General features: G+C 42.3%; 2 protein-coding genes across 8 annotated transcripts; one reads left to right on the forward strand and one right to left on the reverse strand.

Moving 5' to 3' along the window:
- Nucleotides 1–27,772: 27,772 nt before the first annotated feature.
- DNM2 (dynamin 2) lies at nucleotides 27,773–214,521 on the reverse strand. 6 transcript variants are annotated; one of them, XM_083355830.1, is made up of 21 exons: nucleotides 214,260–214,521; nucleotides 180,831–180,904; nucleotides 180,426–180,575; nucleotides 147,650–147,853; nucleotides 139,890–139,988; nucleotides 138,251–138,411; nucleotides 137,417–137,559; nucleotides 127,901–128,036; nucleotides 99,560–99,627; nucleotides 95,087–95,225; nucleotides 94,248–94,334; nucleotides 93,329–93,399; nucleotides 83,432–83,483; nucleotides 82,701–82,712; nucleotides 60,432–60,545; nucleotides 44,521–44,630; nucleotides 37,157–37,268; nucleotides 35,570–35,734; nucleotides 34,075–34,310; nucleotides 33,419–33,673; nucleotides 27,773–32,926 (listed from the first exon to the last, which is right to left on the reverse strand). In XM_083355830.1, the coding sequence occupies exons 1-21, from the start codon at nucleotides 214,418–214,420 to the stop codon at nucleotides 32,857–32,859; spliced, it is 2,619 nt and encodes an 872-aa protein (XP_083211956.1). In that variant the 5' UTR covers nucleotides 214,421–214,521; the 3' UTR covers nucleotides 27,773–32,856. The 6 variants fall into 6 exon arrangements, with proteins under 6 accessions (XP_083211956.1, XP_083211957.1, XP_083211959.1 ...); XM_083355831.1 differs by lacking the exon at nucleotides 95,087–95,225 and adding an exon at nucleotides 98,208–98,346 and having other exon boundaries at nucleotides 27,773–32,923; XM_083355829.1 differs by lacking the exon at nucleotides 95,087–95,225 and adding an exon at nucleotides 98,208–98,346 and having other exon boundaries at nucleotides 28,146–32,926.
- Nucleotides 214,522–228,028: 13,507 nt separating this feature from the next.
- Nucleotides 228,029–268,324, forward strand: QTRT1 (queuine tRNA-ribosyltransferase catalytic subunit 1). 2 transcript variants are annotated; one of them, XM_083355061.1, is made up of 10 exons: nucleotides 228,035–228,281; nucleotides 230,099–230,167; nucleotides 243,439–243,577; nucleotides 252,454–252,532; nucleotides 263,948–264,063; nucleotides 264,282–264,420; nucleotides 264,518–264,593; nucleotides 264,796–264,905; nucleotides 265,465–265,549; nucleotides 267,887–268,324. In XM_083355061.1, the coding sequence occupies exons 1-10, from the start codon at nucleotides 228,060–228,062 to the stop codon at nucleotides 268,037–268,039; spliced, it is 1,188 nt and encodes a 395-aa protein (XP_083211187.1). In that variant the 5' UTR covers nucleotides 228,035–228,059; the 3' UTR covers nucleotides 268,040–268,324. The 2 variants fall into 2 exon arrangements, with proteins under 2 accessions (XP_083211188.1, XP_083211187.1); XM_083355062.1 differs by lacking the exon at nucleotides 265,465–265,549 and having other exon boundaries at nucleotides 228,029–228,281.
- The last annotated feature ends 20,034 nt before the right edge of the window (nucleotides 268,325–288,358 follow it).

Raw genomic sequence — 288,358 nt, forward strand, 5'->3', positions numbered from 1 at the left:
AAAACCCTTGGTTTTTGCTGTTTTCTGAGCTGGGGGAACATGAATATGTGTTTGTTTTTCAAATTTGAGCTCTATCTGCAATGGGCACTTTTCATGCTATAAGCGATTTTTCCTAACAAATGCAACATATAACCTGGGCTATCTCCGCAAGGAGACATCAGATCTGCAAAACCCATGGTTCTTTGGTGTTTTCTGAGCCGGGGGAACATGAATATGTGTTTGTTTTTCGAATTTGAGCTCTATCTGCAATGGGCACTTTTCATGCTATATGCGATTTTTCCTAACAAATGCAACATATAACCTGATCTGGAGACATCAGATCTGCAAAACTCATCATTTTTTGCTGTTTGCAGAGCCGCGGGAACATGAATATGTGTTTGTTTTTCGAATTTGAGCTCTATCTGCAATGGGCACTTTTCAGGCTATAAGCGATTTTTTCTAACAAATGCAACATATAACCTGGGCTATCTGCGCAAGGAGACATCAGATCTGCAAAACTCATCATTTTTTGCTGTTTGCAGAGCCGGGGGAACATGAATATGTGTTTGTTTTTCGAATTTGAGCTCTATCTGCAATGGGCACTTTTCATGTTATAAGCGATTTTTTCTAACAAATGCAACATATAACCTGGGCTATCTGCGCAAGGAGACATCAGATCTGCAAAACTCATCATTTTTTGCTGTTTGCAGAGCCGGGGGAACATGAATATGTGTTTGTTTTTTGAATTTGAGCTCTATCTGCAATGGGCATTTTTCATGCTATAAGCAATTTTTCCTAACAAATGCAACATATAACCTGGGCTATCTCCGCAAGGAGACATCAGATCAGTAAAACCCTTGGTTTTTGCTGTTTTCTGAGCTGGGGGAACATGAATATGTGTTTGTTTTTCGAATTTGAGCTCTATCTGCAATGGGCACTTTTCATGCTATAAGCGATTTTTTCTAACAAATGCAACATATAACCTGGGCTATCTGCGCAAGGAGACATCAGATCTGCAAAACTCATCATTTTTTGCTGTTTGCAGAGCCGGGGGAACATGAATATGTGTTTGTTTTTCGAATTTGAGCTCTATCTGCAATGGGCACTTTTCATGCGATTTTTCCTAACAAATGCAACATATAACCTGGGCTATCTCCGCAAGGAGACATCAGATCTGCAAAACCCATGGTTTTTTGGTGTTTTCTGAGCCGGGGGAACATGAATATGTGTTTGTTTTTCGAATTTGAGCTCTATCTGCAATGGGCTCTTTACATGCTATAAGCGATTTTTCCTAACAAATGCAACATATAACCTGGGCTATCTACGCAAGGAGACATCAGATCTGCAAAACCCATGGTTTTTTGGTGTTTGCAGAGCCGGGGGAACATGAATATGTGTTTGTTTTTTGAATTTGAGCTCAATCTGCAATGGGCACTTTTCATGCTATAAGCGATTTTTCCTAACAAATGCAACATATAACCTGATCTGGAGACATCAGATCTGCAAAACCCATGGTTTTTTGGTGATTTCTGAGCCGGGGGAACATGAATATGTGTTTGTTTTTTGAATTTGAGCTCTATCTGCAATGGGCATTTTTCATGCTATAAACAATTTTTCCTAACAAATGCAACATATAACCTTGGCTATTGAGACATCAGATCAGCATTGAGACATCAGATCTGCAATACTCATGGTTTTTTGGTGTTTGCTGAGCTGGGGGAACATGAATATGTGTTTGTTTTTCGAATTTGAGCTCTATCTGCAATGGGCACTTTTCATGCTCTAAGCGAATTTTCCTAGCAAATGTAACATATAACCTGGGCTATCTCCGCAAGGAGACATCAGATCTGCAAAACCCATGGTTTTTGCTGTTTTCTGAGCCGGGGGAACATGAATATGTGTTTGTTTTTCAAATTTGAGCTCTATCTGCAATAGACACTTTTCATGCTATAAGCGATTTTTCCTAACAAATGCAAATTGTAACCTGGGCTATCTCCGTAAGTAGACATCAGATCTGCAATACTCATGGTTTTTTGTTGTTTGCTGAGCCGGGGGAACATGAATATGTGTTTTTTTTCGAATTTGAGCTCTATCTGCAATGGGCACTTTTCATGCTATAAGCGATTTTTCCTATCAAATGCAACATATAAACTGGGCTATCTCCGCAAGGAGACATCAGATCTGCAAAACCCATGGTTTTTGCTGTTTTCTGAGCTGGGGGAACATGAATATGTGTTTTTTTTTCCGAATTTGAGCTCTATCTGCAATGGGCACTTTTCATGCTATAAGCGATTTTTCCTAACAAATGCAACATATAACCTGGGCTATCTCCGCAAGGAGCCATCAGATCTGCAATACTCATGGTTTTTTGGTGTTTGCTGAGCTGGGGGAAAATGAATATGTGTTTGTTTTTCGAATTTGAGCTCTATCTGCAATGGGCACTTTTCATGCTATAAGCGATTTTTCCTAACAAATGCAAGATATAACCTTGGCTATCTGCGCAAGGAGACATCAGATCTGCAATACTCATGGTTTTTTGGTGTTTGCTGAGCTGGGGGAACATGAATATGTGTTTGTTTTTCAAATTTGAGCTCTATCTGCAATGGGCACTTTTCATGCTATAAGCGATTTTTCCTAACAAATGCAACATATAACCTGGGCTATCTCCGCAAGGAGACATCAGATCTGCAAAACCCATGGTTTTTGCTGTTTTCTGAGCTGGGGGAACATGAATATGTGTTTGTTTTTCAAATTTGAGCTCTATCTGCAATAGGCACTTTTCATGCTATAAGCGATTTTTCCTAACAAATGCAAATTATAACCTGGGCTATCTCCGTAAGTAGACATCAGATCTGCAATACTCATGGTTTTTTGTTGTTTGCTGAGCCGGGGGAACATGAATATGTGGTTGTTTTTCGAATTTGAGCTCTATCTGCAATGGGCACTTTTCATGCTATAAGCGATTTTTCCTAACAAATGCAACATATAACCTGATCTGGAGACATCAGATCTGCAAAACCCATGGTTTTTTGGTGATTTCTGAGCCGGGGGAACATGAATATGTGTTTGTTTTTTGAATTTGTGCTCTATCTGCAATGGGCACTTTTCATGCTATAAGCGATTTTTCCTAACAAATGCAACATATAACCTGGGCTATCTCCGCAAGGAGACATCAGATCTGCAAAACCCATGGTTTTTGCTGTTTTCTGAGCCGGGGGAACATGAATATGTGTTTGTTTTTCGAATTTGAGCTCTATCTGCAATGGGCACTTTTCATGCTATAAGCGATATTTCCTAACAAATGCAACATATTACCTGGGCTATCTCCGCAAGGAGACATCAGATCTGCAAAACCCATGGTTTTTGCTGTTTTCTGAGCTGGGGGAACATGAATATGTGTTTGTTTTTCAAATTTGAGCTCTATCTGCAATAGGCACTTTTCATGCTATAAGCGATTTTTCCTAACAAATGCAAATTATAACCTGGGCTATCTCCGTAAGTAGACATCAGATCTGCAATACTCATGGTTTTTTGTTGTTTGCTGAGCCGGGGGAACATGAATATGTGGTTGTTTTTCGAATTTGAGCTCTATCTGCAATGGGCACTTTTCATGCTATAAGCGATTTTTCCTAACAAATGCAACATATAACCTGATCTGGAGACATCAGATCTGCAAAACCCATGGTTTTTTGGTGTTTTCTGAGCCGGGGGAACATGAATATGTGTTTGTTTTTTGAATTTGAGCTCTATCTGCAATGGGCACTTTTCATGCTATAAGCGATTTTTCCTAACAAATGCAACATATAACCTTGGCTATCTGCGCAAGGAGACATCAGATCTGCAATACTCATGGTTTTTTGGTGTTTGCTGAGCCGGGGGAACATGAATATGTGTTTGTTTTTCGAATTTGAGCTCTATCTGCAATGGGCACTTTTCACGCTATAAGCGAATTTTCCTAACAAATGTAACATATAACCTGGGCTATCTCCGCAAGGAGCCATCAGATCTGCAATACTCATGGTTTTTTGGTGTTTGCTGAGCCGGGGGAACATGAATATGTGTTTGTTTTTCAAATTTGAGCTCTATCTGCAATGGGCACTTTTCATGCTATAAGCGATTTTTCCTAACAAATGCAACATATAACCTGGGCTATCTCCGCAAGGAGACATCAGATCTGCAAAACCCATGGTTTTTGCTGTTTTCTGAGCTGGGGGAACATGAATATGTGTTTGTTTTTCAAATTTGAGCTCTATCTGCAATAGGCACTTTTCATGCTATAAGCGATTTTTCCTAACAAATGCAAATTATAACCTGGGCTATCTCCGTAAGTAGACATCAGATCTGCAATACTCATGGTTTTTTGTTGTTTGCTGAGCCGGGGGAACATGAATATGTGGTTGTTTTTCGAATTTGAGCTCTATCTGCAATGGGCACTTTTCATGCTATAAGCGATTTTTCCTAACAAATGCAACATATAACCTGATCTGGAGACATCAGATCTGCAAAACCCATGGTTTTTTGGTGATTTCTGAGCCGGGGGAACATGAATATGTGTTTGTTTTTTGAATTTGTGCTCTATCTGCAATGGGCACTTTTCATGCTATAAGCGATTTTTCCTAACAAATGCAACATATAACCTGGGCTATCTCCGCAAGGAGACATCAGATCTGCAAAACCCATGGTTTTTGCTGTTTTCTGAGCCGGGGGAACATGAATATGTGTTTGTTTTTCGAATTTGAGCTCTATCTGCAATGGGCACTTTTCATGCTATAAGCGATATTTCCTAACAAATGCAACATATTACCTGGGCTATCTCCGCAAGGAGACATCAGATCTGCAAAACCCATGGTTTTTGCTGTTTTCTGAGCTGGGGGAACATGAATATGTGTTTGTTTTTCAAATTTGAGCTCTATCTGCAATAGGCACTTTTCATGCTATAAGCGATTTTTCCTAACAAATGCAAATTATAACCTGGGCTATCTCCGTAAGTAGACATCAGATCTGCAATACTCATGGTTTTTTGTTGTTTGCTGAGCCGGGGGAACATGAATATGTGGTTGTTTTTCGAATTTGAGCTCTATCTGCAATGGGCACTTTTCATGCTATAAGCGATTTTTCCTAACAAATGCAACATATAACCTGATCTGGAGACATCAGATCTGCAAAACCCATGGTTTTTTGGTGTTTTCTGAGCCGGGGGAACATGAATATGTGTTTGTTTTTTGAATTTGAGCTCTATCTGCAATGGGCACTTTTCATGCTATAAGCGATTTTTCCTAACAAATGCAACATATAACCTTGGCTATCTGCGCAAGGAGACATCAGATCTGCAATACTCATGGTTTTTTGGTGTTTGCTGAGCCGGGGGAACATGAATATGTGTTTGTTTTTCGAATTTGAGCTCTATCTGCAATGGGCACTTTTCACGCTATAAGCGAATTTTCCTAACAAATGTAACATATAACCTGGGCTATCTCCGCAAGGAGCCATCAGATCTGCAATACTCATGGTTTTTTGGTGTTTGCTGAGCCGGGGGAACATGAATATGTGTTTGTTTTTCAAATTTGAGCTCTATCTGCAATGGGCACTTTTCATGCTATAAGCGATTTTTCCTAACAAATGCAACATATAACCTGGGCTATCTCCGCAAGGAGACATCAGATCTGCAAAACCCATGGTTTTTGCTGTTTTCTGAGCCGGGGGAACATGAATATGTGTTTGTTTTTCAAATTTGAGCTCTATCTGCAATAGGCACTTTTCATGCTATAAGCGATTTTTCCTAACAAATGCAAATTATAACCTGGGCTATCTCCGTAAGTAGACATCAGATCTGCAATACTCATGGTTTTTTGTTGTTTGCTGAGCCGGGGGAACATGAATATGTGTTTGTTTTTCAAATTTGAGCTCTATCTGCAATAGGCAATTTTCATGCTATAAGCGATTTTTCCTAACAAATGCAAATTGTAACCTGGGCTATCTCCGTAAGTAGACATCAGATCTGCAATACTCATGTTTTTTTGTTGTTTGCTGAGCCGGGGGAACATGAATATGTGTTTTTTTTTCGAATTTGAGCTCTATCTGCAATGGGCACTTTTCATGCTATAAGCGATTTTTCCTAACAAATGCAAGATATAACCTTGGCTATCTGCGCAAGGAGACATCAGATCTGCAATACTCATGGTTTTTTGGTGTTTGCTGAGCCGGGGGAACATGAATATGTGTTTGTTTTTCGAATTTGAGCTCTATCTGCAATGGGCACTTTTCATGCTATAAGCGAATTTTCCTAACAAATGTAACATATAACGTGGGCTATCTCCGCAAGGAGCCATCAGATCTGCAATACTCATGGTTTTTTGGTGTTTGCTGAGCCGGGGGAACATGAATATGTGTTTGTTTTTCAAATTTGAGCTCTATCTTCAATGGGCACTTTTCATGCTATAAGCGATTTTTCCTAACAAATGCAACATATAACCTGATCTGGAGACATCAGATCTGCAAAACCCATGGTTTTTTGGTGATTTCTGAGCCGGGGGAACATGAATATGTGTTTGTTTTTTGAATTTGTGCTCTATCTGCAATGGGCACTTTTCATGCTATAAGCGATTTTTCCTAACAAATGCAACATATAACCTGGGCTATCTCCGCAAGGAGACATCAGATCTGCAAAACCCATGGTTTTTGCTGTTTTCTGAGCCGGGGGAACATGAATATGTGTTTGTTTTTCGAATTTGAGCTCTATCTGCAATGGGCACTTTTCATGCTATAAGCGATATTTCCTAACAAATGCAACATATTACCTGGGCTATCTCCGCAAGGAGACATCAGATCTGCAAAACCCATGGTTTTTGCTGTTTTCTGAGCTGGGGGAACATGAATATGTGTTTGTTTTTCAAATTTGAGCTCTATCTGCAATAGGCACTTTTCATGCTATAAGCGATTTTTCCTAACAAATGCAAATTATAACCTGGGCTATCTCCGTAAGTAGACATCAGATCTGCAATACTCATGGTTTTTTGTTGTTTGCTGAGCCGGGGGAACATGAATATGTGGTTGTTTTTCGAATTTGAGCTCTATCTGCAATGGGCACTTTTCATGCTATAAGCGATTTTTCCTAACAAATGCAACATATAACCTGATCTGGAGACATCAGATCTGCAAAACCCATGGTTTTTTGGTGTTTTCTGAGCCGGGGGAACATGAATATGTGTTTGTTTTTTGAATTTGAGCTCTATCTGCAATGGGCACTTTTCATGCTATAAGCGATTTTTCCTAACAAATGCAACATATAACCTTGGCTATCTGCGCAAGGAGACATCAGATCTGCAATACTCATGGTTTTTTGGTGTTTGCTGAGCCGGGGGAACATGAATATGTGTTTGTTTTTCGAATTTGAGCTCTATCTGCAATGGGCACTTTTCACGCTATAAGCGAATTTTCCTAACAAATGTAACATATAACCTGGGCTATCTCCGCAAGGAGCCATCAGATCTGCAATACTCATGGTTTTTTGGTGTTTGCTGAGCCGGGGGAACATGAATATGTGTTTGTTTTTCAAATTTGAGCTCTATCTGCAATGGGCACTTTTCATGCTATAAGCGATTTTTCCTAACAAATGCAACATATAACCTGGGCTATCTCCGCAAGGAGACATCAGATCTGCAAAACCCATGGTTTTTGCTGTTTTCTGAGCTGGGGGAACATGAATATGTGTTTGTTTTTCAAATTTGAGCTCTATCTGCAATAGGCACTTTTCATGCTATAAGCGATTTTTCCTAACAAATGCAAATTATAACCTGGGCTATCTCCGTAAGTAGACATCAGATCTGCAATACTCATGGTTTTTTGTTGTTTGCTGAGCCGGGGGAACATGAATATGTGGTTGTTTTTCGAATTTGAGCTCTATCTGCAATGGGCACTTTTCATGCTATAAGCGATTTTTCCTAACAAATGCAACATATAACCTGATCTGGAGACATCAGATCTGCAAAACCCATGGTTTTTTGGTGATTTCTGAGCCGGGGGAACATGAATATGTGTTTGTTTTTTGAATTTGTGCTCTATCTGCAATGGGCACTTTTCATGCTATAAGCGATTTTTCCTAACAAATGCAACATATAACCTGGGCTATCTCCGCAAGGAGACATCAGATCTGCAAAACCCATGGTTTTTGCTGTTTTCTGAGCCGGGGGAACATGAATATGTGTTTGTTTTTCGAATTTGAGCTCTATCTGCAATGGGCACTTTTCATGCTATAAGCGATATTTCCTAACAAATGCAACATATTACCTGGGCTATCTCCGCAAGGAGACATCAGATCTGCAAAACCCATGGTTTTTGCTGTTTTCTGAGCTGGGGGAACATGAATATGTGTTTGTTTTTCAAATTTGAGCTCTATCTGCAATAGGCACTTTTCATGCTATAAGCGATTTTTCCTAACAAATGCAAATTATAACCTGGGCTATCTCCGTAAGTAGACATCAGATCTGCAATACTCATGGTTTTTTGTTGTTTGCTGAGCCGGGGGAACATGAATATGTGGTTGTTTTTCGAATTTGAGCTCTATCTGCAATGGGCACTTTTCATGCTATAAGCGATTTTTCCTAACAAATGCAACATATAACCTGATCTGGAGACATCAGATCTGCAAAACCCATGGTTTTTTGGTGTTTTCTGAGCCGGGGGAACATGAATATGTGTTTGTTTTTTGAATTTGAGCTCTATCTGCAATGGGCACTTTTCATGCTATAAGCGATTTTTCCTAACAAATGCAACATATAACCTTGGCTATCTGCGCAAGGAGACATCAGATCTGCAATACTCATGGTTTTTTGGTGTTTGCTGAGCCGGGGGAACATGAATATGTGTTTGTTTTTCGAATTTGAGCTCTATCTGCAATGGGCACTTTTCACGCTATAAGCGAATTTTCCTAACAAATGTAACATATAACCTGGGCTATCTCCGCAAGGAGCCATCAGATCTGCAATACTCATGGTTTTTTGGTGTTTGCTGAGCCGGGGGAACATGAATATGTGTTTGTTTTTCAAATTTGAGCTCTATCTGCAATGGGCACTTTTCATGCTATAAGCGATTTTTCCTAACAAATGCAACATATAACCTGGGCTATCTCCGCAAGGAGACATCAGATCTGCAAAACCCATGGTTTTTGCTGTTTTCTGAGCCGGGGGAACATGAATATGTGTTTGTTTTTCAAATTTGAGCTCTATCTGCAATAGGCACTTTTCATGCTATAAGCGATTTTTCCTAACAAATGCAAATTATAACCTGGGCTATCTCCGTAAGTAGACATCAGATCTGCAATACTCATGGTTTTTTGTTGTTTGCTGAGCCGGGGGAACATGAATATGTGTTTGTTTTTCAAATTTGAGCTCTATCTGCAATAGGCAATTTTCATGCTATAAGCGATTTTTCCTAACAAATGCAAATTGTAACCTGGGCTATCTCCGTAAGTAGACATCAGATCTGCAATACTCATGTTTTTTTGTTGTTTGCTGAGCCGGGGGAACATGAATATGTGTTTTTTTTTCGAATTTGAGCTCTATCTGCAATGGGCACTTTTCATGCTATAAGCGATTTTTCCTAACAAATGCAAGATATAACCTTGGCTATCTGCGCAAGGAGACATCAGATCTGCAATACTCATGGTTTTTTGGTGTTTGCTGAGCCGGGGGAACATGAATATGTGTTTGTTTTTCGAATTTGAGCTCTATCTGCAATGGGCACTTTTCATGCTATAAGCGAATTTTCCTAACAAATGTAACATATAACGTGGGCTATCTCCGCAAGGAGCCATCAGATCTGCAATACTCATGGTTTTTTGGTGTTTGCTGAGCCGGGGGAACATGAATATGTGTTTGTTTTTCAAATTTGAGCTCTATCTTCAATGGGCACTTTTCATGCTATAAGCGATTTTTCCTAACAAATGCAACATATAACCTGGGCTATCTCCGCAAGGAGATATCAGATCTGCAAAACCCATGGTTTTTGCTGTTTTCTGAGCCGGGGGAACATGAATATGTGTTTGTTTTTCAAATTTGAGCTCTATCTGCAATAGGCACTTTTCATGCTATAAGCGATTTTTCCTAACAAATGCAACATATAACCTTGGCTATCTGCGCAAGGAGACATCAGATCTGCAATACTCATGGTTTTTTGGTGTTTTCTGAGCCGGGGGAACATGAATATGTGTTTGTTTTTTGAATTTGAGCTCTATCTGCAATGGGCACTTTTCATGCTATAAGCGATTTTTCCTAACAAATGCAACATATAACCTTGGCTATCTGCGCAAGGAGACATCAGATCTGCAATACTCATGGTTTTTTGGTGTTTGCTGAGCCGGGGGAACATGAATATGTGTTTGTTTTTCGAATTTGAGCTCTATCTGCAATGGGCACTTTTCACGCTATAAGCGAATTTTCCTAACAAATGTAACATATAACCTGGGCTATCTCCGCAACGAGCCATCAGATCTGCAATACTCATGGTTTTTTGGTGTTTGCTGAGCCGGGGGAACATGAATATGTGTTTGTTTTTCAAATTTGAGCTCTATCTGCAATGGGCACTTTTCATGCTATAAGCGATTTTTCCTAACAAATGCAACATATAACCTGGGCTATCTCCGCAAGGAGACATCAGATCTGCAAAACCCATGGTTTTTGCTGTTTTCTGAGCCGGGGGAACATGAATATGTGTTTGTTTTTCAAATTTGAGCTCTATCTGCAATAGGCACTTTTCATGCTATAAGCGATTTTTCCTAACAAATGCAAATTATAACCTGGGCTATCTCCGTAAGTAGACATCAGATCTGCAATACTCATGGTTTTTTGTTGTTTGCTGAGCCGGGGGAACATGAATATGTGTTTGTTTTTCAAATTTGAGCTCTATCTGCAATAGGCAATTTTCATGCTATAAGCGATTTTTCCTAACAAATGCAAATTGTAACCTGGGCTATCTCCGTAAGTAGACATCAGATCTGCAATACTCATGTTTTTTTGTTGTTTGCTGAGCCGGGGGAACATGAATATGTGTTTTTTTTTCGAATTTGAGCTCTATCTGCAATGGGCACTTTTCATGCTATAAGCGATTTTTCCTAACAAATGCAAGATATAACCTTGGCTATCTGCGCAAGGAGACATCAGATCTGCAATACTCATGGTTTTTTGGTGTTTGCTGAGCCGGGGGAACATGAATATGTGTTTGTTTTTCGAATTTGAGCTCTATCTGCAATGGGCACTTTTCATGCTATAAGCGAATTTTCCTAACAAATGTAACATATAACGTGGGCTATCTCCGCAAGGAGCCATCAGATCTGCAATACTCATGGTTTTTTGGTGTTTGCTGAGCCGGGGGAACATGAATATGTGTTTGTTTTTCAAATTTGAGCTCTATCTTCAATGGGCACTTTTCATGCTATAAGCGATTTTTCCTAACAAATGCAACATATAACCTGGGCTATCTCCGCAAGGAGACATCAGATCTGCAAAACCCATGGTTTTTGCTGTTTTCTGAGCCGGGGGAACATGAATATGTGTTTGTTTTTCAAATTTGAGCTCTATCTGCAATAGGCACTTTTCATGCTATAAGCGATTTTTCCTAACAAATGCAAATTATAACCTGGGCTATCTCCGTAAGTAGACATCAGATCTGCAATACTCATGGTTTTTTGTTGTTTGCTGAGCCGGGGGAACATGAATATGTGTTTGTTTTTCGAATTTGAGCTCTATCTGCAATGGGCACTTTTCATGCTATAAGCGATTTTTCCTATCAAATGCAACATATAAACTGGGCTATCTCCGCAAGGAGACATCAGATCTGCAAAACCCATGGTTTTTGCTGTTTTCTGAGCTGGGGGAACATGAATATGTGTTTTTTTTTTCGAATTTGAGCTCTATCTGCAATGGGCACTTTTCATGCTATAAGCGATTTTTCCTAACAAATGCAACATATAACCTGGGCTATCTCCGCAAGGAGCCATCAGATCTGCAATACTCATGGTTTTTTGGTGTTTGCTGAGCTGGGGGAAAATGAATATGTGTTTGTTTTTCGAATTTGAGCTCTATCTGCATTGGGCACTTTTCATGCTATAAGCGATTTTTCCTAACAAATGCAAGATATAACCTTGGCTATCTGCGCAAGGAGACATCAGATCTGCAATACTCATGGTTTTTTGGTGTTTGCTGAGCCGGGGGAACATGAATATGTGTTTGTTTTTCGAATTTGAGCTCTATCTGCAATGGGCACTTTTCATGCTATAAGCGAATTTTCCTAACAAATGTAACATATAACGTGGGCTATCTCCGCATGGAGCCATCAGATCTGCAATACTCATGGTTTTTTGGTGTTTGCTGAGCCGGGGAACATGAATATGTGTTTGTTTTTCAAATTTGAGCTCTATCTGCAATGGGCACTTTTCATGCTATAAGCGATTTTTCCTAACAAATGCAACATATAACCTGGGCTATCTCCGCAAGGAGACATCAGATCTGCAAAACCCATGGTTTTTGCTGTTTTCTGAGCTGGGGGAACATGAATATGTGTTTGTTTTTCAAATTTGAGCTCTATCTGCAATAGGCACTTTTCATGCTATAAGCGATTTTTCCTAACAAATGCAAATTATAACCTGGGCTATCTCCGTAAGTAGACATCAGATCTGCAATACTCATGGTTTTTTGTTGTTTGCTGAGCCGGGGGAACATGAATATGTGGTTGTTTTTCGAATTTGAGCTCTATCTGCAATGGGCACTTTTCATGCTATAAGCGATTTTTCCTAACAAATGCAACATATAACCTGATCTGGAGACATCAGATCTGCAAAACCCATGGTTTTTTGGTGATTTCTGAGCCGGGGGAACATGAATATGTGTTTGTTTTTTGAATTTGTGCTCTATCTGCAATGGGCACTTTTCATGCTATAAGCGATTTTTCCTAACAAATGCAACATATAACCTGGGCTATCTCCGCAAGGAGACATCAGATCTGCAAAACCCATGGTTTTTGCTGTTTTCTGAGACGGGGGAACATGAATATGTGTTTGTTTTTTGAATTTGAGCTCTATCTGCAATGGGCACTTTTCATGCTATAAGCGATATTTCCTAACAAATGCAACATATTACCTGGGCTATCTCCGCAAGGAGACATCAGATCTGCAAAACCCATGGTTTTTTGGTGTTTTCTGAGCCGGGGGAACATGAATATGTGTTTGTTTTTTGAATTTGAGCTCTATCTGCAATGGGCACTTTTCATGCTATAAGCGATTTTTCCTAACAAATGCAAGATATAACCTTGGCTATCTGCGCAAGGAGACATCAGATCTGCAATACTCATGGTTTTTTGGTGTTTGCTGAGCCGGGGGAACATGAATATGTGTTTGTTTTTCGAATTTGAGCTCTATCTGCAATGGGCACTTTTCATGCTATAAGCGAATTTTCCTAACAAATGTAACATATAACGTGGGCTATCTCCGCAAGGAGCCATCAGATCTGCAATACTCATGGTTTTTTGGTGTTTGCTGAGCCGGGGGAACATGAATATGTGTTTGTTTTTCAAATTTGAGCTCTATCTTCAATGGGCACTTTTCATGCTATAAGCGATTTTTCCTAACAAATGCAACATATAACCTGGGCTATCTCCGCAAGGAGACATCAGATCTGCAAAACCCATGGTTTTTGCTGTTTTCTGAGCCGGGGGAACATGAATATGTGTTTGTTTTTCAAATTTGAGCTCTATCTGCAATAGGCACTTTTCATGCTATAAGCGATTTTTCCTAACAAATGCAAATTATAACCTGGGCTATCTCCGTAAGTAGACATCAGATCTGCAATACTCATGGTTTTTTGTTGTTTGCTGAGCCGGGGGAACATGAATATGTGTTTGTTTTTCGAATTTGAGCTCTATCTGCAATGGGCACTTTTCATGCTATAAGCGATTTTTCCTATCAAATGCAACATATAAACTGGGCTATCTCCGCAAGGAGACATCAGATCTGCAAAACCCATGGTTTTTGCTGTTTTCTGAGCTGGGGGAACATGAATATGTGTTTTTTTTTTCGAATTTGAGCTCTATCTGCAATGGGCACTTTTCATGCTATAAGCGATTTTTCCTAACAAATGCAACATATAACCTGGGCTATCTCCGCAAGGAGCCATCAGATCTGCAATACTCATGGTTTTTTGGTGTTTGCTGAGCTGGGGGAAAATGAATATGTGTTTGTTTTTCGAATTTGAGCTCTATCTGCATTGGGCACTTTTCATGCTATAAGCGATTTTTCCTAACAAATGCAAGATATAACCTTGGCTATCTGCGCAAGGAGACATCAGATCTGCAATACTCATGGTTTTTTGGTGTTTGCTGAGCCGGGGGAACATGAATATGTGTTTGTTTTTCGAATTTGAGCTCTATCTGCAATGGGCACTTTTCATGCTATAAGCGAATTTTCCTAACAAATGTAACATATAACGTGGGCTATCTCCGCATGGAGCCATCAGATCTGCAATACTCATGGTTTTTTGGTGTTTGCTGAGCCGGGGAACATGAATATGTGTTTGTTTTTCAAATTTGAGCTCTATCTGCAATGGGCACTTTTCATGCTATAAGCGATTTTTCCTAACAAATGCAACATATAACCTGGGCTATCTCCGCAAGGAGACATCAGATCTGCAAAACCCATGGTTTTTGCTGTTTTCTGAGCTGGGGGAACATGAATATGTGTTTGTTTTTCAAATTTGAGCTCTATCTGCAATAGGCACTTTTCATGCTATAAGCGATTTTTCCTAACAAATGCAAATTATAACCTGGGCTATCTCCGTAAGTAGACATCAGATCTGCAATACTCATGGTTTTTTGTTGTTTGCTGAGCCGGGGGAACATGAATATGTGGTTGTTTTTCGAATTTGAGCTCTATCTGCAATGGGCACTTTTCATGCTATAAGCGATTTTTCCTAACAAATGCAACATATAACCTGATCTGGAGACATCAGATCTGCAAAACCCATGGTTTTTTGGTGATTTCTGAGCCGGGGGAACATGAATATGTGTTTGTTTTTTGAATTTGTGCTCTATCTGCAATGGGCACTTTTCATGCTATAAGCGATTTTTCCTAACAAATGCAACATATAACCTGGGCTATCTCCGCAAGGAGACATCAGATCTGCAAAACCCATGGTTTTTGCTGTTTTCTGAGCCGGGGGAACATGAATATGTGTTTGTTTTTTGAATTTGAGCTCTATCTGCAATGGGCACTTTTCATGCTATAAGCGATATTTCCTAACAAATGCAACATATTACCTGGGCTATCTCCGCAAGGAGACATCAGATCTGCAAAACCCATGGTTTTTTGGTGTTTTCTGAGCCGGGGGAACATGAATATGTGTTTGTTTTTTGAATTTGAGCTCTATCTGCAATGGGCACTTTTCATGCTATAAGCGATTTTTCCTAACAAATGCAACATATAACCTTGGCTATCTGCGCAAGGAGACATCAGATCTGCAATACTCATGGTTTTTTGGTGTTTGCTGAGCCGGGGGAACATGAATATGTGTTTGTTTTTCAAATTTGAGCTCTATCTGCAATGGGCACTTTTCATGCTATAAGCGATTTTTCCTAACAAATGCAAATTATAACCTGGGCTATCTCCGTAAGTAGACATCAGATCTGCAATACTCATGGTTTTTTGTTGTTTGCTGAGCCGGGGGAACATGAATATGTGTTTGTTTTTCAAATTTGAGCTCTATCTGCAATAGGCAATTTTCATGCTATAAGCGATTTTTCCTAACAAATGAAAATTGTAACCTGGGCTATCTCCGTAAGTAGACATCAGATCTGCAATACTCATGGTTTTTTGTTGTTTGCTGAGCCGGGGGAACATGAATATGTGGTTTTTTTTCGAATTTGAGCTCTATCTGCAATGGGCACTTTTCATGCTATAAGCGATTTTTCCTAACAAATGCAACATATAAACTGGGCTATCTCCGCAAGGAGACATCAGATCTGCAAAACCCATGGTTTTTGCTGTTTTCTGAGCTGGGGGAACATGAATATGTGTTTTTTTTTCGAATTTGAGCTCTATCTGCAATGGGCACTTTTCATGCTATAAGCGATTTTTCCTAACAAATGCAAGATATAACCTTGGCTATCTGCGCAAGGAGACATCAGATCTGCAATACTCATGGTTTTTTGGTGTTTGCTGAGCCGGGGGAACATGAATATGTGTTTGTTTTTCGAATTTGAGCTCTATCTGCAATGGGCACTTTTCATGCTATAAGCGAATTTTCCTAACAAATGTAACATATAACGTGAGCTATCTCCGCAAGGAGCCATCAGATCTGCAATACTCATGGTTTTTTGGTGTTTGCTGAGCCGGGGGAACATGAATATGTGTTTGTTTTTCAAATTTGAGCTCTATCTGCAATGGGCACTTTTCATGCTATAAGCGATTTTTCCTAACAAATGCAACATATAACCTGGGCTATCTCCGCAAGGAGACATCAGATCTGCAAAACCCATGGTTTTTGCTGTTTTCTGAGCCGGGGGAACATGAATATGTGTTTGTTTTTCAAATTTGAGCTCTATCTGCAATAGGCACTTTTCATGCTATAAGCGATTTTTCCTAACAAATGCAAATTATAACCTGGGCTATCTCCGTAAGTAGACATCAGATCTGCAATACTCATGGTTTTTTGTTGTTTGCTGAGCCGGGGGAACATGAATATGTGTTTGTTTTTCGAATTTGAGCTCTATCTGCAATGGGCACTTTTCATGCTATAAGCGATTTTTCCTAACAAATGCAACATATAACCTGATCTGGAGACATCAGATCTGCAAAACCCATGGTTTTTTGGTGATTTCTGAGACGGGGGAACATGAATATGTGTTTGTTTTTTGAATTTGTGCTCTATCTGCAATGGGCACTTTTCATGCTATAAGCGATTTTTCCTAACAAATGCAACATATAACCTGGGCTATCTCCGCAAGGAGACATCAGATCTGCAAAACCCATGGTTTTTGCTGTTTTCTGAGCCGGGGGAACATGAATATGTGTTTGTTTTTCGAATTTGAGCTCTATCTGCAATGGGCACTTTTCATGCTATAAGCGATATTTCCTAACAAATGCAACATATTACCTGGGCTATCTCCGCAAGGAGACATCAGATCTGCAAAACCCATGGTTTTTTGGTGTTTTCTGAGCCGGGGGAACATGAATATGTGTTTGTTTTTTGAATTTGAGCTCTATCTGCAATGGGCACTTTTCATGCTATAAGCGATTTTTCCTAACAAATGCAACATATAACCTTGGCTATCTGCGCAAGGAGACATCAGATCTTCAATACTCATGGTTTTTTGGTGTTTGCTGAGCCGGGGGAACATGAATATGTGTTTGTTTTTCGAATTTGAGCTCTATCTGCAATGGGCACTTTTCACGCTATAAGCGAATTTTCCTAACAAATGTAACATATAACCTGGGCTATCTCCGCAAGGAGCCATCAGATCTGCAATACTCATGGTTTTTTGGTGTTTGCTGAGCCGGGGGAACATGAATATGTGTTTGTTTTTCAAATTTGAGCTCTATCTGCAATGGGCACTTTTCATTCTCTAAGCGAATTTTCCTAACAAATGCAACATATAACCTGGGCTATCTCCGCAAGGAGACATCAGATCTGCAAAACCCATGGTTTTTGCTGTTTTCTGAGCCGGGGGAACATGAATATGTGTTTGTTTTTCAAATTTGAGCTCTATCTGCAATAGGCACTTTTCATGCTATAAGCGATTTTTCCTAACAAATGCAAATTGTAACCTGGGCTATCTCCGTAAGTAGACATCAGATCTGCAATACTCATGGTTTTTTGTTGTTTGCTGAGCCGGGGGAACATGAATATGTGTTTTTTTTCGAATTTGAGCTCTATCTGCAATGGGCACTTTTCATGCTATAAGCGATTTTTCCTAACAAATGCAACATATAAACTGGGCTATCTCCGCAAGGAGACATCAGATCTGCAAAACCCATGGTTTTTGCTGTTTTCTGAGCTGGGGGAACATGAATATGTGTTTTTTTTTCGAATTTGAGCTCTATCTGCAATGGGCACTTTTCATGCTATAAGCGATTTTTCCTAACAAATGCAACATATAACCTGGGCTATCTCCGCAAGGAGCCATCAGATCTGCAATACTCATGGTTTTTTGGTGTTTGCTGAGCTGGGGGAAAATGAATATGTGTTTGTTTTTCGAATTTGAGCTCTATCTGCAATGGGCACTTTTCATGCTATAAGCGATTTTTCCTAACAAATGCAAGATATAACCTTGGCTATCTGCGCAAGGAGACATCAGATCTGCAATACTCATGGTTTTTTGGTGTTTGCTGAGCCGGGGGAACATGAATATGTGTTTGTTTTTCAAATTTGAGCTCTATCTGCAATGGGCACTTTTCATGCTATAAGCGATTTTTCCTAACAAATGCAACATATAACCTGGGCTATCTCCGCAAGGAGACATCAGATCTGCAAAACCCATGGTTTTTGCTGTTTTCTGAGCCGGGGGAACATGAATATGTGTTTGTTTTTCAAATTTGAGCTCTATCTGCAATAGGCACTTTTCATGCTATAAGCGATTTTTCCTAACAAATGCAAATTATAACCTGGGCTATCTCCGTAAGTAGACATCAGATCTGCAATACTCATGGTTTTTTGTTGTTTGCTGAGCCGGGGGAACATGAATATGTGTTTGTTTTTCGAATTTGAGCTCTATCTGCAATGGGCACTTTTCATGCTATAAGCGATTTTTCCTAACAAATGCAACATATAACCTGATCTGGAGACATCAGATCTGCAAAACCCATGGTTTTTTGGTGATTTCTGAGACGGGGGAACATGAATATGTGTTTGTTTTTTGAATTTGTGCTCTATCTGCAATGGGCACTTTTCATGCTATAAGCGATTTTTCCTAACAAATGCAACATATAACCTGGGCTATCTCCGCAAGGAGACATCAGATCTGCAAAACCCATGGTTTTTGCTGTTTTCTGAGCCGGGGGAACATGAATATGTGTTTGTTTTTCGAATTTGAGCTCTATCTGCAATGGGCACTTTTCATGCTATAAGCGATATTTCCTAACAAATGCAACATATTACCTGGGCTATCTGCGCAAGGAGACATCAGATCTTCAATACTCATGGTTTTTTGGTGTTTGCTGAGCCGGGGGAACATGAATATGTGTTTGTTTTTCGAATTTGAGCTCTATCTGCAATGGGCACTTTTCACGCTATAAGCGAATTTTCCTAACAAATGTAACATATAACCTGGGCTATCTCCGCAAGGAGCCATCAGATCTGCAATACTCATGGTTTTTTGGTGTTTGCTGAGCCGGGGGAACATGAATATGTGTTTGTTTTTCAAATTTGAGCTCTATCTGCAATGGGCACTTTTCATGCTCTAAGCGAATTTTCCTAACAAATGCAACATATAACCTGGGCTATCTCCGCAAGGAGACATCAGATCTGCAAAACCCATGGTTTTTGCTGTTTTCTGAGCCGGGGGAACATGAATATGTGTTTGTTTTTCAAATTTGAGCTCTATCTGCAATAGGCACTTTTCATGCTATAAGCGATTTTTCCTAACAAATGCAAATTGTAACCTGGGCTATCTCCGTAAGTAGACATCAGATCTGCAATACTCATGGTTTTTTGTTGTTTGCTGAGCCGGGGGAACATGAATATGTGTTTTTTTTCGAATTTGAGCTCTATCTGCAATGGGCACTTTTCATGCTATAAGCGATTTTTCCTAACAAATGCAACATATAAACTGGGCTATCTCCGCAAGGAGACATCAGATCTGCAAAACCCATGGTTTTTGCTGTTTTCTGAGCTGGGGGAACATGAATATGTGTTTTTTTTTCGAATTTGAGCTCTATCTGCAATGGGCACTTTTCATGCTATAAGCGATTTTTCCTAACAAATGCAACATATAACCTGGGCTATCTCCGCAAGGAGCCATCAGATCTGCAATACTCATGGTTTTTTGGTGTTTGCTGAGCTGGGGGAAAATGAATATGTGTTTGTTTTTCGAATTTGAGCTCTATCTGCAATGGGCACTTTTCATGCTATAAGCGATTTTTCCTAACAAATGCAAGATATAACCTTGGCTATCTGCGCAAGGAGACATCAGATCTGCAATACTCATGGTTTTTTGGTGTTTGCTGAGCCGGGGGAAAATGAATATGTGTTTGTTTTTCGAATTTGAGCTCTATCTGCAATGGGCACTTTTCATGCTATAAGCGATTTTTCCTAACAAATGCAAGATATAACCTTGGCTATCTCCGCAAGGAGACATCAGATCTGCAAAACCCATGGTTTTTGCTGTTTTCTGAGCCGGGGGAACATGAATATGTGTTTGTTTTTCAAATTTGAGCTCTATCTGCAATAGGCACTTTTCATGCTATAAGCGATTTTTCCTAACAAATGCAAATTATAACCTGGGCTATCTCCGTAAGTAGACATCAGATCTGCAATACTCATGGTTTTTTGTTGTTTGCTGAGCCGGGGGAACATGAATATGTGTTTGTTTTTCGAATTTGAGCTCTATCTGCAATGGGCACTTTTCATGCTATAAGCGATTTTTCCTAACAAATGCAACATATAACCTGATCTGGAGACATCAGATCTGCAAAACCCATGGTTTTTTGGTGATTTCTGAGCCGGGGGAACATGAATATGTGTTTGTTTTTTGAATTTGTGCTCTATCTGCAATGGGTACTTTTCATGCTATAAGCGATTTTTCCTAACAAATGCAACATATAACCTGGGCTATCTCCGCAAGGAGACATCAGATCTGCAAAACCCATGGTTTTTGCTGTTTTCTGAGCCGGGGGAACATGAATATGTGTTTGTTTTTCGAATTTGAGCTCTATCTGCAATGGGCACTTTTCATGCTATAAGCGATATTTCCTAACAAATGCAACATATTACCTGGGCTATCTCCGCAAGGAGACATCAGATCTGCAAAACCCATGGTTTTTTGGTGTTTTCTGAGCCGGGGGAACATGAATATGTGTTTGTTTTTTGAATTTGAGCTCTATCTGCAATGGGCACTTTTCATGCTATAAGCGATTTTTCCTAACAAATGCAACATATAACCTTGGCTATCTGCGCAAGGAGACATCAGATCTGCAATACTCATGGTTTTTTGGTGTTTGCTGAGCCGGGGGAACATGAATATGTGTTTGTTTTTCGAATTTGAGCTCTATCTGCAATGGGCACTTTTCACGCTGTAAGCGAATTTTCCTAACAAATGTAACATATAACCTGGGCTATCTCCGCAAGGAGCCATCAGATCTGCAATACTCATGGTTTTTTGGTGTTTGCTGAGCCGGGGGAACATGAATATGTGTTTGTTTTTCAAATTTGAGCTCTATCTGCAATGGGCACTTTTCATGCTATAAGCGATTTTTCCTAACAAATGCAACATATAACCTGGGCTATCTCCGCAAGGAGACATCAGATCTGCAAAACCCATGGTTTTTGCTGTTTTCTGAGCCGGGGGAACATGAATATGTGTTTGTTTTTCAAATTTGAGCTCTATCTGCAATAGGCACTTTTCATGCTATAAGCGATTTTTCCTAACAAATGCAAATTATAACCTGGGCTATCTCCGTAAGTAGACATCAGATCTGCAATACTCATGGTTTTTTGTTGTTTGCTGAGCCGGGGGAACATGAATATGTGTTTGTTTTTCAAATTTGAGCTCTATCTGCAATAGGCACTTTTCATGCTATAAGCGATTTTTCCTAACAAATGCATATTGTAACCTGGGCTATCTCCGTAAGTAGACATCAGATCTGCAATACTCATGGTTTTTTGTTGTTTGCTGAGCCGGGGGAACATGAATATGTGTTTTTTTTCGAATTTGAGCTCTATCTGCAATGGGCACTTTTCATGCTATAAGCGATTTTTCCTAACAAATGCAACATATAAACTGGGCTATCTCCGCAAGGAGACATCAGATCTGCAAAACCCATGGTTTTTGCTGTTTTCTGAGCTGGGGGAACATGAATATGTGTTTTTTTTCGAATTTGAGCTCTATCTGCAATGGGCACTTTTCATGCTATAAGCGATTTTTCCTAACAAATGCAACATATAACCTGGGCTATCTCCGCAAGGAGCCATCAGATCTGCAATACTCATGGTTTTTTGGTGTTTGCTGAGCTGGGGGAAAATGAATATGTGTTTGTTTTTCGAATTTGAGCTCTATCTGCAATGGGCACTTTTCATGCTATAAGCGATTTTTCCTAACAAATGCAAGATATAACCTTGGCTATCTGCGCAAGGAGACATCAGATCTGCAATACTCATGGTTTTTTGGTGTTTGCTGAGCCGGGGGAACATGAATATGTGTTTGTTTTTCGAATTTGAGCTCTATCTGCAATGGGCACTTTTCATGCTATAAGCGAATTTTCCTAACAAATGTAACATATAACGTGGGCTATCTCCGCAAGGAGCCATCAGATCTGCAATACTCATGGTTTTTGCTGTTTTCTGAGCCGGGGGAACATGAATATGTGTTTGTTTTTCAAATTTGAGCTCTATCTGCAATAGGCACTTTTCATGCTATAAGCGATTTTTCCTAACAAATGCAAATTATAACCTGGGCTATCTCCGTAAGTAGACATCAGATCTGCAATACTCATGGTTTTTTGTTGTTTGCTGAGCCGGGGGAACATGAATATGTGTTTGTTTTTCAAATTTGAGCTCTATCTGCAATAGGCACTTTTCATGCTATAAGCGATTTTTCCTAACAAATGCATATTGTAACCTGGGCTATCTCCGTAAGTAGACATCAGATCTGCAATACTCATGGTTTTTTGTTGTTTGCTGAGCCGGGGGAACATGAATATGTGTTTTTTTTCGAATTTGAGCTCTATCTGCAATGGGCACTTTTCATGCTATAAGCGATTTTTCCTAACAAATGCAACATATAAACTGGGCTATCTCCGCAAGGAGACATCAGATCTGCAAAACCCATGGTTTTTGCTGTTTTCTGAGCTGGGGGAACATGAATATGTGTTTTTTTTCGAATTTGAGCTCTATCTGCAATGGGCACTTTTCATGCTATAAGCGATTTTTCCTAACAAATGCAACATATAACCTGGGCTATCTCCGCAAGGAGCCATCAGATCTGCAATACTCATGGTTTTTTGGTGTTTGCTGAGCTGGGGGAAAATGAATATGTGTTTGTTTTTCGAATTTGAGCTCTATCTGCAATGGGCACTTTTCATGCTATAAGCGATTTTTCCTAACAAATGCAAGATATAACCTTGGCTATCTGCGCAAGGAGACATCAGATCTGCAATACTCATGGTTTTTTGGTGTTTGCTGAGCCGGGGGAACATGAATATGTGTTTGTTTTTCGAATTTGAGCTCTATCTGCAATGGGCACTTTTCATGCTATAAGCGAATTTTCCTAACAAATGTAACATATAACGTGGGCTATCTCCGCAAGGAGCCATCAGATCTGCAATACTCATGGTTTTTTGGTGTTTGCTGAGCCGGGGGAACATGAATATGTGTTTGTTTTTCAAATTTGAGCTCTATCTGCAATGGGCACTTTTCATGCTATAAGCGATTTTTCCTAACAAATGCAACATATAACCTGGGCTATCTCCGCAAGGAGACATCAGATCTGCAAAACCCATGGTTTTTTGGTGTTTTCTGAGCCGGGGGAACATGAATATGTGTTTGTTTTTTGAATTTGAGCTCTATCTGCAATGGGCACTTTTCATGCTATAAGCGATTTTTCCTAACAAATGCAACATATAACCTGATGTGGAGACATCAGATCTGCAAAACCCATGGTTTTTTGGTGATTTCTGAGCCGGGGGAACATGAATATGTGTTTGTTTTTTGAATTTGAGCTCTATCTGCATATGGGCACTTTTAATGCTATAAGCGATTTTTTCTAACAAATGCAACATATAACCTGGGCTATCTCCGCAAGGAGACATCAGATCTGCAAAACCCATGGTTTTTGCTGTTTTCTGAGCCGGGGGAACATGAATATGTGTTTGTTTTTCGAATTTGAGCTCTATCTGCAATAGGCACTTCTCATGATATAAGCGAATTTTCCTAACAAATGCAACATATAACCTGGGCTATCTCCGCAAGGAGCCATTAGATCTGCAATAAGCATGTTTTGTTGTTGTTTGCTGAGCCGGGGGAAAATGAATATGTGTTTGTTTTTCGAATTTGAGCTCTATCTGCAATGGGCACTTTTCATGCTATAAGCGATTTTTTCTAACAAATGCAACATATAACCTGGGCTATCTCCGCAAGGAGCCATCAGATCTGCAATACTCATGGTTTTTTGGTGTTTGCTGAGCCGGGGGAACATGAATATGTATTTGTCTATCAAATTTGAGCTTTATCTGCAATGGGCACTTTTCATGCTATAAGCGATTTTTCCTAACAAATGCAACATATAACCTGATCTGGAGACATCAGATCTTTAAAACTCATCGTTTTTTGGTGTTTGCAGAGCCGGTGGAACATGAATATGTGTTTGTTTTTCGAATTTGAGCTCTATCTGCAATGGGCACTTTTCATGCTATAAGCGATTTTTTCTAACAAATGCAACATATAACCTGGGCTATCTCCGCAAGGAGCCATCAGATCTGCAATACTCATGGTTTTTTGGTGTTTGCTGAGCCGGGGGAACATGAATATGTATTTGTCTTTCAAATTTGAGCTTTATCTGCAATGCGCACTTTTCATGCTATAAGCGATTTTTCCTAACAAATGCAACATATAACCTGATCTGGAGACATCAGATCTGCAAAACTCATCGTTTTTTGGTGTTTGCAGAGCCGGGGGAACATGAATATGTGTTTGTTTTTCGTATTTGAGCTCTATCTGCAATGGGCACTTTTCATGCTATAAGCAATTTTTCCTAACAAATGCAACATATAACCTTGGCTATCTCCGCAAGGAGCCATCAGATCTGCAATAAGTTTTGTTGTTGTTTGCTGAGCCGGGGGAAAATGAATATGTGTTTGTTTTTCCAATTTGAGCTCTATCTGCAATGGGCACTTTTCATGCTATAAGCGATTTTTTCTAACAAATGCAACATATAACCTGGGCTATCTCCGCAAGGAGACATCAGATCTTCAAAACCCATGTTTTTTTGGTGTTTTCTCAGCCGGGGGAACATGAATATGTGTTTGTTTTTCGAATTTGAGCTCTATCTGCAATGGGCACTTTTCATGCTATAAGCGATTTTTCCTAACAAATGCAACATATAACCTGGGCTATCTCCGCAAGGAGACATCAGATCTGCAAAACTCATGGTTTTTTGGTGGTTACTGAGCCGGGGGAACATGAATATGTGTTTGTTTTTCAAATTTGAGCTCTATCTGCAATTGGCACTTTTCATGCTATAAGCAATTTTTCCTAACAAATGCAACATATAACCTGGGCTATCTCCGCAATGAGACATCAGATCTGCAAAAGTCATGGTTTTTTGTTGTTTGCTGAGCGGCGGGAACATGAATACCAACGAACAAGACAAGTGGTTTGATCTCTTCCCATTCACAGAAGTTGCATTCAACAATGCAGTTCACAGCAGTACTGGACTCAGGCCATTCCAAGTGGTAACCAGCCATGACTTTGTGGCTATACTGGAACTGTCTCAGCTGATCCTCCATACCTCCTCACTGACAGAATGGATTAAATCCCTTCAAACCTTGGCTCATTGTGCGCAAAGTGCTACAAGATTCATGAGAAATCCACAAAAAATATGCAGATAAAAAACACTCAGCAAAAAGACTTTCAAGTAGGAGAAAGTCTACCTTTCCATCAAATTTTTGCAATTCAGACGCAGTCCAAAAATTGGGCCCAAAGTACATTCCCCATTGTCTGAGTTATTAATCCAAATACAGTTCAATTAAAACTGCCAAAAAATCTCAGGCACATCCATCCAATTTTCCACTGCAGCCTGTTAAAGTCAGCAGCCACATCCTTTGCATCCTGCAATGAACCCACCTCCAACACCAACACTCATTGAAGGCGAACACTTTGAGATCAAAGACATTCTTGATTCCCGCTTTTTAAGACAAACTCCAATACTTAATCCTATGGAAGGACTTTCCTCCCTCTAAAACTGAGTGGGTTGATATGCAACATATGCAAGCCCCACATCTCCTTCGAAAATTCCATGGCAAATATCCCAATAAACCCCATTGAAATAGCCCATTAACCGCTTAATTTGTCCCTTTCTCTCTCTCCTCTAGGATTAATCTTTTGCACCATTGCTACTTTGCTGATGCCAGACTGCCATGAACCCTGAGGGAAGGGAGGGAGCCAACAGGTGGGAGAAGACCAGAAACTGAAACTACTCCGAGTGCCTGTCAGAGACAGCAGCTGGCCAACCCCAGGCAACAAGCATGGGAATGGAATGTGATCCATCACCAAGCCCGCCAAATAGCAGAACTGTTACCAGAACAATTTATTTAAATCTTATTGGATACCAGGGAGATAATGGGTGGGGTGAAGGCCTGGGAAAGAGAAATTAAGTACCGTATATACTTGAGTATAAGCCGACTCGAGTATAAGCCGAGACCCCCAATTTCACCCCCAAAAACTGGAAAAAGTAGTTGACTCGAGTATAAGCCGATCCGCCATTCTGCAAGCCTCTGCCGCTAGCAGAGGCTCGATCCGCCATTTTGCAAACCTGAATACACAGGAATACCCTGTGTGGCCGCGGCTCTCGGGGAAGCCCTGGCTGTCCGCTTCCTCGCTCCACGCTGCCATTAGGGGCCCGCGCGTTCCCCGGGCAAATCGCGGCGCCCAGCAGGCGGGGAAACACGCCCGCTCCATTCGCCCCCCCTTCCCTCAGGAGACGCGAAGCAAGTGACCGCCCGGAGCTTACCGAGGACTTGCTTCGGTGCTTCCAGGATCGCGTGCACCTCTCCCAAGCCGCCGCCGTCCGGAGACCTGCCGACGTTTGGGGAGGTTTGGGGAGGTGCGCGCGCACCTCCCCAAACCTCCCCAAACGTCGGCAGGACTCTGGACCTCCGTGCCCTGCTTGCCTGCTTCTTTTCGCTGCGGAAAGAAGCAGACCTCCGGAAAGAAGCAGACCTCCGCGCCCTGCTTGCCTGCTTCTTTTCGCTGCGGAAAGAAGCAGACCTCCGCGCCCTGCTTGCCTGCTTCTTTTCGCTGTGGAAAGAAGCAGGCAAGCAGGGCGCGGAGGTCTGCTTCTTTCCGGAGGTCTGCTTCTTTCCGCAGCGAAAAGAAGCAGGCAAGCAGGGCGCGGAGGTCTGCTTCTTTCCGCTGCGGAAAGAAGCAGGCAAGCAGGGCACGGAGGTCCGGAGTCCTGCCGACGTTTGGGGAGGTGCGCGCGCACCTCCCCAAACCTCCCCAAAGTTCGGCAGGTCTCCGGACGGCGGTGGCTTGGGAGAGGTGCGCGCGATCCCAGAAGCACCAAAGCCTCGGCCGCGCACAACTCGGTAAGTTTTTTTTGTTGACTGGAGTATAAGCCGAAGTGGAATTTTTCAGCCCAAAAAGTGGGCTGAAAAATTCGGCTTATACTCAAGTATATACGGTAGGCAGTTTTCACATGCAAACTTCAGATCTGACTTTTTCCTATCTTGTAACCACTGGGCTTTCACTTACAAATGCAGTCGAAAGGCTCTTTCTTTCTAAATGACCAAGCTGGGACAAGTCCAACAGATACTTTTTAAAAAGTTTAAACTGCATTTCAGTCTATACATTTTAAAGAAAAGTACTGCAAAATATTGTATTACTGGATTTAATTTTTTTAAATAATGCAACTTCATTTTAGAATGCTTCCTTTTAACTCTCAAATAAAGAGTAAAACATACAAAGTAGCCTTTTTTTAGAAGTATTCAAAATAAACACCTTAAAATCTCTTGTCCAAGTAACTGGAACAACCATTTAAATTTTTTTAACATCAGTTTAAATAATCAAGTAAACATTCCAATTATAACACAAAAGAGATGTAATTGCAGGTCCAATTTTATGTATATTTTGGAAAGATTTGCAACAACATTAGAAGTATTTGGGGAAGGAGAAATTATTAATCATAACTAATTTACGGATTAACCAAGGTTACCCTTAAGGAGACCTATTATCTATTAAACTAATTAGTCATGGGTGGAAGTCAGTGTTTTATTCCAGGATTTGTATGTATTACATATTTTAGACATTAGAAAAAACCTACATTTTAAAAAGCAAAGGTATAAATTGCCATCAAAATGAAATCTAAAACATTCATAATAACATGTCATTGGATGTGACATTTAATAGGTTGGGACAATAATATACACAGACATAATACAATGAAAAGTGTGTAAGGGCTGAAATACTTTAGTAAAAATGTATGAAGAAATAACAATGACACCACTGGGCAAAATGTATTAATTTGGGATATAAGATTGGATTGGAAAACCTTTCTTTCCCTGTTACTCTGTTCACTTTATGTATTTGTAAAAGATAAATTTAACATCATAATTTGAATGTTATAAAAATATTAGGAAATATGTGTCTGAAATCTGCTATTTTTCATGATTATTATAGGCATAAAAGGTAAAGGTAAAGGTTCCCCCGCACATGCGTGCTAGTCGTTTCCGACTCTAGGGGCCGGTGCACATCTCCGCTTCAAAGCCGAAGAGCCAGCGCTTGTCCGAGGACGTCTCCGTGGTCATGTGGATGGCATGATTAGACACCAAAGGCGCACGGAACACTGTTACCTTCCCACCGTAGTGGTCCCTATTTTTCTACTTGCATTTTTACGTGCTTTTGAACTGCTAGGTTGGCAGAAGCTGGAACGAGTAACAGGCGCTCACTCTGTTACGCGGCACTTGGGATTTGACCCGCCAAACTGCCGACCTTCTGATCGACAAGCTCAGCGTCCTAACCCACTGAGCCACCGCGTCCCTGTTATAGCCATAAAATGTATGAAACTATAACCATATAGCTAGGTAACCTAAAAATATTATATGTATCCTTCTGTATGAGCAATTGAATTAATTTATTGCTACATGTTGAAAGGTTTCCTATGTCTGCAAAACTAAATGGCAATCTCCTTTGAGATAGGCAACTAATGCCTCTCAATATTAAAATGGTCTTCCTGCTACAGAGGCAGGTCAAGTTCTGCAATGCAAGATGGACCAGTTCCATTTGTCCCACTTGATCCTACAAAAATCACTTTTAAAATACACTTTTAATTGTGAGATGATGAATACTTGTAAACATCCATTAAAAAAGGTAGGATAAAGATGTTAGCTGCATTATTAGTAGGAATAAGTGATTGGATTAATTTGATACAAGAGAGATTATTAAATCTTGAGGGCCATGACTTGTTGTTTGGCTGGCATGCATATTTGTTGTATGATAAGAAGGTAGACAATGTGTTTAGAGTGCATATTTTAAGACAGGCATTGTTGAGAGTTTGGAAGAAGTATAGACATAAGTTAGATTGCAAGATACCATTGTGGGCAATTCCTAAACACGCAATAGAAAATATACATGCTGGCTTCAAATATGATGTGACTACGTACAAGGAGATCCTAAGCTTGGAAAGAAATGTTTGGTGTTTGAAATCATATAGCCTCTTGCGAGAAGAGAAGGTTGTTCAAAATTGGTTTCAATATACTAAGTTACGGGCCAGGTGGAAAGAAGACCAGAAAAATGGTTTTACAATGACTGATGAAAATTTGATAAAGCAAATCAGAAATCAGGGACCAGCACATATTAAACGGATATATCTTGCGTTGATAGAGATTGATTCAGAAACAGAACTTGTCAAGGATTGTATGATAAAATGGGCCCAAAACATTCAGGAAGTTATTCCAATGGACACGTGGGAAAAGATTTGGGTGAGGAATGTAAAATTTACACAAGCTCAAAATCTAAGAGAGAATTTTTACAAAATGTTCTATAGATGGCATTTAGATCCTAAAAAGCTTGCAAGTATGTATCCGAATTATCAGCCTAAATGTTGGAGGTGCGGTGATGAAGACGCAACATATTTTCACATATGGTGGACTTGTAAAAAGGTTAAGGTCTTTTGGATAAAAGTCTGGTGGAATATGCAGAAGATTTTTAAACAGAGGATAAAGTTTTGTCCGCAACTTTTTTTGTTGGGAATAATTACAGATGCTACAGTTGTGGACACTAAGTTGATGCTGAATTTAATTACGGCAGCGAGACTTTTGATAGGCCAGTATTGGAAGAAAGAGGAACTGCCGACCATAGAAGAATGGACTTTAAAGGTTTCCGACCTGGCTGAGATGGCGAAGATTTCGGCTTATTTGAAAGACCACTCGCAAGAACGCTATATTATGGAATGGAGAAAATGGATTGAGTTTATCCAGAACAAGTATAGGGTTAAGAAGTTTCATGTAGCATTTGAATAAGTCTTCTTTCTTTTCTTTTTTTTCTATTTTTGTTTTTCTATATATATTTAATATATATATATATTTATCCTATATAAGCTAGAGAGTGATGGATTTTAGAGTTTATGGTTGTTAGTATATGGTTGTTTATGATTGTTTTTTTTTATATATACCTTGTATTTAGCTCTGGGAAGTCAGGGGGGAGGGGGGGAGGGGGGAGAGGTAGGGGGGGAGGGAGAAGGGAGGGGGAGGGGGGATTTTTAAAGAAAAAATTGTATGTTAAAACTTTTTAATAAAAAAAAAAGATGTTAGCTGCATTAGTGCCATTAATTTTGAAATTTGTAAATTCACTTGCTTTTACTAGATTGAATACTACTAACCTCCAAGTCAGAAATAATATCAAGTGGCTCAAGAAATCAGTTGTTACTTAGACTATTGCTATTTGGACATGTTAGTTAACGGAAACATGAACTTACATTTTTCTACTCATTTGAAGCCCAATAGTTCAGAACTAATAGAATAAATAAACTAATAGAATGCATAAAAAGTCAACACCACAAATTGGTAGAGACCTTCCACCAGCAGAATTTCCCTTTATTTTAGTTTATTAATTGGATACATAATGGAGGCACTTATCTCAAACTGCTGGGAGCTTTTTTCTTTTAAAGATGGAGAGAAGATATAATAACCCCTTCACACATAGTAACAAAGAATCAAGAGACAACAAATCAGAGAAATTCGTGCTACATGGCAAAACACTTGTTTTTGGAGAAATATATTGCAAAAGAGGTTCAAAGCCCTTGGTAATGACTTTGGCAATAGAGGGACATTTACAGGAAGGCAGTGCTGGTTATTCGAGCAAATGACAGAATTTAAGCAATAATAAAGGCACAAAGTTAGCACTCTGGAATTAAGACATGAGGCAAGCAATTTCTGTTTCAGGTCACATAAAAAGAGAGAGGTCACTGTAAGGAAGCATTAAGGCAGTTGGTATCTGTTCCATACATCTTGCCTTAGGAAGGGCAAAGGCATCCCTGATACATTTATGTTAGTGAGAGCAGGCTGGGGGCAACTTGGGTCTTCTTTTTAAAAAATACTAGAATAAAAGAAGTACCAATGCAGTCTGATTTATAAAGAAGTATATACAACCACAGCCCAGAGAGGGCAGGTTACTTTACAAGTCTCCAGTCTTGTTCCACAAACTCTTGGAATAATAATGGTTCTAAAGATGGAGTAGCCAACATAAAAAAAAGCATTTCAGAGAACATAGACTCCTATATGAGTTCCTGTGGGGCAGAGAGAACTTTAATCTATCTTGGAACAGTGTTTGCCATAAAGAATTTGCGTCAATCTAGAAGCAAATATAGTTCAGTTGAACTGAAGGACAAAGAAATCTGCATAAGGAAATAAGAAAGTCTCTATAGTCTGCAAAAGATCACAGTGTTTTTAAGTACTACCACTTGTCTATTGGAGGTTAAGTAATTTATCCTGGCCAATTTTATATTAAAATGATTAAATCATCCCCTGCAATTGGCCACTGGTCTTTTCTAGTATTACATCAAGTTCATCCCAGGTGTACCTGGCAACCTAAGTTTGCCACTTCCATTGAAGTATAATCACCGGTTGTGCAAAAGATAGCATGGCATAAAAATCAGCACTATACCTGAGACTCAAAAACAACTTGGTGCATTCCACTTTTCAATTATTCTGTTTGATAAAATCTTGCTCCAGTTTCATAAATTGGATTTATTAGCCATTTTTATTTGTAGTTACATTATTTTTCAAAGCTATATAGAAATAAATTGATCAATGTTGTACTAAAAGACAAGAAGGTAAAAGTCTAAGAGGAAGATATATATATATATATATATATATATATATATATATATATATATATATATATATATATATATATATGGAAAATAGATCCAATCAACATTAATAGCAGGAGATTCTAACAAGTGTTAGTGGAAATACAATCTCTCTGGTTTTACACATTTGTAGGCACTCTCATCACAATCACTCAATTAGGGGGTTGTTTCTCTATTTCCAACAAAGTGCAAAACAATTCCACAAAACATAATCCTCCATGTTCTCATGTGGAATAGGCCTGGTATGGCCACCATGAAAAACCAGGAAGAAATCAATCCCCCTCTTCCCAGAATGGAAGACCCTGGTCATCAAATCCTTTCCTAGCCAAGACCCAAGGACAGAGAGAAAAATAGAAGAGGAATGCTTGGCTTCTCAGAGCTATTTATAGGTAACCAACCGACAGCATCTATTCCTTGATGTCTGTGGCTATGGTTGTGTTACTGTGGGAAGGAAAAGGGAGGAGGAGAAATAGGGAAAATGGGCCTTGGTTATAACTGACCAGTTACAAAGAGCTTCTTTACACTAAAGATTAAGCATGAGTTCTTTCCATAACACAGTTAACAAGCAATATTGCCTTTCCCTCTGGATAGTGATCATGGTTAATCTAACAAGGAGGGCTCAGTTGGTCTGATAATGGTGGGCCGGTTCGGTGCTGCAGGGGGTCTTCTGCTGCAGAGAAAATGAATAGAGAAATAGAAGGTGGAAATTAGACATTGCCAGGATATAAGTGCCTTAACCTTCCTGCCCATTTTCCTGCTTCTTTTGAATGCCTATGTTATGTGCAAAATGTTATAGAACTATTGCTTATCGTCAGGACAGCCTAAGATCATTTCCTCCCTTCCCCTTCATTTCAATTTTTGGGAAAAAAGTTTGACAAAAATTACCTCCTTAGATGTGAAAGGAGGCTCTTAAAGTTTACACCTAATTTTTCCCACAGATCTTTCAACCACTAAAAAAGCTGCACCATGCCAAGATTCTGCATAAGCTACAGTATTTTCTAATTTTTTAGAGAATATCTAAATACAGTATCTTCTATATCTATTCAAAATTAGTAAGTTTATACAGGGACAAAAACTGTGATTATTTCATAAGCCACAGGATTATGCCATAGTCCAGGTCAAATTTAAAAAATAGCTGAGGGATATCTGAATTGGCCTTTACCTGGGTACACCTGGAGGTATACCAGGTGGAATACGTGCCGGCCGTGAAGGAATTTGAGGCGGTGCTGAGAAAGGGTCATTATTAGTAATAAATGCACTTTGTGGTACAGGGCGTGAAGGAATGGGTGGTGCCACAAAAGAGGATGAGCCTGCTGCTGGCACTGGAATCAAGGGAGGGCCAGGCATGGGCCCCCTCACAGCTGGAGGTCTTCCTGGGGGTAACACAGTAGAAGGAGGCCTGCGCTGAGATGTTGGGCTGTAAAGAAAAGAAAAATGACCCATTAAAATAGAACAAGTTATATAATTTAAGATTCAGACAAACCAGTCAGCAACAATATGTAAAGAATTTATTTCAAAAGCAATACAAGAATATTCTTTTAGGTAAAAAATATCCACTATACAAAAAAAATCTGATTTGAAAATTTTGATGAACAAAATTATGACAGAATTAGAAGCTGACTAACAAACACACATGGAAGAATGTGTATTTAGTTCAGTGTTGTCATTCTAGAAGGAATGAATCAACTGGTCCAGTCAAGAATCTGGACCAATCCAGTGACAGTCATTTGTGGTTTTTGGCTTTGTGACATCCCATATTTTCATCCTTCCTCTTAACAAATAGCATAATAGAACCAATTAACTACTATATCAACTCACCTATGCCCACCACTTCCTGCCTGCAGCCATGTATCATCCACAGGAGGAGGAACTGGGGTGGAAACTGTACTGGTAGTGATGTCTCCAATTATATTCAAAGCTTCCTTCAGAGCATGATACATTCGCAACATGTCATCCCTGCGCTGTGCCTGGTCTGCTGACTCCTCCATCAAGCTGTTTTGGTCTGCAGAGGAGTATAAGTAGGCCAGCAGTTCCGAGTGGATGAAATCCTTGGTCTGTGAGGGATAGGTAATATTGGGTGCACAGAAAATGTAATGCTTTCCAATAGGCTGTGTTGGATAGATCAAGAGTGGAGTAACTTCAAGAGGCTGGTTTAGATCACAACCCTAGCTATCTATTCATTGGAAATAGTGAAAGGAAAGGGCACTTCCCCCAGATGGGATGCTGCACTCAGTGAAGACTGCTCTGGCCTCAACTATCTACTGCATTATGGAAAGATTCCCATAGATCATATAGTTGTTTGAGTCCATATAACAATGTTTAAAAAACAATGTTTAAAAAACACAAAGACCATAATGGGTGAATTCACACAATAAATTAAATAAAAAACCCAAATTAAAACTTAAAACAGGAACAGACAACCTTTTGATGGCAAAGGGTTGCATTAAAAAACCCCCTATATTTTTGGTCTCTTAGCAGGGTGCCTGACAATGTAGAACAATTTTTGTTGGAAAATCAAGTTAAGTATAGCTGCCAAGATTTTTTTATAAAATGGGAGATAATTATAAACATGGTGGACTGAAGTATTTGAGGACAAAGAAGTATCACAGCTGTCCTAAGTTTCAGTATGTGCATATGTAAGAATCTAGACCCATTATACGTTGTATAATCAAACTTTATAAGGAATCTTTTTCTGATTCCTCACTGTGTTCCTCTGAGTGAAGCTAGAATAGTTCTAATTAAAACTTTGCCCAAACAGCAGAAGATAGTTACTGGCTCAAATTAATTTTCAACCCAGGTTGTCTGTTTGTTTCAAGATAAATTCCAGGTTCCTGCAAAAAATTATTTGGTACCAACCTAAGTCAATGTAGATTCTCTTTTGATTCTCTTTTCCAATTGGATTTGGTCAAGCCAAAGCATCTTTCAGGCAATGTGCCAGAGATATGGCCCCGTAAAATGATCTTAGCCAAGTGCCATAGAAAATCAATAAAAAATGTTGCTCCTGCACATTATTTCTACAATACTGTCTCCGTAAATACCAGAAGTTATTATTTAATGCAAAGCATTTCACCAATTTATACACTTCAAGTATAAATTCTAAGGCAAATCATTACAATATCTTTTCCTCTTAAATCTCTTGCCAGAATATCAGGATTGCAGAAGAGAACAAAATTTTTTATTATTTAAAAAGTAATGATTTATGGGGTTTACAATTGCCATTTTGAGAGTGAGGGATGATCTCTTTGGCCTCAGAATAACATCTAGTTTCATCCCTCTGCCACCCTGGCAAAATAAATTATCAATCCATACTTACATTATTTATCATTAGGTGCATTATTGTCTTTGGCATAAGATCTCGGATAGATTTGTTGATGATTCCAACATATGAATCAACAAGATTGCGGATAGTTTCTACTTGGCGTTCCAGTTGAGGATCCATGGAAAAGGTATTTTCCTGAGCTCCATCTTCATTTTCTACCTGTGTATAGGAAAAATGGACACTGTTACAATATAAAATATCTAACAGCAGAATCAGAATTACAGTTCTTTCATAAGAGCTTAGGTCTGCTGCAAAACTTACAGAAAGGCTAATTAAGATGGCAGAGTACAATGTTAATGCACAAAACTAATAATGTGTAAATATTATTCTTTATCTTCTTGTTGCATTTAAGATCATAGTCAACTTCTTTTGCATCTTATTACTCCTCTTAAAATGTATTCTTTTATTGTAAATTCATTTTCTACAAGATAACCCTTTCTTGCAAAAGCTATATCTTGTCTACTCATTCACCTTCACCTAGATAAGTAGAATATTTAATAAAATGAAAAAAATGTCTATAAATTATTAGAAGGCAGCAGTGGACTATATAGGTTTAGAAAAACTACACAATTCTTATACATGCAAATGTTGTTGAATACATCAAACCCAAGCTGATTATCTCCTTGATTCCTGTACTATGAAAGAATATGAAAAATAAAAGTTAACTAAGTATGCTTCACATTTCATTTATTTTTTCTGACAATAAAGACTGGGTATCTGGAGTGTCTTAAAAGAATATTGGTTTGTCATTATTTTTGACTCTTGAATACTTCTTCAGTCATATCAAGACTACAAATCATCCTTGTTTAGCAACTGCAAAATGCAAAAAGCAACCTGGTTGGCTCTTCATGAGGCCACATGAAGAGCCAGTAGTTGCCTCAGCCCAGCATGCCTAGTTAGCAGCTGGAGGAAGAAGATGGCAAAGGTCAGCTAAGAGGGTGGCCAAATGGACAAAATGGGGTTCGAGATAAGCATGCGGGGGGGCAGGGGGGGCTGAAGCATAAGCAAGTATGGCAGGGCAGAGAAGATGAAGTCCTCGCTTAACAATGATGCGGTCCTCATTTAACATTAAAAACCAAGACTACAGGAACTGCCATCACTAAGTGGTGCAGTGACGTGATATTTTGCCTAACAACTGCTTTGCTTAGAGATGCAAATTCTGATCCCTACTAGGGTAGTTAATCAAGGACCGCCTTTATCTGACTCCTCCTGAGAGCACTTAAATCACTTAAGATATTGTTGCTGTTGTTGTTTCAGATTTTCAAAATTGCATAACTTGGCATGAAAATGACAGAAGACAGGAAAAATGGGCCTCTGTGAAGAAAAATGTGTCTGACCCTTATCTTAAAACATCTTCATAATATTCAAGTTGGTTGAAAATGGCCAACCTCTCAACATCTTTAGTGATAGCACCGCACCCTCTCTGTAAGCTTGTTGTATTGTGTCCCTCAGCATGAAAAAGGTTGCCTACTCTTGATTTTAGGTATAAGGCACTTCCAGACAACGGCAACAACTGACAGGAAATTCTTTAGCAATTCCCTCCCTCCCTCCCTTTCAACTGAATTTCTGAGCAATATTTACTTGGTCTTTCTCAGGATAAACACCAGCACGAAGGAAGGAGGCCTTCCAGCTATCCACATCTTCCTGAGAATCGCAGGCAAGTTCAATCTGACGCAGATCTTTGTATACATTTCTAAAGTAGAAATGCACGACAACAAAACAATTACCCATCTAATTAAATGAGAGAAAATATCAACATAATGATATAAGAGTAAGAGAAATATTCTACAGTATTTACTAAATATAGATAATTTTGGATTTGCCTGTAGTGACGTTAGCTGCATATTGATATTGGAATGATATTGTTTGTGCATTCTTCTATGCAGATGACCTCTGTGATTGGTTCAGAACCTAAATGTTTGAGTGAATATTTTACAGTATATACCATGAAGAATAAGGATCTGAAAATTTAAGGGAAAATGGAAAAATATACAGAGAAGTTTTAAAATATGCTAATACCAATAGAAAGATATCTATTTGTTGTTGCTGGGAGAAGCAAAAATAGCTAAGTACAAAGTGTGCACTTCACCCACTTTGTAAAGTAGAAATGAGAACAGCACTTGGAACTGGAATTTCCATTGCTAAGCAATGTGTTGTAAACCATATCACAAGACTGCGGCAATTTTTCTGGCAGTCCCAGATATCACTGTTAAGTGAGGACACACAAGTTAATAAGCAATAATGGATTCCTGCCAGTGGAATCCTGCATGATGGATTACTTGTGGGAAACCTGCAGGGAACATTGGAAATCATGATCGCATGATCATGGCTGATTATGATGTTGTAATTGTTAGCTGGGCATCAAGTACCAGATCACAATCATTTACTTGACTGTGGGGATGCTGTGAGGGTTAGAAATCCAAGGACTGTTTCTAAGTGCCATTCATTCAACATTACTGTAACTTTGAATGGTGGCTGAATAAACAGTTGTAACCTAGGGGCTATTTGTATATCAAGAGAAACACAAAACTCAGCTGAATGCAGGATGTGTGTGGAAAAAAAAAGAAAAAAAAGAATCAATGAATGAATGATAACAGAATGACAGTTAGAAGGGATCTGCAAGCTGTTCCATTGGTTGATTGTTCTCACCATCAGAAAATTTCTCCTTATTTCTAGGTTAAATTCCTCCTTGATCAGTTTCCATCCATTGTTCCTTGTCTGGCCTTTGTGTGCTTTGGAAAATAAGTTGTGCCCCTCCTCTCTGTAACAACCCTTCAAATATTGGAAGGCTGCTATCATGTCTCCCTTGGTCCTTCAGTTCACTAGGCTAGCCATGCCCAGTTCTTGCAACCGTTATTCATATGTTTTAGCCTACAGGCCCCTAATCACCTTTGTTACTCTTCTCTGCACTTTCTAGAGTCTCAACATCTTTTTTATAGTATGGTAACCAAAACTGGATGCAGTATTCTAGGTGTGGCCTTACTAAGGTTTTATAGAGCAGTACTAGCAGTACTTGATTCAATCCCTCAGTTAATGCAATTTAGGATTGCATTGGCTTTTATGGCTGCTGCTGCACACTACTGGTTCATATTTAATTGATTGTCCACTAGGACTCCAAGATCCCTCTCAGTTACTGCTTAAGCCAGGTTTCACCTAATCTGTATGTGTACTTTTGGTTTTTCTTGTTGAATTTCATTTTGTTAGATAGTCAGGTCTGTCGAGATCCATCTGGATCTTGAGCTTATCATCTAGGGGGGTGGCTATTCCTGCCAACTTAGTAACATCTGCAAATTTGATGACTTCCCCTTCTATTCCCTCATCTAAGTCATTTATGAAGATATTGAAGAGTACTGGGCAGAATCTTGTGGTACCCAACAGCTTACTTCCCTCCATGTAGATGTAGTATCATTTAGGACTACTTGTTGAGTATGGTTTATTAACCAGTTACAAATCCATCTGGCAGTGATGGCATCTATCTCACACTTTTCTAGCTTACCAAGAAGTAAGCTGTGGTCTACTTTGTCAAATGCCTTGCTGAAGTCTAAGTATACTATCTCCAGAGCATTTCACTGGTCTACTAATTTAGTCACTTTGTCAAAGAATGAAATTGGTTTGGCATGACCTGTTTTTAACAAACCCATGCTGGCTTCTAGTTATAACTTTATTGGTTTTTAGATGCTTGCAGATCTGTTTCTGGATTATCTTTTCCAGTGTCTTCCCAGGTACTGATGTTAGGCTGATTGGTCTGTAGTTTCCTGGGTCTGTTTTGTTTTCCTTTTTTGAAGATGGGAACCACATCAACTCTTTTCCAATCCTCAGGTAGTTCCCCAGTGCTGCAGGATTTTTGAAAAATATGGTACAATGGTTCTGAGATGGTATCTGCCAGTTCCTTCAGAATTCTGGGATGTAATCTGTCAGGTTCCAGTGATTTATATTCATCAGGATGTTCTCTTACCATTTCTTTTCTTATTTTAATTTTTATTTTTAATCTGTCTTTTAGAGTTTTGTTTTTGGTAGGTTGGGCTAGTTTGTTTTTGTGTGACGATTGATGCAAAGAAAGAGTTAAGCAGCTCTGCTTTCTATTCACTCTTTAGTAGACCAACTGTTTCCTTGACTTTTCTCTTGTTATTTATATGTTGAAAGAAACTTTTTAAATTATCTTTGACTTTTGTTGCAAGTCTTTCTTCATTCTGAGCCTTTGCTTTCCTGACTTCATCTTTGATATATGTACGTGTGTGGTGTGTGTGTATATTCAGTTTATATATATGTATGTGTGTGTATATATTCAGTTTATAAAGTATATGACTAAAGTAAATGACTAATACAAAGAAAGTATGTTGAAGTGATTTGATTATATAGAGAGAATGAGTGATATCTGAATCACAAAACATGTGACAGAAGAGAACATGGATTGAAAAACCAAGAAAATCATGGTTGGATGGAGTAGATAAGAGAAAGAACAAAAAATAAATAAATTGGTGTATGAATATATGGGAAGCAAGATTGGCTGCCAAACAGAATGAGGTATAGTGAATGGTATTAGTGTAAACTAAAGTTAGAGAAATTTCTCTGTTTGTATTTGTCTCCAATTTCTTTTGCTTACTATTTCTTGCTTGTTTCATTTTGTATAGCATTATTTACCCAATGAAATGATGAAAGATTCTTCAAATATCAGAGAGCATGGACCCTAACTAACCATTATATGATCAGAATGGTTTGTGTCATTATCAACAACCTTTTGTTTCCTTGAATTTCACATTTCTCTATTTCAAATACAATTCTTATCACTTGTGGACCATTTAGGGCTGATTCAAATTGTCCAGAAAACAACAGCTTAGAAAAAAGCTCTAACTATACCACCTCTGCTCACCCATGATCAAATTTTCCATCTTCATCTAACCACTTTAAAAAGTGGCTTTTACTTTTTAAAGGAGATTTTATTAAAGTTATTGTACAAACCAAGAGAAATGGACTTTGTTAATTTCTTTTCAAAAGTCACATCCCTGCACCATAGCTCCAACTTCCATCATAATATGTAACAAAAGGCAAAGTTAAATTTGGTTTAACTATCAAGATATAAGCATATCTATGAAAGGCAAGAGAAAAAAAGCACAATTTCATTTTTATCACTAATCTTCAAGACCAGTGTTTTTATGCAAATGCTGTTACTCTGCTGAAACACAATGCTATTTTTACAAGACAGAAAAATACTTGCAATTTTCTTCTATTACATATAAAACAACACAATATAACACACACACATTTTATACATACAGAGAAAAAGAGAGGGGGGTGGAGATTCAGGCAGATACAAACACCAGTCAGAATAGAATAGAGCTAGAAGGAACCTTGGAGGTCTTAAAAATCTCCAGTGATAGAGCGCCCACGAGTTCTGGAGGCAAGCTGTTACACTGTTCACTGTCAGGAAGTTTCTCCTTAATTCCAGAGTGCTTCTCTCTTTGATTAGTTTCCAACCATTGTTTCTTGTCCTGCCCTCTGGATCGTTGGTGAATAACATGACCCCCTCTTCTTGGTGGCAGCCCCTCAAATACTGGAATACTGCTATCATGTCCCCCCTATTTCTTCTTTTCTTTAGACTAGCCAAACCCATGTCCTGCAGCCTTTCTTCGTATGTTTTAGTCTCCGGGCCTTTAATCATCAATTGCTCTTTGAATTTTTCCCCACTCAACATCTTTTTTGTGATATGGTGACCAAAATTGGCTGCAGTATTCCAGGTGTGGTCTTACTAGGGTTTTATAAAGCGGTACTAATACTTTGAGTGATCTTGATTCTATGCCTCTGTTTATATAACCCAGGATTGTATTAGCTTTTTTGACTGCTGCTGCACACTGCTGGCTCATAGTCAAGTGATCGTCCACTAGGACTCCAAGGTCCCTCTCACAGTTACTGTTTTTAAGCCAGGTCTCACCAATCTGTACTTATACCTGTGATTTTTCCTGCCTAAATGTAAAACTTTTCTCCACATTGAAACTCATTTTGTTGGATAGGGCCCATTGTTCAAGTTTGTCAAAATCTTTTTGGATCATGAGTTTGTTTTCTGGGGTGTTGGCTACTCCTGCCAGTTTGGTGTCATCTGCAAATTTAATGAGTTCCCCTTCAATTCCCTCATCTAAGTCATTGATGAAGATGTTGAAGTATACTGGGCCTAAGATGGAACCTTTTGGTGCCCCACTGCTTACTTCTCTCCATGTGGATGTAGCGCCATTGAGGACTAATCGTTGAGTACGGTTTGCCAGCCAGATACAGATCCATCTGGTGGGGATGTTGTGTATTCCATCTTTTTCTAACTTACCAACGAGTAGGTTGTGGTCTACTTTATCAAATGCCTTACTGAAATCTAAGTATACTATGTCCACAGTATTTCACTGGCCTACTAGTTTAGTCACTTTATCAAAGAATGAGAGAAGATTGATCTGGCATGATCTGTTTTTAACAAACCTGTGCTGGCTGCTAGTTATAACTTTGTTTGCTTCTAGTTGTTTGCAGACCTGATTTTTGATTATTTTTTCTAGGATCTTCCCAAGTATTGATGTTAAACTGATTCTAGTTCGCCCTGTTTGTTCTCCAAGCTTTGAGCATTTGTATATAAGCATTTAAGACTTCTATGCCTGTTCGTGGGTATGTTTCCTGCATCTCCTTTTTTCATACTTTTATTGAATATACAGTTAAAAGAAAAAGAAAAACAACACATGATACAAGTTCTCTGGTTTAAACAATACTATTAGTATTACCTTGCAAATAGAAACAAAAAGTTTCTTTACATTATAACAAAATAGACATATAGAATCTGTGAACTCTCTAGTAAGCGTTCTTTCAATCATATACATTGTGGTTAAATAACTTTCAATTCTATCTTATAGAGAATACTGGTATAAAGATTTCTAAACTGTCAACTTAACAATCAACATTTGTCCCAGTAATCCCCCTTGACTCTAGCCATTTATACACTTCATTCCAAATTTTGTAATAGTCTGTTTCAGTTTTATTTTTAAGCTCTAATGTTAACCTATCCATTTCAGCACAGGATAGGATTTTATTTATTACTTCTTCTTCGATAGGGGTTTCTTTTCTCTTCCATGTCTGAGCATAGGCCAGTCTTGCTGCAGTTAGAATGTGCAGTACTAAATATAAAGATCCTTTACTGAATTTATCCTTGAAAATCCCTAATAAAAAAGTTCTGGTTTTAAGTTGATTTTTTGTGGTAATATCTCTTCCAGCCGATTTTTTATCAGATGCCAAAATTCTTGAGCTTTTGGGTTTCCTATATCTCCTGATTGTTGTTTGAGTTTTTCTTTTTTCTCATCACTGCCTACCTCATTGTTTGATTTGTTTTCATGGGATTTATGATTGGTTTTGGATTCTTAATTTTGGTCACCCTTCCCCCTCAATTTTAGATTAAAGCCCTCCTGATGAGTTGGGCCGGTCTTTTTCTGAGTACCGTATTTTCCAGCGTATAAGACGACTTTTTAACCCATGAAAATCTTCTCAAAAGTTGGGGGGTCGTCTTATATGCCCAGTCGTCTTATACACCGGAAAATAGTACATAAATCAATTGAGCGCCCCCGTTCTTGCAAAGCAACTTCAAGCCTCCTTAGTCCAGTCCCCCCTCCAACGTGACTCACCCTTCCCACCCCCAAGAGCCTCTAAGCCCCTTCCCCTCCCCCTTGCAAACGCCAGACCCCGGGAGCAGCAGGAAGCCCCTCCCCCTCGCCCAAGCAGCATCTGAGCATAAGCAGATTGCGCTCGGCCGTGCAGGCTGCCGAAAGGTGGGGACTCGGAGTTCCCGCAGTGGTTGCGGCTTCTGGCGTGCCATTTGCAGAGTCTGGCCTGGAAGAGCGTGTCGTGTAAACGCAGCTCTTGCGTTTATTCCAAAGGGTGGGTGGAAGGAAAAGCCCCTTTCGGCTCCGGCGTGGCTGCAAGTCGGCGAGCCCAGGAAGGCACGCCCTCCCCTCTCACTGTGGAGGAAGCAAGGCAGACTGGCATCGGGTGGGAGCCGGCAGGGCAGTCCTGTGCACATGCCCGCTCCCCGGCTGCTAAGGAGTTCTTGGGGAGCCGTGGCAGGCGCCTCATGCCCTTCCCTCTCGAGGCGGCACCGGCGAAGCCGTCAGGCATCGGGCGGGAACCGGCAGGGCTTTGCACCATCTGCATCAGACGGGTCTGAATCGGGCTTGTGTCGGACACTTGGCAACTGGCATGTAAGTATCTTCCGGCATATAAGACAAAAAATCTTGAAAATCTTCTCAAAAGTCAGGGGTCGTCTTATACGCCCAGTCGTCTTATACGCCGGAAAATATGGTACATTTTCCCCTGTTTTCGTGAGGTGCAGACCATCCCTTGCCAAGAGTCCTTCACTTAAGAAATGCAGTCCATGATCCAAGAAACCAAAGTTTTTTTGGCGACACAAACCCTTTAGCCAATGGTTTATTTCTAAAATTCTTTTCCCCCTCAATGGGTGATGGCCTTTTCTTCCCTCTATTTTTTAAAAAGTTTTTGAACTCCAATTCCTTTTTATTCTTTACTGGGGGTCTTCCATCCCTTACTATTGGGACCTCAAACTTAATTGTTGCTTTCACTTCTGTTGCTTGCTGCTCTGGCCTCTGCTGGCTCTCTTCTGTCCTTCAGTGCTTGCCTTCCGTTCAGCTTTCTGTTCAGCTCAGCTGCTCTGTCTAGTCTGCTCCTCTCAGCCGGCCTCTCAGCTTCAGAGATCGGAGAGCTCTCTAGCTCGAAGCCTCTCTGTTGCTGCTGTTGCCTTCCTCCCCCCGCTCCCCAGTTTTGCCACCTGCAATTCCTACTTAGTTTGATTATTTCTCTCCCTGTGATCCGATACTGCTTCCTACACTGCCGCCATCTTGGAGCCAAATATGTGAACTGAGTCAAGGAATTTAAATTATAAAGAGATAAAATGAAGGAGACATTATTCTTACCTTTGTTCTGTGTTAAAAATGGCAAAGACATGCTTATTGGACATGAAGCCCTTCTCCACATCTCTTATTTTTAGGTTGTCTAGAGGCAACATATATTTCTTCTCTTTCTCCTGTAAGAGATAAAAAAGTTACATGTAATTTTTCTTTGTTTCTTAAAATGTGAACTCAATACTCTAATAAAAAAGGACCTGTGTTAAAATGAAGAAAATGAAAAGAAACCAGTTGATTAATGATAAACTACTGATATTCGCAGTTCTACACTGGGAAAACCAGCATTCTAGCCATGCCTACACCATCTCTTAGACTGAGACCAAAAGACTTGCATTTACAGTTTACCCAGAGATATATGATATGACATGACATGACATTCCTCTTAAGGCTATCATATAAATACTACCATTTTTCCAATGGCTGAGCATTTTTAATTTCCTCATTTAGTTTTTCCTCCTATAATATCTGGTGAAAGTCATTCAGATTTTGTTTAATAAGTTTATGATGTTTTTGAAATCAACATCCTCAGATTTTTAGTGGCACTTAGGTACTGTGATAATGAAATAGATCCTTGATGTCCTTTACAGCAGGGGTCCCCAACCCCCAGTCTGTGGACCAGCATCGGTCCACAGCAAGCCAGAAACCAGGCTGCGCAAACAATGCCCCATCCGTGGGATGCAGGCAGTACTTTAAACCATACCCCATTCGGTCCGCAAAATACCCTCTCTCTGTGGAACCGAGCACTCCCTAGTGCTCAAAAGGCTGAGGACTTCTGCTTTACAGGTCCCATTGCAAGGCAAATTCCACTCCCCCAACACAAAAAAATAATAGTAATTTTTTGGATAGACTTGGCAACTTTGGAGGAATTCTATGGATTCTAAAAGAACTGTTAAACTTTTTATATACCTGACTTGGAAACTGAGAAGAAAAGGGCAAAGTTTTTGTAGTGGAAATCTGCAACATCTTAAAAATTGGTGGGAAGAATGTAGAAACAAACAATGGACTTGGGAATGAAACAGCAGGTTTCTAAAACAGTTTTCTTTAATAAGAGGCAGTGTGAGTTCCCATCATCCTATGATTCACAAAGAACAGCCCCTGCAAAAACTCCCCAACTGGAAGTGTTTATAACTCTAAATGCTGTGTCCCTCCTTCCACACTGCATGCACTCAGAGTCCCAAAAGTGATGTGTTTTTTTGTATGAAAGCCACAAACTGTGCATTCCCCACTTTGATTTTCTGAAAGGGCCCAACTACTTTCTAAGCTGGATTCAGCTGCAGACTTTTCCATACCAAAGGGGAAAAAATGATTTTTTCCCCATAGAACTCCTCTACTTACAATCCTAAGAATAGAGAACTAAATAGAAAGTAAACATTAATATTCTTGCCCCACTTGCCTAGTGTTCAGACTACCTATTCAGGAAACTACAAAGATGTACAGTAGTCTGCCCATTGGTTAGATTGGGTTGGATAAGAATAATTTCAGAGGTGCTGGCTACTCAGGTAAGATTCTACCTCTTTCTTGGGGGAAAATTATTTAATTATTTAATAAAAAGACAGGTAATTATTTGAGCTCTTCATTTACTAAGAGGTGAGTTCAGAGCAAAATCTCGTATTAAATATTTAATTTGATGTTCAAAAGAACCATTTTTCTTAATGCTGTGTACAATATAAATGTGTATCATGTACTGATGCAGTTCTGAGAAAGTGAACAATTGCAAATTCAACGAAGGAAGTAATTCATTTTTATCTAGGCTCTGTTGTTTCTCAAAAGAATGTGTTATTATCTTACTGACAAGCACAGCCCCCCCTCCCCACCAGAAAAAGGTTCCTCACTCTGAGGAAGAGGGTTGCCTATGAGATGAGATTAAGAAAAACATTTGTACTACCTTAGTAAGTTCTGTTTCCTTTAATATGAACTCCTTAGCTATTGAATGGAAGGGGAAAAAAGCTATGCAGCTTACTTGCTAAGTGTGATGTCTGTACAGTCTTAACAAGAAGACAAATGATACTGCATCTGGGTCTAGCTAATTTGGAAGGCATCTTCCAGGCAGAACAAGTCAAGAAATGTAAGCACTTAGGAAATGTATCAGAGAAGAATATATTCTATTGTGACTTGTTTCTGGAAATTAAACATCACAGACTGTACTATACAGTAAAGAAAGCTGGCTACGTCAAAGAGGATGATGACCTTATAAAAAAGCTACATGCTTTTTGTAAGATGTGCATAATATAAATGGGAAAATTATACAGAACTTGGTAAGGTTTCTGGGAAAAAAGCATTTTAATAAGCAAATCCTGTCAATAAAACATAAAGAGCCTATTTTAATTTGCTTTTATGTACTTTGCCACTTTTCACTATATACTACAGAGTGCTGGTCAAGTATCAACATCCGATTGCTTCAAGACTTTCAGAATTCAATTTTATTCATATGTGCAGGAAGAGGTCATTATAACAAGCCACTTGAATATTTGCAATTACTTGTTTCCCTGTCTTAAGGTAAGAAGTAACAATTGTTCTACTTCTATTCTTACATTTATTATGTCATAGAATATAACCTAATGATATACCAATATCACTTCTTCCAAGTATTCCATTATTGATTTTTCCAATTTTTTAAAAAACTTCAGACATTTATTTTTTATAAACATTTTCTTCCATATTACTTTGCTTTTCTAAGACAGTGATGGCAAATCATTTGGGCTTGGTATATTAAAAATTCAGAAAATACCTATCTTGACTCTGCTGGCATGTCATCCCTCTGTTTCCCCCCCCCCCAACAAAGGACGCCTCTCCAGACTTCCTGTCCAGACTCTCCTCTCCTCTCTGGACCCTCTGGAAATTGTGGAGGCTTTTGGAATATCCTAAAATCAGAAGAGAACTCTTTGCATGATTTCCAGAGATTTCAGAGGCCGTGCAATAGCAGGGCCCACACTTTTCAGAGGGCCAGAGGATTGGTGTGTCACCAAAAATGGCATAGTATAAATATATAGTCTAATATATGGCAGGAAGGCATGAAAAAGAATATATTCTATAATATGGCTTTCAGACTAGAAGGTGGCAACCTGCAATCTCCCAATTTCCTTTTGTTGTAACCTCTGAGGCTTCAGCTGTTGTGTCATTGACTTGGAACATCATGACTGTCTAACATCAACTGTCCAGCTTCTTGATATTTTAATACATTCAAGCCTCCAAATACCAGCTCTATGTAAAGAGCTAAACTACCACTATGTATTGTAAGTTGTAAGAGCCTTGGTGGAGCAGTGGGCTAATACCAGCTGCCTGCAATTAGTGCAGGTTCGCATCCCACCAGGCTCAAGGTTGATTCAGCCTTCCATCCTTCCGAGGTAGGTAAAATGAGGACCCAGATTGTTGGGGGCAATAAGCTGACTTTGTAATAATGCCGCTGGGGGCCCCCCGAAAGCCCTAATAAGCAGGCATATACATAGAATGAAGGCTATTGCTTTGATTTGTGCTTTAAATTGTAAGCCGCCCTGAGTCTTTGGAGAAGGGCGGGATATAAATGGGATTTAAAAAAAAGTGTATTGTTCCACTCCCCCACCCACCCAAGCATCAGAAAGTTTTTCAGAAAGCCCACTCCAGGTTCCCTAGAAAGATTAATTTGATTCTGCAATATTTCTATTTAGATAGTGTAACTGTAATTCATTTGACAACCATATTTATTTTAGTAATTTCTCCTTATTTTACTCTGCTCTACTATTGCTGACTAAGTATATTGGTGAACTACCTTAATTGGGTTTGTTCCAGAGAGGACGCCAAATGTTTCCCAATTAATTAAATGAAACAGATTCCTGCAAATTCCAATTCTCCCTTTCCAAAATTACTTATGTTTTCTTCTATCATTCCTTAAAACTGCTGCCGGATGCTTTCTTAGACCACAGAGATGTAATCAGCAGACGGGCACCATTTTTAACAGCTTAGAGGCTGCCTTTTCCTTCCGGAAGGCCTGCCGGCCCGAAGATCATTGGAGGCGTGGCCTTGCTGTTTGAATTGCTGCTGGGCACTTTTCTGCACTGCGGAGATATGAAAAGCGGGTGGGTGCCATTTTCAACGGCGCGGAGATTCCCTTCTCGATGGCTTGTGAACTCTCCGTGGCATGGCCTTCGTACTTTGCTTGGTTGGGAGGGGCCTGGTTATGCAAGACTGTCTCCTTAACACCCGGTTGGTTGGAGAAGGGCAGAATACGAACATTTGTCCCTGCCCCTATGGCTTCCCATTGCCAGTCCAGCATGGTCCCGGGATCAGTCCGCGGTGAGAGGGCGGTCTGGATTGGTCATCAACCACCCACTGATGTGAGAGATCAGTGGGATAGGTTTTTCCCGGTACTTTGGGCTCAGTCCACCATAGGTGGGTTCCCTCAGTGGCGGTGAGAGAGCCGCTGCGGTTGCTCTGCCTGGCTGACTCGGGTGAGAGCCGAGTTGAACTGAATTGGTGGACTGAGATATATTCTGGCCTTAATTTAACATCATTATTGTCATCTAACTATCCATTTGGTTATATTGCCCTATGCGGTTTTTTTATTATACTATGGCCCGTATTCAGTACTCTAGCACGGACTTATTTGCTCTCAGGGGGGCTCCTCCCTCCTGGATACGACCTGTTGCCATGTCCCTTTCTTCCCTTAAGGACGGGCCCAATTGTTGGGACCCCGAGAGGTGGTTGGGCTTAGGTAGGGGCCTCTGGTGTAAATTTATTAAGAGGCCCCTGGAATGTTTTTTAGCCAATTATTTTAAAAGGTTAGGGAGGGGGGAGAATGGTAGGGAGGGAAGGGAATCGGGCTGTGTTTCTCCAGCTGGCTGTTAGTCTGGGCCTAGAACGGTTCCCGGTGAGATGAGGTTGGGGGCACGGACTTTTGGTTCTGTTAGTACTGGGGTGGGGTTGCAAATCCCCATGACGATGGGGAATGGCAGCAGGTGGTTACACAGAGGGTCGTATCAACATCTGGGATCACGCCCCCGCTGTCTTCGAGCAGTGGCGTGCTCCGACCCTACGGTTGGCCCCCTTTTATCCGGGATTGATGGGGATCAGGACCCTGGGCTCAGGCTTGTGTATTTTAATGCCAGATCCGTTGCGAACAAGGCTCCCCTCGTCCGTGATCTGATCGAGGAGGAACACGTGGATCTGGCATGCATTACAGAGACCTGGTTGGGCCCAGAGGGCGGTGTCCCTCTGATTGAGTTGTGCCCTCCGGGTTTCTGTGTACTACACCGGCTGCGGGCTCAGGGCAGGGGCGGTGGGGTGGCGGTGGTTATTTGGGAAAACTTATGTCCGAGGGAGACCACCGTTGTACAGATAGGCGGGAGTGAGTCCCTCCTCTTGAAATGTGGCCCTTGGGCTCAGTTGGGCCTGTTGCTAACATACCTGGCACCCAGCTGTGTGGCAACAGCCCTGCCCGAGCTGCTCGACACCCTCTCAGGGTTGACGGTGGAGTTCCTCAGACTCATTGTTCTGGGTGACTTCAACCTGCCTTCTCTGGGAGTATCATCAGAGTTAGCTTGGGAGTTCATGGCCTCCATGACGGCCATGGACCTGACTCAAGTAATTCAGGGTCCGACTCACGGGGGGGTCACACTCTTGACCTGGTTTTCTTATCTAGACAATGGTTGGATGATCTGGGAGGGGGCTTACCAACTATTGTCCCCCTGTCATGGTCCGATCATTATCTCCTATGGCTGGTCTTCCGCTATGTCACCCCCCGCTGCTGGGCTGCGGAACCGACCAGGTGGTTCTGCCCCAGGCGCCTAATGGACCCTGATCGGTTCCAGATGGCGCTTGGGTCTGTTCCTATCTCCCTCACTCACAGCTCGGCCGACGCCTTAGTGGATGCCAGGGAAAGGGCTGCCACTGAGGCGCTCGACCGTGTTGTCCCCTTGCGACCCCTAACCCGACGCAGATCCCGGTGGGCTCCATGGTTTTCTTAGAAGCTCCGGGAGATGAAATGTCGGAGATGGGGTCTAGAGTGCTGTTGGAGATCCAGCCGATCTGAACCTGACCGATTGCGGCTAAGAGCCTTTACAAGGTCTTATCTCGCTGCAATGAGGACTGCCCTCATCGCGTCTGCAGATAATCGCCCAGCCACCCTGTTTCGGGTTACTCGCTCCCTCCTTCATCAGGACGAGAGGGAGGATCCCTTGCAGGGGTAGGCCAAGGAGTTCAGTCGTCATCTTGCGGATAAAATTGCTCAGATTCGGGCCGGCTTGGACTTTGACTGGACAGTCTGACAGGGAGGAATCGAGCGGTCTTGAGAGTGTTATCTGGACTGAGTTCGATCCTATGACCCCCGATGAGGTGGACAGGATCATGAGGAGGCTGAGCTCTACCACCTGTTTATTGGACCCGTGCCCCTCCTGGCTGGTTTATGCAGCCCGGGAGAAGACACGAGGCTGGTTCCAGGCAGTAATAACTGCTTCTTTGAGCAAGGGTGTTTTTCCTGCTGCCTTGAAAGGCAGTGGTGAGGCCCTTCCTCAAGAAGCCCCACCCTGGACTCGGCAATTTTGAATAACTATCGTCCTGTCTCCAACCTTCGCTTTTTGGCGAAGGTTGTTGAGAGTGTGGTAGCGCATCAGCTCCCTCTGTTCCTGGAAGAAACTGATTATCTCGACCCGTACCAATCAGGTTTCAGACCCGGGCATAGCACAGAGACGGCACTGGTCGCACTGGTGAATGATCTCTGGCGGGCTCGGGACAGGGGTTGTTCCTCTGTCCTAGTCCTATTAGTCCTATTAGACCTCTCAGCGGCTTTTGCTACCATTGACCATGGTATCCTACTGCAGCGTCTCAGGGGGCTGGGAGTGGGGGGCACTGTTTTACAGTGGTTCTCCTCCTACCTCCTGGGCCGCTCGCAGTCGATGTTGACGGGAGGGCAGAGGTCCGCCCCAAGGCCTCTCGTTTGTGGAGTTCCTCAGGGGTCAGTCCTCTTTCCCCTCCTGTTCAACATCTACATGAAGCCGCTGGGTGAGCTCATTCGTGGTTTCGGGGTGGGGTATCACCAGTACGCTGATGATACCCAACTTTTTCTTTCCACCCCGAATCAACCCAGTGATGCCCTCGCCGTGATATCCCGTTGCCTGGAGGCAGTCCGGGTTTGGATGGGGAGAAACAGGCTTCGTCTCAATCCTGACAAGACTGAGTGGCTGTTCATACCGGCATCTCGGACTGACCAGCCTTCTCCATCATTAACAATAGGGGGTGAGGTATTACCCCCCATTGATAGGGCTCGCAACTTGGGCGTCCTCCTGGATTCACAGCTCAGTTTTAAAGATCATATAGGAGCCGTGACCAGGGGGGCTTTTGCCCAGATTTGCCTGGTGCACCAGTTGCGTCCATATCTGGACTGAGATGCTCTACGTACAGTCACTCATGCGCTCGTGACCTCCCGGTTAGACTACTGCAATGCCCTCTACATGGGGCTGCCCTTGAGGACCACCCGAAGGCTTCAACTGGTGCAGAATTCAGCCACGCGAGTTTTGATGGGAGCTTCCCGATACTCCCGTGTAACACCTCTTCTCTGTGAGCTACATTGGCTTCCGGTTGTCTCCGGGTGAGATTCAAGGTGCTGGTAATGACCTATAAAGCCCTAAATGGCTTGGGTCCGGACTATCTAAGGGAACACCTGCTGCCGGCATCATCTTCCCATCGTCCTGTGCGCCCCCACAGGGAGGGCCTTCTCAGGGTACCGCCGGTTAATGAATGCCGGTGGGTTATTCCCAGGGGAAGGGCGTTCTCTGTGGGTGCGCCTGCCCTATGGAACCAACTACCCACAGAACTTAGGACTGCCCCCGACCTTCGCTCATTTCGCCGGGACCTGAAAACTTGGCTCTTTGATCTGTTTGGTCCAGACTGTGGGGTTGTTAATTTAACTGGGTTTTAGATTTTCTCTTGGGGCTTGAATTTAATTTAATTGTTTTAATTTTTTTTTAATTTTTTGTATTTCATGGTTTTAACTGCCCTGTAAACCGCCCTGAGTCCTACGGGAATAGGGCGGTATACAAATTCAATAAAATAAATAAAATAAAATAAATAAATAAAAAGCCACGAGTTAAACTTAAGATTATGCAGGATACTCGTGAGAGAGGTGGCCTTAAATTACCTAATTTTAAATTATATTATGAAGCTGCTGCATTAGTAGGAATAAGTGATTGGATTAACTTGACGCAATTGAGGTTATTAAATCTTGAGGGCCACGATTTGTTGTTTGGCTGGCATGCATATTTGTTGTATGATAAGAAGGTAGACAACGTGTTTAGGGTGCATATTTTAAGACAGGCATTGCTGAGAGTTTGGAAGAAGTATAGACATAAGTTAAGCAGCAAGATACCATTGTGGGCAATTCCAAAACACGCAATAGAAAATATACATGCTGGCTTCAAATATGATGTGACTACCTACAAGGAGATTCTTAGTTTGGAAAGAAATGCTTGGTGTTTGAAATCATATAGCCTCTTGCGAGAAGAGAAGGTTGTTCAAAACTGGTTTCAATATACTCAGTTACGGGCCAGGTGGAAAGAAGACCAGAAAAATGGATTTGCAATGACGGATGAAAATTTGATAAAGCAAATTAGAAATCAGGGACCAGCACATATTAAACGGATATATCTTGCATTGATAGAGATTGATTCAGAAACAGAGCTTGTTAAGGATTGTATGATAAAATGGGCCCAAAACATCCAGGAAGTTATTACAATGGATACTTGGGAAAAGATTTGGGTCAGGAACGTAAAATTTACTCAAGCTCAAAATTTAAGAGAGAATTTTTACAAAATGTTTTATAGATGGCATTTAGATCCTAAAAAGCTTGCAAGTATGTATCCGAAGTATCAGCCTAAATGTTGGAGGTGTGGTGATGAAGATGCAACTTATTTTCACATATGGTGGACATGTAAGAAGGTTAAAGCCTTTTGGATAAAAGTTTGGTGGAATATGCAGAAGATTTTTAAACAGAGGATAAAGTTTTGTCCGCAACTTTTTTTGTTGGGAATAATTGTAGACGCTACAGTTGTGGACACTAAGTTGATGTTGAATTTAATTACGGCAGCGAGACTTTTGATAGGCCAGTATTGGAAGAAAGAGGAACTGCCGACCATAGAAGAATGGACTTTAAAGGTTTCCGACCTGGCTGAGATGGCGAAGATTTCGGCTTATTTGAAAGATCATTCGCAAGAACGCTATATTACGGAATGGAGAAAATGGATTGAGTTTATCCAGAACAAGTATAGGGTTAAGAAGTTTTATGTAGCATTCGAATAAGTCTTCTTTCGTTTTCTTTTTTTTCCCCTTTTTTTAAATTTTAGTTTTTTATATATATTTAATATTGCTAAGGTTTGTTTTATCCTATATAAGTTAGAGAGTGATGGATTTTAGAATTTATAGTTGTTAGTATATGATTGTTTATGATTGCTTTTTATATATACCTTGTATTTAGCTCTGGGAAGTCGGGGGGGAGGGGGGAGGGGGGGAGGTAGGGGGGGAGCAGGGAGGGGGGGAGGAGGGGAGGTAGGGGGGGAGGGGGGAGGGGGAAGGGGGGTTTTTTAAAGGGAAAATGTATTTTAAAACTTTTCAATAAAAATAAATAAATAAATAAAACCAATCTTGATGCATGGCTGAAGTTAGTAATATTTATTGTGTACTATAAAAGAAACTTGTTTAATTGGAAGAGGCAGGACACAAATTTTAAGCAATGCTTTTTCTAGAACACTTATTTTTTATAATATGTAAATGAAACTTTCAGATTTTCAGTGGCAATTTCAAAAAGGCAAAAATCATATATTCTATATGATCTCTGCAGGAACAGAAATGATATAGCAACATTTGAGCAGCCTAAACAGTCAAACTACATCTTTTTAATGTTCTAGAATATTTAAAAAAATCAGTTTGAGAGAAAAAATGCATATAAAATAAACCACGCAACAAAACCCAGATAAATGGTAAGTTAAGGTACTCTACATTGTCAATAAAAGTTGAACATATCTTCCACAGTCATAATTAGAATATGCTGCCATGCATCCAACTTTCTCTTTTCAGCTCTATCTCTTCCTCTGCAGGTTGAAGGAACACTGAAGCTCAGGACACCACCACTGATTGTACTGTCCTTGAGTTACAACCACTGTTGGACCAAAATTTTCATTGCTAAACTAGATGGTTGTTAAGTGAGTTATGTCCAATTTTACAAACTTTTTGCCATAGTTGTTAAGCAAATTACTACAGTTGCTAAGTGAATCAAATAAGCAAATTGGCTTCCCCTTGTTGGAAGGTGGTTGGGAAGATTGTAACTGTGATCACATGACCCAGGTTGTTGCAACTATTGTATCTATATGCTGATTGCCAAGGGTCTGAACTTTGATCATTTCACTGTGGGGATATGGCAATTCATAAGTGCAAGGATTGGTTGTAAATCACTTTTTTCAGTGCCATTGTATCTTGAAATAATTGCTAAACAAATGGTTTCAGTTCATAGTCCTTGCAATTTTTCTTTGCCATAATATGAAGCAATCCTATCTTCTACTATGTTTTCAATTTCTAAATCCAGCCTGTGGCTCAGAGAGTTCTTGTCAATCTCATAACTACCTATGTCCAATCATACTCAGCTTTTCTGACATCAGCCAAGGTCAGCAAGGTGCTAGTTGGTATTATAAATTGGTTTCAGATATTTGAAAACAAAAAAGGGATGGAGGCTGCTGTAGGCACCTGAGTTCCACAACAGCTACAACAGAGGAGCAGGTTGAGGAAAACAAGAATAGATTAGCAACATAAGCAGATTTTGAGAAGATCCAATTTGAGCACATGCCTGCTTCCAAAAGGGCATGCCATCATCAAAAGCAGGCAATCTATACTCAAAAGAGCGATCCCAATACAAAACAATTACGCTCAAGCAAGGTTGGCAATATATAGAGAACAAACACCATTCGCTATGGGCTGCTGAAGAAGGGGAAAGGATACAAGGAAGATATAGATATAAAATAGTCACCTATATGGGACAAATATTTTTATACTGGGGAACACAATTCAGCAAGCAAAAGGACAAAGTTAAGGCCCATTTTGCTGGTTATATGTTTGGTTAAACATGCATTAAATTTGCCAAATATACCTTAAGTTTCAGAGGATGGAGGCTGGCAATTGAAATTAAAAATTTAGAATTTTCAAGCATGTGATTGACATACCACTGAGCCCATCTCCAATGTTCCCTCAACCTGCAGAGGAAGAAGAAGAGGGAGTGGGACTAAAACAACAAAAATAAGTGTAGGTGCAAACCCAATAGTACAGCATTAATATTGGTCCTTTTTATCCATTTTTGTGTTAATTTTTAATGTTCTAATTTTAATCTTAATGTTTTGATGTTTTCATTGTTTCATATTTTTTATGATATTATAAGCCACCAGAATTGCTTGAGATGTGTAGCATATACATTTACTACATAAAGAGAGAAAGAAAGAAAGAAAGAAAGAAAGAAAGAAAGAAAGAAAGAAAGAAAGAAAGAAAGAAGAAAAAAGAATTATTTGCAAGCAGAGGAGTGATCTACTCACTGTACAGATTAATATGACTAACCCTTATAATCATAATTTAAATAATGACTGTTAATTGGAGCAACTTTCTTGTTCATTCATATTTGTGCTCCTTCTGTCCATAGACTCACTTTAGTTAAGGTCAGCTCTTAATGGCAAAATGATCATGGCCATGTACTTCATTGGCAACAATATGGACATAATTTGCCCTTATTTTTCCCCCAAGTCCCCAATCTAGTTTACAGTCTTCCTGGCCACTACAGTAGCTCAGCCATAAAATATTCATTCCTTTATTAAACCACACCGCACACAGCACACTGACTTTTCCACCGATATTATTTATTACCTGAATCAGGCTCCAAATGTAACTGGGAGCACTTGACAAAAAAAACAAACAAACCACAAAGCAATAGCAACCATTAATCTGTGTGTGTGTGTGTGTGTGTGTGTGTGTGTGTGTGTGTGTGTGTGAGAGAGAGAGAGAGAGAGAGAGAGAGAGAGAGAGAGAGAGAGAGAGAGAGAGAGAGAGAGAGAGAGAGAGACAGAGAGAGCACCCATCTGACAAATATGCTGCATTCTTTTCCACTTCCATGTTTTTAATCACGAAACAGCCACTAGGCAAAGAGCAAGATAATGTTATGCATGGCATACACACATGCAAGGAATGTCATTACTGTATGCTTCTTTCCTTCACTCTACAATTTTCAAATAAGAGAACATAATATACGATTATGTGAAGAAGAAAGTAGACCCTCTTTGAATTCTATGGTTTTACATATCAGGATAGGAGACAGTAAAAATCATCTGGTCCTTAGCACTTCTTAAAAGTAGGCAAATACAACCTGAGATGAAAAACAACACACAACATATTACACCATGTCATTATTTTACAAAAAGAAAGCCAAAATAGAGAAGCCATGTGTGAAAAACTAAGTACACCTTTACTGCTTCCATAGGTATGAAGAGGCTAAGTAGAAACCAGGTGCTACTAATGAAGTGCCCTCGATCAATTGATCATCAACAAGTGTGACTACCTCTATAAAAGTCAAAGTTTTAGATCTCTCTTGGTTTCCAGCAATGCCAAACAGTAAAGACATCAGCAATGATCTTAGAGAACATGGCAATACACTTAAATTTGCAAAGTTGCATCTGAAAAAAAATCACTTGACTTTTGGAACAATGTTCTTTGGACAGACAAGACCAAATTGTATATGTTTGGCCCTAATGCACAGTGCCACATTTGGTGAAAACCAAACACAGCATATCAGCGTAAACATCCCATTCCAACTGTCAAGCAGCGTGGTGGAGGGGTGATGATTTGGGTTTGTTTTGCAGTCACAGGACCTCAGCACATTGCAGGCATTAAGTCGACTATGAACTCCTCTGTATATCAAAGTGTTCTAGAGTCAAATGTGAGGCCATTTGACAGTTAACGTTTGGCTGACATTGGGTCATGCAACAGGGAAATGATCCCAAGCACACCAGCAAACCTACAACAGAATGCCTGAAAAAGAAAAGAATCAGGGTATTGCAATGGCCCAGTCAAAATCCAGATCTCAACCCAATTGAAATGCTGTAGCAGAACTTCAGGAGAGTTGTGCATAAGCAAATGCCCACAAACCTCAATGTACTGAAGCAATGTTGTAAAGAATAGTGGGCCAAAATTCCTCCACAATGATATGAGAGACTGATAAAGTCATACCGAAAACAATTACTTCAAGTTATTGCTGCTAAAAGTGGTTTTACAAGCTACTGAATGATAACATGCACTTAGTTTTTCACACATGGCTTTTCCATTTTGGCTTTCTTTTTGTAAAATAAATGATGACATGGTGTAATATTTACCTACTTTTAAGAATTGCTAAGGACCACATGACTTTTACTATGTCCTGATAGGTAAAACATAGAACTCAAAGAAGGTTTACTCTCTTTTTCACATGACTGTAAATCTCAGAAATGAATTAGACATGTATTTCTGATTCAGTTCTGACTTGCTAAACCATTCATAATTAAAGTTGTCATAATTTTGTTCTCTTTTAGGGGAAATATTCTGACTTACATCCGTCCTTGTCTGTGATGAAATTATTGCAACTTAACCAGAATGACTCAGTAGCAGCTCAACTATCAGGGGAGATAAATATTTCAATTTTTCTACATTTTTAATGCAATAATGTATAAAAGTTAAGCATTAAGCAAAACTCTTCAAACTTCCAATTTAGAGCTTTAAGACACTGTAAACTCCAGCTAATACTTTCTCAGTGGAAAACCTTAATAATATACAATCTGAAAATTGGGAATTCTTAAATAAAATGTTCTCTAAAATGAGATCTAGAGACACTGGTAATTGTATGATAGCCTATTGGTGTGTGTGTGTGTGTGTGTGTGTGTGTGTGTGTGTGTGTGTGTGTGTAAAGCAAGAGGGTTACAGGAAAACAAGAAAAAAACTAGTTATTTCAGCAATTTCATTCAGCATTTCAATAGCCACATTTCAAAACTTTGCTTTTTTTAGCATTTATGTAATTGTTACTTTAACAAAGCAAATACTTTTGCTTTTACACATGTTTTCAGATTAATTTTATTTCTAAGCATTATGATATGTTTAAGATCTTTTATGATCTGCCTCTTTTATTCACTGTACTATTTTACCCTTTTTGTTTTCTAACTTACCACTGTAAATTAGAAAAACAAAACAAAATAAAAATAGTTGAAGCTATTAGCAGCAGTCCCCCTGCAAAAAAAAAACAAAAACAGCCAGGATTTTGATGGCACACATAATATTTAAAATAAGCTTTAAAATTTGTTAACCCATTTCCAGGTCATTTTAGAGGGCAAAAACCTTCAAAGGAGCTTACAAAATAAAATCACAACTCAAAGGAATCTGAGAGGCATTTACTGCAGAATGAACTTGAGCAAACAGTATCACTTTTATAAGAAACTGTCTTCCAAATATGCTCCTCCCATCTTTTCTAAAGTTATGGATGACAAATCCACTAAGGTTTTAAGATTCAGTGAACACTTAGTCTTGAAGATTACAGATTGGAGTTAGAGTGCTCCCACATACTATTTGCAATGGAATAACAGGGTAGGGCAGTGTCCACTTCCTGCTCAAAAATACTTCAGGGGCTCCTGGCTGATCACTGTGAGAAATGGAGCTCTGAACTAAAATGGGCTCAAGTAATATCTTGATTGGTAAAAGTTTACTAAGAGAGGCTCAGTTATTGTTAAATTATATGTATTATATGTATTCTATCATCATGCTAAGGCTTGGAATATTGGAAAAAATCAGATATACAGATAGTCCTCAACTTACGATCACAATTGAGCCCAAAATTTAAGTTGCTAAGTGAGAAATTTTGCCCCATTTTATGACTTTTTCCACCACTGCAGTTCTTAAATAAGTAACAGGGCTATTAAGTGAATCTGGTTTCTCCATTCACTTTGCTTGTCAAAGGTCGCAAAAAGGGATCATATGACTCCAGGACACTGTAACTGTAATAAATGTACCAAGCATCTGAATGTAAATCACGTGATCACAGGGATGCTGCAATGGTTATAAGTGTGAAAATTGGTCATAAGTCACTTTTTTCAGTGCTGTTGTAACTTTGAACGGTTACTTAATGAACCATTGTAAGTCAAGGACTACCTGTAGTTACTTTTAAAGTGAGATCTTCCAAAACTGAATTCATAATGGCACAAAACATCTTCACCAGTGCCAAACCAGAATAAGCCAAGCTGCCAAGGACACCTGGCCTGGGAGAAGAATGCGAAATGGCAATGCGAGGCACCAAGCATCAAAGCAGTTCCCAAAGCATCAAAATGGCATGCTATTGGACACAGATGAACTGGTCAAGTGGGGAGGGCCACTGAATGGGAAAGAAGTGTAACCTTTGCACAGGAATACTAAGTTCAAGCTTTCACTGCAATTACTTAACCTATCACTTCAACCAAATGGAGTTGAAGGTCTTTCTTTCCTAGAGACCTAAATTGGGGCAGGTGTGACACAAACAGACATAATTCACAGAGTGTGCTACTTCTATTAATATTAACTAGATATAAACATACCTTCCCTTTGCTATACAAGTTTAATATATTATCACCTCTTCCAAAGGTATTTTCAAAGTAGCCATATGAGTTGACTGAGATTATGGCCCAGACATCTAGTGAACTTATAGTCTAACTATCTAATTCCTGTATCACACTAGCATCCATTCCAAAATGTTTATCAGCTGAAAATTTGAACACATACTATATAACTGTGCAATACAAAATGCATAAATTCAGCTAAGTTTTATATAAAATCAAATTGGCTTTCTTTTAATTGAAGAATAGAACAGAACACTGCTGGAATAGGATAACAATTGAAAAAAAAAATCCCATGACATGAGGTAGATATATATTACATACCTCTTCGTCCTTGTACCAAGACAAACTCTCTGCTGTTAAGATGAACCAATATTCCTTGGAGCCCCCTTTCATGATGCTAATATTGTTGATGGTCAGCCAGCCTCGCCGGATGACCTGGAGGAAATCAAGAAGTGGGAGTTGAGAAGGGAGGAAAAGAACAGATTACAGGCCAACTTCAAGAACAAAAGAAGAAGGGAGTTGCTTGGAAAGATTTGATACAATGTTTTAAAATTCTAGCCTAGTGCAGCAGGACACAAACAGAAAAGACTAAAGCACCTCAGCTTACAGCACCATGGCCTTGGCAAATAATGGAAGTCCACTGATGATACCAGTCTTTAATCTTTCTTTGAACTGTTAGTCCACAGCAGCTTGATTTGTTTCAGTAAAACTTAAAGCCAATTTTTAATGAGAAAGTAAAATAATCCTGTAAGACTAAATTGGAAGCAAACATTTGAATTTACGAAAAACTGAATCTAGAGAAATTTTAATACTGCCAATACTGCTGTCAACTACAGGAAATGCTAGGTCTGTGAAGTAGACTTTGATATATGACATGACCATAGCTCTGCAATAGGCAATCCAAAAAGATCAGCTCATGTACAAGATACAGAATAACCTAGTTGGAGTATGTATGTATCCAGTTTGCAGCCTAAAAATCACTAATGAGTATGTATTTTGCAATGAATAAACAGTGAGCAGGAGCTGGTTTCCTCTTACAATCCATGATTCCAAAACTTCGGGAAACTTTCTTCAAAGTCTTCTAATAAATATTCAGTATGTGACTTGGACTGTTTTGGTACTAGTAACTGGCAAGACAGTTTTGACTTGGATAAGGAAACAATTCTGTCTAATCTTATAGACAATTCTCTCAAGAACAACAAATAAGCAGTAGACAAAACATCGGCAGTGGAACTTCACAGCATGAAACAGAGGCAAGAGAATGTAAGATTATAGCTGAGATCAGCTATCACATAGCTTTATACAAAATCTCTGAAAAAATGAAACAGTAGCCAGAATATATTGGCAACAATGCTTTATCTTGAAATTGCCTCTTCAAAAAAAGATATTCATAATATACAAAGTAGCCATAGTCAGCAGCCACAACTCAGAACACAGAATATGCATTGATCATTCCTGTTTATAGTCCACTGATTCCAGAATTTCAATACATTCTTCCCATCAAGGATTTCCAATAAATATTTACCATGTACGTATGCTAATTTGGCACTAGTAACTAGTAAGGTAAATTTATCTTAGCTAAGGAAGCAACTCTCTTGCTACACCAATTATACAGACGGGTCTCTCAAGAACAAGTTACAACTCTGAAGGATAGATAATCTTCTGTTTCAGAAACCAACCAGACATTGTATTCTGAGTTCTTGCTTTTTAAATCAGGCAGGAAATCACTCTTCATATTAATTGTATTTTTATTTATCTGTACTTTTACTCAAGATGAAATTATTTTAATTTAATTATGTTTGGAGGTGCCTCAGAAGCTTATCTTTAAAGAAAAAGTGAACACTAGTAGGACAGTTACCTACCAGTCTTCCCTATAATACATAACAGCAATTTACCAACTACATAGACAAACATGTTCTAGGGATAATACTGTATGTCTTTAACTGTTGTTAAACTGTTGTTAAACTGTTTAATTGTTGTTCCTTAATTAAGATGCTATGAAAAGCAACACAAAAATCCATTATTCCACAGTGCAAGAACAGCAACTATCCTATAGTATTGTTTTAGGCCAGAATTTGATTCCTGAACACCACATTTAAACAGGAATTTGAACATAAAATTTCAAAATCTAGATACAATGCATAAACTGAAAGTAATATTCAAGTTTCCACCCTATAATCTGCTTAGAAAATCTCCTATTTCAGAAGGATTTTATATCCATTACAATGACAGGGCAGTAGAAGACTAGGAAAATCACTCAAGTTTGAGAAACTCTGAAAAATGAGATTATAAAAGCTCAGTCTAGCACATTACCACTAAAAAAGAAAAAAAGAGATCTCAGGAGAAATCAGCATGGTTGTGCAAAGAATTCTGATAAACTGAAAAACAAAAGGACAAATATAAAAAAGGGAAAGAAGGACACTGTCAGGACCCACCTCAATCCACATCTTAGGAAATAAGAACTCTTGGATGCAAGTTTAGTCCAAAAGGAAAATGTTTACTAGGATGGAATCGATTGTGGGAATACAAGACGGAATCTGAGAAAAGTTACATTTCAATCCTATATAAACCATTCCCATTTCAGCCCCTCCCCTCATCCATTTGGTCAGGCTGTCGTCAGTTGCTAGGTGTTAGGGCCTTCCATGGGAAAGGGAACTCTCCTTGGTTTTATGGTTATTGCTTTCCTTTTCAGTTGTAAATGAAGATACAATCCAGACCTGTCTGTCCCCCTCCCTTCCCCAGTTAAGACATCCCCTGTTGTTTGAAAATCGCTTTAGTAACCATCCTCTCCCCCCCCCCCCTCGGAGAGATGGCAGAATCCTCAGAAATAGCACGTTGTTCTACCTATACAATTATGAAATGTGATATAAATGGATTCTGACATTTGGCTCTCCTTTCAGAAAAAAGATGAGTCCATCTGTGGGGAAAGAAAACATATAAATGTTAGCCTGGTTTGTTTGGATATTCTGTATGAAACCTCTTAAGCAACTTAGGTGCTTTAACATGGAGTTTGTTAACCCACTCATTTTCTGAGGAGGGGAGGTGTTTCCATGCCACTAAATATTGTATCGTTCCATGGTGTTTTCTGGAGTCTAAGATTTCTTTCACTTCAAAATGTTGTTCTCCTTCCACCATGATGGGTGGTGGTGGTGGTGGGATTTTTTCTTGTAGTGGTGATTGTTGTTCTCTCTTTAATAGACTGCAGTGGAAGGTTGGGTGTATTCGTCTAAGATTTTTGGGTAGTTCTAATTCAACTGTTACTGGGTTTATGATTCTTTTAATTGGAAAGGGTCCAATATATTTTGGTCCTAGTTTTTTACAGGGTTGGAGTGATTTCAGGTATTTTGTGGATAAATATACCATCTCTCCTACCCTAAATGGTGTGGGATCGGTTCTTTTTTTGTCTGCCTGTGTCTTGTATGCTTTTCTGGCATCTTCCAACGCTTTCCTAACGATTGGCCATGTATTTTGTAATTGAGCAATCCATTCCTTCAGATCAGGGATAACCGGTTCTTTTGGGGTTAGTTCTGGTATTGGGTTGAAACTCTGGCCTGTAGCTACTTGAAAAGGAGTGTAACCTGTGCTTGAGTGGACTGCATTATTATATGCTACTTCTGCAAAAGGCAGTAGGTCCGTCCAGTTGGACTGCTGAAAATTAATATAGCATCTCAGATATTGTTCAAGTATATCATTAAGTCTTTCAGAAGCTCCGTCTGTCTGAGGATGGTGACTAGATGACAGTCCTTGGGTGGTTCCTAAGAGGGATAAAAATTCTTTCCAAAATGCCGACGTAAATTGCACCCCTCTGTCAGATATGATGCGTTGTGGTACCCCGTGCAATCTGTAAATATGCTGTACAAAAAGTTTTGCTAATGCTTTTGCAGTCGGGATTTTTTGGCAAGGTATGAAATGTACTTGCTTAGAGAACAGATCTGTGACAGTCCAGACTACGGTGTTTCCATTACTTTCTGGCAGTTCTACGATAAAATCCATGGCTATTTCTTTACATGGGGCTGAGGGGTTTGCCACCGGTTGTAACAGACCTGGCGGTTTCCCTTGCAGTCATTTGGCCATCGCGCAAATTTGACAGCTACCCACATAGCTTTCTATGTCCTTTTTCATAGATGGCCACCAAAATTGCCTTTTAGTTAAGTGTAAGTTTTTTACAAAGCCAAAGTGTCCTGCTGATTTTGTATCATGGCACAGTTGCATGAAATTGATTCTCTGTGTGGCAGGTATATATAGCTTCTCCCCCACCCACGGCAGTCCATCTTTAATTGTGCACACATGTTTATTTTTCTGGAACCATTCATCACTTTCCAAAGATTTCCTGAATTCTATTCCAGTTTGGCTATCTACCTTCGGCTTCATTTTTTCTTGTGCCCTGGTGGTGACTGGTGCTGCCAGTTGTTGTTCTGGTACAAGTGGTTTAAAGTCAGTAACTCTTGTGCTGTTATATTGGGGCATGCGGGATAATGCATCTGCCAGGAAGTTCTTTCCCCCCGGTAAGTGTTTGAGAGTGAAATTGAATTGGTGAAAATGTTGGGACCAGCGGGCTTGCTTAGGAGTGAGCTTCCTGGGCATTTTTAGTGCTTCCAAATTTTTGTGGTCTGTCCAGACCTGGAAAGGTATTTTATTTCCTTCTAAAAATTGGCGCCATGTTAGTAATGCCCACCTCAACGAGAATGCCTCTTTTTCCCATATTGGCCAGCGTTGTTCTGTTTCTGTGAGTTTTCTGGATGTGTATGTGCATGGTTGCAATGTCCCCCCATCATTTTCTTGTAATAGTACGGCTCCTACTGCTACATCACTCGCATCTGCCTGTATTACAAAAGGTTTGTCGGGATCTGGGTGTTTTAGGACAGGTTCAGCAGAAAAAAGTCTCTTTAGCCTCTCAAATGCTGCTTGACATTCCATTGACCATTTCAGAGGCTGGCTGGGTTTCACGGGTGACCCCCCCTTCGTTTTCAACAAATTTGTGAGGGGCATGGCTATTTGGCCAAATGCGGGGATGAATTGGCGGTAGAAGTTTGCAAACCCCAGGAAACTTTGCAATTGCTTCCGTGTGCGGGGGGTGCCCACTCTAGTACTGCCCTGACCTTCTCAGGGTCCATTTCGATGCCCTCTGGAGATATGCGATATCCCAGGTAGTCGATGTTTTCCTGATGGAATTCACACTTCGATAATTTAGCATATAAGTGGGCAGCTCGCAACTTCTTCAGGACTGCTCTGACTAGTTTGATATGTTCCTCTTTGGTTTCTGTGAAGATAAGGATGTCATCGAGGTAAACCAGGACCCCCTTATATAGGTGCTCTCTCAGCACGTCATTAATTAATTGCATAAAGACTGCGGGGGCCCCTTGCAGTCCGAATGGCAATACTTTGAATTGATAGCACCCCATTGGGCAGTTGAATGCAGTCTTCCATTCGTCTCCTTCCTTAATCCTAATACGGTAGTATGCTTCCCTCAGGTCTAGTTTGGTAAAAATCTTTCCTTTCAATAGGTGGGATAACATATCCTTCATTAGGGGAAGGGGGTACAGATTACATTCACTAATTGTGTTCAAATTTCTATAGTCCACAACCAAACGAAAGGACCCATCCTTCTTCTCCCTGAACAGAACCGGGGCGGCAACTTTGGGTTTGGCAGGCTCAATAAATCCTCTTTCTAAGTTTTTCTTTATGAATCTCTCCATTTCTGCCATTTCCCTTGGGCTCATGGCATACATCCTGGGTTTGGGGAGTTTTGCCCCAGGTTTGAATTCTATGGTGCAGTCTGTGGGGCGGTGGGGGGGAAGCTCATCTGCTCTTTCCTCACTGAAAACCTCAGCCAGGTCCCTGTATTCCTCCGGTATCTCTGGTAATCCCTTCTCTTTCCCCACTGCTGCTGTCTCCTCCCTCTGGGTTGGGGGGGTGCTTTTGGAGTCTAAGTTCTTCTGCCCCCCCTTTGGGAAATTGAGTTCTGCTGTCCTCCAGTTTATCCCGGGGTTCCATTTCTTCAGCCATTCCAGTCCTAGGATCATTGGGCATTCCATGCCTGGGGCCACTATAAACGTTATGTCCTCCTCATGGGGCCCCAGTGATAGGTGGATTGGTAAAGTGGCTAGGGTGGCTGGTCCTCCCCCTGCTATTGTCCCATCTAATTGACTAAAAGAGATTGGTTGTTTTAGCCTCCTCACTGGGATGCTCAATCTCTCCACCAGCGTTGGGCTGATAAGGCAGCGGATGCACCCAGAGTCTATCAGAGCTTTTATTTTGGCTGCTTCAGGCATAGGGGAAGCTAATATAGTCACTGTCTTAAGTATGGGTGGAAGGGGTCCACTTACCAATGGTTCTCCCTCTGAGCTGTCTTCCGAGTTGTCCACCGTCCCTGCGGTGCAGGCCGGAGTCCAGTCCCAGTTCCTGGCAGGAATTGTGGACTCTACAGCCTCTGTCCCCTTCATGGAAGATTCTTTTGTGTTGCCTTGGGGCTTCCCCGGCTTCTTGGAGGATGATGCCTCTGGTTTTCGTGGGGGGGCTTTTGAACGACATTCTGCAGCACGGTGGCCCTCTCTCCCGCAGTTGAAGCAACTTGTTGATTTTTTGGCTGTGGCTGGTGGTTTTTCCCCCTCGCGTGTTTGCTCGGGTGGCAGGCGGCCCATGGTTTTCCTCTGCGGTGTCTCTTCAGTAGGTCTATTTCCACTTCCTCCGCCAGGATGTACCAGTCATCGAGGTGGGGTGGGTCTCCTCGAGGCAGGCAAGCATCATACAGGTCGTAGTTCAGACCGTCTTTGAAGTGGCTAAGGAGGATGTCTTCTGGCCAGTTCAGCTTGCTGGCAATGGCTCGGAATTCTTGGGTATAATCAGCCACTGCTCGCCTGCCCTGCCTCACCGTTTTGATTCTCTCCCAGGCCTTACGGTCAGCCAAAGGATCCTCAAACCGTCGCCTCAAAGATGACATGAATCGGTTGAAGTCGTTGAGTTCTGGGGCGTTGGAGTCATGCAAGTTCACCACCCAGTCTGCAGCCGTCCTGTCCAGGGCAGATTGCACAATTCGGATGCGTGTTTTGTCACTGGGGATGTCCCGTCCGTACTCTTCCATGTAGCTGAGGACTTGGGTTAGGAAAAATCCCAGTCGTGATGGCTCCCCCTTGAATTTGACTTCCAGGGGCGGGAGTCTTTGGCTGGAGCGTTGCCTGCGCCGTGGCCGGTATCGCTCCTCATCCTGGTCCCCATCTGTGGTTCTGGGGGGGGGGGGTGGGTACTGCTGAGGCAGCAATTCCTGTTCCATTGGATGGCCCCGGGGTTTCAGGTGTTGGATCCCCTCCGTTACCTTTCCAGTTGCGTCCCCAGGCGCTGCCTCGGTTGCGATTTTCAGCTCTCTCCTCCCTCAGTGAACTCAGGGTTGCTTTCATCAGATCAATGGCCTTTTCCAGGATCCGCTCCTCCTCGCTGGCGTGCAGGGAACTCTCCATCTCTTGCCTCCATTCCGGTTGGTGGTTACTACGCCTCAGGGTCGTTTCTCCCGAAGCCTTTTCCCACTCACTTTTCCTTCCAACGCCCATCGACCACCGGGGTTTTCGGTCGTACTGCTCCACCGCTTCTTTCCCGGGGGAATATGCTGCTTCAGCTTCCCATTGTCTCTGGGATTCCATTTGGGGGGAAGACTCCCCCTCCATGGGGCTTCCCTCCTCTCTTGCTTCGTCGCCAGACATTTTATTTGTTGCAAAGTCTCCCGGTAAGGTTTTCCCTTCCAGGTTGACTCTTAAAGGAGATTCCGTCTACTGTCAGGACCCACCTCAATCCACATCTTAGGAAATAAGAACTCTTGGATGCAGGTTTAGTCCAAAAGGAAAATGTTTACTAGGATGGAATTGATTGTGGGAATACAAGACGGAATCTGAGAAAAGTTACATTTCAATCCTATATAAACCATTCCCATTTCAGCCCCTCCCCTCATCCATTCGGTCAGGCTGTCGTCAGTTGCTAGGTGTTAGGGCCTTCCATGGGAAAGGGAACTCTCCTTGGTTTTATGGTTATTGCTTTCCTTTTCAGTTGTAAATGAAGATACAATCCAGACCTGTCTGTCCCCCTCCCTTCCCCAGTTAAGACATCCCCTGTTGTTTGAAAATCGCTTTAGTAACCATCCTCAGAAATAGCACGTTGTTCTACCTATACAATTATGAAATGTGATATAAATGGATTCTGACAGACACATAACTAAGGCAGAATTCCAGCATATTTGAACTGCAAAGAAGTCGGGAAACTTAAGGCTCAGAATGAATTAAGAGTTATGATAAATGTCAAAAATAATTTTTAAGTTTCAAAATGTGAAAAAAACAATAAAAAATCACTAATGGGAAAAGATGTCAAGGATGGCAGCAAGGAGAAAGCAGAACTGCTTAATTCATTCTTTGCATCTGTCTCTCACAAAAGCAAAAAAAAATCTAGCCTATCAAAAGTGGTATCATAAAAGACAAATTAGGAATATGTCAAAATAGGCAAGAAAATGGTAAGACACCTATCCATTCTAAATGAATTCAAATGAGCAGGATCAGATGGATTACATCCCAGAGTTCTGAATGAGCTAGCAGACATGATCTCAGAATCACTGCAAGATATCATTCAAAGATCTTGCAGGACCAGGGAACTACCAGAGGACTAGAAAAGGGCTGATGTGGTTCCCATCTTCAAAAAAGGGGGAAAAATTAATCCAGAAAACTCCATTCCAATCAGCCTGACATCAATACCTGGGAAGATCCTGGAAAAGATGATAAAGCAACAGATCTGCAAATACCAAAAGCAGGCAAAGCTATTACTGGTAGCCAATATGGGTTTGTCAAAAATAGATCATGCCAGACAAACATATTGACTAAATTAGTGGACCAGTGAAATGCTGTGGACATAGTATACGTGGACTTCAGTAAGGCATTTGATAAAGTAGATCACAGTCTACTTCTTGATAAGATAGAAAAATATGGAACAGAGAGCATCATCTCCACTAGATGGATTCATAGATGGCTGACCAAATGCCCTCAGTGGGTAGTCCTCACTGAAACTACATCCAGATGGATGGAGGGAAGCAAGCAGACCTCAATGTCTGGTTTTGGGCCCAGTTCTCTTCAACATCTTCATAAATGATCTAGAGTTCTAGGCTAATGGATAGAAGGGCACTAACCAAAACTGCAGATGATACAAGCTGGGGGGGAATACCCAACACTAAGATTCAGAAAGATCTTGACAGACTTGAACTCTGGGCCCTATCCAACAAAATGCAGTTCAGTGGTAGAAAAGCAAGATTTTACATTTAGGCAAGAAAAAACAAATGCATGGGTATAAAATAGATGTCTCCGTAGCAACAACTATGAGAGGGATCTAAATATGAATACTACTTAAATATGAGCCAACAGTATACTGCAGCTGTCAAAAAAGCCAATGCAGTGCTAGGCTGCATCACCAGAGGAACAGTATCATGGTCACAAGAAGTGTCAGTACCACTTTATCTTGCCTTGGTAAGACCACACTATGAATACTATGTCCATGTTTTGGTCACTATGATACAAAAAGATGTTGAGATTCTAGAAAGAGTGCAGAGAAGAATGACAAATATGATTAGGGAACAGAGGCTAAACATTGCAGGAACTGCATATGTTTAGTCTAACGAGGCAAAAGACTAGGGGCAACATGATAGCAGTCTTCCAATATTTGAGGGGCTGTCACATATAAGGAAGGGACACGGTGGCTCAGTGGGTTAGGACGCTGAGCTTGTCGATCAGAAGATTGGCAGTTTGGCAGGTCGAATCCCGAGTGCTGCGTAACAGAGTGAGCGCCTGTTACTCGTCGCAGCTTCTGCCAACCTAGCAGTTCGAAAGCACGTAAAAATGCAAGTAAAAAAATAGGGAGCACTAGGGTGGGAAGGTAACAGCATTCTGTGCACCTTTGGCGTCTAGTCATGCCGGCCACATGACCATGGAGATGTCCTTGGACAAGCGCTGGCTCTTCGGCTTTGAAACGGAGATGAGCACTGGCCCCTAGAGTTGGAAACGACTAGCATGCATGTGCAGGGGAACCTTTACCTTTACCTTACACAGATAAGGGGAGGCCAGCCTATCCTCCAAAGCACCTGAGGACAAGACAAGAAGTGAATGGAAACTTAAGGAGATCTCCAACTGTATTATTCTGTATGCTGTAAGAATATAATATCCTCTTTTGAAGTTAACCATTATGTTTCTTTTTTAAAAAAATGCTGCTAAGCAGTTCTAACGAACGAGCCAATCAACGTACAATAATGCTTATTCCAGGGTTTTTTAAAAATAAAGCTCCTAATAAATAATAAGAATTACCGTATTTTCCGGCGTATAAGACGACTGGGTGTATAAGACGACCCCCTACATTTCCTGTTAAATTATAGGGTTTGGGCTATACTTGCCGTATAAGGCTACCCCTCTTCCAACGCACACCAAATAAAAATTAAAAAACATCAGATATGATTTTAATATGGTAATTTTAATTCAAATGCTTATGACATGCAGGTACTTAGTAGGAAAACTGTCACTTATAAACGTAAGGCTGTTTGTCATCAAACATGTAAACATAAAACAGTGCAAGTGGATTAAACTTTTCCTAATTCACTTTAAAGCTTTCCCTGCGCAGACCAAATGGGAGATCCGCTCCAGCTTTTCCAGCCAGCCCACCCAGTTCCTGAGTCAAATGTATCCTTAGAGCTAAGCAGCTGCTCTGGCTGCTGCATTCCCCACCTACCTTTCAAGTTGGGATAGACTGCAGCTGCTCTTCAGCTTTAGAAGGAAAGACGCCCAGACCCCAGCCTACAAAAAATCACAGACTGTAGCTTCTTCTTCAATTGGTCCCGCTTTCCCTGCACAGACCTAATGGGAGATCCGCTCCAGGTTTTCCAGCCAGCCCTGTCCCTAAAATTTCAGCACCTGGCATATAAGACGACCCCTGACTTTTGAGAAGATTTTCATGGGTTAAAAAGTCGTCTTATACGCCAGAAGATATGGTACCCACTCCCCACCCGAGCTTATGAATAATTAAACAGAATACAGTTTCTTACAACCAACTAGGCAAGAGAATCTAACTGAACTGCAAAATGGTCAAAAGCTAACTTTTTGCAGTGGCTAGCAGGCAGCTATAACAGCCAATAATCTTGAAAACATGCAATTTTAGTCAGCTTCATTAAAGTCTACAACTTCTCAAAACCCTCAAAAGCTTAGTTTTCATGCCTTCCTATAAAAAAACCCCTCTCATCGTTCTACCTTCTGATTACTGTTAAGAAAATGAGTCCTAATCAACTCTCCCTCTACCCAAACAAACAAAATCACAATAGCCTTTTGACTAAATTATGTAAGACAAAGCTGGGCCCAACTTCAGATATCCAAATTTATGCTGACCATTCTTATTGTTGCCAGTAATTTTAGAATAGAAAAAGAAAAAAGAAAGACAAAGTTTAATACAACTTAGCTTAAATGCAGATATTTCTTCTACCAAATTAGCACAACCACACAGATTAGTAATGAGTTGGAAAGGAGCAATCTGTACTGAGGAATTTGTTCACATGTTTAAGTACAATCATGCCAAACCTAATGGCTATAGAGTATAGATGAATGTGTTAGGTTACAACAATTACAAATGTTATAGGCAAGAATTCTGAGTAACCATGGAAAGGGATCAAGAGTTAGGCCCGGACTGTATTGAATCTTCATCTTCCCAGAGCTGCTCAGATTACTGCCAACATAAACTTCCAAGTAATTTACACAACTGTACAAATGCTCATATGCAAGGATGGTGCACTGGAGGGCATGGGCTGTTGCAAACTCAGCTTTAATTCAATTTGCTCAACAAAGCAATGAAAAAGTGCTGGGAATTCAAGACACTGAACAGAAAGCATTGTTGCTTTTTAAATTTAAAAGAGAATCGGAAACAGGAATCATTTATATTTCAAAATCTAATTGCAGTTTAAAAGAATGTAGCCAGAAAAACAGACTGAAGATAATGAAGGAGAGAAATGCTTGTGTGGAAGAAGAAACAGATGCAGATCTTTGGGCAGCAAATTAGTGAGAACAGCCCAAGATGACAAATTTCAAGAAAACTATTTCTGCTGTCAGTCTGGGGGAGGAAAAAGGGACATTTCTCTTAATCACAAAATTTGCCTTTATTTATTAAGCACAAAAGCTACCATATTTACAGATCCAGAAAACAGAAGGGGTACAAATATCCAAAAAAATGGGTAGAAAGGTCAAGAAAAGCCTCCTGACCCTTTCTCACCATCAATACTACAACCAGACTTGAAAGAAGCTAGAGAAAGAGATATAGAAGGATTTTTCATAGGTTCATACTTCTTCTGATATTCAAGAAGCCAGCCCATTATGTAATATAAAACAGCCCATCCAGTCAGATTTCCACCTTCCTCTTACTGCAGCATAATCCACATTCTCACATCCAGCAAGAGTAGGAATTGCATTGGAATTGGAGTTGTTTTCCAAAGTTCTGATAAACTTTTTTGAAAAATTAAAATTGGACATATGTTTAAATGAAAAGAGAAATGCGCATACAAGAGTAGAAATTATTCATCCTCAGAAAAAACCTACTTTCAGGTATGAGTAATTTTGACTGGACTTCCTGCTTAATTGGCAGCCCAAAACAATTTCATACACATTCAATAGGCAATCCTCTATTGATGTGGATTCAGACACACCTCCAATTTCTTGCAGCACACTCCTAAGACTTCATACTGTATTTAAAAATTACTGTTCTATGATTTGCACAATTACCTGTAGAATATCAGGAAAATGGAAGTGTCAGAACTCTCAGTTTCTTCAAGTATAATACAATGATTAGACTACCTGACAGCCTGCCTAAACCTCCAGAGAAAACTGGCCAAAGGCAAACTTCTTATATACTTTATACTAGATTAGATTCTTTTCCACCAAATCTAATTGTAAAACTGGGAAAAGGGGAGTAAAATAGCACTTTGAAGAACAGATCTCCCATACCATAAATCTGAGCCGAATGAATGCATAAGCATTCAAAATGCATTAATTAACCATATGTATACTCCAAGATTGTGTTACCTCATGAAGTATCAATTATCTCTGCAAGAGCAACTATTACAAAACAAAACTAGATAGGTGAAGTGCTCTGTCCCTAGTATTAAAAGGATATTCCCTCAAAGTTTCTGGCATTTCCATTTTCTTATGAAGCCACCAAATAAACCCACTTGATTTTTAGCTCTGAATCCAGCATCTATAGTTTCTTCAGTGTCTTTTAATTGAAAGCACAATAACAGATTGCCTAATCAAAGCCAAGTCCACTCAGCCAAATTTCTTTGAAGTAGTGCACTTAAAGAAAAAGCACAGAGAAACATTGGTCTCACCAGACAAGGGAAAAGAATATAATAGTGCGTACATACCTTTCTCTCAGAGATGAGAGGAAACAATACCACCCAAAATGTTATGCAGAAAATGTTACACATCAGAATTGAAGCATTTAGGTAAAAAATTAGCTACCGTGCCAAATACAGTGATGCTTTAAAGTCTGTGAATCATTTTGAATTGTCAATATTTTTGCATAAATATGATCTAAAATGCATTATTTGCACCAGTCCAAAAACTAATTAAAGTGGACCCAATTAAACAAGTGAATCAAAACAGTATGCTTGTTAATTTATTTGTTGAGGAAAATGATCCAAGTGGCTCAGTGGGTTAGGACGCTGAGCTTGTCGATCAGAAGGTCGGCAGTTTGGCGGGTCGAATCCCGAGTGCCTGTTACTCGTCCCAGCTTCTGCCAACCTAGCAGTTTGAAAGCATGTAAAAATGCAAGTAGAAAAATAGGAACCATAGCAAATAAATGTATGTGACCCTTTAGGATTAACAGAATAACAGAGTTGGAAGGGATATTGGAGGTCTATCAGTCCAACCCTCTACTCGAGCAGGAAACCCTATACCATTTCAGACAAATGGTTGTCCAATCTTTTCTTAAAAACCTTCAGTGTTGGAGCACCCATAACTTCTGGAAGCAAATCTTCCCATTGATTAATTATTCTGTCAGGAAATTTCTCCTTAGTTCTAAATTGGTTCTCTCCTTAGTTTCCCTCCATTGCTTCTTATCCTTTCTTCAGGTGCTCTGGACAATAAGTTGACTCCTTGTTCTTTGTGGCAGCCCCTTAGATATTAGAACACTGCTATCATGTCGCTGGAGACATAGCTAATTCCTGCAACCGTTCATTCTATTCCTCTATTAATGCAGCCTAGGACTGCATTGGTTTTTTTGGCAGCTGCTGGCTCATATTCAAGTGATCGTTCACTAGGATTCCAAGTTCCCTCTCACAGTTGAGCCTGTTACCACCTACTCTATACTTGGGTATTTGGTTTTTCTAGCCTAATGTAAAATCTTACTTTTCTCTACATCGAATTTCATTTGTTAGGTAGGGCCCAATGTTCAAGTCTGTCAAGATCCTTCTGTATCTTGAGCGTATCTTCTGGAGTATTGGCTATTCCTGCCAGTTTGGTGTTGTCTGCAAATTTGATTAGTTCCCCTCATCTAAGTTATTGATGAAGATATTGAAGAGTACTAGTCTTAAGACAGAGCCTTGGGGTACTTTACTGCATACTTCCCTCCATGTAGATGCAGTTCCACTAAGAACCATATGTTGGGTGCGGTTAGTCAGCCAGTTTGTCAGGATCCCTCAAATAGATTTGCCTACTGTCTATTGCTATGCCTATGTATTCATTTTCAGGGTCTGTTGGGAGGGGGGCTTGTTGGTTGGGGGATGTATTTTCTTTGCTCTGCTTTCTTCTCCCTGTGTGTGAAAGGAATGTGGCATGAAAACATCTATCTTATCTCCAGATGATGGAGCCTGAGACTGGAACCTGGAACTGTTTGGAAATGAAACCAAGAGAGACCTTGAGACCGACACTAAATCACTAGGTTCTCAAAACAACCTAGTACCTATGGATTGACTGAATTTCAAACGGAGGGTTGGACACTGGGGGGAGGAGACCTGAATAGGCTTTTTGATGTAAAGTTTCACGTGCTAATCCTTCAGACCTTGCTTTGTCTTCCTGCTATCACTAGCTCTCAATAAAACTTCCTTTTAAAACAATGTATATTTCAGGAGTTCTGCTTTCTTAGGAGATCTAGTTGAGGCAGGTCCTTACATAAAGCAAGGTCTGCAAGTAGTACCCAACCCGGAGAGACATCTGCCCTACCATGGGGGGCCGCGCACAATATGTCTTCGCATGGCAGCAAAATGGGAGAAGCTGGAACTGAGGATTGGAGTGAGTCAGCTGCCCAGACCTGCCCCGAGGAAGGCACCTCTGGGTGATTGGAAGAAGTGGCTGCCCTGGAAGATTCCACGAAGCCGAGATGGTTGTTCAGTGTTGGAAAGAAAGACTGTGAAGGAAAAACCCAAAGGGTAACTTTCACCCGGGGAGGCAGAAAGAAGGCTCGGAAGAAAAAGATGGAGCTGCTTTCTGATGACGAAGAAATGGACAAACAGTCATACCCAACGGAGGGAATCCTAAAGAAACCATGCAATACATGGTGGAAGCTTTCGAGGACCTAAAGGCTAAATCCCTGGGGTGCCCAGAAAAAGAGGAAAAACTGACTGAGGAAGTCAACAGTAGAGGAGGAGAAACTGTGACTACCAAGACAGTGTGTGTGGGGGAATGGGCTCAACGGAGATGGTGTCTGATACTCCAGCAGCGCAGCGGCGAGCAGTTCCATGGAGAGCCAGGACCCCCACAAGCACCCAGAGAAAGAACTTCCTCAGAAGAGCCAAAACTGATTCTTCTGGGGATGAAGTTTGACGGAGATCCCAACAGCTGGGTTCTTCCTGGCTCACATTCTCACAAACATGCAAGTGTATGGGACAACCCTGCCTAATGGCGTTGCAAAAATCAGAGTCATCACCCTAACCTTACACAACTGCGATGCCCCCGAGCTCTGAAATTTTAACTGGTTCATGACAGCATTGAGGCACTGGTTTGAAGACCACCTAGCAGACTGGAAAGCTTGGGATCAGATAAAAATGGTGGCTGAATACACAGAGGAATTCTGCAACTTAGCCTGCTGCCTCAACTAGCCTGAAGACATCCTGGTAAGCTCTTTCCAGGATGGGCTAAATGACTACCTGTGCAATACCTGCATAGCCCGCATACCATCTGCACACTTATATGACTGGTGCATCTTAGCCAAAGAAGTGGAGATCAACCAGACCTGGAACCAGTACCGTTCCAGGAAACCCGGGAAGCAAATCCAATCCATGAAAAGGGGAGAAGCAGGTAAACCTTCTATGAGCCAGCCACAGTCAATCACTTGCTTCAGGTATGTCAAGGAAGGCCATCGTGCTGCAGAATGCCGCAGCAAAGCTCCAGCCAAGAAGCCAGACTGCTACTCTGGTTGAGATCTAGTTGAGGCAGGTCCTTACAAATCCATCTGGTCGTAATGCTGTCTAACTCTCATTTTTCTATCTTATCAAGTAGTAGGTTGTGGTCAACTTTATCAAATGCTTTACTAATGTCCAAGTAAATTATATCCACAGCATTTCGCTGGTCCACTAATTTTGTCTCTTTATCAAGGAATGAAATAAGATTTATCTGGCATGATCTGTTTTTGACAAATCTAAGTTGGCTTCTGCTTATGACTTTGCCTCTAGGTGTTTGCAGATTTATTGCTTATCTTTTCCAGAATCTTTCCAGGTATTGATGTTAGGCTGATAGATCTGTAGTTTCCTGGATCCACTTTTTTCCTTTTTTGTAGATGGGAACTACAACAGCCCTTTTCCAGTCCTCTGGTAGTTCGCCGACGCTCCAGGAGTTTTGAAAAGTATGGTTCAGTGGTTCTGACAGCTCATCTGTCAATCCCTTCAGAACTTTGGGATATAATTCATCTGATCATAGTGATTTGAACTCATCTAGATTGGATAGATGTTCTCTTACCATTTCTTTTTTGGCTTATTTTGACTTGAATTCCTAATTTGTATGATATAGCATTTTTGATAGGTTGGTCTGTTTTTTCCTTTTGTGTAAAGACAGATGCAAAAAAATGAGTTAAGTAGTTCTGCTTTCAACCTGCTGCTTCTCACCTTCTTGCCTTTTTCTCCTGTTAATGGACCAATCACTTCCCTGACTTTTCTCGTTTTTTACATGTTGAAAGAAGCTTTTGTTATTTTTTTACTTTTGTAGCAAGCCTCAGTTCATTTTGGGACTTAGCTTTCATGACTTCATCTTTGCAGATTCAAGCTATTTGCTGATATTCTGCCTTAGTTATGTGCCCTCTTTCCACTTTTTATATTTGTCCTTTCTGTCTTTCAATTTATCAAGAGTTATTTGTGCAGCCATGCTTGTTTCTTTTGACATCTCTTATTTTTCTTCCTCATTGGAATTGTGCTAGACCGGGCTTTTATAATTGCACTTTTCAAAGTTTCCCAAGCTTCTTGGGGTTGTTTTCCCCTTGAGAATTCTCATCCATGGAATACTTCTCAAGTTCTAAGTTTATTGAAATCTGGTCAACATTTCATCTCTGCTAGTGAGAATTAAGTCCAGTATGGCTGACCCTCTGGTTCCCCTCTCTACCTTTTGGGAGACAAGGTTCATCTATTTCTTCTGTTTGGTTGGTTGGTCTGTAGTATACCGTATAACAATGTCATTCTCCCCCCCCCCTTTTATATGCATTCAAGATGATTTATCAGGTCACGGGAAGGGGAAATTAGAGTCAGATGTTTCAATCAATGGAATAATAATCAGGTGTGAGTGTGGGAAATCCTGCCTTATTTAAAGAACAGAATTCTGGATATTATCTGATTTTCACCATATACTGTAGGTATGTGAGAATATATCATGTAACAGAAAAGATTTCAGTGGATCTCTATAAAAGTTGTTTCCAGCTCACCAGGCTGGAAAATGTTCTAAAACTATTGCCAAAGAGTTTTGACTCCACCAGTCTACTGTCAGGCACATTGTATGCAATTTAACATCCATTGTTACCCTCCCCGGGAGTGACTGACCAATGAAGATCACAAGAGCAAAGCATTTATACTTTTGAAGGCCTTAAAGAAGCCCAGGTTACTTTTAAGTAACTAAAGGACTCTTTTGTATCAGAGAATGCCAGTGTTCAAGAGACCTCTGTTGGGAGAACACTGAACAACCATACTGTCAAGCTCCAAAGCCTGCTGTCTTTAGGACCATTGCATGTTCTTAGCTTGCCAACAGTGCAGGAAGAAGGGGAAAGTTTGAATCCACAGGTGCTCCTTACCAATGTGAGAGCTGGAGAGTTGTTTGGCAAACTAAAGTTTCTTCTCATAACAATTGCCAGAAGATATATTGGACAATGTGACCTGAACTGTCAGAGAGGGGAGGGGGAGTTTTATTCTTTTAAATCTGTTTCCCGCCATAGCTTTAGCTTTACTTCAAACTTGCCAGATTGTTTTTTGCCTAATAAAGTTAACATTGGAGTTCATCATGCTTGCTTGGGCTTATTCAGCTGGAATATGACACATGGTGTATATGGCAGGGTTGCAAGGAAAAAACCACTACTCTCAGAAAGAATGCTCCCTACCTATAGTTTGCAAAAGACTACATGGATAAACCAGGTTATTGGAAGAATGTTCTGTGACTAAATGAAACCAATAGATAACTTTTGGGCTTGAATGAAAAGTATTGTTTGTCAAAATGTTCCAAAATAAGAACCTTATCCCATTTGTGAAACATGGTGGTTTCAGTATCATGGTTTGGGCCTCTGGTCTGCTTTTGTGCTGCTTCAGCATTGGTGGAACTACACATTGTGAATTTTACCTGCAAATTCTGCAAGTAAATGTCAGGGTAACTGTGAATTGAACCTTGAAGTAGATCATGCAGCATAGCCCAAATGCATACAAGTTCTATGACTAAAGCAGAAAAAAGCTAATGTTTTGGAATGGCCAAGTCAAAGTCCTGACCTATTTCCTATAGAAATTTTGTGGAAGGATCTGAAGTGGGCAGTTCATGCAAGGAAGCCTACCAATATCTTTGAATTGAAGCTTTCTTGTAAGGAGGAATGGGCTAAAATTGCTCTGAGCTAACATGTGGGACTGATTAACAATTACTGGAAATTTTTAGTTGCACATTGTTGCCCAAGAGACGCACAAGAGTTATTGAAGACAAAGATTTACATACATTTGCTGCATGTAAATATATAGAATCCTAGAATTGCATATTTTTTTTGGAATGCTAACAAAGAATTAAAGGGAGACTGATATAGCCATTTCAAACTTATTTGTTCTTATCAGTCAGCCACACCCTTTCTGAGATTGGAACCTGGGCTGATTGCACATCAGGCAGTTGTTTTAACCTCTAGGCCACAGGCTCTTTCTCACTTTGTCAGCTGCATCGGGGAGGGAAGAGGCAGGGGAGATATGTCTTGAGTATTTTTGAACTCCTTGCCAGCCCAAATACAGGCCAAATCTTTGCTTGCCTGTATCAGCCCAAACTCAGGCCGTCCACAGGCAGTAGTCGCAACTGCGACAATCATTATTTGCGTAAATAATAAATCCTAGAATTATAGAATCATGGGGCTGGAAGAGACCTCAGTCTTTTAGTCCAATCCCCTACTCAAGGCAAGAGTCTTATACCATCCCAGTGAAATGGGGGTACAGTCTATTTTTGGAAACCTCCACTGATGGAGCACCCACAGCTTCAGGAGGCAAGCTATTCTATGGATTGATCACTCTCATTGTCAGAAAAAAATTATTTCTAGGTTGTATCTCTTGGACAAGTTTTCACACATTACTTCTTGTCCTGCACTCCGTGCTCCCTATAGAATAAGACAACCCCTTCTTCTTTGTGACAGCCCATCAAGTATTGGAAGACAGTTATCATGTTCCCTCTAATCCAGACTTGTCAAACTTGCAACGTAACATGATGTCGCGTGACGTATCTGAACTTTTTTCCCAATGCCGGCAATGGGGTGGGCACGGTTTCCTTGTGACGTGTCCAGCCTGTGGGCCAGCAGTTTGACACCCCTGCTCTAATCCTTCTCTTTGAAAGGCTAGACATATGTAGCTCTCTCGACCACTTGTTATATTATTTAGCCTTCTTTATCATCTTTGCTGCTCTTCTCTGTACACTTTCCAGGGTTTCAATATATTTTTTGTATTGAAGTGATCAAAATTGGACACAGTATTTAAAGTGTAATTTTACCAAAAGTGGTACTAACAATTCACGTCACCATGATAATATCCCCGTTCACACACCCTAGGACTGCACTGGCTTTTTTTTGCAGGTGCAGCACACTGCTGGCTCATATTTAAGTGGTTGTCCCTCTCACAGGTACCTTTGTTGAGCCACCTGTGCATTTGCTTTTTCTTGCCTAAATGTAAAACCTTAGTTTTCTCACCATTGAATTGCATTTTGTTGGTTAGGGCTCAGTATTCAAGCCTGTCAAGATCCTTCAGGATCTTGAGCCTATCTTCTAAAGTGTTGGTTGTTCACCCAGCTTGGTGTCATCTGTAAATTTGATGAGTTACCATTCTATCCACTCATCTAGTTCATTTATGAAGAGTAGTGGGCCTAAGACAATGTGGGATAGACAGTACTACCACTAGATGGATTCACAGTTTGCTGACCAACTGCACTCAGTGGATAGTCCTCAATGGAACAACATTTACATGGAAGGAAGCATGCACTGGGGTACCTCAAGGTCCAGTTTTGCTAAATTTATTTGCCACCTATCTCACCATGAGGCTACCTACGTACTGTAGCTTACAACAATAAAAAGAAATGAAAAAATGTAAACAAAACAGAAATAAAATAATAAAACAATAAAATAAACAATGAAAAAGAACACCATGTGACTACATCAATATGATAACCAAAAAGATGGATGAGTGGAGGCTAGAGAGCAAGTTGGGGGGAGCTAGAGTCTCCCATTAATCCAGTAGCCACTTCCAGTGTGGAATTCCCTCATGCTTGTTGTCAAATGTTGTCTAGTTTGTCTACTGAAATCCAAGTAGACAGTATTTCCTGACAGTGAGAATACTAAGCCAGTGGAATGGCTTGCCTTCAGAAGTTGCAGGTACTCCATCACTGGAGGCTTTTAAAGAGACTGGATAGCCATTTATCTGAAATGATATAAGGTTTCCTGCTTGAACAGTGAGTTGGACTAGAAGACCTCCAAGGTCTCTTCCATCTCTGTTATTCTATTCTCTTACTGTTTTTGACTCATTTATTTAATAAGGTTCTCTTTATTTAGTTTTAGAACCTGTTGAAGAACAGATCATATTTTAGGTCATATTTATACAGAAATATTGACAATTCAAAAGAGTTCAAAAACTTCATCATATCTCATGAAATATCTAAGCTAACCAATTAAATTTTCACAGCTAAATTTACATCTAAAGGGGGACTCCATTTCTGGACAGCATTTGCCACATGCTTGTGAGCCCATCATCATTGTAAGAAAACCATATACATTCATTAAATATGAAATGACATTATTCCAGAAGCAGGGGAGATATAGAAACAATATGTCTGATCAGGACACCCACCTAGACTATTTGAACCTGTTTCTTCAGATGGTAAGTGAGCAGAGGATGATAGGCAAACATGTGTAGAGAATGTTCAAGTGCCTTGTGACTAGAAGATTGAGGGAATCAGATCTCCTTTTACAAAAAGGCCTTATGCAAAGCATTTCCCAAAGATCAGCTAAATGATCCTATCAACTGAGTTCATCAGTTTAAGCCTTAGAATGCAATAGCACTCAGTTACTGTACTTGTTATTTTCTTCATCCATTTGCACTGTTCCTTAAGCAATTCCCTGTGTTTGCCTGAAGTTAAGACTTCAAACAACAACTTAATAATGTATTATATTCTAATTACAACAAAGATTCTGAGATATTTTCAAAAAGGTAAATTTAAGCTGCAACTAGGAATGTCATAAGAGAAATTCCATCTAACATAATTAGTAACATTGCAAGTACCAATCAAGATTTATCAGCACACTTAGCTTCCACCCTAAACTACTTTTTCTTGTTCCCATCTTAAATTAAAAATTAGGGACACTTAGGAACTGAGACTTGAAGCCTTATTTGGTAAAGCATTGGTGAGGTGGACAGCATATGTGTTGACATTCCATCATACCGACAGCACTCACCAGAAGAAGATAAAGATCAAAAACATGCAGAAAGAAGGATTTTCTCATAAGCACACTTTTCTACAGGGTAGGGTAGGGTAGGGTAGGGTAGGGTAGGGGAGAGGAGAGGAGAGGAGAGGAGAGGAGAGGAGAGGAGAGGAGAGGAGAGGAGAGGAGAGGAGAGGAGAACAGTTGGAAGGGACTTATACAATTTCAGAGAAAACTAGTATACCCTATGAAGAGCAACATTCATTGCCAAATTGATAACAACACAAATTTAGTACTAGGAGCTAGGCTTAAAGATATACTGTAGTTCCCATGTCTGGATCTCCTGGAACACTTTTTGGAGAGACTTGCTTTTCTGTACAATTAAGTGCACAATGTTTGTGGCAGCAAGATGGCCTATTTTGGGATTTTTGTTATGAAAGAAAATCTCCATCACCAAGTTTTAAGTATCAGTCGCTAGCATATTATACAGGTACTTACCAGTATCTCACCCTTTAGAGGTTGGCAAAATTAGTTGTGCAGTCAAAATAAGGAAAAGCAGAATGAGGGTACAAAACAGTGAAAAAAATCAAATAAATTGAGTAGGAGGGGAAAGGGGAAGCAGAAGCATAAAAATGGTAGGAAAATAAAGGAAAAGTAGAAAAAAAGTAAAAGAAAAAAGTTACATGCTATTAATTATAATTGTACAGTGTTAATGTTTCATTACACTCTTTCCAAACAAGAATCAATACATATTGGTCCTCTATATTGTATATCAACTAACCATCATGCAAGAAGTTAAATTGCTAATTTTGTGCCTAATTCCTGGCTATCAAAAATGCAAGTATCTCAAGACTGACAAATTCTCAAAGGAATATTATGGTCGTATTATTTATTTTCTCTATTTTTTTCTTTATACCTAGCACTGTTTCCTGATGGTTTTCTCAAAGAAACTGGAAATGCACTTTGCAGAAACAGCTTCAGTTTAAATCAACACATATAGCAAAAAAAAACCTTGCTGGAGATACTGTACATTTTGTAATTGGAACTGCTTCCATGTCATTTTCAGATGATATAAGGAAAGAGTATTATCTCTTACATTATGCAGCACTATGCTCACAAGCCTATTCAATTTTCTACAACTACATATATTAATGTGCTCAACAGCCTGCACTGTGTAGTTACAATCTGCTGAAAGGAGACATGAGTCAGTACCTAACATGAATCAGTACCTGGTTTGGGATTGCTCTTTTCTTATTTGCTTGGGTGCTCCTTTGTTGTGCACTGAAAGGAACAAAGAGAAAGAAATGTTTTTTTTTACTAAACATGTATATTGCATGTCATTCCCCACCTGCCAAAGATAGCTTATATGTTAGCAATGCTCTAAACCAACAAGACAGTTATTCCTGTTCAAGTCAAGGGAAGATAACAAACATGCAAGAAAGAAAGTGCCAGTACTTGAAGGTCACCAATAATAAGTCATACCACAGTCTGTCAGTACTAGAATACTATTAAGTCAGAGAAGCTGTGAAACATTCCATCTCAAATCTAAATTAGGGAAAGGGAAAAGGGGGAAAAATAAGTTGAAGCCTGTAACTCCTTGCTTGCTGCAGAAGCAGGTAAAAATGGCTTTAGGAAAGAAGAGATGCTTAGTCTAGTTCCAAGCTGAATCATATTGGATCCCTTACTTTGCAGTGGATAAACATAAAATCCATGTCTGGATGACAAAGAGGTAAGTACAGCAAGCCTAGTACACTGGATGGTGATTTTAGGTTTCTTTAAACTTGTTTATTTTGGTTTTACATTATTTTGTACTATTGTATTCTGTATTACAAAAGTATTGCCTTAAGCATACCAATGTGAAAAAGCAAAGTAGAGGCATATTTTAAAATGTTTTTAGTTGGTAATCCAGCTGTTTCTTTAAGTATAATCTCAATCTTAATTCCAATATTTGTCAACAATAACATTATTAAATTAGCTGTTTTGCAAAAGTCTAGCTCTGATCACAAGAAAGAAGATAATGCTACTTCACACTGTAGTCACCTCCTAAATGGACTACTGTAATGTGCTCTACATCGAGCTGATCTTGAAGAGTATACAGAAGCTTCAGTTGGTGCAAGATGCAGCAGCAAAAGGCAGTTATGTGTGCTCCAAATTGCACACATTATACCTCTGCTGTGCAAGTTGCATTAGTTTCCAGTTTGCTTCCAGGTCCAAATCAAATATTGGTTATAATCTTTAAAACCCTATATGACATGGGACTGGGATATTTGAGGTCTGCCAGGCAAGGCACGTTGTAGGCTCTGGCAGATAGGCAGTGTTGTTCAGCAGGACCTAGGAAGAAAGCCTTTTCTGCAGTCAGCACCACTCTGTGGAACATCACTCATCTTGAAGTGAGGTTGGCACCAGCTCTATTGGTTTTCTGGAAGGCCTTTAAAACAAGACTTTGTCAATTAGCTTGGGGATCCCATGGTAAAGTGCAACCTGTTAATGGCATATGAGTTAATGGATTCATTCTCTATATGCTTTACTGCCATTTTTATTAGTTTTTATTTTAAACGGATTGTTTTAATGGTTTTTACTTGATTACTATGTACACTGCCCAAAGTCACTATGTGGTAAGTTATACAAATTTGAGGGATGGCTGGACAAACAGACAATGTGAACCTCTTTCACAATGGTGGAGCTACTATGGAAAAGGTGCACCAGCTTGATCTCACCAGATGATATGGTGATGCAGTGGTTAGAATGCAGTATTGCAGGCTAATCTACATTCCCACTACCAGGCGTATGGGAAGTTGGGAAAATGTGGAGGGAGGGGCAGCTGACTGGTAACAGAGCATGGTGTGTTCTCAGCAGGTGAGAAGTGAAGGCTGTCTCCTATGGCTGTTCTCCAAAGAATGGCCAAGATTTCTGTCAGAGCAGGGCAATGACTTCAAGGTCAGTGGAAGTGGTGTGTTGGTGATGCTGCCTGTTGATGTTGCTTGCTCTGGCTAACCCCAGGTGCAAGGGAGCAGGACAGGTAAGGGGCATGCACAAAGGCTGAATATTCAGGCAAGGCAAGAGGAATAGGGAGGTGCAGCTGCAGAAAGTAGTGTTATGTGCTTGGGGAACAGCAAGGTGTATGTTGTGAGGGGCATGGTGGGTAGAGCATTTTGTGAGGGAGATTGGGTGTGGGTGGGAAGTTGGTTATGAAGTGTTGTTTTTGCAAGTGTGTGTTGTATCTGGATGACGGAGAGCGGTCTGAGTGCCAGTGTGGTCAGCAGCAGCGGCAGCCACCCTGTCTTGTAGCCACCAGCTCAGCAGCATCCCACTCACCCAAACCTGGCAGTGGAGTGGTGGACGAGAAGTGGGCCTGGTGAGGTGGGGTGGAGCCCAGTGCTCTCCCTTCTGAGGGTGGCAGGGAGCTGTGACACCCCTGGTAAGGTGTGCCAGGCAGGGAGGAGCGGCCCAGTTCTCCCAGCAGTGGGCATGGTCAGATGGGGTGGAGCCCAGCACCCTCCTTCGGGGTGTGTGTGGCAGGGCACACACCTCCGGGAAGGCATGCCAAGGCATGTCCACCGCCTCCCAGCATACAGCCTTTAAAAAAACAGCACCTGGTGCCTTCCCTGTGCGTCATGTCCAATGGGAAGGCAGAGGTCCACCCCTCAGCATGTGGATTGGCTGCCAGGATGTGCGGCTAATTGTCCCACATGGCAAATTGGCAGGGACAAATTGTCCCACAGGGTGAGGCAGTGGGGAAAGAGTGAAGGGGGAAGAATTGGTGGGGAAGGGATGACCCCATTGGGTCAGCTGTCATGTGGAGGCTGGGGTGAAGTGGGAGGGGCCAGGCAGCTGTGGCCAATTGTCCCATTCTGACTTTAATCTGTTTATATCTGCAGAAGTTTTCAAACTCTGAGATACCACAAAATTGACTAGTTGCACCGATAGAACTGGGAACCAAGCCCAGAACCAGTTTTGGCACTGCTCTCACTTAGTCTGCATGTCTTATCTGACTTTTAAAAACAAACTGTGATCACTCTCATCCTTTTTGTGGGAGTCCTGACTCATAGTGTGAGAATCCCTGCTCTAACTTAAACTCTCCAAAAGAACATCATATGTTAAAGTTTCAAATACCAAATAAATTAATAAAAGAAGTTTTCAAATAACATGCTGAATTATTTTGTCCACATAGTTGCAGATAAATTCAAGGCCCATGCATTCATAACTGGCTGCTCTGAAATAAATGGAGATCTTCAATTCTCAGCCTATTGAAGTGGTTGTAAATGAATGCATAATTTCCAGAGAAGACGAACTGTCATAAATAATTGTGTTCCATTTAATAAAACATGCCTAAAAAAACCACAGATCAGTGTGATATACAACCAAAGCCACTAACTTTTGATATTCCACAGAACTTTAAATTAAGAAAACAATTTACAATACTAATTCTAAATAGTGATCTCCAACTTTCAGAGGTAGAAACACCATTTTCTTGGGTGGATGTCATTTCAAATTACTAAGTGCCCTATTAAGAAGTAGTATAATACAGGTAGTCCTCGACTTACAATCCCAATTGAGCCAAAAATTTATGTTAAGTGAGACACCTGTTAAGTGAGTTTTGCACCATTTTATTACCTTTCTTGCGACAATTGTTCAGTGAATCACTGCAATTGTATAGTTAGTAACACGGTTGTTAAGTGAATCTGACTTTGTTGGTCAGAAGATTGCAAAAGGTAATCCCATGACCTGGGGCACTGAAATTGTCATGAGTCAGTTGTCAAGCTACTGAATTTTGATCATGTGAATATGGGGATACTGCAATCGTCATAAGTGTGAAAAATGGTCAGAAGTCACTTTTTTCAGTGCTGTTGTAACTTCAAACTGTCTCTAAATGAACTGTTTTAAGTTGAGGACCACATGTATGTCAAACAGTAGAAGCATTTCCTTCTTTTATGCTGCACAGAGTTTTAACCCTAGCCTTCAACTAGTGATCATGGATGTGTGTCACACAATTGCCTTGTATAAGCAAGCTCAATTTGCATTTAAATTTAAACATGATTTTTTGTTCATAATACCAGAAGTCTCAGTAAATGAGAGATAAATGGTAAATAAAATATTAAGAGAGTGACATAGTCAAGCAGCCATTAAGAAACAAAATTCGCGAAATGAAAGCTAGTTTTGTGTCACTCTCAGCTTTGGCAGAAGAAACGTTCTCTCATCTGCACTGAAACATAAAAATGCAAGCAACAGAAAGAATTGCTCCAACTCATCAGAAGAAATCCTTGATTATTTTTATCTTTTCTAATCTGCAGCACAAACAAGTCCTTCAAGGAAATGATCTTTGTATTGTTAGACATGATGTGTAGTATTTGCTTTTGGAGTGAAGATTTATAAGAAATAATTTCTACTGTTCAATTCCAATCTTCATTCCAGTGCAAGTCTAAATGCAAGATACTTTCAACAAGTGTTCCAAAGGATTAGACAACTTGGATTCTTGCTACAATAGAGAAAAACTCTCACAGGCAGATACGCACCCAGCCATCATGTGCTGTTCAGTGTAACAGCTGGGGAATTTTGGACAGTTTCAAAGGAATCCAGAAGCAAAAGTGAGACAATTCAAAAAAACAAAACAAAACAAAATCCAAGACAGATTAAAGAAAAGAAAGAACTCTGTATTAAATGGGAAAGAAGAGACATATGAATGCACGCATGCTGTAAAGCAGGGGTTCCCAACCGGGGGTGTGAGACAATATTCCAGGGGGTACAAAAACTTGGGTTTTCAAAATTATAGTGTATATGCATAATTTGTTGCCGTTATTTCGAACTTTTGTAAGGGGTGCGAGAATATATCAGAAGTGTTCTAGGGGTATGGGATATAGAAAAGGTTGGGAGCCACTGATGTAAATAAACTCACTCTCAGGTCATTTGATACATTGATGAGAAATATTTTTTTTGCCGTATGCGTAAGCCATATTATAAAGGTCATATCACGGTATAAAAAAACAAATCAAAAGGATTCAGGTATTTATTTTATAGTAAACATTGATTTAAAAAGTAGCAAGCTTTTCCTTTTATTAAAAAACTTTCAGACTCCTGTGCCAAAAGATTGCTTGGTATTTTAATACAGAGGAAAAAAAATATTACATTAACATATTTTACAAGTTTGCAAAGAAGTGAAAGTAGATTTTGTTAAAGAACCAAAACTTGCTATAGATACATTAATGAGGCATTTGACACAGTAAACCACAGCTTCTTGTTAAGAGAGAAAAATGTGGGACAGGCAGCATCACCTCTAGATGGATTCGTAAATGGCTGATAAATTGTACTCAATGTATAGTCCTCAATGGAACTACATCTACATGGAGGGAAGCATGCAAAGAGTTATGTCTTAGGCCCAGGACTCTCCAACTTCTAAAATTATAATTCTAAAATTATTTGGATGAGGAGATAGAAAGGGAATTTATTAAAATTTGTAGACAACACCAAGCTGACTGGGCTAGCTAATACTTTAAAAGACAGGTACAGAAGGATGTTGACAGACTTGAACACTGGACCTATCCAACAAAATGCAATTCAATGGTAAGAAATGTACACTTAGGCAAGAAAAAAGCAATTGCACAGGTATAAAATAAATGGCTCAACAACAGTAACTGTGAGAGGGATCTAGAAGTCCTCATGGACAATCACTTAAATATGAATCAGCAGTGTGTTGCATATGTCAAAAAAGCCAATGTAGTCCTAGGCTGCATCAACAGGGGGATAGTATCACGGTCACAACAACAACAGTTTATACTGCCTTAGTAAGATCACACTTGGAATACTGTGTCCAGTATTCCAGTATTGGTCACCATGATACAAAAAATATGCCGAGACTCTAGAAAGAGTGCAGAGCAACAAAGATTATTAGGGAACTGGAGGCTAAAACATATGAAGAATGGTTGTAGGAATTGGGTATATCTACCCTAATGAAAAGAAGGACCAGGATAACACGATAGCAATCAGGTACTTTGGAGAATAGGTCTACCCCCTCTTTTCTGTGACAACCCTTCAAATATTGGAAGGCTGCTATCTTGTCACTCGTAGTCCTTCACTTCATTGCAGTAGACATACCCTGTTCCTGCAATCGCTCATTGTATGCTTTAGCTTCCAGATCCCTAATCATCTTTGTTGGTCTTCCCGGTACTCTTTCTAAAGTCTCAACATCTTTTTTGTATCACGGTGTCTAGACATGGACTCAGTATTCCAAGTCCACCAGTGCAGTATAAAGAGGTACACTCACTTTATTCCCATTTAATCTTTTTGAACAAATTACAGGTAGTCTTCAATGTACAAACACAATAGAGTCCAATATTTCTGTTGCTCAGTGAGACAGTTCTTGTGAGTTTTGCCACATTTTACTACATTTCTTATCACAGTTGTTAAGTGAATCATTGCAGTTGTTAAGTTAGTAACATGGTTATTAAGTGCATCTAGCTTCTCCACTGACTTTGCTTGTCTGAAGGTTGCACAAGGTAATCATGTGACTCTGGGACATTACAATTGACATAAATATAAAGCAATTGCTACGCATCTGAATTTTGATCATGTGAGTATGGGGATGCTGCAATGGTTGTAAGTGTGAGAAATGGTTATAAATCACTTTTTCAATGTAACTTCAAAGGATTACTAAATGAATGGTTGTAAGTCAGAGACTACCTGTAATATCAGTGATTCCCCCCTGCATAATTTTTCTAAAAACCTGACCATCAGAAATGATAAGTCATTTTTTAAAAAGCTACAAGTTTTAATCAGAACCAGAGTAATAGAATTAGAATCTTTTTCAAATTATAAGGTACAGTTAGTTCTCATTTAGTGACTGATTCATAAAGCAACTATTTGTAGCTAGGACAGTTATGAAATACTAACTTTGCAAACAAATCTCGCATTTACAACCTTCAGAGGTCTGTAAAACAAAAGTAAAGTAAGACCATAAACACAGTCACAGTTTCAGTTAGCGACCACTTAGCTTAGCAACCACTTAGCTTAAGAATCAAATTGTTAGTCTCAATTGTAAGGACTAGCTATATTATTAGATTGTAATCTACCTTGCACTTTCAAGCCAGCAATACTTTTAACCATAGAGAGGAAGATGCTTCCCTTTCACATACACTCACAGTGAACCTTGGAATTATAAATTCAAGAGTAATAGTTACTTCTTTATTTTATTTATTCATTTATTAAATTTATATGCTGCCTATCTCACTATTCAAAGCAAATAACATTACACTGTCACTTAATTCAAAGAAGAGAAGCAGTAGCAGCAAACAGCATGATAACACTGTTCTATTCCCTAGCACCTTACTTTAATATCCATTTCACTGTGATCACCCCTCTGAAGTTGTGGTTTGCTTTGTTTTGCTTCTTGAGGATAGCATGGTGATTACATACATGTAAACAATTCTTTTTCTCCCATCTCAACATTACTCAAGTGCTTAATTAAGGATGTTCTTAATGCTGTTCATGCACATCCTCACAATCTATTCATTCAAAGTATAGATACACATTCTAAATTATTACATGTCTACATTGCTAATGTTTTTAAAGTTGTATTAAACTTGTATTTTGGCTACTTTTGATAATAGGACACATATTTTTTGAAATGTTTGGAAATTGGGGAATGGGGCTGTTCTAGATAGTAGAAGCAGGGAAGAGACTGAGTCCTATGGCCCTTTCCTCTGGGGTTCTTGTGGACACTTTCTCCACATGTATTTAATATCTACATGAAGCCAATGTGGGAAGTCAATTATAGATACAGCATCAGCATGTTCTTGAGGCTCTAATTATGGTGTCTGGATACTATTATTAGAATCTGGATAGAAAAGAATAGGTTCAGGTTCAGGTCTCCCAATTCCAAACATATTCCATCTCTGGTTCTGGTTGAGACCCTGTTCTCTCACAGTGTTAGTCACACTGAAGTGGATCATAACTTGAAGAGGAAACAGCACATATGGGCAGGAAGGCTTCTTGTATTCCTTGGTCACTTCTCACTTAGCTACTGCAATGCACTTTACATGGAACTGCCTTTGAAGACCACTTGAAAGCTGGTCCCAAGTTCAGCATCTTACGTAATTATGGGCATTCCTTGATTCATCCATGTAAAAGTGGGTGAGAGCTGTATTGGTTACTGGTGAGATGCAGTGTAAGATGCTGGTTGTCACCTTTCATGTCCTTAATGGTTGATGGTCTAAGTATGTTTGTGAATAACTGTTCCCAAAGGTATCTGCCTGCTCAATAAGACAAAGGAAAATAGAATAGCCCCTTGGATAATTTCTCACAAGGAAATTTATCAATAAGGACCATGGAAGTCAGTCTTTTCAGTTGCTGCTATCTTGGTTATATTTATTGCTTTAAGCATGTTTACAAATGATAGGCATTTTAAGCCAATCAGAGTCAGCAATGATTGGCTTAGCTTGTAAGTCTAGTTAAATAATAAATAAATAAGGTTAAGATCTGAATAAATTCCTTAAAAATAAAGAACTGTAATACTTTTACTCCTATTTTTATTGGATTTCTTTTTCAAAAGAGTGTATTGCTCTGAAATTTCTGAAGAGAATAGAATCCAAACCAAAGTGTAATAAAACTATTTTATCAATTTTACTTGAACTAAGTTTTTATATCAAAGCTTCTTTACAACATAAAATCAAGCATTCTTAGTTTCTACTTGATCTAGCTGAAAAACAGATATTTAGGTAGATGATGTCTGTGATCTTTAGTGAAGAACAGAGACACTATGTAGCATACATACTTTTCTAGATCTTTATTATTTATTTTTATTTATTTTATTTTATTTTATTTTATTTTATTGAATTTATATACCGCCCTTTCCCGAAGGACTCAGGGCGGTTTACAGGGTATAATTTTAAAAACATTAATACAAAAATTAAGACCAATTTAAAAAAGATTAAACTAAGTCCCTGCAAAACCCCAGTTAAAACCCCAATTAAAACTCAGCCTGAGCCGGAAAGCTCAAAGAGCCAGGTCTTCAGGTCTCGGCGGAATGATCGAAGGTCGGGGGCGGTCCTAAGCTCCGCAGGCAGCTGGTTCCAGAGGGCAGGCGCCCCCACAGAGAAGGCCCTCCCCCTGGGTGTCATCCGCCGGCATTCTTTGACCGGCGGCACTCTGAGAAGACCCTCCCTGTGGGAGCGCACAGGACGAAGGGAGCTTGATGCCGGCAGCAGGTGTTCCCTCAAATATCCTGGACCCAAGCCATATAGGGCTTTATAGGTCATCACCAGCACCTTGAATCTCACCCGGAGGGCAACTGGAAGCCAATGCAGCTCGCGGAGCAGAGGTGTTACATGGGAGTAACGGGAAACTCCCATCACAACTCGCGCTGCTGCATTTTGCACCAGTTGAAGCCTCTGAGTGGTCCTCAAGGGCAGCCCCATGTAGAGAGCGTTGCAGTAGTCTAAACGGGAGGTCACGAGCGCATGAGTGACTGTGCGTAGGGCATCTCGGTCCAGATAGGGTCGCAACTGGCGCACCAGGCGAACCTGGGCAAAAGCCCCCCTGGTCACAGCTCCTATATGATCATCAAAACTGAGCCGTGAATCCAGGAGGACACCCAAGTTGCGAGCCCTATCAACGGGGGGGTAACACCTCACCCCCCATTGTTAACGATGGAATAACTTGGTCAACCCGAGATGCCGGTATGCACAGCCACTCAGTCTTGGCAGGATTGAGACGAAGCCTGTTTCTCCCCATCCAAACCCGGACCGCCTCCAGGCAATGGGACATCACGGTGAGGGCATCACTGGGTTGGTTCGGGGTGGAGAAAAAAAGTTGGGTATCATCAGCGTACTGATGATACCCCACCCCAAAACCACAAATGATCTCGCCCAGCGGCTTCATATAGATGTTGAACAGGAAGGGCGAGAGAACCGACCCCTGAGGAACTCCACAAACGAGAGGCCTCGGGGTAAATCTCTGCCCTCCTGTCAACACCGACTGCGAGCGGCCCAGGAGATAGGAGGAGAACCACCGTAAAACGGTGCCTCCCACTCCCAACCCCCTGAGACGCCGCAGTAGGATACCATGGTCGATGGTATCAAAAGTCTCCCGAATCACCACCGCCACCCCACCGCCCCTATTAGATAGCAAACACTCACTTGGCAAATCCAATGAAGTCTTCATGGTTTGTGTTGATATAGGACAGCTCTATGTCAATCAACAGGAGAATCTGAAAAAAGAATGACAAGAGTTTCTCAGTTGTACAGCAACCTAATTTAAAAACTAACCCATCTAGTCTTTCATTCTGCATTTGTTACCTTCTGGGAGGAGGCTTCGTGGTATCCATAGCAGAACATCCAGATTCAACCATAGTTTCATTCCATACAACCTTGTGAACTCTTAGGTTTCCTCCTTCCGTTATATATTCAAGTTATATAATATTTAATATTTTATTGTTATGTATATGTAGGGGTGTGGGTCTATACATATGTTGTATGTAGTATGTTTTAGGTGTGTCATGTATGTGTCTCACTTTGAGAGTAGGCAACTAAATTTCATTTTTGATGTGCACCATTGTGCCCACAGTAAAAAAAATGACAATAAAGATTATCTTATCTTTTGATAAAGCACCTTTGGAGTACCCTACTAACCTTATACTAGTTTCCTAAAAATTGCTTTATTTTAAAAAGACCCTAATCCAAGTTTGCATTTTTCTCGACTACTGCAGCTCCTCAAAAGGATTACAGGGAAAAATGCAGAGAGCTGGTCTAGTCCAGCTAATTGTTTTTAAGTTATGGCTTCAAAACATATCTGCACTGCCCTCAAATAAAAGTACTATAAATCCTATGCTGTAATCCTAGTTCAGTATTTCACAATTGTTCAGCATGCTGAGGAGTTGGTCCACACATTAAAGTTGCTGAGACGAAATTACTAACCTAAAAGTAATTTTAGCTCACTACAAATATTAAAAAAGCAAGGAAGGGCTCATTTTTTAAGAACTATTTTTTTCAATTCTGATCCTTCTATTCTTGGCCAGTTCAAAAAGTTATCTAGAAGACAAGGAAGCAGATTGTTTACCTGGTCTTTAGTTTTTCCTTCACGTTCTCTGATGTATGTAGTAACAATTCTCTCTGTCTCTTCTCGCAGCCTGGGATAGGAACCAAGCTAAGGACAATAGGATAAGACATCACATCTCTGCAGCTTTAAGCACTATTTACACAGAAATGCAAGGAAAAAGGAAGGTCTGGGTTGGGCTGCTTCCCTTCTTTCATCACTGGGGAAGGATTGATTTACCAAGTAAGGGATATTTATTTTTACCAATTTAGAACAGATCCATTTTAATTTATTAATAATACTTCTCTAATACTCCTCCAATGATCTTCTGGGAAATAGCCCACGATCCTTCTGGGATTTAGTAGAAGAAAGGAGCACACAGAAGACTGGCTTCTTAATATCACAGGGAAAATAAGAGTTGATTGTTCTTTTTTTTTCCTTAGAGAGAATTGTTCATTAAATATTGTATACATTCCAAAGCATCTTTCATGACATACATGTTTAATATAGAGAAAATACTTCACAGGAAGTCATGTAAAGTGTTCCTTTAGTTCCATTTCAAATCAAATACAACTATAGTTGCTATGATCCAAGACACAGCATTACTATAGTGCTCAACTGTATAGCTGATCCATGTGTAAGAAACCACAGGAAAGGAATGAGTAACTGACCCAAATGATTCAAGAGAACTAAGCCAATAATTAACTAGAAGAATGGAACTTTGCGTAGTGTCCATTGCTTCTTATTTGAATGCATTAAGGTTTTCACTTAGATAGTAACCATATGAAGCCATACTCCTGAAGCATTATCAAGAGTTAGGGAGATAGCAGAAAAGTGGGGAAAAAAGAGTATAGACCCATTACCTTCTCTGAACACTTTTTAATGACCATGGCCAGCTCTGAGACCACCAGATCAACACACTTCAAACTGGGCTCTTTGAGCTTTATAATCTGTTTTTTCACTATTGTTTCAAAAGCCATATCAGGTGTGAAGAGCCCCGTCCTGCACCATGCAGAAAGCATGAACACAAAGGAGAGATTCCGAAGAATAGAGGAAAAATGACAGAGAGGGAAAAAGAGATTGAAAAGGTTAGTAGTGTGCAAAATGAAAAAGCAGCAGCACTTCCTTAAGAAGATCCTTCTTGAATTGTCAAAATGAGCAATTCCCTTCCAAGATCATTCAAGAATTATGCTCCTCAGGAGCCTCAGACAGGATTCAAATCCTGCAGCAAATGGACTGTAATCCAACTGGCTCATCCTTGTAAAGTATTCCATGTCACAGTAGGTCTTCAGTAAAAGCATGGAAGTCCATCTCTTACTTGCTATTCTCAAAACTCATGAAAACTGTTTTAGTATAGTGACAGGGAAAGTTATGGCTGTGCCTACAGCTAGCCTGTTGGTCTAGAGCATAATTGGCCAACTTATGGCACATGGGTTACAAGCACAAATATAAACATAGAAAAGAGCAGAAAAGCTTCATAGTTTCTGATTATGTCAGAAGCATACTTTTAAGTGTTGCTTTGTTGAAGAGCTGTGCTAGTACCAGCTTTTTGTCTCAAAAAACTAGACTTAAACTTCCTTCAAGCACTGTGCTTTGCACAGAGTAATAGCACCTCATACTTAAGGTTTGACTTTGGTTGGCTGCCACTGTCTGAAAGCCTTTTTACTTAGCAGGCAACTAGGGCACAGTGTGGGGAAAAAAGGACATTGGTGATGATTGACACTTTTAATAAATAGAATTATTGACTTTCTACTTCTAGAATAGACAATTAGCGCCATCACTGGAGCATGAAACTGAATTAGTTGGTCTGATTAAATCAGAAGACACAAGACTCATGTAACTTACTGCTTTTCCATGTATTCTCCAGCCATGTCAATGAAAATATTTCTGTGTAACATGTAAGTTTTCTATGTGCAGAGCAAATAGTTTGAACTAAGAAAAATTCCAGGACAGTATATAGGCCCTTACATACATGATGGCTGTATAAGTAAAGAAAAGACCTCTTCAGAAATCAGCACTTCAACTGCATTTCAACGCCCACAGTTTGCCCAGAAAAAGTCAAACAATGCTTTCTTGACCATTTAGCTGGAAAGAAATGCCACTACCAAAAAATAGAACTAGTAACCAATCCCTCTTTGCAGTAACAATTACATGTAGTCCTATTTTAGCATTCTTATAATCTCTTTCTCTGTCATCTTGAGTAGATTGAATAGAATAGAGCTGGAAGGGACCCTGGAGGTCTTCTAGTCCAGCCCTCTGCTCAAGCAGGAGAACCTACACCATCTCAGGCAGGTGATTGTCTAGTCTCTTCTTAAAAGTCTCCAGCGATGGAGCACTCACGATTTCTGGGGATAAGCTGTTCCACTGGTTGATTGTACCTGTTTTCAGATTAATAATCAGTTATTTCCATACTCACATTAAAATGTCCTATACCAGGGGTAGGCAACCTTGGCTCTTTTATGACTCGTGGACTTCAACTCCCAGAATTCCTGAACCAGCCATGCTGGGAGGAAGGGAGAGGATTCCAAGCAGAGCCATGCTGGCTCCCCTGTCCTATACAATACTTTTGGGGAAAGACTTCTGTAATGAATTCTATGGTAGAAACCAGCTGGACAACTACTATTATAAAAGTCTTGCATGGCATAGGTCCAGCTTACTTGAGGAACCATCTCACTCCCTGGAACTGGCCTGCCCCACCTGGACTGGCAGAGGAGGCATGCTGCAGGTCCCATTAGTCTAGGAATTCCAGCTAGTGGGATCCAGGAAAAGGACCTTCTCTGCCATGGTTCCTGCCCTTTGGAACATCTTATCCCCCGAGATGAGATAGGCTCCCACCCTTTCGACCTTCCACAAGAGCTTGAAAACCTGACTCTGCCAGATGTCTTGGGGTGCTGATGGAGGAACATTACTCTGGAGGTGGTTAATGAATTAAGAGGCAATCCCACCTCCATGCATTCTACTCCTTCCTTCCCCATCTTTTAACTATAATTTTAATTTTATTGTAATTTTCAAGTTTTTGTTTTAGAAATATTTATGTTAGGATTTTAATGTTTTAATGCTGTAAGCTGCCCATAGGTGTTTCGATACCAGATGGGCATCAAATAAATTTGATGGACAGATGGATGGGCAGACAGACCAACAGGAGATTCTGTTGCATTTGAATAAGTGGGACTTGAAGGACCTTGGACAGCAAGTGTTGGCTTCTTCACAGTGTATCAACAGAAGCTCAATCCTTAGTCAGAAACAGATTTAATCTATCACATATAGCACTGCAAAAGCCAAGCAATGTAAACTGCTCTTCATAGAGTGTTCTTCAGTACTTTGCTAATTATAAAAATATCAAGAAGATATAAAGACAATGAGATCCTTAAATCTTGGTTTGGACAGCCTACTTTTAAGTCCAAAAATATAATCAGAGAGAAGTCAGTTTCCTGAGAAATCAGGTTTTAAATACATGGCCAAGCCAATTATACTGAAATGATGGAATTCCTATTTGAGAGAGACTTTTAGAATACAGAGAGCATTACTTCAAACAATGTGGTTAAGATTAAATTGCTAAAATAACTTTAGCTTTACTGGCTCTGTTGCTATGAAAAAAATTCAAAGAGTGGTTGAAATGGCAGATCAAGAAGCCATGCACTTAATAGAAAGCCAGGATCCAAGAACAAATCTGCTCGCTAGTTTGAACAACCTCCAGACAGCCCACAAATGCTTCTGTTCGATATGAAAGGATGAAAATAGGAGAGATCTAGGGCTAACTGAAATGTGATACCAAGATTGTTGTCTGGACCACATAATGCTGTATTTAAGCATTTTATAAAAATACAGGAAACAGGACAATCTCAACTTTAGCCAATCAAGATTTTAGAAGAAGTTTGCAGCAATTCTTGGAGGTTGTATTTGGCAAGTTGGGAAAAATAGAATAGTACAGTTTTAGGTTTTTCCCAACCCAGTCAAGTAAGAGCTCAATAGCTAGTTCAATACCTTACTGGTACACTGCCTAACTGTATTGATTAATTCCTGAATAACCAAGTCGACACACTTCAAACAAGGCTCTTTCAGCTTCACCACCTGCTTTTTCACAATGGCTTCAAATGCCAAATCTGGTGTGAACAGTCCCGTCCTATATCAGCACAGGGAGGACAAAAGAGCATAAACACAGCAGAGAAAAAAAAGGGGGGAGGAGGGGAAAAAGATATTTAAATATGGGCAACATTCCAGAACACAATTCCCTCCCATAACAGACAGTTTTTCTGTTGCAACAAGCCCTTCCTTCTGCTAGTAATGTTAGTTAAATAATATAGGGATGGAACAAGGACTTCAGAAAATGAAGATTATAGAAAGAGATATGAACACTCATATTTGTTATTGAAAGATATTTTGCAAACTGAATTTGTAATATGCTTCTTTATAATACTTTTATAATATCTTTGAATATAAAAAGGAAATGCCTTTTTATAAAAATTCCCTGTACTAACTAGTTATTAGAGAATTAGAATGTGGAAGTGTGAAAAACAGTTAACTACAAAATAGATCACAATGGGTATTTTTGCTGGGTCAGAAAAAATAACTGTTCTGGAAGCAATGGATTTTGCTTGCTGCTCCCCACCAAAGCAGCTAGGAATAATAGGAAATAGTAACTTACCTTTCTTGTATAAAAGCAAGAGTCACCTAACCTATAGTTTAGCAATCTATAAATACAAACCAATATAATCTCAAATTCAACATATATTTCTGTCAACTACATCTTCATTTGCAGTATAAACAAAATAAAGAATTGCTAGATGGGAGGGAATCATCATATAAGTGCTGTGCCATTCCCCTTACCCTCCTGTTATAGCAGAAATCCAAAAACTTCTCAGTAGATTTACAATCTGATTTTCTAAGAGCTTTTTTCATCCTCCCCTCTAGCTGAAATTCTTTCAGTAACAGGAAGTTGTTGTAGTTTAGATGTGTGAATCTCCAGTCATGCCAATATGATAATCATAATAATCAGTTTGCTCTAGTGATTTAAGGCACCAGGCCAGTGGCCAAGCAGAAGGGAAAAAAGGTCCCCTTTCTTAGGCAGGGGGATAACTTTGGGCCAGTCACTCTCTTTCAACCTAACAATGTTGTTCACTGCTTTGAAATATTTATAAAAATAATAAAAGTGGGATAAAAATAAATAATGTTTCAGTGCAACATTCTCATCAACATTTTTCTTTTTGATTTCAAGATAATAGGAAACATTTTCAGTACCAAGGGCTTCCCAAACTATCAGCTGCTTTGGATGCCCCAGATAAGTATCATTATATACATTTTATGCCATGTACATTCAGTCCAGTCTGAATACTTGCCTTATACCATGGATATTTTTGATTGCATAGCTGATTTCACGTCGCAAATCTTTCTCATCAAATTCCATCTAAAAGAAAAATGGTGATATATAAAATACTTCTCTTTTTCTTCCATTTGCAGACTTTTTCCAAAAAGTCTGCATTTATGTGAAGTCATGATTGACAATCATTTTATAGTGTAAACCTATGTCAAGATACAACATCTGAGGACATAATAGCAAGAGCAAGGTATTCACCTTAATACATCATCACCAGTGGAAAGAGAGCATACAGAAACAGGGACCTCCTCTCATCCAATCGCAGGGATAAATTCTGTTTTCATCTAGTGGGAGGAGGGCCACTAAATTTCACAGTACAAATGAAGGGCATCTATATGCCCTACTCTTTGGTCAACGTTCAAGTCATAGCAACAATGATGCTGCCTATTAATAATTAGCCTCCAGATTTGAAACTTGGACAGCCCAAATGTTAGGAAGCCCAAATATTAGGAAGCATATTATGCATCTGTTCTTCAAAACCAAACTTGGGAATTTATCTGGATCCATAGATAAAATCTTCAGCATACAGTTGAAAGCTTTAATTAATATTAATAATTAACTCCAATAAATTAATTCAATCCAACTTGTTCTCAGTTCAGCAACTTCTCTGTTTTCTCCCTTTCTGCTCTAGTTCTAAAAAAAAATAATACAAATTTTCCTTTCTGAGCAGGTTAGTGGAATTTCTTAGTGCCAAAATACAGATAGTGTGCCCCTGCACACAGAGGCTAGCGCGTGCATGGGGACCGACAGTGTCCGTCAGCAGCCACAGCATGCTGCCTGTCCTGCATAAGGGCGAACTGGCTACAGAGCCCTATCGGCATGGGCGGTTCTAGGATGCTATTTATACATTCACAACCTCCATTTGTCTGGGGATGATGCAAGGTGCTGAGCCCTCAGGTGGTGTCTAATATTTTCAAGAACTTCTGCCGGAATTGAGACGTGAATTGGACTAAGAAGATCCATTCAAGGATGCCATGGAGTCTAAAGATGTGTTGCACGAAGAGTTTGACTACTGCCCATGCCAATGAGATTTTGGGGCATGTTACAAAGTGCACTTGTTTAGAGAAGAGGTCAGTGACAACCCAAATGACTGTGTTTCCTGTATTCTCCGGTAGTTCAACTGTAAAGTCAATGGAGATTTCCTTCCAAGGTGCTGTAAGATTGGCCACTGGTTGCAGGAGGCCAGGGGTTTTCTTTAGTCAGCCTTTCCCTGATAAGCAAATGGGGCAGCTGATGACATAGTGTTCAATGTCTTTCTTTAAGGAGGGCCACCAGAATTTCACTAAGTGCAGGGTTTTCACAAATTCAAAATGTCCTGCAGTTTTTCAGGGCATGCTAACTCTCAGGCACATAAAACTTGGCCCCGATAGTGCAGTCCATTTGGTGGGTTTTAAACCACTTATTTTTGATTAAGGACTCTTTTAATTCTACTAGTAGGTTGTCAGCTCTCTGTGGTGTGGTTTTTTCCGAGTTCTGGTGATTGCAGGGGTGGCCAGCTGATTGGAAGGGAAAACCCAGCTTATGATTTCCTTATTTGAGCTACAGGTGAAACTTGAAAAATTAGAATATCGTGCAAAAGTTCATTTATTTCAGTAATGCAACTTAAAAGGGGAAACTAATATATGAGATAGACTCATTACATGCAAAGCAAGATAGTTCAAGCCGTGACTTGTCATAATTGTGATGATTATGGCGTACAGCTCATGAAAACCCCAAATCCACAATCTCAGAAAATTAGAATATTACATGCAATCAATAAAACAAGGAGTGTACATAGAACAATATCGGACCTCTGAAAAGTATAAGCATGCATATGTACTCAGTACTTGGTTTGGGCCCCTTTTGCAGCAATTACTGCCTCAATGCGGCGTGGCATGGAAGCTATCAGCCTGTGGCACTGCTGAGATGTTATGGAAGACCAGGATGCTTCAATAGTGGCCTTCAGCTCTTCTGCATTGTTCGGTCTCATGTCTCTCATCTTTCTCTTGGCAATGCCCCATAGATTCTCTATGGGGTTCAGGTCAGGCGAGTTTGCTGGCCACTCAAGCACAGTAATCCCACGGTCATTGAACCAGGTTTTGGTGCTTTTAGCAGTGTGGGCAGGTGCCACATCCTGCTGGAAAATGAAGTCAGCATCCCCATAAAGCTCATCTGCGGAAGGAAGCATGAAGGGCTCCAAAATCTCCTGGTAGATGGCTGCGTTGACCCTGGACTTAATGAAGCACAGTGGACCAACACCAGCAGATGACATGGCTCCCCAAATCAACACAGACTGTGGAAACTTCACACTGGACTTCAAGCATCTTGCAGTGTGTGCCTCTCCATTCTTCCTCCAGACTCTGGGTCCTTGGTTTCCAAATGAGATGCAAAAGTTGCTCTCATCAGAAAAGAGGACTTTGGACCACTGAGCAACAGACCAGGTCTGTTTTCCTTTAGCCCAGGTAAGATGCTTCTGACATTATTTGTTGTTCAGGAGCGGCTTGACAAGAGGAATACGACATTTGAAGCCCATGTCCAGGATCCGTCTGTGTGTGGTGGCTCTTGATGCACTGACTCCAGCCTCAGTCCACTCCTTGTGAAAGTCCCCAACACTTTTGAATGGCCTTTTCCTGACAATCCTCTCCAGGCTGCAGTCATCCCTGCTGCTTGTGCACCGTTTTCTTCCACACTTTTCCCTTCCACATAACTTTCTATTAATGTGCTTTGATACAGCACTTTGGGAACATCCAACTTCTTTTGCAATTACCTTTTGAGGCTTTCCCTCCTTATGGAGGGTGTCAATGATGGTTTTCTGCACAACTGTCAGGTCAGCAGTCTTCCCCATGATTGTGATTCCTACTGAACCAGACTGAGAGACCATTTAAAGGCTCAGGAACCCTTTGCAGGTGTTATGGCTTAATTAGCTGATTAGAGTGGGCCCCTTTGAGCCTAGATTTTTCCACCTTTTCACAATATTCTAATTTTCTGAGATTGTGGATTTGGGGTTTTCATGAGCTGTACGCCATAATCATGACAATTATGACAAATCACGGCTTGAACTACCTTGCTTTGCATGTAATGAGTCTATCTCATATATTAGTTTCCCCTTTTAAGTTGCATTACTGAAATAAATGAACTTTTGCACGATATTCTAATTTTTCGAGTTTCATCTATATTATATTGAGGCAGTCGGGAGAGGGTATCAGTCAAAAAAACCCTTTCCCTCAGGAAGGTAGTGCAGCATGAAACTGAATTGGCTGAAGTATTGAGCCCACTGCATTTGCCTTGGGAATCATTTCCTGAGTGTCTTTAAAGGTTTTAAATTCTTATGGTTTGTCCACACTTCAATTAAGTGGCTTTACTGCCCTCCAGGAAGTGTCTCCACATGAGAAGTTCCCACACTGCATGGCATAAACCTCTTTTTCCCAGACCGTCCATCTGTGCTCAGCCTCAGCTAGTTTTTTTTAGATGTGTAGGCATAAGGCTGTAAAATCCCTTGGTTTTTTTTGAAGGAGGGCCAGCCTAGATCGCCGTATCACTAGCATCAGCTTGGATGATAAACAGGGCATTCAGGTCCTGGGTGTTTGAGCAAAGGCTTAGCTGCAAATAAGCACTTAAATCTCTTAAAAGCTGCCTAGCATTCCATTGTCCATTTGAGGGCTTGGCTTAGTCTTTCCCTCTCCTTTGGTCTTTAGGATGTTAGTGACAAGAAGCACTATTTGGGCAAAGGATAGGATGAATTTCCAGTAGAAATTGGTAAACCCAAAGAAGCTTTGAAGCTGTTTTTGGGTGCCCAGGGTCCCCCATTTGAGTACTCGTAGATTTTCAGGATATCCATTTCCACCCCCTTGTGTGAAATGTGGTACCCCAAATAGTCAATCTTGTCTTTGTGGAATTCACACTTTGAGAGTTGGCATTGCAGAGCTTCTTCAGCACTGCTCTGACCAACTTCACATGTTCATTCATAGTTTCAGTGTAAATCAAGTAAACTAAGACCCCTTTACATAAATGATCATGCAGGACTTTATTAATTGATTGCATGAAGACTGCAGGTGCCTCCTGTAGCCCAAAGGGCAGCAATCAAAACTGAAAGCACCCCAAAGGGCAATTAAAGGTACTTCCCACTCATCTCCCTCTTTAATATGCACTTGGTAATAGGCTTCCCTCAGGTCTAATTTGGTGAAAATCTTCCTTCCAGGTAGGCTATCATGTCTATCAGTGGCAAAGGGTAGACATTCTCAATGAAAATTGCATTTGGCCTGTGGTAATCTACGCATAGATGGAGGGACTCATCCTTTTTCTTTTAAAACAGTATAGGTGCGGCCATACGTGACTTTGCTTATTGAAGGAAACCCCAGGCTAGATTTTTATCTATGAATGACCAGAGTTCATCCAGTTCCCTTGGGATCATAGAATATAGCAATATTTTTCTTTTTCTTTTTTTTGAATTTTTTTATTAGTTTTATAGGGTTAAAAAGGAAGGTAGGGAAATGGGGATTTGGAAAAGGGTAGAGGAAAGGTTAAGTGTAGGGGTATATACATGTATTTCTGAAGCAATATGGTGGTTGGGTAGTCAAAAGTAACAAATAACAAGTTGTTTGTAGATAGTTCAGATTACAATAAAAATTCCCTCTCTGATTCCCTTAATTTTCACACAAAGTAATCAAGTTAATACATTTCTAGTTATGACCTAGTCAATTAACAAAGTTTTCAATATAGTTAGACTAATACATATCAAAATCCTGTTTTTAAGTTTTACCTAATTGCAATAAATGAGCCTTGGTGGAGCAGTGGGCTAATGCCTCCTTAAGTAACACCAGCTGCCTGCAATTAGTGCAGGTTCGCATCCCACCAGGCTCAAGGTTGACTCAGCCTTCCATCCTTCCGAGGTAGGTAAAATGAGGACCCAGATTGTTGGGGGCAATTAAGCTGACTTTGTAATAATGCCGCTTGGGGGGTGTATGAAAGCCCTAATAAGCAGGCATATACATAGAATGAAGGCTACTGTTAAGCTTGTAAGCCACCCTGAGTCTTCGGAGAAGGGCGGGATATAAATGGAATTAAAATAAAAAAAAATACTCTAAGGTAGCCTATAATATGCAGAAAAGAGCTTAAAATTCCCTATTTCAGTAAAGAATAATTCTCTTGTCTACAAAACTTACATTGTTCATTACAAATCATTCTTGTGATTTAGCAGTAAAATCTAGTTTTCATCTTAACAAATCACCAATTATTAGAAAACATTTTTTGTCTTAACCATTCAACAATTAATAAAATATTATCTTATATTAAGGTAAAGGTAAAGGTTCCCCCGCACATGCGTGCTAGTCGTTTCCAACTCTAGGGGCCGGTGCTCATCTCCGTTTCAAAGCTGAAGAGCCAGCGCTTGTCCAAGGACGTCTCTGTGGTCATGTGGCCGGCATGACTAGACACCAAAGGTGCACGGAATGCTGTTACCTTCCCACTGTAGTGGTCCCTACTTTTCTACTTGCATTTTTACGTGCTTTCGAACTGCTAGGTTGGCAGAAGCTGCGACGAGTAACAGGTGCTCACTCTGTTATGCGGCACTCGGGATTCGACCTGCCAAACTGCCTATCTTCTGATCGACAAGCTCAGTGTCCTAGCCCACTGAGCTACCGCGTCCCTTTTTATCTTATAGTATAAGATTCTAAATTCTATAGTATAATTCAAAGTTTTATTCTAAAAGCTTAATTTTGTTTTCTTTTTAAAATCTAAAACCTAAATATGAAATCAGTTTATTTTTTTTAAGATTCCCCTTAGTCCATCAAAAGAAATTTTTTAAGTTCTGTCTTTACAAATCCCAAAAAAGAGACAAGTCTAAATCTTTAAATCTAACTCTCGCCTTCTTTTTGTGACAATCAGGCTTCCATCTTAATGCCTTTAAGTTCTCCAATGTGTCTCCCTTTCTTCCTCCACCTCTTATTTGAATCCACGGAGACCATTCAAATGACAGTTTTGCCAAGCTAGTGTCCCCTTTATAATCATTGAGGTATTGCTTTAATAGCTCAGTTTTTATGTTTGATGTGATATGATTGTCATTAATTCAGTCTGATCTTTTTCTTGTTCCATTTCCATCTGGGTTAGGTAGTAAGTAGTAGCTAATGTTATCATTTGATTAGCTGAATCCTCAACATACTGTATTTGGAGGCCTTTGATATCTTCGCTCTTAATGTTGCTTTCTTTGGGTATTGTTGTTTTTTGAATTGTAAGTTTTGTAGTTAAAGTCGGAGTTTGGACTTTAAGGTTTAAGGTTTAAGGTTTATTCAATTTCTATACCGCCCTTCTCCCGAAGGACTCAGGGTGGTTAACAGGGCATATATAAATAAATAACAGTACAAAAATTAAAAAGAAATTAAACCAATGCCCAATTAAAATACAATGACAATAAAATAATAAAAAACCCGTTAAAAAAGAACCCTCCCCATCAGGCCAGACCAGCTAGTTCAAAGAAGTGGGTCTTCAGCCCGTGGCGGAAGGAGCGGAGGTCCGATGCCGTCTGGAGCTCAACCGGCAGTTGGTTCCATAGTGCCGGAGCACCCACAGAGAAGGCCCTCCCCCTGGGGGCCACTAGTCGACATTCCCTGACCGGAGGCACCCTGAAGAGACCCTCTCTGTGGGCACGCACAGAGCGGAGGGGAGTTGACGCCGGCAGCAGGTGGTCCTCGAGGTATCCCGGACCCATGCCATGTAAGGACTTGAAGATCATAACCAAAACCTTGAACCTCACCCGGAAGACAACTGGTAACCAATGCAGCTCGCGGAGCAAAGGTGTAACATGGGAGTACCGGGAAACTCCAAGACAACTCTCGCGGCTGCATTCTGTACCAGTTGGAGCCTCCGAGTGGTCTTCAAGGGAAGCCCCATGTAGAGAGCATTGCAGTAGTCCAGGCGAGAGGTCACGAGCGCATGAGTGACCGTACACAGGGCATCCCGGTCCAGATAGGGCTGCAACTGGTGCACCAGGCGAACCTGGGCGAAAGCCCCCCTAGTCATGGCCACTATATGATCTTCCAAAGTGAGCCGTGAATCCAGGAGGACACCCAAGTTGCGAGCCCTATCAACGGGGGGTAAAGACTCACCCCCCATAAGAAGAGATGGAATATTTTGAATGTCCCGGGATGCCGGAATGCACAGCCACTCAGTCTTGTTGGGGTTGAGTTGAAGTCTGTTCCTCCCCATCCAGGCCCGCACCGCCTCCAGGCAACGGGACATCACATCGAGGGCATCACTGGGGTGGTTTGGGGTTGAAATAAAAAGTTGGGTATCATCGGCATATTGATGATACCCAACTTCAAAACCATGAATGATCTCACCCAGCGGTTTCATATAGATATTGAACAGGAGAGGCGAGAGGACCGACCCCTGAGGAACTCCACAAGCGAGGGTCCTAGGGGTCGACCTCTGCCCTCCTGCCAACACCGACTGCGAGCATCCCAGGAGATAGGAGGAGAACCACTGAAGAACTGTGCCTCCCACTCCCAATCCCCTGAGACGCCGCAGCAGGATACCATGGTCAATGGTATCGAAAGCCGCCGAGAGGTCTAATAGGACAAGGACAGAGGAATATCCTCTGTCCCGAGCCCTCCAGAGATCATTCACCAGAGCGACAAATGCCGTCTCCGTGCTGTACCCGGGTCTAGATAATCCACTTCATCCAGGACCAGGGGAAGCTGATGCGCCACCACACTCTCAACAACCTTCGCAAGAAAGCGAAGGTTGGAGACCGGACGAAAGTTGTTCAAAACAGCTGGGTCCAGAGCAGGCTTCTTGAGGAGAGGTCTCACCACCGCCTCCTTCAAGACGGCAGGGAAATTACCCTCACTCAAGGAAGCAGATATAACTGCCTGGAACCAGCCTCGTGTCCTCTCCTGGGCTGCATAAACCAGCCAAGAAGGGCACGGGTCCAATAAACATGTGGTGGAACTCAGCCTTCCCATAATCCTGTCCACTTCCTCAGGGGTTACAGAATCAAACTCCTCCCAAATAACATCGACAAGACCACCCGTGTCCTGCTCGTCAGACTCTGCCCAGTTGGAGTCCAGACCGGTCCGAATCCGAGCGATTTTATCCAGCAGATGTTGTCCAAACTCCTCGGCACGACCCTGCAAGGGAAACTCCCTCACCTCCTGATTAAGGAGGGAGTGGGTCACCCTGAACAGGGCGGCCAGGCGATTTTCTACGGACGCGATGAGGGCAGAGAAGTAATTACACCTCGCCGTCCTCATCGCTGCGAGATAAGACCTAATAAAGGTTCTTAGTCGTAACCGGTCGGATTTGGATCGGCTGGACCTCCAACAGCTCTCTAGGCCCCGTTTCCGACGCTTCATCTCCCGGAGCTCCGAGGAGAACCATGGAGCTCGTTGGGATCTGCACCGGGTCAGGGGCCACAAGGGTATTTATTTATTTATTTATTTATTAGTTACATTTATATACTGCCCTATTCCCTGAGGACTCAGGGCGGTTTACAGGGAGTTAAAAATCCACCATATAAAAGTTAAAAAACCAAATTAAAAAAATATTAAATTAACCCTGTATACTTAAAACCCCAATTAAAAATTTCTCCTCAGCCTGGGCCTGAGAGCTCAAAGAGCCAGGTCTTCAGGCCCCGGCGGAATGATCGGAGGTCGGGGGCAGTCCTCAGCTCCACCGGCAGCTGGTTCCAGAGGGCAGGCGCTCCCACAGAGAAGGCCCTATCCCTGGGTGTCACCCGCCGGCAATCTCTCACCGGCGGCACCCTGAGCAGACCCTCCCTGTGGGAGCGCACTGGGCGAAGGGCGTTTGATGCCGGCAGCAGGTGTTCCCTCAACTCGGTCGAGTGCCTCAGTGGCCGTCCTTTCCCAGGCTTCCACTAGGGCATCTGCCGAGTTGTGAGCAACGGAGGCAGGTGGGGACCCCAGCGCCGCCTGGAATCTATCAGGATCCATTAAGTGTCTGGGGCGGTACCATCTAATTGGCTCCGTACCCCCACGGCGGGGGGTGGCAAAATGGAAGACCAGCCACAGGAGGTGATGATCGGTCCATGACAGGGGCATAATAAATGGAGAGCCCCCACCAAGATCATCAAACCACCGTCCAGATAAAAAACCAGGTCAAGGGTGTGGCCTCCCTCATGAGTTGGTTCAGAAATTACTTGCATCAGGTCCATGGCCATCATGGAAGCCATGAACTCCCAAGCTAGCTCAGATGAACCTCCCAGGAATGGTAGATTGAAGTCACCCAAAACTATAAGTTTGGGGAACTCAATCACCAACCCCGAGAGGATATCGAGCAGTTCGGGCAGGGCTGCCGCTGCGCGACTAGGCAAAAAGTACACCAGCAGCAAGCCCAACTGCGCCCCCGGACCAAATCTCAAGAAGAGAGACTCACACCCGACTATCTGAGGAACGGTGGTCTCCCGCGGACATAAGGTCTCCCTGATAGCTACCGCCACACCCCCACCCCTACCTTGAGTTCGTGGTCAGTGTAGCACCCAGAAACCTGGTGGGCAGAGGTCAACCAAAGGGACCCCACCCTCCGGGCCCAACCAAGTCTCCGTGATGCTAGCCAGGTCCGCATGCTCACCCTCAACTAAATCCCTAACAAGGGGAGCTTTGTTAACCACGGACCTGGCATTTGAAGTTCTCTGTAGGCTGTGATTGTTGTTCTTTGAAGTCTCCTATTTTAGTATTAATTTCCACTTCTATTTGTTTTTGGGTTGTCAGTTCATCATTTAAGGTCAAAGTTTGGTTTGGTGGCTTTGAGTTGTCATGTATTAATTTGTTCAGTTATAGCCAAGATTGTGTCCAATATCAATTTGTAGTTAAGTGGTGGGATATAGTCATCCATTTCGTTAGTGTTTACAGCTAAGTCTTCCATGGAGGCTATTTTAATAAGAGTCAGTAATCTTCCACCTCCAATGTTTCTAAAAGTTGTTTTCAGTACCAGGTGTTCCCACACTTGTCTTTAAAGATAATATCAAGGACAGCTCTCAGCTCTCAAAATAAGCAAAAGGATTACTTAGAATTCCAAGTTTAGCCACAGAATGTCATCAGTAGCATATAGAATAAGTTGTAAAGTTCTTTTTTTCCCTCCAAAGTAATATAAAGCTTTTGTATAATTAGTCCATTCTTTTTTCCTTAGTTCACATCTTAAGCAGAAAATAGGGTAGTAGATCCCCACAAAAATAGCTTTTTAATAAGTAGGAATGAGATTATTTAGTTTCTTTGTTTAATCATCTGGGTTTTTTTTTCCCTTCAATGCTTTAAGGCTTAAAATGTTGATCCCCCAAGTATACAGAAGCCGTTTTCTCAAAAAAAGTGGGGAAAATTTTTTCAGAAACGTTCCACAGGCAGGCAGTTAGGGGGATAAGAAAGAAAAGGTCTTACCCAGGTCCTCCAGATTGCTTTGTTGTGCTAGATGGTGCTTTTGGCTTTCGGCAGGGAGCGGCTTAATGTTCGGCCATGTTGATGGCCGGTCTCTTCTTCTTCAGGCCAAAAGGATCTGCTCCGGATTCAAGTGGAAGGCTGCCGCACTTCCACGATCACAGGAGGGTGTCCTTGAGGTGGTCACCCCTCCAGGGCGACTTTCAACCCTTTTCAGGGTCCTCCAATGAAGAAGGATCAGATGGCAGTGAGGGAGCTCTCTATGCACGTCCGAAAGCGTCACGCGTGCAAACCAGAAGCCCCCAGCAATTATTTTTCTTGAACAGTTCATGAAGTGACGGGTAGGGAAGCATGTTTGAATCTCACTTGCTGAAAACTTCCTGCAAATCCCGATATTTCTTGGGGATCAGAGAGATCGCCTTTTCTATTGTCAGAACCCACTTCAATCTACATCTTAAGAAAGGACTCTTGAAGACAAGATTGTCCAAGAAGGAACTTTTACTAAGAAATAGAAGATACTGGGTATAATAGACAGGATCTAAGAAATGACTTCACAGATCGGTATTTTTAAATGTTCCCAAGCAAGCCCCACCCCACAGTTCATTTTGTCAGTTCCGGATCAGCCAAGTTCCAGGTGGTAAGCCCCTCGTGGGAAGAGGAGAAACATCAGTCCATTGGTAGCAGAATCATTTCCACCCCCTCACATTCCATCCGGAGAAACAAACCAGATTTCAGTGGGTTTCATTCCATGCCCTTTCTTAGTTGCCCATGAGAGGGAAAATGCCTAGTGAGAAAGTAATTGATCTTATTGTGATGAATAGCAGGCAGGCGGAATAAACAAAAGGTTACATTTGAGGAAGGAAGTGAAAGCAATAAAAACCCATGCTTGTTCCCTCTCCTCCTTGGGAATGGCAGAATCCAAGGGGGTGAGATTCTGGTTTGCACAGAAAAGATAGTTAAAAATGAAATATAAATGTATTCTTACAGTGCGGCCATACGTGACTTTGCTGATCGAAGGAAACCCCAGGCTAGATTTTTATCTATGAATGACCAGAGTTCGTCCAGTTCCGTTGGGATCATAAAATATAGTTTCAGCTTGGGTAATTTAGCTCCCCGCAATATTTTTCTTGAACAGTTCATGAAGTGATGGGTAGGGAAGCATGTTTGAATCTCGCTTGCTGAAAATGTTCTGCAAATCCTGATACTTCTTGGGGATCAGAGAGACCACCTTTTCTTGCTTGCATACTGCCGCAGCATTTTCTCCTTTCACTTTCTTAATGGGCAGTGCATGGGGGTGAGATGGCAATTTCTCTGTTAGCCCTCCCTTGACCTGCTTTCACTGGATCTTAAATATACACTTCCTCTAGTTTACAGAGGGATTCCATTTTAGTAGCCATACTAAACCTAGTACCATGGATGTATCCATGCCTGGCATTACAATGAAACTGAGAGTCTCTTCATGGGGCCCTTTTTTCATTTCCACTGGTTCTGTGAGAAAGGTTGTGTCCTCCCGCCACTGAGCCATCCAACTGGTAGAATGCTATGGTAAGAAGTCGGCAGCTTAATGGCCTTCCTTGCCGCATCAAAAGCACTTCTGGGAGTGGCAATGTGGGCTATGGTCTTGCTTCCCTGGCCTCAGGGCTTCCTTCTTTTCCATGATGAAGAATCATTGCTGTTCTTGGCTGGTGTGCCTATGGTATTTGGCCAGGTCTCCACTTCATCAACCAGAACATACCACCCTTGAAGGGTTTGTGGTATGCCTCGGAATAGGCAGGTACAGAAGACTTTGTTCAGGCCGTCTTGGAAACTCTTGATCAGCATGTCCAGGGGCCAGTCTGTTAACCTATAGGCCAGGGTCTGGAATTCTTGGATAAAGGGAGCAACGGATCGCCTCACCTGTTTGATAGTTTTGATTTTTGTTCTGGCCTTTCAATCAGCGAGAGGGTCTTCAAACCACTTCCTCAGAGCAGCCATGAATCAGCCAAAGTTGCATAGCTCCACTGCATCATGATCATGGAGGGCTACCATTCATTCAGCAACCTCTCCCTCTAGGGCTATGGTAACACATCATACCCTGGCTGGGTCATTCAGCATGTTAGCCCCATACTTTTGCATGTAGTTGCACACTTGGGCGAGGAAGAATGCCAGTTGTTTTGGGTTGATGTTGAATTTCACTCTCAGTGCCGGTGGTCAGAGGTCTCTTCTTCATGGAGAGAAGGAGGTGTTGGCCAGGCCAGCTGGGCTAATCCTGACAGTTGTGCCAGGGCTAGCAGGGCAAGGGCTGGTGACGGGGCTGGTTACATTGTTTCATTAGTGGGTTGGGCTGGCGGTGGTGCTTGCCACTCTTGGCACTTCTTAGGAAGTCAATTGCCTGCTTGTAGGTCTGGCTCACTTCCCATTGCCATGCACTCTTTGTGGCAGCTTCAACTTCCCTGGGCAAAGGTTACCCCAGAGGGCTTCTCTTCCCACTCTTCCATCTTTCCAATCCCTATGGACCACCAGGGCTTTGGTCAAATCTCCAGGTTCTATGCTTCTCTCCCCAGTTCGGGGTAACCTCCACTGCTCCTGGGCTTCAAAGTAGCTTCCTTCCAGGTCTCCATCTCCTCTTACTCACTCTCATGGAGAGACATTCCATACATGGTAGATGCAAGTCTCTGGGTGGATTGTTTTTGCAGATTTGGCTTAATGTCAGGTCTGTCCCAGCTGGGTGTTTAGGAAAGAAAAACCTTCAACTCCATTTTTCAGTGAAGATATACTTTTACTAAAGCCACTTGGTTACAACATAAGCAAAGCCAGATCTGAAGAGTCCCACATAAAGCCAATACTCTTCCCTTCTCCCAGGCCCTCTCCTTGGTCATCTTGTCCAATAAAGTTCAAATTAGTTGTTTTGGTAACAGTTCTAATGTTTGGTGCCTCTTCGATGGATGTTTGCATTCCATTCCGAAGCCTGTGTCCTTGGATTGTTCAACCATTGTCTCTGGTTGGCACTTCTGGTTCCTGTCATCCCCTCCCTGTATCCCTCTATTCTACCCCCCAATACATTATGGCAGGTTGCTATCAAAGCGAAGCAGGGCTAAACCAGTGTGATGGCAGATCTGACATAAAGTATTTTTTCACACTATGTTTCTGTATTTCCTCACTTTGATCTTAAAAAATAAATGCATGCCTTACTTGGAAACAAGAAATGTTTATACTTACCTCTAAAGCACTAAGTGGTTAACTAACAAACCCCCTAAGGAAGCAGCTCTCCATATCAATTTGCCTGTGTGTCAAACATGGAAAAATCAGGAAGTCCAGGCAGTTCAAATGAATATAAAGATTTATTGCATGCTTATGCTTTCTAAAGAATCTGAACTAGCAATTGTCAAAGCAAATAGGCGGTAGATAAAAGTCAATGAAATTCAATGTGAGCTGGACTTAGATCTCTTGTGGATGTGAAGGGACTTTAGGCTGATGACACGTTTGACCTCTTTCTCAGGCTCAGCCTGGTCATTTCCTACATTGTGTCTTCTGCCAAAGATTAACCATAGTTACTTATGCCATCTTGTGAAAAAATTTTAATTTAATCTACAGAATTTCCAAATGGTTTCTCCTCTACATACTCAGTCCAATCTTGATTACATTTGCCAAGGTCAACTAGGAACATGTAACCCAAAGATCTTACCAGAAATGGAATATGTAATAGCAGAGAAAGCAGTTTTTTTAACATGCAAGCTGTTATTTTCTCTATCATTTACTCTATGCTAAGTTTATACTACAGCACACTCAAGTATTACGACTTTGTTTTTTTAAAAAAAGTGTTCTAGTTCAACACATTAGACTTTAAATATATTATAATTCCAAGTGACTATACCTCTTCATGGATCACTGCTTTGTCATGGCAAAGGGGCTTAATTATCTCAATGAAGCTAGCAGTTATGTTGAGCAGGGCCACCCAACAGGGACAGGTGATAGTGGAGAGTTCAGGCAAAAAGTGGCTCAAGGGAAAAGGAAATAGTAACCCACTCCAGTATTTTTGCCAAAAAATTCTTGCCATGGACAGTATCAAAATTCTAAAAGATACTACAATGGAAGACGAGCCTGTCAGGTCTAAAGGTATCCCATATGCTACTAGCAAAGAATGGAGGACAATTATACTGTAAGTAGGTCCAGAAAGGATGAAGGCTAGTCCAAAGCTGAAAGGACACTTAGCTGTGGATATATCTGGTGGTGAAAGGAAAGTCTGATGCTGAAGAACAATACTGCATAGGAACCTCAAATGTAAGATTTATGAATCAAGGTAAGATGGATTTGGCCAAACATGAAATGGCAAGGTTGAACAGCAACACTATGGGAATCAGTGAACTAAAGTGGATGGGAATGAATGAATTTAATTCAGATGACCATTATATCTACTACTGTGGGAAGAATATCTTAGAAGAAATGCAGTAGCCCTCATAGTCAATAAAGAGTAGAAAAAGCAGTACTGGGGTACAATCTCAAAAAACAACAGAATGATCTTGGTTTGAATCCAAGGCAAACCATTTGACTTCACTTTAATCCAAGTCTATGTCCAACAACTGATCCTGAAAGGGCTGAAGTTGACGAGTTCTATGAAGACCCATAACACTTTTGAGAATTAACATAAAAAAATGTCTATTTCATCATAGGAGAAATGGAACACTAAGGTAGGAAGTCAAAAAGTGACAGAAATAACAGACAAATTTGACCTTGGAGTACAAAATGAAGCAGGGCAAAGGCTAACAGAATTTTGTCAAAAGAACACTCTATTAATACCAATAAAGGACAAAAAGGTAGGGACCTACCAAAAGAAGAAGAGATTAAGAAGAGATGGCAAGAATACACAGAAAAACTATACAAGAAAAATCTTAACATCCCTGATAACCACAATGATGTGATCCCTGACCTCAAGTCAGATTGTCATGTTCTGGCTGAGAAACCCAATGAAGCAAAACACCAGAGACATTGCGATCTCTAATGTAAACTTTATTAGACATTAGCAAACTGGTACAATAGAAGGAAAGCTAGCTCTGAGAATATGGTGGGAAACAGATAATTAAAAGATTAAAACTTTCTCTCCCTTCCCTGACAGTTCAACATGATGTAATGCAACAGCTGCGCAATCTGTTGGCCAGGCAGCAACAGGTGAGAGCGTCACAGCCGTTGGGGCCGCTGCAACACTTGGAAATGTTTCCAAAGTTTCGAATCTTGCAGAAATGTCTAAGATTTCTGCTTATTTGAAAGATCATTCACAGGAAAGATATATTTCAGTTTGGAGGAGATGGATAAATTATATTCAGAACAAATATGGGACTAAAAAGTTCCATTTAGCTTATGAGTAGATTTTAGTGGGATATTGTTATTGGTACGTTGTTTGTAGTTATGTTAAAGGGGAGTTAAAGCACATTATGAATTTGGTTAATTGTATATTATGCATAAATTTTTATTTAGAATATGATTATTGTAACTATAATCCTGTATTTAGCTCTGGGAATTGGGGGGGGGGAAGTGGGTGGGTTTGGGGTGGGAGGGATTTGGGGATATATTGTAAATTTTTTTTGTAAAACTCTTTAATAAAAAAAAAAGAAATGCCGCAGCCACCGCTGATTGGAACCACAGGGTCAGAGTAAAGAGAAAATCCAAGGTAGCGGCGACTGTCACCAATCGGATTGGAAGGTGTGCCCAGGGAATACCAGCACCTAGCTGAAGGGTTCAGCAAAGAACAGTCAGACAAGTTGCCACCTCACTGTCCCACAGACTGTGCCATTGAGATTATTCCAGGGGCTAAACTGCCAAAACCCAAACTCTACTCGATGACCCCTCAGGAGTTAGAGGAGCTGCAGAAATTTATAGAGAAAAATTTGGCGCAGGGTTTCATTCAGCCAGCGAGGCCAAGAATAGCTACCTTGGTGCTGTTCTGCGAAAAGAAAGATTGGTCTCTGCGCCTCTGCATAGATTATAGATCTCTGAACGCAGTGTGCGTAAACAATATCTACCCCTTGCCATTCATGAAAGACATGGTAGCTCACCTCTTGAAGAGGAAGATTTTCTCTAAACTGGACTTGCGGGAGGCATAATACCAAGTTAGAATAAAGGAGGGGGATGAATGGAAGACTGCATTTAACTGCCCTCTAGGATGCTTCCAGTTTAAAGTGCTTCCATTTGGGCTGCAAGGGGTGCCCACCATTTTCATGCAGCTGATAAATAAGGTTCTCCAGGAGCACTTGTACAAGAGGGCTTTGGTGTATTTGGATGACATCCTAATTTATACTGAAACGAAAGAGGAGCATGTCAAATTAGTCAGGGTGATACTGACTAAGCTCCAAGCAGCCCGACTCTATGCCAAATTTTCAAAATGTGAATTCCATAAAGAAAAGATTGACTACCTAGGCCAGGGCTTTTCAACCTTTTCACAGATTGTACCATTTTTAGGACATGACAATATTTGAGTACCACCAGTGTTTAGCAAGGTTTCAAAAACTTGATGACTGAAAAAAGGGGGTAGGATTTTGGGTTTTATGATTAAATTCAACTGATGTTATAGAAATGGCTAGTTTATAATATTATGGAAAAGTAAAAAGTTGAGGTTCAACAGAGGAACTCTGTTTTTTTCCCCTTCTCCCCCTCACTTCTCCCCCTTTTTCCTCCCCACAGTGTCCTCCTACTTGCTTTTGTATTTTTGTATTTTATTGTATAATCTAATAAAATATTACAAACTGTAGAAAAAAGTAAAGAAATTGTACCAGTTTTAATTTCTTTGGTGGCTGTTCCTTTGCTGAATCACTTTCCCTTTGCACTGACAAATGTATGATGAATTTATCCATGTTTGTTAATATGCACCACTACCAGCTAGCTCAGGGGTCTTCAAACTTGGCACTTTTAAGACTTGTGGACTTCAACTGCCAGAACTCCTCAGCCATCATGGTCCACAGGTCTTAAAGTTGTTAAGTTTGTAGACCCCTGAGCTAGCTGGACAGCCCTTCTTAGCTCTCCTTCCACAGTGTAGTAAGAATGCACCCCCCCATCCCTTCCTTGTACGCAAAGCAAGAAAGACTCACAAAATAAAGAACACATAAACTCCGTGTTTTTGTTTTTTTCTTTAAGCTGCCTCAGGCATGTCACTTGTCACAATGTTGCAACCTAGCCTGAAAGGCTGGCAATTGCTAAAAGTTTTCACTTTAAATTAAGCTTGTTTACCTTCAAAGAAAACTTTCTAAAAGCCATTGACAGGCTCAAGATAAGGGGGTAAAACTAATTACAGCTCAAATACTTTAGCCACCTAATTAGAAGAGAGGACTCACTGGAAAAGACTTTGATGTTGGGAAAGATTGAAGGCAACAGGAAAAGGGGAGAGCAGAGAATGAGATGTTTAAATAGTTTTCATTGAAACATAGGTTTAGGCAGACTCCAGGAGACAATGGAGGATTTTATTTATTTATTTATTTTATTTTTGGGACTTATATGCCGCCCTATCTCCCAAAGGACTCAGGGCGGCTTACAACAATAAAAAACAACAATACAAAAATTAAAAAACGAATTAAATAACAGCCCCAAAATAAATTAACTACAGTTAAAAATTAAAACATATTTAAAAACCCATCATCAATCCAGGTCAGCCTGATGGAAAAGTTTTGAGGTCGCGGCGAAAGGACCGGAGGTCTGGGGCCATCCGAAGCTCAAGGGGAAGCTGGTTCCAAAGGGCTGGTGCTCCCACAGAGAAGGCCCTCCCCCTGGGGGTCACCAGCCGACATTCTCTGGCCGACGGCACCCTGAGGAGGCCCTCTCTGTGTGAGCGCACTGGGCGATGGGAAGTCGTCCCCGGTAGCAGACGGTCCTGCAAGTATCCCGGGCCTAAGCCATGTAGGGCTTTAAAGGTAAGTACCAGCACCTTAAATCTCGCCCGGAAGAGAACTAGTAGCCAATGCAGCTCACGCAGGAGGGGTGTAATATGGGAGTATCGGGATGCTCCCATCACTACCCGCGCGGCTGCATTCTGCACCAGCTGAAGCCTCCGGGTGGTCTTCAAGGGCAGCCCCATGTAGAGAGCATTGCAGTAATCTATCTGAGAGGTAACGAGTGCATGAGTGACCGACCGTATGTAGGGCATCTCGGTCCAGATAGGGGCACAACTGGCGCACCAGGCGAACCTGGGCAAATGCCCCCCTGGCCACGACTCCAATATGATCTTCAAAACTGAGTCGTGAGTCCAAGAGGACGCCTAAATTGCGCGCCCTATCAACGGGAGGCAACACCTCTCCTCCCATAACCAAAGATGGAACCTCTTGGACGAGTCGAGATGCCGGTACATAAAGCCACTCAGTCTTGGCCGGGTTGAGCTGGAGCCTGTTCTTCCCCATCCAAATCCGTACCACTTCCAGGCAACGGGACATCACGTCGAGGGCATCACTGGCTTGGTTCGGGGTGGAGATAAAGAGCTGGGTATCATCGGCATATTGATGATACCTCACCCCAAAACCACGGATGATCTCACCCAGCGGCTTCATATAGATGTTGAACAGGAGGGGCGAGAGCACCGACCCCTGAGGCACCCCACAATTAAGGGGCCTAGGGGTTGACCTCTGCCCTCCTGTCAACACCGTCTGCGAGCGGCCCGAGAGGTAGGAGGAGAACCACCGTAAAATGGTGCCTCCCACTCCCAACCCCGCAAGACGTCGCAGCAAGATACCATGGTCGATGGTATCAAAAGCCGCTGAGAGATCTAAAAGGACCAGGACAGAGGAATAACCCCTGTCTCCTCCTCCTCCCAGATATTATCGGCCAAACCCATCGTTTCCCCCTCGTCAGATACTGCCCAGTCGGAGTCCAAGCCAGCCCGAATCTGATGGGAGGGAGGGGCTGTCATCCATGGTTTTGTGAAGAGTCAGACATGAGTTACCAACTGAACAACAATAGCAAGTGATGACCATGCATTTCATTTAATAAAAGATGATACAGGAAGATTCTTAATAATATATTTTTAAATTTTAAATTACACTTGAAATAAATATATATAGAAAACTCTCTACTATAAAAAGGTATCTTCCACATATTTACTCTTTCCTCCCAGATAATTTCAACATGTTCAATATCCTATTGCTAGATATTGCAAGACTACCTTTTAGGATCACTAAGACAGTTTGTTTTCTAAATTCAGATATAGAAAATGTTAGAGATATAAATATGGTTTCCCATGCCGGAGACGGCATTGGTCGCTCTGGTGAATGATCTCTGGAGGGCTCGGGATAGGGGATATTCCTCTGTCCTAGTCCTATTAGACCTCTCGGCGGCTTTCGATACCATCGACCATGGTATCCTGCTGCAGCGTCTCAGGGGATTGGGAGTGGGAGGCACGGTTTTTCAGTGGTTCTCCTCCTATCTCCTGGGACGCTCGCAGTCGGTGTTGGCAGGGGGGCAGAGGTCGACCCCTAGGACTCTCGCTTGTGGAGTTCCTCAGGGGTCGGTCCTCTCGCCTCTCCTGTTCAACATCTATATGAAACCGCTGGGTGAGATCATTCGTGGTTTTGGAGTTGGGTATCATCAATATGCTGATGATACCCAACTTTTTATTTCGACCCCAAACCACCCCAGTGATGCCCTCGCTGTGATGTCCCGTTGCCTGGAGGCGGTTCGGGTCTGGATGGGGAGGAACAGACTTCAACTCAACCCTGACAAGACTGAGTGGCTGTACATTCCATCTTCCCGGGACACCTGGGATGTTCCATCTCTTTCTATGGGGGGTGAGCTTTTACCCCCTGTGGATAGGGCTCGCAACTTGGGAGTCCTCCTAGATTCACGACTCACTTTGGAGGATCACATAGTGGCCATGACTAGGGGAGCTTTTGCCCAGGTTCACCTGGTGCGCCAGTTGCGGCCCTATCTGGACCGGGAGGCCTTATGTACGGTCACTCATGCGCTCGTGACCTCTCGCCTAGACTACTGTAATGCTCTCTACATGGGACTTCCCTTGAAGACTACTCGGAGGCTCCAACTGGTACAGAATGCGGCCGCGAGAGTTGTCTTGGGAGTTTCCCGGTACTCCCATGTTACACCTTTGCTCCGTGAGCTGCATTGGTTACCAGTTGTCTTCCGGGTAAGGTTCAAGGTTTTGGTTATGATCTTTAAGTCCCTACATGGCATGGGTCCGCGATACCTCGAGGACCACCTGCTGCCGGCGTCGACTCCCCTCCGCCCTGTGCGCGCCCACAGAGAGGGCCTCCTCAGGGTGCCTCCTGTCAAGGAATGTCGACTGGTGGCCCCCAGGGGGAGGGCCTTCTCTGTGGGTGCCCCGGCTTTGTGGAACCAACTGCCGGTGGAGCTCCGGATGACATCAGACCTCCGATCCTTCCGTCGCGGGTTGAAGACCCATTTATTTGAACTAGCGGGTCTGACCTGATGGGGGTACATGGGTTTTTTATTGGCTTGTTTTATTCTTGTTTTAACTTGGGCACTGATTTAATTGTCTTTTAATGTTTGTATTGTTATTTATATTTATGCCCTGTGAACCGCCCTGAGTCCCTTTGGGAGAAGGGCGGTATAAAAATCTCAATAAATTAAATTAAATTAAATTAAATTAATCTAAACACTTTTTTCCTAAGATGGATAGATCTCAGGCTTTTCAATAATTGAGAAAGTAAGTTTTGCCTTAGAAAATATAATTTTATACAAAAGTCTACAATATTTTTCTCAACTTCCTTGAGTTACTACAGTGAATATACATCAGGCATATGTTTATACAAACATTTATATAACATTTCTTACTGCAGGATCCAATCTGGGTTGGTCACCAGGACCAGAGGTTTTGTTTTCTAAGTTTTCAAACTCATGTTGGAGTCCATCCTCAGGGAACTTCTCTGTATGCTTTGAACTGTTCTCTGTGTGGTGTTTTATGTGGTGGCCATTGCGTGGCCATAGAACAGCCCAGAGCACACAGAGAAGTTCCCTGAGTATGGACTCAGCATCAGTCCAAAAACTCGGAAGACAAAAACTTTAGTTACGGTGGATTCTGCAACATTATCCTGGGACACATATATTTGCCTTAATTCATAACATTTCCTATGTCCTTAATATTTCCAAGGAGTGTGATGAAAAATGTTCAGCAAACTCTCACTTTTCCATAGTGAGAGGGTTAAATAAAGGGTAAACAGTGAAATTATAAACTGAGTGAGACAGTCTAAAAAACTACTTTAATCCATATGTTATCCAGGGGAATATTATCCTGGCCTATTCAGCGCTTCATAGTATCACTCTCAGCTATATAGTTATTAACTATAACTAGCTAATAGGGTGCCTTGCACTTTGGAATCACCTAACTCCATGATGGCGAACCTATAGCACATGTGCCACAGGTGGCACACAGAGCCCTCTCTGTGGGCACGTGCGCCATCACCCCAGCCCTATAAAACCTTTTCACTTTAGGCCTTCGTCACCATGTGCAAAAAAAAGAAAAGGTTTAATCAATCAATTTCAACTACTCGCAGGAAAAAAAAGATTCGCAAAGTTGGAATTGATTGATTGAACTTTTTAGTCCCACCCACTCTGCCATTACCACCGCAGCCACACCCATCCAATGGGCCATGCCCACCTGGCACCCAACGATACATAAGTGGGTTTTGGGTTGCAGTTTGGGCACTTGGTTTCTAAAAGGTTTGCCATCACTGACCTAACTAGCATAAATGAGCCTTTGCGTATGAAAGTCTGGAAACATCGGACAAGCCTTAAGATACTGGATTTACCATTTACCAAGGTTCCTTTTCAACAGTGGATATAGGGCATCCTGAAATTAGATTGCTGTCAGAATACATTTATATCCCATTCATAAAACTCTATCTGTATGTTTTTAAAATCTTATCCCTCCCCCTGGATTCTGCCATTTCTTCAAGGAGGAGAAGAGAGGATGTGTATTCAGCCTGCCGGGAAGCTGTCTTCAAAGACCAGGGGAAGAACCTTTGAACTGAGAACAACAAAGGAAGGGGGGGGAAGAGATCTGGTTTGTATCTCCAATTAGAATCTCTAAAGGAAGGGAGCAATTTGTCGTGAAGAAATGAGAGTTCCCTCTTTCCCATGGAAGGATTTGACACCTGAATTTAAATTGACCCAGGACAAACCAGATGGCTTGGAGGGAGGGGGTTCGACCCGGGGACTCTTTAAAAAAGCACCAAACTGTAACACAGTTCAGATCCTGTCTAGTATTCCCATTACCAATCATGTTTCAGTAAAAGCTCCTTTAGGACAATTTCTGTTTCAAGAGTTCGTTCTTTCCTGGGATGTGGATTGGGGTGGGTCCTGACATTAGACAGGATCTGCAGTAAGAGTCAACCTGGCAGGAAAACCCTTACCAGGGGACTAACGACAATGTCTAACGACGAAGCAAGGGAGGAGGAAAGCCCCATGGAAAGGGAGTTTTCCCCTCAACCAAAACCCCACCAACGGGGGGAAGCCGAAGCATCAGATTCCTCCGGGGAAGAGGCGGCGGAGACGCACGACCGCAAACCGCGGTGGTCGATGGGCATTGGAAGGAAAAGTGAGTGGGAAAAGGCATTGAGAAAAGTGACTCTGAGGCGGGGCGGCCACCAACCGGGATGGAAGCAAGAGATGGAGAGCTCGCTGCACGTCACTGAAGAAGTGCGGGTGCTAGAAAAAGCTATTGACCTGATGAAGACAACGCTTAGCTCACTAAGAGAGGAGAAAGCTGAGTACTGCAGCCGCAGCAGCACCTGGGGCTGCAACTGGAGAGACAACGGAGGGGATCCTGTACCTGCAACACCGGGGCTGTCCGCTGGAACAGGGTTTGCTGCCTCAGTAGTACCCCCCCAGAACCACAGACGGGGTCCAGGATGAGGGGCAATACTGCCCACGATGCAGACAACGGTCCAGTCAAAGACTTCCACCTCTGGAAACAAAATTCAAGGGGAAGCCACCACGCTTGGGGGTTTTCCTAACCCAAGTCCTCAGCTATATGGAAGAGTACGGATGGGACATCCCCAGTGACAAAGCCCGCATCCGTATTGTGCAATCCGCCCTGGACAGACCGGCTGCAGACTGGGTGGTGAAATGTGACTCCAAAGCCCCAGAACTCAACAATTTCAACCGATTCATGTCATCCTTGAGGCAGCGGTTCGAGGATCCTTTGGCTGATCGTAAGGCCCGGGACAGAATCAAAACGGTGAGGCAGGGCAGATGGGCGGTGGCTGAATATACCCAAGAATTCCAAGCCAGCAAGCTGAACTGGCCAGAAGATATCCTCCTTAGCCATTTCAAAGACGGGCTAAACTACGACCTGTATGATGCTTGCCTGCCTCGAGGAGACCCACACCATCTCGATGACTGGTATGTCCTGGCAGAGGAAGTAGAAATAGACCTACTGAAGAGGCACCATCGGGGGAAACCATGGGGCCGGCCGCCAACCAAACAAATACGTAAGAAGGAAAACCCACCGTCCACAGCTAAAAAATCAACCCCCCCAGCATAAATCAGAGGCATCACCCCCCAAGAAACTAGGGAAGCCCCAAGGCATCCCAAAAGAATCTTACATGAAGGGGACAGAGGCTGTAGAGTCCACAACCCCTGCAAAGAACTGGGATTGGATTCCGGCCTACACCGCAGGGGCGGTGGATACCTCAGAAGACAGCTCAGAGGGAGAACCATTGGTAAGTGGATCCATTCCACCCATTCTTAAGACAGTGACTATATTAGCTTCCTCTATGCCCGAAGCCATCAAAATAAAAGGCCTAATAAACTCTGGTTGCACCTGCTGCCTTGTCAGCCCAACGGTGGTGGGGAGACTCAGCATCCCAGTGAGGAGACTAAAACAACCAATCTCTTTTAGCCAATTAGATGGGTCAATAGCAGGAGGGGGGACCAGCTACCCTAGCCACTTTACCAATTCACCTATCCCTGGGGTCTCATGAGGAAGACATAACGTTTGTAGTGACCCCAGGCATGGAATGCCCAATGATTTTAGGACTGGAATGGCTGAAGAAATGGAACCCCGGGATAAATTGGAGGACAGCAGAACTCAACTTCCCAGAGGGGGAACTTAGAAATTGAAAACCCAAAAGCACCCCCTCAACCCAAAGAGAGGAGTCAGCATTGGTGGGGGAAGAGAAGGGGTTACCAGAGATACCGGAGGAATACAGGGACCTTGCTGAAGTTTTCAGTGAGGAACGGGCAAATGAGCTTTCCCCCCACCGCCCCACAGACTGTGCTATAGAATTCAAACCTGGAGCAAAACTCCCAAAGCCCAGGATGTATGCCATGAGCCCAAAGAAAATGGCAGAGATGGAAAGATTCATAAAGAAAAACTTAGAAAGAGGATTTATTGAGCCTACCAAACCCAAAGTGGCCACCGCGGTCCTGCTCAGGGAGAAGAAGGACGGCTCTTTCCGCTGTTGTATAGATTACAGAAATTTGAACACAATTAGTGAATGTAATCTGTACCCACTACCCCTAATGAAGGATATGCTATCCCACCTATCGAAAGGAAGGATTTTTACTAAACTAGACCTGAGGGAAGCATATTACCGCATTAGGATTAAGGAAGGAGATGAATGGAAGACTGCATTCAACTGCCTATTGGGTTGCTACCAGTTCAAAGTACTGCCATTTGGACTGCAAGGCCCCCCCGCAGTCTTTATGCAATTAATGACGTGCTAAGAGAGCACCTATATAAGGGGGTCCTGGTTTACCTAGATGATATACTGATATTCACTGAGACCAAAAAGGAACATATCAACCTAGTCAGAGCAGTCCTGAAAAAGTTGCAGGCTGCCCACCTATACGCTAAATTATCAAAGTGTGAGTTTCACCAGGAAAGAATAGATTATCTGGGATATTGCATATCCCGAGGGCATCGAAATGGACCCTGAAAAAGTCAGGGCAGTATTAGAATGGGCACACACACCCCCGCACACGGAAGCAATTTTCAAAGCTTCCTGGGATCTGCAAATTTCTACTGCCAATTCATCCCTTCATTTGGCCAAATAGCCATGCCCCTCACAAACTTATTGAAAACAAAGTGGGGGTCCCCCGTGAAACCCAGCCACCCTCTGAAGTGGACCATGGAATGTCAAGCAGCATTTGAAAGGCTAAAGAGACTTTTTTCTGCTGAACCTTTCCTGAGACATCCAGATCCCAATAAACCTTTTCTAATACAGGCAGATGCTAGCGATGTAGTGGTGGGAGCCATATTATTACAGGAAAATGATGAGGCGGCGTTGCAACCATGTGCACATACATCCAGAAAACTCACAGAAACAGAACAGCGTTGGCCCATATGGGAAAAGGAGGCTTATTCTATAAGATGGGCATTAATTACATGGCGCCAGTTCCTAGAAGGAAATAAAATCCCCTTCCAGGTCTGAAGAGACGACAAAAACTTGGAAGCATTAAAAACACCCAGGAAACTCACTCCTAAACAAGCCCACTGGTCCCAACATTTTCACCGATTCAATTTCACTCTCAAACACTTACTGGGGGGGGGGGGAATAATTTCCTGGCAGATGCATTATCTCGCATGCCCCAATATAACAGCACACGGACCACTGACTCTAAACCACTTGTGCCTGAACAACTGGCAGCACCAGTCACCCCCAGGGCTCAAATAAAAATGAAGCCGAAGGTGGATAGCCAAACTGGAATAGAATTCCGGAAGTCTTTGGAAAGTGATGAATGGTTCCAGAAAAATAGACATGTGGGTGAGAAGTTATACATACCTGCCAACCAAAGGATCAATTTCATGCAACTGTGCCATGATACAAAATCAGCAGGGCATTTTGGGTTTGTAAAAACCTTACACTTAAAAGGCAATTTTGGTGCCCATCTATGAAAAAGGACATAGAAAGCTATGTGGGCAGCTGTCAGATTTGTGCGATGGGCAAGAGGCTGCAAGGGAAATCGCCAGGACTGTTACAAACGGTGGCGAATCCCTCAGCCCCATGGAAAGTAATAGCCATGGATTTTATCGTGGAACTACCAGAAAGCAACGGAAACACCGTAGTCTGGACTGTCACAGATCTGTTCTCTAAGCAAGTACATTTCATACCTTGCCAAAAAATCCCAACTGCAAAAGCATTAGCAAAACTTTTCGTACAGCATATTTACAGATTGCACGGGGCACCACAACATATCATATCTGATAGAGGGGTGCAATTTACGTCGGCATTTTGGAAAGAATTTTTATCCCTTTTAGGAACCACCCAAGTACTGACATCTAGTCATCACCCTTAGTCGAACGGTCAATGTGAAAAGGCTAACTCAGTGCTTGAGCAATATTTAAGATGCTTTATTAATTTCCAGCAAACAAACTGGACGGACCTACTACCTTTTGCAGAAGTGGCATATAATAATGCAGTCCACTCCAGCACAGGGTACACTCCTTTTCAAATAGCTACCGGTCAAAGTTTCAACCCATGCCAGAACTAACTCCAACCAAGCCAGTAATTCCCGAAATGAAGGAGTGGATTGCTCAATTGCAAAACATCTGGCCAATCGTTAGGAAAGCTTTAGATGAAGCTAGACAGGCATACAAGACACAGGCTGACAAAAAAAGAGTAGATCCCATACCATTCAGGGTGGGAGAGATGGTATATTTATCCACAAAATACCTTAATTCACTACAACCCTGTAAAAAACTCAGACCAAAATATATTGGTCCTTTTCCAATTAAAAGAATCATAAACCCAGTAACAGTTGAATTAGGACTACCCCAAAATCTTAGACAAATACACCCAGTTTTTCACTGCAGTCTACTAAAGAGAGAACAGTCACCCCTGTGAACAAAACCCCCACCACCACCACCTCCCATCATGGTGGAAGGAGAACAACATTTTGAGGTGAAGGAAATCCTAGATTCCAGGAAACACCATGGAACAATTCAGTATCTAGTGGCTTGGAAACACCTCCCCTCTTCAGAAAATGAGTGGGTCAATAAGCACCACATTAAAGCACCAAGGTTGCTTAAGAGTTTTCATACAGAATATCCGAACAAACCAAGCTAACATTTATATTTTATTTGCTCTACAGATGGACCTATCTTTTTTCTAAGGGGAGCATGACAATCCCTATAGTCGTTTTTTACACCTAAGTTCCCTTGGAGATGCATATAGTAAAGTTATGTGGATCCCCAGAGGAATTTAGGTGTAAAAAATCTTGATTATGTAGCAGAGAAAGCATTATGTTTAAAGGTAGCCTACTGGAAGGATATTCAGATAAACAGAAAGTCCGAATCCTAGTTAGATATATTTCTCTGAACATATCTAACCTATGCCAAACCTTATTCAGAGAGGTCTAGGCTTAGGACAAAACAACAGCTGAAGCAACATTATTCCAAAGGACCTTTGAAAGCCAAACAGTCTGATGGCTCAAAGGATGGCTTTTTTTATTTTAATCTTCTGTACTGTTTTTAAATGTATTTCTATATTTTTATTGCTTTAAATTGTTGTAAACTAGACTTCAAATTCTAGTAATATAGACATGTGAAAACTGAAAATTCTTAATTAATCAGCCAAAATTAGACATATCTAAGAATTCCCCTTTATACTACCACTTAAAAACATTATAAAAAGAACTCTCTGTAAGTATTAGATATACAGTATAACAGATTGGCTAAATGGATCTGAATTTCCTAACACATAAGGTATTTCTATGAATATATACTTTCCACTCATGTACTTAATATAGACAAATGCCTCTGCATCATATTCAGACTTTAACAGAAAGACAAATGTACATATTTTGTTTACATTTTTACTGCCAGGATGTTTCCAAAATATTTCCAAGAAAAATAAAAATTTATTCTTTCTATGCACAGAAAAACATTGAAATGGAGTTGTTATCAAGTTTTCTGAAACCATACAGCATGAAATCCATAGATTCAATATTGGTGAAAAACATATTTGAAAATCAGATATATATTTTTCTAAGGAGAAAAGTTTTTAGCACTTTACCTTAACTAATTCAAAGGGGAATCTCTCATGAAAAATGCGATTTATTCGGGCTCCACCTGAGAGTTCTAGTGTATCCACTTGGTCTCCTGACCCCTCAATTCTCTTCTCAAAATCAACTGCAAACTGTTGGACCATTCTGCAGAAAGATAAATGAGGTAATGACCATTTTTTAAAGATGTGGTAAATCATGGAATTCTCACCAAGGAATTAAAAATGTTCAGAGATGCTTTTAGGTATTGAATCAACTTCTGTTGGCACCTTTCTATAAAAACGTAAGTTATTGTCAGAAAGATTTTTTTAAAAGTATCTCCAGTTATTGGCAAATTTATCTTAATTTTAACATGAAAGTCTAATTTTTTAAGTCACTATCAACCTTCTATGATACTGAAAACTAATAGAACTTTATTTTGGTTGCTGACCAATAAAAATACAATCACACACAAACATACCATTTTTTGTAATGAAAGGACATAGTTTAACCCGAGAGAGTTCAGATATCATGCAGCAAGAGAGTTCAGATATCATGCAGAAGAGTGCAGGCGGGGCAGCGGAAGGCACGAGGAGCCCTGATCCCAACACAGCCCCTCCCCCACTCTCCATCTCTCTCCCTCGGGAAGAGCTGCAGGGCTCAGGAGTCTCCCCCCCACACACACACTTGTCCCTAGGGCATTTCTCCCCAAAGGAAGGAGATGGAGCCACCTTGGCAGCCGCTGCTGGGCACTGGATGGGCATTTTGCTAGTTCAGCTCCCAAACACACACATACCACTCAAGCACCATTGCCTTGTTTTCCTTTTTTAAAGAGAATACGCCTCCAACGCCCTCCTGCATAGCCAGAGGTCTTGCACGATTGCCGTTTGCCTGCTGCGCTCCCCAAGCCCCTCTCATTCCCTTCCTTTGAAACAAACAACCTCCCTCAAGCCTCCCATTCCTGTCTTCTGAATTAAAATGAGGGAAGGCCAAGTTTTTTCTTTTGTGGTCTTTACATATTTAAACTGCAGCTAGAAGGAAGTGGGGAAGAAAACCATCGTGAGACACTCTTCTGTTTTAACTTTTTTTCCTTGTCATTTTTGGAGTCTTCAAAGGAGGGGATGAGTGGAAAACGGCCTTCAACTGCCCCTTGGGAAGCTACCAATTCAAAGTCATGCCATTTGGACTGCAGGGGACCCCAGCCGTATTTATGCAGTTGATTAATGAGGTCCTACATGATCATTTGTACAAAGGGGTTCTACTGTAGTGATGACATTCTGATAGACAATATGAATATGACTGACCACATAAGACTGGTCAGAGAAGTGTTAAAGAAACTACTGAATGCCAAACTTTATGTCAAATTGTCGAAATGTGAATTTCACCAAACCCGATTAGATTATCTTGGCTAATATTTCCGATGAGGGCATCGAAATACACCCAGCCAAACTGAAAACTATAATTGAATGGCAGCCCCCAAAGACTCACAAACAGCTCCAGAGATTCCTAGGGTTTGCCAACTTCTACCGTCAATTCATTCCCTCTTTTGCTGAGATTGCTTTACCCCTTACAGAACTACTCAAAACAGGCAAGGGAGGGGGAACACCACAGCCTGGACAACCACTAGCATGGACTATGAGTTGTCAGAAAGCTTTTGAGAATTTAAAAAGACTATTTGCGGCTGAACCGGTTCTAAAGCACCCCTGCCCAGGGGAGTCCTTTGTAATTCAAGCAGATGCCAGCAACGTGGCAGTCGGATCTGTGTTACTGCAAAAGAATAAAAGTGGGGTCCTGCAACGTTGTGCCTACACCTCTAAGAAATTCACTGAAAGCGAGAGGAGATGGACAGTCTGGGAGAAGGAGGCCTTCGCAATTAAACTGGCGACTCTAATTAGAAGGGAGCAAGGTGCCTTTTGAAGTATGGACAGATCACAAAACTTTAGAGCCAATGAAAACTCCCCGCAAATTGTCCCCAAGCAAGTGCGATGGGCACAGTATTTTAACTGTTTTAATTTTACTCTAAAGTATATACTAAGAAGAAAAAACTTCCTAGCTGATGCATTATCCCGATTGCCACAGTACAAAGCAAACGCAAAGAGGTCTACGAGGCAATTATCCCCAGTTCACAACCTGCGGCACAACTCGAGGCAATTATCCCCAGTTCACAACCTGCGGCACAACTCACACCTCGCAGAACCCCAAATCCTGATGACCCAGGTGTGAAGAAGATAAAACGAGAGCTCCTTACCGATCAATGGTTCAAAGATAATCAAACCTCCCTAACATGCAGGGATGGTTTGGCATACAAGGGGGGAAAATTGTATCTACCTGAAGCCCTCCGTGTCAATGCTCTCAAACACAGCCATGATGCAAAACAGGCTGGACACTTTGAATATTTAAATACACCTCATCTGCCGGCAATTTTGGTGGCCAGGGCTAAAACGAGATGTAGAAAACTATGTCAGGAGTTGTACCGTATGTGCCACCATGAAAAGAATTCCAGGGAAAACCCCTGGGTTAAGGCCGTCAGTGGAAGGCCCTTCTCAACCATGGGAAGAAATAGCTATGATTATTATACACCTACCCAAAAGTAGAGGAAATACTGTCATCTGGACTGTGGTAGATCTGTTTTTGAAGCAGGCTCATTTTATCGCCTGCAAAGGACTCCCATCTGAACAATGACTGACTAAATTGTTCCTGAAACATATCTACCGACTGCATTGAGCCCCTAAGCGAATAATTTTAGATAGAGGATTGCAGTTCACAGTGAAATTTTGGAGGAATTTCCTTAAATTAATTGGATCATCTCAAGGCTTTTCATCCAGCTACCAATGGGGCTGCAGAATCCGCTAACAAAATGGTGGAGCAATACCTCAGACGCTATGTTTCCTACCAACAGACAAACAGGACTGACCTCCTCCCTTTCGCCGAGGTGGCCTACAATAATTCTGTTCACAGCAGCACTGGCTACACGCCTTTCAGAGTAGCCACAGGAAAAGAGCTCAGCCCGATGCCTGACTACCCTCAGGTGCCCTCCACTTCCCAGACACTTGATCAATGGGTGAGGGGGTGGGAAGAGGTTTGGAGAAACATGAAAACGGCATTAAAAAATACTTCTTATCAAAAAACAGGCTGATAAAAAGAGGGCTCCCCAAAGAACATTCCAAGTTGGGAAAAAGGTTTATCTGTAAATTAAATATTTACACCTCAAATTACCCAGCAAGAAATTAGGACCGAAATTCTTGGGGCCTTTCCCCATTGTGAGAATCATCACAGTAGAATTGAAGCTCCCCAGACCTTTGGGGAAAATTCACCCGATTTTCTACTGTAGCTTACTGAAACCTTTTCGGGCCTCCACTTTAAGACCTCCCCCTAAGAAAGCACCTGGACCCCTCGTAGTAGCGGGTCAGACCCATTATGAAGTGAAACGTATTCTTGACTCTAGAATCTTTAAGAGAAAATTGCAGTACCTAGTACAATGGAAGGGATACCCACTGTCTGAAGCCATTTGGGTGAAATCGAGCGATGTGCAAGCTAACAGACTTATCAAAAAGTTTTATGAGAAACACCCCAACAAATCAAAAGCCAGCTCCTAATTTGTGTTCTGCTTACATTACAGGATCTGTCCTTTTTGTAAGGGGGGGCCAAATGTCAAAGCTGCAAACATTGACATGTTTTTCCACTGACAATATAAGAGTCAGCCTTTTGCTTTAACTGTTAGGCTTTGAATCACTAAAGCGCGGGAGGGATTCAACCCGGATGTTTTAAGAAGATAAGAAATAGCGTGTTTCAAGGGAAGTGAAACTTCGTGTGTTAAACTAATTGGTGAATGTGATTCATGACGTATAATTAAGGGAGGGTGATTCTGTAGGATATGATGTGTTAAGTGGAGGTGAATTCAGATTCTGGCATCCATCCATGAGTGCCAATGCTCCATTCTGCTTATTATAGACTTTTTTAGAATAAATAATCATGCAGTGCTCTTTGATGTATCTCTTTAATCGGAACCATGACAGCAGTATTTAGTGCAATGGAAGGGATATCCATTGTTTGAGGCCACCTGGGTAAAATCTGGTGATGTAAAAGCTGACAGACTCATTAATAGATACTATAAGAAACACCCTAACAAACCAAGAGGCAACCCCTAACCTGTGCTTTTGTTTTCATTACAGGATTTGTCCTTGTAAGGGAGCCAAGACTTCAATGCTGCTAACATTGGATGTTATTGCTTTGACAACAGATGGAAATGCAGTCATTTTTCTCTTTCGCTTTTAGAGAAAGAGGGGGGATGTGGATGAGAGTCCAGTTAGTCATAACAACAATAACTCAGCCATGGGAATCCAAGGTTACTGAGCCCAGAGTTGATAACAATTTGGCAGGCTGGAGAGCTGTGGAGAAAGCCTGCGTTTCAAGCTAATTGGGGAATGTGATTTATGACTGTTTATTGGAGGAGGGAATTGTGTTTTGCTACTTTGTGCCCAGAGGAGGAGGGGAATTCAATTTTTGGCTTTAACTATGTGGTGCTGATACATCCCCCCTCCCAGCATCAACTAGCTCTAAAAGCAAAAGAGAAAATGACTGCATTTCCATCTGTTGTCAAAGCAATAACATCCAATGTTAGCAGCACTGACATCATGGTCCTAAGTGGAACTAAATCTACATAGAGGGAAGTATGCAGTGGAGTGCTTCACAGTCCTATTGCTCCTTTTTTGTCATTTTATTTTTTCTTAAAAAAAAGGTTAAAATACAAAACTCCAAAAAAAATCAACAGAAACAATTCAAAATGAAAGAGAATGAACAAGGTACATTAAAAAACCGAAATACATATTTACATATTATCATCCTGTTGAATACTTATAAATATATTATATTATTAGTTTCCCACTCCTTGCAAAACAGAACCAAAGAGATTTTATTCTAATCCTGTTTGCAAATTATTAACCTGTCATCTATCCACTATATTACCATACTTTCCGGCGTATAAGACGACTTTTTAACCCACGAAAATCTTCTCAAAAGTCAGGGGTCGTCTTATACGTCGGGTGCTGAAACTTTAGGGACAGGGCTGGCTGGAAAACCTGGAGCAGATCTCCCATTAGGTCTGCGCAGGGAAAGCGGGACCAATTGGAGAAGAAGCTGCAGTCTGTGATTTTTTACAGGCTGGGGTCTGGGCGTCTTTCCTTCTAAAGTTGAAGAGCAGCTGTAGTCTATCCCAACTTGAAACGCAGGTGGGGAATGCAGCAGCCAGAGCAGCTGCTTAGCTCTAAGGACACATTTGACTCAGGAACTGGGCAGGCTGGCTGGAAAACCTGGAGCAGATCTCCCATTTGGTCTTTTTTTTAAATCCCATTTATATCCCGCCCTTCTCCAAAGACTCAGGGCGGCTTACAATTTAAAGCACAAATCAATGTGCTTAGCAATAGCCTTCATTCTATGTATATGCCTGCTTATTAGGGCTTTCGCCCCCCCCCCCCCAAGCAGCATTATTACAAAGTCAGGTTATTGCCCCCAACAATCTGGGTCCTCATTTTACCTACCTCGGAAGGATGGAAGGCTGAGTCAACCTTGAGCCTGGTGGGATGAGAACCTGCACTAATTGCAGGCAGCTAGTGTTACTTAAGGCTCTGCGCAGGGAAAGCTTTAGAGTGAATTAGGAAAAGTTTAATCCACTTGCACTGTTTTATGTTTACATGTTTGATGACAAACAGCCTTATGTTTATAAGTGACAGTTTTCCTACTAAGTACCTGCATGTCATAAGCATTTGAATTAAAATTACCATATTAAAATCATATCTGATGTTTTTTAATTTTTATTTGGTGTGCGTTGGAAGAGGGGTAGTCTTATACGGCAAGTATATCCCAAACCCTATAATTTAACAGGAAATGTAGGGGGTCATCTTATACGCCCAGTCGTCTTATACACCGGAAAATACGGTACTGAAAAAAATAGTAGGTAGAACAAAAAAAAAGAATCTAGTTCAGCAGGAGAACCTATACCATCTCAGACAGGGGATTGTCTAGTTTCCTCTTAAAAATCTCCATTGATGGAGTGCTCACTATTTCTGGAGGCAAGCTGTTCCACTGGTTGATTTGTCCTCACTGTCAGGAAGTTTCTCCTTAATTCCAGGTTGCTTCTTTCTTTGATCAGTTTCCAACCATTGTTTCTTTTTTTTTTAAATCCCATTTATATCCCGCCCTTCTCCGAAGACTCAGGGCGGCTTACAATCTAAGCACAAATCAATGTGCTTAGCAATAGCCTTCATTCTATGTATATGCCTGCTTATTAGGGCTTTCCCCCCCCCAAGCAGCATTATTACAAATCAGCTTGTCCTTCCTCTGGTGCTAAGGTGAACAACATGACCCCCTCTTCCTTGTGGCAGCCACTCAGATATTGGAATACTGCTATCATGTCTCCCCTTCTTTGTATGTTTTAGTCTCCAGGCCTTTGATCATCTTAGTTGTACTATGATTTCTTATCCCTCCCAAATCTTCCCAACTCTTAAAACTCATTCTTCCTTGATCAAATATCCATGTTTGTTTCTTAATACCATCTTGGAGCAATGATGGTACAATGGCTAGAATCCAGTAAAAAAGATAAAGGTAAAGGTTCCCCTGCACATGCGTGCTAGTCATTTCCAACTCTAGGGGTCGGTGCTCATCTCCGTTTCAAAGCCGAAGAGCCAGTGCTTTTCCGAGGATGTCTCTGTGATCATGTGGCCGGCATGACTAGACGCCAGAGGCGCATGGAACACTGTTACCTTCCCACCATAGTGGTCCCTATTTTTTTACTTGCATTTTTACGTGCTTTCAATCTGCTAGGTTGGCAGAAGCTGGGACGAGTAACAGGCGCTCACTCTGTTACGTGGCACTCGGGATTCGACCCACCAAACTGCCGACCTTCTGATCAACCTCAGCATCCTAACCCACTGAGCCACCGTGTCCCTAGGTTAGAATCCAGTATTGCATGCTAATTTGGCCATCTGCCAGCAGTTTGATTCTCACCAGCTCAAGGTTGACTCAGCCTTCCATCCTTACAAGGTCAGTAAAATGAGGACCCAGATTATTGGGGGCAATATGCTGACTCTGTAAACAACTTAGAGGGGGCAGTGAAGTACTATGAAGTGGTATATAAGTCTAAGTGGTATTATTATTGCTATTGAGGGCTCCAACCCCAAGATCCATGCTGAGCGGAAGATTTTTTTCTGCCAAAGCTAGTTCTTTGGCAGCACTGCTCCCTGGATCAGAATGAAAACCACTTAGGAATGATCCAAGCTGACGTTTGGACAACTGTGGACCCATACAGGAAGAGAAACTTAAAGACTGCACTCCCCCATGGGAGCAGCCAGAAAGTCACCAATCATCTATCCATCTTATAGTGAAAATCCAAGCTTGCTTACAAGAACAATCTGCCTACTCTAAGCAGACTCTAGGCAGATTGTTCTTGTAAGCAAGCTTGGATTTTCACTATACTTTTTGAAGGTTATGTTTTATTTTGCTTTTTATCTCTAAAAGTTGACTGGCTGGTTGAATGCCAGTTTATTTTAATCCCTTGCTGGATTTTATCTGGATTTTTTTTTGTCTTTTTCCTTTGATCCATTTGGCTGATTTGAATAATTCTTGCTTCTCCATAAGGAAGTCACAGCGTAGCGAAATTCCTGACACTTGATTTACATTTATATTGGACTTTACTACGGGGATTTTGCATTTTATTAACTTGCAAAAACTTTGGAGATTAGTTTTTTTTATTTTTTTAAATCTTGGATTGAAATATTCAAAAATAGCCTCTCAGTTTCTGTTTTCTCACTCTGAGGAATATTACTTTAATGTTTTTTATTCCCTGTCTCTGAAGAGGTCCCTTATCTTTCATTGCTAAGTTGGGGGTAAAGTAGTTTTACAACAGCAGAAAACTGACTGAGTGGATAAGTGATAAATTGGTTTCCCCTAAGAAGGTTAAAGGTTAAAGGAGATTGGAGCATTGAATTATTATATTTAACTGGAAAACAATTTCATCTGGACTCTTTTGGGAAGATAGATCAACTTTGGAGAATGGATTTATTATATTTAACCAGACAACAATTGATAAGAGAAGGCTCAGTACTCTTCAATGTCTAATTCATAAATGATTTAGATGAGAAGATAGAAGAGGAATAAAACCCTAGTAAGACCACACCTGGAATACTACAGCCAATTTTGATCACAATATCACAAAAAAGATGTTGAGAGTTTGGAAAAAATTCAGAGAAGAGCAACTAAGATGGATCAAAGGCCTGGAGACTAAAACATACAAAGAACGGCTAAGGGACTTGGGTTTGGCTAGTCTAAAGAAAAGAAGAAATAGGGGAGAAATGATAGTGCTGTTTCAGTATCTCAGGGGCTGCCACAAGGCAGAGAGGGCCAGGTTGTTCACCAAAGCACCAGATGGAAGGACGAGAAACAATGGTGGGAAACTGATCACTGAAAGAAGCAATCTGGAATTAAGGAGAAATTTCCTGACAGTGAGGACAATCAACCAATGAAACAGCTTACCCCCAGAAATCATGGGCACTCCATCACTGGAGATTTTTAAGAAGAGACTAGACATTCACTTGTCTGAGACAGTATAGGTTCTCCTGCTTGAGCAGGGGGCTGGACTAGAAGACCTTCAAGTTCCCTTCCAGCTCTATTCTATTCTATTCATCAAATTTGGGGATGACACTGCAGAAGATAGCTCAAGATGCAGAAGGATCTTGAACAATGGGCCCTATCCAAGAAAATGAATTTGAATGGTGGGAAAAGTAAGATTGTACACCTAGACAAAACAAAAACAAATGCACAGGTATAGACCAGGTGATTCCTGGTTCAATAGCAATAACTGTGAAAGGGGATCTAAGAGCCCTAGTGGACAACTATGTAAACATGAGCCAGCATGTGCTGCAACCACCAAAAAGCCAACACAGTCCTAGACTGTATTAACAGAGGAAGAGAATTATGTGAAGTGTTATACCACTTTATAATGCCTTGGCAAGTCCACACTTGGAATATTGCATCCAGTTTGGTTGCCATGATATAAAAATGATGTTGAGACTCTAGAAAGAGTTCAGAGAAGAACAACAAAGATGATTAGGAGACTGGAGGCTAAAACATGAAGAACAATTGCAGGAATTGGGTATATCTAGTCTCAGAAAAAAGGATTATGGGTCACATGTTAATAGTTTTCCAATATCTAAGGGGCTGCCACAAAGAAGACGGGATCAACCTATTTTCCAGAGCACCTGAGGACAGGACAAAAAGCAACAGATTGAAACTAATCAAGGAGAATCCAACCTAGAAATAAGGAGAAATTTCCTGACAGCTAGAACAGTCAATCAGTGGAATGGCTTGCCTTCAGAAGTTGTGGATGCTCCATCACTGGAGGTTTTTAAGAAGAGATTGAACAGCCAATTGTCTGAAATGGTATAGATTCTCCTGCTTGAGCAGGGGTTGGACTAGAAGACCTCCAAGGTCACTTCCAACTCTGTTATTCTGTTTTCTGTAAATGAGAACCAGTGTTTAGTATAGAGTTGACCTACTGTAGTAAGGCTTTGGTTTTCCTTGTAGGATCATCAGGACGAAAATTCTTATATTCCTCCACCTCCTTTTCAAGTGACAGCAGCTGACTCTGCAGTTTGCTACGCAGGGATGGTAGGGTATCCCGGATATGATTTGTCAATTGCTGAAGAGAAGATATGAAGTACCAATAAGTTTATATTAATATTATTACATAATGTTTCTTACTACTAAAATAAGCCATCCTCCCTTTGAAGCCAGTGAAGCTGAATCATGCACTATTTCCTTTAAGTACTTGCCAGTCTATTTTGCTCTCAAGGAAGAGTACTTATCTGATAAGACAACCTGCTCTAAAAGTTGGAAAATGATAATAATTAGAAGGTACTTATAGTACTCAAGACTCTTTACACTCCATTCTCTCCCCAACATACTTTGTTCTCATTATTGTAATTTAAAAAAGAGCAGAATCCTTCTATCTTATGTAATGTCACCTATAGAACATCTAAGGCTTCAACAAGGTTTGCTCACATTCAATAGAAATGTATTCATATTCATCCAGTATTAATAGTCCTGCAGGTTTGTTTATGCCTGCTATAGAGATCTAAATTAACTATAAACCAAGATATCCTTGTTTCTTTGCAATATCTAAATTAGCTCTAAACTGAAGCATACCTGATTGAATTATGGATGTTAAGACAGAGAGAAAAACTCACATGTAGGTTTAAATGAGAGAGACACCTTCTCCAATAATACACACCATTAGAAAGCATAAAAGAAACTCACAGTGATGTTCAGCTGAAGGTAAAAAATAAGAATGAGCCAAGAAAAATGAATAAACTGCTGTAGGAACAGCTTACCTGGTTCAAGACCTTCTGCAAATGGGGAGTTCCCATGCGATCAGCCATGTGTCTGTAAGCAGGATGGGAAAGGAAGAACTTGCGCTCAGCTGCCAATGCTGCTCTGATATCCTTTTTTCCATCAATATCCTTCTGGCTCCGGTTCACAACTCCAATGTAGCCTATAAAGGGACAACTCCATATCTTAAGTTCTGTCTTAATTTGTGCAGGGCCAAGAAGAAATTTTGAGAAAGGTAGAATGAGACAGTGCAGCAACTTCACAAAGTCAGGTAAATATATGTTTATACTGGTAACAGAGGGAATATACTTCTATCACTGAAGTCTAGAAATTCATTTTTAACATAGGAAAAAGGAATCCAGAATTATACAGAAAACTAGAATGGAGTACCTGAATATAAGACCACAAGAATGTGCTTATTTTGCATTTTATTCTAGATGCAGAACAATGATTCTCAATTGGATTAAATGGATAATCATAATCTTAGTTTGTGAAATAAGTAATCACCTAGTCCTGTACTAATTATCTATTACCAGATAAAGCCTGTCAGGTTAATGGCTATCCAAGGGATTAATATGAAATCATAATCTTGATGTCCAATCCTATTTAGCAATTTTTGCTGAAATGCCCAAGAGTAATCTGACATGCATTTCTTTTACATGTCAAGTATTCATATGACCTATATTAAAGCACTTTCTGCTGAACTATTTCTAAGCTTCTAAATAACTATTCTAAACAAGTATACATGGCTCCAGCTTTAAATGCTTATTTCCAGAGGAAAAAAGATAATTGCAAGTAACCTATGGTATCAGATGCTTCCTAAGGCCAAAATGTGTCCAGTATAAAAAGATGCTGCTGCCTGTAATAGCTTTTCAAATTTCAGTGGGTTAGGAATTACAGATGATAAAGAGGTAGAATGACAATTTCAAGACAAATGATGCTCCAAAGAACAGCTACAACTGTACCACCAAAGACTTAAAAGCATCTCAGAAGGAAGCTCAAGTCTTATCTCTCCTTTTATTCCATGAAAGAGGGTCAGAAAGGGAAAAAAGCAATACTGTAAATTAGTGAGTGTCTGATATATTAATGGTGTGTGAAATTACGGTTTAAATTACTTAAGATGGTGGATAGCATTTATCTCAGAATAACTAGTAAAATGTATCTAATCAAGCACGGTGGGCTTGATTAAAATTGGATTGAGGGGTGGGGCAGTTGGAAATGAAAATCCCTGAGGAATTCCACCGAGAAGGGATTGAGCTAGGTTCTTCCCATCCCAAATCAACACTGACTGGAACTAGCCCTAGAGGAAAGAGAATCAATGCAGAACTATGCCTTCCACTCCTATTCCCCAGTCCAGAAATACTGTATGTCTTGATCAACAATATTGAAAGATGCCAAGAGATCAAGAAGAGCATGGATGAATGCACCATCCCCATCCCACTCCCACCTGAGCTTATCCACAAATGCAATCAATACTGTTTCAGTCCCATAATTCAGGCCTGCAAACTAACTGAAAGTAGTCAAGCTATTCCACTTTTTTCAGTATTCCTTCCTTGTTTTGCCTATGAATTTAACTAACAACCCAAGGCAGGATTCACTGAAAGAAATATCCATCAGCTATAATTCTGAATGGCTTGCTACCTCTCCGCAGAGGCAATAATTTATTCTCCAAGATATCTCTGGCATCAGTGCCTTCATCCATCAGGTCTAGCTTGGTTATTACTCCAATTGTTCTTAGGCCTGGGAAAGAAAAAAGAATTGTAATCAAATTGTAACCAATTTAGCAACTTCTAAAATAATTTTCTCAAGATAATTTTTCTTTGCAAAATAATAATAGCAATAGCAGTTAGACATATACCGCTTCATAGTGCTTTACAGCCCTCTCTAAGTGGTTTATAGAGTCAGCATATTGCCCCCCCCCAAACAATCTGGATCCTCATTTTACCCACCTCGGAAGGATGGAAGACTGAGTCAACCTTGAGCCAGTCAGAATTGAACTCTTGGAGTGCGCAGAGTCAGCCTCCAATACTTCATTCTAACCACTGTACCATCTTGGCTCTTACAATAATCTTTATATAATATAGTATGTATGACAAATTTACCATCAGTCAATTGCAAAAGGCAGCTGTATTCAGAACAGCTTACATCCTGTGATGATGCCTCTAATACCATCAAACATCAACATCTGCCTATCTCAAGTCCTATGCCAAATCCAATATAAATATCTGGCTGACTTCCGGTGGCGGTGCGGCGCCGAAGACAGCTGCTTTCGGGCTGTCCGCTTCGCAGCTGTGTTTATCCACCGAAAACAGCGCCGATCAGCTGTTTAGGTGGATTTGAAGCCCCCTCCTCGGGAGAAGAGGAGGGGGTGAGGCCCCAGGTAGGGGTTGAGCTCTCCGGGGCCGCCTGAGCTGAGAGTTCAGGCGGCTGAAGGATTGAGCCCCCCCGAAGCCTGGGTTGCTCCGAGCTGCTCAGCGTCTCTGCTCCGGGATTTTTGGAGCAGAGCCAGGCGTTAGCGACCACCCCTGCCAGAAGGAAAGACTTTTGAGTAATAAGGAGCAGGCAGAGCGGTACAGGAGGTCAAGGTGAAGTGGATTTTTATTTTTACTCCCTAGCTCAATGGACTTTATAGCTTTAAAGTGAAAGTACGCAATAAGTGAAAGTGGGGAAAGATGGCGGCTAAATCTTCCTTTAAAGTTCTTCGGAGTGCGGGAACTTCCCCGGTGCAACAGACATCGTTGCAAGCTTTGCTTCCTCCTGCACCTCCTGTGGCATTGATGCTTAAGGATTTACAAGATGCCTTTGCAAAGCAATCCCAGGTAATGTCAGAAATGATGGATGATAAGATGGCAAAGCTGGAGGAGAAACTGGAGAAATTGGAGGAGAGGATGGAAGAGAAGTTTAGTGTAATGGAGGAGAAGATGGAAGAGAAGTTTAGTGCAATGAGGGTAGACATTTTGTCTACAATTGAAAGCGTGGCTGAATGTGTGCAACATTTGGATGAAAAAGTGGAGGATCTTAGTCAAAAGAACTCTATATTAGAAGTAAAGGTACTGGAGAATGAAAATTTAAGGGACAAAATGGACGGAGAATTGAGCCTTGTCCAGTATCATCAGATGCAGTATGCTATTAGAATCAGGGGCTTAAAAGAGAATCCTAAAGAAGACTTAAAGCAGCTGATTTCTGAGGCTTTGGAAGCACTATTGGGCCAGCCAGCATCTGAAATAGAGGGAAGTATGGATAAAATCTTTCGTGTAAATTCATGGATTGCAAGGCAGAGGAAGCTACCTAGAGATGTGGTGGTCTATTTTACAAAGAGAGCTACTAGAGATGAAGTTATTCAAGCTGCTTATGATACTAAAGTTGTGGTTGCTGAGCAAGAAGTCCTGGTTCTAAAAGAGATTCCTCCAAAGATTTTAAGGAGAAGGAAAGATTTTGCATTTCTTGCACAGGAACTTAAGCAACGTGATATCAAGTTTAGATGGGAGATTCCAGTCGGATTGGTGGTGATACACGAAGGTAAAAGATATTGTCTGGTTACCGTGACTCAGGCGCGTGATTTCTACAGCAATGTTTTAAAAGCAACCCCTCTATCACTCCTGGAAGCTGCAAAGGGATCTGGAGAGGGAAAATTTCACGATGCTGAAGGGGGACAGACAGAGGAGGACGGTGCTGGAGGGGATCAAACTACAGCTTCATCGGCTGCTGCTGGAGAGCAGAGGTTGACGCGTGCCGCTTTAAGATGAGCAAGACAAGTACAAGAGCAAGACCAGCAGAAGTTTATGGAACTTTCAAAGCGTACTTACAGTGAAGCTGTGGGAGGAGCGCGGCCCAAGGAAGTTGCAGGGGCCATTGAAGATGTGCTCCAAAAGCTTCGGGGCGCCAAGCATGGCGACTAAATTTCTAACCTGGAATGTCAATGGATTAAACTCACCACAGAAGAGAAAGAAAGTTTTTCAATATTTAAAACAATTTAAGATTGATGTTATATGTTTGCAAGAAACGCATATTAGGGTTATGGACCAAAAGTATTTATCGAACTCAAGGTTGGGCACGCAATTTGTTGCTTCCGCGTTGAACAAGAAAAATGGAGTGGTTGTCTACGTTAAAAGTACCCTAACAGCGGAACTAATTGAAGCAGATAAGCAAGGAAGATATGTTATGATAGATTTGCTGTTAGAAGGTAAAAAAACGCTTCTAGTTGGATTGTATGCTCCTAATCAACAACAAGCTGATTTTTTTAGTTTACTTCACACAAAGGTTACACAATTGGATTATAAATCGTTTATTTTTATGGGGGACTGGAATGGTGTTTTAGACGTACAGATGGACAAGGCTGGTTCTTTTAAGCGTGTTTCGAGTCATGCTAGATTGCCTAAAGGACGATTTGGAACTGCGAGATATCTGGCGTGACACACATCCACACGAAAAGGATTATACTTTTTTTTCTGACAGACATCAATCTTTTTCCAGGATTGATTTTATTTTGCTGACTAATGACTTTTTTCTAGGATTAAGAAGGTAAAGATCTGTGCAAGAACTATTTCTGACCATAGCCCAGTTTGGTTAGAGATCAATAAGGACAATAGGGATAGGCGCTCGTGGCGCGTAAATGAGAATTTGTTTAGAAATCAGAAAAATGTGGAAGAATGTAAACAGCAGATGAAGGATTTCTTTGAAATTAATATGAATAAGGATACTTCTATGGACATGGTTTGGGATGCTAGCAAGGCCTACATGAGAGGGGTGTTGATATATATGAATAATAAATGCAGACGTACTTTGGAAGTCAGAAGGAAAGAACTGGAGAATGAAATTAGGGAAAAAGAAAAGGCCCTAATCTTGAACCCATTGGATGTGAAGACTAAGGAGGTTATTAAGCTATTAAGAGGACAATTTGATAAATTGATGGCTGATCAAGTGGCAACCAATTTACGGTTTGCTAGGCATAATACTTTTTGCAATGCTAACAAGCCAGGTAGATGGCTAGCTTACAGACTAAAGAAAAAGCAAAGGGCTTCTAATATAGATAAAATTGAACATAAGGGAAAGGTTGTGTTTCAACAGGATCTTATTAAGGAAGCTTTTGTGGATTTTTATTCTAAATTATATGCTAAGGAGAAGATTAATGAAAAAGACATTGATGTATATTTGGAGAATGCTAGCATCCCGGTTCTTACGCAAGCACAAAGGGAGGAGATTAATCAATTGATAACAGAAGAAGAAATTCTTATAGCAATTAAGGAATTGAAGGTGGACAAAGCACCAGGCACGGATGGTTTGACTGCGGCTTACTACAAAAATCTACAACTGGAGTTGATAAAGTCGTTAAAGGAACTGTTCCAGACAATCCAGAGAGGGGGAAAGGTGCCTCCGTCTTGGAGAACTGCTTTTATTTCTTTGATTTCGAAGGAAGATCAAGATGCTACTCAAGTAAAAAACTATAGACCGATATCACTTTTAAATACAGATTATAAGATATTTGCCAAGGTGTTAGCTAACAGATTGATGAGGGTTCTGCAACAGGTGATTCATGGGGATCAAACTGGGTTTATTAGTGGCAGGCAAATGAAAAATAATGTGAGGCATATAGTTGATGTGATGGAGTTTTTGGAAAGGAACAACCAGATCCCTGCGGCGCTAATTTTTCTAGATGCTGAAAAAGCTTTTGATCAATTGAATTGGCAATTTTTGATGAAAGTTTTAGATAAAATGAATTTTGGGGATAAATTTTTGCAACCAATTAGGGCATTATATCAAAAACAAACTGCCCGAATAATAGTTAACAATAGTTTGACTGAAGTATGTAATATTGAGAAGGGCACAAAACAAGGGTGTCCGTTATCACCTTTATTATTTGTTTTAACATTGGAGATATTATTGGTAAAAATACGGAATTCGGAAAGAATTAAGGGTATACACATTAGAGATCAGGATTATAGACTGAGAGCGTTCGCAGATGATCTGGTTGTTATGGTGACCCAGCCAGAAAACTCTGTTGTGGACCTGATGGAGATAATAATGCAATATGGGAAGGTTTCTGGATTTAAAGTTAATGCACAAAAAACTAAAATTCTGGCCAAAAATATGACAGTATCGCAAAAGGCCCTTTTAGAAGGATTAACTGGATTTGAGATTGTTAAAAGGGTCAAATATTTGGGGGTGTTTTTGTCACCCTCTAATACAAAGTTATATAAAAATAATTATGAAAAGTTATGGGGAAAAATTCAAAAAGAAATGGAGAGTTGGGAAAAATTGCAATTGTCTTTGCTGGGAAGAATTGCAGCAGTGAAAATGAATGTCCTGCCTAAATTTCTATTTTTATTTCAAATGATACCGGTTCTTAAAAAAGATTCTAATTTGGAAGAATGGCAACGGGGTATCAATAAATTTGTCTGGGCAGGGAAAAGGCCACGAGTTAAACTTAAGATTATGCAGGATACTCGTAAAAGAGGTGGTCTTAAAATGCCTAATCTTAAACTATATTATGAAGCTGCTGCGTTATCAGGAATAAGTGATTGGATTAATTTGACACAAGAGAGATTATTAAATCTTGAGGGCCATGACTTGTTATTTGGCTGGCATGCATATTTGTTGTATGATAAGAAGGTAGATAATGTGTTTAAAGTGCATATTTTAAGACAGGCATTGTTGAGAGTTTGGAAGAAGTACAGACATAAGCTAGATTTCAAGATGCCGTTGTGGGCAATTCCAAAACACGCAATAGAAAACATAAATGTTGGCTATAAACATGATGTGACTACGTATAAGGAGATTTTAAGCTTGGAAGGAAACGTCTGGTGTTTAAAGCCGTATAACCTCTTGCGAGATGAGAAGATTGTTCAAACTTGGTTTCAATATACTCAATTACGGGCCAGGTGGAAAGAAGATCAGAAAATTGGCTTTTCAATGACCGATGAAAATTTGATAAAGCAAATTAGAAACCAGGGTGCAGCACATATCAAACGGATATATCTTGCATTGATAGAAATTGACTCAGAAACAGAACTTGTTAAAGATTGTATGATAAAATGGGCCCAGAATATCCAAGAAGTTATTACAATGGACACGTGGGAAAAGATCTGGGTGAGGAACGTAAAATTTACACAAGCTCAAAACCTAAGGGAGAACTTTTATAAAATGTTTTATAGATGGCATTTAGATCCTAAAAAGCTTGCAAGTATGTATCCGAACTATCAGCCAAAATGTTGGAGGTGTGGTGGCGAAGATGCAACATATTTTCATATATGGTGGACCTGCAAAAAGGTTAAGGCTTTTTGGATAAAAATTTGGTGGAATATGCAGAAGATCTTCAAGCAAAGGATAAAGTTTTGTCCACAATTGTTTTTGTTGGGCATAATTACAGATGCAACTGTTGTGGACACTAAGTTGATGTTGAACTTAATTACAGCAGCAAGACTCTTAATAGGCCAATATTGGAAAAAGGAGGAACTGCCGACTATAGAGGAATGGACCTTAAAGGTTTCTGACCTGGCAGAAATGGCAAAGATCTCGGCTTATTTGAAAGATTATTCGCAAGAACGTTATATTATGGAGTGGAAAAAATGGATTGATTATATCCAGAACAAATACGGGACTAAAAAGTTTCATTTAGCATTTGAATAAGTCTTCCTTTCTTTTTTCTTTTTTCTTTCTTTTTATATGTAATATTAATATTGCTTGTAGTTATCTTATATGAGCTAGAGAGCGATAGATTTAAGAGTTTATTGTTGTTAGCATATGGATGTTTATGATTGTCCTTTGTTTTTATACCTTGTACTTAGCTCTGGGAAGTCGGGGGGGGGGAGGGGGAATGGGGGGGAGGGGTAGGGAGGGATAGGTAGGGGTGGGGGGAGGGGGGGATTGTTAAAGATAAAATGTACTTTAAAACTTTTCAATAAAAAAAATATCTGGCTAACTGCAATGAACCATAAGCAAGTAATAAAAAATTAGCTGAAATATATTACAACAACATACTTAGTTGAGCTGGCTTGTTTAGATTTTGCATTTCTGTCTCATGTTCCATTTTTTAAACAGAGCTTCTGGAATGTATTAATAGCTTGGCCAGCAGCATAGAATTAAAAAGTTACTACTCTAAACAATAGAAATTTACTCAAGTTTGTTCTTATTTGCATTTTGAGGTAAAGCAGCGGTTCCCAACCTTTTCTATACCCCACACTCCTAGAACGCTTCTGAAATATTCTTGCACCCTTTACAAAAATAATGGCAATAAATAAATTAGGAGCCTTGGTGGAGCAGTGGGCTAATGCCTCCTTAAGTAACACCAGCTGCCTGCAATTATTGCAGGTTCGCATCCCACCAGGCTCAAGGTTGACTCAGCCTTCCATCCTTCCGAGGTAGGTAAAATGAGGACCCAGATTGTTGGGGGCAATAAGCTGACTTTGTAATAATGCCGCTTGGGGGGGGCAAAGCCCTAATAAGCAGGCATATACATAGAATGAAGGCTATTGCTAAGCACATTGGTTTGTGCTTAAATTGTAAGCCGCCCTGAGTCTTTGGAGAAGAGCGGGATATAAATGGGATTAAAATAAATAAAAAATAAAATAAATTATGCATATACTATAATTTTGAAGACCCAAGTTTTCGCACCCCCTGGAATATCATCTCGCACCCCTGTTTGGGAACCCCTGAGGTAAAGGATGCTTTAATTTTATTATTTCTTCCACTTCTTCTCTGCTCCCCTTCCTATCAGTAAAGGGCACCTCTTGGCATACTCCTGTGTCCCCACTCCTATGCAAGCTGCATTAGCTGCCAATTAGCTTCAAGTGCAACTCAAGGTGGTGGATATTACCTATAAAGCCCTATATGGCATAGGCCCTATGTATCTGAAATAGTCTCCAACTGTATCTGCCGGCCTGTACGTTCCAGCAGATTGCATATGTTCCAGGTCCCCTCAATTAAACATTGCTATATTGTTGGGCCTAGGAAGTGTGCATTCTATGTTGTGGCCCTCACCCTCTGAAACAGCATTTCCCCCAAAGATGGCATCCCCTCTCCTAAAGTTTGAAAAACTGGCTTTGACCCAGATCTGGGATTAATGCTTACTATTTGTTCAGTGGCTATTATTTTGTTTTGTTGATTTTGTTGAGCTCTGTGTTTAATTTAATATTTGTCCCTGTTTTTATATTTTCTCTAGTTTTGTTCGCTGCCCAGAGTCTCCTGGGGTTGGCCAGCCAATAAATTTAAATAAATAATAATACCAGAAGATTTCTTTTAAGTCACTGAGGTCTTATCAATAGCTATTGCAACTATAAAACAGCATTTTGGTACATTCTACCTGGAAAAATCATCATAATTTGCTATTTTGGAATCTCACATTAGTCTGTGATGAAGAACGTATATATGCACTACATCCAAGTAAATACAAAAACATAATTTACCTTGTGGGTCAACTTCTTTAGCCAGTTTGAGCGCATCAGAGTTGGCCAAATCCATATTGGCTGGAGTCACAGCAAGAATCAAGCTGCTCTCTCTGCTAATGAACTGCAAAATCATATCTTTGATCTGGTATTCTATGTCCTGGGGCTGGTCACCCACTGGCACTTTAGTGATACCCGGAAGATCAATCAGAGTCAGATTCAGCACTGAAAAGGAAATCAGCAAAGACTAAGACCCCCTGAGAAATGCTGTTTTGTCTTAAAATAGAGTTTGAAATTTAAGAGATTTTTCCAAAACCTTTCCACATTTGGGGGAGGGAGGACTATTAATGCCAAGAGCAAGCTTATTTAAATGAAAGAGAGAAGGAAATTAAAAAATAAAAAATAAAGTTAGCTGTCAGGACCCACTTCAACCCACATCTTAAGAAAGCAGAACTCTTAGAAACAATTTCTTCCAAGCAGGAACTTTTATTAAGACTAGGTCACAGGTTGGCAACCCGTGGCTGCGGAGCCGCATACAGCTCTTTCAGCTGTCTCCTGCGGCTCCCAGTCCTCCGCCGCCGCCATGTGCAGTCCAGAAAAAAAAAGTGGGACTAAAAGAGTTCAACCAATCAATTCAAACTTCTCACAGAAAAAAATGTGAAGTTTGAATTGATTGAAGTTCTTTGGTTTGTGGGACTGCCCACAAACCTCCTTTCTTCTTCAGACTGCAAGTGGGGGCAGCGAAGGAAGAGATGGGAGGACTGCTGGAATGGTGAGTGGGTCGGTCAGATGGGGCATGGGTGGTGGTGGTGTTTCTGAGCAGCATATGGAGTCTCGGGCACTGCCAGACCCCCCTCCTCTTTTCCCCCTTCTCTCTCTTTCTCTGTTTGTGTTTGTGTGTGTGTGTGTGTGAGAGAGAGAGAGAGAGTGACCAAGTCTGTTGATTTACCAGCGAGTCACCGCCACCTCCTCCTCATCTCCTGCCCTTGCTGCCTATCCTGTGGAGATGCGTTTGCGTCTATCTGTGTCTCTCTCTGCCACTCAAAGCCATCCTGCAGCGGTTTCAATCGGCCACAATCAGCCCCTTCATTGCCAAGCATCTCCATGGAAGTCAATGGAGGTCCGTGGCGCCTTGAAAGGCCAGCCATGGCGCCTCCAAGTCTGTTGGTTTTACCAGAGAGCCACCGCCTCCTGCAGCTCCGCACCTTCTTCCACTCTGAAGCGTGGCCCGCGATGATTCTCTCCCCACAGCTGCCACACCGGTTCATCCCTTGCTCTGTTGGTGCCGCGAGCTGTGATCCGCAAGGATGCCTCACCCCTGGCTCACCTCCGCTGGCTCCTCTGTGCTCCAGTCAGAACTGTGCCGAGCCGCTCGTTGACTCTGGCTGCATCCCCGAGCTGGCCCGGCCTCGGCCGATGGGCTGCGGTCCGCACGGTCTGCTCATCAGGCCGCCTGGCTTCCTGGCAGCACATCCCACAGGGGAGGTCTGCTAGAGAGGCCACGGTCTGGCGTTGTTTCCCCCCCTTGTGCGTGTGTGTCAGACCCGTGGGGAATGGCTGGTAGAGGTGGCGGCAGTCCGGTGTTGTTTCCCCTGCTCGTGCGTGTGTCAGACCCACGGGGAACAGTTGGTAGAGGCAGTGGCAGTCCAGCATTGTTTCCCCTCCTCATGCGTGTGTGTGTGTGTCAGACCTGTGGGGAGCATCTGGTAGAGGCAGCAACAGTCCGGAGTTGTTTCTCCCCTTCGTGTGTGTCAGACCCATGGGAATGGCTGGTAGAGGCGGTGGCAGTCTGGCATTGTTTCCCCCCCTCCTGTGTGTGTGTGTGTGTGTGTGTGTGTGTGTGTGTCAGACCCACGGGAACGGCTGGTACAAGCGGCGGCACTCTGACATTGTTTCTCCCCTCCTGTGTGTGTGCGTGTGTCGGACCCGCGGGAAATGGCTGGTAGAGGCAGTGGCAGTCTGGCGTTGTTTCCCCACCTCGTGCGTATGTGTGTTTGTGTTGGACCCATGGGGAACGGCAGATAAGAGGCAGTGGCAGTCTGGCGTTGTTTCCACCCACCTCCTGTGTGTGTGGGGGGGACCCACGGGGAACGGCTGGTAGAGGCAGCGGCAGTCCGGCATTGTTTCCCCCCCTCCTGTGTATGTGTGTGTGTGTGTGTAAACCCATGGGGAACAGTTGCTAGGGAGGCAGCGGTCCAGCGGTCTCCCCCCTCCTGTGTGTCGGGTTGACGGGGCTCAACACACAAACACCGGACTGCCGCTGCCTCTACCAGCCACTCCCCGCGCGACACACACACACATGGGGGGGAACAACGCCGGACCACTGCCTCCCTAGCAGACCTCCCCTGCGGGATGTGTTGCCAGGAAGCCGGGAGGCCCAATGAGTGGACCGTGAGGACCGCGACCAATCAGCCGATGCCAGGGCAGCTACGGGATGCTGCCAGAGTCAACGAGCGGCTCAGCGCGGTTCTAACATCAGCAGCACAGCCAAAGCACAGAGGAGCCAGCGGAAGCGGGCCAGCGACGCTGCCATGGCGAGGTATCCCCGCGGCTCACAGCTCATGGCACCAACGGGCAAGGGATGAACTGGCATGGCAGCTGTGGGGAGAGGAATCCTCATGGGTCGCGGTTCAGAGTGAAAGAAGGCGGTGAGGAGCTGCAGGAGGCAGTGGCTCGCCGGTAAAACCAGCAGACTTGGAGGTGCTGCGCCTGGCCTTTCGAGGCGCTGTGGACCTCCATTGACTTCTATAGGGATGCTTGGCAATGAAGGGGCCGATTGTGGCCAATTGAAACCATTGCAGGATGGCTTTGAGTGGCAGAGATGGACACAGATAGACGCAAACGCGTCTCCACAGGAGAGGCAGGAAGGGCAGGAGACAAGGAGGAGGCGGCAGTGGTTCGCTGGTAAACCAATGGATTTGGTGTCTCTTTCTCTCAAACACACAAACACAAGAGAGGCAGCAAAGGCAGGAAATGAGAAGGAGTCAGCCTATGTCTATGCACACGAACAGACTTAAACGGAGGCTTCCAAACCTGACAAGCATACACATGTGGATATCTGCAACCGGTCATTGCAAAAAATAGGATAAAAGGGGGGAAAAGTGGGTGTGGCTATTTAAAGACCCCCACTTTTCCTTTCCTTCCTCCTCTTTGGCAGTGTTGACTTCTGTACCTCCAATCATGGCTGCTCCTCGCAGTCCCTGCCTGCCAGCCACTGCATTCAACTTTTTTTTTTTATTGAAAAAGTTTTAACATACAATTTTCCTTTAAAAACCCCCTCCCCCTCCCTTCACCCCCCCCCTACCTCTCCCCCCTCCCCCCTCCCCCTCCCTTCACCCCCCCAACCTCTCCCCCCTCCCCCCTCCCCCCCCGACTTCCCAGAGCTAAATACAAGGTATATATATAAAAAGCAATCATAAACAATCATATACTAACAACTATAAACTATAAAATCCATCTCTCTTTAGCTTATATAGGATAAAACAAACCTTAACAATATTAAATATATATAGAAAAACTAAAATAAGAAAAGAAAAAAAGAAAGAAGACTTATTCAAATGCTACATGAAACTTCTTAACCCTATACTTATTCTGGATAAACTCAATCCATATTCTCCATTCCATAATATAGCGATCTTGCGAGTGATCTTTCAAATAGGCCGAAATCTTCGCCATCTCTGCCAGGTCAGAAACCTTTAAAGTCCACTCTTCTATGGTCGGCAGTTCCTCTTTCTTCCAATACTGACCTATCAAAAGTCACTGCATTCAACTTTTATTTGCTTGGTAGACTGGGCAGAGGCATTCTCCAGCTTCTTTTCACTCCTGCCATGGCGATTTCTGAGAGCGGAGAGCAGCTGCCTGCTGGGCAAGCCCTGAAAGCTTTCTTCCTCTCCCCGATCTTGCCTTTCTTGCTCGCCCTCTGTTGTAGGCTTCTGCTGGGTTTCCTCAACCTCCCCCCGCCCATTTTATTTTAATCCCACCACCGCCTCCCTCTTTCACAAAGCCTTGGAAGATTTGCCGCAGCAGCTCCTTCTCCCCATCGGCTTCCTCCTCCACTCCCTTGGAACCTTCATGCCAAAAGGTGGAAAGAAGAAATTCCCAGACAGGGAGAGCACAGGGTGGGGGGAGAGCAGTCTTTTCTGAGGGGAGGAAAAGCCAGGACGGCAGAGCCGTCCATACCAGAGGTGGACGGGGGCAAGGCTGGTGCATATCTTGCCTTAGGCTCCACTCTTCAATCAAGCCTGTTCTGCACATGCGGGCGCACATTTTGCGGCTCCCAGGGTTGGTTTTTGTTTTGAGATGGAACCGGTTCCGAGTGGCTGTTTCGCTGTTTCAGGTTGTGATGTGGCCCCGACCCCTGAGCCTGTCCTACCCGAGGAAGAGGACTCTGAGGATGATGTGGAGGAACTGGCAGGGCCTCCTGTTCTGATCCAGCCTGCTACCGGCCTTGCAATAAGGCAAACCCCTGTTCAAACAGTAGAGACTGGAGAGCGTCTGAGGCTGAAAAGCGTCTGCCAAGATTTATTACTCAAACAACAAGACAAGAAACAAAACACTGGAACTTGAATCCTCAAACGGAAGGGTTGCTTTCAGCAACCAGCCCTTCCCCAAACACTCCTTTTATTTAGAGATCAGGGCGTGGCCTCCCTGTGCCTCCTCCCGAGGAGTCCCACAGCCTTTCTCTGTTTGGTCCTGCTCGACTGCCTCCTGCGTCGGGCGTCCTTGAACAGGGCCAGCTGTGGGTCATCATCCTCCGCACTATCGGGCTCACGCAGCTGAGAAGAGGGCCCCGGCTGGGGGCTCTGCAAAGCCTCCAAGCCATCATCAGCCAGTTCGTCTTCCACACGGTCCTCCTCCCCCTCATCTGAGTCATCCAAGGCATCTGAGCCGGCTGCCGGACCCACAGGCTGGCCCTGAGTCACAACACTATCCCGCACCGCAGGGCCCTTCCCCCGGGTCTGCCGATCCGGATGCGGTCGGGATGGGAATTGTTCGTGAAAAGCAGTCACCAACGCAGGGGCATGAACGGCGGTCGCGTCTTCCCATGTGAAGTCCTCCGGCCCGTACCCTTTCCACTCGATCAGGTACTGAAAGCGACCTTTCAGCCAACGGGAATCCCTGATGCTGGCGACCTCGTACTCGGGGGTGCTGCCTCCATCATGAGGTCCTGATGGGGGAGGTTCCGCTTGGCGAAGTGGACAAGCCGGTTGTTCGGGGACCAACAAGGACCGATGGAAGACGGGGTGCACGCGCAGGGAACGTGGCAGAGTTAAACGATAGGCGACCGGATTGATGACGGCCTCGACTGGGAACGGTCCAAGGTAACGGTGGTCCAGCTTCCTCGCCGGCCGTGTGGATGGTAGGTTCCTGGTGGACAGCCAGACCCGATCCCCCACCGATAGTGGAGGCGTATCCCTTCTTGACCGATCGGCGAACCTCTTGTAGTCGGCCTTGGCCTTCTCCAGCTGCCGTCGCACCAACCGATGGATCGCCTGTAACTCCGCCATGAAGTCGTTCGCTGCCGGCTCCGGAGAGTCCATGGGAGAAAGGGGGAAAAACCGGGGGTGATAACCCACATTGGCCAAGAACGGTGTCATCTGCGTGGAGGTGTGCTGCGAGTTGTTAAAGGCAAACTCGGCTATGGCCAAATAGTCCACCCAATTGTCCTGCTGCAGGTTAACGTAGCAGCGCAGATACTGCTCTAAGATACCGATGACCTTCTCGGTACCCCCGTCAGTTTGAGGATGATGCGCGGACGAGAGGCAAACCTTAATGTCCAACGCACGCATCAACTCCTGCCAGAAACGGGCTGTAAACTGGGCCCCCCTATCGGAGACGACTCTATCGGGGAGGCCGTGCAGCCGGAACACCTGTTGGATGAACTTGCGACTAGTGGCGCGAGCTGACGGTAAGCCGCGACAGGGGATGAAGTGCGCCATCTTGGTCAGCATGTCCACCACGACAAACACTGTCGTGAAGCCGGAGGATGGGGGTAGGTCCGTCAGAAAGTCCATGGACACAGCCCCCCAGGGTCTCTTGGGTGTTGGCAAAGGCTGCAGTAAACCAGGCGGGCCCCTGTCGCTGACTTGGCCTGTCTGCATGGGATGCAGGAGGTGACATAAGACTGGACGTCGTGTCGGACTCGGGGCCACCAGAAGGTACGGGAGACCAGGTTCAGAGTCTTGAACAGGCCAAAATGCCCCGCAGCCGGGTTATCATGACACTGGCTGAGGACGAGTCCCCTGAGTGGCCCTCCCGGAACATAGAGCCGGTCATGAAAATACAAAAGTCCATCCGTGACCGACCAAGGCGAATCTGGCCCCACCTCTTCCTTCCGCTGAGCCACCCACGCCTCCTGCTGCTGCGCCTCCCGGATCCGAGCCCGTATATCCACCGGCTCCTGCACCGCAGCAAAAGACTCGACGGGGATCACTGTCCTGGGCAGAAGCTTGTCTTCCACTCGGGTGTATTCGGGCTTCCTGGACAAAGCATCCGCTCTCTGATTGTGCCCGCTTGGTATGTACCGCACCCGGAAGTCAAACCTCGCAAAGAAAAGGGACCACCGGATCTGGCGTTGGTTCAAATTCCGAGCGGTCTGCAGGCTTTCCAGATTCTTGTGGTCCGTCCGGACCTCGATTTGATGTTGCGCCCCCTCCAGATGATGCCTCCAAGCCTCGAACGCCGCCTTAATGGCCAGCAGCTCCTTCTCCCAGATGGTATAGTTGCGCTCCGAGGGGTTCAATTTCCGAGAGTGATACGCGCAAGGGAAAAGGGTACCGCTGGGCGTCGCTGCCTGGAGTAACACAGCCCCAATGGCAATGTCGGAGGCGTCCGCCTCCACGACAAACGGCCGTTGCGGGTCAGGATGCTTCAAGATGGGCTCCTTCATGAAGGCGTCCTTCAAAGCCTGGAACGCCTGTTGTTCGGGGGCGTTCCACTGGAAGCGAGTCTTCTTCTGCAGGAGCCGGGTGAGGGGGGCTGTTAAGGCAGCAAATCCAGGGATGAATGTTCGATAGTAGTTGGCAAATCCAAGAAGTCGCTGAACATCCTTCACGCGACGCGGAGGTTGCCAACTCTGCAACGACTCAACTTTACTCGGCTCCATGGCGATGCCCTCAGGAGAAATGCGGTGACCCAGGAAATCGATGGTCACCTGGTAGAACTGGCACTTCTCCAACTTGGCAAACAGCCGATGTTTCCGGAGGCGCTGCAGGACCTGACGGAGATGCTGATGATGCGCTTCACGCGACGGGGAGTAAATCAGGATGTCGTCCAGATAGATCACGACAAACTGGTCCAACAGATCCCGAAAGATGTCGTTCATAAAATGCTGAAACACAGCGGGGGCGTTGGTCAGGCCAAACGGCATCACCGTGTACTCGAAATGTCCATAGCGAGTACCAAACGCCGTCTTCCACTCATCACCCGGCCGAACCCTGACGAGGTTGTAAGCTCCACGCAGGTCCAGTTTCGTGAAGATCTTAGCCTCCCGGAGTCGGTCCAAGAGCTCGGGGAAGAGGGGCAGCGGGTAACGGTTACGCACCATGATGGCGTTGAGTTTCCGGTAGTCACAGCAAAGCCGTAACTCGCCCGACTTCTTTTTGACGAAGAGCACGGGCGCAGACACTGGCGAGGACGAGGGCCGGATGAAACCACGAGCGCAGCCTCATTCCAGGCGGAATCCTGGCTAAGCAGCCGGAAATCGCTGATATAGGCCTGTAGGGGGCGCTGACCCTGCCTCAGAGCTTTCAGGCGTCGGGTAGCAGTCTGCGCCTTAATTGGGTCCTCGTACATTAAGCGCATATGGTCACAAAACCCCCCGAAGTTATCCAACAAAGGGCTAGGTTGTGCCAGCAGAGGCGTGCCCCAACGAGCTGCATCCCCCGACAGAAGGCTTAACACGAATCCCACCTTATCCCGGTCAGTGGGGAAATCAGCTGCTCTCACGCTGATAAAAAGCTGGCATTGTCCCAGGAAGGCAGGAAACAGTTCTGGATTGCCAGCAAATTTATCCGGCATTGCTATCTGACATTTCCTCCTGGGTGGGGGTGCAGCATGTACCTGAGCTTGCAGTTGAGCCACCTGAGCTGCCAGCAAAGTGAGTTGCTGGGTGAGCTGAGCATTCTCGGCACGAAGCTGCTCCATCGTAGTAGTAAGGGGTGGGAGGCTGAAAGCAAACTGTTCTGATCCAGCCTGCTACCGGCCTTGCAATAAGGCAAACCCCTGTTCAAACAGTAGAGACTGGAGAGCGTCTGAGGCTGAAAAGCGTCTGCCAAGATTTATTACTCAAACAACAAGACAAGAAACAAAACACTGGAACTTGAATCCTCAAACGGAAGGGTTGCTTTCAGCAACCAGCCCTTCCCCAAACACTCCTTTTATTTAGAGATCAGGGCGTGGCCTCCCTGTGCCTCCTCCCGAGGAGTCCCACAGCCTTTCTCTGTTTGGTCCTGCTCGACTGCCTCCTGCGTCGGGCGTCCTTGAACAGGGCCAGCTGTGGGTCATCATCCTCCGCACTATCGGGCTCACGCAGCTGAGAAGAGGGCCCCGGCTGGGGGCTCTGCAAAGCCTCCAAGCCATCATCAGCCAGTTCGTCTTCCACACGGTCCTCCTCCCCCTCATCTGAGTCATCCGAGGCATCTGAGCCGGCTGCCGGACCCACAGGCTGGCCCTGAGTCACAACACCTCCCTCTCTGGGGCCCTCCCTTCTGGCAAGGGCTCCCTCTCCAGGGCCCTCCTCTTTGGCAAGGTCTCAGTCTCCATCTGAAGGCCGACAGGAGCAGCCTGTAATTAGCCAGGCTGGGACGGAGCCCGAGCAGATACAGGCTAGCGAAGATGAATCATGGCTAGACCCCCGAGAAAGACGCAGGGCCAAGCGTTTACAGCAGCGTAGGAAGAGTAGGAGGGCCAGGGATTAGCTGAGTCACTGAGCCACACCCCACAAGGTATAAAAGGGGGTGTGGCTGCTCTCAGAACTTTGTGACGAACAATAATTCTAACAACTTCTGGTCACGTCTTTGAAACTCTGGTCTGGATTCTTGAGAACGCTTATTCACTGTTTTTGGATTGTTACTTGGATTAATTGTTTGGCAGTTATCTCATTTCAGCAGACACTTGAGGCAACGAGCTTATTTTTGGCTGACTGTGGGTATCTTGCTGCCAAGGCTTTATCAGAAAGCAATTACTACAGCATAAAGACTTAACCCTTGTGAATCGTGCCTGCTTGTCTGTCTGTTTGTACCTTGGGAGGGGGGAACAGAACAACTTGTTCATCACCCCACACAACAAACAGACCGTCTTTTAATCAAGAAGGACCAACAACAGCAGCAGCAGCAGCTGTAGCAGCAGCTGCAGGATGACAACCAACTCCTGCAACAGCAAGTGGTACAATTGACTGCACAACTCGCCTTGCTGAATGCTCCTGCAGCTCCCCCTCCCCGTCGAAAATGCCCGGTAACGGTGCTGGATACGTTTTCTGAACAGCCTGAGATGTTCCTGACCTTCATGGGACAGTGTCAATTGTTTATGGCCATAAGGCCGGAGGATTTCTCTGATAACCAGGCTAGGGTGGGGTTTGTGATTAGCCTTCTTTCTGGCTCTGCCGCTCGATGGGCCACAGCGTTGTTAACCCAGAACGGCCCCTTGTTAACCGATTACCAGGGCTTCTGGCAACACATGAGGCTCATGTATGAGGACCCCATCCGCACCTAGACTGCAGCCAGATGTATCAAAGACGTCCGGCAAGGAAGACGCCCCCTGCAGGACTATATCGCCAACTTCCGGCTGTTGTCCCAAGACTCAGCTTGGAATGACGCGGCGTTACTGGATGCCTTCCAAGATGGGCTTTCAGATGAGCTTCAGGACGAACTGGTCTGTGTAGAGGCTTCCCTGACCCTCGACGCCCTGGTGGTCCAATGCCTTCGCACTGATGCTCGCCTCCAACATTGAAAGACCCATCGGACCGTCCAGGAGCTGCCCATGCCGCCGTCTGCACCTGTACATCCGCATCCTGCACCAACAGCGTCCCGGGTCACCCCACGTTTCGTGGCAATTGCAGAGGAGCCAATGGAGCTGGGAGCAGCCAGACCTCACCTGACAGTCCAGGAAAGGACTTGGAGACATCAAGGGGGGTTGTGTTTATATTGTGGAGCCTGGATATTTCGCCGCCTCCTGTCCTAGGAAGCGGGGTGGGGTGCCAAAATCTGGCCCTGGGTCTCGGGCTCGGACTGACCAGTTGGGAAACGAGACAGGCCCAGTATAGGGGAAACCCTAGACAAGGCACGTATCACACCCCTGCCAGGAACAGCAGACGTGGACTCTGGACCCCCTCAACATCTGATTTTGGACACTCGGGTCTTTTTGTCTGACCGACCGGGGGGGATCCAGGTGCATGTGCTGGTGAATTCGGGGGCCACGACCAATTTTATGGACCAGGCCTTTGCAGCCCATTTTGGTGTTCCCTTGATTCCAGTGGACCCTCCGTTGAGGGTAGAGACCATTGATGGGCGGGAGCTTGTATCGGGCCCCATTAAATCTGCCACCCAGCCTTTGTGCCTAGCCATTGGGGCACATGAGGAGGCGATTCAGTTTTATATCACAGCGGACCTCCATTTCCCTTTGGTCCTGGGTATGGCTTGGCTTCGAACCCATGATCCTCAGGCAGTGTGGTCGTGGAACGCCATCTCTTTTCCGAGCCTGCAGTGCGTAGACCATGTCTGCCACACCTGTGCCAGCCAGAAAGTCTCCGCCCCTGCCATCTCCTTGCCTCCTGACCTGGTGGACTTCGCGGATGTGTTCAGCGAGGAGGCGGACCGTTTGCCCCCACACCAGCCCTACGATTGCCCCGTGGACCTTCTGCCCAACGCGCCACTGCCAGTGGGATGTCTGTACCGCATGTCAGAGCCTGAGTTGGCTGTTTTGCGGGACTTTTTGGACAAGAACCTGGCCAGGGGGTTCATTCGGCCTTCGTGGTCCCCTCTCTCGGCCCCAGTCTTCTTCGTCAAGAAGACAGGGGATCTATGCTTGTGCTGTGACTATCGCCGACTGAACGCCATCGCGGTAAGGAATCAGTACCTCCTGCCGCTCATCCCGGAGCTGATGGAGAGGCTGCGTGAGGCAACCATCTTCACCAAGCTCGATCTCTGAGTGGCCTACAATCTAGTACGGATGCATAAGGGGGATGAATGGAAGACGGCGTTTGGCACCTGATACGGTCATTTCGAATACACTGTTATGCCATTCGGGCTGACCAATGCCCCCGCAGTCTTCCAACACCTGATGAACGATGTTTTTTGGGACATGTTGGACAGGTTCGTGGTGGTCTACCTGGACGACATTCTGATATACTCCCGGTCCAGGGAAAACCATCTGCAGCACGTCCGCCTCGTCTTTCAGTGCCTTCAGGAGCATCACCTCTATACGAAGCTGGAGAAATGCCTCTTCTTCCAGACTTCCATAGAGTTCCTAGGCCACATCATATCTCCCGAAGGCATCGCCATGGATCCATGCAAGGTAGAGGCCTTGTGTAGTTGGGAACACCCTCATTGGGTGAAGGATATCCAGCATCTTCTGGGGTTCGCCAACTATTACCGGACCTTCATCCCGGGTTTCGCTACACTGACAGTTCCGTTAACCCAGCTCCTTAAGAAGCAGGTCCCGTTCCGGTGGGGTCCCCCGCAGCAACAGGCGTTCGAGGCCCTCAAGAAGGCATTCATCATGGAACCCATCCTGAGGCACCCCGATCCGGACCATCCTTTTGTCATGGAGATGAACGCGTCCAACATGGCTCTTGGGGTGGTGTTATTGCAGGCCCCGGTGGATGGCGGCACTCTTTTTCCCTGCACTTACTATTCGCGGAAACTCAATCCTTCTGAGCGCAACTATACCATTTGGGAAAAAGAGTTGCTGGCTATCAAGGCTATTGAGGCTTGGCGGCATCATCTTGAGGGGGCCCGACACCAGGTGGAGGTCCGGACAGACCATCGGAACCTAGAACACCTGAAGGCGGACAGGAAGTTGAACCAGCGGCAGATCCGATGGTCTTTGTTTTTCACCCGGTTCAACTTTTGTGTGACCTACATCTCCAGCGGTAACAACCAGAAGGCAGATGCCCTGTCCTGCAAGCCAGAGTACCTCCGCACCAAGGACCCACTGCCCCTGGGGACAGTGCTGCCCATGGAATCCTTGGCCACAGTCCATGAGCCGGTGGACTTGCGGGCTCAGGTACGTGAGGCACAGCGCCTGGACGACTGGCCGCAACAGAGGAAGGCCGAGGTTGGTTCCGCGTCCTCATGGACTTTGGAGGAGGGTTTGCTGAAATATCAGGGGCGACTATATGTACCCACGGGGCCGCTCCGAACCTTCGTGATGACACAGTGTCATGATAACCCTGCGGCGGGGCACTTTGGGTTTTTCAAGACCCTCAATTTAGTGATGCAGACCTTTTGGTGGCCTCGGGTACAGCACGAAATACATGCGTATGTGATGTCCTGTGTGCCGTGCCAACAAAGGCCGCCATGGGCACACCTCCCGGCCTCCTCCAACCCCTACCGACACGAGAGAGACCATGGGGAGCAATCTCCATGGACTTCTTAACAGACCTCAGGGTTTACCACCGTCCTAGTGGTAGCTGATATGTTAACCAAAATGGTGCACTTTATTCCATGCCGGGGGCTGCCAACGGCCCGTACGACTGCCCGGTTGTTCCTACAGCATGTCTTCCGTCTCCACGAATTGCCCGAATTGCACGAATTGGGTAGTGTCAGATCGCGGCATGCAATTTACGGCACAATTTTGGAAAAGCCTGATGGCCGCGTTGGAGGTGCAGGTGTGTTTGTCGTCGGCACACCATACAGAGACCGATGGGGGTACAGAGAAGGTAATCAGCATCCTGGAGCAGTACCTGCGCTGTTTCATGAACCAGCAGCAGGATAACTGGGCCAATTACCTCTCCCTAGCGGAGTTTGCCTTCAATAACTTCCAACACACCTCCCAACACACCCAGACAACCCCGTTCTATGCCAATGTGGGGTACCATCCGTGGCTCTTCCCTCTGGCTCCCTCAGATTCTCCGGTTCCCGAGACCCAGGACTTCCTTTCGGAGTTGCAGGCAGTCCAACAATTGGTACGGCGACAATTGATTGGTACGGCGACAAGGAGGACTATAAACGGTTTGCTGACTGCTCCCGACGGGCAACGCCACCGCTGGCGGTCAGAGATCAAGTGTGGTTATCCACGAAGCATCTCCCCACCGACCGACTGGTAAAGAAACTGAACCATCAATACATCGGCCTGTTCCCGATTGAAGCGGTCATCAACCCTGTGGCCTACTGGTTGACTCTGCCACGCTCCATGAGGATCTTTCACCGATCCCGGATGGTCCCCGAAGCCCCCTCGTGTTCCCTTTGACGCCCGACGGCTCCTGCCCCACCGACTACACTTGACAAGGACGGCTCAGCAGAATACGAGGTGGCCAGTATCCGGGACTCCCGCTGGCTAAAGGGGCGCTTCCAATATCTGGTTGAGTGGAAGGGGTACGGACCTGAGGACTTCTCCTGGATAGACGCTTCCGCAGTCCATGCTCCTGACCTCGTGCGGGTTTTCCACGAACAATGCCCATCTCGACCGCATCCTGACCGTCAGACACGGGGGAAGGGCCCTGTGGTGGGGGATAGTGTTGTGGCCCCGACCCACGAGCCCGTCCAACTCAAGGAAGAGGACTCTGACAATGATGGGGAGGAACTGGCAGGGCTTCCTTCTTTGGGGGTGTGGCTGCTCTCAGAACTTTGTGACGAACAATAATTCTAACAACTTCTGGTCACGTCTTTGAAACTCTGGTCTGGATTCTTGACAACACTTATTCACCTCTGTTTTTGGATTGTTACTTGGATTAATTGTTTGGCAGTTATCTCATTTCAGCGGACGCTTGAGGTAACGAGCTTATTTTTGGCTGACTGTGAGTATCTTGCTGCCAAGGCTTTATCGGAAAGCAATTACTACAGCATAAAGACCTAACCCTTGTGAATCGTGCCTGCTTATCTGTCTGTTTGTACCTTGGGAGGGGGGAACTGAACAGGTTGCCAACTCCTGCTTTAGCCTCTCAAATGCCGCCTTGACATTCCATTGTCCACTTCAGGGACTGGCTGGGTTTCACTGCCCACCTCCCTCGTTTTCAACAAGTTTGTGAGGGGCAGGGCTATTTGGGCAAACAAAGGGATGAATTGGCGGTAGAAGTTTGTAAATCCCAGGAAACTTTGCAATTGCTTCCTTGTACGGGGTGGTGCCCATTCTAATACTGCCCTGACTTTCTTGGGGTCCGTTTTGATGCCCTGTGGGAATATGCGATACCCCAGGTAATCTATTCCAGGGCTTTTCAACCTTTTCACTGATTGTACCACTTTTAGGATATGGCAACATCTGATTACCACCAGTAGCCCAGCAAGGTGTCAAAAACCTGACACACACACAAAAAAGAAAAAATGATAAAGTGCAGGTAGTCCTCGACTTACAACAATTCACTTAGTGACTGTTTGAAGTTACAATGGCATTGAAAAAAGTGCCCCCCAAGGCACAGCTGAGCAAGACACCTGCCTGCCCACCTGGCGGCGCTCTTCCTTCTGTCTGAGGTTTTCATTGTTGTGAGCCTTTCTCTTGAAGATTGAAAGTGGGGGTGGGTGTTTGGTTTTTATTTCCCCCATCTGCTGGGTGGTTGCAGCAGGTTTTGGTCACTTCACATGACCCTGGGACATTGTGACCGTCATAAATATGAATCAGTTGCCAAGCATCTGAATGTAAATCACAAGACCCTGGAGATGCTGCAACATTCCAGCTGATCGGTGCTCCTTCTGGTCTCAGCAGAAATGCCAGGATCAGTGCTGAGCTCCAGCTGGAGCCTGGTGCTGATCGTGGTGCTTCCGCAGCTCCATCTGTCTCTCACTCAGGCTTGTGCGGTGCTGCCACCGGTTCAGCTCACTCCCCTCCCCCACTACCACTTTTCTAGGATGGTCGTGTACCACCTGCTAGGTGCCAATGTACCACAGGTGGTACCCGTACCACTGGTTGAAAAGCCCTGGTCTATTCTTTCCTGGTGGAATTCACATTTCAATAATTTTGCATATAGGTGGGTGGCCCACAGTTTTTTCAGAACTGCTCTGACTAAATTAATATGCTCCTCTTTGGTCTCAGTGAAGATAAGGATGTCATCTAGGTAAATCAGGATGCCCTTATATAGGTGCTCTCTTAGCACTTCATTAATTAATTGCATAAAAACTGTGGGGGGGCCTTACAATCCGAAAGGCAGAACTCTGAACTGGTAGCAACCCATTGGACAATTGAATGCGGTCTTCCATTCTTCCCCTTCCTTCATCCTAATGCGGTAGTATACTTCTCTTAGGTCTAGTTTGGTAAAAAAAAACCTTCCTTTCGATAGGTGGGATAGCATATCTTTCATTAGGGTTAGGGGATAGAGATTACTTTCACTAATTGTGTTTAGGGCCCAGTAACCTACGCATAAGTGCATCATGTCATCCTTCTTCTCCCTGAACAGGACCGGAGCTTTGGGTTTGTCAGGCTCAATAAATCCCCTTTTTAGGTTTTTATTTATGAATCTTTCCATCTCCGCCATCTCTTTAGGGCTCATGGATAACAGCTTAGGCTTTGGGAGTTTTGCCCCGGGTTTGAATTCTATAGCACAGTCTGTGGGTCAGTGAGGGGGGAGCTCATCCGCCTGTCCCTCACTGAAAACTTCAGCAAGGTCCTGGTATTCTTCTGGTATTTGTGGTAACCCCTTGTCTTCCCCCACTGATGCTGTCTCCTCTCCTCGGGTCGGGTGGTCCTTTAGGGTTTTAAGTTCATATTCTCCCCCTCCAGGAAGTTGACTTCTCCAATTTACCCAGGGGTTCCATTTCTTTAACCATTCCAGCCCTAAAATCATTGGGGTCACTACAAATGTTATGTTTGCCTCATGGGTCCCCAGAGACAGGTGAACTGGTAAGGTGGCTAGAGTAGCAGGCACCCCCATCTAACTGTCCAAAGGAGATTGGTTGCTTTAGTCTCCTCACTGGAATGCCCAAATTCCCCACCAGCGTCGGGCTAATGAGGTAGCGGGTGCAGCCAGAGTCTATTAGGGCTTTTACTTTGACAGCTTCGGCCATGGAGGAAGCTAATATAGTCACTGTCTTAAGGATGGGTGGAATGGATCCACTTACCAGGGTTTTGCCCTCCAAGCTGTCCTCCGAGGTGTAGGCCGGAGTCACCTCCCAGTCCTTGGCAGGGGTTGGGGATTCTACAGTCTCTATCCCCCTTATGGCAGGTTCTTTTAGTTTGGCTGGGGACTTCCCTGATCTCCTGGCCGGTGATGGGTCTAATTTGCGCTGAGGGGCTTTTGAGCAGCATTCTGCAGTGTATGTGTTTGTGTGTGGCCCTCTCTCCCGCATTTGAAACAGCCTGATGATTTCTTAGTCATAGCCGGTGGTTTCACTGGCTCGCGTGTTTGCTCAGGTGGCAGGCGGGCCCATGATTTCCCTCGGCGGTGCCTCTTCAGTAGGTCTATCTCCACCTCCTCTGCCAGGACATACCAGTCATCGAGGTGGTGTGGGTCTCCTCGAGGCAGGCAAGCATCATACAAGTCATAGTTTAGTCCATCTTTGAAATGGCTAAGGAGGATATCTTCCGGCCAGTTCAGCTTATTGGCAATGGCCCAGCCGACTGCCCTGCCTCACCGTTTTGATTCTCTCCCGGTCCTTATGATCAGCCAAAGGGTCCACAAATCACCTCCTCAAGGATGACATGAAGCAGTTGAAGTCATTGAGTTCTGGGGAGTTGTAGTAATGCAGGTTCACCACCCAGTCTGCAGCCAGTCCGTCCAGGGCAGATTGCACAGTGTGGATGCGGGCTTTGTCACTGGGGATGTCCCGTCCATATTCCATATAACTGAGGACTTGAGTTAGGAAAAACCCCAAGCATGGCAGCTCCCCCTTGAGTTTTGCTTCCAGAGGTGGGAGTCTTTGAATGGATTGGCGCCTACGCCACTGGCGGTATTGCCCCCCCATGCTGATCCCCCTCTGCAGTTCAGTGAGGGGTGGGTGCTGCTGAGGTGCTAGCTCAGGTTCACCAGACGCCCCTGGTGCTACAGGTTCCAGATCCCCCCCACTGTCTCTCCAGCTGCAGCTCCAGGCGCTGGTGCGGCTGCAGGACTCAGGTTTCTCCTTCCTTAGTGAGCCAAGTTTTTTTTTTTATCAGGTCAATAGCTTGTGCATAACTCTGCATGTGGTGCATAATTCCCGTCCTCTTCGCTGACGTGCAAGGAGCTCTCCATCTCTTGCTTCCATTCAGGTTGGGGGCTGCCCCGCCTCAGGCTCACTTTCCTGGATGCCTTTTTCCACTCGCTTTTCCTTCCAATGCCCATCGACCACCGCAGTTTGAGGTCGCACATCTCCACCACCTCTTCCCCAGAGGAATATGATGCTTCAGCTTCCGATAGTTGGTGGGATTTCGGTCGGGGGGGAAAGTTCCCTTTCCATAGGGCTTCCCTCCTTGTTGTTAGACATTGTATTTTTTGCAAAGTCCCCCAGTAAGTTTCTTCCTTCCAGACTGACTCTTAATGCAGATCCTGTCTAATGTCAGAACCCACTCCAATCCACATCTTAAGAAAGATTCTTAAGGAGAAGGAAAGATTTTGCTTTTCTGGCACAGGAACTTAAGAAATGCGACATCAAGTTTAGATGGGAGATACCAGTGGGCATGGTGGTGATGCATGAAGGCATAAGACACGGTTTGGTCACTGTGATCCAGGCACGTGATTTTTATAACAATGTTTTAAAAGCAACACCTCTTTACCACCTTTGGAATCTGCAAAGAAAAATGGCGAGGGAAAGCCTCAAGATGCTGAAGGAACACAGACAGATGAGAAAGCTACTGGAGGGGATCAAATTACAGCTTCATCGGAAGATGCCAGAGAGCACAGGATGACGCGTGCTGCTTTGAGACGAGCGAGACAAGAGCAAGAGCAAGACCAGCAGAAAGTTATGGAACCTCCAAAGCGTACCTATAGTGAAGCTGTGGGAGGGGCGCGGCCTAAGGAAGTTAAGGGACTCCTGACAGACGTGTTCCAGAAGCTTCAGGCTGCTAAGGATGGCGACTAAGTTTCTAACTTGGAATGTCAATGGCTTAAACTCACCACAGAAGAGAAAGAAAGTTTTTCAATACTTAAAACAATTTAAGACTGATGTTATTTGCTTGCAAGAAACACATATTAGGGTTATGGACCAAAAGTACCTATGGAACTCTAGATTGGGTACACAATTTAGTGCTTCAGCAATGAATAAGAAAAATGGAGTGGTTATTTATGTCAAGAATACTGTGACAGCGGAGCTAATAGAAGCAGATAAACAAGGAAGATTTGTTATAATAGATTTGCTGTTAGAAGGCAAAAAAAACGCTTTTGGTTGGACTGTACGCTCCTAATCAACAACAAGCTGACTTTTATAGTTTATTACACAGTAAGATTACTCAGTTGGATTATAAATCTTTTATTTTTATGGGAGATTGTAACAGAGTCTTAGACGTACAATTGGACAAGGGTGGCTCTTTTAGGCATATCCCGAGCCACGCTAGATTGCCTAAATCTTTTTTTGAAATGAAGGATGATTTGGAGTTGCGAGACATTTGGAGAGAAATACATCTACAAGAAAAGGATTATACTTTTTTTTTCTGATAGACATCAATCTTTTCCCAGGATTGATTTTATATTATTGACTAATGATTTTTTTTCCAAGATTAAAAAGATAAAGATTTGTCCAAGAACTATGTCTGACCATAGTCCAGTTTGGTTAGAGATTGACAAGAATAATAGAGATAGGCGCTCTTGGCGCTTAAATGAGAACTTGTTTAGAAATCAGAGAAATGTGGAAGAATGTAAAAAACAGATGGACTTTTTTGAAATTAACATGAATAAGGGCACTTCTATGGATATGGTCTGGGATGCTAGTAAAGCTTATATGAGAGGGGTGTTAATATATATGAATAACAAATACAGACGTAACTTGGAATTTAGGAGGAAGGAATTGGAGAATGAAATTAGAGAAAAAGAAAAGGCCCTAATTCGGAATCCGTCGGATGTGAAGATCAAAGAGGTTATTAATCTGTTAAGAGGACAATTTGATAAGTTGATGGCTGATCAGGTGGCAACTAATTTACGGTTTGCTAGGCACAATACTTTTTGCAATGCCAATAAACCAGGCAGATGGTTAGCTTACAGGTTAAGGAAGAAGCAAAGGGCTTCTAACATAGATAAAATAGAACATAAGGGTAAGGTTGTGTATCAACAGGATCTTATCAAGGAAGCCTTTTTGGACTTTTACTCTAAATTATATGCTAAAGATAAGATTAATGAAGCAGATATTGATGTATATTTGAGGGATGCTAACATCCCAGTTCTTACACAAGAACAAAATGAAGAGATTAATCAACTGATAACAGAAGAAGAAATCCTTTTAGCAATTAAACAATTGAAGATGGATAAAGCGCCAGGTACGGATGGACTGACTGCGGTGTACTACAAAAACTTACAATTGGAGATGATAAAGCCACTAAGGGAATTGTTTCAGACAATTCAATGGGGAGGAAGGGTGCCTCCGTCTTGGAGAACTGCCTTTATTTCTTTGATTCCGAAGGAAGATCAGGACGTCACTCAAGTAAGAAATTATAGACCAATATCACTTTTGAATACGGACTACAAGATATTTGCTAAGGTTTTAGCTAACAGATTGATGAGGGTTCTGTAACAGATAATTCATGGGGACCAAACTGGGTTTATCAGTGGTAGACAAATGAAAAATAATGTGAGGCATATAGTAGACTTGTTGGAATTTTTGGAAAGGAACAACCAGATCCCTGCGGCGCTGATCTTTTTAGACGCCGAAAAAGCCTTTGATCAATTGGATTGGCAATTTTTGATGAAAGTTTTAGATAAAATGAATTTTGGGGATAAATTCTTACAACCAATTAGGGCATTATATCAAAAACAAACAGCCCAAATAATAGTAAATAATAGTTTGACTGAAGTATGTAATATTGAAAAGGGCACAAGACAAGGGTGTCCGTTGTCACCTTTATTATTTATCTTAACATTGGAGATATTATTGATTAAAATACGAAATTCGGAAAAAATTAAGGGAATTCAAATTAGAGATCAGGGTTATAGACTGAGGGCGTTTGCAGACGATCTGGTTGTTACGGTGACCCAGCCAAAAAATTCTGTTGTGGACCTGATGGAGATAATAATGCAATATGGGAAGGTTTCTGGATTTAAGGTCAATATACAGAAAACTAAAATATTAGCCAAAAATATGACAGTATCGCAAAAAGCCCTTCTAGAAGGGTTAACTGGATTTGAGATTGTTAAAAGGGTTAAATATTTGGGGGTGTATTTGTCACCCTCAAATGCAAAGTTATATAAAAATAATTATGAAAAGTTATGGGGAAAAATTCAAAAAGAATTGGGGAGCTGGGAAAAATTGCAGTTGTCTCTATTGGGAAAAATTGCAGCAGTGAAAATGAATGTTTTACCTAAATTTCTATTTTTATTTCAAATGATACCTATTCTTAAAAAAGACTCAAATTTGGAGGAATAGCAAAAGGGTATCAATAAATTTGTATGGGCAGGGAAAAGGCCACCAGTTAAATTTAAGATCATGCAGGATACGCGTGAGAGAGGTGGTCTTAAAATGCCCAACTTTAAATTATATTATGAAGCTGCTGCGTTGTCAGCGATAAGTGATTGGATTAATCTAACACAAGGGAGATTATTAAATCTTGAGGGCCACGACTTGTTATTTGGCTGGCATGCATATTTATTGTATGATAAGAAGGTAGATAATGTGTTTAAAGTGCATATTTTAAGACAGGCATTGCTGAGAGTTTGGAAAAAGTATAGACATAAGCTAAACTACAAGATACCTTTATGGGCAATTCCGAAACATGCAATCAAAAACATAAATGTTGGCTTCAAACATGATGTGACTACATACAAGGAGATCTTAAGTTTGGAGAGGAACGTATGGTGTTTGAAGCTGTATAATTTTTTACGAGATGAGAAGATTGTTCAAACTTGGTTTCAATATGTTCAATTACAGGCCAGGTGGAAAGAAGACCAGAAAATCGGTTTCTCAATGACTGATGAAAATTTGGTAAAGCAAATTAGAAATCAGGGTCCAGCACATATCAAACGGATATATCTTGCATTGATAGAAATTGACTCAGAAACAGAACTTGTTAAAGATTGTATGATAAAGTGGGCTCAGAATATTCAAGAAGTTATCATAATGGACACTTGGGAAAAGATTTGGGTGAGGAATGTAAAATTTACACAAGCTCAAAATTTAAGAGAGAACTTTTACAAAATGTTTTATAGGTGGCATTTAGATCCTAAAAAGCTTGCAAGTATGTATCCGAACTATCAACCTAAATGTTGGAGATGTGGTAGCGAAGATGCAACGTATTTTCATATATGGTGGACCTGTAAAAAGGTTAAAGCTTTTTGGATTAAAATCTGGTGGAATATGCAGAAGATTTTTAAGCAAAGGATAAAGTTTTGTCCGCAATTGTTCTTACTGGGCATAATTACAGATACTACTGTTGTGGACACCAAGTTGATTTTGAACCTAATTACGGCAGCAAGACTTTTAGTAGGTCAATATTGGAAGAAGGAGGAACTGCCGACTATAGAAGAATGGACTCTAGAAGTTTCTGACCTGGCGGAAATGGCAAAGATTTCGGCTTATTTGAAAGACCATTTGCAACAACGTTATATTATGGAGTGGAAAAAGTGGATTGATTATATCCAGAACAAATATGGGACCAAAAAGTTTCATTTAGCATTTGTATAAGTTTTTTTTTATGTGATATTAGTATTGCTTGTAGTCATTTCATATGAGCTAGAGTGCAATAGACTTAATAGTTTATTGTTGTTAACATATTTAATTTAATTTAATTTATTAATATTTCTATACCGCCCTTCTCCCTGAGGACTCAGGGCGGTGTACAGGGCAAGAATAAAACACAGAAATGTACAAAAATTAAAAGATAATTAAATACATGCCCGATTAAAATACAATTAATACATAGTAAAAACCCCAATAAAAATGATAAAAATGATAAATGATATGGTTGTTTATGATTGTTTCTACTTTTATACCTTGTATTTAGCTCTGGGAAGTCGGGGAGGGGGGAGGGGGGAAGGGGGGAGGGTTAGGGAGGGTTAGGAAGGGTTGGGTGGAGGGAGGGGGGGAGGGATTGTTAAAGATAAAATGAATTGTAAAACTTTTCAATAAAAAGAAAGATTCTTGGAGACAAGATTATCCAAGCAGGAACTTTTACTAAGACATAGATGATAGAGGGTATAATAGACAGGACCTGAAGAATCCCTTCACAGATTGATATTTTTAAAGTGTCCCCAACAAACTCAAGGTTGACTCAGCCTTCGATCCTTCCGAGGTAGGTAAAATGAGGACCCAGATTGTTGGGGGCAATTAAGGTGACTTTGTAATAATGCCGCTTGGGGTGTGTGTGAAAGCCCTAATAAGCAGGCATATACATAGAATGAAGGCTACTGCTAAGTTTGTAAGCCGCCCTGAGTCTTCGGAGAAGGGCGGGATATAAATGGAATTAAAAAAAAACCTCCACCCCTCAGTTCATTTAGTCAGTTCTGGATCAGCCAAGCTCGAGGTAGCAAGCCCCTTGTGGGAAAGGGAGAAACATCAGTCCATTCGTAGTGCAATCAATCCCTCTCCTTCACATTCCATCCAGAGAAAAAAAACAGAATCCCCCCCTTCCTTAGTTGCTCGTAAGATGAGAGGGAGTATGCCTCTCATCGATCTTATTGTGATGGGTAACAGGCAGGCTAGATAAACAAAAAGTTACTTCTAAGGGAAGGAAATGGATGCAATAAACTCCCATGTTTATTCCATTTCCTCCTTGGGAATGGCAGAATCCAAGGGGGGGGTGAGATTTGGGTTTGCACAGAAAGAAGTTAGAAATGAAATATAAATAGATTCTGACATATTATTCCTTTCAGTATTTTCTGAAGGTAACTATATAGACTGTTCTGTTCCAGCCTACGACTGGCCCTGTTTGTGTGTCAGGGACAATTCCCTTTTCCTTTTTACAGTCAATAGGGTGGAAAAACCCAACCCAAATTTATTTACAGTTCAAACAAAAAAGCAACAGAATATTTCCTTCAATAAATGAATCAAAATATCAAACAAGTCAACAAACAAGGGTTAAACAGAAGTATGGACAGTACCAAAAGGCAAAACAATATGACGCTGGAAGATGAGCCCCTCAGGTCGGAAGGCGTCCAATATGCTACTGGGGAAGAGCAGAGGGCTAGTACTAGTAGCGCCAGAAAGAATGAAGCGACTGGGCCAAAGCCGAAAGGACGCTCAGCTGTGGATATGTCTGGTGGTGAAAGGAAAGTCCGATGCTGTAAAGATTTTTTCTCCATAGGAACCTGGAATGTAAGATCCATGAATCAAGGAAAGCTGGACGTGGTCAAACAAGAGATGACAAGACTGAACATCGACATCTTAGGTATCAGCGAACTAAAATGGACAGGAATGGGTGAATTTATTCAGATGACCATCAGGTATACTACTGCGGGCAAGAATCCCTCAGAAGAAATGGAGTAGCCTTCATAGTCAATAAAAGAGTAGGAAAATCAATACTGGGATACAATCCTCAAAATGACAGAATGATCTCAGTTCGGATCCAAGGCAAACCATTCAATATCACAGTAGTCCAAGTCTATGCCCCAACCACCAGTGCTGAAGAGGATGAAATTGACCGGTTCTATGAAGCCCTACAGCACCTTATAGAAGTAACACCAAAAAATGATGTCCTTATCATCATGGGGGATTGGAATGCTAAAGTAGGAAGCCAAAAGATTACTGGAATAACAGGCAAGTTTGGCCTTGGAGTACAAAATGAAGCAGGGCACAGGCTGATAGAATTTTGTCAAGAGAATACGATGGTCATAGCAAACACTCTTTTCCAACAACCCAAGAGACGGCTCTACACATGGACATCACCAGACGGTCAACACAGAAATCAGATTGACTATATGCTCTGCAGCCAAAGATGGAGAAGCTCTATACAGTCAGTAAAAACAAGACCAGGAGCTGACTGTGGCTCAGACCATGAGCTTCTCCTTGCAAAGTTTAGGCTTAAACTGAAGAAAGTAGGGAAAAGCACTAGGCCACTCAGATATGAATTAAATCATATCCCTGTTGAATATACAGTAGAGGTGACAAATAGATTTAAGGAATTAGATCTGATAGACAGAGTGCCTGAAGAACTATGGACAGAGGTTCGCAACATTGTACAACAGGTAGCAACCAAAACCATCCCAAAGAAAAAGAAATGCAAGAAAGCAAAATGGCTGTCTGAGGAAGCTTTGCAAATAGCTGAGGAAAGGAGGGAAGCGAAAGGCAAGGGAGAAAAACATAGATATGCCAAATTGAATGCAGAATTCCAGAGAATAGCTAGAAGAGATAAGAATGCCTTCTTAAATGAACAGTGCAAAGAAATAGAAGAAAACAATAGAATAGGGAGGACCAGAGATCTTTTCAAGAAAATTGGAGAGATGAAGTTCAATGCAAAAATGGGCATGATAAAGGACCAAAATGGCAGGGACCTAACAGAGGCAGAAGAGATTAAGAAGAGGTGGCAAAATTACACAGAAGAACTATACAAGAATGAGCTTAACGTCCCAGATAATCACAATGAGGTGGTCACTGACCTCGAGCCAGACATCCTAGAATGTGAGGTGAAGTGGGCCTTAGAAAAGCTGAGCAACAACAAAGCTAGTGGAGGTGACAGTATTCCAGCTGAGCTATTCAAAATCTTAAAAGACAGTGCAGTGAAAGTGCTACACTCAATTTGCCAGCAAATTTGGAAAACTCAACAGTGGCCACAGGATTGGAAAAGATCAGTTTACATTCCAATTCCAAAGAAAGGAAGTGCCAAAGAATGTTCAAACTATCACACCATTGCACTCATTTCTCATGCTAGTAAAGTCATGCTTAAAATCCTACAAGCTAGACTTCAGCAGTATGTGGATCGAGAACTACCAGAAGTACAGGCAGGATTTCGAAGAGGCAGAGGAACTAGAGATCAAATTGCCAACATACGCTGGATCATGGAGAAAGCTAGTGTTCTGAACCAGCCAACTACCGGCCTTGTAATAAGGCAAACCCCTGTTCAAACAGTAGAGACTGGAGAGCGTCTGAGGCTGAAAAGCGTCTGCCAAGATTTATTACACGAACAAGAAACAAAACACTGGAACTTGAATCCTCAAACGGAAGGGTTGCTTTCAGCAACCAGCCCTTCCCCAAACACTCCTTTTATTTAGAGTTCAGGGCGTGGCCTCCCTCTGCCTCCTCCCGAGGAGACCCGCAGCCTTTCTCTGCTTGGTCCTGCTCGACTGCCTCCTGCGTCGGGCGTCCTTGAACAGGGCCAGCTGTAGGTCATCATCCTCCGCACTATCGGGCTCACGCAGCTGAGAAGAGGGCCCCGACTGGGGGCTCTGCAAAGCCTCCAAGCCATCATCAGCCGGTTCGTCTTCCACACCCTCCTCCTCCCCCTCATCTGAGTCATCCGAGACATCTGGGCCGGCTGCCGGACCCACAGGCTGGCCCTGAGTCACAACACTATCCCGCACCGCAGGGCCCTTCCCCCGGGTCTGCCGATCCGGATGCGGTCGGGATGGGAATTGTTCGTGAAACGCAGTCACCAACGCAGGGGCATGAACGGCGGTCGCGTCTTCCCATGTGAAGTCCTCCGGCCCGTACCCTTTCCACTCGATCAAGTACTGGAAGCGACCTTTCAACCAACGGGAATCCCGGATGCTGGCGACCTCGTACTCGGGGGTGCTGCCTCCATCACGAGGTCCTGATGGGGGAGGTTCCGCTTGGCGAAGTGGACAAGCCGGTTGTTCGGGGACCAACAAGGACCGATGGAAGACGGGGTGCACGCGCAGGGAACGTGGCAGAGTTAAACGATAGGCGACCGGATTGATGACGGCCTCGACTGGGAACGGTCCAAGGTAACGGTGGTCCAGCTTCCTCGCCGGCTGAGTGGATGGTAGGTTCCTGGTGGACAGCCAGACCCGATCCCCCACCGATAGTGGAGGCGTATCCCTTCTCGACCGATCGGCAAACCTCTTGTAGTCGGCCTTGGCCTTCTCCAGCTGCCGTCGCACCAACCGATGGATCGCCTGTAACTCCGCCATAAATTCGTTCGCTGCCGGCTCCGGTGAGTCCACGGGAGAAAGGGGGGAAAAACCGGGGGTGATAACCCACGTTGGCCAAGAACGGTGTCATCTGCGTGGAGGTGTGCTGCGAGTTGTTAAAGGCAAACTCGGCTATGGCCAAATAGTCCACCCAATTGTCCTGCTGCAGGTTAACGTAGCAGCGCAGATACTGCTCTAAGATGCCGATGACCTTCTCGGTACCCCCGTCAGTTTGAGGATGATGCGCGGACGAGAGGCAAACCTTAATGTCCAACGCCCGCATCAACTCCTGCCAGAAGCGGGCTGTAAACTGGGCCCCCCTATCGGAGACGACTCTATCGGGAAGGCCGTGCAGCCGGAACACCTGTTGGATGAACATGCGACTAGTGGCGCGAGCTGACGGTAAGCCGCGACAGGGGATGAAGTGCGCCATCTTGGTCAGCATGTCCACCACGACAAACACTGTCGTGAAGCCGGAGGATGGGGGTAGATCCGTCAGAAAGTCCATGGACACAGCCCCCCAGGGTCTCTTGGGTGTTGGCAAAGGCTGCAGTAAACCAGGCGGGGCCCCTGTCGCTGACTTGGCCTGCCTGCATGGGATGCAGGAGGTGACATAAGACTGGACGTCGTGTCGGACTCGGGGCCACCAGAAGGTACGGGAGACCAGGTTCAGAGTCTTGAACAGGCCAAAATACCCCGCAGCCGGGTTATCATGACACTGGCTGAGGACGAGTCCCCTGAGTGGCCCTCCTGGAACATAGAGCCGGTCACGATAATACAGGAGTCCATCCGTGACCAACCAAGGCGAATCTGGCCCCACCTCTTCCTTCCGCTGAGCCACCCACGCCTCCTGCTGCTGCGCCTCCCGGATCCGAGCCCGTATATCCACCGGCTCCCGCACCGCAGCAAAAGACTCGACGGGGATCACGGTCCTGGGCGGAAGCTTGTCTTCCACTCGGGTGTATTCGGGCTTCCTGGACAGAGCATCCGCTCTCTGATTGTGCCTGCTTGGTATGTACCGCACCCGGAAGTCAAACCTCGCAAAGAAAAGGGACCACCGGATATGGCGTTGGTTCAAATTCCGAGCGGTCTGCAGGCTTTCCAGATTCTTGTGGTCCGTCCGGACCTCGATTTGATGCCGCGCCCCCTCCAGATGATGCCTCCAAGCCTCGAACGCCGCCTTGATGGCCAGCAGCTCCTTCTCCCAGATGGTATAGTTACGCTCCGAGGGGTTCAATTTCCGAGAGTGATACGCGCAAGGGAAAAGGGTACCGTTGGGCGTCGCTGCCTGGAGTAACACGGCCCCAATGGCAATGTCGGAGGCGTCCGCCTCCACGACAAACGGCCGTTGCGGGTCAGGATGCTTCAAGATGGGCTCCTTCATGAAGGCGTCCTTCAAAGCTTGGAACGCCTGTTGTTCGGGGGCGTTCCACTGGAACCGAGTCTTCTTCTGCAGGAGCCGGGTGAGGGGGGCTGTCAAGGCAGCAAAGCCAGGGATGAATGTTCGATAGTAGTTGGCAAATCCAAGAAGTCGCTGAACATCCTTCACGCGACGCGGAGGTTGCCAACTCTGCAACGACTCAACTTTACTCGGTTCCATGGCGATGCCCTCAGGAGAAATGCGGTGACCCAGGAAATCGATGGTCACCTGGTAGAACTGGCACTTCTCCAACTTGGCAAACAGCCGATGTTTCCGGAGGCGCTGCAGGACCTGACGGAGATGCTGATGATGCACTTCACGCGATGGGGAGTAAATCAGCATGTCGTCCAGGTAAATCACGACAAACTGATCCAACAGATCTCAAAAGATGTCGTTCATAAAATGCTGAAACACAGCGGGGGCGTTGGTCAGGCCAAACGGCATCACCGTGTACTCGAAATGTCCATAGCGAGTACCAAACGCCGTCTTCCACTCATCACCCGGCCGAACCCTGACGAGGTTGTAAGCTCCACGCAGGTCCAGTTTCGTGAAGATCTTAGCCTCCCGGAGTCGGTCCAAGAGCTCGGGGATGAGGGGCAGCGGGTAGCGGTTACGCACCGTGATGGCATTGAGTTTCCGGTAGTCACAGCAAAGCCGTAACTCGCCCGACTTCTTTTTGACGAAGAGCACGGGCGCAGACACTGGCGAGGACGAGGGCCGGATGAAACCACGAGCCAAGTTCTTTGTCAGGAAGTCCCGCAATGCAGCCAACTCGGGCTCCGACATGGAGTACAAACGCCCCACTGGGAGAGGCGCATCAGGGACTAGATCAATGGAGCAGTCGTAGGGCCTGTGCGGGGGTAATTGGTCCGCCTCTGACTCGCTGAACACATCAGCAAAGTCGGACAGTTCGGGAGGCAAGGAAACCCCTGAGGAACCCTCCACCTGGCCGGCACAGATATGGCGGGTGTGGTCCACGCACTGCAAACTTGGGAAGGTGACCAAGTTCTGAGACCAATAGATCTGTGGATCATGCGCCCGGAGCCACGCCAGTCCCAAGACCACGGGGAAGTGCAGATCCGAAGTGATGTAGAAATGGATGGCCTCCACATGGGAACTGATGGCCATACACACTGGTTGCGTGGCGGCCGTAATAGGCCCGGACAGGAGCACTCGACCATCAATAGTCTCCACTAGCATGGGCGGATCCACCGGACACTGGGGAACAGCCCATTTGGCCACAAAGGCCGAGTCCATAAAGTTAGAGGTAGCCCCAGAGTCAATTAAGGCATGGACCGGAATCCCCTCTGGCTTGCCAGGAAGGATCAGACGTGCCTCCAAAATCAAATGCCGTGGAGGTTCACAGGCACCGTCGGAACGGCGTCGCTCGGCGTGGTCGTTGTGAGTCGCCCGATCTATCACACCGTCTAGATCGGGCTCGGGCCGTTTCCCGACAGCAAAGCAGGGGACTTTCTCGGGGCAGGCTTGGTCACTGATGCCCGCTGACGCTTCTTTGGGCAAGAAGCAGCCAAATGTCCAGGGTCCCCACAGTAAAAACACAACCCCCCCGATCGTTGTCTGTCCATTTCCGTCACCGATAGACGGGACCTGGCGGCACCCAGCTCCATTGGCTCCTCCCTCTGGACTGGGGGCTCACGCTCAACAGGAGCGGCAGGGGTCTGTGGGGTGGCACGGCGACTCTTTCGCTGCTGTAGCCGGGCATCGATCTGCAGACAAAGATGGATCAGCCCATTCAGGTCTGAGGGAATGTCCACGCGGGCCAGCTCATCCAACATCTCCTCCGACAAGCCATCCTGGAAGGCATCCACGAGCGCAGCCTCATTCCAGGCGGAATCCTGGCTAAGCAGCCGGAAATCGCTGATATAGGCCTGTAGGGGGCGCTGACCCTGCCTCAAAGCTTTCAGGCGTCGGGTGGCGGTCTGCGCCTTAATTGGGTCCTCGTACATGAGGCGCATATGGTCACAAAACCCCCCAAAGTTATCCAAAAAAGGGCTAGGTTGTGCCAGCAAAGGCGTGCCCCAACGAGCTGCATCCCCCGACAGAAGGCTTAACACGAATCCCACCTTATCCCGGTCAGTGGGGAAATCAGCTGCTCTCACGCTGATAAAAAGCTGGCATTGTCCCAGGAAGGCAGGAAACAGTTCTGGATTGCCAGCAAATTTATCCGGCATAGCTATCTGACATTTCCTCCTGGGTGGGGGTGCAGCAAGTACCTGAGCTTGCAGTTGAGCCACCTGAGCTGCCAGCAAAGTGAGTTGCTGGGTGAGCTGAGCATTCTCGGCACGAAGCTGCTCCATCGTAGTAGTAAGGGGTGGGAGGCTGAAAGCAAACTGTTCTGAACCAGCCAACTACCGGCCTTGTAATAAGGCAAACCCCTGTTCAAACAGTAGAGACTGGAGAGCGTCTGAGGCTGAAAAGCGTCTGCCAAGATTTATTACACGAACAAGAAACAAAACACTGGAACTTGAATCCTCAAACGGAAGGGTTGCTTTCAGCAACCAGCCCTTCCCCAAACACTCCTTTTATTTAGAGTTCAGGGCGTGGCCTCCCTCTGCCTCCTCCCGAGGAGACCCGCAGCCTTTCTCTGCTTGGTCCTGCTCGACTGCCTCCTGCGTCGGGCGTCCTTGAACAGGGCCAGCTGTAGGTCATCATCCTCCGCACTATCGGGCTCACGCAGCTGAGAAGAGGGCCCCGACTGGGGGCTCTGCAAAGCCTCCAAGCCATCATCAGCCGGTTCGTCTTCCACACCCTCCTCCTCCCCCTCATCTGAGTCATCCGAGACATCTGGGCCGGCTGCCGGACCCACAGGCTGGCCCTGAGTCACAACAGCTAGGGAGTTCCAGAAAAACATCTACTTCTGCTTCATTGACTATGCTAAAGCCTTTGATTGTGTGGATCATAACAAACTGTGGCAAGTTCTTAAAGAGATGGGAGTACCAGACCTTCTTATTTGTCTCTTGAGAAACCTATTTGCGGGTCAAGAAGCAACAGTGAGAACTGGACACGGAACCACTGATTGGTTCAAAATTGGGAAAGGAGTCCGGCAAGGCTGTATACTGTCGCCCTGCCTATTTAACTTATATGCAGAGCACATCATGAGAAAGGCAGGGCTAGATGAATCAAAAGTTGGAATTAAGATTGCCGGAAGAAATATCAACAACCTAAGATACGCAGATGATACCACTCTAATGGCAGAAAGTGAAGAACTAAAGAGACTCTTGTTGCGGGTGAAGAAGGAGAGTGCAAAACTTGGGTTGAAACTTAACATTAAGAAAACCAAGATCATGGCATCTGGCCCTCTCAATTCTTGGCAAATAGATGGGGAAGAAATGGAGGTAGTGACAGATTTTGTTTTCCTGGGCTCCAAGATCACTGCAGATGGAGACTGTAGCCAAGAAATTAAAAGACGCTTGCTCCTGGGGAAGAAAGCCATGGCAAATCTAGACAGCACACTAAAAAGCAGAGACATCACCCTGTCAACAAAAGTGCTATAGTCAAGGCTATGGTCTTCCCAGTTGCAATGTATGGCAGTGAAAGTTGGACCATAAGAAAGGCTGAGCGCCAAAGAATTGAGGCCTTTGAACTATAGTGCTGGAGAAGACTCCTGCGAGTCCCTTGGACTGCAAGGCGATCAAACCGGTCAGTCCTAGAGGAGATCAATCCTGACTGCTCTTTAGAAGGCCAGATCCCGAAGCTAAAACTCAAATACTTTGGCCACCTAATGAGAAGGAAGGACTCACTGGAGAAGAGCCTAATGCTGGGAAAGATCGAGGGCAATAGAAGAAGGGGACGACAGAGAATGAGGTGGCTGGATGGAGTCACTGAAGCAGTAGGCATGAGCTTAAATGGACTCCAGAAGGTGGTAGAAGACAGGAAGGCCTGGAGGAATGTTGTCCATAGGGTTGTGATGGGTCGGACACGACTTCGCAGCTAACAACAACAACAACAAAATCAAGAACGGACCAGGATTCCCTTAGAATGTCTCCAAAAGGTTGCCTTCAGCAACCAGCCCCTCCCACACCTTCCCATTTTATTATCAGTCCCAAGGTGTGGCTTCTCACTGCCTCAGCTGCTGGGAGCACAGGCTGACACTGAATCACAACATAGACGTTTGCTGTTAATAACATTATAAAAAAGCACTTCTAATCTTCCTTACTGCAGTTACAAATCTATTTTCTCTCCTTCCTCATTAAAATTATACCATAATTCCCCATATTCAATTGTTTTAATCTGCACATCCAAAAATCACCATTCAAAACATTTCCAAATGCATGGGATAGCCAAATATACAATTCAAAATGAAGTATTTTGTGAATGCGATACTCAAAACGTTTCACTAAAATATTTTGTGCATCCCTACTCTCAAGTGTGTGTGTGTATGTGTGTTGTGTAGATGTAGATGTATGACAGCATACATATAGCATATGTAAAGATAAATGTATATTCCTATCAGACAGCTAATTAGATAAAAAAAGATTCTGAAAGTCTTCTTTTCCTTAAAAAGATAAGATTGAAAGATATTTTCAACGTTTGGGGTCTGACTTATCTCTTGACTTTTTTCTGGTTGATCTTTCTTCATTCTTTCAATATCATCACTTCAAGAAATAGGACAATTTTACTACTGTCCTCAAATTACAAACAATCGCTTAATGATTGTTCAAAGTTATAATGATGAAAAAAGTTACTTAAGACTTCTCCTTGAAATTACGACTGTTGCACTAGATTCCGTATTCATTTGATCACATTTCAGGCACTTGCCAACTGGCTTATATTTACAACTAGTTGCAGCATCCTGCAATCATGTGATCACATTTTGCAACATTTTTTGCTTTTTAAAACAAAAAGGCAAAAACTACCCAATAGATAAGCTGGGTTTAACTTATGATGTGATTCATTTAACGACTATGTGATTTGCTTAACAACTACAATTTTCTTGATAACTGTCATAAAAATGGTCATAAATTTGAGTCTGGTCATGTGGAGACCTGACTTATGATTGCAACAAATTTCCTTCTTTCCTAGTTATTGAGAAGATATAATATCCAATTTTTACAAAAACCCACAACACTTACCATGTGGTGAATATACCCTCAGGTTAATAGGGATAGGAGAAATGCCTTTATTTGTTCCTGTCACCCTATCAGTCTCAGTTTCAATCTCCTGTCGGACTTCATCAAAATCTGTAAACTTCTTAGATTTGCAGTGCAAAAATTCTGCATATTCTGAAAGAGAACCGATATCTTTTGTGAAACTCAAATACAAATCTAAGGGAAATTTTTGAGAGCTCATGTAACCATTATAATGTATTATCACAATTTAACCATAGTAAATACTTCATCATGCTTACTGACTTTTAAGGTATCATTGAATATGTAAAATTGTCTAAATCCAAGAAGAAACGATACATGAATATACTGTAACATTGTTCACAAAAGAATTTGGATTGTTTTTTAAGCATAAATGAAGGGATCACTCACCTGTTTTAGAAAAGATAAGCTGAAGAATGAGAGGTCGTCGGGTAACAATTCCAGATCCACGGGGCAAGAAATCTCTGCAAAATATATTGACAATATATTACTATGATAGCTTAAAACAGATACTATGAACAAGAAAGAGACATCACCCTGTCAATGGAGTCACTGAAGCAGTAGGCGTGAGCTTAAACGGACTCCAGAAGATGGTAGAGGACAGGAAGGCCTGGAGGAACGTTGTCCATAGGGTCGCAATGGGTCGGACATGACTTCGCAGCTAACAACAACAATGATATACTTGCAGATATACTTTCTGCAAGTGTACAGAAAAGTTTCTATTTCTCAAATCTTAGTGTACATAGACTGATGGCTCATTAATTATAAAGTTTGCACATTTTCCAAGATTACAGAAAAATGCTGGTCTCTGATCATAATAAAGATAATATTGAGTAGTTCAAAGAAATGAAGTAGGGAAACAAGGGAAACTGCTTTTATTTATTAACAGTTTTTTTCCTTTTATAAAGTACTTTTTTTAATTCAGGAAATTGTACAATGTTATTGTTTCCCTAACTATAGAAAGAGAATGGAAGCTTAGATGATTACGTTGTACAGGCTTATAAAATCAGGCTTGTAAAATCAAGTTGTAAGGCAAATCTTTAGACTATTTCACATTATGAGTGACTTAATAAGTTAATTGGAAATAGAATGATTTTTACCAGTCTCATACATGTTATTGAAAATTTTAATGTGAAGTAGGTTTGAAAATGTATTTTAATATTTATAGTGCTTAAGTAATTCCTACAGCTTGTAAAATTATTAAAGCGTATTTGAAAATATCAATGTAAAGAGGAAGTTTTAAAAAGATGCATTATAATTTATTGATTTTCCAAATATTTTAGAAAAGTTTAGAAGTTTAAAATGGACGTTTAAAAAAGTTTTTTTTCCTTTAAGGTTAAAAAATCTGAAAGAGAACAGTGAATTTTGATAATATAAATGATAATATCTATAAAGATTAATAAGAGAAAATAGGATATATATTATTTTCCACAGCTGTCAGAACCCATTCCTATTTCATTTCTATCTATCCCCTCTGACCCAAAATTAAATCTCACCTTTCCATGGGTTCTGCCATACTCCCAAGGGGGAGGGTGGAATGAACCCACGGGTTTTTTGCCTCTGCTTCTTCTATCTGCTACAATGTAACATTTTCCTTTTGTTTATTGCCTGTTTCCTCTATCCGCTACAATGTAACATTTTGCTTTCCTGCATTATATCTGTCTGAACTTTCTCTCCCTAAAACAGGGGTGTCAAACTGCCAGCCCGCAGGCCAGATGCATCACGACAAAACCGCGCCCACCCCATTGCCGGTAATGGGAAAAAAGCTCCGATATGTCATGCGATGTCACATGACGTCGCGAGTTTGACATGTCTGCCTGAAACTGTCAACTAGAAGAAGGGAGGGAATAAGAAATGTAACCTCCGTGATTTATTTCTACGCTTTCTGTGCATGGGCTTTATCTTCTCAAAACATCCGGTTGACATTTCACCACCCCCACCCACCCCCCAGGGATTCAAAGCAAAGCAGTTAAAGTAACAGGCTGTCTCTTATATTGTCAGTGCAAAAACATGTCAATGTTTGCAGGATTGACATCCGACCCCACTTACAAAAAAAAACAGATCCTGCAATGTAAACAGAAAACAAGTTAGGAACTGGCTTTTGGTTTGTTGGGGTGTTTCTCATAAAACTTTTTGATAAGTCTGTCAGCTTTCACATCGCTAGATTTCACCCAAATGGCTTCAGACAATGGGTATCCCTTCCATTGTACTAGGTACTGCAATTTTGAAAGATTCTAGAGTCAAGAATACGTTTCACTTCATAATGGGTCTGACCCGCTACTATGAGGGGATCAGGTGATTTTTTAGGGGGAGGTCTTAAAGTGGAGGCTCGAAAAAGTTTCAGTAAGCTACAATGGAACACCAGGTGAATTTTTCCCTAAAGTCTGGGGAGTTTCAATTCTACCATGACAGGGTTGATGATTCTCACAATGGGGAAAGGCCCCAAGAATTTTGGTTCCAATTTCTTGGACTTCCTGTTTGGTTGTCATTGGGACAAGTTGTGAAAGTCAGTGTTCGGCTTTCCAGCTTGGTTTTTCTTAGTCTAGCGACCCTTAAAAGGTCGGAAAGTTGCCCTGGAGGGGCGATGAAGGAGGGAGGGATACTTCAGGAGCTCCGATCAGTGGGCAACCGATCAGAGCGAACTGTAGGACCCTCTGGAAAATGAAACTAACAGAAAGGCTGTTTTATATCTTTGGCCATAGATGTCTCCAGCAGGGAGCAAAGGATTTTTAAAAAACAGCGGAATTTCAACTGCGTGTTGAAGCTGAGTGAGCAAGATGTTTACTTTTCTTCTCTTAGAGGACTATAAATGTTGAGCCCCTGATTGGAAAGAGCTGGAATGTAAAGAACCCCCAGAAGATTTATGAGTGGCGAGTAATTACACGGGGGAAGAGATTCTTTGTTAAAAATAATGGACATTGATAAATAAGCCAAGGAGGACATCTAGAGGTGAAAAAAGAGAACGAAATTTTTACAACATGCTCTGTTGATTGAAAGTTTAACCTTGAAAAGAACAGCTGCAGCTGTTTTGTTATGAGATGGAAACTTAAAAGTTACTTCTATTGAATTTGACTAAACTTAAACAGACGTTGTTTTGGCTATAGAGTGTAAACCTCAAAATGACTTCATCGAACATTACTAGACTTATGAAAAAAAACTTCTTCTGCACCATCAGTAGGACAATCTAGTCCTACAACACAGGGATTTATCGAAGCTATGGTGCAAAGGGAAAAGACCACAAGATGAAACACAGACTTCATTAAAATTTCTTCAGGATCTTATGTTAAAGAATCAAGAGACTTTCAAAAGGAACCATTTAGAGTCACAACAGAATCATAAGAGTACACAAGCAACATTGGAGAAGTTAAATGAAGAATTTTTGGATATAAAGGGAAAATTGGAAATTCAAAATCAAATGATAATAAAAACCAACAGAAGATACATAAGATTGAAGAAAAAACAGATGATAATGACAAATAGATAGAAATGTTACTGCGAGAAAATGAAAAATTAGATAACGAAACTAAGATTTTAGAGATGGCAAATGTGGAACACTATTTAAGATTTCAAAACATTCCTGAAGATAAAGAGGAAAACATAGAAGAGGTGATTATTGACATTTTGGAGGAGGCTATGAAAGTGGATAGAGGAGAAATTCAATTTGAATTAGATGGGATATTCTGCTTCAATTCAAGCTATGCAAGAAGAAATAGGTTTCCAAGAGAAGTACATGTATGGTTTGCAAGGAAGATAACAAGAGATGAAATACTGCGGAAAGTAAGAGATGAACCAATACAATATAAAGATAAAGAAATTGTGGTCTTAAAACAGATACCTAAGAGAGTTAAAGATTCACGAAGACAGTATCATTTCTTGACTACGAAATTGATGGCTAATGGCATAAACTTCAGATGGCTGATGCCAGAAGGCATCTTAATAAACTGGAACAACACAAGATATAGACTTGATTCAATTTGGAAAGCAGAAGACTTTGAAGAGAAGAATAGGTCAATTTTGGATGAAGGAATAAAAAGAGATCAAGGGGAAAATAAAGAGCAGAAACAAACAGAAGAGAAGACTCAAGGAGCTACTGCACAAACAAAAGAATAGAAAGAGGAGGGTCTCCAAAAGAGGGAGGATGAGAGACCCGCTAAATAGAAATGGATAAAGAAAGTGGAATCTTTTCAGTAAACATAAATGGATTGAACTCCCCAATTAAAAGAAACAAGATTTTTAGGAAACTATGGAAACTGAATTTGGATATAATTTGTTTGCAAGAAACACATATTTTTATTTTTATTTTTATTTTAATCCCATTTATATCCCACCCTTCTCCGAAGACTCAGGGCGGCTTACAATTTAAGCACAAACCAATGTGCTTAGCAGCCTTCATTCTATGTATATGCCTGCTTATTAGGGCTTTCGTGCCCCCCCCAGCGGCATTTTTACAAAGTCAGGTTATTGCCCCCAACAATCTGGGTCCTCATTTTACCTACCTCGGAAGGATGGAAGGCTGAGTCAACCTTGAGCCTGGTGGGATGCGAACCTGCACTAATTGCAGGCAGCTGGTGTTACTTAAGGAGGCATTAGCCCACTGCTCCACCATCTTCTGGTATAAAAGCACAACATTATAAACTATTGGAATACTCAAAGATTGGAAAACTTTACTATGTGTCAGCACAACAGAAAAAAAGAGGAGTAGCTCTATATATTAAAGAGACAATAAATTCAAAAATGATATATTCAGATGAAGAAGGAAGAATATTAATGGTAGAAATTTATCTGCATCAAAAGCAAATATTATTAGTGGCAATTTATGCACCAAATGACAATCAAGAAAAGTTCTATAAAAATCTACATAGAAAAATAATAGAAATGGAGTATCAAAATATTTGTTTACTAGATTTTAATGCGATAAAAGATGGAAAAATTGATTATAAAAGTAACAAAACAAGGAAAAATGGTAGAGGAAGACTACCTAAGACATTTTTTGATATGGCGGAGGAAATTGGAATTCAAGATATTTGGAGGGAAATAAATCCACAAAAATTACAATATACTTTTTATTCAAATAGCCACAACAACAACAACTTTATTGATTAGCCCTTGGGCCATATCAAAGTACAAAGTTCCAGCAACAAACCGTCACCAAAACTAGATAAAAGCAATCCGAAATGGAATTTGATAAAATACAATTTAAAATGGAATTAAAATACAATTTAAGTTAAAATAGTAATAAAATGCAAATTTAAGATATAGATAAAATATGGAAACATTATATTTAGGAGTCGCCCTTAAAATCTATCCCAATCAGTCCCACATATGCAGATCTTAACTGGATCATTTTGTTCAAATACGTTGGATGTTATTTTCAAGTTCTGGCCGGACATAAGGTAAGTTATTTTGATATGGGGATCCCAATGGGTCATTCGTTTGGTATATAGACCAAGATACCTGTCTCTCACCCTCTTATACAAACAACAGTCAAATAGGATGTGAGCCAGGTCCTCTACCTCTGCCGCTCCGCAAATGCAGAGACGCTCGTTGTACGGTATAGCATGAAATCTCCCATATCTGACCATTGTATCAAGCTGTTCGAATCTCGCTCTCGTAAATATCTCCCTAAGATGTTTTGGGAGTTGTAACTTCAAATAACTGTCCACTTGAAAAGTACATTTGTATTTACTCAGCCATTTCAAGTTACCCACCTTACTAAGGATAGCTATATCAGTTTGTGCTTCTATATCCTTAATTCTTTGGGCAACTCTTTTTTTAAGATTGTTCTCCTGTTACGCAAGAAACAGGAAGGCCACAGCTTCTTACAAAATTTGTTAGTTTGGTGATCCAGGAGATTTGTGATTGCAGTTTTATTTGCTCTAGTAGGCATAATTTGGGGAGTCTATCAGTCTCCATTTCATTAACTTTGCACCAGTAGTTATAAGCTCTAATTTTAGATAATGCCTGAATTGTATGAATTCCCAATTCAGCTCTAACTGCTGCAGCAGATGTTCTTGGATCTACACCCAAAATGCATCTCAGATGCTGGGACTGTGTTCGTTCTAAAGCTGTGGTTGAATAAAGACCCCAAATTTCTGCTCCATACAAGAGCATTGTCGTAACCTTAGCCTTATAAACTTTGAGTAGTGGAGCTAGGGACCCTGGGTAACTATGGTTCTTTAGTTTGAGCAATAAATTCAAACGGGCTTTTGCTCTAAATGTACTTCGTTGATGATGGCAGGCCCAAGATCCAGTCTTGGAAAAAGTTACTCCCAAATATACAAAGGTTCAATTGTTCAAACCTGTTCAATTGGTTCACCGTCTAATTGCCACTTATGTCTCTGATGGTTTCTTCCAAACACCATTATTTTCGATTTGGATTTGCTAATAATTAGGGAGTTATCCTGGCAATAAGAGCTGAATCTTCTTAATAGCCTACGTAATCCTACTTGTGAGTATAATAATAGAATCATATCATCAGCATAAAGCAAGCTGTTACAGTAAGTATTTAGGATCATCGGCATGTGTACCATGGTATCCTTCATTAACCCTAGCAAATAATTGATGTATAAATTAAATAATAATGGGGCCAGGATACACCCTTGCCTTATCCCTTTATTTGTGTGAATCCTGTTAGTCAGGGCCCCATTAACCCCATACCGCACCCTCAAACAGGTACTTGTGTAAAGGGCTTTAATCAAAGCCAGAAGTCTGGGTTCTATTTTAAGAGATGTCAATTTACTCCATAGTACGTCTCTATTTACCATATCAAATGCTGCTGTAAGGTCTATAAAAGCAGCAAACAGGGGTCTCCTCTTATAGGCATATTTGGCAATTAGATGGTTCAAAACAAAGCAGTTATCAATAGTAGATCTGTTCTGTCTAAAACCTGCTTGTTCTTCTGTGCGGATGTTGTTTTCCTCTACCCAGATTTCAATTCTGTTCAAAAGGTACCTAGCATATATTTTTGCTACAATGTCAATCAGGCTGATGGGCCTATAATTACTAGGATCCTTTTTATTCCCTTTTTTATATATAGGGACAACTATTGCCATCTTCCACCCGCCTGGTATATGGCAGGTGTTATTTATGTGTGTAAAAAGACCTGCTAATACAGGGCCCCACCAGTTGGGAAATTTCTTAAATAATTCTGCTGGTAAAAAATCCTCGCCTGGGGCTTTATTGCTCTTTAAGCTTTTAATGATGGACTGTATCTCCTTTTCTGAGACTGGTGGCCAAGGGGGGAGAGTTCTAGGATTTACCAAATCACTGTTTAAAAATAATTTCTTTACCGGTTCAGTGGGGTCAAACAAGCACTGATAATAATTCTCCCAGTCCGCAGCAGAGATTGGTATGTCAAATGCAAATCTCCATTCCTTCAGAATACCTGCTACTGAGTGCCAAAATAATACTGAATTATGACTTCTGGCAGCCAACTCAAGTTCTGACCAGATTGAAATGGCAAAACGTTTTTTCTTTAATGTTATAGTTTTTTTATATTCCCTTCTTGTGTGCAGCATCTTAGCTTGTATATGGGCAGTAGGATTCCTCTGGGCAAGCCTCATGGCTGCCTTCAATTTCTTTTTCTGTCGCTGGCAATCAGGATCAAACCAGCGAGGTCTACCCACTTGGGCTCTTTTTGTAGTAGGTTTAGCTGTTAGGTGTTTCTTCAGTATGTTACACAGATTGGAGAATGCATTGAAGGCTGACATCCAGTCAGTAGTAGATGACTGTATTGTTCTAGCCCACTTAGTACCATTCTCTGTTTTAAGGCATTCTAATATTGCCTTAGTATCAACTTTGGCCCAAATTAACCTTTTATTTTGGGTCACCTCTACCTTTTTGGTGAGCCATCTGTCAGCCATGTTATATGGTCTTAAATCTGAGCGGCCTCGCAATGTCACACTTACAGGCTGATGGTCGCTATTGTCGCTAAGGTGTACTGTGACCTCTGAGAAGAGGTCAGCCTTATCTCTAGACACACAAAAGAGATCCAGTACACTACTTGAATTGGCTGAGTGGTATGTATAAGGGTATGTAAAATTCTTGTCCTTACCTCCCAAAATTTGGAGATTACCCTTAAAAATTAAGGAGACTAGGAGCAGGCCAGCGGCATTACTTTTACAGTCTCTCGAGAGCCACTGAGGATGGTTATCAAAGAACTCCCCTGGGATTCCCTTCTTCTGGGCAAGCTCATACAGAGAGGGACCCAGTCTAGCGTTCAGATCTCCTAATAATACCACTATGGACTGAGGGTACAATATAGATATATCTTCTAAGATAACTTCCAAGCCCATCCAATATTCAAAATTATAGTGCTGGGATGTGCTTGGAGGAATGTACACATTTACCAATATTAACTCAAACTGGTCATATTCAAATTTGACAGCTAGAAAGTACGGATACTTATCTTTGTTATATAATTTCTCTCCCTGCCATTGCAACTCTTCCTTTATAAGAATGCATAGCCCACCAGAGGGTCTCCCTTTGTTCTTTGTTTTTAGGGCTGGGGAGGCCCATCCCTGAAAGCCTGGCAATTGTACTGGTTCATCCACTTCGGTTAGCCAGGTTTCTTGAAAGGCTATTACGTCAAATCTAGAAAGAAAGCTCATTAGTCCACTATCAACCATCCTTTTCCAGCCAGCTATGTTCCAGGTCATCAACTGTATGAGGTTCTCAGAAGCAACGTGGTCTGACTTGGTTGATTGGCTAGATGGTGGAAATGCCAGATGTCAACTTGACAATGGAGCTGGGTCAATATCATCTAAGCTTCCCATATAAACACAGTTGTTGTGAGGTTCGATATTTCTCCTCGTGGGTTGCAGAACTTGTTGTTGCTCCTCTATATCTCGGTTGCCAGTGTGCCTCTGCTCTTGCTCCAAGAATGATTTTTTTTCCAAAGAGCAGGTACTCTGGCTTAAGTCTATAAATGTAGATTTATGTCCATTTTTGGAGGGGCATGGCTGAGGGTTCATCTTGTGGAGAGATGTTGTGGGAACTTCTAAATCAGATGAGGATGGAAGCTGGATTATGTCCTTAGTGTTTGTCAGCTTAGGGGGCACTGTGTGATGAAGCCCTTTGTCTTTCAGTTGTTTCTCAGAGGCTGGGTCAGTCAGTGCAGTTACTCCACTCTCAGCCTGTGTGACAACACCTTTTTTTACTGTTGAGGTAAAGGCAGATTGTTGATTAAATATCTTGTCACAAGGTTGCGTGTTTAGTGGAACCAAATTAAATAGAGGCTTTGCTGTAGATTGGGTTGTTGTCAGTGCCTCTTTTAGGTCGTCCAATCTTTGAATGATGTTAACTTGCTCAGGTTCTGGCAATGCACTGAATAGGTCAATCAACATTTCCTCTGGCACATCCTCAGCAGTTCCTGCAGCTGTGGGTGACACAGTTCGTATATTGCTTCTTTGCTTTCTCAGGGTCAGTTCAGTTGCAGCAGCCTCAGGCTTAGTAGTGTGAGGGCTGTTGCAGCCTAGATTTAAAGCGACAGTTCCCTTTTGGTGATGCTGTTTCAGGAGTGGGCACACTTTTTCTGAACAAAAGACCCTTATTGGAAATATAGAGAAAAAGCTCAGAAAGGGCTTCATTCTGAAGAGCATGGAGGGAATTGTGGGCTGCTTGAATGATTGGAGAATTCTCATATATTGTGTTCTTGCTGGCAGCCACTCTACATGTAGTAGATCTATCAGAGTGAATTCACAGCGGAGCAGCTGGCTCAGGGACAGCCTAATAGCTTTTCTATTGCTCCAACGCCCTCTATTTACTCTCTTGTCATAAATTTGCAAAGTAACCTGGTTAGTTTGCAGACTGTAGTTATATTGGTCATCTCTTAGACCTTTGCCTGATTGAGTGTTTTCTCTGTAGGTGTTCAAATTTTTGGGAGGAGAACAAGGTCCTTCTCTACTTTCACCTTCTGAGTTAGCCATCCCATGTCTGTCCATGGTTATCCTCCCAAGTCCTTCCACAGTATTTGGGTGGCTCCTAACAAACTCTGCAAAAGACTCTTTCAGACAATCAACCTTATCCATGACAATTGACAAGAGATTATATATTGAGTTTACAGTTTGAGCTGTAAGCAAACATTGTCTAGAGAGGAAGTCTGTCACATTTTCCCCCTTCAAATTTGCTACATCTCCCTCCTGTGTAAAAGAGGCTGTTGCCAGATTCCAAGGAGGGGAGCCATTCTCCAAGAGGGAGGAGGACAACTCCACACGCTGTCTGCTCTCCAGTTCAGTTTGTAAGTCCCCTTCCAATGAGTCACATAAATTAAATTTATCTGATAAGGTGCCTGCGAATGAGTTACTTACTGGAGCAGACTGTCTGTTTGCAATATAATCCTCCATTTTCTGCTGCTTCAAAGAAATGGATATACTTTCTGCTGCAGAGTGCTGTCTCTTCCTTCTTTTCCCCATTCAGGTTTGTTAAAACAGGTTTAAAAATAAGTTTAAAACTATGGTTTAAAAGGTTGAAATGGGTTAAAAATGGGTTTAAAAAGTTTAAAAGAGGTAGATTAAAATACAATATTAAAAGATGTTAAAAAGTTAAAATAAAAATAAAGTAAAATAAAATAAAATAAAACCTTTACTTTTGGAGGAGCTCTTTACAGCCTTTGCTGCCTCTCCACCATCTTGGCTCCGCCCAAATAGCCAGAAATCCTGGTCAAGAATTGATATGATTTGGATGACTGCTGATTTGAGAATGAATGTGCAGGACATTGAAATAGAAATAGGCACATGGGCAGATCAGAACCCTTTGAAAATGACTTGGAAAGGGATACAAAAAAAGGCTAAGATGGACTTTAAACTGTTCCATATTAAAAGGAAAAGAATTTATAGAGTTAACAAAAAAAGAAATGGAACTCTTTTTTAAAGAAAATAAGAAAGAAGATACTACGATACAAAATCTATGGGACACAGCTAAAGCATACTTTAGAGGTATAGCTACATCGTATATGGCAAGGAAAAATAAACAGAGAAAACAGCAATATGTAATATTAAGAAAAGAATTTGGAAAGTTAGAATCAGAATTGCAAAAGAATCCACAAAAAGACTTTAATAAGAGATATGGATATGATAAAACATAAATTAAATTTGTTAGATTCAGAAAAAATGGCAAAACAGATGAAAAGAGCAAAGCAGAATTTCTTTGAAAATGCCAGTAAGCCGGGAAGGTGGTTAGCTTACAAACTTAAAAAACAGAAAGAAAAAAAATGATACATAATCTATTGGATTGGACAGGTAATTTACAAAATAAATATTGTAAATATAATTTACAATATAAAATGAAGAAATAAAAAAGATAGTTAAAGAATTCTACAAGGATCTGTATGATACAAAGGAGACTTCAAGAAACTGTAAAATATTTGAAAGACAGTAACCTTCCAAAGATTTCAGAGACATTTAAAATATGCTAGATGAAGGAGTTACAATAATGCAAATAACAGAGGCTATAAAGAGACAAAAAAATGGTAAAGCTCCTGGCCCAGATGGACTTCTGGCAGAACTATACAAAAGTCTACAAGATATTAAGTGATCTGTTGAAAGATGTTTGCAATGGTCTTTTATTAGAAGCTAAAATTCCGATGACGTGGATTGAAGCAAACATTACCTTAATACCAAAAGATGATTCAGATTTGACTCAGATTAAGAATTATAGACCGATTTCACTACTTAATGTGGATTATAAAATTTTTACTTCAATATTGGCGGAGAGACTGAAAAAATATCTGGTTGAATTTATCCACCCAGACCAAAATGGCTTTTTACCAAAAAGACAAATTAAAAATAACTTAAGAATAATACTAGATGTATTGGAATATTATGAATTACATCCAGGGAAACAAATGGCATTAATATTTTTAGATGCTCAAAAGGCATTTGACAATTTTTTATGGCAGTTTTTGATTCATCATTTACAAATAATGGATTTTGGACAGAACTTCATAAATATGGTAAATAATAAACAAACCGCCAAAGTGATTGTGAATGAAGATTGTACTGAGAGTTTTGAAATAAGGAAAGGCACAAGGCAAGGATGCTCTCTATCTCCTCTGTTATTCATTTTCACGTTGGAGGTTTTAAATCGGAATATAAGACAAGATGCAGAAATTAGAGGTTTGGAGATAAAGGGTGAAACATATAAATTACAAGCATTTGCTGATGATTTGGTATTTATTTTGAAAGATCCCTTGGAGATGATTCCAAAATTGTGGGGGAAATTAGAACAATATGGTGAAGTAGCGGGATTAAAAATAAACAAGGAAAAAACTAAGGTAATAGTTTAAAATGTTACGGATAAGCAAAAAAAGTCGAATATCAGAAGTGACAGAGGTACAGATAGTGAAAAAGGTAAAATATTTGGGTATATATTTATCAGCTATATGTTCAACATTAAAAGAAGATAACTATACAAGGTTATTGAAACAAATAAAGCTAGACCTGGAAAATGGAAGAATTTAAAATTGTCTCTATTAGGAAGGATAGCTACAATTAAAATGAATATATTGCCTAAGATTCTATTTTTATTTCAGACAATTCCGATAAAACTTGGGGGAATTTTTTTAAAGAGTTGAATTCTTTAGTTTTGAAGCTTGTATGGCAAGGGGAAAAAGCTAGAATAAAGAGGAAAACTTTGCAAGATACTAAAGAAAATGGAAGTTTTGGTTTACTTCAGTGGGCTTTGTATTATCAAGCATCTGTATTGACATGGGTGAAAGAATGAATAATGCTTAGGAATAAAAGGCTGTTATGCTTGGAGGGACATGACTTACAATTGGGATGGCACGTGTTTTTGTGGTATGGGAAAAACAAAATTAATGGATATTTTCAAAACCATTGTATTAGAAATGCTTTGATAACAGTATGGAAAAAAATTAAAATGAAAATATATGTAAAAATTCCAGGGTGGTTGTCAACAATTGAAGCTTTTTCACATGTAAACTTGTTAGATTTTGAAAAAACTTGGATGTATAGACACATTTTAAATATTGATGGGACATTAAAATCGAAACAAGAACTGGAACATCAGGGTATCAACATGTCATGGTGGGTACGCTTACAAATACAAAACAGATATGAAAAAGATATGAAAATGTATGGATTTTATAAAGAACAAAATGCGTTTGATAAGATTATTAACTTCTGATGAGAAATTAATTAAAATTGTATAATTTTTTGTTAACTTTAGAGATGGAAAGTGAACAAATTAAAGGGACAATGACAAGGTGGGCGGAAAACTTTGGTTATAACATAGAACTAGAAGAATGGCAAAAATTGTGGGAGAGAAATTATAAATTGACAATGTCAACTGCATACAAAGAAAATTTGTATTTTGCTTCAAATTTATCTTTAACATAAATCACTCCTCCTCGTTTCTTAACTTTATCTGCCGAAATAAATTCTTGACCTAATCTTTTATTTTGCAAAATTTTTCTATGAGTTCTCATCACGTGTTTCTTGTAGGCATATCACATCCAAATTCTGTTTTTGCAACACGTGATGGATTCGGTTTCTTTTAGGTTTCGAGTTTAAACCATTCACATTCCATGATAAAATTCTTAGTGCCATATTGTTTTACTGTACTGCTCTTGACTTAGCTCCTGCCCCGGCTCCTAGCAGCCCTACGTCAAAAAGAGGTGATAATTCCAGTTGTGGGCCAGGTCTTGCTCCTGCTTCCGATTCAAGATCTTTTACGTTCTTCTCCAGAAATCTTTCCTTCTCTCCCAATGTTTGAATTTGAATCTTCTTCTGTTGGTATTTAAAATATAATCCTTCGGGGAATTCCCAACAAAAATAGATCCCTTTCTTTCTTAGGCCACTAACAAAATCTGTATAATTGCTTCTTAAATCCAAGAAGAATTTTGGGATATCCTTAAAAAGGACCACCTGTTGCTCTTGGACTTTCAAATTCTTTTGATAGTGAAGGCCCAAAATTTTATCTCTTTGTTCTTTAGTTTGAAAAACCACCATACAATCACTTATAAATTTCAAATCTCTCTTCTTTGGTTTCGCTCCAAATCTATAGGCCTTCACTATTATTGTTTCCAAATAGTCTTTTGTCAAGTCCCACGATGCTTCAAATTCCTGGATTATTGTTGCCCTTAAATTATCTTATTGTATCTCGGGAAATCCTCGAATTCTTAAGTTCATTTCCCTCTCCATCTGCAGGGAAGCAATTGCTACCTGAGCTTGGTACTGTTGTCTTTCCAAATCCTGGACACGTCCTGTTTCCACCTGAGTAACGCTTGTATCCACTTCTGAAACTTCTGTTGACAGATAAACGTTTCCCCCAACTTGGAATGTTCTTTGGGGAACCCTCTTTTTATCAGCCTGTTTTTTATAAGTCTCAGAAGTCTTTTTTATTGCCGTTTTCATGTTTCTCCAAACCTCTTCCAACCCCCTCACCCATTGATCATGTGTCTGGGAAGCGGAGGGCACCTGAGGATAGTCAGGCATCAGGCTGAACTCTTTTTCTGTGGCTACTGTGAAAGGCGTGTAGCCAGTGCTTGCTGTGAACAGAATTATTGTAGGCCACCTTGGCGAAAGGGAGGAGGTCAGTCCAGTTTGTCTGTTGGTAGGAAACATAGCAGCTGAAGTATTGCTCCACAGGTTTGTTAGTGGATTCTACAGCCCCACTGGTAGCTGGATGAAAAGCAGATAACCCTTGAGATGATCCAATTAATTTAAGGAAATTTCTCAAAAATTTCGCTGTGAACTGCACTCGTCTATCTGAAATTATTCACTTAGGGGCACCATGAAGTCGGTAGATATGTTTCAGGAAAAATTTAGTCAGAGTCCTTTGCAGGTGATAAAATGAGCCTGCTTCGAAAACAGATCTATCACAGTCCAGATGACAGTTTCCTCTACTGTTGGTAAAGTCTACATTAAAGACCCTTCCCATGGTTGAGAAGGGTCTCCCACCAACTGCAGTAACCCAGGGGTTTTCCCTAGAATTCTTTGGTGGCACATACGGTACAACTCCTGACATAGATTCAAGGTGCTGGTGATGACCTATAAAGCCCTTAATGGCTTGGGCCCGGGTTATCAGAGGGAACACATGCTGCCGGCATCAAGCTCCCTTTGTCCCGTGCGCTCCCACAGGGAGGGCCTTCTCAGGATACCGCCGGTTAGGGAATGCCGGCGGGTTATTCCTAGGGGAAGAGCGTTCTCTGTGGGCGCGCCTGCCCTCTGGAATGATTTACCCGTGGAACTTAGGACCGCCCCCGATCTGCGTTTGTTTCGCCGGGACCTGAAAACCTGGTTTTTCGATCTATCAGGCCTGGACTGAAGGGGTTTTAGCTTTTTTATATGTTGTTTTAATTGGGCTTAATTAATTTAATGTATTTTAATTCTATATTATTTTTATATTGTATTTTATGCTGCCCTGTAAACCACCCTGAGGCCTTCGGGAATAGGGCGGTATAGAAATTTAATTAATTAAATAAATAAATAAATAGTTTTCTACATCTCGTTTTAGCCCCGGCCACCAAAGTTGCCAGCGGATGACGTGTAAATTTTTTAAATATCCAAAGTTTTACATCATGGCTGTGTTTGAGCGCATTGAGACGGAGGGCTTCAGGTAGATACAATCCCCCCCTTGTATGCCAAACCATCCCTGCATATTAGGGACATTTGATTATCTTTGAACCATTGATCGGTAAGGAGCTCTCGTTTTATCTTCTTCGCTCCCAGGTCATCAGAATTAGGGGTTCTGCAAGGTGTGAGTTGTGCCACAAGTTGTGATCTGGGGATAATTGCCTCATAAACCTCTTTGCATTCCCTTTTGTATTGTGGCAATCGGGATAGCGCCCCAGCTAAGAAGTTTTTCCTTCCCAGTATGTACTTTAAAGTAAAATTAAAAAGGTTAAAGTACTGTGCCCATCACACTTGCTTTGGGGACAATTTGCAGGGAGTTTTTAGTGCCTCTAAATTTTTGTAAACTGTCCATACTTCAAAAGGCACCTTCCTCCCTTCTAAATATTGTTGCCAGTTAGGACGCTGAGCTTGTCGATCAGAAGGTCGGCAGTTTGGCGGGTCGAATCCCGAGTGCCACGTAACAGAGTGAGCACCTGTTACTCGTCCCAGCTTCTGCCAACCTAGCAGTTCAAAAGCACGTAAAAATGCAAGTAGAAACATAGGGACCACTATGGTGGGAAGGTAACAGCATTCCGTGCACCTTTGGTGTCTAGTCATGCCGGCCACATGACCATGGAAACGTCCTCGGACAAACTCTGGCTCTTCGGCTTTGAAACGGAGGTGAACACCAGCCCCTAGAGTCGGAAACAACTAGCACACATGTGCAGTGAAACCTTTACCTTTACCTAATTGTGAAGTCCTCCTTCTCCCAGACTGTCCATCTCCTCTCGCCTTCAGTGAATTTCCTAAAGGTGTAGGAACAATGTTGCAGGACTACATTTTTATTCTTTTGCAGTAACACAGCTCGGACTGCCACGTCGCTGGCATCTGCTTGAATTACAAAGGGGTCCCCGGGGCACAGGTGCTTTTGAACCGGTTTGGCCGCAAATAGTCTTTTTAAATTCTCAAAAGCTTTCTGTCCATGCTAGTGGTTGGCCAGATTGAGGTTTTCCCCCACCCTTGCCTGTTTTGAGTAGTTCTGTAAGGGGTAGAGCAATCTCAGCAAAAAAGGGAATGAATTGAAGGTAGAAATTGGCAAAACCTAGAAAGCTCTGGAGCTGTTTGCGAGTCTTTAGGGGCTGCCATTTGATTATAGCTTTTACTTTTGCTGGGTCTATTTCAATGCCCTTGTCAGAAATTCTATAGCCGGGATAATCTAATCGGGTTTGGTGATATTCACATTTCGACAATTTGACATAACATTTCACATTCAATAGTTTTTTGAACACTTCTCTGACTAGTTTTATGTGGTCAGTCCTATTTGTACTGTATATCAGGATGTCATCAAGATACACCAGGATGCCTTTGTATAGGTGATCATGTAGGACCTCATTGATCAACTGCATAAATACAGCTGGGGCCTCCTACAATCCAAATGGCATGACTTTGAACTCAGAGCTTCTCAAGGGGCAGTTGAAGGCTGTCTTCCACTCATCCCCCTTCTTTATTCTCATCCGGTAATATGCTTCTCTAAGGTATAATTTAGTGAAGACACTCCCCTTCGCCAGGTGGGTTAGTAAGTCTTTCAGGAGTGGGAGAGGGTATTTATTTTCCACACTCACAGCGTTAAGGCTCTTATAGACTATCCAGAGATGAAGAGACCCATCCCTTTTCTCTTTAAACAACACAGGGGCACTCATGGTTGACTTGGCCCGCTCGATGAATCCCCTCACTAGGTTTGTATACAACAACTACTTTATTGATTAGCCCTTGGGCCATATCAAAGTGAAAAGTTCCAGCAACAAACCGTCACCAAAACTTGATAAAAGCAATCCAAAATAGAATTTGATAAAATACAATTTAAAATGGAATTAAAATAAAATACAATTTAAGATGAAATAGTAATAAAATACAAATTTAAGATATAGATAAAAAATGATAACATTATATTTCGGAGTCACCCTTGCAATCTACCCCAATCAGTCCCACATAAGCAGATCTTAACCAGATCATTTTGTTTAAATACTGTGCTACGTTAAATGTTATTTTCAAGTTCTGACCGGACATAAGATAAGTTATTTTGATATGGGGATCCCAATGGGTCATTCGTTTGGTATATAGACCAAGATACCTGTCTCTCACCCTCTTATACAGACAACAGACAAATAGGATGTGAGCCAGGTCTGCTGCTCCACAAATGCAGAGACGCTCATTGTACGGTATAGCATGAAATCTCCCATATCTGACCATTGTATCAAGCTGTTCGAATCTCGCTCTCATAAATATCTCCATAAGATGTTTTGGGAGTTGTAACTTCAAATAACTGTCCACTTGAAAAGTACATTTGTATTTACTCAGCCATTTCAAGTTACCCACCTTACTAAGGATAGCTATATCAGTTTGTGCTTCTATATCCTTTTTTTTACTGAAAAGTTTTACAATACATTTTATCTTTAACAATTCCTCCCCCCTCCCCCCACACAACCCTTCCTAACCCTCCCCCCTTCCCCCCTCCTCCTTCCCCGACTTCCCAGAGCTAAATACAAGGTATAAAAGTAGAAACAATCATAAACAACCATATGTTAACAACAATAAACTATTAAGTCTATCGCACTCTAGCTCATATGAAATGACTACAAGCAATACTAATATCACATAAAAAAAACTTATACAAATGCTAAATGAAACATTTTAGTCCCATATTTGTTCTGGATATAATCAATCCACTTTTTCCACTCCATAATATAACGTTGTTGCGAATGGTCTTTCAAATAAGCCGAAATCTTTGCCATTTCCGCCAGGTCAGAAACTTTTAGAGTCCATTCTTCTATAGTCGGCAGTTCCTCCTTCTTCCAATATTGACCTACTAAAAGTCTTGCTGCCGTAATTAAGTTCAACATCAACTTGGTGTCCACTTGGTGCTTCTATATCCTTAATTCTTTGGGCAACTCTTTTTTTATATTGTCCTCCTGTTACGCAAGAAACAGGAAGGCCACAGCTTCTTACAAAATTTGTTAGTTTGGTGATCCAGGAGATTTGTGATTGTAGTTTTATTTGCTCTAGTAGGCATAATTTGGGGAGTCTATCAGTCTCCATTTCATTAACTTTGCACCAGTAGTTATAAGCTCTAATTTTAGATAATGCCTGAATTGTATGAATTCCCAATTCAGCTCTAACTGCTACAGCAGATGTTCTTGGATCTACACCCAAAATACATCTCAGATGCTGGGACTGTGTTTGTTCTAAAACTGTGGTTGAATAAAGACCCCAAATTTCTGCTCCATACAAGAGCATTGTCGTAACCTTAGCCTTATAAACCTTGAGTAATGGAGCTAGGGACCCTGGGTAACTATGGTTCTTTAGTTTGAGCAATAAATTCAAACGGGCTTTTGCTCTAAATGTACTCCGTTGATGATGGCAGGCCCAAGATCCAGTCTTGGAAAAAGTTACTCCCAAATATACAAAAGTATTAACCTGCTCAATTGGTTCACCATCTAATTGCCACTTATGTCTCTGATGGTTTCTTCCAAACACCATTATTTTCGATTTGGATTTGCTAATGATTAGGGAGTTATCCTGGCAATAAGAGCTGAATCTTCTTAATAGCCTACGTAATCCTACTTGTGAGTATGATAATAAAATCATATCAGCATAAAGCAAGCTGTTACAGTATTTAGGATCATCGGCATGTGTACCATGGTATCCTTCATTAACCCTGGCAAGTCATTGATGTATAAATTTAATAATAATGGGGCCAGGATACACCCTTGCCTTATCCCTTTATTTGTGTGAATCCTGTTAGTCAGGGCCCCATTAACCCCATACCTCACCCTCAAACAGGTGGGTTTAATTAAAGGGCTTTAATTAATGGGCTTTAATCAAGGCCAGGAGTCTGGGTTCTATCTTAAGAGATGTCAATTTACTCCATAGTACATCTCTATTTACCATATCAAATGCTGCTGTAAGGTCTATAAAAGCAGCAAACAGGGTTCTCCTCTTATAGGCATATTTGGCAATTAGATGGTTCAAGACAAAGCAGTTATCAATAGTAGATCTGTTTTGTCTAAAACCTGCTTGTTCTTCTGTGAGGATATTTTTTTCCTCTACCCAGATTTCAATTCTGTTCAAAAGGTACCTAGCATATATTTTGGCTACAATGTCAATCAGGCTGATGGGCCTATAATTACTAGGATCCTTTTTATTCCCTTTTTTATATATGGGGACAACTATTGCCATCTTCCACCCATCTGGTATATGGCAGGTGTTATTTATGTGTGTAAAAAGACCTGCCAATACAGGGCCCCACCAGTTGGGATATTTCTTAAATAATTCTGCTGGTAAAAAATCCTCGCCTGGGGCTTTATTGCTCTTTAAGCTTTTAATGATGGACTGTATCTCCTTTTCTGAGACTGGTGGCCAAGGGGGGAGAGTTCTAGGATTTACCAAATCACTGTTTAAAAATAATTTCTTTACCGGTTCGGTGGGGGCAAACAAGCACTGGTGGAGCAGTGGGCTAACGCCTCCTTAAGTAACACCAGCTGCCTGCAATTAGTGCAGGTTCGCATCCCACCAGGCTCAAGGTTGACTCAGCCTTCCATCCTTCCGAGGTAGGTAAAATGAGGACCCAGATTGTTGGGGGCAATAAGCTGACTTTGTAATAATGCCGCTTGGGGTGTGTGTGAAAGCCCTAATAAGCAGGCATATACATAGAATGAAGGCTACTGCTAAGCTTGTAAGCCGCCCTGAGTCTTCGGAGAAGGGCGGGATATAAATGGAATTAAAATAAAAAAATATAAAATAAATAATAATTCTCCCAGTCCGCAGCAGAGATTGGTATGTCAAATGCAAATCTCCGTTCCTTCAAGATACCTGCTACTGAGTGCCAAAATAATACTGAATTATGACTTCTGGCAGCCAACTCAAGTTCTGACCAGATTGAAATGGCAAAACGTTTTTTCTTTAATGTTATAGTTTTTTTATATTCCCTTCTTGTGTGCAGCATCTTAGCTTGTATATGGGCAGTAGGATTCCTCTGGGCAAGCCTCATGGCTGCCTTCAATTTCTTTTTCTGTCGCTGGCAATCAGGATCAAACCAGCGAGGTCTACCCACTTGGGCTCTTTTTGTAGTAGGTTTAGCTGTTAGGTGTTTCTTCAGTATGTTACACAGATTGGAGAATGCATTGAAGGCTGACATCCAGTCAGTAGTAGATGACTGTATTGTTCTAGCCCACTTAGTACCATTCTCTGTTTTAAGGCATTCTAATATTGCCTTAGTATCAACTTTGGCCCAAATTAACCTTTTATTTTGGGTCACCTCTACCTTTTTGGTGAGCCATCTGTTAGCCATGTTATATGGTCTTAAATCTGAGCGGCCTCGCAATGTCACACTTACAGGCTGATGGTCGCTATTGTCGCTAAGGTGTACTGTGACCTCTGAGAAGAGGTCAGCCTTATCTCTAGACACACAAAAGAGATCCAGTACACTACTTGAATTGGCTGAGTGGTATGTATAAGGGTATGTATAATTGTTGTCCTTACCTCCCAAAATTTGGAGATTACCCTTAAAAATTAAGGAGACTAGGAGCAGGCCAGCGGCATTACTTTTACAGTCTCTCGAGAGCCACTGGGGATGGTTATCAAAGAACTCCCCTGGGATTCCCTTACCATCCAATATTCCAAATTATAGTGCTGGGATGTGCTTGGAGGAATGTACACATTTACCAATATTAACTCAAACTGGTCATATTCAAATTTGACAGCTAGAAAGTATGGATACTTATCTTCGTTATATAATTTCTCTCCCTGCCATTGCAACTCTTGCTTTATAAGAATGCATAGCCCACCAGAGGGTCTCCCTTTGTTCTTTGTTTTTAGGGCTGGGGAGGCCCATCCCTGAAAGCCTGGCAATTGTACTGGTTCATCCACTTCGGTTAGCCAGGTTTCTTGAAAGGCTATTATGTCAAATCTAGAGAGAAAGCTCATTAGTCCACTATCAACCATCCCTTTCCAGCCAGCTATGTTCCAGGTCATCAACTGTATGGGGTTCTCAGAGGCAAGGTGGTCTGACTTGGTTGATTGGCTAGATGGTAGAAATGCCAGATGTCAACTTGACATTGGAGTTGGGTCAATATCATCTAAGCTTCCCATATAAACACAGTTGTTGTGAGGTTCGATATTTCTCCTCATGGGTTGCAGAACTTGTTGTTGCTCCTCTATATCTCGGTTGCCAATGTGCCTCTGCTCTTGCTCCAAGAATGATTTTTTTTCCAATGGGCAGGTACTCTGGCTTAAGTCTATAAATGTAGATTTATGTCCATTTTTGGAGGGGCATGGCTGAGGGTTCATCTTGTGGAAAGATATTGTGGGAACTTCTAAATCAAATGAGGATGGAAGCTGGATTATATCTTTAGTGTTTGTCAGCTTAGGGGGCACTGTGTGATGAAGGCCTTTGTCTTTCAGTTGTTTCTCAGAGGCTGGGTCAGTCAGTGCAGTTACCCCACTCTCAGCCTGTGTGACAGCACCTTTTTTTACTGTTGAGGTAAAGGCAGACTGTTGATTAAATATCTTGTCACAAGGTTGCGTGGTTAGTGGAGCCAAATTAAATAGAGGCTTTGCTGTAGATTGAGTTGTTGTCAATGCATCTTTTAGGTCATCCAATCAATCTTTGAATGATGTTAACTTGCTCAGGTTCTGGCAATGCACTGAATAGGTCAATCAACATTTCCTCTGGCACATCCTCAGCAGTTCCTGCGGCTGTGGGTAACACAGTTCGTATATTGCTTCTTTGCTTTCTCAGGGTCAGTTCAGTTGCAGCAGCCTCAGGCTTAGTAGTGTGAGGGCTGTTGCAGCCTAGATTTAAAGCGACAGTTCCCTCTTGGTGACGCTGTTTCAGGAGTGGGCACACTTTTTCTGAACAAAAGACCCTTATTGGAAATATTGAGAAGATGCTCAGAAAGTGTTTCATTCTGAAGAGCATGGAGGGAATTGTGGGCTGCTTGAACGATAGGAGAATTCTCATACATTGTGTTCTTCCTGGCAGCCACTCTGCATGTAGTAGATCTATCAGAGTGAATTCACAGCGGAGCAGCTGGCTCAGGGACAGCCTAATAGCTTTTCTATTGCTCCAACACCCTCTATTTACTCTCTTGTCATAAATTTGCAAAGTAACCTGGTTAGTTTGCAGACTGTATTTATATTGGTCATCTCTTAGACCTTTGCCTGATTGAGTGTTTTCTCTGTAGGTGTTCAAATTTTTGGGAGGAGAACAAGGTCCTTCTCTACTTTCATTTTCTGAGTTAGCCATCCCATGTCTGTCCATGGTTATCCTCCCAAGTCCTTCTACAGTATTTGGGTGGCTCCTAACAAACTTTGCAAAAGATTCTTTCAGGCAGTCGACCTTATTTATGACAATTGACAAGAGATCATATATTGAGCTGTAAGCAAACATTGTCTAGAGAGGAAGTCTGTCACATTTTCCCCCTTCAAATTTGCTACATCTCCCTCCTGTGTAAAAAAAGGCTGTTGCCGGATTCCAAGGAGGGGAGCCATTCTCCGAGAGGGAGGAGGACAACTCCACACGCTGTCTGCTCTCCAGTTCGGGTTGTAAGTCCCATTCCAATGAGTCACATAAATTAAATTTATCTGATAAGGTGCCTGAGAATGAGTTACTTACTGGAGCAGACTGTCTGTTTGCAATATAATCCTCCATTTTCTGCTGCTTCAAAGGCTTGGATATACTTTCTGCTGCAGAGTGCTGTCTCTTCCTTCTTTTCCCCATTCAGTTTTGTTAAAACAGGTTTAAAAATAAGTTTAAAACTATGGTTTAAAAGGTTAAAATGGGTTAAAAATGGGTTTAAAAAGTTTAAAAGGGGTAGGTTAAAATACAATATTAAAAGAGGTTAAAAAGTTAAAATAAAAATAAAGTAAAATAAAATAAAACTTTTACTTTTGGAGGAGCTCTTTACAGCCTTTGCTGCCTCTCCACCATCTTGGCTCCGCCCCACTAGGTTTGTATACACATATCATTGCATCTCCTCCATTTCAACGGGGGACATAGCGTACATTCTTGGTCGTGGATGTTTGGCCCCCGACAACAGTTCAATGGAACAATCATTGGGCCAGTGAGGAGGCAAGGTATTGCATTCTTTCTCACGAAGTGCCTCCGCTAGGTCCCAGTAATCACTGGGGATGAGCAGCTCGCCTGGTGGCTGTGAGGTAGCCATGTGCGCTCGCTCATTGGGTGGGCTAAAATCCCCTGTAATATCTGTTGAATAAGTGGGAGGTTTAGGCCCTATAGGTAGTCTAACAGTTCTCATTCCTTTCTCCCACCAGATAAATGGCTTCCATTTGTTCAACCAGGCTAATCTTAGGATCCCAGCCTCAGTCATTTTTTGAGCCACCAGGAAGCGAATAAATTCCCAGTGATCACCAATTTCTAGGTGTAGGGGCTCCGTTAATTGCGTGACTAAAGTCCCTCCCATCAGGGAGCTATTGGCTTGCTCAAACCTCATAGGTTTGGAGAGCAGTTTTCCTTGTATGCCCAGTTTCATGGCAAATGGCAAGCTAATGATGCATCGGGAGCATCCAAGATCAACTAGCACCTTTAAATCTACCTGCTTATCCAACTTAGGGATTATGAGCTTGGCAGGTAGTGAGAAAGGTGGGATGTGTCGGCTCACCATCGGGTTGTTCTCTCCATTGTCGCTTTCAAAAGAGGGTAGAACGGGGGTGGATCCAGCCTAAGTCCAGGTGTCCTCCCATATGGGGGATGTGACTTGGGCAACAGGTGCCTGCGTCATCCAGTTGGATTTCTCTCTCATTACCAGCTGTGCAGGTTTCTTTCTCGCTGCTGGTCCTGGTCTATTCTGCGATTAGGGGACTGGGCAATTAGCTGCTCGATGTCCCTGCTGTCCACACCAGAAACACTTAATTTATGGGCCTGCAGGTGGCTGGGTCTTTCAGCCATCACAGTAGTTGGAGGTTTTCATGGGGGTGATTGCCATTCAGGTTGCTGTGGCCTCGGCTCGACTTCAGGTGGGAGAGGCTTCTTATAGCAGGTGAGATGAACATCTAATCTTACTGCTGACCAGTACCATTCTTGCAGCTGGTCAGGTACAGCTCTGTATACGCAGGCCTGAGAAAAGTGGTTGTCCAACCCTTCCCTGAAATGATGAATTATGGATTGCTCAGGCCATCTCTCTATGCAACCGGCCATCTTTCGAAACTCCCGCACGTACTCCAGGGCAGGCCGGCCAAATTATTTTATCTTGTGGATTTGTTCTTCTGCTTTGATGGCAATCGATGGGTCCTCAAATCTTTCCCTCAGCCCCAGGAGGAAAAGGTGGGAGTCCTCCAAATCAGGGGCCTGCTCGTTATATAAATTGTTCAACCATTCAGATGCTTCTCCCTCTAGGCTGGACGCAATCACACTGACCATAGTACCTGGGTCCGGGTAGAGATGGGACCAGCTATTCAAATGAGAGCATACTTGGTTGAGGAATTAGTTTTCCATCTGAGGGTTCACTTTCCATTCTGTATGCGGCTTTTTGATTGATTGATTGATTGATTGATTATATTTATATTCCGCCCTTCTCCCTAAGGACTCAGGGCGGCTCATAACATTAAAAACTAAAAAAGAACATGAAAATACAAAATTAAATTTTTTGCAATCTTATCACAACTTCTGGGTGATTCCTCCCTCCCAAATGAAGCAATTAAAATAACAGGCTGTCTCTTATATTGTCAGTGCAAAAACATGTCAATGTTTGCAGCACTGACATCCGGCCCCCCCTTACAAAAGAACAGATCCTGTAATGTAAAAAAACACAAGTTAGGAGCTGGCTTTTGGTATGTTGGGGTGTTTCTCATAATACTTTTTGATAAGTCTGTTAGCTTTCACATCGCTAGATTTCACCCAAATGGCTCCAGACAATGGGTATCCCTTCGATTGTACTAGGTACTGCAATTTTCAAAGATTCTAGAGTCAAGAATACGTTTCACTTCATAAAGGGTCTGACCTGCTACTATGAGGGACCCAGGTGCTTTCTTAAAGTGTAGGCTCGAAAAGATTTCAGTAAGCTACAATGGAACACCAGGTTTATTCTCTCCAAAAGTCTGGGGAGTTTCAATTTTACTGTGACTGGGTTGATGATTTTCATAATGGGGAAAGGCCCCAAGAATTTCGGTCCCAATTTCTTGCTGGGTAATTTGAGACGTAAATATTTAGTTGACAGATAAACCTTCTCCCCCACTTGGAATATTCTTTTAGGAGCCCTCTTTTTATCAGCTTGTTTTTTTATAAGTCTCAGAAGTCTTTTTTAACGCCGTTTTCATGTTTCTCCAAACCTCTTCCCACCCCCTCCCCCATTGATCAAGTGTCTGGGAAACAGAGGGCAACTGAGAATAGTCAGGCATTGGGCTGAGCTCTTTTCCTGTGGCTACTCTGAAAGGTCTACAATAAAGTCCATAGCTATTTCTTCCCATGGTTGGGAAGGGTCTGCTACTAACTGCAGTAGCCCAGGGGTTTTTCCTGGAATTCTTTTCATGGTGGCACATACGGTAAAACTCTTGACATAGTTTTCCACATCTCATTTTAGCCCCAGCCACCAAAATTGCAGGCGGATGAGGTGTAGAGTTTTTAAATATCCAAAGTGTCCAGTCTGTTTTACATCATGGCTGTGTCTGAGAGCATTGAGACGAAGGGTTTCAGGTGGATACAATTTTTCCCCCATGTATGCCAAACCATCCCTGCATGTTAGGGAGGTTTGATTATTTTTGAACCATTGATCAGTAAGGAGCTCTTGTTTATCTTCTTCACTCCTGGGTCATCAGGATTAGAGGTTCTGCAAGGTGTGAGTTGTGCTGCAGGTTGTGAACTGGGGATAATTGCCTCGTAGACCTCTTCGCGTTCACTTTTGAACTGTGGCAGTCGGGATAGCACATCAGCTAGGAAGTTTTTTCCTCCCGGTACGTACTTTAAAGTAAAGTTAAAACGGTTAAAGTACTATGCCCATCGCACTTGCTTTGGGGACAATTTGCGGGGCATTTTTAGTGCCTCTAAATTTTTGTGATCTGTCCATACTTCAAAAGGCACCTTGCTCCCTTCTAAATAGGGAGAAAACAGAACTACTTGTTTTTTGCATCTCTTTACACAAAGGGAAAAAATAGTCCAACCTATCAAAAACAGTACCGTAAAAAACAGATTAAAAACACAAGTTAAAATACTCAAGAAAATGGTAAGTGAGCACCTGTCCACCCTAGATGAGTTCAAATCTTAAGAGCCTTGGTGGAGCAGAGGGCTAATGCCTCCTTAAGTAACACCAGCTGCCTGCAATTAGTGCATGTTCGCGTCCCACCAGGCTCAAGGTTGACTCAGCCTTCCATCCTTCCGAGGTAGGTAAAATGGGGGCCCAGATTGTTGGGGGCAATAAGCTGACTTTGTAAAAATGCCGCTTGGGGGGGGCCGAAAGCCCTAATAAGCAGGCATATACATAGAATGAAGGCTATTGCTAAGCACATTGATTTGTGCTTCTTAAGATTGTAAGCTGCCCTTAGTCTTTGGAGAAGGGCGGGATATAAATAGGATTTTTTTTTAAAAAAATCACCAGGACCAGATGGACTACACCCCAAGGTTCTGAAGGAACTGGCAGTTCTGATCTCGGAACCACGGAATTATATCTCTCAAAGATTCTGGAGCACTGGAGAACTACCAGAGGACTGGAAAAGAGTTGTTATAGTTCCCATCTTCAGAAAATGAAAAAAATGGATCCAGGAAACTATAGACCTATCAGCCTGGCTTCAATACCTGGGAAGATTCTGGCATGATGTCATGGTTCTGATGAATAAGACAAATCAAACAGATTGCAGGCATGTTATTTATCTAAAAAGTCTTAGTAATGAGATGAAACATCGGCACTCATGGAGGGATGCCAGAATCTGAAATCTCCTCCCCCAAACCCACCATAACACACACACAATCCCCGCCCTTATCTACACGTCATAAATCACATTATCTAATTAGTTTTCCATATGAGGGTTCACTTCCCATTCTGTACGCGGCTTTTTGCAATCTTATCACAACTTCCGGGTGATTTCTCCCTCCCAAATGAAGCAATTAAAATAACAGGCTTTCTCTTATATTGTCAATGCAAAAACATGTCAATGTTTGCATTATTGACATGGTCGTCCAACCCTTCCCTGAAATGATGGACTATGGACTACACAGGCCACCTCTCTATCCGACCGGTTATCTTGCAAAACTCTCGTACATACTCCAAGGCAGGTCAGCTGGCTTGCTTTATATTACTGATTTGTTCTTCTGCTTTAAGGGCAATGGATGGTTCCTCAAATCTTTATCTCAGTCCTAGGAGGAGGAGGTGGGGGTCCTCCAATTCAGGGTCTTGCTCATTGTATAAATTATTTAGCCATTCAGATGCCTCCCCCTCTAGACTAGACGCAATCATGTCAACCATAGCGGCCGGGTCTGGGTAGAAGTAGGCACTGCGGTTAAAATGAGAGCGCACTTGGTTGAGAAAAAAAATCAGCTTCTCTGGGTCCCCATCAAAGGTTGCTCTGAAAGGTGGATCAATCACTGGCTGCTGGGCTCCCCACTGTGACTGTTGCATCCCCAGTTGCTGCTGGTCCCATCCTGACTGCTGCTGCATGCCCAGGGGTTGCACGTTCAGGGGCTGTGGCCACGCCCCCTGCTGTGGTTGCAATATCTGCAGTTGCAATCTCCTGGGTTGCCAGGAATCTCCCAAAGACAGCTGCCTGGGTGGGGGCTGTTAATGAACTTCCTGCTGGTTAGCAGCCCTCTGCTACTGTAGGCCCCTCAATGGTTGTTGGATGGGTGGGGATTGCTGCTGGATCTCCCCTCATTTGTGGGCCCGTCAGTGGTTGCTGTACGTTCGGGGGCGGTGACCAATCTCCTTGCTGTGGTCGCCCTCCCACCAGCTGCTGATCTCCTGGCTTCTGCACCACCCCAAGCTGTTGCAAGGCCTCTATTAGCTGTGGCAAGCTGGAGGGGCTGCCAAGCTCCCCATTGCTGCAGAGGCCTCAGACTGGGTTCCCGCTCTCTTTGGGGCTGGAGGCTTCTCTCAGCAGGAGTTGATTTCTGCTTCTCATCTCTAGCTCTTCAAATCTTTCCATTGACTCACCCGAATCTTCAGTGACCGACATCTTGGTGGGTCTCCCCAGCTGGGAGGCTTGAAAAAGCTCCTTCCTCCCTGGCTTGCTCACTGTCTCTCCCCATGATGAAATCTTCCCTTAATCTTTGCCAGTTTCCCCCATATTTAGGGAAAACTGCTGGGGTTCAGGACTCCTAGATAGTTTGAAGTTTTTGGATTTCGGCTTAATGTCATGGTTCCGAGAGACACAATTCTTCAAAGAACCTTGAAGCATTCTTTATCTTAAGGAGTCTTTAATCAAAAGAGAATAGCTTCAGCATGTACATAGTCAAGCCAAAATCTGGATTCCCCTCCCCTAAGCACACAGTATCAAAGTACAGTTCCTCCCTCTAATTAACCATCATAAATCATATTCTTCAATTAGTTTGAATGTAAGCTTTCCCTCCTGTTTAACAACCCACCAAATTCTTATCTTATTTCAAAACAGCCTTGAGAGATATCCTCCCCCCAGCATCAACTAATTCTAACTCTAAAAGTAACACACAAGTTTTAAAGAAGCAAAGCTGCCTCTCCACATGTTGTCAAAGCAAGAACATCTGATGTTAGCAGCATTGACATAGGTATAATATAGTGGTACCTGGCTCAACAGTAATAACTGAATCCTACTGGACCACCACTTAAGTATAATCCAGCAGTGTTCTACAACTGCCAAAAAAGCCAATGCACTCCTAGGCTGCATCAACAGAGTGATAGTATCACAGTCACAAGAAATGTCAGTACCACTTTATACTACCTTGGTAAGACTACATTTCGAATACTGTCCAGTTTTGCTCACCATGATACAAAAAGGTGTTGAGATTCTAGAAAGAATGCAGAAAAGAATGCAGAAAGGAAATGCTGTCTTTCAGCATTTGAGGTATTGTCACAAAGAAGACTTGACTTATTGACATATTCTCTAGGGCACCAGAGAAAAGGGCAAGAAGTAATGGGTGAAAATTTGTCCAAGAGAAGTACAACCTAGAAGTAAGGAGAAATTTTCTGACAGTGAGCGCAATCAATCAATGGAATAGCTTGCCTTCTAGGGTTGTAGATACTCCATCAGTCAACGTTTTCAAAAATACAATAGACTGGATAACCATTTGACTGAGATGATATAAAATTCCTGCCTTGAGCAAGGGGTTGGACAAAGACCTTCGAGGTCACTTCCAACCCTATGATTCTATGTATGTTTGAGCAGGTCACAAATTGAACAAGAGCCAACAATGTGATACAACTATAAAAAAAAACAAATGCAGTTATAGGCTGCATTTTCAGAAGTATAATGTCAAGATGAGTAGAAATCACTGTATCTTCTCTGAACCTAGAATTTTGCTACTTTGGGGCACCAAATTATACAGAATACAGGTGGTCAAGATATGACTGTAATGGATCCTGCCCATTATGGTCATCTGTTGCAGCAGTCATTAATGACCTCTCCCTTTCCATCTGTGCTCTCCCCAATGAAATACAAGATGAATTTGTGGGTTGTTAAGTGGAGCATGGGATGCCTCCTGGGTGAGTGAGGCCATTGAAGGCCCAGTACAGGCTCAGGCCTGCCTGTCATGGCCCTTCCAAGCCTTCATCCCCTAAATCAGGGCTTTTCAACCAGTGGTACATTGGCACCTGGCAGGTGGCACGTGACCATCCTAGAAAAGTAGTAGTGGGGGAGGGGAATGAGCTGAACTGGTGGCAGCACTGCACAAGCCTAAGCAAGAGATGGCTGGAGCTAGGCGACTGGTGGTACTCAGATGTTGCCATATCCTAAAAGTGGTACAATGGGTGAAAAGGTTGAAAAGCCCTGCCCTAAACGCTTCATGCTTCCCACCCCTTGGGTCCCAAAAGGCCTTTTCCCACTTCCATTGGTCTTCTAAGACTTAGACCTGATTCCTATAGGCCAAACAACCTTCTCATTTATTTTTTGAAGAGCTCCGAGGTCTTCCAGAGTGCTGGAATGAGTTCCTTTTTTGCACGACTACATGGCACAGTTTCGAAAATGGCCATTTTCTCCTGCCCACAAAATGCTAGCTGCATTCAGGTTGCCGCCACACAGCCCAGGGACAGACTGCTTCATTTTGCTGCCTTAATAAGCTCTGAACAGTGAGCTCCTGCAACACTATGGAGACATCTCTAAGGCAGCAAAATGAAACAGTTTATCTGGCCATTTATAAGGCAGCTGCCATTTTGTCCCCACCCACAAACGGGTGGACAAAACGGTGGTCACATACAGGTTTGCCACCGACAGCAGAGCCCTGCTTCATTTTGCTGCCTTAAAGAAGTCTGCACAATGCTGCAGAAACTTTCTGCATCATTCAGTAGCTTCTGCAGCACTGCACAGATCTGTCTAGGACAGCAAAATGAAGCTATTTCTCTTGTGGCTGCCATTTTGCCCCACCCACAAATGTCTTTAACAGAAATAATTGTTTTACTAATACATTTGCTTTAATTTGTTTAATGTTACATGAAGTTAACAATGAAGTTAATTGGTCAAGATTCTGTCAGTATATGAGAGACAGGATAGTACTCCACATACACAAAATATAAAGTAATAAAGGTGGGATAAAAATCTACAGAAAATACCATTTATGTACAGAAAATACATAAAATTGTATTTTTAAAAATACATTTCTCTGATCCTGCAAAGAAAAAAAATGCAGTAATTCTACCCTGCACATAAGCATCTTTTAAATAGAATTATGATACAGGCTGTGACAGGGCCATTATTCTAGCACAACAGGGATCAGTAGTTTGTAATGACAACTATGGCTAACTTTGGAGAAAAAATACTATAGGTCAGCATCCCCCAACCTTTTGGGCAACAGGGACCAGTTCTGTGCAGAGAGGTTTTCCTGTGTAATTTCGCATGCTGCCTGAATCCCGCAGATGGGGTTTTGCTTGTTTGCATGACCCAGATCTGACATGTAACGGCCTGGTGCTAGTCCATGGACCGTGGGTTAGGGTCCCCTGCTATAGGTATTATTTTTTATTTATTTTTATTTTAATCCCATTTATATCCCGCCCTTCTCCGAAGACTCAGGGCGGCTTACAATTTAAGCACAAACCAATGTGCTTAGCAATAGCCTTCATTCTATGTATATGCCTGCTTATTAGAGCTTTCGGCCCCCGCCAAGCGGCATTATTACAAAGTCAGCTTATTGCCCCCAACAATCTGGGTCCTCATTTTACCTACCTCAGAAGGATAGAAGGCTGAGTCAACCTTGAGCCTGGTGGGATGCGAACCTGCACTGATTGCAGGCAGCTGGTGTTACTTAAGGAGGCATTAGCCCACTGCTCCACCAAGGCTAAGTTATTAAGCTAAATTATGGTCATAATTCAAGTTGATTAAGGGGGTCATCACATGACCACATCCATTTATCGACCTTTTTGTAGTAATTAAGAAATGCCATGGTAGTTAAGCAAACCAATTGTACCCAATGAGCATTTTTTGCAGGAATCCAGAAGTGAATGCCAGTTTTCAGCTAAAAATGTCTTGACTCATGGTCATATGACCATGGGATGCTGCAAAATGTGATTGGCTACCAAACACCCAAAATGCAATCCCACAAAAGCCGGGGGGGGGACAGCCATTGGAACTGAAACCAGGTCCATCAGAACTTCAACTGTCCTAAGTAGAGGACTATTTGTACACAAGTACAGGTTAATAAGATTTTTAAATCGTTATTGTAAGATGGATGCACCATCTGCATATAAAAGGAACTAATGCCTTCTCTACATATGCAACTTTCTTGAAGGGTCTTCTGTTTAGGAAGTAATAGAAATAATTCATAAATTAGTCACTAGAGGGTTTCTGTAAGCCGCAAAGTACTAAAAAAAGTGGGACCATAAAGAATGTTAATACACCAGGAGATATTTTGCAAGAGAAACTTTAAAACATCTACATGAAATTTTCATAATTTCAATTTTAATAAATTATTCATACAATCAGCTGCACAATTACCGATGAACATATAACATGAGAACCAGGCCAAAATTTCCAAGAAATGGTGAAGTAGCATTTTCTGAACAAGGTAAGGATGGAAGGAGCAAGAAAAGGCTCTGTGGTATCCGAAGCAGAACATCCAGATTCAGCCAGTTTCGTTCCATACAGTATAAATATGAACTCTCAAGCTTTCTCCTTCCATTATACGTTCAAGATAGACAGTGTTTAATATTCATATGCTATGTATATGTAGGGGTGTAGGTCTATACCAGGGATAGGCAACCTTGGCTCTTTTATGACTTGTGGACTTCAACTCCCACAATTCTGGACTTCAGGTCCAGGAGTCATAAAAGAGCCAAGGTTGCCTACCCCTTGTTTATACATATGTTGTATATAGTATGTATGTTGTATATGGTATGTTTAGGTGTGTGTCATCAGTGCTTTTTTTGTAAAAGAAAAAGGTGCCGGAACTCACACGTCATACAACCCACCTTGCCTACCCTACAAGGTTCCATCCAAAAAAGGTGGCGGAACTCCGTTCTGAGCGTTCTATGACAAAAATGCCCTGTGTGACATGTATGTGTTCAGTTTGAGAGTGGGCAACTAAATTTCATTTTTGATGTGTGTCATTGCACCCACAGGAAAAAATGACAATTAAAGGTTATCTCTTTGAACACCATCCTACCATTTACCCCAAAAGACAGACTGCGGGGACACCTCGGACAGCTGCCTCCCCGTAACCTGTCAATGAGGCTGGGAAAGAAGGACGCCAGAAAGCATTACCCCGTTTCACCATTCACAAGTCACACCTGACAACCCACACAGAAACAAATATCTGTTCGAGACCGCTACTTCTGGGATCTCTGTCCGCTTCTTGCTCAGCTAACGCAACTAGCGTAACCGGAACGTTCATGTAATAAGATATGTTTTGGCTAAGGAAGCTATTCACAGAGAGCGGTTACACCAAGGCCACCGCTCTAATGGTGGCTATTTCCGAAACCATCGCATGAGATGTGCTTGACGTTCTCAGAAGGCATTTCCGCAAACTCCGTCGGCTATTATAAGCCGGCCGGATCAAAAGACTCCCTCGGCATATTGCCCCCTCCCCTGTCCGCCTTCCCTTCGTTAGAACGACAGCTCGACTTACCGGCCGACGAAGTTCTCGAGGACCGAGCTCTTCCCCGCGCTCTGACCACCCACCACAGCGATTTGTGGCAGGTCGAGGTGGCAGCTTTGTCCAATAGAACTGAAAGCATCTTGTAGCTTGTTCACCAGCGGAATCAACTCCTCCATTCCTCGGTTGCCCATAACAACGACCTGGGGGGGATAAATCCCCCCACACTCCTCCGCTTCCTTTCACAACCCCAGGCAATAACCCACAAACTTCCCCTTTGGATTCTTCTCATCCGGTCTCAGCGACGCCCGTTTGCTTTTCGGCCCGCCCTAAATCTGTCAATCACTATTACTATTGCTAATAAAAGCTGTCATTTCCCGTACAAAGCCAATAGTGAAGGAGAATTTAGCAGGATCCCATAATGATAGGATGACATTTGTCTATTATATCTGTTTCCAGTCAGCATTTTAATAGGACAAATTCCGTGTCATTCGACAGACTCTCGGCCAATAGTAGCTTTAAGAGCACAGGGAATAGTATAACCCTGCCTTTGTCCTTTCGCCTCTTTCTGTTTGTTTTTTTTTAATTTGGTAAGCGACCTGTCCATCTCTTTAAAACAACGAATCATTGAAACAAGGGAGCACGCCGCCCTTCTAGTTACTTTCGCTCTTTATTGGACAATATTTCTATCACATGAGGGAAATGGCCAATCATTTCAGTTCAGTTTACTTTTCAGAGTATTTAGCTGAAACGATTTGTAATGCTTTATATTCTATTGCTCCTTATATTACAAATTATTGCCGTTTGATCCTAGAAAGAGTGCAGGGAGGGACAACAAATATGATTAGGGGACTGGAGGTTAAATTGTACGATGAACGGTTGTAGGAACTGGGTATATGTAATCTACCAAAAAGAAAGATTAGGGGTAATGTAATTTCAGTGGCTGTCAAAAAGAGGAGGGGGTTAACTTTTTTTCCAGTAGGCAAGACAAGAAGCATCGGATGGAAGCTTAACAAAGAGAGATAGATCCATTTCTCCAATTAAGGAGAAATTTCCTGACAATCAGAACGCTCAGTGCAACGGCTTGCCTCCAGAAGTTGGTGATGGGGAGGACTATCTGGACAAACAAGGGGGCGAACTGCGGGTAAAGGTTTGCAAACTAGAAACAAAAATTGAAATAAGCAAGAAAATAGTAAGAGAACACCTATCCAACCTTGATGGATAGACAGATAGACACTGGGACCCGAGAGATTACATCCCAGAGTTCTGAAGGAGATAGCAGATGTCATCTCAGAACCATTGCACCACATCTTTCATAAATCCTGGAGCACCGGGAAGTACCTGTGGTTTGGAAAAGGGCTGATGTGGTTCCCATCTTCAAGAAAGGGAAAAAAATGGACCCAGGAAACTACAGACCAATCAGTTTAACATCAATACTTGGGAAGATCCTAGAAAAAGTAATCAAAAATCAGGTCTGCAAACAACTAGAAGCAAACAAAGTTATAACTAGCAGCCAGCACAGGTTTGTTAAAAACAGATCATGCCAGATCAATCTTCTCTCATTCTTTGATAAAGTGACTAAACTAGTAGGCCAGTGAAATACTGTGGATATAGTATACTTAGATTTCAGTAAGGCATTTGATAAAGTAGACCACAACCTACTCGTTGGAAGTTAGAAAAAGATGGAATACACAACATCACCACCAGATGGATCTGTATCTGGCTGGCAAACCGTACTCAACGATTAGTCCTCAATGGCGCTACATCCACATGGAGAGAAGTAAGCAGTGGGGCACCAAAAGGTTCCATCTTAGGCCCAGTATACTTCAACATCTTCATCAATGACTTAGATGAGGGAATTGAAGGGGAACTCATTAAATTTGCAGATGACACCAAACTGGCAGGAGTAGCCAACACCCCAGAAAACAAACTCATGATCCAAAAAGATTTTGACAAACTTGAACAATCCTGGGTTATATAAACAGAGGCATAGAATCAAGATCACGCAAAGTATTAGTACCACTTTATAAAACCCTAGTAAGACCACACCTGGAACACTGTAGCCAATTTTGGTCACCATATCACAAAAAGATGTTGAGAGTTTGGGGAAAAATTCAGAGAAGAGCAACTAAGATGATCAGAGGCCTGGAGACTAAAACATATGAAGGCTGCGGGATTTGGGTTTGGCTAGTCTAAAGGAAAAAAAAGAAATAGGGAGATGTGATAACAGTATTCCAGTATTTGAGGGGCTGCCACAAAGAAGAGGGGGTCACAGTATTCCCCAAGGCACCAGAGGGAAGGATGAAAAATAATGGTTGGAAACTGATCAAAGAGAGAAGTAACCTAGAATTAAGGAGAAACTTCCTGACAGTGAGGACAATTAACCAGTACAACAGCTTGCCTCCAGAAATTGTGGGCATTCCATCATTGGAGATTTTTAAAAAGAGACTAGACAGTCACTTTTCTCAGATGGTATAGGTTCTCCTGCTTGAGCAGGGGGCTGGACTCCAAGGTCCCTTCCATATTCTATTCCATTCCATTCCATTCCATTCCATTCTAAACAGTACTGGGGCAGCCACCCTCAGTCTGGCAGGTTGGATGAATCCACACTTCAGATTTCTGTCCATAAAAGTCTGCAATTCCTCCAATTCCTTAGGGGTCATGGAATACAACTTAGGTTTGGGTAGTTTGGTCCCCAGTAGGATTTCTATGGCACTGTCAGTTGGCCAGTGGGGTGGGAGCATGTCTGACCTCACTGAAGACATCCCGTAAGTCCCAGTACTTGGGGATCCAAGGGTTATCCTGGGAGCGACCTTTGGCAGCTACTCCCACCTCTCTTTTTGTTTTATCCAGCTGCAGCTTTGGGGCAGATTTTTGACAGCCCGTTCCCCCTCCCCCTTCACAGCCATCAAGCTGGATTTTTAACAGTCCCCTCCTCCATTTCACAGTGAGGCTCCAAGACATCCTAACACAAGGGGCCTTTCCATTCCAGGGGCTATGATGAAGCTCAGGATCTCCATGTGTGTGCCCATCCTTGGTTTGGTAACAAATGTTGCCACCACCACTGTTATGTAGTAGCCGCCGCATGGAACACAAGGAAGAGACAGGGTACATGAACTGTTCCTTTTATTGATTACATAATGGAAGCCCAGTCCTACCCTCGTCAACCCCTTATATACTACTGATGCCCCACCAGCTGACCAACCCGATTGCTCTATTTTCCCGCCTGTCAGGTAACACCCAACCCGGTGTCGTATATTTCCTGCCAGACAGGTTTAGCTATCACATCACCTGTGTGATGTCAGTGATGTTAGGTTGGCTGTGCCAGTCAAGTATCCTACATACACAACACCCACCTTCTTGCCACTGAGCCATCCAGCTGGCAGAAAGCTATGGGCACTTTAAGCTGTTTGAGTGTCATACCCATTCTTGACCAGGGCAGGGTTGACCAGGCATTTGACATGTGACCCCTAGTCCTTTTTTCTTAGACTAGATATACCCAATTCCTGCAACTAGCCTCCAGTCCCCTAAACATCTTTGTTATACTTTTCTGAACTCTTTCTAGAGTCTCAACATCATTTTTATATATAATTCTCTCTGTTTGTTAATACAGCCCAGGATTGTGTTGGCTTTTTGGTGGTTGCAGCACACTGCCAGCTCATGTTTACGTAGTTGTTCACTAGGGCTCTTAGATCCCCTCTCACAGTTACTTCTGTCGAGGCAGGAATCACCTAATCTATACCTGTGCATTTGTTTTTGCTTTGTCTAAGTGTACAATCTTACTTTTCCCACCATTCAATTTCATTTTGTTGGATAGGGCCCAGTGTTCACGATCCTTCTGGATCTTGAGCTATCTTCTGGAGTGTCATCCCCAAATTTGATGAATAGAATAGAATAGAATAGAATAGAATAGAATAGAATAGAATAGAATAGAATAGAATAGAATAGGAGCTGGAAAGCACCTTGGAGTCTTCTAGTCCAGGGCTTTTCAACTAGTGGTATGGGTACCACCTGTGCTACATTGGCACCTGGCAGGTGGTATGCAACCATCCTAAAAAAGTGGTAGCGGGGGAGGGGAATGAACTCAACCAGTGGTAACACTGAACAAGCCTGAGCGAGAGATGGGTGGAGCTGCAGGGCTGTCAGGGCTCAGCGGAAGCGCCAGGATCAGCGCTTCTTTGGGGCTGTCAGAGCTCAGTGGAAGCGCCAGGGTCAGCACCAGGCTCCAGCTGGAAGCACCAATCAGCTGGAATGTTGCAGCCTCTCCAGGATCTTATGATTTACATTCAGATGCTTAGCAACTGAGTCATATTTATGACAGTCACAGTGTCCCAGGGTCATGTGAAGTGACCAAAACCTGCTGGAACCACCCAGCAGATGGGGGAAATAAAAACCAAACATCCCCCACCCCACCCCCACTGCCAATCCTCAACAGAAATGCTCACAACAATGAAAACCTCAGACAGGAGGAAGAGCACTGCCAGGCAGACAGGCAGATGTCTTGCTCGGCTGTGGCTTGGGGAGCACTTTTTTCAGTGGCATTGTAACTTTGAACAGTCACTAAGTGAACTGTTGTAATTCAAGGACTACCTATACTTCATCACTTTTTTCCTTTTTTTTCTTGGTCATCAAGTTTTTGACACCTTGCTAGGTGACTGGTGGTACTCGGATGTTGCCATATCCTAAAAGTGGTACTGTCAATGCTGCAAACATTGACATGTTTTTTGCACTGACAATATAAGAGGCAGCCTTTTGCTTTAACTGTTTGGCTTTGAATCACTTTTTTAGAATAAACAATCATGCAGTGTTCTTTGATCTGTCTCATTAATCAGAACCATGACAGGTACAATGGGTGGTTGAAAAGGCCTGTTCTAGTCCAGCAGGAGAACCTATACTGTCTCAGACAGGTGAATGTCTAGTCTCTTCTTAAAAATCTCCAGTGATGGAGTGCCCATGATTTCTGGGGGTAAGCTGTTCCACTGGTTGATTGTCCTCACTGTCAAGAAGTTTCTCCTTAATTCCAGGTTGATTCTCTCTTTGATCAGTTTCCTACCATTGTTTTTTGTCCTTCCCTTTGATGCTTTGGTGAACAACCCGGCCCCCTCTGCCTTGTGGCAGCCCCTCAAATACTGGAATACTGCTATCATGTCTCTCCTATTTCTTCTTTTCTCTAGACTAGCCAAACCCAACTCCAGTAGCCGTCCTTCATATGTTTTAGTCTCCAGGCCTTTGATCATCTTAGTTCTTTAAACAATTTCTATTCTATAACCAGGAAAGTTCAACAGAGTCAGCTTAGTGAAAGAAATAGTAAAAACCTCCAAAAGATTTAAATCTAGCTGTTTCTGAAGTAATTTCCAAAGTACTTTCTCACTTCCTTACTCTGGCTTGATTATAGCAACTCTTCTCTTCCTTGCCATTTTAAAGTTGCAGAGTTTCAGAAATGATTTTTCAACAAAAAGGAGAAAACAAGCTTCAGCCAAGAGGAGTCTCTTTTAAAGCAAAAGGCAAATATGCAAAAATCTAGTGTTCTAAGATACCGTGGCAGCTTTTATTGTCTATCTTAAATAGACAATATTTATGAACTTGCTTCTTTGTTGCCCCGCCCCCAGCCAGGTACCCATCTAATTACTTCTTCGAGAAGCTCTCCCGAGAGCATCCAGCCATCCAGGTAAACAAAAGGATTAGTTTCCAGAGCTTCCCCTTTCTCAGGGAAGTTTCTTTTTCTCCCATATATTTTATTGATTTTTTAAAAACATAAATCACTTAATAGTTGGTAAACAGTGTGTTTGCTGGGTTTACATTTGTAAAGAAAAATCATTAACAATTGGTTTCTATAATCCATAATCCATATAGTATATTTAGTTGATTTCCCCTTTTCCCCAAAATGTCTTCTTTGCAAACCTTGAAATAATACAGTTCTATGTATATGCCTGCTTATTAGGGCTTTCGCCCCCCCCAAGCGGCATTTTTACAAAGTCAGCTTATTGCCCCCAACAATCTGGGTTCTTATTATTTTGATAAATAACAGTTACATATATGATTTTTTCCCAATATTCCTAGAAATAATGATCACATCAATATAATACTTCTTTTCTATCTAATCATTCTGGTTCCCTCATCTTATATCCTGTTACAGTCCTTATTTAGATTTGTTTCTCCCATAAAGTTCAAAGTATTTTTGCTGGTTAAGATTTTCTCAACAGTTAATTTCCCAGACTTTTGGGGAAAATTCACCCGGTGTTCCATTGTAGCTTACTGAAATTATACTGTTGTTCTCGTTTCAGTAAGCTGCAGTGAAAGATTGGGTGTATTTGTCTGAGGTTCTTTGGTAATTCTAATTACCGAGTTACTGGGTTTATGATTCTTTTAATTGGGAAAGGTCCTATATATTTTGGACCAAGTTTTTTACATGGCTGTAGGGATTTTAGGTATTTTGTAGACAAATATACCATTTATCCTACAGTGAATGGTTTAGGTTTGAATCTTTTTTTATCCGCTTGTGTTTTGTGTGCCTGTCTAGTTTCGTTTAAGGCTTTCCTAACCACTGACCAGGTGTTTTGTAATTGGGATATCTATTCTTTCAGTGATGGGATTGCCAGTTCGTTTGGGGATAACTCTGGCAGAGGGTTGAAACTTTGGCTGGTGGCTACTTGAAAGGGAGTGTAACCTATGCTGAAATGGTCTGTGTTGTTGTAGGCAACTTCTGCTAAAGGAAGTCGGTCCGTCCAATTAATTCATAAAGCACCTTAAATATTGTTCAAGTACTGAGTTCAAACGTTCAGTCGATCCATTAGTCTGAGGATGATGACTAGATGACAGTCCCTGGGTGGTTCCTAAGAGCGATAAAAATTCTTTCCAAAACTCTGGTGTGAACTGAACTCACCTATCTGATATGATGCGTTGGGGTGCCCCATGCGGTCTGTAGATGTACTGCACGAATAGTTTCACTAAGGCTTTTGCAGTGGGGATTTTTTGGCAAGGTCCGTAACAGGTCCATAACCACCCAGATGACAGTGTTTCCATTGCTTTCTGGTAACTCCACTATAAAATCCATGGATATTTCTTTCCATGGGCCGAGGGATTCGCCACTGGTTGTAGCAGTCCGAGCAATTTCCCTTGCAACCTCTTAGCAGTTGCGCAAGTTGGGCAGTTGGCCACGTATCTATGTCCTTTTTATGGATGGCCACCAAAATTGTCTTTTGATTAAATGTGGTGTTTTTACGAATTGCAAATGCGCTTCTGATTTTGTATCATGGCACAGCTGCATGAAAGTGACTATCTGCGTGGTTGATATATATAACTTCTCCCCCACCCATGGCACTTCGTCTTTGATTGTGCATGTGTTTATTCTTCTGGAACCATTCATCTGTTTCTAAGGTTTTCCGGAATTCGATTCAGGTTTGGCTATAAAGCTGTGGCTTTACCTTAGCTTTGGCCCTGGTGGTTACTGGTGCTGCCAATTGTGGTTCGGGCATGAGTGGTTTAGAAATGGTGGCTCACGTGCTGTTATATTGGGGCATGTGAGACAGTGCATCTGCCAGGAAGTTCTTTCCCCCCAGCAAGTGATCACATGACCCTGTGACCATCATAAGTATGAATCAGTTGCCAAGCATCCAAATGTAAATCACATGACCCTGGGGATGCTGCAACAGTCATAAGTGTGAAAAAAGGGTCATAAGTCACTTTTTTCAGGGCCGTCGTAACTTCAGTCACTAAGTGAATTGTTGTAAGTCGAGGACTACCTGTACTTTATCATTTTTTCCTTTGGGGGGGGTTGTCAAGTTTTTGATACCTGGTTGGGCGACTGGTGGTACTCAGACATTGCCTTGTCCTAAAAGTGGTACAATTGGTGAAAAGGATAAAAAGCCCTGTCTTAGATAAGGGAGAGATATTTCATCCACTGGGGGAAAGGCGTCTCAGCAGACAGTGCAAAGCATTCCCAAGAGCTCCCCCTCCCAACAGAATGGCAGGACACAAATGGGTACACATATAAAATATAGTTCTTTAGGACCTGACATGTTACACATTTCAGTTCATTGACTTTCCTTTCAAGTTTGATAGTACAGTTCGCTACTTTCTCTTCCCAAGTCCTTCAGAAAATTTATTTTGTCTCAGAAAGCTAGGGTTGCCTTACCTATTGCAATGTCGCGTGGTCGCACAGAGAGACGGACACTTGAGCTGGGTAGTACTTCTTTATTTGGATCCGGAATGAAGCTGGGGCAAAGGGGTTTACCTGGCGTTTCTTATACCTGCCCAGGTGAATGGTGACCAATAGATTTGAACCTGGGCTTCCCGCCAGTGCAGGTGGCCAATAGGTTTAAACCCTGGCTTCCCGCCAGAGCTGACCATGCCTGGGGCTGTCAATGACTCACTCTATTCAGGCTTTCCCACCTAAGCAGTTATAGCCTGGAGCTGTCCAGCCCCCTGCTGTGTTGGTATTTCCTGTGTATGCTTAGCAGCATACACTACACCCCTTCCCCCATAGTGAGGATTTTCCTCTGTCATACCATCTCCATACTATATACACTTATTTACACTGTACATATTTACATACACATGGTTACAACTGATACAACTTGATTGTTCTGCCACCCCCCTACGAACGCACATAGTCTGCGAGGTAGCTTGGCGCCTTGTGTGGCCTACTTGACCTTCTTGGTACTAGTTCTCCAGGTGGTGTGGTGATATGACTATGTTCTCCTTCTTGTTGCTCCTGTTGTGGAAGGTTGTTGTGTGTCTGTGTGTGTGATTTGCTGAGTTCTGGTGACTGCCTGGTTTCTCTGTCAGTCTCCTGCCTGGGCAGGGGTTGCCACTGGGCCCCTCCAGCCACCCTCCTAGGTGAATGTGTTTGTGTTGACTCTTGTGTTGGCTCTTCCTCCTCAGCCCCCAGTGTGTCCTCTACCACCCTTTCAGGAGCCCTTTTCCTCAGCTGGTCCAGGTGCCTCTTCCAAAGGAGTGCCCCTCCACCCTTACTCTGTAGGACAGGGGTCCTGTTTGTTCTAATATTTCCCCTGGCACCCATGGATGACTCGTGCTGTAGTTCCTAGCCCAGATGAGTTGAAACGTATTTTGATGTTGGGGGTCCCAGTGTCTGCGGCTACCCTGTCTGGATGGAGCCTGTCTAATGTTGTTATGAGGCGTCTCCCCCATCTGAGTTCCGCTGGACTTTTGCCTGTGGCAGTGCAAGGTGTTGCATGTTGGTGAAGGAGGAATGTGGCTAGTGTTTGCTTCCAATTTCCCTGCACTATGCGCTTGAGAGCATCTTTTGTTGTCCTCACGAATCGTTCTGCCAATCCGTTACTGGCAGGGTGGAAGGGAGCCGAGGTGGCGTGTCTAATCCCCAAGGTCCTCAGGAACACCTGGAAATCCGAGGAAGTAAATTGTGTTCCATTATCTGACACGATTACATCAGGCAACCCATGTGTGGCAAACATCCCCCTCAATGCTTGAATGGTTCCTGCTGAGGTCATATTGCTTACAGGCACCACCTCTAGCCATTTGGAATGACTGTCTACAGCTACCAGAAATGTGTGACCTTGAAAGGGGCCAGCATAGTCTATATGCACCCTGGACCAGGGTGAGTGTGTTTCCTTCCACTTGTGGACTGGTGCATGTGGTTGTTCTGGCCGTGTCCTCTGGCATGTGTAACACCCCGCTACCCGTGCTTCTATCTCCTTGTCCAAACCTGGCCACCACAGGTAGCTCCTTGCCAGGGCCTTCATTCTTACTATCCCTGGATGTCCTTCGTGTAATGATTGGAGAACTTTTTCCCTGAGCCTCGTGGGAATTATGACTCTATTTCCCCAGAAGAGGCATCCTTTGTGTGTGGACAATTCATGCCTTCTGGAAAAGTAAGCAGTGAACTCTTGCCCTGGCCATTTGTCTTGCCACCCACTGCTCACCCAAGATTGTACCCTGCTCAGAACCTTGTCCTTGGGGGTCTCTGTGGCTATGTCCCTTGCATTGAGGGGGCATTCTGGCAGTTCCTGAATTGCCAGTATTTGAGCAGCCGGTGCTGGGTCTGGCTCACTGTCCCTCAGGGGAAGCCTGCTGAGGCCGTCAGCGTGCCCCATCTCCTTCCCTGGCCTGTGTACCAGTTTGCAAGAATATGCACAGAGAAATATTGACCACCGTAACATCCTAGGTGACAAGATCTGTGGAGTTTGCTTCTCTGTTGTGAATAATCCTAATAGTGGTTTATGGTCTGTGTAAATTAGAAATTCTCTACCATAAAGGTAGTCATGATTTTTTTTTACTCCAGCAACCACTGCCAGTGCCTCTTTGTCTATCTGGGCATAATTCCGCTCTGCAGCTGACAGGGTCCTGGAGTAGTAGGCAATGGGAGCCTGCGTTCCATCCTCCCTTAGATGGCTGAGCACTGCTCCAATCCCATAAGGGGATGCATTGCACGCAAGACAGATTGGCTGGTCCTCCCTGAAATGGGTGACTGTGGCATTGCTTGCTAACATGTTCTTTAGTGTTTGGAACGCTTTGGCATGTTTGTCAGTCCAGTCCCAGGATGCTTGCTTGTCAAGCAGCCTGTGTAGGGGTTCTGCAATTGTGGCTTTGTGTGGCAGGAATGCGTGGTAGACGTTGAGGAGCCCCAAGAATGCTTGCAATTCAGGCTTGTTTTTGGGAGCAGGGGCTTCTTTGATTGCCCTAACCTTGGATGCAGATGGGTGGATGCCTTGAGCATCTATCCTGAAACCCAGGAATTCTGTCTCAGTTACCCCAATCTTGCATTTCTCCCTTTTGAGCTTCAACCCTGCCCCCCTGAACCTTTCAAGGACTGCCTTCAAATGGGCTGCCAGTACGTCCATGGAGCTAGCTGCGATCAGGATGTCGTCAAAATACGGACAGACCCCTGGTATTTCCTTGAGCGTCTTTTCCATCACATCCTGAAAAATTCCAGGCGCTACGCTGACCCCGAACTGCAACCGGTCTACCCGCAGTGCTCCCTTGTGAGTGATGATCGTTTGCGCTCTAGCAGCCCCTGGGTCTACCGGCAGTTGCTGATAAGCTTGAGCAAGGTCCAATTTAGCAAACACCGACCCGCCTTGTAGGGACGCTAGTATGCTGCTGACCGCAGGGACCGGATAGGAATGTGCACTTAAAGCTCAGTTAATGGTCCCCTTATAATCAGCGCAGATCCGAATTTCTCCATTTGCCTTGAGCGGCGTTACGATGGGAGTTTCCCATTCCGCTCCATCAACTGGTGTTAACTGGTGTTAACTGGTGTTACCAGCTTATCCAGTTCCCGCTCTATCTTCTGCTTTAGTGCGAACGGAACTCGCCTCACCTTCATCCTTATGGGTTGCACCTGGGGGTCTAACCTAAATGAGATTGGGGAACCCGTGTACCTTCCCAACTGCCCATCAAACACGTCCGCAAATTCCTTGCAGACAGCTTCGAGGGAAAAACGGCTCTGCGTCTGGTGAATCCCTGTGATTCCAATGCCCAGCGCGTTGAACCACCCTAACCCCACAAGGCTGGTCCGCTGGCCCTCGACGACCAGTACACTTAATTTGCCCTTGAAGCCCTTGTACTGAACCCTCACCGACGCCTCCCCTCAGACTTTAATCGGTGAATTTTTGAAATCGGAGAGGGTCAGTCTGGATGGCCTCAAGGGAACCCGCTGGCTGCTCCGCTTGCAAATTTCCTTAAATGTTCTGGCGGAGATGATGGACACAGCTGACCCTGAGTCCAACTCCATCATGCAGGGGACCCCTTGCAGCCTCACCCTCAGTTTTATTTTTGGGGTTAGTGCCGCAGGAGCCCGTTAGGAAAACGCCTGGCCGTCCCGCCGTGTGGCTAACAGTCAGTCCCGGCAACCGCTTCCCGGTACCTGTAGTGCACTGGAATTCGGCTTCCACCTCATACAGGCTGTCCCGCTGCTTGCTCCTGCAGACCGCCGCGATGTGCCCTGTTTTTCTGCAGGACCGACACTTCGCCGACTTGAAACGGCAGGTAGACTGGGGGTGCTGTCCTCCGCAGCTCGCACAACGGGTAGACCGGGAGCTGTTCGTGCCGCAGCCGGAGCACTGGGTAGACCGGGGTTGTCCGCAGCCGCTGTTCTGGGTAGACCGGGAACCGCAACCGCAATGCTGGGTAGTCCGGGGCCGATTCGTGCTTTGGCCGTGGAGCTGGGTAGACCGGGGGCCGTTCGCTCCGCATCTGCACTCCTGGGCTCTCTCGTCCGCCGTGGCTGGTCTCGGCTCCCTCACGTTGTCCCGGTTGGGGTTAAAGGGTTTCTGTGGTCGGTTGATGGCATCCACTTCCAGCTCTGCCCCGTCTGCGTCGCTGTACCCTCTCAGCTGGTGGATGGATCCGCCTTCCCTCGCTTCAGACTCCTCAGCCGCATCCCAGGCTAGAAATTCTTCTTGGACATCCCTCAGGGTCAGTTTCTGTTTGGCAAAAATTTTCTGGCGCAGCTTCCTGTCCCTCAACCCACAGACGATCCGATCCCGCAGTCGGATTTCTAAGTTTTCAAAGTTGCAGAGGTGAGCTGCCTGCCTCAGGGCTGCCATGTATTGTTTGGCAGACTCACCTGGCCGCTGGTCCCGCTTCTCGAACCGGTACCGCCAGGTGATCTCGGACGTCTCGGGCTTGAAGTGTTCGGTCAGCTTCGCCAGCAACTCGTTGAATCCGACGGAGTGGATGTCATCGGGAGCGCAAAGACCGACCGCCAGCTGGTATGTTTCCGTGCCACAGCTGCAGAGTAGCACCGCCGCTCTCTGCCGGTCTTCCTTCACCCCGTTCGCTCGTAGGTAGCACTAAAGCTGCCCCACGAACGCTTCCCACTCCTCTGGGCGGCCGCTATTGAAAAGGGGATACTGACCCAGTTGTGCCATTCCGCCATCTCGGTCGTCCTGCGTCTTGATCCGGGGCTGCCGATTGGATTCCGTCCACGGCTAGCATTGTCCGGTGCAGGATCCCACCTTCGTCACCAGTGCAATGTTGTGTGGTCGCACAGAGAGACGGACACTTGAGCTGGGTAGTACTTCTTTATTTGGATCCAGAATGAAGCTGGGGCAAAGGGGTTTACCTGGCGTTTCTTATACCTGCCCAGGTGAATGGTAACCAATAGATTTGAACCTGGGCTTCCCGCCAGTGCAGGTGGCCAATAGGTTTAAACCCTGGCTTCCCGCCAGAGCTAACCATGCCTGGGGCTGTCAATGACTCACTCTATTCAGGCTTTCCCGCCTAAGCAGTTATAGCCTGGAGCTGTCCAACCCCCTGCTGTGCTGGTATTAGCAGCATACACTACACCTATAACATCTTCATTCAGACATACTTCATAAATCTCAAAAAGCCTTGGCTTGTCTAACTGCGTATGATTAAATAAGTTGCAATTATTTGCATTTGCATCTATTGTTAGCCTATATATAGTAACTGACAAAGCAGCCAAGATGTGAAGTTTTCAGAGGAAAAACAACTAAACCTAAACCTAGCAAAGGATCTCAGAGAAACTGCCCCCCTCGCCAAACTGTCAGTCAGTCCAACCAACCAATAGGACTGAGTTCCTGTAGAACTGCCAAAGTTATAGCGCATAGCGGCGCATTGGGCTCTTCTTAGTTGCAATGTAAGCTGTTTCGAGTGCTTACTTGGTGAAGGCATCATAGTCAACAAAGTTGTCTCTCTATCTTTTGATAGTTCTATAGTCGTAGCTTAGACGCAACCAATGACGTTTTGAGCCAAAGGGCAACGAAAAGAGGGGGGAATATCTTTTATTCCTATCGCAGGACAGAAGCGTCTTTTCAGGTTTTGGGCGACCGGAACCCCGCCTACGGCAGTGGCGTCATGTGAGATCTGGCTGCAGACCTCATCATTGCTATGGCGGCAACTTCCGCTTCGTTGTCCCTGCGCGTGGTGGCCGAATGCGGGCAGACTAGGGCTCGTGCTTGTGAGTTGCGACTGCCTCATGGTCTCGTTGACTGCCCGGTCTTCATGCCCGTCGGCACGCAGGGAACCATGAAAGGGCTCACCGCCCTGCAGCTAGATGCGCTGGGATGCCGCCTATGCTTAGGCAACACCTACCATCTGGGCATGCGACCTGTGAGTCGAGCCTTCCGCAGAGTTGTACCAGGCAGTCTTAGGGAGAAAACGAGTTTTAGTGTAGTTGTCTTGGACAACATTACAGGAACCTAGTACGAGAAAGTTTAAATATATGTCCTGTATAACCTTAACAGTATAATGTGTGTCAGTGCCCAGGACATCTACAGTATTTGTTCTAGAGAAGACAACTCAAACCAGTCCTCAAATCAATTTTCTTTGATATGGAAAATTAATGTTAGCTGTGGCTGGATTTTTTGTAACATGCACTATCAAATCATGCTGTACTTTACTTATTTATGTGTTTTACATTTTATGGAACCATTCAATTATATTTTATTAAAATCATGGTTATTAAAACCATGACTTAATATATTCTTTGAATACATCATGTTTATTTTCGTCTTAATCTGAGCTTCAATCTGAAATTAATGCTGAGTTATATGATTGTTACTATCAGTGTATTTTTGCAATACACTGAACCATAAATTAGCTTCAGTTGCTGTATTTACAGAATAAAGTGGAACCACAAATTCTGGCTGTTTTGGAGCTGTTTGTTGTATGAATTCACCAATTGCAGCAGGTTTATGGCTAATTCAAGAACTCGCAATATTTGATTGCTTTTGTCAAAGTTAATCATGGGATAAGTATATTATATGAATAGAGAGTCATTCTCTTTTCATTGTCACTATACTATGAAGTTGATGAAATGCAGTGATAGAACTATTTAATAAATTAAAACAAGATAGAAAAAGTGTCAATTCCTATAGTTGCTACTTTTTTCACACTTGGATTTGGTTTATATGGTGTTTATGCCTAAAAGATTGAGCAAAAACATCACTAGTTACTGAAATATCAAGTCCATATAGTTGTCAGGCGCTAAAGACCAGGTCCGCATTTCCAATTAAGTATTGCCTCTAGACAAGATGGGCTGCACACAAATCTAATAAAAGGATTTATTTATTGCCGAACAACCTATGCATAGAAATCTTCTCAACTAACAGTACCTGCTTGGAGTTAGTTAAGGATCCATGGAATGGGGGGGGGGATTGGACTTAGGTCACAAGCTGATTCCTCTTTTAACTCCATTTAACTCCATTCCCAAGTTCTGCCACATTTCTTACAACAGCTTACCAGCAAGATCCCTATCTCTTCATCAGATTTCTGTTCTTAAATGTTGTTTTAGATTTGATTGTTAATTTGCCTGTTTGTACATCAGCATATGATTATGACTTGTTTCCAATAACAGATACAAGGATGGATTATAACTCAATTAAAGAAATAATTTGTATATTGTAGTTTCAAACACTTCATAAGAATCTTATGCTGTATCACTTCTCTAAAGTAGAATCACTGTATTGCAACTGATTATGAGTGTTTGAGAATTACCTACCCAGGATTCATAATAAGCATATAGCAAAGGTAACAAATAGAACCAGAAATTTCTTGGTTTGTAGTTTAGCTTGATAACTACTGTATCATTTATCCCATGTAACCTGTCTTGTGTTTGGCCTCTAACGCATACACAGTGATGTTATAGTGGCACAAATAACCAGAGATTTGTGTTTATTCCCTTATCCTTTTGGATTTGCATAAAATTACTTGAACACATAATGCATCTATTTTGGAATTAGTTTAGTGTGATTTTGCCAAGATTGGCAAAATATAGCTCAGCTTTGCATGTAGTATAGTTTAGCTCTGATTTATTGATAAAGCCCAACATATTAAACCATAATTCACAATGGGTTAATGCAACATGCTAAGGATCTTGGCATTAGTAATGTGATGGGCACTCATGATGATCTTTCATGCTGTTCCAGGGACTAGAGCTTATCAAAAAAGCCAATGGACTCCATAGCTTTATGAACTGGCCAAGAAACCTACTCACGGTGAGTATGAATTTGACTGAAGAGGTTGTCTGTACCTAGAAAATCAACCCTTTTACTATAATTGAGCTTTGTTATAGTTACAAAAAATAGGAAACAGTGGCCTATATCGCAGGTAAGGAAGTAAAAGCAGGGTGTGAGAGATGGTAAGCACATAGATTATCCACCTGCATGTGGAATTGTATTGTTCAACTATGGAAATGATTGATAAAGCAGATAGTTCTATTGTCTTTCCAAGTGGTGAGACGATTTTTAGTAAACTTTGTTGTTGTTGTTAGTTGCGAAGTCGTGTCTGACCCATCGCGACCCTATGGACAACGTTCCTCCAGGCTTTCCTGTCCTCTACCATTTTCTGGAGTCCATTTAAGTTCACACCTACTGCTTCAGCCACCTCATTCTCTGTCGTCCCCTTCTTCTATTGCCCTCAACCTTTCCCAGCATTAGGCTCTTCTCCAGTGAGTCCTTCCTTCTCATTAGGTGGCCAAAGTATTTGAGTTTTAGCTTCAGGATCTGGCCTTCTAAAGAGCAGTCAGGGTTGATCTCCTCTAGGACTGACCGGTTTGATCGCCTTGCAGTCCAAGGGACTCGTAGGAGTCTTCTCCAGCACCAGAGTTCAAAGGCCTCAATTCTTTGGCGCTCAGCCTTTTTTATGGTCCAGCTTTCACTGCCATACATTGCAACTGGGAAGACCATAGCCTTGACTATATGCACTTTTGTTGACAGGGTGATGTCTCTGCTTTTTAGTGCGCTGTCTAGATTTGCCATGGCTTTCCTCCTGAGGAGCAAGTGTCTTTTAATTTCTTGGCTACAGTCCCCATCTGCAGTGATCTTGGAGCCCAGGAAAATAAAATCTGTCACTACCTCCAGTTCTCACTGTTGCTTCTTGGCCCGCATATAGGTTTCTCAAGAGACAAATAAGATGGTCTGGTACACCCATCACTTTAAGGACTTGCCACAGTTTGTTATGATCCACACAATCAAAGGCTTTAGCATAGTCAATGAAGCAGAAGTAGATGTTTTTCTGGAACTCTCTAGCTTTCTCCATGATCCAGCGTATGTTGGCAATTTGATCTCTAGTTCCTCTGCCTCTTCGAAATCCTGCCTGTACTTCTGGTAGTTCTCGATCCACATACTGCTGGAGTCTAGCTTGTAGGATTTTAAGCATAACTTTACTAGCATGAGAAATGAGTGCAATGGTGCGATAGTTTGAACATTCTTTGGCACTGCCTTTCTTTGGAATTGGAATGTAAACTGATCTTTTCCAATCCTGTGGCCACTGTTGAGTTTTCCAAATTTGCTGGCAAATTGAGTGTAGCACTTTTACTGCATCGTCTTTTAAGATTTTGAATAGCTCAGCTGGAATACTGTCACCTCCACTAGCTTTGTTGTTGCTCAGCTTTTCTAAGGCCCACTTCACTTCACATTCTAGGATGTCTGGCTCGAGGTCAGTGACCACCTCATTGTGATTATCAGGGACGTTAAGCTCATTCTTGTATAGTTCTGTGCAATTTTGCCATCTCTTCTTAATCTCTTCTGCCTCTGTTAGGTCCCTGCCATTTTGGTCCTTTATCATGCCCATTTTTGCATTGAACGTTCCCTTCATCTCTCCAATTTTCTTGAAAAGATCTCTGGTCCTCCCTATTCTATTGTTTTCTTCTATTTCTTTGCACTGTTCATTTAAGAAGGCATTCTTATCTCTTCTAGCTATTCTCTGGAATTCTGCATTCAATTGGGCATATCTTTCTTTTTCTCCCTTGCCTTTTGCTTCCCTCCTTTCCTCAGCTATTTGCAAAGCTTCCTCAGACAGCCATTTTGCTTTCTTGCATTTCTTTTTCTTTGGGATGGTTTTGGTTGCTACCTCTTGTACAATGTTGCGAACCCCTGTCCATAGTTCTTCAGGCACTCTGTCTATCAGATCTAATTCCTTAAATCTATTTGTCACCTCTACTGTATATTCAACAGGGATATGATTTAATTCATACCTGACTGGCCTAGCGCTTTCCCCTACTTTCTTCAGTTTAAGCCTAAACTTTGCAACAAGAAGCTCATGGTCTGAGCCACAGTCAGCTCCTGGTCTTGTTTTTACTGACTGTATAGAGCTTCTCCATCTTTGGCTGCAGAGCATATAGTCAATCTGATTTCTGTGTTGACCGTCTGGTGATGTCCATGTGTAGAGCCGTCTCTTGGGTTGTTGGAAAAGAGTGTTTGCTATGACCATCGTATTTTCTTGACAAAATTCTATCAGCCTGTGCTTCATTTTGTACTCCAAGGCCAAACTTGCCTGTTATTCTGGTTATCTTTTGGCTTCCTACTTTAGCATTTCAATCCCCCATGATGATAAGGACATCATTTTTGGGTGTTAGTTCTATAAGGTGCTGTAGGGCTTCATAGAACCGCTCAATTTCATCCTCTTCAGCACCGGTGGTTGGGGCATAGACTTGGACTACTGTGATATTGAATGGTTTGCCTTGGATTCGACTGAGATCATTCTGTCATTTTGAGGATTGTATCCCAGTATTGCTTTTCCTACTCTTTTGTTGACTATGAAGGCTACTCCATTTCTTCTGAAGGATTCTTGCCCGCAGTAGTATACCTGATGGTCATCTGAATTAAATTCACCCATTCCTGTCCATTTTAGTTCGCTGATACCTAAGATGTCGATGTTCAGTCTTGTCATCTTTTGCTTGACCACGTCCAGCTTTCCTTGATTCATGGATCTTACATTCCAGGTTCCTATGGAGAAAAAATCTTTACAGCATCGGACTTTCCTTTCACCACCAGACATAACCACAGCTGAGCGTCCTTTCGGCTTTGGCCCAGTCGCTTCATTCTTTCTGGCGCTACTAGTACTAGCCCTCTGCTCTTCCCCAGTAGCATACTGGATGCCTTCTGACCTGAGGGGCTCATCTTCCAGCGTCATATCATTTTGCCTTTTGGTACTGTCCATAGGGTTTTCATGGCAAAGATACTGGAGTGGGTTGCCATCTCCAGTGGATCACGTTTTGTCAGAACTCTCTGCTATGACCTGTCCGTCTTGGGTGGCCCTGCACGGCATTGCTCATAGCTTTATTGAATTACGCAAGCCCCTTCGCCACAACAAGGCAGTAATCCATGCAGGGGTTAGTAAACTTGGCATCCAATAAAAAACCCAGGAAAACAAGACTGGCAAAATTTTGTTCATCATATACAATAATCACATAAAAAGCTTATGCATTCATCAAGTGCTTGACAAATAAATATGTATTGTGTTTTATAAACGGAGATCTTGGGCATACACCCTGATCCTTAAAAGCATTTTTCCTTAAAAACAAGTCTCATTGCTTTCAGTGTAATTTATTTATTTATTTATTTGCATCCTGCCTTTATTATTTTTACAAACAACTCAAGGCAGTAAACATACACAATACACCTTCCTCCTACTTTCCCCACAACAATTCTGAAGTGGGTTGGGCTGAGAAAGTGACTAGCACAAGGACACCCAGCTGGCTTTCAAGGCTAAGGCAGAACTAGAACTGAGAGTCTGGCTTTCTAACTTGTTGCCTTAACCAGTGTACCGTATTTTCCAGCGTATAAGACGACCCCCTACATTTCCTGTTAAATTATAGGGTTTGGGCTATACTCGCCGTATAAGACTACCCGTCTTCCAACGCACACCAAATAAAAATTAAAAAACATCAGATTTGATTTTAATATGGTAATTTTAATTCAAATGCTTATGACATGCAGGTACTTAGTAGGAAAACTGTCACTTAGAAACATAAGGCTGTTTGTCATCAAAGTGGATTAAACATTTCCTAATTCACTCTAAAACTTTCCCTGCGCAGACCAAATTGGAGATCTGCTCCAGGTTTTCCAGCCCGCCCGCCCAGTTCCTGAGTCAAATGTGTCCTTAGAGCTAAGCAGCTGCTCTGGCTGCTACATTTCCCACCTGCCTTTCAAGTTGGGATAGACTGCAGCTTCTCTTCAACTTTAGAAGGAAAGACGCCCAGACCCCAGCCCGTTAAAAATCACAGACTGCAGCTTCTTCTCCAATTGGTCCCGCTTTCCCTGCGCAGACCAAATGGGAGACCCGCTCCAGGTTTTCCAGCCAGCCCTGTCCCTAAAGTTTCAGCACCCCTGACTTTTGAGAAGATTTTCATGGGTTAAAAAGTCGTCTTATACGCCAGAAAGTTCAGAAGTACAGAAGTTCAGCCTCAGCCAATAGTTACATATCTGAACAGAGAAATCTGAATAAGTAAATGTGAGAGGTGGTGATGGAGAGAGATTTACCCTTCATACTCAGTAAAATGAATGGTGCACTACATCATGTTCAGAAAAGAAAATAGGCAAAATGCACTGCTTGAAGAAAACTTAACGAATGCCACAATATTTATCATTGTGATCCATTTCCAAACCCTGTTGGTACAACTAACAATAATCCTTGCCATTGCTTTTCTTCCAGTAGTTTGGCAGCTGTTGACTCTGGTTACTCAGCCAAGAATCCTGACTCCTGTAATCAATTTTAACTAGAAATCCAACATCTAGATTGGATTCACCTATTGAATCCTTTCCAAGGACCTGGAATAGGCAGATGTGAATGTTTGATGGTGTTACAGATATCATCACAGGATGTAAGCTGTTCTGAGTAAAGTTGCCATTTACAATTGACTGATGGTGAATTTGCCAAGTGGTGCTCAGCTGTTTTGGAGTTGCATCCAAGGTGCCTATTATTTTTGGAACTACCTTAGCTTGCTTTTGCCACAGTCATTCTATTTCTCTTTGCAGGTCTTTGTATTTTGTTGTCTTTTCCAGTCCCTAGCAATTTAGCTTCTTCATTTTCTATGATTTTCTCTTTTTTTATGATCCCACTAGTTTTCTTGCAGATCTTCCAATGCACTATTGTTGCTACTTTGTCATGACATTGCTTGTAGTCAATCTGGGCAGTCTTCTTGCAGCAGTTTACCTGGTGGTCTATTGTTTCTTCAGCTTCTTTGCTATCTGTTACCGTCTTCTCAATTCTGGTTTTGTGTGTATTTGTCCTTATGACTTGGTCTTTTGTAGCCATAATTAGCCCCTTAGTCTCTCTCTTCAACTTTCCTACTCTTAGCTATTGCTAGGTCTTGTTGTTATCTGCTTTCCCTGCTATTTTCTTAATGTAATGGCCATGTATCATTTGTCTTCTCATGCCTACTTTCTCTTCTTCATTTGATCTTTCTTGTAAGCCAATTTGGTCGCTCTAGCACTCAGCATTTCTTCCTGGTATAATAGTTACGATGCATTGTCTTCACTGTCTTTCAGATATTCTTCCAAAGACATTTTTTCTTCTTCAACCCTCTGATGTATTTGCAGCATTCTACCTCCAACCATTTGTCTTGGTAGGTAGAGTCATCCCTGCAAGGATGAAAGGCATGATTCATTGTCATTATTTTTTCTGGTCTTCCTATCCAGGGCCTTTAGTTCTGTTTATATATCCAGCTGTGTATCTAATCACCGGAATTGCTCTGGTGTTGATTGCCTTGGTGGTATTTCTTCCTCTGAGTTTGGCTTTTAAATATTCACTCACTTGATATATGTATTTCTAACCTTTTTCTTGACTTCATTGTGCTTGATGCTGTCAGTTTTGAAGATGCCTAGGTATTTATAGTGATCATCTTCTTGTAGATTTGTGATATTAGGAAACTAATAGTGTTAGGAGGGACCTTGTAGGTATCCTAGTCCAACCCTGTGTTCAAGCAGGAGACCCTATATCATTCCAGATAAGTGGATGCCAGTCTCTTCTTAAAAACCTTCAGTGAAGGAGCACCCACAACTTCGGAAGGCGAGCACTTCCACTGGTTAATTATTCTCATGGTTAGGAAATTTCTCCTTAGTTCTAAGTTGCTTTTCTCCTTGATTAGTTTCCATCCATTGTTTCTTGTCTTGTCTTCTGGTGCTTTGGAAAATAGGTTAACCTCCTCTTCTTTGTGACAGCCCCGCAAATATTGGAACATTGCTATCATGTCACTCCTAATCCTTCTTTTCACCCAGACAAACATGCCCAATTCCTGCAACCGTTCTTCCAGGACCCTAATCATCTTTGTTGCTCTTAGTTTTTTAATATAATGTCTTCCCATGCCTGGTCTTTATTCTTGATATTATTTCCATAGGGCATCTTGATTCCTTCAGTTTTCACTATTTTTCCCCATTTGATAATGAGCTTGGTGCATTTCTCCAGTTCAAACTCCATTGCATTATCTTGCTGTATATATGGACAATATTGAGCAGCGTTTCTATTTCAGATGGTGTTTTTTCCATACAGCTTCAGATTGTCTATATAAAGGAGGCCAGGATAGTCTGGCAGATGTTTTTCATCTTTGATAGCCATGGTCTGAGTTATACAGTATTGTTGACAGAGGAATCAGTGCAATGACAAACAGTAGTGTGATAGTGAATTTCCTTGAAATATACCTCTTTTGATATTCACCTCTCCCAATCTCTCACCATTGACCTGCAGTGGTGTCTTCCATTGTGCCATCAATCTTTGCACAAACCTTCTGATTGATGATGTGATGATGAAACGTAAGTTTGAATCTTCTCAGAGAAATAGCCAGTAATGCCTTCACTTAATATTCATTTGGAATGGACTGTTTTGAGTTTTGCACTTGAACTGTTCTGCCAGCTATTCTGCCCTTTGCCAGCTTTTGTTGAAGATTTCTACTATAATTCTTTTAAAGCCATAAAGATACATTAAAAATATGGGGTTAAAGGTAGTCCTCAACTTACAGCCACAATTAAGCCAAAAAATTTTGTTGCTAACCAAGGCAGTTGTGAGTTTTATCCCATTTTATGACCATTTTGCCACTGTTGTTAAGCAAATCACTGCAGTTGTGAAGTGAATCTTGTCATTAAATGAATCTAGTTCTCCCATTGACTTTGCTTGTTGCAGGCTGGCTGAGACAGTTACAAATGGTGATCGCGTGCCAGTTGTCAAGTGCCCAAATTTGATCACATGACTATGGGGATGCTGCAGTGGTTGTAAATGTGAAACTGGTCATGTCACTTTTTTCACTGCCATTGTAACTTCAAATGGTCTCTAAATGAATGGTCATTAAGTCAAGGGTTACCTATATATGTTCCTTCAATGTACTGACAACATTCAAGACGTTACTGATTCTTTGTAATGTTTTTAACTTGTTTGGAAAGTTAAAGGATTATTGTGAGATGCTATTTAGCTGTCTGCATAATGTTTAGTTGTCTGCATAATACTACGTAACACTGTAATATGAGAGGATTTTTGCCCTAACCCAGCCATTAAGGTAAATAAACCACAACTTATTATTTAATGCAATTACAAATCCAGCTATTTGTAACTTATATATAAATATTGATAAAACATACCCTGGGTCAGCAAAATGCATGAACCCAGTCATTTTTATCTTAAAAGGTAAAGGTAAAGGTTCCCCCGCACATGCGTGCTAGTCGTTTCCGACTCTAGGGGCCAGTGCTCATCTCTGTTTCAAAGCCGAAGAGCCAGCGCTTGTCCGAGGACGTCTCCGTGGTCATGTGGCCGGCATGACTAGACGCCAAAGGCGCACAGAACGCTGTTACCTTCCCACCGTAGCGGTCCCTATTTTTCTACTTGCATTTTTACGTGCTTTCGAACTGCTAGGTTGGCAGAAGCTGGGACGAGTAACAGGCGCTCACTCTGTTACGCGGCACTCGGGATTCGACCCGCCAAACTGCCGACCTTCTGATCGACAAGCTCAGTACTAAACCATAGTGTAATTTGCTTGATTTTGATTTGGTACAATGTGTCAATGCAGCTTGTAAATCATGACTACTACCTCCCCCTCCTCCTCTTCCCCTTCCCTCTCCCCCTCCTTCTTCCCTATATTCCTGCCTCCTACTTTGCCCACAACAGCAAACCTATAAGGTGGGTAGGGCTGAGAGAAAGTGACTGGCCTAAAGTCATCCAGCCGGCTTTCATTCCTAAAGTGGGATTGGAACTTACGGTCTCCAGTCTCTCAGCCAGAACCTTAACCACTGCAACCAAACTGGCTCTTCTTATGGAAGACGTCAGGGCATTCTGCATATAACTTCTGACTTCTTTTTTTATTTTTTTGGCTCTCAGAGCCCTCTTTGACTGTACTGCCAAAGATAAATCATGCACTTTCCTGTCATGAGTTGGGCTGGTTACCTTATTTTTTTGCTGGCAGACAAGGAACTAGGTGTGTTTTTGTGGTGTCTGAGTATGTGCAGTAATGTCACTACACAAGTCCCACTCTGCAGTGGCATCGTGATGGAAGAGCTTGAATTTTTTTTTATTATTAAAAAGTTTTACAAAAACAAAGTTTTACAATATATCCCCAAATCCCCCCCACCCCAAACCCGCCCACTTTCCCCCCCCCCCACTTCCCAGAGCTAAATACAGGATTATAGTTACAATAATCATATTCTAAATAAAAATTATGCATAATATACAATTAACCAAATTCATAATGTGCTTTAACTCCCCTTTAACATAACTACAAGCAAAGTACCAATAACAATATCCCACTAAAATCTACTCATAAGCTAAATGGAACTTTTTAGTCCCATATTTGTTCTGAATATAATTTATCCATCTCCTCCAAACTGAAATATATCGTTCCTGTGAATGATCTTTCAAATAAGCAGAAATCTTAGACATTTCTGCAAGATTCGAAACTTTAAACACCCATTCTTCTATAGTAGGCAAACTATCCTTCTTCCAATATTGTCCCACCAGTAACCGTGCTGCTGTTATCATATTCAACATCAAATTAGTTTCTTTAACATCACAATCTACAACAATACCCAATAAAAATAATTGTGGAGAAAACTTTATCTTTCTCTTAAAAATCTTTTGAATGTTCCACCAAATTTTGATCCAAAAAGCTTTTATATTTCTACAAGTCCACCACATGTGAAAATAGGTAGCTTCTAAACTACCACATCTCCAACATTTAGACTGTAAATTAGGATACATGTTGGACAACTTCTTGGGATCCAGATGCCATCTATAAAACATTTTATAAAAATTTTCTCTTAAGTTTTGAGCCTGAGTAAATTTAACATTTCTGACCCAAATTATCTCCCAGGTGTCCAACGAGATTGGTTCCTGAATATTTTGTGCCCACTTTATCATACAGTCTTTAACCAATTCCGTTTCCGAATCCAATTCAATTAAAGCATTATATATCCTCTTTATATGTGCACAATTTAAATCTCTAATTTGTTTTACTAAATTTTGATCTGTAATTGTGATGCCAACCTTTTGATCTGACTTCCACCTAGCTTTCAATTGGTTATATTGAAACCAAGAGTAACTTATGTTTTCTTGTCTTAACTCCTCTAATGATTTAAGTTGCCAATCATTCCCTTGCAATCTAAGTAGTTCCTTATAAGAAACCATATCCATACTCACTCCCATAGATACGCCCTCTATCGCGTGTGCAGGAATTCCCCAAATCGGTATTTTATAATTTAACTTATAATAATACTTTTTCCAGACACGCAATAAAGCACTTCTAAGAATGTGGGATTTAAAAGCCCTGTCCACCTTCTTATCGTAAAGCAAATATGCATGCCATCCATATACCAAATCCCATCCCTCAAGATGAAGTATTCTCTTATTAGTTAAATTAAGCCAATCACTAACCCACGTCAAGACAACCGCATCATAATACAATTTCAAATTCGGCGCCTTGAGTCCCCCTCTTTCCCTGGCATCTTGTAAAATCTTAAATTTAACTCTTGGTTTTTCCCCCGCCCAAATAAATTTATTAATACCCTTCTGCCATTGATCAAGGTTGGCATCCTTTTTCAATATAGGTATCATTTGAAACAAAAAGAGAAACTTTGGTAGAACTTTCATTTTAACAACTGCAATTCTTCCCAGTAATGATAATTATAGTTTTTTTCCAATTATTTAAGTCCCTTTGTACCTTCAACCATAGTGTTTCATAATTATTCTTATACAATTTTACATTTGAGGCTGCAATATATACTCCTAAATATTTAACCTTTTTCACTATTTCAAAACCTGTTAATTTAGATAACATATCCCTTTCACTCATAGATAAGTTCTTAGATAATATCTTAGTCTTATTTCTATTCACCTTGAACCCAGAAACCTTACCATACTGAGTTATAATTTCCATCAAATCTATAACCGACTGTAACGGTTGGGATACTGTCACAACCAAGTCATCAGCAAAAGCTCTCAATCTATAATCATTCTGTTTTATTTTAATTCCCTTTATCATAGAGGACTCTCAAATTTTAATTAATAAAATCTCTAATGTTAAAACAAACAATAATGGTGATAGGGGGCATCCCTGTCTTGTACCTTTTTCAATTTTAAAGGCCTCTGTTAGTCCCCCATTAACTATAATTTGTGCAGTTTGTTGTTGATATATAACTTTAATAGCATGTAGAAAGCCTTCTCCAAAATTCATCTCCTCAACAACTCTCAATAAAAATTGCCAATTCAATTGGTCAAAGGCTTTCTCTGCATCCAAAAATATCAATGCTGCGGAGACTTGGTTGTTCTTATCCAAGTATTCAAGCAAGTTTACAATTTGTCTTACGTTATATTTCATATACCTCCCAGATATAAATCCCGATTGATCACTATGAATAATTTGTTTCAAAACTTGCATTAATCTATTAGCCAATACTTTAGCAAAAATCTTATAATCTGTATTTAAAAGCGATATAGGTCTATAATTTTTAGGTTGAGTAAGGTCTTGATCCTCCTTTGGAATCAACGATACAAAAGCTGTCCTCCATGATGGAGGAACTGCACCTCCAGTCTGAATTTCATTAAACAAAATCTTTAAGGGTTCAATCATTTCAGGCAACAACTTTTTATAGTAAATTGCTGTTAAACCATCTGTTCCTGGAGCCTTGCCCAATTTCAACTGTTTAATAGCTAAAGAAATTTCTTCTGATGTAATTGGGCAATTCATCTCAAGTTGTTGTTCTTTTGAAAGTCTTGGAAAATGAGCTCCCTGTAAATACTTGTCTATATCTAAAGCTTGTATATTTTCTTTAGAATATAATTTCGAGTAAAAATCTAAAAAAACTCCTCTTAATCAAATTTTGTTGGTAGACTTCTTTTCCTTTATATTCTATTTTATCTATAGTACGTGATTTCTGTTTTTTCCTTAATTGATAAGCCAACCATCTACCAGGCTTATTAGCGTTACAAAAAGTATTGTGTTTGGCATAGCGCAAATTAGTTGCTACTTGATCAGCCAGTAGCATATTAAATTGTTCTTTCAATAAATGTATTGAGATCCTTAAATTATTATCCAATGGATTCAAAATAAACTTTTTCTCCTTAGTTTTAATCTCTTCCTCAATATCTAAACGTTTTTGCATTTGCTTACGCCTGTAAGCATTATTCATATAAATCAAAACCCCTCTCATGTAGGCTTTACTAGCATTCCAAACCATTTCCATCGAGGTACCTTTATGCATATTTGTAACAAAAAATTCTTTCATATGTTCTCTACATTTCTGCAAGAACAAATCATTTGTAAATAAATTCTCATTCAGCCTCCAGGATCTTCTACTAGCATCTTCAGCAAAGAACTCCAACCAAACAGGACTATGGTCAGACATTGTCCTAGGTAAAATCTTAACGTTCTTAACCAAAGAAGAAAGATCAGTAGTAATCAAAATAAAGTCAATCCTGGAGAAAGATTTATGTCTGTCCAAAAAAAAAGTAAAATCTCTGTCTCTCATATTCCTTTCCTGCCATACATCTCTTAATTCCAGATCTTCCTTCAAATCAAAAAAAGCTTTAGGCAATTTCGAATTTAAAAAGTTTTTAGAGGATCCCTTCTTGTCTTCAGATGGCACCAAAACTCCATTCCAGTCCCCCATCATAATAATAGATTTATAATACAGTTCAATTAGTCTCTGATGTAAAAATTTAAAGAATTTTTGCTGTTGTTGATTTGGAGCATATAATCCAATAAGAAGAACTTTCTTTCCTTGTAGTATTAATTCAATACTAACATATCTCCCTTGTTTATCCGATTCAATCAATCTTGCCGAAAAGTCTTTTCTTAAATAAATAACCACTCCAGCCTTCTTGTCCGGAGCAAAGGATGCAAAATGTGTTCCCAATCGGGAATTAATCAGATACTTTTGGTCTTTTAATGCAATATGTGTCTCTTGTAAGCAAACAATGTCATTTTTATGTTGTTTCAGATAAAAAAATACTTTCTTTCTTTTCTGTGGTGACTTTAAGCCATTAACCTTCCATGTCAGGAACTTCACCATCTCTGGTGACCATGAGCCTTTGGAACATGGCCTGAAGATCAGCTGTTGCTCTCTTCGGACGTGCTCCTCCCACAGGCTCTGAGACAGCCGCATCTTGCGTAGCTGGACCAGTTGCAGGCTTTTGTTTTTGCTCTTTTTCCATACACTTATATGCAGCTCTTGTCATCCTCTGTTCTTTTGGGTCTTCCTTTAATGCCAAACTCTGCTCCGTAGCCTCCGCCTGCCGCATCTCCTCAAGAGGCAATGACATTGCCCCTTCACTCAATTGTTTATCTTCTTGTCTTGCTTCTGTTCTTTTGATTCAAGGAGACGGTGGTAAGCCTGCTTTCAGGACCTTAGTATAGAAATCTTTTGCTTTTAAAATTATATCCAATCTGTATCTGGTCCCTGCATAATTTACCACAATTCCAATAGGTATTTCCCATCTGAACTACTTGGAGAATCACAGGGGAGCTCTACCTCTACCCAGGCAGGCTCGCCTCTCCCTCTTCTCCCGAGGGAGAGGCTCCAGCGCTGCGGGACAGCTGATTTTCGCTGCCTCCGAGCGCTTTGACGCTTCCCAGGATCGGGCGGCTTCAAAACGCTGCCATTCGGCGCGGCAGCGCTACCGGAAGCTTGAATATTAATGTCATTGCAAGACAGGGTTCCCATCCTTGTTCCATTTGCTGCAGGCATCTCAGGTTTAACACAATTTTTTAAAAATCCCTTCGTACTAGGTCAGCATGGCAGCTATATTGTCTCTGAAATATGATCAGTGATATAAACAACATGGTTTACTGGGCCACTAGTTCCTGTCCATTTTCTTCCCCTGTCACCATCATGATCAATTCAGCTGTGAATGTTTTCTTAACAAGGGCAGTTTAAGCAGATCATATATGTGAGGCACCTTATAGGCTGGTAGTGAACACAGCTCATGCATGAAGGGATACTTGTTACCATTACATGACTACCACTACTGGTTTCCTTACTTCTCAGTTCCTTTCAAAGTGTCTTTTCTGCAGGATAGCGGTGGTTTTCAGATGGTATCTCTGGTGGAGTTCTCCAAGGTGACAGAGGAGGGAGTACATTTCTCTTCTCCTTATGATGGCAAGCAGATTCTGCTGACACCAGAAAAATCCATTGAAATACAGAATGCTCTTGGTAACTATTCTGTTTTGTATAATAATATGACATTAAAGTAATGCTTCCTTTTAGGTGATGATTGTAGAAATGTATGCCCTGAATCGAAATCAAGAACAGTTTTTTAAAACATTACATATGTAGCATAGACAATGATGAGATCTGTCTATTAGGAGATTTTAATGCCATTTTAGACAACAATTTGGACTATAAGGGTAATATGACCAGGAAAAGGAAAAGAAGAACATTACTGGGATCTTTTTTCAAATTGGCTAAAGATTTAAACATCCAGGATATGTGGAGGGAAATAAATTGCAAGGCAAGACAGTATACATATTATTCTAATCGACATAGTTCGTGGTCCAGAATTGACATGGTGTGGATGTCAAAAGAAATCAGCTCTGAGGTTGAAGAGGTGTGTATTGAGTCAAGCACTTGGGCAGACCATAACCCTATGAAATTTAGTTGGAAAGGCCCCCCAAAAATACCTAGATGGACTTTACAAAGATCAATATTAAAAGAAGACGACTTTAGGTTAAGGATGGAGAGAGAATTAGATTTCTTTTGTAAGGAAAATAAAGCTGAAGACACCTCTGTACAAAATAATTGGGATACAGCCAAGGCGATTATGAGAGGGGTAGCAATGGCATATATGGTTAATAAGAATAAAGAGAAAAAACAACAACAGAAAAGGTTAGAAGGGGAATATAAAAGTTTAGAAACAATACTCCAACAGGAACCGCAAAAAAAGAATGTCAAACAATTAATGGATTCAATTAAACATAAACTTAATATTTTAGATAAAGAGAAACTAGCACAACAGATGAGAGGCATAAAACAGAATTTCTTTGAAAATGCAAACAAACCGAGCCGATGGCTCGCATATAAATTGAAAAAACAAAAAGAGAAAAGTTGGATTAGTAAATTATGTGATGATAAAGGGAGAATACACTATCAAGAAGAGGAGAAAAAAACTATAGCTCAGGAATTCTATGAACAGTTACATAAAGATGATAGTCAGGAAAGTGTGGGGAAAGTGGAGGATTGTTTCCAAAAAGCCAAACTACCCAAAGTTACAGAGGAAATTAGAAACATGTTGAATGACGAAATTAGGATGAGGTGATAACGGCTATTAATAAACAAAAAAATAATAAAGCATCGGGTCCTGATGGCCTCCCGATAGAAATGTACAAGGAACAACAAAATATTTTAGCACAACCATTATTGGAGGTGTTCAATGCGGTCTTGGAAGAAGCAAGAATTCCTAAATCATGGTCTGAGGCAAATATAGTCCTCATCCCGAAAGATAATGCTGATTATACATCAATTCAAAATTATAGACCTATATCTCTACTCAATTCTGACTATAAGATATTCACAACAATCATAGCTGAGCGACTTAAAAGGTTCCTGAATGATTTTATACATGCAGACCAGAATGGTTTCCTTGCTAAAAGGCAAACTAAACATAATATTAGGGTAATACTGGACACGTTAGAATATTATGAACTACACAGCGGACAACAGATGGCATTATTATTCTTAGATGCCCAGAAGATGCAAAGATATTGGAAAATGATTTGGACTTGGTTAAAAGAAATGCTAGGACGGAAAGTTGAATTTAGTCCAGAATTTTTCTTATTGGGCATAATAAAAGAGAAACACTCCAAAGAAGAGGTTTATTTGATGATTCATATCATTACGGCAGCAAGAATGTCGTTCTCCCAGAATTGGAAGAGGAGTGAAATTCCGGTAGAAAGTGAGGTGATAAAAAAAAATTGGGAGTGCGCAGAAATGGACAAACTAACCCTGGAAATTAAGAATAAAGATCAATCAGGCTACTATAAAATCTGGAATAAGTTTTACTTTTGGTGGGAACAAAAGGAAGGTCTCCATTTGAGTTTATGGATTGGTTGATTGTTTTAAATATGGTATTATATATAACTGATGTGTATTCTATGTGTATTTTATTTATATATATATATATATATATATATATATGTGTGTGTGTGTGTGTGTGTGTGTGTGTGTGTGTGTGTGTGTGTGTGTGTGTGTGAAATACTTGTTAACTATTTAGATTACCTTGCTAGGCCCCAAACATGGGACAAATCTTTATTTCCTGTGTCAGCCTATCCTGAAGGCCATCGACAGGCAGTAGTCACACTGGTGACAGCTCATATTTGTGTAAATTTTAAATTGCTAACAAAGAATTAAGGGAGACTGATATGCATTTATATATATATATATATATATATATATATATATATATATATATATATATATATATATATATATATATATATGCATTTCATATTCATTCAATTTATATATATATATAAATTCCAAAACAATGTAAGACAAGAAGGTATGTCAGTCTGTTCCCAGTGTCCAATGTTTTAAATAATAAACTCAATTTTTAAAAAAAACAGTAATGCTTCCTTTTGTTTTATAATGGTAGTGATAGTTCCCTACTTCCATGATTGTCCATCATGTCAGACGTACCTGATTAAGATCTTTTTAAGAAAATAGAAATGCAGAAAATAGTTCAGTAGCTCATAAACACTCCACTTGACTCTATTTGCATATTTAGTCCCCATTTCTTGTTTTCCTGTTAGGGAATGATTTATCCATTGTACTCCTTTTTCATAGGAGATGATCTGGTTACCATTGGCCATGCATTGCTAGCCTCCCAATTAGACTGTTGCAATGGGTCTCTGTTGGAATAAAGAAAGAGGTAGTAAAATTATGATTTTAAAATGTTCTTTCTGGAGTGTCCCATTGGGAGCACAGAGCACCTGCTTTTAGCTAAGCTGTTTGGCTTCTGGTCCTGTCATTCAGGTGTTTTATTTGTTACCTATCAATTCCTTCCAATGGCTCAAGCCCCTCCTGCTTGAGGTCACTGAAAACTACATTCTGTATAGAACAGCTTTCTCTTTGTGCTGTTATAGAGAATGCGCCCTCAGAATCAGCTAGGGCTGAGAGCCAACACACTGGAATTTTCTCACCCTCTATATCAGTGGTGGCAAACCTATGGCACGTGTGCCAGAAGTGGCATGCAGAGCTGTCAATGTGGGCACATGTGCCATTGCCCTAGCCTTGCCTCTCCCTGTGACCCCCTCCTCCCCAGCAGCCCCCCGCCCCCAGGGAGAGTCATTTCAGGGCATGGCCTGCGTGGAGCAGCGCAGCCAAGGACATGGCAGCCGGGCAGCAGGGACAAGACTCTGCCCTTGTGCCCCGTTGCGCGCAGATGATGCTGCAGGGCATGGCCAGAGGGCATGGCTGCCATGGCGCTTCAGGGCTGCCTGCAGGCCGTGGAGGCAGTAGGTGGCCCTGCAGCAGGCGTGGCGGGGGCAGGGTGGGTTTTGGGCACTAAAAGGTTTGCCATCACTGCTTTATATGCATTCTACCTTTTTTATTATGCTTTTTTAAAAAAATCTTTAAATGTCTTTTATTTCTTAGGTTTTCCCTCACAGCAGTCATGTTGCCAGGTTTTTATTTGTTGTCACGTATTTCATTGTTTATTTTAATTCTTGCTTCGTCCACCGAAGAATTACGCGGGCGAGGAACAGACTCACAACGCCTCTATTTAAACCCCATCTGGCTGACTGGCGACCAATCAGAGCTGTGCCGGTTTCCCGCTGTCAGCGCGGACCAATCAGCGGTGGTGTGCTTTGACAGCCCTGAGCTGTCAAGCTGCGTCGCGCCTGCGCAGTTTCCTGCGACTCCGACAGCTGAGAGCTGTCAAGTGGTTGCGCTTGCGCAGTGGCTACCGGCAGCTTTTGACAGCTGTCAAAAGCTGCTGTAGGGTTTTTACCTCATAACTATTTACATGTGATACACAACCATTAAACATAACATATTAATACACAACACCCCTTACCCCTTCCCCGAACTGGTGGGGTAGTCCTTCTGGTTGTTTTTTAGTTGTGTGCCCCATTCATAGTCTTTTAAGTAGGCCGGGGGTTTCCTGGTTCTCTTTGAACAACGGAGGGGCGTTGCTGTTGTAGGCTCCCTTTCCCCCAGTTCTGGACGCGATACTTCTTGATTCAGGCCTGGACCATGAGCTTCGAGGGCCCCTTCATTAGAAGTGTTTGGTGGGGGGGATGTTTGTTCATGGAGTGGTGCAACGCATTGAATTTTCCCTGCTACCCCTTTCCCCCCAGTTTTGAGGGCTGCGTTGTCGTAATTGATCAATGTGTCGTCGTAGGTGGCAGTTATTTCCGGCATCTATTATGTATGATAAGGGTCCCGTTTGTTCAATTACAACCCCCTGAATCCATTTGTTCCCTCCCCCGTAGTTTCTTGCCCAGACGGTTTGACCGTTAGCCAGGGTTCTATGATGAATGTGTTGGTCTGGTTCTGCCGTTGTCCTATCCGGATGTAATCTGTCAAGTCTAGTCATAAGTCATATCCCCCAGCGCAGTTCCGCTGGCGACCTTCCGGTGGTCGTGCAAGGGGTGGTGTGTTGTGCCAGTAAGAATTGCGCTAACCTGCGGTGTCAGTTTCCCATGATGATTTTTCGTAGTGCATCTTTGGTGGACTTTACCATCACCTCAGCCAAGCCATTCGACGAAGGGTGGAACGGAGCCATCATGATGTGTCTAATAGAGTTCTCTGTGGTGAAAGTCTGGAATTCACGGGAAGTAAATTGGGTGCCGTTATCAGAGACCAAGACATCGGGCAGTCCGGGTGTGGCAAAAAGCCCCCTTAGTACCTGTACTGTGGCAGTCATAGTCATGCTACTGACTGGCACAACCTCCAGCCACCTGGAGTAGCTGTCAACTACTATTAAAAATACCTGTCCTTGAAAGGGTCCCGCAAAGTCTAAGTGCACCCGGGACCAGGGATTTTTGGTTGTCTCCCATTTGTGGACAGGGGCTTGTGGTTGTGCGGGCCTGACAACCTGGCAGGGGTAGCAGCCGGCTACATGTGTCTCGATTGCCCGGCCACCAAACGTAGCTTCTTGCCAACGCCTTCATTTTCACTGTCCCCGGATGCCCATCGTGTAATGTGTTCAAAACCTTGGGTCTATGTTTTTCGGGGATTACGACCCTATTCCCCCACAGTATGCACCCCAGATGGGATGAAAGTTCCATTCTCCTAGAGAAATATGCTTGGAACTCAGGACCGGGGGATTTAGATTGCCATCCAGAGGCAATCCAGTTTAGTATTCTGCAGCAGCGATGTCTTTAGCTGATAGGGGGCATTCTGGTAATTCTAAAATTGCTAGGATGTTGCCAGCTGGAGCGGGGTCGGGGTCTATTATAGGTAGGGGAAGTCTACTTAATCCGTCAGCATGCCCCATTTCCTTCCCAGGCTTGTGGATTAATTTGAACGAATAAGCAGATAAAAAGGTAGACCATCTAAGAATTCAGGGGGATAGAATTTGGGGCGTCTGCTTATCCCATGTGAAAATTCCCAGTAGTGGTTTGTGGTCTGTGAAGATAGTGAATTGCCGACCGTAGAGGTAGTCGTGAAATTTTTTCACGCCGGCAACTATCGCTAAAGCCTCCTTGTCAATTTGAACGTAATTGCGCTCTGGTTTGGAAAGTGTTCTGGAGTAAAATGCTATTGGCTTTTGGGTTCCAGTCTGCGTTAAGTGACTTAGAACTGCCCCGATTCCGTAAGGAGAAGCATCGCATGCTAAACATAGGGGCATTTCATCTTTGTAAAGCGTTATGGTAGAATTACTGGTGAGTAGATTCTTAAGGAGCTGGAAACTGGTGTCATGCTGAGGAGACCAGGACCATGGGGTACCCTTGTCGAGTAGTCTGTGCAGGGGTTCAGCGATGGTTGCCTTGTGGGGCAAGAATACATGATAAAAATTTAGTAGTCCCAGAAAGGCTTGTAACTCCTGTTTGTTTTTAGGAGTGGGTGCAGTTTTGATGGCTTTGATTTTTGAGTCAGTGGGGTGAATTCCCCAAGAGTCAATTTTGTATCCCAAAAACTCTGTCGATGGTACCCCTATAGAGCATTTATCTCTTTTTAATTTTAGCCCGGCTGCTCTGAACCTGCTTAGAACTTCCTGCAATTTGTTTGCCAAATCCCCTTCTGACTCGCCTGCTATAAGTACATCGTCAAAGTAAAGGCAGACCCCAGGAATTCCCTTAAGGGTTTTTTCCATAATTTCCTGGAAAATTCCCGGGGCTGCAGATATGCCGAATTGTAAGCGATTTACTTTGAAAGCCCCACGGTGCGTGACGATGGTCTGTGCATTTGCAGTTTCCTGGGTGACAGGTAGTTGCAAATACGCCTGCGCCAAGTCCAATTTCGCAAAGATGTCGCCAGACCTGATGGCGGCGAGGACGTCTTTCACTGCTGGGACTGGGTAAGTGTGCGAATTCAACGCTCGGTTTAGGGTGGCCTTATAGTCAGTGCAAATTCTTATTTGGCCGTTAGGTTTAATTGTGGTTACAATTGGTGTTTCCCATTCGCCCCCCTCGACCGGTTCTAAAACTCCTAGATTAACGAGTCGATCCAGTTCGTTCTCAATTTTGTTTTTGAGTGCGAACGGAACTCTCCTAGCTTTTATTCTTATCGGTAAAATTTCAGGGTTTAGTTTTAGTGATACTGGGGGGCCTGTATATTTTCCTAACGAGCCATCGAAAACGTCTGCGAGCTGATGGCAGACGGCTTCGAGGCTTATGGTCTGAGTTGTGTTAATTCCTGTTAGAGCAATTCCTAATGCTTCGAACCAGTCAAGACCTAGCAGACTGGTTCGGTTTCCCTGCGTTACTAGAATCGTTAGGAGTCCCCTGAACCGCCTAAATTCCACCGGAATCTTGGCTTTTCCCCTAAGCATGATCGGGGTTTTTTGGAAGTCGGCAAGGTGTAAGCTGGTGGGTTGTAGGGAAATTTGCTGCCTGCTGCGGCTGCAAATGTCTTTATAGGTCTTCCACGAAATGAGGGAGACCGAGGATCCCAAATCAACTTCCATTTCACAGGGAACCCCGTGTAGCAGGACATTGATTTTAACTTTTGGTCTTAACACTAGATGGACCTTTCCCGCCCCCTTATTCCTACTTACTGCTAGTACTAGGGACCTAGGGGGCTTTTTCCCGTTGGTCGTGGTCGGACTCGTACCTGCGGATGTCACCTCCAATTCGTGCAGGTTCTCCCGGTTCTGGCTACGGCATACGGCTCTGAGGTGTCCGGTTTTTGCCACAGCCGTGGCATTTGGCACTGCGGAAACGGCAGGAAGCTCTTGGGTGGTTTCCTCCGCAGCTGGCACACTTGGCTCGGATGCCTTGCTGATTGGTATTTTTGCTGTTTGGAGGGGCCCCGCGGTTGTCATGGTGGGTCTGGAGTTTTTCAAACCTCCGTTGGAGGGCGTCTATATTGGTGGAGACGTCATTTTCTCCGAAGTCACTGGGGGTGATGTCCTCCTGGTGTACGGACCCGTATGGTACGTTTTCTAGTGGTCCGGGTTTCTCGCTGTGGCTGTCTTCATAAGCCACGACTTCCATGGAGACCTTGGCCAATGTCAAGGTGGGCTTAGCGATCAGCTTCTTCTGTAGGCGCTCGTCCTTCAGCCCGATGACTACCTGGTCGCAGATCCGGTCCTCCAGATCCGGGAACCGGCATCGGCGTGCGGCATGCCTGACTCTCGCTATGAAATCAATGGCTGATTCATCGGGAAGTTGACAGCACCGCACGAAGTTTACGCGCCAGAATAGTTCTGATTTGGTCGGCATGAAATGCTTACTAAGTCCTTCCGTGAGTTCTGCATACGGTATGGAGGCGATGGGTTCTGGGCTGAAAAGTCCTACGGCCACGTCATACACGGCTGGTCCACTGAGGCAAAGGAGCGCTGCTGCCTTGGCCCGGTCGTCTGTGATCTTGTTGACCAGCAGGAACCCTTCCACCTGGCCCCAATGCGACTCCCAGCACTCGGGATGGCGAATGTTGAACTTGCGGATGTGGCCGAGGTTGACCATACTGTCCCGGTTGTGGGTACTGCTTCGCGGGCGTTGAGGAAGTTGTACTTCCCGCCAGTGACTTCAGCTGTGACTAGCTCAGAGCCGTGGGAAAAAAATTCTTTTCCCCTGGGCTAGTGACTTCAGCTATGCCAAGCAGTAAATCCCACCCTCGTCGCCAGTGCTTCGTCCACCGAAGAATTACGCGAGACAGCTGGCTAAACGTAAACCTTTATTGTCAGGAACCGGGCAAGGAACAGACTCACAACGCCTCTATTTATACCCCAGCTGGCCGACTGGCGACCAATCAGAGCTGTGCCGGTTTCCCGCTGTCAGCGCGGACCAATCGGCGGTGGTGTGCTTTGACAGCCCTGAGCTGTCAAGCTGCGTCGCGCCTGCGCAGTTTCCTGTGACTCTGACAGCTGAGAGCTGTCAAGCGGTTGCACTTGCGCAGTGGCTACCGGCAGCTTTTGACAGCTGTCAAAAGCTGCCGTAGGGTTTTTACCTCATAACTATTTACATGTGATACACAACCATTAAACATAACATATTAATACACAACAATTCTCTTTTGAAATACTGATTTTTCTACCTTGGATTTACTGTTATGATGTCATTTGATGATACTTCGTTATACTGTAAGACAGTTTTATATTTTTTATAGTTTATTGCAGGTGTTACACAAGTGTGCTTAGGTTCGCTTATGGTCACTCACTCACACACTCACAGCCTTGGAAACTTGCCGCACTCAAATCACTTTCAAATGAACATAGGCTCAAATGGTTCTTTAAAAAAACAAGATTTTTTCTTCTATTTTATTGGCTTATATTTGTTTAATGGTTTTCTCATTGTAGGCCCTATGTGTGCCTCATAGAACAGAGTACAGAATATAAGTTAAATATTGTTAAAATTTATCCAGGCAATTTCATCCTCCATTTCGATATTGATTGATCTTAGCTAACTTTTTATTTTTCCCCCTAGGCTCTGACATTATAATGCAATTAGATGATGTGATCAGCAGCACTCTCAGTGGACCCCGTGTGGAGGATGCCATGTTAAGGTTTGAGCTGTGTCCGTTAACTCTTTGATTACATTCAGCTGAGCTCCATTCACCTTCTCCAAATCTTGGCTTCGGTGTGACTTGTACATTTGGCTTTTTGATTTAAACTTTGTTTATTACCAGGAAGTTTTGAAACTGAGTGCTGCTAGCCAATAAAATTATATTTACGTCATTTAATAATACAGTCCCCTCCATTTTGTTTTTAAGATTGTGCTTCAGAAAAAAGTCATCAGTTGCAAAATACTGGGAGACAATGTTTGGATTACTGTGGAATCAAACAAGTTAGGAAAATCATGCAGTGCATGGCTTCAGGAATTCTTTCAAGCCATAAGAAGCACCTGTATTTTGTTCTGTGAAATGAAATGTTGCATGTTGCATTTGTATGTGAGTTTTTGCTATCTCTTTGAGCTCCTCTTGTACATATCTCTGTCTATGGAAAAGTACAGGGCAGCTGCATACATTCAGTCAGATCACCAGAGGAGCTTAGAATGGAGCAGTCAGCAGCTCTTGCCAAGGGGCTCTTCTACTGGGGTATTGGGGGATTTTTTTCTGGAAAATTGGATTCGACTCATTTTCAAATTCAAACTTTCTTTTACTGACACCAAATTTGATACAGGTTTGGTCAAGTTTTGGAGAGCTATCCTGATTGAGCCCTGTTTTGTAATTTATTTCCAACATTCTGTTGTGTTGGAAAGGATAAAATATCTGAAGAAATAAATAGCAAGTGCAAAATTGCCATTGAAAATTAGGAGAAAGTCATTGTTTCCTCTTTTCCCAGTAAGATAGCTTGTTTCCATTCCCATTAGCAATGTAATAGTCTTAGAGAACCACTTCATAAAAATTACAAAAAATATAAAAACTTCATTCATTTTTAACCCACACAGTCCATGTTTTACATTTACAACAACAGCAAAGCAGTAAGTTGGCAGCTAAGTTGCAACCCAGTTACTTTTGACAGCAAAATGGGTGGCATATAAATTTAATAAATAATAATAATAAAACATAACTTTCCAAAATTGTGCAATGCTCAAAGTTCAAAAAATTGTGTGTGCTTTTTTCAATCATGCAGAACCCCTACCAACCTCTTGTGGGACCCCAGTTCAGAAAGGCTGAATTGACCTACATGTCATTGTGCTATAGGACAATTGCAAAAGGACATACCTACTGTACATGTTTAGATCCTTTATAATAGCATAGATGGCAGCCCAAGGATCATGTGTGGCATTTTATATGACCTATATATGACCAAGAGGTTTTTCTTTTCCAACTGATTATGAAGAAATAAATGGTAAGTGTAAAGTTGCTATTCAAAGTTAGGGAAAAAGTCTTTGTTTCATGTTCCATCTCAAGTAGAAATGTGATTGCTAATCCCACTTGAAACAGCCAGAATAAATTCAAATGAAACGGGAATAAATAAACTACTTCATTTCACATGCATCCAATGTCAATAACTCACGGTTACAGCAAAGGTCCATCCGGAATGCAAGGTTGTAATTTGGACCCATCTCATTAGGTAAAAATATGATGAACTTTCCATCCTGTGCAAAGTTACATGCTGATAATGGAGTTTGATATCCCAGCCACATGCCAGGGTTCATTCAGAGAGATAATACAAAGACAAAGGCAGGACGTCCTGCCATAAACTATGAAAGCTCCACCCACTTAACTAGAAAGCATGGTATTCACTATACAGCTAGACATCTCTTGAGGAAATAACATTTAACCCTGTAAATGCTACATGTTCTTATATACAATGCTGTTAGGGTGCTGTATTAGCCCTGTAAATGATGAATACAGTAACAGAGTTCTTAATTCCTAAACTAGATATAAAATGGAGCAGCTGAATATATATATGTCCAGCACACTCCCCGCTTTGAAATATAAATTTCCACTATAACTAACTAGAATAAGCAAAAAACATAACATCAAGCATGCAACTTTGACTGTTAACTGACTATTAAATAGAATAAAAAACATGGTATCAAAACATGCATAACTTTAAGGTAAATACAAAACATGCATAACTGTAACTGAGATAAGCAAAGAGTTACATCAAACAATGCAATCATGAGGTAGACACAATATGCATAGTTGAAGGTTCAGTCTTCAAGTTCGGTCTTCTTCAGCAACAGGACCAGCTCGGTGATTCGTCTGGTGTAAAGCCGTTTAACAAGAGTCTGCGAGTTGCGGCCTGACTCTTCTGGCTTCACGATCTGGACTTTGACTTGGCGAACTAGTCCATTAGGGCTGGGTAGGATCTGGTACACAAGTCCCATGGTCCAATAGTTCCGAGGGGAATCCTTGTCTTTCAGCAAGACAAGGTCTTCTTCTTGAAGGTTAGGCTCTTTGGTCTTCCACTTGCGGCAATCTTGAAGGGTAGTATTCTTGCTTCCAGCACTTCCAGAAAGTGTTGGCCAGTAGTTGAACTTGTCTCCATTGCCGTTTGTACATGTCTTTGGGGACAAAGTTTCCCAATGGTGCTGGCCAGTCGCCTGTTTTCTGGGTCATCAAGGTGGCTGGAGTAAGGATAGTTGGGTTTTTGGGATCCGAAGAAACTGGAACCAAAGGTCGAGCGTTGATGATAGCTGCAACTTCTGCCATGAGGGTAGCAAGAACCTCATGCGTCAGCCTGAGTATCTTTGTCAACACAGAGTCTAGGATTTTGTGAGCTACGCCATTCATGCATTCCCACACTCCTCCCATGTGAGATGCATGGGGAGGATTGAATGTCCAAACACAATTTTGGGCCTTTAGGTACTTGCCAGCATCTGAATCGGGACGAATGCCTTCATCAATCTGCAATTCCTTGCAGGCCCCTACAAAGTTAGCTCCTGGAATGCTAAGACAAGTGAACAAAACAATTACTGCTATGCCAAATGTGCAGGGTCTCCATTTGTAGAAGCGTTTAAGGTGAGCTGGTTCTAGGAAACAGCCAGTGGGCGGTTTCTCTGTTTCCTTGTCCAGTGCCTGAGGTTGAACGTTGGCGTCTTGACCTGGATCTGGAAGCGCATAGTGTTCTGGTCTCAATGACATCAGGCTGTTTGGATGAGCCGATAACTCAGGACCCTTTAGCCATACTGAGTCTGCCAACTGTGATGTAAAAATGAACCACTTAGCTTGGTCCATAGGATTCTAATCCGTTGGCACATGTTACCACTGCTCAGGGCTTGGAGATTTTGTAATCTTTTCTACTCTATTGTTTGCATAGACGTAGAAGTGTCTGCTTTGGTTGAAGATGCAGAACAGCACCACCTTGCTGTCTGTGGCTTGGTTCATTGGAGCCGGTTGTGTAGCTCCAGAGGGAAGGTCTTGTGATCCTGATGGTGCTCTGTCGGTTCTCTGGCTAATTGGCACCTCTGGTCGTGGAGATTCTCCTTCCTGTCCACTTGGTCTTTAGGGGACTTGTGGATGACCGCGGCACTCCTGCCTGCTCCTGATGAATCACGTCTTGGTCGGCAACGTAGCCCTGCGTGTGGCTATGCTGGTTTCCACCTTCTGGCTTTCTAGAATTGGGCTTGAAGGTAGCGTCTTCAGGCTTTTTCTGTAAAGCTACTGCTTTGTCAGCTGTTTCCGCTGCCTCCCGTTCGAGCTGTGAAAACTCAAGTTTGGCCTGGGCCTTTGCCTCTACAGCCTCCCATTTGCTGTGTAGAAACTCCATCCGGGCCTGAGCTATGGCCATTTCTTCCTTTTGTCTAGCTGCATGTAGAGCTGCCTCGACCACTTCCTTTCCCAGATGTCCTGCTTTTGCCAACTGTAGAGCTGCTTTGGCCTCAGGTTTGGCCTTTCCTTCCATATGCAGCTGCTGGGCTCTTGCCTGACTTAGAGCTATTTCGGCGAATTCTACCTTTAGCAGCAGCTCTTCCTTTGCCATAGGTAAAACTGCTGCAGCTTCCGCAGTGTCGACTTGTGCTTGCATAGCTTGAGTGGCCAGGCTCTCTGCCCTCGAGACTCTGGACGAATGGCTATGATGAGAAGATGTTTTAGAGTGACGGGAGGTGTCTGAGACATAAGCTTGCTTTGACATGCTGCTGTGTGCCTTGGGCCATGGCGACTTGGGACTTTAGTGTGAAGCTACTTTGGATGAGTGAGAAGAAGATTCATGTGCCCGCTGGGCTGATGTATGCGAATGCTGGGACACATCGTACTTGGCCTTCTCACACAGTATGTCTTTCATGTGTAGCTCCCCCTCAGGGAGGCATTTTTACTTTCTAGCAGCTTGAGACATTGCATTTTCTTTTCGAGTATTGAATCCCTTAGCTGTGACTGGACCTTTTCAAGACAGCGCCAGTAGTCTTTCCATTTGAAGCAAAACTCCTTCGCTGAAAGAATGCATTCAGGGGAAAGCTTCTCTTTAGGCGCTTGGCAGAGTTCCTGTAATTTCTCCCAGTTTCTTTTGTGGCACTTATAAAACCCATCCCATTTCTCCATCAGGTTCAACCACATGACTTCTGTAGGCTTTCTTTGTTTCCTCAGGTCATAGGGTTTCTGGGATGTATTTGGCCTCACCGAAGCTTGGACGTCAGCTTCTGTGTGCAAATCAAGGTGGGTTGGTTGAGACAGTTCTCCATGGTTGATTGCTTGAAGCAGATCTTCTGAATCAATAAGACACTCCCTCATGGCTAGGACAGTTTCAGAAAACTTCCTATTTTTAACTAATTTGGTAACTTTGCTCTTTGACCACCAGTGAACACCTTCTGCGTGATTAGAGACTTCAGGGAAGTTCACTCTTTGACCTCTAGGGGGCACTCTACACATGCCTGGGGACAAGCCTTTTATTTGCAGAGCAGCCACTGGGGTGCTGCTTGCATGAGTGGGTATTTCAATGAAGTTCACCCTCCGACCGCTGTTTGGAGGCAAGCCTGTTATTTGCAGATCAGCCCCTGGGGGGTGTGCTGTTCTTCGTGAGCAAATGCAAGCCTGTTATTGCCCCTAGCCTTCACTTGGACACAAGGTCAGCCAATTTTTTTCTTCTTAGGACCATAAGTTGTAAGCCGGTCTGGAACTCCTAAGGAACTGCCTGTCCATGTTAAGAGCTTCAACCGTAGGCTGTAAATGCTGAATACACTAATACAGTTCTTATTTCCTAAACTACGTATAAAATGGAGCAGCTGAATATATACTGGTCCAGCACATTTCCTCTTTTCCCAGCAACATAGCTTTGTTCCATTCCCATTTGCAGTGTAACCCAAAATCTTAAATGAGGTTATGAGGAGATGGGAGATAAAGACTTCCATTTTTCTTTCATCTCAGTATCACTAAAATCTTACTACTAAAATCAGTGAAAAACAAGAGGCTCTCCTAATGATCCCTGTGAGAAAGATAGATTATGCATGTTCTATTGATTTGACTCGCAGGGCCTGTAAGATTGCCCTACAGGAAGTCCCCAGGTTACAACAACAACTGAGACCAGAATTTCCATTGCTAGGTTATGTTATAAAGTGTGATGTCATATGATCACACTGTTTAGCGACAGCAATCATGGTAGTCCCAATTGCTGTCATTAAGCAAAGGCCATATTTATTTTTATTTATTTATTTGTTTGTTTGTTTTTATATACCGCCCTTCTCCCGAGGGACTCGGGGCGGTGTACAGAGTAAGGTTGAACAATAGTTGAACAATAGTAAACAACAATAGTAAAAACAACTGAGACCCCAAGAGCTATCAGGCCAGGCCGGACTGCTGGAACAGGTAAGTTTTTAAGTCGCGCCGGAAGGTGCGGAGGTCGGGGGCCATCCGGATTTCGGTAGGCAAGCAGTTCCAGAGGTCACATACAGGTGAAACTCGAAAAATTAGAATATCGTGCAAAAGTTCATTTATTTCAGTAATGCAACTTAAAAGGGGAAACTAATATATTGAGATAGACTCATTACAAGCAAGATAGTTCATGCCATGATTTGTCATAATTGTGATGATTATGGCATACAGCTCATGAAAACCCCAAATTCACAATCTCAGAAAATTAGAATATTACATGCAATCATGTAATACTGCAAAGCGATCAAACCGGTCAGTCCTAGAGGAGATCAACCCTGACTGCTCTTTAGAAGGCCAGATCCTGAAGCTAAAACTCAAATACTTTGGCCACCTAATGAGAAGGAAGGACTCACTGGAGAAGAGCCTAATGCTGGGAAAGATTGAGGGCAATAGAAGAAGGGGAGGACAGAGAATGAGGTGGCTGGATGGAGTCACTGAAGCAGTAGGCGTGAGCTTAAATGGACTCCAGAAGATGGTAGAGGACAGGAAAGCCTGGAGGAACATTGTCCATAGGGTCACGATGGGACAGACACGACTTCGCAGCTAACAACAACAACAACACATGCAATCAATAAAACAAGGATATTGTACATAGAACAATATCGGACCTCTGAAAAGTATAAGCATGCATATGTACTCAGTATTTGGTTTGAGCCCCTTTTGCAGCAATTACTGCCTCAATGCGGCGTGGCATGGAAGCTATCAGCCTGTGGCACTGCTGAGGTATTATGGAAGACCAGGATGCTTCAATAGCGGCCTTCAGCTCTTCTGCATTGTTCGGTCTCATGTCTCTCATCTTTCTCTTGGCAATGCCCCATAGATTCTCTATGGGGTTCAGGTCAGGCAAGTTTGCTGGCCACTCAAGCACAGTAATCCCACGGTCATTGAACCAGGTTTTGGTGCTTTTAGCAGTGTGGGCAGGTGCCACGTCCTGCTGGAAAATGAAGTCAGCATCCCCATAAAGCTCGTCTGTGGAAGGAAGCATGAAGTGCTCCAAAATCTCCTGGTAGATGGCTGCGTTGACCCTGGACTTAATGAAGCACAGCGGACCAACACCAGCAGATGACATGGCTCCCCAAATCAACACAGACTGTGGAAACTTCATACTGGACTTCAAGCATCTTGCAGTGTGTGCCTCTCCATTCTAGCTCCAGACTCAGGGTCCTTGGTTTCCAAATGAGATGCAAAAGTTGCTCTCATCAGAAAAGAGGACTTTGAACCACTGAGCAACAGACCAGGTCTGTTTTTCTTTAGCCCAGGTAAGACGCTTCTGAAGTTGTTTGTTGTTCAGGAGCAGCTTGACAAGAGGAATACGACATTTGAAGCCCACGTCCAGGATCCGTTTGTGTGTGGTGGCTCTTGATGCACTGACTCCAGCCTCAGTCCACTCCTTGTGAAAGTCCCCAACACTTTTGAATGGCCTTTTCCTGACAATCCTCTCCAGGCTGCGGTCATCCCTGCTTCTTGTGCACCTTTTTCTTCCACACTTTTCCCTTCCACATAACTTTCTATTAATGTGCTTTGATACAGCACTTTGGGAACATCCAACTTCTTTTGCAATTACCTTTTGAGGCTTTCCCTCCTTATGGAGGGTGTAAGTGATGGTTTTCTGCACAACTGTCAGGTCAGCAGTCTTCCCCATGATTGTGATTCCTACTGAACCAGACAGAGACCATTTAAAGGCTCAGGAACCCTTTGCAGGTGTTATCGCTTAATTAGCTGATTAGAGTGGGACACTTTGAGCCTAGAATATTGCACCTTTACACAATATTCTAATTTTCTGAGATTGTGGATTTGGGGTTTTCATGAGCTGTACGCCATAATCATGACAATTATGACAAATCACGGCTTGAACTACCTTGCTTTGCATGTAATGAATCTATCTCATATATTAGTTTCCCCTTTTAAGTTGCATTACTGAAATAAATGAACTTTTGCACGATATTCTAATTTTTTGAGTTTCACCTGTAATTGTAACATAGAAAGAGGCAAGCAGGCTGATGGATGAGAGTTGCAGATGGGCAGGCGGCCAACATGGAGTATGTACAAGCAGTACTATGGAGTACTATGGAATGCAGCATCTGGGTGGAATATAGTGGGTGGGAGCCATGGGTCACCACTGCAGAGTATGGACCAGTGGGTGCTACAGAGTGCAAGCGGGAACTATGGAATACGAGATTCCCCATGCTATCCATGGGCTTCTCAAGAGAAAAAGCAGTGGGAACAGAATCAACTTGCAACCTCCTGCCAGCTTCCTCATTGACTGGCAGGGAAGGTCACAGATGGTGGTCAAGCAACTGGGAAAGTGCAAACATTGTGATTACAAGCCAGTTGCCAATACTGGAATGGTAAACACATCCCATAGGCGTGCTGTAATGGACATCACTTTGAAGACTGGTCATAAAGCATCTAGTAGACATACTGTACTGGACCCTTTAGGCTTAAACACTCCTTTGTGCCACTGAATTCTTGATTTTCTTACTAACCGGCCCCAGTATGTGCGAGCTGGAACAATATTTCTAACACCATTTTCTTGAGAACAGGTTTTCAGGGCTGCATCCTAAGTCAGCTGCTGTTCACCCTGTTGAACTATTACTGTTGTGCTAGGTTTCCCACCAACCATATTATGAAGCTTGTGGATGATACAATGGTAGGTTTTATTCAAGATGGCAATGAGGGTGCTTACCGCAAGGAGGTTGAGTGTTTGGTGAACTGGTGTAAGGAAAACAACATAGTTTTAAACAGTGGAAAAACCAAAGAGATCATTGTCAATTTCAGAAAAGGCAGGCACAGCCACATTCCTCTGTGCATTAATGATTCACCTGTGGAGATGGTTACCAGCGTCAAATTCCTGGGTGTGCAGTTAACATGTAGGCTGGTTTGGTTGCTCAACAGCGAGACATTGGTAAAGCGGGCACAGCAGCACCTGCATTTTCTGCGTCGCATGAGGAAAGCACATCTTCCTTTCCCTGTCCTTACCACTTTCTACAGAGGGATGATCAAAAGCATCCTATCATACAGCATCACAGTCTGTTTTGGAAGCATCACTGCTTCAGACAGGAAGGCGGTGCAGAGATTGGTGTGGATGGCTAAAAAGATTATTGGCAGTTCCCTCCCTTCCATCTAGGACATAGCATATAAGCGTTGTTTGAGCAGGATCTGCAAGCTTCTGTGGGACACTACACATCCTCTTCCTGACCTGTTTCCTTTGTTACCTTCTGGGAGGAGGCTTCATGGTATCCGAAGCAAAACATCCAGATTCAGTCACAATTTTGTTCCATACAAAACTGTTAACTCTAAAGCATCCTCCTTCCATTATGTATTCAAGATGGACAGTGATTAATATTTATGTGTTATTTATATATAAGGGTGAAGGTCTATACATACGTTGTATATAGTATGTTTAAATGTGTGTTATGTATGTGTACACTTTGCGAGCAAGCAACTAAATTTCATTTTTAATGTGTGCCATTGTGCCCACAGTAAAAAATGACAATAAAGGTTATCTATCTATCTGTCTGTCTGTCTGTCTATCAATCCATCATCCATCCATCCATCCCCCTCTTTTGGCCCCGTTGTAACTTGGAATAATCGCTGAACCAATGGTCATAATCTGAAGACTATCTCTTCCATTGTATATTTATGGAGAATATGCATTTAATAAAGCAGCTCCAGTCTTAGCACCTCTCAGATAAAAGCACTGGTAAAAGCTTCTGGATCAACACTAGAGACCTCTTTCCATTTCAGGTTAGATGTTTCTAAATAAGATTGCCTGAAGACCTTGCTTGGCATTAAGTCTTTTGAGATTGCTAAAATCTTGGAAACTTAACAATTTAAACAATTATGCAGTGTTGTCTTGAAACTTTCTGAACCCTTGCTGAATAAAATGTCCCAAATTCCAACTTGAAAACAAGAAAGATATGCCAAGACAGATATGCCAATATACACTATTGTCGCATTCCTGGTACCCTCTTTGACTGAGTAAGATTATATCAAAAGCGAATAAAGGATGGTGTCAGAACCCATCCCAATCCACATCTTAGGAAAGAAGAACTCTTGGAGACATGATTGTCCAAACAGGAACTTTTACTAAAACATGGTTGACAGTGGATAATGTAGACAGGATATAGATCTGAAGCTGTTTCACAGATCGATACTTTAAAGTGTCCCTGAGTAATAACCCCACCCCTCAGTCCATTTGGTCAGTCCTGGATCAGTCAAGTCTCAGGTGTCAACTCGTGGGGAAAAAGGACATTTGCAACATTATTACTTCCTCCCTTTCACATTCCATTTGGAGATGCAAACCAGAATTCCCTCTCCACCCCCTTTCTTTGTTGTTCAGTCTTTTGTGATTGCCAACAGGCAGGCTGAATAAACAAACATTACATCTAAGGGATAGAGAGGGGCAATTAGCACCCCTGTCTTCTCTTTCCTCCTTGGAATGGCAGAATCCAATAAGGGGGGTGGTGAGATTTAGGTTTGCACAGATAGGGAGTTAGAAATGAAATATAAATGGATTCTGACAGATGGCTACAAAAGATTACTTCATCGGCTTTATCCATATTGGTGCCCTCCAGAGATATTGGACATCATTTTCCAATCAGCCCTGAACCCAGCAGAATAATTGCATAAGAGAAGTTTAGAGGAATTTGTCCAGCAGAACTTGTAGATACATGCAAAGATAGACTAATACATTCAATTTTATCATTTTATCCTGGGCTAGATGTAGGGTGGGACTGAAGCTGAAGAAAGAAGCATTTAGTTTCAGGAAGCTCTTAGACTTGAATTTCACATTATTTGGAGAAAGTTAAAAAATCTGGAAATTGATAAAATAGAACTATTTGAGGAAATTTAACCATAATAGTCAAATCTTTCTTCCTTCTTCCTCCAGTTATGGTTGCAAAAGAACTAATTCATATGTTTGCAAATAATACATTTTACCAATTTACGGTATATCTGCAAAGTGTCCAAAATTCCTGACACTTTAATTCCAAATATGGAAGCAAGTACGAGTAGCTAACTTTGTCATAAAGATAGACAAGGAGATGTCCAGAAAATCTTGGAACCATTTTCATATTACAGCCCAAAACATATGTTACAAACATGTTCTTACCCACCAAGAGTTAAACTGGCTATAAGGAAGACTTGACTTTACTTGCTGGGAGAAGAATATACTACTTATTGTGAAGGAGAAATCATTTTAATCCATGCAAATAACTTTATGAATTTCAGAATTTCAATGGTGGCAGCAGTAGGATAAGTACAGAATCTTTTGAATTGCATCTCCAATAGCAAAGCAATCTTAACCATCCGTTCAGAATATTTTCTAAGATGCTAAATATTTACAATTAAAATTATATTTCGATTTTAACATCAAAAGACACTATTTATAAAACAACCTGGCATTAGTCCACAAAAAAGATATTAAAGCACAGCATTCTAGTTATTGGGTAAATAAATTGTGCCAGCTTTTGGAATCTCAATACTTCCAAAATGTATTGAGTGTGAAATTTCAGCTATAGCAACAGCATTCAGATCAAAGAGTTAAATAAAATCTATTTAAGTATACTGCTATAAAGCACTCAGTTGCAAATTTGATTGGATATAAGTTCTATAATTAGAATGAAATAACAAATGCAATTAATAAAATGTTTATTGCAGGTCTATTCGCTGGTTGGACAGATGTATTGCAGCACACAGCAAACCTAACCAGCAGAATTTATTTGCTATTGTTCAGGGTGGGCTGGATCCTATCCTTCGAAACAAATGTCTGGAAGGTAAGGTCACTTTTAATTTGAAATTGTGCAATTCCAGCTTATTTAAACTGCCACTACTTTAGAACAGACTAAAAGGGAATTGGGATGACCGAATTGGGATGATCTCCTGGCCATTTATTTGTCAAAATAATTCATAAAACTTACAACAATATATAGATAATCTTTAAATACTTTAGTTTCCTTCATCTGTCTCTTTTTCTTCCCCTCCCACCTGCTAGAGATGACTAAACGAGATGTGCCAGGCTTTGCTATTGGAGGTCTGAGTGGTGGTGAGGCCAAAGATCACTTCTGGAGGATAGTAGCCCTCAGCACAAAATGTCTCCCAAGGAACAAGCCTCGCTACCTTATGGGAGTTGGGTAGGAACAAACAAACCGTATTATTAAATGGGATAAGGATAGCCATCTTTTGCAGTTGCTCACTGATGCATGTTTCCCATCTCTGTTCTGTTCAAAGTTATGCTACTGATCTGGTAGTGTGTGTAGCCCTGGGCTGTGACATGTTTGACTGTGTCTACCCCACAAGGACAGCAGTAAGTATATGCATCAACCTGGGAGGAAATGGAGTGGCAAGTTGAATGCAGTTTCACCAGTTGATGCAAAGAAACAGATTGGCATTGAATGACTGTAAAATGAGGAGGGGATTCTGAAGGGATTTAAAATACCCACCCCCTAGGAAATCTGTGTTGTTTTCAGTGGTATCTCTGAAATATACAGGCCTCTTTCTATTTCCAGCGCTTTGGTTCAGCTTTGGTCCCTTGGGGCTCCCTACAGCTGAAGAATAAGCAATATGCCAAGGATTTCCAGCCCATTGATGAAAACTGTGCTTGCCCTACCTGCCAGAGGTTTGTGTGCTTGGGTTGAAATAGATTTTTTTTAAAAAATAGAAATGGCAAAAAAAGCTCTTATCCAGGGAAAAAATAAATTCAGATCCTCATTTAATCATAAACCCTCATTTACTCAGTATATAATCTTTACCGGGTACATGCGCTTTCTCAGACCAATTCATCTCATCCAGTATTGTGAGGATAAAATGTGGTGACATGATACTAAGTGGGATAAAAATACAATAAAATGTTTAATTTAGAATTGTCTTCAGTTTGACAGTTCCAGCTAAATCATAAATTTTCTTTGATTTCTCCATGCTACACAACAGTCTTTGTATTTTTCCTCTTTTAATTAATGGCCAGAGAAGTGCATCTGGTTTCTCCATCTTGTAAAAGTACTGATGTCTGAATTGTCTGATATAACTTCACTCAGCTGATATTAGGTCTAATTTTCTGTATTTTATCTTGTAAAGGAACAAAAACATTTTACCCTTATTCTCTAGCTCTTGATGTATCAAAATTCTTCCATAAACCTAGGGTTACAAGAGGATATCCTTGTTTATTTGTGTCTTAACAGATATAGTCGAGCTTTCTTGAATGCTCTCTATCCTATTGATTCAGCTGCCAAGCATCACATTACCATCCATAATATTGCGTACCAGGTCAGTCTGTTTAAGGCCATAAAACTTCTGCTAAATGGGCAGCAGTAAAGCTAATACACTTCATAGGAGGGACCTGCAACATATGGGCTGTGAATTAGGAATAAGAAAATAGGTGCAATAGGTGAACTGTGGCAGTGCTGTGGTTAGAATGCTGTAATTACAGGCTGACTCTGCCCGCTGCCAGTAGTTCAATCCTGACCAGTTCAAGGTTGTCTCAGCTTTCCATCCTTCCAAGGTTAGTAAAATGAGGACCAAGTTTGTTGGGAGCAATATGCTGATTCTGTAAACCATTTAGTGCTATAAAGCATATACTGTAAGTCTAAATGCTAAGTTGGCTTTTCTACCTTGTACCATAAATTTATCAAAGTGGGCAGAAAGCTTTTTTCTCTTGCTCACTTTTTAAACTCTAGTCTAAAGTTCCATGATATCTGCCTACACGATCATAACCCAAATATTCTTAACTAAAATTAGGAAGTTCAGTTCAGCTGTGTTTTCTTTTTTCCTTATCTAATCCTTTGTTTTGTTTATTCTTTTATATCCTTTGCAGATCATTGCTTATAATGAAAGGGACTGTATAGTATATTATACAAAAGTTTATCAGTTTACATAATTTATTATGTATATGTTGTAATTAGGCTTACACATCATAGTAAGCTGGAATTTGCTTAACTGTGTTAACCCTAGATGGCTGGATTTATACAACTCACCAAGGTATAAGTCAAAGTGTACAAACAACAATAGCTAGATTCATACAACATGCAAACTCTGATCTAAATAAATCATATCTATCAGCTAGTATGTGCATGCTGATAGTGTATAAATCCTTGAGATGAGGTGCCTGCCTTATAGGATCACATAGGATTCTGCCACATAAATCAGGAGTTTTGTTTATATAATTACATAATTTATATAATTATGATAGATGATGTGATGTTCCCCCAGCAGCTATGTAGAACTGGATCTGTTTGGAGGCTGGATCCAGTACTTGCCTTGGTGGAGCAGTGGGCTAATGCCTCCTTAAGTAACACCAGCTACCTGCAATTAGTGCAGGTTCGAGGCCCACCAGGCTCAAGGTTGACTCAGCCTTCCATCCTTCCGAGGTAGGTAAAATGAGGACCCAGATTGTTGGGGGCAATTAAGCTGACTTTGTAATAATGCCGCTTGGGGGGGTGTGAAAGCCCTAATAAGCAGGCATATACATAGAATGAAGGCTACTGCTAAGCTTGTAAGCCGCCCTGAGTCTTCGGAGAAGGGCGGGATATAAATGGAATTAAAATTTTAAAAAAAACTTGCAAAAAAGGGTTCTCTGTCATCCTTATCTTTCTGTAAGAGGAGATGGAAACCATTACTCCCTATATTCCCTTTCATGACAACAAATGCATAGTGCAGGAAGCAATTACTCTGTATTTCATTTGACATGGAACAGTTCTTCAGTTTGTATTTTCACACTAAGGCAGATGATTTATTTATTTATATTTGCCCTTTATTATTTTTATAAATAAATCTAGGCGGTGAATATAACTAATACTCCATCTTCCTGTTTTCCCCACAACAGCAATTCTGTGGGGTGGATTGGACTGAGAGAGGATGACTAGCCCAAGGTCACCCAGCCAGCTTTCATACATAAGGCAGGGATAGAACTCACAGTCTCCTGGTTTCTAGTCTGGTAATTAACCACTAGACCATATTGGCTCTCTAGAGATATAGGTCAGATCAGTAGACAGTAGACATGTCAGGATTTTTCCTGTTAGAGAAAATGTGCTGTTGGGGTACTTCTTGAGTATTCCTTCTAGATCAGTGATTCTTGGTGTCAATGGCTAGAAGTTCACACATCTTAGAATATGCCTTCTGTTTGCATTCTTCTCCTTCAGAGAGATTGTCAGGAGTTCTCAAAGTTTTTTGTCTTGTACATGCTGACTTCCTATTTGAGCATAGCACTGGATAACCCAGCATGAGTAGCCAGTAATAACAGAGAAAGAGTTTTCTTTAGATGTTATTGAAGATTTGAAGGATAGAGACCTCAGATTAGGAAATAAGGGCTGCCCATATAAAGCAGATGATTTTTGGAGGCCTTTATCAATGCTCTACACCAGGGATGTCAAACTGCCGGCCCACGGGCTGGATGCATCACCAGGAAACCACACCCACCCCATTGCTGGCAATGGAGAAAAAGCTCTGATACGTTGCGCGACATCACGTGACTCGCAAGTTTGACATGTCTGTTCTACACAGTCTCTAACTTACCAATTGGTTAGCTAGTTTAGTTTATAATTGTTTATTCTTCCCACTACCAATATATTTCCTTTTGTCTAGTGTCTATTCTTTTTTTCCCTCCAGATGAACCTGATGCATTCGATCCGCAAGAGTATAACTGAACAAAAGTTTCCACAATTTATTCAGAATTTCATGAAGACTATGTATGGGAACTCCAGCAGCTATCCCCAATGGGCTGTGGAGGCTCTGGCCTCAGTTGGAATTAATCTGGAGTAAGAGACATCAAGAAACACTCTGGATCCTAGACTTTCCTTGGGTTTGGTTGCCCTTTCATGACTGACTTAGTCTTGCTTTCCAGAACAATTACTTGGGTAGTGATAAAACTTGAAGACTTCTTTCTTTCCAAGGAGTTGTAGAGAAAAATTGAGTTCCTTGTCTGCTAATCTATCACAATGGTCTTATTACAGTGATTGGAGTTTAAATTGAAGATGTCTAGAAGTTCTTTCTCTTTTATAGTTCTTGCTGATATTTTAAACTGCTCATTAAATTTTCTAATATTAATTTGTCTTGGCTAAATGGTTTGTTTAAAAAAGAACCTCAGTGCATACTTTTTAAAATACTGCTTAACTCATTCTTTGCATCAGTCTTCACACAAAAAGAAATTACCATATTTTCCGGCGTATAAGATGACTGGGTGTATAAGACGACCCCCTACATTTCCTGTTAAATTATAGGGTTTGGGCTATACTCGCCGTATAAGACTACCCCTCTTCCAACGCACACCAAATAAAAATTAAAAAACATCAGATTTGATTTTAATATGGTAATTTTAATTCAAATGCTTATGACATGCAGATACTTAGTAGGAAAACTGTCACTTATAAACATAAGGCTGTTTGTCATCAAACATGTAAACATAAAACAGTGCAAGTGGATTAAACTAATAATAATAATAATAATAATAATAATAATAATAATAATAATAATAATAATAATAAGTTGGAAGGGACCTTGGAGGTCATCTAGTCCTGCTAAGGCAGGAAACCCTATACCATTACAGACAAATGGCTGTCCAGTCTCTTCTTAAAAACTTCCAGTGTTGGAGCATTCACCACTTCTGGAGGCACGTTGTTCCACTGGTTAATTGTTCTAACTGTCAGGAAGTTTCTCCTTAGTTCTAGGTTGCTTCTCTCCTTGACTAGTTTCCATCCATTGCTTCTTGTCCTGCTTTCAGGTGCTTTGGAGAATAGCTTGGCTCCCTCTTCTTTGTGGCAGCCCCTGAGATATTGGATCACTGCTATCATGTCACCCCTCACCCTTCTCTTCGTTAAACTACACATACCCAATTCCAGCAACCGTTTCCTATTTTCCTAATTCACTTTTTCACTTTTCCTAATTCACTCTAAAGCTTTCCCTGCGCAGAGCCTTAAGTAACACCAGCTGCCTGCAATTAGTGCAGGTTCTCATCCCACCAGGCTCAAGGTTGAGTCAGTCTTCCATCCTTCTGAGGTAGGTAAAATGAGGACTCAGATTGTTGGGAGCAATAAGCTGACTTTGTAATAATGCTGCTTGTGGGGGTGTGGGGGTGAAAGCTCTAATAAGCAGGCATATACATAGAATGAAGGCTATTGCTAAGCACATTGATTTGTGCTTTAAATTGTAAGCCGCCCTGAGTCTTCAGAGAAGGGCGGGATATAAATGGGATTTTTTTTAAAAAAAAGACCAAATGGGAGATCCGCTCCAGGTTTTCCAGCCAGCCTGCCCAGTTCCTGAGTCAAATGTGTCCTTAGAGCTAAGCAGCTGCTCTGGCTACACCTGCCTTTCAAGTTGCTCTTGCATTCCCCACCTGCCTACAGCTGCTCTTCAACTTTAGAAGGAAAGACGCCCAGACCCCAACCTGTAAAAAATCACAGACTGCAGCTTCTACTCCAATTGGTCCCGCTTTCCCTGCACAGACTAAATGGAAGATCCGCTCCAGGTTTTCCAGCCAGCCCTGTCCCTAAAGTTTTAGCACCCGGCGTATAAAACGACCCCTGACTTTTGAGAAGATTTTCATGGGTTAAAAAGTCATCTTATACGCTGGAAACTACGGTATAGCACAAGATACCAAAAAAACTACTGCAAAAGACAAACTAGAAACAAAAATTAAAATAAGCAAGAAAATGGTAAGAGAACACCTATTTGACCTTGACAATTGTAAATCACCAGGACCCAACAGATTACATCCCAGAGTTCTGAAGAAGCTGGCAGATGTTATCTCAGAACCATTACATCATATCTTTCAAAAATCCTGGAGCACCAGGGAAGTAACTGAGGATTGGAAAAGGGCTGATGTGGTTCCCATCTTCAAGAAAGGGGAAAAAAACAGACCCAGGAAACTACAAACCAATCAGTGTAACATCAATACCTGGGAAGATCCTGGAAAAGATAATGGAAAAAAGGATCTGCAAACAACTAGCAGCAAACAAAGTTATAACTGGTAGCTGACACGGGTTTGTTAAAAAGAGATCATGCCAGTCCAATCTTATTTCATTCTTTGATAAAGTGACCAAATTAGCAAAACACTGTGGACATAGTATACTTAGATTTCAGTAAGGCATTTGACAAAGTAGACCACAATGTACTGCTTAGTAAGCTAGAAAAAGGTGGAATAGACAACATCACCAGCAGATGAATTTGTAGCTGGCTGAAAAACTGTACTCAACGAGTAGTCCTCAATGGTACTACCTCCACATGGAGAGAAGTAAGCAGTGGGGTCCCACAAGGCTCCATCTTAGGCCCAAAATTCTTCAATATCTTCAATGACTTAGATGAGGGAATAGAAGGGGAACTCATCAAATTTGCAGATGACACTAAACTGACAGGAATAGCCAACACTCCAGAAGAGAGGATTAAAAAAGATCTTGGCAAACTGGAATAATGAGCCCTATCCAACAAAATGAGTTTTAATGTGGAGAAAAGCAAAGTTTTACATTTAGGCAGGAAAAATCAAAGATATAAGTACAGATTAGGTGAAACGTGGCTCAAAAACAGTAACTGTGAGAGCGGCCTTGGAGTCCTAGTGGATGATGACTTAACTATGAGCCAGCAATGTGCAGCAGCAGCCAAAAAAGCTAATGCAATCCTGGATTGCATAAACAGGCACACAATCAAGATCACATGAAGTATTAGTACCACTTTATAAAACCCTAGTGAGACCACAGTTTTGGTCACCATACTACAAAAAAGATGTTGAGACTGTCAGACCCCACTCCAATCCACATCTTAGGAAAGAAAAACTCTTGGAGACAAGATTGTCCAAGCAGGAACTTTTACTAAGACATAGATGACGGATCTAAAGGATCTGACAGGATCTGAAAACAGTCTCACAGATCAATAATTTTAAAGTGTCCCTGAGCAAAACCCCACCCCTCAGTCCATTTGGTCAGTCCTGGATCAGTCAAGTCTCAGGTGTCAAACCCCTCATGGTAAAGGGAGAACCATCAGAACATTTGCAACACAATTACTTCCTCCCCTTCACATTCCATCCGGAGATACAAGCCAGAATTCCCACCACCACATTTCTTGTTTGCTCATAAATCGGAGAGGGAGAGGATTCCTTTCATTGGCAAGAGCCAGAATTCTCCCCACCCCCTTTCTTAGTTGTTAGAAGTTCAGAGGGAGAGGGTTCCTTTCATCGGTCTTTTTGCGATGGCCAACAGGCAGGCTGAATAAACAAAAAGTTACATCTAAGGGAAAGAGATGGGGCAATAAACTCCCCTATCTTCTCTTTCCTCCTTGGGAATGGCAGAATCCAGTAAGGGGGTGGTGGTGGTGAGATTTGGGTTTGCAAAGAGAGGGAGTTAGAAATGAAATATAAATGGATTCTGACAGAGACCTTTGAAAAAGTTCAGAGAAGAGCAACTAAGATGATCCAAGGCCTGGAGATTAAAACATATGAAGAATGGCTGCAGGACTTAGGTTTGGCTAGTCTAAAGAAAAATAGGGGTGACATGATAGCAGTATTCCAGAGGCTGGCACAAAGAAGAGAGGGTCAAATTATTCTCCAAAGCACCAGAGGGCAGGACAAGAAACAATGGTTGGAAACTGATCAAAGAGAGAAGCAACCCAGAATTAAGGAGAAAGTTCCTAACAATTAACCAGTGGAACAGCTGCCTTCAGAAATAGTGGGTGCTTCATCAATGAAGGTTTTTAAGAAGAGACTGGACAGTCACTTGTCTGAGATAGTATAGTTTCTCCTGCTTGAGGAGGGGCAGGACTAGAAGACCTCCAAGGTTCCTTCCAGCTCTATTCTATTCTAAAATTAGAAGTTTAACTTTGCATCATTGACCTGGGGCTGTTGTAAAAGCTTTATTTATTGACAAAGGAAAATATAGAAATGGAGGTAAAAATAAGAGAGATGAATACATATGTAGCAGCATGCCCGCCCCTGATTTTTCTTTTTAGGGTTTTTCCAATACAATCACTAGCTACATCTATGCTCCTTGTCTTTGATCAACATTCCAGTTTTCTTCTTCCATGGGGTGGAGTGGGAAATATGGGGCTGGCATTTGTGAACACCACTGAGATACATAGGTATCATTGTTAAGACCAGCAAGGAATTTAAATGGAACAATTGAAGCCTGAAGAGGGTTATTGCTGTCATCAGACACCAAAAGCAGAATTCTCAGCTAGAATTGCCTCCTGCTTCCTTCTTTTCTCCTCAGAAATGCTGGGGGTATGTTGCGCAAAGTCCTTACTGAAATTGTTTTCAAGCTGGCTGTGAGTGTGCTTTGCACACAAGCAGCTATATGGACTCCATAAGAACCAGTGTCTTATCTAAATGTCTTTGGTGCTTTACAGAAAATGGAGCTGTAAGGACCTGCCCCAACGTGTCCCTCAGGAAAGCAAAACTCTTGACTCCATTTATTTATTTATTTATTTTAATCCCATTTATATCCCGCCCTTCTCCGAAGACTCAGGGCGGCTTACAATTCAAACACAAACCAATGTGCTTAGCAATAGCCTTCATTCTATGTATATGCCTGCTTATTAGGGCTTTCCCCCCCCCCAAGCGGCATTATTACAAAGTCAGCTTAATTGCCCCAAACAATCTGGGTCCTCATTTTACCTACCTTGGAAGGATGGAAGGCTGAGTCAACCTTGAGCCTGGTGGGATGCGAACCTGCACTAATTGCAGGCAGCTGGTGTTACTTAAGGAGGCATTAGCCCACTGCTCCACCAAGGCTCTGAGTTGAATCATAAGAACTTTTACTGAGAGAAAATGGTTGCAGAAAAGTCAGATGGAATCTGAAGGTCCTGTGCAAAGCACAAAGCAATTCTTTCATTTTCCCAACCCCAACCCCCTTGACCAGTTCACCAGCAGCCAATGTGATGCCGCAAGATTGTTTTGAGCTGAGGTGCTGGGTAGATAACAGGTCACTAGGGGCATGACAGCCTTGGAACCAGATTGGAACTCACTGAGAAGATGGAGAGACTCCTCTCTAATTCTCAAGCAGTTACAGCAAAAGTATGTGAAAAATGCCAGCAAGCCTTCCTCCCCCACTTCAACAAAATGGCAGGACATGATGGTGGGTGGACCTGACATACTGCCCCCTGAATGATGATGTTAGACCTGCAGAACATAACAAAATAAATGGAGAGAAAAAGATAAAGCAGGGGAAACATCATTTAGGTTTATTCAGTATTGATTGTGAAAATGCCCTAAAAGTCTAGGAGCCCTAATGTGGTGTTCCATCCACTCATTCTGAGCCTTTGGGAAATCTTTCCATGCCAATAAATATTGGAGGTTCCTCTTATGCTTGTATGAATCTAAAATCTCTTGGACCTCAAAACATTACTCCCCCTCAACCACTAATGGCTCTGGAGGTGGTGGAAGGTTTAGCCTTAGGGGGGAAATGACCAGATTTTCATAAGCTGCAATGGAATTGTCAGGACCTACTTCAAGCCCATATCTTAAGAAAGCAGAACTCTTGGAGACAGTTTCTTCCAAGCAGGATTTTTTTTTACTCAGAATAGGAGATAGCAGGCATAATAGGATCTGAGGGATTCCCTTACAGATCGACATTTTAAAAATGTCCCTAAGCAAACCCCACCCCACAGTTCATCCGGGCGGTTCAGACTGGCCCATCCCCAGGTGGTAACTCCATCGTGGGAAAGGGAAGATAACATCAATCCAGTTCCGTTTGCAGCACAATCATTCCACAGCTTGTCACACCTCCTTTGGAAGAATAAACCAGATCCCGGAGGTTTGTATCTCCCCCCACTTTTCTTAGTTGTTCAGTAAGGGAGAAGAGGTTCAGAGAGATGCAGAGTATAGAAAGCAATTTGTTACAATGTAATGGATAGCAGACAGAAGGTGAATAAACAAAAGGTTACATTGTAATTAATAGAGGAAGTGAAAGCAATAAAACCCGCATGCCTCTTGGGAGTATGGCAGAATCCAGGGGAAGGTGAGATTTGGTTTTAGATCAGATGAGATACTTAGAAATGAAATATAAATGCATTCTGATATCCTGCCCCCCTTAAAAATAGGAGAGATCCACCTGTAGGGGAAGAAAAAATATATAGAGATTAGCCTGGTTTGTTGGGATATTCTGTATGAAACATGTTTAGCAGTTTCAGTGCTCTGACGTGATGTTTATGGACCCAATCATTTTCTGAGGAGGGAAGGTGTTTCCATGCTACTAGGTATTGAGTTGCTCCATGATACTTCATAGAATCTAGGATTTCTTTTACCTCGAAGTGTTGTTCTCCTTCAACCATGATTGGAGGTGGTGGTGGGGATTTTTGGACGTAAGGGTGACTGTTCTCTTTTCAGCAAAATGCAGTGAAAAATTGGATGTATTTGCCTAAGATTTTTGAGTAGTTCTAATTCTACTGTTACAGGGTTTATGATTCTTTTAATTGGAAAAGGTCCTATATATTTTGGTCCAAGTTTTTTACAGGGCTGTAGGGACTTTAGGTATTTTGTAGATAGATATACCATTTCTCCTACACTGAATGGTATGGGTTTGGCTCTTTTTGTCTGCTTGTGCTTTGTATGCTTGTCTAGCTTCGTCTAAGGCTTTCCTAATGATTGGCCAGGTGTTTTGTAATTGTGCAGTCCATTCTTTCAGTGATGGGAATTCCAGTTCATTTGGGATTAGTTCTGGCGTAGGGTTGAAAATTTGACCAGTGGCTATTTGAAAAGGAGTGTAGCTGTGCTGGAGTGGATTGCGTTATTGTAAGCAACGTCTGTGAAAGGGATTAGGTCCATCCAATTTCTTTGCTGGAAATTAATAGAACATCTTAAGTACTGCTCAAGTATTGAGTTAGAACATTCTGATTGGCCATTACATTGAGGATGATGACTAGATGACAGTCCCTGAGTGGTTCCTAAGAGGGATAAAAATTCCTTCCAGAATTTTGATGTGAACGGCACTCCCCTATCAGGGTGCCCCATGCAGTCTGTAGATGTGCTGCATGAATAGTTTCACTAAGGTTTTTGCGGTGGGAATCTTTTGGCAAGGGATAAAGTGCATTTGTTTGGAAAACAAGTCCGTAACTCCCCAGGTGACAGTGTTCCAGTTGCTTTCTGGTAATTCTACTATAAAATCCAAGGATATTTCTTTCCAGGAGGCTGAGGGGTTCACAACTGGTTGTAACATTCCAGGCAACTTCCCTTGCAACCTCTTAACAGCTGTGCAAGTTGGGCAGCTAGCCACATAACTTTTTATGTCATTTTTCATGGATGGCCATCAAAATTGCCTTTTAATTAAATGTGAAGTTTTTACAAATCCAAAATGCCCTGCTGATTTTGTATCATGGCACAGCTACATGAAATTGACCCTCTGGGTGACTGGTATATATAACTTCTCCCCCACCCAGGGCAGCCCATCTTTGATCGTGCACACATGTCTATTTTTCTGGAATCATTCATCTGTTTCCAAAGTCTTTCGGAATTTGATTCCAGTCTGGCTACCCAGCTGCGGCTTTATTTTAGCTTGGGCCCTGGTGGTTATGGGCACTGCCAGTTGTGGTTTGGGCATGAGTGGTTTAGTTGGTGGCTTGTGTGCTGTTGTACTGGGGCATGCGAGGCAGTGCATCTGCCAGGAAATTCTTTCCCCCCCGGCAAGTGTTTAAGCATGAAATGGAATTGGTGAAAGTGCTGAGACCATCGGGCTTGCTTAGGAGCAAGTTTTCTGGGTGTTTTTAGTGCTTCCACGTTTTTGTGGTCCGTCCAGACCTGGAAAGGGATTTTATTTCCTTCAAGGAAATGACACCACATAAGTAATGACCACCTCACAGCGTAAGCCTCCTTTTCCCATACAGCCCAGTGTTGTTCTGTCTCAGTGAGTTTCCTGGACGTATATGCACATGGTTGCAGTGCCCCATCATCATTTTCCTGTAATAATACAGCTCCCACTGCCACATCGCTTGTGACTGCTTGTATTATGAAAGGTTTATCCGGGTCCAGGTGCCTCAGTACGGGTTTGGCAGAAAAAAATCTCTTTAGCCTCTCAAATGTTACTTGGCATTCCATTGTCCATTTCAGTGGCTGGCTGGGTTTCACTGGCCCCCCTCATTTTTAACAAGTTAGTGAGGGCAGGGCTATTTGGGCAAATGAAGGGATGAACTGGTAGTAGAAGTTTGCGAAACCCAGGAAACTTTATAATTGCTTCCTTGTGTGGGGTGTTGCCCATTCTAATACTGCCCTGACTTTCTTGGGTTCCATTTCAATATCCTGTGGGGATATGTGATACCCAAGGTAGTCTATTCTTTCCTGGTAGAATTCGCATTTTGATAACTTGGCATATAGGTGGGCAGCCTGCAATTTTTTAAAAAACCACTCTGACTAGGTTAATATGCTCCTCTTTGGACTCGGTGAAGATAAGGATGTCATCTAAATAAACCAGAACCCCCTTAAATAGGTGCTCCCTTAACACTTCATTGGTTAGTTGCATACATACTGCGGGGGACCCTTGTAGTCCAAATAGCAAAACTTTGAATTGGACAATTAAATGCGATCTTCCATTCATCCTTTTCCTTGACCCTAATGTGGTAGTATGCTTGTCTTAGGTTTAGCTTGGTAAAAATCCTTCCTTTCGATAGGCGGGATAACATGTGCTTCATGAGGGGTAGGGGATACAGGTTACTTTCACTAATTGCATTCAGGGCACAGTAATTCACGCACAAACACAAAGTGCCATCCTTCTTCTCCCTAAAGAGGACCGGGGCGGCCACTTTAGGTTTGGCATGTTCAATAAATCCCCTTTCTAGATTTTTATTTATGAATCTTTCCATCTCCTCTGTCTCTTTAGGGTTCATGGAGTACAGTCTGGGCTTTGGGAGTTTTGCCCCGGGTTTGATTTCTATAGCACAGTGTACGGGTTCTTGAGGAGGGAGCTCATCTGCCTGTTCCTCACTGAAAACTTCAGCAAGGTCCCGGTATTCTTCTGGTATTTCTGGTAATGCCTTCTCTTCTCCCACTGATGCTTTCTCTGCTTTTAGAGTTGGTGTGGGCCTGTGGGGTTTTAAGTTTGCACAATCCCCTTCGGCAAAAGTGAGTTCTTCCATCCTTCAATTTACCCAGGGGTTCCATTTCTTTAATCATTCCAGCCCAAGGATCATTGGGCAGTCTATACCTGCGGTCACTACAAACGTTATATCTTCCTCATGGTTCCCCAGGGACAGGTGGACTGGTAAAGTGGCTAGGGTAGCTGGCACCACTCCGCCTGCTGTGGACCCATCGAACTGGCTAAATGAGATTGGTAATTTTAGTCTCCTCACTGGAATGCCCAAGTTCCCTACTAGCATTGGGCTAATGAGGCAGTGAGTGCAGGCAGAATCTATTAAGACCTTCACTTTGACAGCTTCGGGCATGAAGAAGGCTAATATAGTCACTCAGGATGGGTGGAATGGATCCACTTAACAGGAGTTCACCATCCGAGCTCTGATCCAAGCTGCCTGTTCTGTACCAGCCTGCTACCGGCCTTGCAGAAAAGGCAACCCCTTTACAGAGGGCAAAAGGCTGGAATACATCTGCCAAATTTATTACAAAAACAAACAAAACATGAAACAAGATACCGGAGCTTTGAAACTCTATCGGAGCAGTTGCTTTCAGCAAACCAGCCCTCCCCCAAACATTCCCTTGATAAAGAGTTCAGGGCGTGGCCTCTCTTTGCCTCCTTCCGAGAAGTCCCACAGCCTTCCTCTGCTTGCTCCTACTTGACTGCCTCCTGCGTTGGGCGTCCTTGAACAGGGCCAGCTGTGGGTCATCTTCATCCACACTGTCAGGCTCACACAGCTGGGTCTGGGTCTCCACCAGATAGGAGGGGCCTGGCTGGGGGCTCTGCGGAGCCTCAAAGCCATCATCAGCAAGTTCTTCAACACCCCCCTCCTCCCCCTCATCTGAGTCATCCGACCCAACTGCCGAACCCACAGGCTGACCCTGAATCACAACACTGCCCACCGCCCATGCGGTGTAGGCCAGACTTTCCTCCCCTCGCTTGGCAGGGTTTGGGGACTCTACAGCCTCTATCAACCTATGGCGCATTCTTTTGGTTTGGTTAGGGAGTTCCCTGATCTCCTGGAGGGTGATATGTCTGGTTTGCACTGAGGGGCTTTTCAGTGGAATTCTACAGCGCGATGGCCCTCTCAAAAATTGCTTATAGCATGTAAAGTGCCAATTGCAGATAGAGCTCAAATTCGAAAAACAAACACATATTCATGTTCCCCCGGCTCACTGAAGACGAAAAAAACCATGAGTTTTGCAGATCTGATGTCTCCTTGCAGAGATAGCCCATGTTATATCTTGCATTTGTTAGGAAAAACTGCTTATAGCATGAAAAGTGCCCATTGCAGATAGAGCTCAAATTCAAAAAACAAACACGTATTCATGTTCCCCAGCTCACCGAAGACCAAAAAACCATGGCTTTTGCAGATCTGATGTCTCCTTGCAGAGATAGCCCATGTTATATCTTGCATTTGTTAGGAAAAACTGCTTATAGCATGAAAACTGCCCATTGTAGATAGAGCTCAAATTTGAAAAACAAACACATATTCATGTTCCCCTGGCTCACCGAACACCAAAAAACCAAGAGTTTTGCAGATGTGATGTCTCCTTGCAGAGATAGCCCATTTTATATCTTGCATTTGTTAGGAAAAACTGCTCATAGCATGAAAAGTGCCCATTGAACATAGAGCTCAAATTTGAAAAACAAACACATATTCATGTTCCCCTGGCTCACCGAACACCCAAAAACCATGAGTTTTGCAGATCTGATGTCTCCTTGCGGAGATAGCCCATGTTATATCTTGCATTTGTTAGGAAAAACTACTTATAGCATGAAAAGTGCCCATTGAACATAGAGCTCAAATTTGAAAAACAAACACATATTCATGTTCCCCTGGCTCACCGAACACCCAAAAACCATGAGTTTTGCAGATCTGATGTCTCCTTGCGGAGATAGCCCATGTTATATCTTGCATTTGTTAGGAAAAACTGCTTATAGCATGAAAAGTGCCCAATGCAGCTAGAGCTCAAATTCGAAAAACAAACACATATTCATGTTCCACCGCCTCCCCGAACATGAAAAGTACATGAAAAGTGCCCATTGCAGATACTCAAATTCATGTTCCCCCGGCTCACCAAAGACCAAAAAACCATGAGTTTTGCAGATCTGATGTCTCCTTGCGGAGATAGCCCATGTTATATCTTGCATTTGTTAGGAAAAACTGCTTGTAGCATGAAAAGTGCCCATTGCAGATAGAGCCCAAATTCGAAAAACAAACACATATTCATGTTCCCCCTCCTCCCCGAAGACCAAAAAACCATGAGTTTTGCAGATCTGATGTCTCCTTGCGGAGATAGCCCATGTTATATCTTGCATTTGTTAGGAAAAACTGCTTATAGCATGAAAAGTGCCCATTGCGGATAGAGCTCAAATTCGAAAAACAAACACATATTCATGTTCCCCCACCTCCCCGAAGACCAAAAAACCATGAGTTTTGCAGATCTGATGTCTCCGTGTGGAGATAGCCCATGTTATATCTTGCATTTCTTAGGAAAAACTGCTTATAGCATGAAAAGTGCCCATTGCAGATAGAGCTCAAATTCGAAAAACAAAGACGTATTCATGTTCCCCCGCGTCCCCGAAGACCAAAAAACCATGAGTTTTGCAGATCTGATGTCTCCTTGCGGAGATAGCCCATGTTATATCTTGCATTTGTTTGGAAAAATTGGTTTTAGCTTGCATTTGTTTGGAAAAACTGCTTATAGCATGAAAAGTGCCCATCGCAGATAGAGCTCAAATTCGAAAAACAAACACATATTCATGTTCCCCCGCCTCCCCGAAGACCAAAAAACCATGAGTTTTGCAAATCTGATGTCTAATTACAGAGATAGCCCATGTTATATCTTGCATTTGTTAGGAAAATGCTTATAGCATGAAAAGTGCCCATTGCAGATAGAGCTGAAATTCAAAAAACAAACACATATTCATGTTCCCCCGCCTCCCCGAAAGCCAAAAAACCATGAGTTTTGCAAATCTGATGTCTCCTTGCGGAGATAGCCCATGTTATATCTTGCATTTGTTAGGAAAAACTGCTTATAGCATGAAAAGTGCCCATTGCAGATAGAGCTCAAATTCAAAAAACAAACACATATTCATGTTCCCCCGCCTCCCCGAAGACCAAAAAACCATGGCTTTTGCAGATCTGATGTCTCCTTGCAGAGATAGCCCATGTTATATCTTGCATTTGTTAGGAAAAACTGCTTATAGCATGAAAAGTGCCCATTGCAGATAGAGATCAAATTCAAAAAACAAACACGTATTCAAGTTCCCCAGCTCACCGAAGACCAAAAAACCATGGCTTTTGCAGATCTGATGTCTCCTTGCAGAGATAGCCCATGTTATATCTTGCATTTGTTAGGAAAAACTGCTTATAGCATGAAAACTGCCCATTGTAGATAGAGCTCAAATTTGAAAAACAAACACATATTCATGTTCCCCTGGCTCACCGAACACCAAAAAACCATGAGTTTTGCAGATGTGATGTCTCCTTGCAGAGATAGCACATTTTATATCTTGCATTTGTTAGGAAAAACTGCTTATAGCATGAAAAGTGCCCATTGAACATAGAGCTCAAATTTGAAAAACAAACACATATTCATGTTCCCCTGGCTCACCGAACACCCAAAAACCATGAGTTTTGCAGATCTGATGTCTCCTTGCGGAGATAGCCCATGTTATATCTTGCATTTGTTAGGAAAAACTGCTTATAGCATGAAAAGTGCCCAATGCAGCTAGAGCTCAAATTCGAAAAACAAACACATATTCATGTTCCACCGCCTCCCCGAACATGAAAAGTACATGAAAAGTGCCCATTGCAGATACTCAAAATCATGTTCCCCCGGCTCACCAAAGACCAAAAAACCATGAGTTTTGCAGATCTGATGTCTCCTTGCAGAGATAGCCCATGTTATATCTTGCATTTGTTAGGAAAAACTGCTTATAGCATGAAAAGTGCCCATTGCAGATAGAGCTCAAATTCAAAAAACAAACACATATTCATGTTCCTCCGCCTCCCCGAAGACCAAAAAACCATGAGTTTTGAAGATCTGATGTCTCCTTGCGGACATAGCCCATGTTATATCTTGCATTTGTTTGAAAAAACTGCTTATAGCATGAAAAGTGCCCATTGCAGATAGAACTCAAATTCGAAAAACAAACACATATTCATGTTCCCCCGCCTCCCTGAAGACCAAAAAACCATGAGTTTTGCAGATCTGATGTCTCCTTGCAGAGTTAGCCCATGTTATATCTTGCATTTGTTAGGAAAAACTGCTTATAGCATGAAAAGTGCCCATTGCAGATAGAGCTCAAATTCAAAAAACAAACACGTATTCATGTTCCCCTGGCTCACCGAACACCAAAAAACCATGAGTTTTACAGATGTGATGTCTCCTTGCAGAGATAGCCCATTTTATGTCTTGCATTTGTTAGGAAAAACTGCTTATAGCATGAAAAGTGCCCAATGCAGCTAGAGCTCAAATTCGAAAAACAAACACATATTCATGTTCCCCCACCTCCCCGAAGACTAAAAAACCATGAGTTTTGCAGATCTGATGTCTCCTTGCGGAGATAGCCCATGTTATATATTGAATATGTAAGGAAAAACTGCTTATAGCATGAAAAGTGCCCATTGCAGATAGAGCTCAAATTCGAAAAACAAACACGTATTCATGTTCCCCCGCCTCCCCAAAGCCCAAAACCTATGAGTTTTGCACATCTGATGTCTCCTTGCGGAGATAGCCCATGTTATAAATTGCATTTGTTAGTAAAAACTGCTAATAGCATGAAAAGTGCCCATTGCAGATAGAGTTCAAATTCAAAAAACAAACACATATTCATGTTAAACCGCCTCCCCGAAGACCAAAAAACCATGAGTTTTGAAGATCTGATGTCTCCTTGCGGAGATAGCCCATGTTATATCTTGCATTTGTTAGGAAAAATTCCTTATAGCTTGCATTTGTTTGAAAAAACTGCTTATAGCATGAAAAGTGCCCATTGCAGATAGAGCTCAAATTCAAAAAACAAACACACATTAATGTTCCCCCGCCTCCCTGAAGACCAAAGAACCATGAGTTTTGCAGATCTGATGTCTCCTTGCAGAGATAGCCCATGTTATATCTTGCATTTGTTTGAAAAAAACTGCTAATAGCATGAAAAGTGCCCATTGCAGATAGAGCTCAAATTCGAAAAACAAACACATATTCATGTTCCCCCGCCTCCCCGAAGACCAAAGAACCATGAGTTTTGCAGATCTGATGTCTCCTTGCGGAGATAGCCCATGTTATATCTTGCATTTGTTTGAAAAAACTGATAATAGCATGAAAAGTGCCCTTTGCAGATAGAGCTCAAATTCGAAAAACAAACACATATTCATGTTCCACCGCCTCCCCAAAGCCCAAAACCTATGAGTTTTGCAGATCTGATGTCTCCTTGCGCAGATAGCCCATGTTATATCTTGCATTTGTTAGGAAAAACTACTTATAGCATGAAAAGTGCCTATTGCAGATAGAGCTCAAATTCGAAAAACAAACACATATTCATGTTCCCCCGCCTCCCCAAAGCCCAAAACCATGAGTTTTGCAGATCTGATGTCTCCTTGCGGAGATAGCCCATGTTATATCTTGCATTTGTTAGGAAAAACTGCTTATAGCATGAAAACTGCCCATTGTAGATAGAGCTCAAATTTGAAAAACAAACACATATTCATGTTCCCCTGGCTCACCGAACACCAAAAAACCAAGAGTTTTGCAGATGTGATGTCTCCTTGCAGAGATAGCCCATTTTATATCTTGCATTTGTTAGGAAAAACTGCTCATAGCATGAAAAGTGCCCATTGAACATAGAGCTCAAATTTGAAAAACAAACACATATTCATGTTCCCCTGGCTCACCGAACACCCAAAAACCATGAGTTTTGCAGATCTGATGTCTCCTTGCGGAGATAGCCCATGTTATATCTTGCATTTGTTAGGAAAAACTACTTATAGCATGAAAAGTGCCCATTGAACATAGAGCTCAAATTTGAAAAACAAACACATATTCATGTTCCCCTGGCTCACCGAACACCCAAAAACCATGAGTTTTGCAGATCTGATGTCTCCTTGCGGAGATAGCCCATGTTATATCTTGCATTTGTTAGGAAAAACTGCTTATAGCATGAAAAGTGCCCAATGCAGCTAGAGCTCAAATTCGAAAAACAAACACATATTCATGTTCCACCGCCTCCCCGAACATGAAAAGTACATGAAAAGTGCCCATTGCAGATACTCAAATTCATGTTCCCCCGGCTCACCAAAGACCAAAAAACCATGAGTTTTGCAGATCTGATGTCTCCTTGCGGAGATAGCCCATGTTATATCTTGCATTTGTTAGGAAAAACTGCTTGTAGCATGAAAAGTGCCCATTGCAGATAGAGCCCAAATTCGAAAAACAAACACATATTCATGTTCCCCCTCCTCCCCGAAGACCAAAAAACCATGAGTTTTGCAGATCTGATGTCTCCTTGCGGAGATAGCCCATGTTATATCTTGCATTTGTTAGGAAAAACTGCTTATAGCATGAAAAGTGCCCATTGCGGATAGAGCTCAAATTCGAAAAACAAACACATATTCATGTTCCCCCACCTCCCCGAAGACCAAAAAACCATGAGTTTTGCAGATCTGATGTCTCCGTGTGGAGATAGCCCATGTTATATCTTGCATTTCTTAGGAAAAACTGCTTATAGCATGAAAAGTGCCCATTGCAGATAGAGCTCAAATTCGAAAAACAAAGACGTATTCATGTTCCCCCGCGTCCCCGAAGACCAAAAAACCATGAGTTTTGCAGATCTGATGTCTCCTTGCGGAGATAGCCCATGTTATATCTTGCATTTGTTTGGAAAAATTGGTTTTAGCTTGCATTTGTTTGGAAAAACTGCTTATAGCATGAAAAGTGCCCATCGCAGATAGAGCTCAAATTCGAAAAACAAACACATATTCATGTTCCCCCGCCTCCCCGAAGACCAAAAAACCATGAGTTTTGCAAATCTGATGTCTCATTACAGAGATAGCCCATGTTATATCTTGCATTTGTTAGGAAAATGCTTATAGCATGAAAAGTGCCCATTGCAGATAGAGCTGAAATTCAAAAAACAAACACATATTCATGTTCCCCCGCCTCCCCGAAAGCCAAAAAACCATGAGTTTTGCAAATCTGATGTCTCCTTGCGGAGATAGCCCATGTTATATCTTGCATTTGTTAAGAAAAACTGCTTATAGTATCAAAAGTGCCCATTGCAGATAGAGCTCAAATTCAAAAAACAAAGACATATTCATGTTCCCCCACCTCCCCAAAGACCAAAAAACCATGGCTTTTGCAGATCTGATATCTCCTTGCAGAGATAGCCCATGTTATATCTTGCATTTGTTAGGAAAAACTGCTTATAGCATGAAAAGTGCCCATTGCAGATAGAGCTCAAATTCAAAAAACAAACACATATTCATGTTCCCCCGCCTCCCCGAAGACCAAAAAACCATGGCTTTTGCAGATCTGATGTCTCCTTGCAGAGATAGCCCATGTTATATCTTGCATTTGTTAGGAAAAACTGCTTATAGCATGAAAAGTGCCCATTGCAGATAGAGATCAAATTCAAAAAACAAACACGTATTCAAGTTCCCCAGCTCACCGAAGACCAAAAAACCATGGCTTTTGCAGATCTGATGTCTCCTTGCAGAGATAGCCCATGTTATATCTTGCATTTGTTAGGAAAAACTGCTTATAGCATGAAAACTGCCCATTGTAGATAGAGCTCAAATTTGAAAAACAAACACATATTCATGTTCCCCTGGCTCACCGAACACCAAAAAACCATGAGTTTTGCAGATGTGATGTCTCCTTGCAGAGATAGCACATTTTATATCTTGCATTTGTTAGGAAAAACTGCTTATAGTATGAAAAGTGCCCATTGAACATAGAGCTCAAATTTGAAAAACAAACACATATTCATGTTCCCCTGGCTCACCGAACACCCAAAAACCATGAGTTTTGCAGATCTGATGTCTCCTTGCGGAGATAGCCCATGTTATATCTTGCATTTGTTAGGAAAAACTGCTTATAGCATGAAAAGTGCCCATTGCAGATAGAGCTCAAATTCAAAAAACAAACACATATTCATGTTCCTCCGCCTCCCCGAAGACCAAAAAACCATGAGTTTTGAAGATCTGATGTCTCCTTGCGGAGATAGCCCATGTTATATCTTGCATTTGTTTGAAAAAACTGCTTATAGCATGAAAAGTGCCCATTGCAGATAGAACTCAAATTCGAAAAACAAACACATATTCATGTTCCCCCGCCTCCCTGAAGACCAAAAAACCATGAGTTTTGCAGATCTGATGTCTCCTTGCAGAGTTAGCCCATGTTATATCTTGCATTTGTTAGGAAAAACTGCATATAGCATGAAAAGTGCCCATTGCAGATAGAGCTCAAATTCAAAAAACAAACACGTATTCATGTTCCCCTGGCTCACCGAACACCAAAAAACCATGAGTTTTACAGATGTGATGTCTCCTTGCAGAGATAGCCCATTTTATGTCTTGCATTTGTTAGGAAAAACTGCTTATAGCATGAAAAGTGCCCAATGCAGCTAGAGCTCAAATTCGAAAAACAAACACATATTCATGTTCCCCCACCTCCCCGAAGACTAAAAAACCATGAGTTTTGCAGATCTGATGTCTCCTTGCGGAGATAGCCCATGTTATATATTGAATATGTAAGGAAAAACTGCTTATAGCATGAAAAGTGCCCATTGCAGATAGAGCTCAAATTCGAAAAACAAACACGTATTCATGTTCCCCCGCCTCCCCAAAGCCCAAAACCTATGAGTTTTGCACATCTGATGTCTCCTTGCGGAGATAGCCCATGTTATAAATTGCATTTGTTAGTAAAAACTGCTAATAGCATGAAAAGTGCCCATTGCAGATAGAGTTCAAATTCAAAAAACAAACACATATTCATGTTAAACCGCCTCCCCGAAGACCAAAAAACCATGAGTTTTGAAGATCTGATGTCTCCTTGCGGAGATAGCCCATGTTATATCTTGCATTTGTTAGGAAAAATTCCTTATAGCTTGCATTTGTTTGAAAAAACTGCTTATAGCATGAAAAGTGCCCATTGCAGATAGAGCTCAAATTCAAAAAACAAACACACATTAATGTTCCCCCGCCTCCCTGAAGACCAAAGAACCATGAGTTTTGCAGATCTGATGTCTCCTTGCAGAGATAGCCCATGTTATATCTTGCATTTGTTTGAAAAAAACTGCTAATAGCATGAAATGTGCCCATTGCAGATAGAGCTCAAATTCGAAAAACAAACACATATTCATGTTCCCCCGCCTCCCCGAAGACCAAAGAACCATGAGTTTTGCAGATCTGATGTCTCCTTGCGGAGATAGCCCATGTTATATCTTGCATTTGTTTGAAAAAACTGATAATAGCATGAAAAGTGCCCTTTGCAGATAGAGCTCAAATTCGAAAAACAAACACATATTCATGTTCCACCGCCTCCCCAAAGCCCAAAACCTATGAGTTTTGCAGATCTGATGTCTCCTTGCGCAGATAGCCCATGTTATATCTTGCATTTGTTAGGAAAAACTACTTATAGCATGAAAAGTGCCTATTGCAGATAGAGCTCAAATTCGAAAAACAAACACATATTCATGTTCCCCCGCCTCCCCAAAGCCCAAAACCATGAGTTTTGCAGATCTGATGTCTCCTTGCGGAGATAGCCCATGTTATATATTGAATATGTAAGGAAAAACTGCTTATAGCATGAAAAGTGCCCATTGCAGATAGAGCTCAAATTCGAAAAACAAACACGTATTCATGTTCCCCCGCCTCCCCAAAGCCCAAAACCTATGAGTTTTGCAGATCTGATGTCTCCTTGCGGAGATAGCCCATGTTATATCTTGCATTTGTTTGAAAAAACTGATAATAGCATGAAAAGTGCCCTTTGCAGATAGAGCTCAAATTCGAAAAACAAACACATATTCATGTTCCACCGCCTCCCCAAAGCCCAAAACCTATGAGTTTTGCAGATCTGATGTCTCCTTGCGCAGATAGCCCATGTTATATCTTGCATTTGTTAGGAAAAACTACTTATAGCATGAAAAGTGCCTATTGCAGATAGAGCTCAAATTCGAAAAACAAACACATATTCATGTTCCCCCGCCTCCCCAAAGCCCAAAACCATGAGTTTTGCAGATCTGATGTCTCCTTGCGGAGATAGCCCATGTTATATATTGAATATGTAAGGAAAAACTGCTTATAGCATGAAAAGTGCCCATTGCAGATAGAGCTCAAATTCGAAAAACAAACACGTATTCATGTTCCCCCGCCTCCCCAAAGCCCAAAACCTATGAGTTTTGCAGATCTGATGTCTCCTTGCGGAGATAGCCCATGTTATATCTTGCATTTGTTTGAAAAAACTGCTAATAGCATGAAAAGTGCCCATTGCAGATAGAGCTCAAATTCGTAAAACAAACACATATTCATGTTCCACCGCCTCCCCGAAGACCAAAAAACCATGAGTTTTGCAGATCTGATGTCTCCTTGCGAAGATAGCCCATGTTATATCTTGCATTTCTTAGGAAAATGCTTATAGCATGAAAAGTGCCCATTGCAGATAGAGCTCAAATTTGAAAAACAAACACATATTCATGTTCCCCCGCCTCCCCAAAGGACAAAACCTATGACTTTTGCAGATCTGATGTCTCCTTGTGGAGATACCCCATGTTATATCTTGCATTTGTTAGGAAAAACTGCTAATAGCATGAAAAGTGCCCATTGCAGATAGAGCTCAAATTCGAAAAACAAACACATATTCATGTTCCCCCGCCTCCCCGAATACCAAAAAACCATGAGTTTTGAAGATCTGATGTCTCCTTGCGGAGATTGCCCATGTTATATCTTGCATTTGTTAGGAAAAATTGCTTATAGCTTGCATTTGTTTGAAAAAACTGCTTATAGCATGAAAAGTGCCCATTGCTGATAGAGCTCAAATTCGAA

The sequence above is a fragment of the Vipera ursinii genome (genome assembly GCF_947247035.1).
Source record: "Vipera ursinii genome assembly, chromosome: 2".
Taxonomy (NCBI): domain Eukaryota; kingdom Metazoa; phylum Chordata; class Lepidosauria; order Squamata; family Viperidae; genus Vipera; species Vipera ursinii.

What these genes read in the sequence shown, in the direction of transcription:
- DNM2 (XM_083355830.1), bottom strand. Translation starts at nt 214,420, where the DNA reads ATGGGCAACCGAGGAATGGAGGAGTTGATTCCGCTGGTGAACAAGCTA. An exon ending in TGCAGAAGGTCTTGAACCAG is followed by an intron (nt 137,560 to 138,250) that starts GTAAGCTGTTCC and finishes TCTTCTCTTCAG; the next exon opens with CAATTGACAAATCATATCCG. An exon ending in ATACCTCCAGGTGTACCCAG is followed by an intron (nt 32,927 to 33,418) that starts GTAAAGGCCAAT and finishes TTTTCTCTGCAG; the next exon opens with CAGAAGACCCCCTGCAGCAC.
- QTRT1 (XM_083355061.1), top strand. Translation starts at nt 228,060, where the DNA reads ATGGCGGCAACTTCCGCTTCGTTGTCCCTGCGCGTGGTGGCCGAATGC. An exon ending in GTGGAGGATGCCATGTTAAG is followed by an intron (nt 252,533 to 263,947) that starts GTTTGAGCTGTG and finishes TGTTTATTGCAG; the next exon opens with GTCTATTCGCTGGTTGGACA. An exon ending in TCTACCCCACAAGGACAGCA is followed by an intron (nt 264,594 to 264,795) that starts GTAAGTATATGC and finishes TTCTATTTCCAG; the next exon opens with CGCTTTGGTTCAGCTTTGGT.